The following is a 206801-nucleotide window of genomic DNA, read 5'->3' as shown; positions in this document are numbered from 1 at the left end:
AAATTGAGTAAAATCAGCCTGAAAAAGTGCCTCGACTCACATTCACTTGTGTTATACAAAGCCAAGTTTGTTGGGGGGTACAAAGACACTGGTAATTTGTCATCTTTTGGCCTATGTGAGACTTATAGGAGGCCCCGATCTGATTGTATAATTCAGCTAAAAAGAAAACCAACAACAACAACAACAACAACTCAATGCAACATTCACCATAAGGTTTTCTATCCTCTTCAGTACCAAATGCCCTTTGAACCTGAAACACTAGGTGGCAGCAAAAGTTTGAGCCTGTCGTATATGTGGCCATGCAACGACTTCACATGAGTTTGAATAGGCTTACCTGCTTGAGTCTTTAAACTGTGGGTCTCTTTGCAAAAATGCTGCGTGCAGTATTACTTATCTTGATGGTTAACTCTACGGTGGCCGGAGGGGGTCAAACGCAACTGATGAAATAACAAGCGTTTCAAAAAGAATGCACAGTATATCCAGAAACGCTGCACATTCAAAAGCAAATGCAAACTCCTGAACAAATGCAAAGACACAAACAAGCTGCAAACAATAGAAAACAACTACATAAGAATCAAATAAGCTGCAATATTGGAATAAATATTTTAAAAGAGTGGTAAGAAAGAGAAAAATAAATAAACATGTAAAAAATATATTCATTAAAAATAAATACTTGTTATAGCAATGATATACTCATCCACAATATTATCATCATTATTTCGACCATCTTCATAACTACAATTAGTGTTAGTATGTGCTCAGTTGTAGAGCTTCATGGTGATTATCTTCACACGACCAACCTCGCTCCATCTGAGACCTGCTGGATCAATGTCGACTTTATTATATTATAGTTTCAAAATGTTAGGTTGGTGAATTTATCTTCTGTGAGTCATTTGTGTCACAATAATGACAGTTTACATCTCCATCTGTTAGCTTGTCATCTATGGAAAGATGAAACAAGCAGTTCAATATCGTGTTGCTCCTCACATTGTGTTAAATAGGATTCAGGAAGCTCAGTGGAACTTGTAGTATTTATGCTGCATGGCAGTGTCAGTGTACAGTAACCCAGAGGTGAACAAAGCGTAAATGTCATCATTCAACAGGCACACTGACAAGCACACCTCACTCCTGTTGTAAATGGTGGTTACTGTTGGTACATTTTGATATAAAACTGTAGTTCAACCATCTGTTTCCCTTTTTTCAGGCCTTAAGAGTCGACTCATGACAACATAAACAGTTCTCTTACTGCATGGTGGCTTACAGGAGACATGTTTGGAAAACTCATTCTGTCTCTAGTTCTTCACTGAAGGATGATGCATGCTGGAGATGTCTCTGGGTAATGACCATGCTCGCTGTGGACTGAGTCAATCAGTCAGTGGACGTGAATTAAAGATTACAGAGGACTAATGAGGGTTGATGGGTAGGGATTGGATATTGATGCTTCTGTGTCTCATGTGGATAAATGATGATACACTCTAATGAACACCTGCTTGGCCTTCCAGCGTTCAGCTCCATCTTTTCCCAAACATCTTGTTGTCCTATACAGTACTGTTACAAACAGTATGCATTGACATGTTTTCTCCATCAAGTCAGGTACATTGTGATTCTATTCTGAAGTGAAGATAGAGACTTTGAAAAAAGAAAAAAAATACAGCTGACTTCTTGGGAATGACTTTCAAGTCATATGGCAGCATTTCTGAATATGCTGCGTGTTTTTATAAATTTGTTTCATAAGTTGCCAATCTTTGTCCCCTACCAGCCATCGTATGACTCTATAGCTAACTTAGAAAGCACTGTTTATGAGTGGTTCCCAACATTTTTTGCATACCATCTACTCCTTGTGACCCATGAAGTGGAATGTCTGTTCAGGTGAGAGAGTGATTTTAAGTTGACAAGATTTTGCATCAGCAGGGTCATGCAGAGGTAAATTCATATTTACTCTTTTAATTCATGATTTGGTTTTAAATTACTTAAATTGTAGGATTGAATGCATAGATATTAATTGCACATCATATTGTGCTTCACTCTGGATTTAATTAACAGTTGGTAAGAAGTAGTTAGATATGACGTGATAGTCTACATGTGCATGTAAAGTCATGTCTGTCTGCGTGTGTTTGTGCCTGTGAGTCCTGCAACAATCCAGAACATCAGTGAGGGCCATGTGTGCAAGGCAGCTGCAGATCAGCAGCTTACCTGCTGAGTCACTATTGCATAATCTCACCACCTTAATTTACAGTATCTGCTCCTCTTCTCCTCCCCTCTGCTTCTCACCCCTCACATCTGTACCTACCTCCACACTCTCTTCTCTATTGTTTTTTCTTAATCTCACTTATCAACTCCCCCAAATTTTCAGGACTCAAGGCATCTATTGAGCCAGTTAGGAGATCAAGCCAATCTTCCATCTGCTGCCACATCCAGCAACAGGAGGGTTTTTCAGAAAGTGCTGACTCAAATGAAGGGGCCATTTTCCTTTTGCGTCTTATCAGGATGGGAATTCTTTATTTACATATTTTGTTAAATTTCCTACTAGTGGCTTTCAGGCTGCATGTTTGAAAAAAGGTGTTGAGCAGTCATCAACCTGCCAGGGACTGCAGATGAAAATTAGCCTGTATAGCTAAATCTGGTACATTCTCATGTGTGAATTTGTTGCTCTTGTTAAATTACTGTGTGTTGTCCCTTTTAAATAAAGAAATCTAAATCTATTTAAAACATAATTTTATTATCAAAATTTATAAAAATAGGGAGCTGTTTTCTTGTTCTTCAACAAATTCAATAACTCATAAGCTACTAGATGTCAGCTATTGTTAGCATTAACCACCTTCTAACTATCTTTACTGTTTTAATGGAAGCAGTACAATAGTACAGGCATTATTTCCTAGCTAACATTACCATACGCTTGAACAGTGTTAGTGTTAGCTTGCTTTCTTGGTTATTCTTTACTTTTAGTTTTCTTTGCCAAAACTTTAGTGAGTTAGATAAATATAGTCCGAGCTAACCTCTGTGAATTTCTTTTCGCTATACACTTTTCTAACTGTATAGTGTAGGAATGTTTGAATGCTTTTGTTAGTTGTTGTAGCTATAAATTAATTCATATGTTGTTGTTTTTTTATATGGTCTTTTTAGTGGGATTAAACAGTAAGTGAAAAAAACTAACCATATCCTTAAATCCCAATATGGTTTCTGGGAGACAGCCCATATGACATTAAGAGCTTTTAACATCATCCACTATAGTTAACCATAGTCAGAGACAAATTGCTTTTTTGTGAATATGGTCAATATTGAACTATTGAAAAAACAATGCAGACAAAAGTGTGAAACTGCAAATTTAGAACAGCCTTTTGGATATTTTTGACAACTCTGGTCTTTGATTAAAACGTAATAGGTCCATCACATGAGGTCAAAGAAGATGTTTTTTGTTGTTCTGAGGTACAGGTAAATGCAACACACATTACAAATATTATAAGTACATAGATCAACACCTGCTGCTCCTTATAAATCCTCCACAGCTATGAGACACAATTGTGTTGCATTTCATGGTGTCATGTTTGCATACAGGTGAGGACTTAGTGTAGGCTCTACCTGACTAGTGGTATCACACTTTGTATTGAACAGCATGCTGGGAAGGCTAGCCTAAGTGATAAAGTCCTTAGGATAACTCTCTATAATAGATTGCTGACGTGAGTCTACAGCCTGACTCAGCTTACCAGTGCCACAGAGCTGTTTGAAGTCAATGTGTAGCTGCTTCTCACTCTGCCTCCTTCAAGCAGATAAAAATAAAAACTCGACTCGGCCTACCTTTTATAAATGATGTCTCTGTTGCAGTGTCAAAAAATCCTTTCCTGCTTTTTGATTCTGAAGAAAAGTAAAGTTCACTTCATTTAATCTTCATTTAATCTTTTCAGTACATGCATAAGAAACAATAAGGAATTTACATATAGCTATATATGTGTACATATTACAGAGAAATGTCCTGTGACAAATGTCGTTAAGTTTGAACCATTTGGAGCCTTTTGAAAAAATTTGTGAACATTGGTAGTACAATTCTTACTAACTCATCCTCCACTCTTCTAAGGGTTTCATCCCTGGGCTTTTTGTTGTTGGTGATGTGTTCAGAGGATATCCCCTGCTGCAGGTGCTTGTTATCTTGCAGAAATAAAACAGAGAACACAAACACACAGAGACACAGTTCAGTTTGTCTGTCTAATTGTTCTAAAGACGCTGAACACGCAATCCTCAGCATGTTCTGGTTGAGAATAAATTCACCTGCTTGGTAATCCAGTGAGCTTGAGCATTAGTGTGCTGCTCATGACGCACAGCAATAAAGTCACAGGTCATCCAGAAGAGCCGACTTTGTTCTCTGACTGCTAGAGGATCACCTGCTTGTCTCTGATGTCCAGCAGTCCACTTTTTTGTTTTAAAATGCAGGGGAAACCTCCTGCATATTGAAAATAAAATAAAACGCTCTTGCTCATTACGATCCTCGCAGTCGTAATATCACATATTTCACAGTCATTGTGCAGTTATATACATGCAAACATATTCATACAGAAACAGAAAGCATGAAAAAATAATTTTGGGTATAATCTGATGGGTTTTCTGGGGGAGAACTTCTGAAGGAGATATTTTTAGCAGCTTTTTCTCAATAAGATCATGTATTGACCAAGGTACCACTGCCAGCGAGCTTAGTTAACCTTAACACTTTGGCCACACTCCCTGGCAGATTCAGAGCAACACAAGGTTAGCGCCTCGGGTTAGGTAACAGATAATCAGTGAGAAGAGGCTGTTGCTCCTCTACTTTGCAGCTCAGTTCTCCATCTGCACCAGCTTCTTGGCCTTGTCTTGTCTCTAAAGCCGTTGTTACCTAATGATAGAGCCCGTGTAGAGACATGGGGCTGGCTGATTTTAAAGTTGGCTGTGTGTTTCAAAGCCTCTTGGTGCTTGAGAAGGTCTCACTGATGTGCATGTAGGTACTTTATGTGTCGTAGGGAAGGGGGTGAGAGCAGAGTTGCTCCTCAGCGAAGAGTCAGTTAGATCAATGTTATGCAAACCTATTACATCTCTCAGCTCTCTCTCAGGGTCAAACTCACTTATGAGCTCTCACTTCTGTAAAGAGTAAATCAAAATGTTTGTTTACTGTTTTTCAAGCGAGAGAGAAAGCCTCATAATGAAACACAAATACTATGACACTGAATGACTCAGACTGCAACAGTCACAGCAACTCAGAGACTCCTGAACTTTGTTTGATCATTAAATATTGATTTATAAATGTTTCATTATTTTTGCAAGCATCAAATGTGTTGTATTTCTTAAAACAAACTCTCTACATCTCTACTCTCTACACTCTCTACATTCATAATTTTATCTTCATTATTGCATGAAAATGGTATCAATGACAAGATACTGAACCATGCTTAGTAAATTCAAGGCTTTCTTTGACTTTTTTCCAGTATGCCTCTGATAATAGAATGCATGGCACTTTTTTTGCATGATTGTTCTTGATTTTCTGAAAATAGTTCCTGGAGGCTGTCCATACAATATTGTGTTTTACTGTAGATGTTCACAAAATCAGCAAGCCCTTGAGTTTAAGTCTGGCGAGGAATCTTTGTTGCACCTTTATTTTGTATAGGTCTTCTGTTAGAGTTAATGCTTTGTATTGCACTTATTTGGTTATGTAATGCAAGTTACCAAAACAATTTGAAGTTGTATTGGTTCTGCTGGGATATGTCTGTTATATTTTGTTCTTTTACAACTACTTTTACAATTGTTAGCTATTATTTGTGCAGCAAGCCATCTTTTATCACAGAAGCTATGATAACAGCTGTATGTTGTTGTTTTTTTGTTTTGTTTTAGACATGTAAAACTCTAATGTTTCAGTTTATTAATGCATGGATTTCGTTGACTCAACAGCTGGGAGTGCAGGTTCTCATGTACATTATAAGGCCATTAAGAAAATGCTCTCTGGAACATTGAACGAATAAGCCCTGTGGCTTTGACTTCCACTAATCATCTTAGGCAAAGCATGGCTCCCAATGTGCCTGCACGAGAACACTTGTACTGGGCCACAGCAAATGCATGGTGGGTTATCATCACCATAATCCCTCTCATCGTCATCATCATAATCATCATGCAATACTCAGAAATAAGCTCATTATTTTGTCACTCCAGAAGGACATATGGACCAGAGAAAATGTAAGGGAATGCTAAATATGACATTAAAAAGAAATGCACATCATTGCATATACACATTACTGGGGGACAACAGCAAGGCAAACTTGATACACATAATGCATGCAGAACTATAGGTAGAAAATACATTTGCATTAAATGCATTAGACTATAAAATAAAAACATTTAGACTGTTGTCACCTAAGTCAAACTAAATGCCAGCTAGCAAGTGTTTTTAAACTTTCAAAATATTTGATATGCTGATTTAAAGTTGTTTCATTATTACTGTTAATGAGAAAACAGCATGCAAATAAGGAAAACTCTGATCTTTAAGACAGAGACAAAATACAGAAAACCAAAATAGAACAAAGTTACGAAAGAAATCAAATAGTATACCTTACATGATAAATATAACTAAAAGAAATGCATGTGAGAAGCCTGTTAAATGAAAATAACAGGTACAACGTCAATAGGTTTTTTTACAGTTTCAAGATATTTGAAAAGGAAATAAACAGCACGTCGCCTTTAAATGTTTCCCATTTAGACTTTAATAAATGGTATCCACATTTCCCCCGTGTTTATGATAACTTGTTGTTTGGTGATCAGATACATTCTGTTCAGATTTCTTACACGTTAACAAAGTCGTTGAGGTGCTGGGCTCTGGTTGCCAAGACAACGCGGCTTCCCCATTGGCCGCAGATGAACCACGTGTCGAACTTTCTTGACGTCACGACCACAGGCTTGCTGGAGCTAAGCGGAGTGTGTGCAGCGAGCTCTGGGAAAAAGCTTGCTAGAGTTTGGTCTGAGAGCAGCAGGGCAACTCAAGCTCTTGTGTAGCTCCTTACAAACTTGTTACCCGCCGGTATTTGTCGCTGAATATTTTACTGCTCACTCCAGGTAATGGACTATTAGAGAGACTTTCAACAGAACCACCTAAACTACTTTAAAGCGAGGTAAGTTATGTCGCCTAGGTTTTGACCCTCCCTCGCAGTTTGTCCGCTTCCTGTTAACTTTCTGTTTTTTTCTTGCACGCAGTTCAGGTGAGAAGACTTTACAGGTTAAAGCTGTCGCCTAACAACTCTCCCAAACAATCTTATTCGTCTGTGTGATACAGCCGGTATCACCTTCGTTACACATGTTTCTCCATAACTTTTATCAGTGCATCAGTTGCAAAAGATACTGTCGGCGGATAAAGCTTTACCTAGAGGTCTAATCGGATGAGACTGTTGTTCCTGTCCTAAATGGACCCCCCTAAGGGAGCCGTAGAGACGTGTTTTTCTTTGTAAACGCTACTAATTTAATTGTTGGAGGGTGGACAGGAAGTGAAAAAGGACTCCTGCTTGCAGCCATGACCGAGTGAGTGTGGGGTATCTTATTTCAGCAAATACACACATGAGTCAATTGCTGGATTAAAAGCAGGACAGGAAGCATTGTTTTACTGTGAGGAGGCAAGTGAGTTAAATAATGTATTTGATGTGCCCCGTACAACTTTTCATTCTACTCATCATCCACCCCATCAGTGCATCGTTAGTTACTGTGCAGCAGCAGGTAGACGTGTCGTCACATGGGATGAGTGTTTTGGGAATTTCAGTTTTTTCTAACTGGTTATACAATAGTTAAAAAAAAAGACTTGAAAGGAAGTCAGGAATTAAGATCACTGCTCAAGAGATCAAGTATTAAGTAGTGGTAAGTAAATCAATTGATCTTTTAATTGTTTAATTTATCAAGCAAAAATATCTGAGGTTTGCACTTTCAAGATTTGAAATTAGTTCTTTATCATTTGATCATCTTCTAATGTGGAAACCATCAATGACAGGATATATTATTTTGGTCATTAAATTATTTAGAAAAATTGAAAAACGTTTGTTGCAGTCCCTGAGTTTAAATGATAAGCTCTGCGGACTTCTTGCTTTCTTGGCCTGCAGTCTCAAATTTATGTCTAATGCTATTTAAAAGGACTAGTGAGGAAGCAATTTGCTGATAAATCTATCAATACATCAACAGAAAATGTAACAGCAACAGTTTGTATCCTCGACGGATAATGTTGATGTATTTTGGTGCGCAGAATTGCCAACCTTTACTTATTCATTCATCAAGTGTGAGGATAAACCAATCAACCAAACAATGATGAAAAACATAGTCTGTAGGCTGCATTGAATAGCTTTATAAGGAGAACATTTATTTTCCAGTTTTCTAACGGTCAAGAAGGATTGAACAGTCTGAAGAAAAGCTTGCTGCATTAAAAGAGGCTTAGGGGAATAAAGAGACGGCACTGTTCAGATGTGCTTTCTGTGGCTTCTGGTTAAAGGACCACCACAGATAAACGCACACCGTAAGGGTCTTTAGACAACACTATACTTCTCATTGCCTCAGCACGTCATGACAAGAACATTGAAAAACCCTTGGAGGAGCGGATCGAAGTGTGGAGTCCAGAAAATAAATAATAATTAAAAAAGCATCCCTCCAAACATTTCAAGATGCTGACAAATATGTGCCGAATTTGAGCAGATGTTCTGTTTTCATTTGTGTGGGTGTGTGTTTGGTTTGTTTTGGGCCAGACCGCTCGCGCTGGCAGCATCCTTTTGTAGTTCTACTCGTCTGGGCGGTTGTTGCTCGTCTTGAATTGATTTGAACCTTTTTTTTTAAGAGGAAGCAAGTGAGCGCTTGGAAGAAAGCATGGATTATTGGAAGATGACACTGGATAAAAGATGGGGGCAAGAGAGCTTCGTTTGCCGGGGTAAATATTGTGACAGAAATAAAGAAAGTCTGGTCCTTCCAGAGATAATTTTTGGATTAAAAAAAAAAAGTCTCATTTTCACACATTATGCTGGGCAACAGAAATGGCTTGCAGAGAGGGGTGGGAGGTGTTTAGTCATCAGACAGATTGACATTTCCATCTCTGCAGCCTTTTGTCTTTTAAAAGGCTGTTTCAGAGAGGCACAGTTAGACATTCAGCGCAAAGTAAACAGCAGCCCCCCCTCATACAATCAAGTGACAGTTTCCTGCGAATGTGAGTGTTTGTCCAATCCAGGCTCTGTTTTGCAGGCCTGCCTCCTTGCAGTTGTTTTTTAAGCTACATGTTTTTTGTTTTTTTTAATCTTGTTCTCATTCGCTGCCTCATAATGGCTTCTCTGTCATGACTGTGGTTTTCTGCAGCGTCTTGACGCACGGAGCTCTCTGACTGACAATAGGAGCTCATGTGTGCTGCATTATGATGAAACTGCTGCCTCAAGTTTTTTTTTTTTTTTTTTTACTGAAAGGCTGGAGCGGGATGTGAACTCACATAGAAAGAAATGAACACTTGAGATCCATTTGTAAGAAAACAGTTTAGAAGATTTGTCTTAGCTTGTAGTTTTTGTTGCCGATGAGACATTTGTTGACTTGTTTTCTGCTATTCAGAGTTCACTAATGTACTCACGTCAAGATATGGTGATGTCTTTGTTTTGCTTTTCTTTTCTGGTCAACAGACTCAAAGACAATTCATTTTATTTTTCTCACTTTGTAAACCTTTCTGCCAATACTTTGTGATACACATGGCATTGTGAATTGGTCGGGGCCCATGAGTCCTGTTTTCACAGGCAGCATTAAGAATAAAAGTTCTGCAGTGGTAGATAACACCAAAAAAACCTCAGCAGATAGAGTTGCAGTCAGATAGTCAAGAAGCCACTGCAACATCCTACACATAAGAGCGCTCGCTCGTCACGACACTTGTAACGTGAGCACAAGTGCTCCTGAAGCTTGGCTTTGCTGCAGCGGCAGCAGCTTCAGCGGTGCTTTTTTAAAATGTGCTGCTGATCAGACCACGTGATCGCAAACATGACTGCAGCGAGCAGGTGCTGAAGGTGGTGTCAGCTAAACGCATGTCAGGAAGTTGAGGCGATCCAAATGGAAGGTGTCAGAAACAAACCTAATGTCTCGTTTGTTTTCACGCTTTCTTCCTGTTTTTAGCCCGTTTCGATCTGCGTTTTAGGTTGTTGGAGTTGATTTAAAACTCTGGTTCTTCTTCTTCTAACTCTATTTAACCTTACTGAGCTTGAATGACACTGATGTTGATCTTTTGAAGGAGTAACAGAATGAGGATATGACCCGAGTTCTTTCAGCGGTTGTTGCCTCACTTGTTCCTGATATGAGCTGTCACATCACATGGGGATTAATCTCACCACGCACACACGCACACGCACACACACACACACACTTAGATCATTTTGCCCCATCGTCCATACAACACAATTCAAAGTTGATTTGAAGACGTTGGTACTACATTTTGAAAGGGAAGAATTTTGCCAATCAATGATCTTTTAAATACACGAAGACATCCCAAAACAACATTTTAGATTTAAGTGAAATCACCAGTCTTAAGAAGTATTCACCAGGTGGCTTGATGAAGTAGGTGAGGCTGAACACCAGCGACAAAATCAAATCGCAAAAGTGTTCAGTGTGAAAGTGAAAAGTTGTGGTTTGCTCGAAATGTAAGAGGCAGTGCAACGTTCAGCTCTTTTCAGTTTTAAAGGATGCTGAAAACAGTTTGTGATAAATAACCTAAAAATAACAGAGAGGAGCCAACATGGTCACTGTGAGTGGCCAAGACGCTCTTGGTTTGGTGTGTGTGTGTGTGTGTGTGTGTGTGTGTGTGTGTGTGTGTGTGTGTGTGTGTGTGTGTGTGTGTGTGTGTGTGTGTGTGTGTGTGTGTGTGTGTGTGTGTGTGTGTGTGTGTGTGTGTGTGTGTGTGTGTGTGTGTGTGTGTGTGTGTGTGTGTGTGTGTGTGTGTGTGTGTGTGTGTGTGTGAGAATATCAGACTGCAGCTCTTGAACGTCTCATAGTTAAGTTTGCTGTCGGGCAGAGAGCGGCTGCCCTCAGCTGTGCAGGCTGCTCACAGACGGATCTCGTTTCATTATGACTGATCCTTCACAAACTGTCTACCTGTCTTCAGCTCTCTTTCATTCACTTTGGCTCTCTGAAGGCCCCCCCCCCTCTCTCTTGTTCGTCTCTGGATTATCCGTGTGACTCCTGAGTGAAGATTTACCTGCAGGATATAAATGGCGACTCCTGCGTGTTACGTAAACAGACAACAAGATGTTCCAGGAGGACCGTCTCGTGTCGGGGCGCTGATTCAAGCGGCAAATTTAAAGGTTAAAGGTCAAGAAAACAGGAGAATATTTCAGTAGCCATTTGTTGTCTCGTCTCACGCATTAGATGTGTTGTCCCGTTCAAGAATAGATTTCTTATTCATAGATTCTTTTATGGTAACTCAACTCCAACAAATGCATTTTCTTTCAATGTAAGGTTTCTCTATTTTAGCCCCCTAAAAAAATCCTGCTGTTCATTTATTCCTCACAAAGACAACGATATTGAGTCAATCTCTTTAAATCAGTACAATCGTCATATTATTTGTCTTTGGTTGTGTACTATATGTGAATCATGGTGGTACTGCTCTCTGTGATTATTGAACAAGAAGATTGAAGCTTCTCCAGTTAGCTCGTGTGTCATCGTGTAGTCTTTAGTCGATTACCAGTTTTGATGCTGCGGTGCCTGTTGTTTGCGCTGGGTGTTAAATCTGTCACATGTTTGCTCCTGTGTGTACCAGCAGAGTCATCAGTAAGTGAAAGTGACAGCCTGTTCTCCTCTAACTAATACCCTTTCACTCGGCTCTATCTCAGGCCTGTTCCCCTCTCAGACGCTCTCACAAGGCTAACACAGCCTATGACTGGTGGTTAATCACTTGACCTGACCTCAGGAGATGTTTTAAGGCGGTAGAAATGGCTCAACATGTGAACTGTCCGCTAGTCAACGCTTTGGTTATACAACAGAGCGAGCAGAGGTCTGGCAGCAGCAGCAGGTAAGAGTCTTAGTGGTTAATTGTAGGCTATGATCTCTGAGAGACCGAAATAGACAGGACACAGGGTGACTGTTCTGAAGGGATGTTCAGGGGAGGTCTGAGCTCTCATCTTGTCAATTCTTCTCTTAAAAATACACTGAAACCGTCCTCCAAAAGAGGCAGGGAGGGGGGTCGGCATTTGACGTTCCATTGTGAGTCATGAATTTGTCCAAAATGTCATACCGATTAAAGTACTGCCTGCATAGAGCAGGGTGAGGTTCTTTTCATCCATCTCTAAAACTTTACTTCCAAAAACTCCCCGTGTCTATGAGTTGATGATGTTGTATAATCAGAGAGCAACTCAAATGCATTGTCATGAAGGGAAGGTTGAAAGTGTTCCAGGGAAAAAACGTTGGGAAGTGAGCTCCCACAGGACTCCGGTTGTTGACCTGAGTTATCGGCGATGACATTGAAGCTCACCTGCACGCCTGTGGTCTGTGGGAGGAAATGAACAGCCCACAGAGAGCAACATGCAAAAATGAGTCTGAAGTGCATCCATCATAGTGCAGTTTAAAGACCTTGAAAAAAAACAAAACAAATAAGGCTGATGTGACAACACTGCATAATTTCACCTAATGGTAAAAGATATACATCAAACGTATGAGTCATGACTAAATATGAATAGCAGCTCATGTGTTGTTGTTGTTGTTGTTGTTGTTGTTGGAGAGTTAGTTCCTCCCTCACTTGTGTAGAGAAATGAGGAGACGACATTTAAGCCGCTCTGTTCCTCCACCCTCACGTGGAATATGTTTGTGTTAATGGAGCCGGTTTTATCAGAACAGCAGCTTCAATCAAATCATTTAAACACTATTTATTTTATTTGACTAAAAGGAAATGTGTTTGGTTTTTTTTGCCAGAGTTTGACACAAGACGAACCAAACAGAAAAAGGGGATTGTACAGGTCCATTGTCATGACAACAGAGCCTCAGTAATTATGGGAGCGCTCAACAAATCCATTAAGAAATTAAAATTCAGACCACAAACTGCAGCACGTGTCCCGTTTACAGAACCACAACAGAGTTTATGAACGAAGGGAAGGGAGTTTGTGCGGGAAACATCGGCTAGCTGAATAGCACAATAACATCCAGCTGTGTGTTTGTGTGTGTGTGTGTGTGTGTGTCTGTCTGTGTGTGTATGTATGTGTGTGTGTGTGTGTGTGAGAGAGAGAGAGAAAAGTAATGTGAGTTTAAACCTCTAACATGATTTATTTATTCATAGGAGGGAAACAAGCGTCTGGTGAGATGAGGATAGTTTGTTAAGAAGTAGAAAAAGTTTTTCACATCCTGCCATCAGTACAGTACGACGTGTTTGAATATTTAACTTTAAATACGAGATAAAAAAGGTCCTTTTGGTCACCTTAAAGGTTGGCTTCCTTCGTGAGTGTCTTTCAGACAAAGCAAAACAAAATTGACATTACAACCTTCACTGTTTGTTATTTCTATTCAGAAAATGACTTCTAAATCACATCAGACCATCATGTTTTACTTCCTGATTGCACTGTCTCTCTAACATGTGCAGTGTTGTTTGAATAGAGTCTGAGAAGTCATTAGTTAATATACTCAGGGTGTAAATGTTGTAAGGTAAGCACGGCTCTGGACAGTTTGCTCGTGTGTAATTTAAAGGCAGGCCCACTTCTCTAATAAGACCCTCGCTGTGAGTCTTTGCGGCTGTGTTCGGCTCCGGGAGTGAGAAGTGTGTGAACAGGCGTTAATCTACTTCTCATGCTGCTCCAGAATTCAAGTGATCATTGAGGTGAAATAAAGGCAGCAGCGGGGGAGGCTCTTTCCAGGTAGGACTGTGTTTACTCTGACTTTAATAAAGGATTCTAGCTGGCTGTTAATGTGACAAGCAAGCGTGAAATACGGACAAACACTTGCTCTATTTGAGTCCTTGCAGTTGCGGCTGCCAACAAAAGAAACTGAAACAGCGGTTTGGATTCAATGCTGAGTTGATTTGCGTAGAATATTCGTGTATTTTTGATTGGTCTTTTAGTCTGTTGTGTGTCACTGCGTCAACACCTCCACTCATGTTCAGTTCATTCAGTGAATGCACTTTCGAGGGTGACTGATGGCACTTACTGTACATCTAATCCTCGTTGATTATTTAATTGATTATCTGAAATCAAAACGAGTCAAGTATGTCAGAAAGCAGTCTACTTTTCTTTACTTTGCGTTTGTTATGCAGCCAAATTAAACCATTTAGCAAACAACAGAATTGCTATTTGATCAAGGAGTCCAGTATTCATGTCTCTGATTCTTTCTACAATTGATCCATCGTTGATCGTTATCTTTGGAGTCTTTGAAGAAAACAAGCAAGACCACAAACATGGAAGCAGGAAAACATTACTATTACTCCCATTCCAGGAACAAGCTACCTGCACGGCCATTTTCTTTGCCCCAACTTGACGTGGCTGATTTGTTTCCTCGCCTGAGCCGAGAATAGCCTTCCTTCTTGTCTTGAGTCAGGAGAGCTTAGCAAGCAGCAAGTGGGGAAAGTTGTAAGCGCATTAGCTGCAGGGTTAGATGATGAACCGCATCCTCCGTTGACTGTTAAAGCTCCCCACTCACTTTCTGCAACCGCCCATTATACACTTGGAAACCATAAAACTAATTGAATTTGACTTCTTAGTGCGCGTCTTCTCTGCAGATTTAATTCCAAAGGTCTTATCCAAACTGAAACGAGATCCATAAAATATCTTGATGTTTTAAACCGAAGACGAGTACGTCTGTTTAGAGACGTCGGCACGGTTGCTCCCACAGGACGTGGAAGATGCATTGAGATGATCAGCTGCACTTGTTTGACAGTGAGCGGGGTGGGGCATGAGAACATGCGGCGGTCTGCACTTGTGATCACGAACTCCACTTTATCCCTCTTTTCGCTTCAGTCTCATGAACTTGTGTTGTTGCCATTTGCATTGAGTAATTAAACAGCCATAAAACTAAATGAAAAAGATTATTGCGGGCTCGTAAAAATATATTGAAGTCGCACCACACTTTCATCGGTTATCGGAGGCAAAGTGAGAGACAACTTCCGATGCAATCAGTTTCCAGATCAGATAAAGCTTTGGCACACAGTGCTCTGCTTTCTGAAACGTTAACGGCCCAAGTACATTTTCTCACAGAAATGAATTTAGCACAGAAGGGCGATCCAAGCGGATCCTGAACCATTTTGTCTTATAAGCAAATTGGTAACTAAATGAAGGCTTGAACCAAAAGTAACACTCATTCAGGAAGTCAGCCTGGGGACATGATTCTTTCTTTAGGAGTCAAAGCGGCTAGAATTAAACTTTACAGCTTGCTCCTTTCTCTCCCGAAGTGGACTAGTCAGGTTTTCATGCCGGAGGTTTTTATTATTTATGGATACATTTTTGTGGATATCAAAGAAAAGAAAAGGTTGTGTGTTTAAACTTCTTTGAATTTTCTCCCTTTTAATTACGTGACAGTGCATAGAAATGTATGTATTTTTTTCCCGTTCCCCTTCTTGTTTCAGAAAGTCTCTTGGTCATTTCCGATTTATTTCTCACAACCTTCTTCTCTTTCTATCCTCTTCCCCCGTCCAGTCTACATCGCCGCTGTCCTCACATCACATCACCCACAGCCTCCACACAAGCAGAGACCATGGGCAAACAGAACAGCAAGCTCCGTCCCGACGTCATGCAGGACCTGATGGACAACACGGACTTCACCGAGCACGAGATCACCGAGTGGTACAAGGGCTTCTTGAGGGACTGCCCCAGCGGAGCGCTGTCCATGGAGGAGTTCAAGAAGATCTACGCCAACTTCTTCCCGTACGGAGACGCCTCCAAGTTCGCCGAGCACGTTTTCCGCACGTTTGACGCCAATGGAGATGGGACTATCGACTTCAGGGAGTTCATCATCGCCCTGAGTGTGACCTCTCGCGGTCGTCTTGACCAAAAGCTAAAGTGGGCGTTCAGCATGTATGACCTGGACGGGAACGGATACATTAGCAAGGCTGAGATGCTGGAAATTGTATCGGTGGGTTAAGTGTTTAATTCAAGTTTTTTTATTTTTCTCTATCCTACATTCTCCTTCGCTCGACTGTCTTCTTCTTCTCTGGCTTTATATGGCGATTGATCTTTGAGTGTTTACTAAATGCCAACAGAGTTACATCATTCTCCTGCAGTGTAGTAACATTTTGTTCAGCCATCCACACCAGCTGCTGTATCATATATCTGTCTGCCTCAGAGTCCGGCACGATTTGACTACAGGAGAACCAGCTGCTATTTAATTTTAGAAACCAGCAGTTCCTATCAGGCCCTCCGATGTCTCTGAATAAGAGCCGGTCGTAGTGGATTTCTACAAAGGGAGAAGTTACTCCGACTATAAGCCTCGTATTGACTCAGCACTGCATCCACTCACCATGCAGTTCAAGGAAGATCAAAAACCCCTTTGTTGACTCCTCAGCAACTCCACTGTTTCCTTCCAACACACACACACAGCCACCATTCTTGTGCCTGATCGTGGTGCATAAAGAAGTGGAGTCTTACTCTTAATTTTTCCCCAAGTGTCCCGTCCAGCGGAGGATAAACGGCCTCTGTTACCAACAGTGACATTAGACTCCTTGCATATTTAGTCAGAGTGTACCAGCCAATCAGAGACAGAGTAGGAAGGGTCATCCCCATGGGAATTGCAGCATCCTACTGAATGCTGTCAATCAATAATGTGACCTATCTTACTAAATGATAATAAAATAGTTGATACTTGAAGATCATATCACTGTTATGATGTTTTATCGTGTTAGAGGGAAGATCCAACAGTGATCTCAGTAACGGTGTCTCTTAGACACGACTACTTCCTGTTTCCGAGACATTTCGAACAGAAATGAAAGTAGTCCCTAATCTGACCTCATGAAGTTGGTGGGTTGTATATTATATACATGTCATTGTGATATTCCCGCTGATAGTTTTGTGTCTGGTCGTAGTTCTTCTTCACCTGGCGGCAATATCTGATCAGACTGTTTGACCGTCTGTGCTTCTTTTTAGTTTAGTTTAGTTGTCAGCGACCGTGTACAAAAAGTAACATTGATCTCACAGAGAAAAGACGCTTCATACCAGATTATAGCAGATTGCTAATTTCCATTTGCAGGCCCCGGCCAGATCACCACAGAATACAGTAAAACATGAATTCATATCATATTACGATACACATATGCTAAGAACTAAGACTCCACACACTACATTTAAAATAATAGTGAAATGGAAGGTGAGATGAGAGACGGTTGATTTGACATGTTTGATGAATGATTTCTCTCTGTTCTGCTCTCTGTCTTCAGGCGATTTACAAGATGGTTTCCTCTGTGATGAAGATGCCCGAGGATGAGTCAACACCTGAGAAACGCACAGATAAAATCTTCAGGCAGATGGACTCAAATAGAGATGGTGAGCTGCTGCCTTTCACTTTGCTGCAGTGAATTCTGATCAAACAGTACTTTGCTTAAAAGCCTCTCCTCTCTTGTGATGTATGATTTATGGTGTTGTTCATTATTGTTGCTCTCGCTCTTTGTGGTAAGCAGTCATCATCAGCGTAGCCAGTTATTATGGGCATCAGAAATCCACTTAGCCTCTGGTCTCTGTGACATAAAACATAACTTCATGCAATGTAAGCTTTTAAATGACTTTTCCAATAAAACTATGACATAATATTAACACAGATATTAATGGTTCGCACTTAGTTGTAATAAACTAAAATGGTATTTGTTTTGCGTTGTCAGTAGTCCGTTTTCGTAATGTTGAGCATGCTAACGCCTGTGCTATGCCACTCATAAAGCTAAAGTTAATAAACAATAAAATGCTGGTGTTAAATTGAGAATGTAATTTTACAGCATCCAGCAGGTTGAGAATATTAATTGAATAATAGGTTATCGAGATGCTAACTCTCCCGTGGGCTGACTTAGAGGAGGCTGACTCACATTCAAACACTAACGGCTGGAGTCGACACAGACTGACATCTTTCTCATGATGATAATGATTTTAGCAGACAGTGTTTCTAAAATGTTCAGGGAAAGTGAGCTCCAACTTGTTAGTCGAACAATTTGAATTAGAATCAACGATACAAAAAATGCTGCTGGATGTTATAAAATGAGTCGTCGGCTTGTTGAAAGTCCTGACGGGAAGCCCGACGCATGGAGCTGAAAGAGCCGACATGATAACACGTGGTAACAGGACGCACAAAGCCTCTTCATGAAGTAAAACAGCCAGAAATCATCCAATATGGCAAAAGGAAAGAAAAAGAAAACCTGTTTAAGCTCTAATTTTTCTCTTTGTTTGTCTCAGGTAAACTGTCCCTGGAGGAGTTTGTCGAGGGAGCGAAGAACGACCCATCCATTGTGCGGCTGCTTCAGTGCGATCCCAGCAGTGCTGGGCAGTAAAAAAAAAAACTGGACTCTTTTCCTCATTGCAGTTTAATTAATTGAACAAATCTTCAAAAACAAATCCTTTCCTGCTGACCCACCTGAGATTATTGACATTTCATCACTGGAGCCATAGACGCACATGCACACACACATTTACATTAAAGTACAGACATCATACAACTGTACATGCTACAAATTCCATACATAATCTTTCAGACATCCAGAAGCACATGCTGTACATGTGTCTCTATATCTGATTGAAATATTCAGACAACACGGGTCTTGTATACGGTACAAACACAACCTAAAGGACTAAAATCTCATCAAAGACTTGTTCAACACTGAATCAAAGCTGTGGTGTCTCTGCCAGAGGAGGGCAGCCAGCATGGATAAATAATCCAACAGATTTGTGAGGTACACAGAGCCGCATCCAAGTTTGCTGTTTCTTGTTATTCTTTTGTTTCATTTGTGTTTGTTTGATTTTTTTTTTTTAAGCATTTTTCCTTATTTAGAGGAAATCATGCTCATGGTTTTTTTTGTTTTTTTTAACTGACTCGGGTTGTTTTGTAAAGACAGACTGATCTTTGCAGAGCATTGCGGTCACACTCCACGTCTGCACTGAATGAAATGAAGTATGTGAGTCTTGGACAAGTGTTCACTGCCTACAGTATGGCTCATATAAACAGCAAATCTGGGAAATGTAGTTTTTAACCATTGAAGAATTTTACAAAGGAAGACACAACTTTTTGTATTTGCTTTGGGGCGATGTTACATCAAACCCAAACTAATTTAAGATTTCTTGAAGGGGGTTACGAGCATCTGTTATTTTGAAAGTGACTTTTTATGCCAAGTTCTGTGTCCACATACACAAATTCTCACACACACACACTGAACCTTTTATTGTTAGTGATGAACACATGAACTTGACATATGAATATAAACTGAGCTGTGATTCTTTTTTTTTTCTTCAGCTGTAATTTAACAAGCGTATCAGTTTAAAAAAAAGTTAGATCTCATGAATATATAGAATGTACTCGTATATTCTTTTACATTGTGATAACTTTGTGGCGATTTGTCACAGGCGAAGATTTGATTTAAAATTTTGACATAAATTATTGGAATGTGATGATAAACCTTTTATTTTGTTTTACTTGACAAATATAATATGAAAGAAAGTTGTATATTCACTCATATTTATGCTAGAGAGGATGAAAAGGAGAGGACCACACATTGCTATCCATTTTATATTTTCATCTTCAGAGAGAAATTCTGTTCAGTTCTCTTTTTGATACCAAGCCACAAAACACTGGGAGTAGTAACGTTTTTCCTGTTTAGAGTGCTGCAGGGATCATGTTTTGAGTAGGCTGGCCAACAAGTTGGCATTGCTCTACTTCCCTTGCCTCAACCTAAAAAACAAGTTCTCTGGATTGTTCTCTTAAATAGGATTGAAAAGCATGTAAGCTTTTCAGGCTTATTTTCCTGCAAGAAGAAAAAGTTCTCTACATCAAGTGTCTGAAAAGCACCTTGAAACATTTATTTTCCTTTTAGATGAAGACTGGCAAACATCCATGCTAAAAAGCAGGTAAAAACTTTGCAAACTAGTTTTTAGCTTTAGCAGTCATTGAACTAAAACAGTCGCTGACTTTGGGACAAGGGAACCAGATGTGCAAAAATGGTCATTTCCAGGTTTTAGGTTATTCTCTTCAGCACTCTGAGTAAACAGAAAACAGTGTCATTAAAGTGCAATGTTAACATCTGTGACTTTATACTTTCCTGCATGCTGACGTCAAATATGACTGTAAGAGTAAAGCCGTGTGAGTGCTTTTGTGACTATGGAGATTATTGATATTTGTGTCACAGACACTGAACTGACAGAACAAAGCACTAACCTTGGTACTGAGTTACAGCATCGTCCAGAGAACCTCATTTTGTTTTTGCAGGTATTAACAGGGACATCATCATATTACACAGTCATCTCCACAGACAGATGCATGATAACTTTGGAGAGAAAAGAAATGATGCTTAATTTCTTCTTCTGCATCTTCTTCAGAGTAGGCGATCTGGTACTTCACTTCCACATTTCACTTCGATAGCATCTCGTGGTCAAGTGCCAAATATAGATACATAAAATAAAATAAAACAGTATTGCATCCATTTATACTGTACAGTTGTTTCTTGTCGAACAAAACATAACTTTATCACTGTATCATTTTGTAGATTTTTGTATTGTTAACTTGCATTATGTGTTCTCTGTAGGATGTCCATTTTGTTATTCAAATAAAGCAACATGGAAAAGGGCTTGTCAAAATTATTTCAGGCCGTGTTTTGTCCAACCATGAAATTTGATGCACACTGTCACCCATTTCATTTAGCATTTACACTGACGATCCATTGACTTTTTCTCTAGTAGCCTCTCATTCTCAGCACATAGTACATAGTCCAAAAAACAAGGTTCATCTTGTCAATCTTTTAAGAAGTGAAGAGAATCCTATCATCGTCAGCTAACTGGATTAACATGTTTGTATTGTCATTCTGTGAATATTAGCCTTCTGATGTTAGCAATCAACTCAAAGAAACATTGAAACCTCCATAACATCGAATCAATTTCATAGTTACTTTGGTTTTATGAAGACACCCGTAAAATTAACGCCAAACCCCAAATAATAACCTAACCCTTATACCCCAACTGATCTATGTAAAGTGTGTATGAATGTAGTCATAGCAGTACACGAAATGTATGAAAGCAAAATCTAAGTTGTATTAATTAATACTGAACATTTAAAAAATGGGGGGTGGGGGATTTTTTAGCTTTAATGGTCTGGCTGATTGTACACATTATCCCATTTGTTATTATTTAGCTTATTTAGAAGTGTGTTCCTTAAGTAGTTTTACACAACTGGCAGCAATCACATTGTAGACGCTTTTACTCGTTTGAATAAAAATAAAACGTTTGTTTATATCTTTATTCCCCATTTCAACAGTTAAGCACATGAGAGCTACAAGACAATCAAGTGCCATTTCCCCCCCCCCCTCAGAAGTTCATTATAGTATTTACCATCTCATGTGTATTCCTAAATAAACACTTAGCTATAGGATGAAATGTTAATGGTACAAAACGGCTGAGAAATGGAGCGTTTAAAAACTCCTGAAGAACCCTTAAAGAGGGTGACTTTGATAAAAAATAAAATCACTGAAATATAAAGTACTTGAAATCCTTGGATATATTATTAAAGAAATGCAAAACAATGAAATTAATAATAAATAATAACACAACTAAAGAAAACAGGACTAGCATACAGGGATGCTGCTATGTCGTTTGGGACCGACTAATTCAAGCTACATACAATACATCAGGTATTTTATGAGGCTACACCTGATGTGTTATTTGGCAAAAACTGAGGACTGTACTGACTTGAGGATAAAAGTACACATTCTTTTATGAGATAAAAAATATTGCAGAAAAGAGGTGTGGTTCTGTATTCCATGATGTCACCTCACAACAGAGAGGATGAGCACGGGAAGCACGTAAATAGAACCAGTTCAAGAGAATTTCTACAATGTCCTTTTTATTTGCAGTGTCTCCCCGCACTGACCGTACGACTTTCTTCGTAGAGTTACAGTGTCAGAAACAGTGTGGGAGCCGCCATTGACCTCAGAGCATCGCGTTACGCCCAATCAGACTGTCTTCAATACTGTCAGTCAGCTTATCAGCAGTCACAGCTTCTCTCTTTATGAGTCAACCCGCAGTCTTTCAGGTCGGCTGAGGAGCTGTCAGATCTCCATCAGCGTGATCTTGAAGGTGTCTGCATAGCTCTCGATGTTGAGGATGAAAGTGTCCTCGTTGGAGTAATGCTCGATGATGTTGTCGTCCATGTTCACCAAGATCCTGACATACACACAAACAAAAACAAACACAGTTAAAATTGTAATTTCATGTGCAGAACATGAAGCTCCTTATAGAGCAGACTCCTTCCCCACTCACCCTTTTTTACTTTTCTTGTACACTTTGGCTATCCTCTCTGAGGGCACACCGTACTTCTCTGATATCTGCCGATGACACATGAAAAGTACATTGTAAACACTTTTGGCCTTTGACTCTGCCTCAAACATCTAATCAGAGAGGCGTCATCACTCACAGCATCCATCAGGCCTCTGAGCGTGGGAGACTTCAGCATCAGAGCGTCGAACACCTCGTCTGTCTCCTTTCTTACATACAACAGCACTGCAGAGAGAAGAGGAAGAATGAAGGCGGGAATCTTAGCAGAAAAATAAAACACTTACACGTGTTTACGGCGTCATGCACAGACTAAGACTTTTCTTTACGTTTTTGATACAATCACTTTCAAAGGAATGTGGCTTTTGTCTGTAGCCTGGTTTGTTATGAGTATCACATCATATTATCAATTATTTTTTAATCACTCTCTTGTAAAGAGCAGTGCGTTGGTGCAGCAGTTCCTGGTTCGATCCCCCGTCAGACAGGAGTTTCTATGTTCTCCCCGTGCAAGGTGGGTTATCTCTGGGTACTCTAGCTTCCTCTGACATGCTTTCTTAGGTTATTTGGTGACTACAATGTTCATATGTGTGTGTGAGTGTGGCTGGTAATCTCTGTATTTCAGCCCTGTGATTGACTGGCGAACAGGGTGTATGTGTACTGCCTCCCACCCAATGACAGCTGGAATTGGCACCGAACAGGAAAAAGCTATCTTGATAATTGATGGATGGACATTCTTGTAAATATAATAGTTATCAAACCTTAAGCTGCATTTTAAGGCTTTTGGCTTCTGGTAGCAGCAAAACCATGTTTCTTGGGACTGTTTTCAATGACAAGAAAGTTGAATCTAATCTAAATGTATCTAATTTAAATATTAAGAAAATATAATAGTTATAAACAAAATGGTCATTTGAAACATTTACATAGCTGCAAACAAATGTGAAGTATTCTATAAACAATTACTTATATTTGAATTTATAGTTTCTATTATTTGACAGATTGCTGTTTTGCCCCTTGCTTAGATCATGATTTATTAATGAATTAACTCCAAAATATTTTACTGTTGGTTAGGGGGGAAAAGGGTTATAATTAAAATAATCATTGCTTCCATGACTTCTCGATACCAGCTGAGGATGAGTTTCTAACATGATCAAAAACTTCATGTACATTTCTCTTATTAACCAAACATTGCAGTTAAAAATGCAACCTTTATCTCAACTTTAAACACAAATAATGAATGTCTCAAAAAATTAAGGGAAATGTAATTCTGGCATTTTCTGCCCACAAGACAACATCAAGTGATGAAATAAAAAATCAAATCTGCCGTCCTGTACCTCTCTTATGTGTCTCCTCTTTGATCTGTTTGTGAGGTGATGGACACAGATCTTCATCTGACGGCCTGAACATCCTCTTCACCAGCACGCTCCTGATAAAACACGGAAACAAACGTGTGTGATGCACCAAACACACACTGTGTATGCATTGTGTTTGCATTGGTGGTGACCTGCTCACATACAACACATGGACATCTTTTACGTTTGTGTGAGTGGATGTAAATGAAATAGTCTCTTTTGCTGATGACGCACACACTCACCCTTCCCTCTCGATCTCCTCTGTGTTGAAGGTAAAAACCTGTAAATAAAATATCCATATAAGTTTTAAGCTTCAGAATCAGAAATACTGTATTAATCCTCAGTTGTTACCGTTACACAGTACAGAAGTAAAGAAATAATTCAGACTGTAAAATAAAATAGAATAGAGATATTAAAATAAGCAATAAGTACCAGGTGGAATAATAAGCTATGTAAAAGCACAAATGACTGAAAGTATGGAACAAAAAACAATATTTACAGTTACTGGTATGCAATGGTTATCAATGTGGATATTGTACGTTGTAAGTATAAGGTTCAATATGAACAAAAGGTGTGTGTCCAGTTATAGACAGATTGCACGATTGAACAGACTGCACATTGTTAAATTCAATAGTCCAGCACTAATCTGAATTAAACAAACATCTATGTGTAGAGTTGTCCTACCTGTCCGGCTCTCTGCAGGTTACCAAAGTGAACATCAGGGATGAAGAGAACAGGCTGAGCCTCCAGGTCAGTCATGGTCTTGAAGTAAGTGGTGTCAGACCTCTTTGGAGCGGTTATCACACCTACGCCTCCGTCTTTACCTGAAAAAAAGAGAATTTGAAAAGGAACATCAGGAAGAATACTCACAAGTCAATAAGAATCTTAAAGCCAGTCCTCATACTACATCGTGGACCTTGAACATTTTTAAAAAGAACTTTTTCAACTCGAACCTTTTGACTTCTTGCGAAATAGTTTTCTTTCTTCATCCCTTATTTTCCTCTCGGCACCCTGAAAAAAAAAAAACACTAGTCAAACCAGGTAAATCAGTTTGTAAGTCAAATATTACAAGCTTCCTTTGGATATCCCTCAACGTCTAATGTACAGGTGTATGAGGCTCACTGTGAAGGTGAAACCACTAGAGGGAGGACTAATCACAGGATTTTACTCCCTCCCTCCACTCACTGCTTGGGCAGGAGTTTACCTGCAGTCACATTGTTTGCTGTTGAAATACAATTTAATTATGCTCTGCATAGATCTGCTGGTAGAGAAAAAAATAATTGCTTTGCGACAAATAACAGAAATACATCTAAAGCGGCACCCTGGTCAGTGAATTGCTTACATTTTTCAGATAAAGTACTAATTATTCTTTATCTTTTCTTTTCATTATACATATTTACCCAAACGTAACATTTCCATACCCCCCGCCCCCCCACACACACACACACTTTCACACACTATTAACTAGTGTACAAAATGCTTTCTCTAAATGGGCATGATTGAGTGACAGAAAGCTGAACTAATGCAGAGTCAGTGAGTTTTCACCTTGTCACAGAAGACCTTGATCTCTGAGTAGGCTCTGTGCAGGGGCTTGTTGCTGCGGTTGTTGTAGCTGTACGTGTCGATCTGGATCATCAGAGGAAGACCCTTCACCCCCTTCTGAGAGGAGAAGTCTGTGCTCAGACAGTTCACTGTGATGAAGATCTGAGAGAAGAAGACCAGGGAGATTTACAAACCTCAGTTTGAACTGGAAACATTACATTTTGAACAGTTACATTTTTGATGTGCGACATGTTTGAAAAGCCATTATTCTGCATTTTAAAAACGTTTATTTTATGCTTACATTTGGTATTTTTGTAATGTCTCAAGCTATGGGTACTTCTCATCCTGTTTGAATGAACATTTTGTCACTACTTTTGCATTATAATGCCTAGAAGAGTGACATTTACTCATGGGACTGTAATGACTGGAAGTTTGACTTTAACCGGTGTGTACAAGAGTCCTCTTTCTCCGTATTTTATATACTTATAGTCTTACCTTTTGTCTCAACAGAGAGTCTTGAACTCTTTTATGATTGATTTAACTGATTCTACCGTACTCTGAATACAGAGCACAAAATCACTGATGATGAATGTTTGACTTAGAGTAGTGTCCTTTGTTGTGTACAGGACACAAACCACTGGAGTACAACACTACATTTACAGTCTCCTTAAGTTAAATAAGCAGAATTGTTCAAGTTATGACTCTCTTCACTTCCTGCCATAGAAATAAAAGCAATGTAATATTAAAAATCTGCAAAATGTACCAGTGAATTCTCTATTTCGACTTCAGTTCTTTGGACCGCATTATGGGCAATTTATTTTTTCTTGTCTTTCATCCCTTAAATGCGATACACTGGACATTATCAATGACTTCTGCACATCGTTCAAATACCTACAACCCGAGAAGCATGTAGTCCTTATTAAACTACCTGGTCATTACACCTGTGCCTGACATATTCAGGCTCAGATCAAGAGAGCGAACAAGGGAAAAAGTCAATATTAGCCCGGAGAACTGTGCTTGGATTGACTCCAGCAACTTCTTTGTCTGCAGGGTGGCTATTACAATGGAAGAGCCACACGAGCCACACAACCCACACCCACACCCACACACACACACACACACACACACACACACACATAGGGTCACATTCTCACAGAAATGAGGGCAAAACAAACAACAGTGGGTGGGGACAGGGATTGGTGTGTGTAGGCCCTTGGGGGCCTCTGGAGTTCAAATAAGAGTGTTGTGGCTCTGTTTAAGGAGTGGTCACAAAGGAGCGTCACAAAAGACAAAGAGGACAAACAGAGCAAAAGTACACAACTCTACAGAAAAATTTTATGACCAGACAGAGCTTCTAGTTTTCAGTTCTTGAATTATACATGGTGAGGAATTAATTCACCAGTTATTGAATGAGATTTGGAGTGTCAGTGTGTCTACTCAAAAGAAACTTGCATCACAGTCGTTAATTTGTCAAGTGAGTGCAGTTGTTTGCCAACACTTGAATCAGCACAAAAAAAAAAAACCTGTCCCACTGCCTTTTCTTCCCATGTACAACACACCTTCTGCAAGAGTAAATAGAGGCAACCAGTTTCTGGGAAAATTACAACGACATTTACATGACTGTATTATTTGTGTTTGTACCTTGGCCTCTTCATTCACGTCCCAGGTGAAGGAGATGGCATTGTAGGCGATTTCTTCAATGTTTCCGATTGTGTTGAAGCTCTCCTTGTAATCAGCTAAAAGGACAAAAGGAACATAGTTTATTTCATAAATAATTTTTTTTTAAAAATTCAAATATAACTTCTGCTACTAAAGCACACTCAAATTTTCCCACATTACATCAGCTTCCATACAGGCACAAATGGTCAATAAATGACAAAAGCAGGTAGCTATTGTGTGTGTAGATAAGCAATCAAATGGCACGCTTCAATTTTATAAGATAAACCCTTATCTGCTTGAGCAAACAAGCTCTTAAAAGCTTCAAAGTGAGCACAGGAAAATCACAAGAGGCTATCCGGCTCAGAGGAGGGTATTAAAAGCCAGTCAGGTGAGCAGATCGGCTGCATTTCTTGACCTGTGTTACAACACACTGAGGGGGCCTGAAATGTAGAAAGAAAAAAGAAAAGAATGTGTGCTGCTAAAAAAAAAAAACCCACATGATATTAATGACTGACATCTGACAAAATGGAAATAATGAAGAAAAAAACAGAACTGTGGTTGTAACATTTTTTTTTTTTTTTAAGATTTTGGGGAAAGGTAGATCAATGTTTTCTTCACAGCAGTGTTTGCTCACAAGGATGAACGTTACATGGCTGATTAAGATCAAGTCCCAGCTCAGCATCACTGAGTCACACTAACACAGCCTGACATGTTTCTACAGTACAGTGACTGTTAACATCGGCCACACATTTAAAGAAAATTGAAAAAAAAATCCCTTTTGCTGCTGTTTCCTACTGTAGCTTCAAATTCATATTAATACGCAGTAGAAAATAGTCCCCAGCAAATACAGTTTTTACTCAGACTTGAGTCACGTTAAACTACAATGATGTGAATTTTTAACAGATGCAGCTAATTCTGTGGAAACAAATAGAAGAGTTGTTTGGCAATGCAGGAATGTGTAGTGAAGGACAGGGGTCTTTCTTAGAAGGCATCCATGGAGGTTGTGGCTATACTGCATATGAAAAGTGTAAGAAAAAATCTAATATGTTGAATAAGACCTAAACAGAGTGTGATCGATATCTTCAGCCACTGTGCATCTGTAAGTAGAAGCAGTGATTATTTTTTGCTATTCGACCATCCAACAGAACTTTTAGAGAGGCATGCTGGGAGATTCAGAGTCACCTGCTTTAATTTTCAGGTAAAGTAAATCGAAAAATCAAGTCAAGCCCAAATGATGGATCACAGAAAGGATTTGTGTTTAACATCTCGGAGGTAGAGGCTCATCTTAAAATCATTCTGCTGTTCACCTCTCAGAGCATCACTCTCTCTCCATCCAGCTACTTTTGACCTGCTCCATCATCCTAACCCGCCATTAAAGCGACACTTCCTGGTTCTTTTTTTTCCCCCTTCTTTTTTAGCAGGTGCACAGAGCAGCGGGGGCAAGCAGCAACATGTCTCTCTCGCCAGTCTCCCCTCGTTAAACAGCCCCATTCAAATGATCCATTCTGTGACACGGCCCAGGGGTATGACAACCCCCACCCCAAAAACACACAGACGCACAGAAACCCTCCACCGCTATTCAAATCAGCTCTCAGGACGGCGTCAGGTTACAAGCTGCATCCAGCGACAGCCTGACCTGGATCTGAGGCGCTGGGTGGAGGGGTCTGTCATTTGACCTACGGAGCACTGAGTGGAGATTTCCCTCCTTAATGCCCAGTCATGCACGCACATATAGAAATGATTTGTCAATTCGTCTGTCTGATACCAGACGGAAAAAAAATTGGCAACATGATTATACAGTTAGTTTTTAGTAATTTTCCAGAAAAATGCAACAAAAACAATTCAGACTTTTAATGTCAGCTGCTTCTTCGGGGAATTTTGATTTAAACTTAGGCTGTACTGATTGTTGTTCTTTCTCAGCGGCCTAACTTGCAGTATGTAGGCCTGCATGTAAGAACTGTGTTTATCAATGCACTGGTATCTGTGAGGTTACTTTTGTGTCAGTGTGATGGAAAATAACGTCAACCATATATGCGTGCTATCTTTCGATCACGCACACAAAACAAATATTCCAAACAAAGTGCCAAAGGGAATAACGTTAGATAACACACTTCCCCTAAACTCGATCGACTGTTGACATCTTTTAAAGTCGCATACTATGCAAAATACAGTTTACCATGTCAGGTTTGTAGTTTGTACTTTGATAAACTGCCATGTTCTTCAGTGTGGGTTTGTTTTATTTGTATGTATCGATCACCTTGAGCAAAGTTTGCTTTAATACTGTGGGATGATGTTTTCACGCTGGAGGAGCCAAATGTATTCATAAGTACAAAAGAGACAAAAAAGAAAACGATAGAGGAAAGTCAAAATGACCTTTTAAAGCAGCTGAATGTGTTAATCCCATCACTAGCCTAGTCATATCTGCATACAATTATCTTGCAATACCCAGCGGCATGAATAACACTTACAAGATACAAAGGTGTACAGAAAAGGATTAGGGCCGCAGACATACACTTTTAAAGTTTTGACTTCTTTCCTCAGGACTCAGGTGTGTGAGAACAGTTGGGTGTTTAACGTTCGTCTCAGTTCGTGTAAATACAGGAATTAAGATGAAGATCTAAATTGAGCGAGAATTACGTTCAACAGACCAAAACCCGCCAGGGTAACAGTGTGACTAGCATTCCTCTCCCTGTCCCGACAAGCTGCGTGTAGGTGTGTGAACGCGTGTGTATGATTGTGTGTGTGACTCCCATCCACCTCCACTCACCCACATACCTATGACTCTGCCCGGGTTAGCAGGTCGGAGCTTGTCAAACATAAACCGCCTACAAGCTTCTCACACACACACACACTCATTCATCATTGTGTAGAAACGCTTGGTTCTCATTCAAATCCATCATCTTTAAAAAAAAAAACAACAAAGGTCAAAGGTTTGAGATACAAATATGATACTTCAGATGGATAGTTCACACCTGTGGGAAATACGAATAGAAAAAGTGAAAGCAGTCAGATGTACAGTTGTTTCTCATGGGACTGTTTTGCTCAATCTCCCAGACAGTGTCACCAAGATTAGAGGACTTAGGGTGTGTGTCTCAACAACAACTAGAAATTATGAGATTCAGTGTTTGTGTCAGTGTGTATGTGTGTGTGTGTGTGAGTGTGAGAGTGTGTGAGTGTGTGTGGATGTAGATGATGGTGGCCAGCTGAGATGCCTCGGGCAGACAGTTGGGTGGGGGCTTGTTTGCACAGTTTGGTTCTGCCTTGTTTATTAGCTGAGTGCATTCCAGCATTTGGAACAAGATAAATCTGTCATTGTCTTTTAGGTGGTTTGTTTTGTTTTGTATCATTAATTCAGCCATTGAAGAGTTTGCTGTTGTTCACATTTTGAGAGAGTCTTGAAAAATGGATGAGTCGTCCTTACCGATGTCTAAGACTCTCTGTTTGGCTGTGTGCTGTCGAGAGTGCCAGTACTTCCAGTATTTGAGCTGCTCGTCTCGGTTCTTGTCTTCACTGAACACCACCATGATTACACTCTGAGAAAGAGAAAAAGAGGATGAAACTCAAAGTTTTAGATTAAGGTAAAGCAGTTGAACCCATGCCTGTTGGGGACAGAACTTTTGGCTTTAAGCTTCTTGTAAATTTACAGGATTAAATTAAATTCAATCTTGTCTCTGATAAAACTACCTATTTATTGCTGAGGAAAAACTGACCTGATTAACATTACTCATAGAAATTTGAGCATAATTAAATTAAAGCCATAATCCAGAGACATAATCAGTTGGTAGAATCACAGTGTGGCAGAAAAAATGAAGACAAATACTGTCGACCCGACATCGACCCAACAAGCTATTTTCTTGTGTAATCAAACATTGTAACAAGAAATTGTTCTCTAACCAATAACTTCTACACTCTGAAGAGTCTGGCAATACTTCCTCTTGTTATCAAACCTGTACTGCTTCTGATAGATTGCAGCAGCTGCACAGCGGATTAATTGTTATCATAGAAACTGTTATTAAAAACACTGAAGTTCTCATTAATTGTTTGTGTGTCCCCAACCCAACAAAGGCAATCCAAAGTTCTCTCTCTTTTTGTTCTCCATTCAACTTTGGGGGAAACATTTGGCTCTAAATGCTGCTCTTTGTTTAGACGAGATGCTGACTGGATCTATTTTTCTGCCGTTTAGTGCTGAGTGGGCAGCGTGTGGGTTTTAAGAGCTGCATCTGGACACTTTCTTACTGAAAGTCGTGGTTCCATAAAACCCTAACGATGACATGAAAGAGGCTAAAGTGAGAACTTTTAGGTGTCACATAAGTATTTAAATTGTTTTTATTATGAAATAATAGAAATAGAACATTATGCAAACTAAGCAGCTAAATCCAAACACAGCAAACTGGGGTCTTGAAGCAGCAAGAAAAAAAATCACTGATATACGGCCATGACAGCATAATAGAAAATGAAAGGAGGGGTAGAGTCATGTATCGATCGGCTCACCCGGACTTTGCTGATGGGGTGACGGAGGCGTTTGTTGGCACTGAGCTCGTTCAGAGTCACAGCGTAGAACTGGCCTTTGTTCAGGTAGGTCATTGGTCCCTCGCCCTGCTTCTGACGCAGAGAGCGTGAGGCATCGAGTGTGTACTGGAAGCTGTCACTGTTCACACACACACACGCACATAAACGACACATTATAGATAGATTAGACATAAGACGGTGGGATAACGGAGCAAAACTACCACTTTTGTATTCCTTTCTTGATCACCTTGAGTACAGTAAGTGTTTTAGACATCAAACAAGCAGATCTTTGTCACATACATACATGGACATATGCATTAAGTTTTTGAGAGACTTACACTCCCTCCTGGTGAAATATGAAGTCCTCTGTACCAATAGAGGAAGGTGTGTGATACTTCTGTTGAGAACGCTGAGAACACACAGAAAGAGGAAACTATTTGACACAATGACAATTAAATCTAGTCTGAGAGGAACTGCTTTAACAAAGCACTGGAATGTTCATCATCACAAATGTAAAATAATAGCAAAATAAGAACATCAAGATCACATTTAAACCGGAAACAGGACTTTGTGTGTAAATTCCTGTTCACGTAACCTTTATACTAACAGTGAATCATAATTAAACATCTATCTGTCTTCACTTACAATTACATAACAACTCCACCCTCACAAATACTGGAAGAGATGAACAACATTGAGGATTGGAGTACTGTTTGATATGCCCATTATCTGGTTTTTAACTGTCTACGTTTCCCACAGTGCCTCTAAACAACCCCTTCAGACGTTTTGGTCCCACCTTCACTCATAGAGAACAGAAAAGTGATAAATTACTAGTCTCTATATAGACCGTCGCTGTTTGGCCTGAGGGGGCTGCCATCCAAATCTAACATTACCAAAACATCAGGGTGTGATTTTTCTGCATGTCGGCTGTCATCTGCTGCAGAAAATACACAGAAACACAAAAAAGCAGCAATTCTTAACATACTTACAGAAACGGTTTTTATCTACTTAAAACGAGGCAACGTAAACCTGTGAGGCCCTGCATTGGGTTGAATGTTTTTCCTTTTTAATATCACTTCATTTTCTCATGTTTTTAAACCTCTAAAAGAAAAAAAAAATTCTATAAACTCTATAAATTTTATAAACTTGGAGTAATTTCTACATAATAAACTTTTTTTACGATATAGAATATGCTTTCATTCTCTCCCATAACTGCAATCATGTAATGACGTTTATGATTTATCTCTTGACCCACAACAGGTTTAGATTTTTTTGTTAGGGTAAAGTGTAAAGATTCACTGATCTGAATATGTGAGCAACCTTTAGGTTAATGATGCCGGACTTCATGGCCCTGGATTTGTATGTAATAGGAACTGGTCGATGATTCAATTTTAACGTTATGATTTGGTTAACTGAAGCTCCGCTGCTAGTCATGTGCTCATCATGTGCTCAAAGTCTTCAATCTTACAAATCTCACCTGGTGAGTCTTCACGGCATCTCGAGCTACAGTCTGATGTATTTTGGGCGCTGAATTTGCAAACCATAGCGAAACCTTGTATATTTAAATCAATCAGTCCAAGACCAAAGCTTACGAACTGAAATTCTGATCAGGTTATCTCTTAAAGGAGAAATGTACACCCCTAGAATTATAATTTGTCTGTCCTTCAGTCGTTTCTCACCACGTCTCTCTCCTCGTCGTACGGGCTGCCAGGTGGACTGTGCTGGTCGTCCTTCACGTATGAGCTGTGGCTGAGGGTGGTCACCTCATACGGACTCTGCTCGTAGATCACCCTCGCCGACTCTTCTCCCTCCACCCTGTAGTGAAGCCCCGCCCCCGTCATGAAGACCGGCGCGTACATCTCAGCCTTCACCACGGCGAGAGCTGGTGAGCCTCCATCTTCTGATGTTGCCACAGAAGTGGAGCTGCTGAACTGATCCCGTTTGTTCTCCTGGTGCTCTGTGTTCAGCGACAGGTTGACGGGGACAGATTTTAGGACCTGGACTCGGTTTTCCACGGTCTCCGGCTCACTTTGGCTGCTGGGATTGCTCAAAAGAGTAGACCTGAATAAAAATATGATGATGAAAACAGGTGAGAAAAGATACAGTTGGGTCGTCACTGCTATAGTATCCTCCTACCTGAAAATGAGGTTATGTTTCCAAATGAGGTTTTAAGTAGTAACAATTAATTAGTTCCAAAAGAAGAGAAACACTGTCTCTCTCTTTTTTATTTATTTTTTTCATTTTGTTGGTTTCTGCTGGAGTCAAGAGGAGTTTACTGACCTCAGACCAGCCTCACCTCGTCATTTCTGTTACTTAAAGCTTCCCATATTAAACTATTTCGTGTGAATAAAATAATGAACAATGCCAAACACTTTCTCAGATCTTGGATTAACTAGATATAAATATCTAGGGGGCGGGGGCTGGAGCTGGCCCAAGCTGTCATTGGACGAGAGGCGGGGTACACCCTGGACTGTTTGCCAGTCACAGGGCTGACATTTAGAGACAAATGTTAAATTATTGATTTTTAATAGACATTTTTGGACATTTTTCTTTGTCTGTGTGTACATGTACAACTTGAGTTTGACACAGAGAGACTGAAGTTCACTGACCGTTTCTCCTGCTCCTCTGTCATTTCAGACACTTTGGGAACAGGAAGAAGCCTTTTCTCCTTGGGTACCTAAAGAAAGAAAATGAGTGTCTTCTGTGTTGACGGACATCGCTTACATCATTGTTAACTTAAAAGACAGACACAAATCTTAACACAGTGATACATTACTATGGTACTGAATACTTTTTGTGGGCAATTCATTCATCATGTTTCCTTCATCTAAGGGCCTCTAACATAGCCAAACTGAATAACTATAATGGTGTATAAATCTAATTTCTTTATGTTTTGGAGTTCACTGAAAAGCATGAGTTCAGAAGTTGTATTTGGGCTATTGTTTTATCTGGACCTTGTAGTAGTCGTAGAGTAGGCCGAGGGCGTTGGCGCTGTCCTCGTCCCCGTTGATGCTCATCATGGCTTTGGTGGCAGCTGTGAGCGGGTTCTCTAGGTACGACCTCCATGCCTCGTCCTCGCTCGTGAACGCTCGCCGTACCGCCGGGTAGGAGCTTTCGTTTGGAACGACCACCACCAGGCGCTTACTGATGAACACACAGACAGATTTTTATTTATATAATATACGTGCACATAAGCGATTGGAGACATTATTGGGCTTCATTTACAGTAGCTCCATCGATTGATTTACGTTCTGAGTAGTTTACATTTTCTCCCTGGTTGAAAATCTAAATGAAAACCTTTAGATTTGGTCATCAACATTGTTGTAAACTTAAATTCTATTTAAAATATGGGATTCAATTGACACTAAGGCCTTTTTCACACCTGCTTTGTGTGTATTTAGGGCTTTGTCTCTCTTCTCTTAAGGCCTACTTAAGTCAGGATCACAGACCAGTTAAACACACTCTGTTGCCACAACATGTCTTTGAACTCAATCCCTGAGAGGCTCTGAATGAGTCCATTTTCACTTCAGTTGATATCTCTTCATTGTTCATTTCCTTGTACTTACTAATGTTATTATTTAAGCTTCTAATATAAGTTTTTATAACATTACTTGTCACTTTTCAGATTTAAGCTTCTACGATGCTGGAAAATCTGATTTCTTCAAGCGTCTTTGACAATAAACTTCACATTTTAGGATTGTTAAAAAAAAAAAGAAGTCATTTTGAGTTTGTTTTGCTTTGTGAAACAACATTCAGCCTTTTTATTCTTCTGTTAAAGACACTGTATAGACCCCAAACTAGACAATGAAAGTTATGTCTAGTAACATGAAACATGAAAGTACATGCTAACTATAAACAGAGAATATTCATCAGGAATATTCTTAGTTTTGAAAATGTACTATGAACTCCTTGAAATAACTTGTTTGCATTTCTGTTGCTGTTTTTCTAATTGGAATAAACTTGTTTCTGCCAAATCAAACAAACCCTTATATCCTGCCTCTATTCTGTGATGTCACACTGATGCAAACATTTACAGAAAAGGGTGTGATGGTGGAAAGAAGGCAGAAACACATGGGATGCTGCTGCTTTCCCTTGTGTTTGTGCCTCATATATTGTTAAGTAAGTAAAACATGTTTTTCTTTTTTTGGATTATGTATCTGTGAACTGACGAGTCATTCCAGTCACTAAAGTTGCATATGATAGATTATTTTAATAATGTTGCTGTAATTACACAGTACATTCCTGTCCAGCTTTTCATGGCAGCATTATGGCTAAGTGACTGACAAACAGGTATTACAGATTTCTAAATTAAAAGTTATTATATCCACAGCTGCTTTTGACTCAGTTCCATTATGATTAATAACATAGTTTATTTTTTATCTCCACAGCAGCCCTGCAGAGTGACGGAAAATATATGCTACAAATCACCACATGATGACTTTTTATTCCCATACAAACTCAAAGATGTCACAGATAATAATAATAATAATAATAATAATAATAATAATAATAATAATAATAATAAAAGTATAATGACAGGCTAATGACAATCATATTAACATAATAATGTATTATTAATATGCATTATATTTGGAAAAATGTGCCTATAGTTTGAAAAATAATTTAAGAGGCATCATGATAAATCAGATTAATAATACAGTTATTAGTCTTTTAAAATCATCCTAATTTGATGCTATAAACTCATTACACCATCATTTACATGTTAAGATGTATTGTCCTCTATGCCTATGGGACTACACCTGGCTATATTAAATATGAAATATTAAGATAAGTATAAATATTTTTAAAAAAGTCAATCCCTAAAAATGTTTAAACTTAGGTTTAAGGGTCTTTGTGGCACTTCTTTAAGCATTTCTTGTAATACTTAGAAGTAAAAGAGCTCCTGGTACTAAAAAAACAAAAGGCCAACATGCAACACAAACTGTCCTTATTCACACGAACATCCCCCCGCGCTCTGCGGGCCTAAAATATGAAACATGCAAAGCGATACAAAGGTAAATCTAAAACTCTTCTTTTCATTCAAATGCATCAAAATGCCTTAAAAATCCCAGCCGGTTCTCTTAGAAGACTTTTCCCATCATCAGTCAAAAATGGCGAATTCAGCTCGAACGAATCCACGGCGCCAATAAGTTTACCTGACTGTTCCTCAAGAAAATCTTTAATCTTTTTCATTAATTTCCCCCCCCCCAAAATAACATCATATTCTTGCTCATGACATCAACTAAAACAGACTTTTCACAAGTTTTTGAGAAAAACAAAATATTTTTAAAGATAAAAAAAAATGTTTCCCCTTCAAATTGAAATGACCAAAGATCGTCTCCGCTGGCTCGATCACTTACTTGTCAGTCTCCTGTGACATATTTGACTTCCTCTCCGGTTCTTCCTTGTGAAACTGGACTTTCAAGTCGGAGCAGGTAATAGAGTGAGCGAGCTGCCAGAAGTTGAGCTACAGGTAAGTCGACTTTTCTCGCCCCGCTTCTTTTTCTCTCCCTGCCCCTCTCCTCCCTTGACTGTCTCTCCTTCTCCTTACCTGGCAGGTGAAGGCGCTTCTGTCCCGGCAGCCAATCACTGTGCCTGTTTCGTGCTCACGAGGCACGCAGATATTTACACATATTAACATACCCTACTTCCACTTATTATTACATTTGCTTTGCTTTGATAATGGCAGCGGGTTAACTTTGGCTTAAAATTATTTTGCTAAAGAAGAGTTGTGGGTGAGGGTGAGGCGGCCACTGATTGGCTGCATCGGAGCGGAGCAAGGCTCTAATTGGCTAGACGATCAGCAAGGAAGGTAAAGGCCCACCTCACCTGCAAGCAAAGGAATTGGGAAACGGGATTGAGGGCTCCATTGGGACACAGACAACAGGGAAATACTTGCAAATCGATGTCTACGAGAACTTTTAACGTTAACATTTCATTTTTATCTTGACAAAGTTTTAAAAATGTTTTCGATGAAAAGTTCGATGCATGCCCGAACATCGTCTTAAAAAGAAAAATTGTTATCCCTCTCATAGAGGTGCCTCCTTTATTCTTTCCTTGTGTGTGTGTGCGTGCGTGCGTGCGTGTGTGTGCGCGCGCGCGCGTGTGTTCGCTTGTCTCAGGTAATCTCAGAGCAGACAGAAGGCAGGGAGGAGTCCTGTCATTAAAGGACACAATACGATTGTCCCTTTAATGAAGCCATTGTATGAAGAGATCCCAGTGTTTGGGATTACCCTGCCATAGCAAACAATGTGTGTCTTGTTTGCACAAAATAGAGGGGCATAACTATTGACCCTCAGCATGATGTTTTTTTAGTTTTTTTAATCATTGTTAAAAAAAATATTGTATATGGATTGACAAATATTTCTTTACTATAGGGCAGATATCAAGACTAAACTCTTGATATTGACTTGACCCGACTATTTTCTCATCTGCACAGCTGTCCTATAAGGGTCAGCCCCTAGATACTTTAATGGACACTTTATCACTTACCTGGCATCCCAAATATATTTTTATTCCTGCACAAGTTATCTAAATGTCTTTGTATATGTCTATTTTTTATTGTCCAGGTTTAATTTTAAATTTAATACATGTACAGGCTTTCTTGAATATTTTTTTAGGTTAATATGTATAGGTGTGAGGACAGCGGTTGTTGTTTTTTGTAACAAATTTTGTCATGGATGTATTGTATTCTGCTACTGGATGCCTTGAATATCCCCAGGGATCAATTATGTAACTACCTATAAGAAATTAATTAAAAAACATTAAGTTCTGAAATATGACAACACTAAAACTAAAAATGAGTAATACAATCACTGTTATGATCACTTTCAGTTATGAATTATGTTTTGTATTGATATAGCTGTCTTCAGAAAACATATACATTAGATGAGATAGAGATACTCAGAAACAGCTCGGGTGCAGCTTCTAAACTATAGTTTAATGTCTTTTGGAAATGTTTGCATGACACAACTCAAGCCTTTTGCTTATAAATGCCTTCAGGTGCTCTTGTATGTAAATCTGAAAATTATGTTTCAAATTCAGTTTAACCGTCAGTGGGGCCATGCGTGTGCTTGTTTGTTTGTGTGTGTGTGTGTGTGTGTGTGTGTGTGTGTTTGTATATGTGTATATGTGCTTTCAAGCCCTGTCAATGATCGGTACTCTCCATGACGATCCTCCCTTGTCTAATTTGCTTTACAGGCACCTGTGCCTTTGCAGGGCTTTTGTGTGTGCATGCGTGTTTAAATGAAACTACTAGATAAATACAGGTGGAGTCCTTTTCTTCCGACAACATAAGGCAGAGAAAAGAACAAAGACAAGAGAGGATGAATGAGATTTCAAAAAGGAATAATGCAAAAAAGAGAAGGAGAAATATGAAAAATCAGTGCAGGCTCCTTTGTCTTCCAGGTCTTCAGGCCACTTGTCCAAATTAAAGTTGATGTTTCTTGTTGGATAGTAAAAAGACAATTCGACTGTAAAAAAAAACTTCAGAGAGTATACAAAAGAACTATTAAGTGATGCTAAACTTGCACAAAACCACTACAGATAAGAAAAGGTGTACAATACAAAACCACCACAAAGTAATTTACACTTCCTCAAACATACAAAAGTACCAAAAATTGCAGTTTTTTCAACCCAGTAAAAACTTCAAACCAATATTAAGTGAGAAAAACATCTACAAAGAAAAATGCTGGTCTGGTAGCCTAGCTGCACATACGAAGGCTCAGTCCTCAAAGATGGAAGGTCCAAGTTGGGATTGGACCTGTTGCTCCTTTCCCACATGTCAGTCTCCTCCCTCTCCCCAGATTTCTGACTCTATCCATTGTCCGACTGTATCTCTAAAATAAAGGCCCAAAAATTATATCGAAATATTAAACAACAAAGACAAAAGTGGGAAGTATAAATAGAACAATTGACAAAACTTTACATAAAGAGTCACAGATACATGTAAAACTATTTTGAAGAGTCTCCATATGATTGTAAAGAGACACAAAACAAAAAGAGAAAAGAAAGTACAGACTCACAAAACTACCAGAAACTATTATTCAGAGACACGCGAATGGTTTGAGTCCTTTAGGGAATGGAGGCTTGTCACAGGTGCTCATTCTTTGAAGCAAAGTAAAAAGTATGTTTGGATTGTGTTAATCAAGATAATTGTTGTGTATAATCTGTTCTCTAACTTTCTCTAAATCACTTCTCCCTGCAGGAATGTCTGCCATGTGGAGATATGACAGCTGGAACAGTTAGGAGGCTACCGTGCAAGCTGCCACAAGCAGGCATGGGCAAGACTGGAAAGTCAGGGGCCACAGAATACCTGTGTTTGTGCATTTTTGTTTGTGTGTGTGTGTGTGTGTGTGTGTGTGTGTGTGTGTGTGTGTGTGTGTGTGTGTGTGTGTGTGTGCAGTTTGTGTGCAGTTTGTGTGTAGTTTGTGTGTGTGTGTGTCCTACTCAGGTGAACGATGTCTCCTACATACTTGGAGTTTTTATGCAGCTTGTCTGGACTTGGTCAGGATTAGGAGTCTGATGTTTACCTGTGTCAGTGCAGAAACTCACAGCTGAGACAGCTAGATGTGTGTGTGTGTGTGTGTTTGTGTGTGCATGTGTGTGTGTGTGTTAATGTGTTTGACCAGGTGGACGACAGTGATTAAAGGAGGGTAGTAGGGGCTGTCAAAGTACAGGTACGAAAGCTTCAGGTTTAAAGTCATGACGGAGACCTTGATAGCTGAAATCAGGTGCGATGATTTAAACATCAAAGTATATATTTTTTTAAAGGTTTATTTATGGGCTTTTCAGCCTTTATTGGACAGGCCAGTGGATAGAGTCGGACCGTGGGGAGAGAGAGAGAGAGAGAGTGTGGGAAGAGACATACGGTAAAGTTGCCACGGGTCACCCGCACGAGGACTGTAGCCTTGATGCATCGGAGCGTGCGCAATGCGTGCCCCCATCAAACTCATTTTTAGAGCTAAGATGCAATTATAGCCAGTTACTGTTTCTGTATTTAAAAACATAAAAACATATTAGATTTGTCCATTTTAGTAAAAACAGTATCCTTTAAATAAAAAATAAAAAACAGACGTAAAACCATCCCTTTGAAGTAACTCTGCTTTAAATGAAAGTAGGACCATTGATTAATGCAGATTTAGTTTAAGATTAAGGTTATCCTATCAATAACAAGATGTTGGTGCTCATTTCATAATATCAGCTCTTCCAGTATTCTGGTGTATGTATTGATGCTTAGGCAACTTAAACATATCAAACTTATCAAACACATATCAAAAAACAGAAATGGCAAGCCAGTTACACTGCATATTGTTAATTGAGTCAATTAACAATATGCAATATGAAATTTGTGCATCTAGATACCTTGCTCTATTTTAGTTTGAGCCTGTGGAAAACTCACGAGTCATGAGTCTATGTGCAAAATACAAGCTGTGCACCCTACCTTTAGAACAAAATTAAAAGGTAAACATATACTCAGGAAAACAAACTCAAGTTTGAAATTTTCATATTTCAAAGCACTTTTGTTGAAACTGACTTTAGAGCCAATACTGCTGCTTCAACTTCAATGCAGCGACAGAGTGTCCAAATATCAGAGAGCCGCTGCTGTAATGTGTGTGACTGAGCGCTGTCACCACCTTCACAATCAGCCTCTGTCTGACCGACAACAGGCCTCACCTCTAACTCACTCGCACCCTACGCATAATACTGCGAGTGTAGAGGTAAGAAATTAACTTTTTTCTCCCCTGAGGGCATAGTTACCCCGCCTGATGGGATCTTTAGGACATCCATGGTCAGATTTAATAAAGTACTAAAATAACATTGCATAATTTTGATTTAACCTTTCCCCCTCAAAGATTGAATCATTGATGAATGGTTTTGGTTTTATTGCTTGATGGATTTTTCTTACCCAAATAAACTGTGAAAACCAACAGAAATGAAAACCCTGTGTGGGCATGTGTGCGTGCTATATATGTCAATCATCACACGTGTTACAAGGCCTCTTAAGGCATCAGTGAAAGTTACCAGCATGTGGGATTTGTTGTGACTGTGTCATGGCTCGTGTGTTTACGGTCCGACTGGTCTGGCAGCATTGTGGCATGTCATGATGCCGCTGCAGCAGTGGACTGTAGCAAAACCTGTTTGGAATAAAGGGAAAGTGCAAACCAATGAGGAAGATGAATTTCAACTTCCTCTTCCCTCAACAGCCTTCAGAGAAACAAGGAGGTCACACTCACCTCTGACAGACGTTTACCCCCTTTTCCTGTCAAGTTTTGGTTTTTTTGTTTTATAACCAAGTTTAGGTTATTTTTCATCTTTAAAAAATCTCCTCTCATTGATTTACCCTCTTGAAAGGAATCCCTTTCTCTAAAAACTGCAGTTGGTCAGTTACAATATTATTCACACCAAACAGGATCGCTAACAAACAATCTACCTAAGCTGAAAGTGAACCTGAAAGCCCTCTTGGCAAGAGGAAAAGACCCAAATGGGGGAAAAAAGTCTCAGGCTGTCTGCGGCAAACCCCTGTTCATTCATGCGCACAATAGCCAGCCATATAATATTCTCCTCTATCATTGAATAGCTGACACCTGGAAGATTTGCTTTCACTCAGGCCCCTCAGGCTGCACAACCTCACCCCAAAACCTAAAGCTAGCAAGTCCCTGCACAACATCCTGCAGGGTGGGGAAACTCAAGCAATGTGTGGCTTTTGTCATCGCACCCCTCTCCTTTCTTTCTTTTTTTTTTTTTCAACTTTTCGCCCCCTCCTGAAAGCATAATCACACCCTTCTCTCCTGAGAGATATTCCCCCCTCTTTTCTCCTTTTATGATGAGGAAAAAAGATCAGGAAGCAGGAAGGTGCAGTGGTGGGAGAAACAATGGCTGACGGGAGACTTTTCTCACAATGATAACATTTCTCTTCAATAAGCAATGCCTTACACCTTACAGTCTGGAAGATTTCCAATAAAATTAATCAAATAAATTCTGTCCTACGTTCTGGACTTTCGTTTACATTCGTTTTCTGTAATAAAAATTCAATAGGTATATCGTTTTTTTTTTTCTTAACGGACTGAAGTTTAATGTGTGACTCGATGTTTTCATCATGTGATAACTGGAGTCTCTTTTCATTTGCATATTAGCTGAATGTAGTCAAATAGAGAGATGAGAGCTTCATTGTTCTCAGCTGACAGCAGAACCAGAGTCACAGATAGAACAGATACAAATCGAATCGAATGCAGCACCAGAATCCATCCACTTGTCTTTGTACAGCTATGAATATTATTTTAATGCTAAATAATAACTTGAATTGACAAGCAGAATTTAAAGTAAGTCTTTCGTTTAAGACTGTTTTAATGATTATTCAGGTATTCCAATGCTACAATCATGACTTGAAATATATCAGCATTAGTGTTTGAGCACCCATGGTCACTCTGTAAAGTTCAGCAGTGAATATGATGAAGATGCTAAACACTCAAATCATTATGAAATCCTGGTGTTTCACTGGAATCTCCCAGAAAACACACACACACACACACACACTGAAGCATGTCCTGCCCCCTGGTGTTGCTTTGAGGGATCACCTTTCCTGACTTGTAATTAAAGCCTTTAATTTGTCTTTAAGAGATTTAGGTACACTTTACACTTAGTAATGCTTCTGCTAATACTAATACCACTTATAATAATATTACCTTTATTTATAGGTTATAAAAACTTAAAAACAGGTGTTTACAAAGTGCTTTGACAAACAAATCAAAGGCAGCAGTTCAGGAGAACAACATGTAAACAACAGTCAGGCCAAGCAGAGATAAGTTTACAAAAATAATATTGATGTAGTACAAGAAAGTAAAGAAACATGGTTGGCATATAGCAATAAATAAAACAAACTAAAAGAGAAACACAAACCAATAAACCAGTCCATCAAGGGACCAAATCTTGGTTTGTAGTCGACAATGCCTACTACTATTTAAGGTAGTATAAAGAATATACTGCATTGATTTTGAGGGATTTAATCTTGTTGGAAAAGAAATAGAAAATGTTTATACAATGTTTATATTTTTATCTGAAACTTGTATGTTAAATGCATGAAAGTCAAAGCAAGTACAAGATCCCTAGTAAATATTACTTACTTTACTTTACTTTACTTTAATTACTTTACTTACAAGTACTTTATAAGACAGTAACTTCACATACAAAATTGTTGTATGTATAATATCAAAGTTATATGATTTTGGCAAACTACAATCTTAGAACTGTATAAAAACTTTAAAAGACATACGTACAATGTGACATATATGGGAAATTCAAATTAAAACAATTTTACTGAGATGAGATAAACTTAGATGGAACTCTTTTACAGTTCATGTCAAATTTTGCTCATTAGACAGAGAAACAGTCGGGACAGTGCATGCACGGAAAGAACAGGAAGGGACAGAGAGGACAGTGCAGGCAGGGAAAGAGTATGGGGGGTAGCACAGGAAGGGGGAGATAGATGAGGGTCAGGTGCAGGAAGTGAGAGGTGAAACAATGAAAGCCTGGTATAACATGTATTAATAATGTGGACATCACAAACATTATGTATAAAGTAGAAGGCCTAAATTAAACATAGCCTCCAAGTTTAGATCAGCATTAAGCACTTAACTGAAAGCCTTTTACAATCGGAGATAACAGTCTAATTTTATATACAGTAATTCTGCATAACTAGTTTCTTCACGTAAATAATTTCATTATATTGTAAATATTAAACTCAGCCACTAGGGGGCAAACTTTCCAATGTGAGCAGTTTGGCATAGTCTGACAGCCCAACCGCTGCTTTGATGGGCCCCTTCACTGTCGTAAACAATTAGTTTATAACTCAATATTTGCGCGATTCATTTAATTGTTCATTTAGTTTCTTTATCATGCTTTGCAAAAACAGTGCGTTGTGAGACCATAACTTCTCCATAACTCTTCATCATTATATTACCTTTTTTCATCTCTCTCAAATAAACACGCCAATGATAGCTGTTCTGCTCTCGCTTTATCTGCAATTCACAAAAAGTACGGTAGTGCTCCTCAAACATTTTCTATCTTCAATTCATCTTTCAAATTGGCGACCTCTAAATTTAGAGGTAGCCTATGGGAACTATTACGTTTACCAATGAAGCCGTATTTTCCAACTGTCATTGAACGCAACAGTCTCCTTCAGCTGTCTGAGAGCTGGGCAGCTGTCACTTGATTTTGTGTACCCAGCCATCAGACACGTATTGTTGTTTTAGGAGGTAAGATTTTATTCCATTGTGCTATTTTAAAAGCTTGAACGTGTTACGGATGTTTGACTGAACCCACAGTATGAAATAACTCTCACAAGGTTAGCCGTTAGACTAACGGTTTTTTGTTGTTGTGGCAGATAGCAGGGTGTAGCATCGAGCTAAGCTAACCCACGTTTATTTTACCTTATTGTCATCTGGAGCTCAGTCCAGGATTAAAGATGGAGAGAATCAGTGGAGAGGAAAACAAACCTGAAAATATATCTCCCTGGATATGACCCAGATGTGTTGTAATCTCGAGTAGACAAGTGTTGCCATTTCCCCCCCCAACACTTTAAAATAAAACACGGAGAATAATATGTCAGATAGCTTGCTGTTAACTTCATAATTTATCTTTTATTTTCTCGTTTTGCAAACATCTTAAAAATATTTAGCCGTAGAATGATTATAACCACCTCAGAACATTGTATTATATTATTATATTGTTCTAAGAACCAATAGAAAATGGTGTGGGAAATGACAAGACATCCAATGCTGTTGATTATTACATTATCTTAAAGAGTGTAAGCCGTTTATGCAGATTGTCATGAGCTAAACAACAACAACAATAAACGATTCTGATCAACACCAAACTATTTATAGAGGCTGCGAGTATAGTAAGTCTGTATTGTCAATAGGCCACATACAGTAGGTTCTTAGACCTTCAGAGTCACTCTCTGAATGGGAGCGTGGTCATATTAAGTAAAGTGGTTAAGGTGATATTTGTTGAACATTACCAAACATACAGTATATTTGCCTCTTTTTTTTCCTTTCAGGAATGTTGATCGTAGGTTGTATGACAAGTCCTTTTTATTAAATGTATGCACACCAATTACAGTGAAGCAGGTTGGTTATAAAACCATTACTTTCCAGAGTCCATCCAACAATGCTCAAACCATGAACATTAAAAATACAGTAAAGCAGAATCTAAATCCTTAGAAAGGTAATTTCTGATGATCAGGTGGTTAAGGTGATATTTGTTGGACATTACTCTATATATATATATAGTTATAAAAAAAAGTCTGTACAGTTGGGGCCCATTGTCTCTCTATTAGGTGGCAGATGCATACTTTCCCTAACTTTAACCAGTATCCCCTTCAACCAGTGGTTTGCACCTGGTCTATCCTACATACCCACCACCAACTCGAGAGAAATCAAAAATTCAAATATCAGGATTTTTTCAGTGATTTATTTTTTCAATCAGTGAGCTTTATTTAATGAATAATTGTGCAGTTTGGACTTTAGTATGAAATATGCGACAAAACAAGGTGAAAGTGCTTCATAGAATTTTTAACGCTTTTGTTTTCCAGGCATACCTTTGCTCTACACATAAAACAGCTCAACCCACCAGTTGTGAACGACTGCCCTAAGCCTTCATAAGGATCTTATTGATAGTGGATAAAAGAAACTACTTTCTACGACCAGGCAGTAAAATAATCTGTGTAAATGACTGTGAGGGTCAGGACAAGAGAGAACTTGTATCCTTCCCCGATGCAACTCCCTTACAAAAATCTCAATATCAAATAAATCTGTAACAACATGTCCAACCTGGTCCTGTTCCAAGAAACGGGCTTACCATCTTGCCTGTTAAAACCTGGAACTGGTCTCCTCCCTTAGTGTCTTACATTAATGAACCCTCTACTACTTTCATGTAATGTTAAGCATGGTGCTACTACTAACTATGTTTCGCGTGAAGCACTGTCTGTGACATTTTATGCTTAGACTTGTGAAAATGATAGACTTTTGTTTTATAATTTGTTGACTTGCGTCTCTACTTTTCCACAGTTCCTTCAAAATTGAAACTCAGAAATCTGCATTTAGTCAAATGTTGAGTTGCCTGTTTTCTAGGGAAATGCCAGATTATACATTTTACAGTAAAGAATTAATGAGCGTCAGATGTTTTCATCTGCAATGCTGGTTTTAACCAAACACAATACAACCTTCCGACATCAAATTCCCATCATTAACAATAATAATAATAATAATAATAACAACAATTATAGTCTTATTTGAGAAACCCCTTGTGAATAAAATGATACAGAATGAGTTTAAACTGCACGTTTACTGTTAAAAAGTCTCCTTCACTAATACTACCAAATAATGAAAACGAGATCTGTGTCCACTGACGTACATTGTTGAACACAAATTCCTTTGTCCTCCTCATATTTAGGCTTTACCGTGACAATGGCACGTGGGCACCAGAAGATTCAGTCTCAACAGAAAAATGCCAAAAAGCAGGCTGACATGAAGAAGGCCAAGGGTCATGATCAGAAGACAGCAGCCAAGGCAGCGCTTGTGTTCACCTGCGCTGTGTGCAAGGTGAGTAGGAACTCCAAAGTGACCTTCAAAAAATAAACTGAGTCCAGGTTGTCTTTTTTTTCTACTTAAATGTGTTAATTCTGCTGCTATTTGGTCCTTTTTGGTTGATCACTTAGAATTTGTATTTACAACCAATTACAAGACTTTTGCCATTTCCTGAAGTACAACATCGTCTTTTGCTGGATATCTATCCGTCCTGCAGTCTCAGATGCCCGACCCGAAAACCTTCAAGCAGCACTTTGAGAGCAAACACCCGAAATCCCCTCTGCCCCCGGAGTTAGAGGGAGTGGAAGCTTAAACGGTCACACTGGATACCAAACTGAATTCTCCAAGGCCCAGCACCAACTCCACACTCGCCTCAGTCTGGCAGCATCACATGATTTGATGTAACCAACATGAAGCTGTCATCTTAATTTAGGCTTTGAATGAGCCTGGTTTCCCTTGATGCAATGCTTCCTCCCATCTAGTCTGGTTTGAGAACACTAAATATTAATGAGGCTGTCAGTTCAGGAGCGATGAAGACCTGTACAAACCAGAAACAGTCTAATCTCAGAACAGACTCCTCACTGCCCTAATGTGTCATGCACATAAAAAAATATCTTGCTGCTAGTTGTCTTAATCTGAAACATTGATGGTTCTAATGTCTGATTAAACCTTCAGAACAAATTTACCACATGAGTATAAACTCATACAGTGTCCTTGAATGAAGCTTAGTTTAGGACTGGATGGGAGAAATCTAATTTGCTGCAATCAATGCAATGAAAATTGTGACCTCATCTTGTTTTGAGTATTGAATCAAAATGAGGCAGTGAGATTTTCTGTCATACTAAATATGGTACACCTCCACAGCGCTGTCTGCCATGTTCTGCTACTGTAATCTGTCATCTAGCTAATCCTAATTTCATGTTTGCGAATGTGAAATTTAGCTATAGCTGTTTCCAAGATACTAAATGAATTGTCAGTTAATTATAAATTTACAGGAGCTTGTCAGCAACATTTTTATGCTTGGAAAATGAATGTATGCTCCAATGATGAATTATAGCATTTTATTAAATTTTACTTTGTTGTATTTCTGCTTTTCGTGTTTTTTTTTTTTTCTTTTCAGGAAACGCCATACTTACAGTTGATTGTAGGTTGCATGAAAGGTTTTAGTCAGTCATTTTATTAAACATGCAACAATTACAGTGAAGTAAATTGGTTATAAAACCTTTTCTTTGCTGAGTCCATCCAACAATGCTCAAACCATGAAAATGGAAAATACAATTGCTTGAGTAAGGCAGAATCTAAAACTTAAAAAAGCTCATTAATGACATCAGCTAGTGCAAAAATGTGATCCAAAGTAACAGAATATAAAATAAATATAGTAAAATAATTTAAAATACTCTGATAGAGGGTTATTTTGCAGAACAGACACATTTTACATAGATACTCTGATTTTTACTAGGCAATACAATTTAATCATGTTTGATTAGATTATAGATAGTATAGATTCTTCCAGTCTGCCTGTCTGTTTATAGCTTGTTGGGGCTATGTTTTACTGTAAATATTACAAGCGCTTATTGACACGTTTACTTTTATTAACATTTTAAATTGATACGATATATCTACAGCTTTGTGAAAAGAGAGAATATAATTATTCTATTATGTAAATGTGTTTATCTCAGGATGTCAGATGTCATTTTGCCACTTTTAGAGCTCAAATATCTGGCTGAAGGTAAGACCGGAAGACTCACAGACAATAATTGACAGCTGACTTGGACATCACCGAGGAGGTGATATAAATAATAAATGATCCTTCAACTGGACAGAATATTGATCAGACTAACGCTACACATCTCTTTCAACTTTAACATTTGCTGCATTTGTAGTTTTCAACACTTGACTGGCATTTCAAGAAAATCCTCTCCAATGTGCAGGACATAATGCACTATGTATATCAACAGCCCAGCAACGTGGGTGCACTTTATATATATAAATACATAACGGAAGTTAAATTATATTTTTATTAACATGTAAAGTCAAAATGAAAGCATCAAGCTGATGACTATTTTAAGGAAATACCACTTTATAAAATAGAACTTTGAAGCAAATTATAATAAAATAAATGTATTGATGGTGTAATGTTGAACATGATACTGTCATCAACGCCCTGTATTAGCCTGCTGCTGACAGCAGGAAATGACTAATGAATGCTCTGTCTGTGTCTCATTAACAAACAATAAATCCAGTTTGAACCCATTACTCACTTTACCAGCTGTAAATCAAACAATAAGCTCTCACTTCCTTTGGCCACTTTTCCCCTACCATGATTGATGCATCAGATGTTTTCAGACTCTGACTCAGTGACAGAAGATACTGTATGTGGTGTCCTGTTATGCACAGAAGAATAAACCATGGACCCGTTTACTGATACACATACTTGTGCATGATATCTTTTTTTCCACTGTCTTGCTATTCAATAATAGGAAATATAAGGCACATAAGCTCAAACAAAAAATAAATTAGGCTGCATTTATTTCGTAATATATTTAATTAGTATTCACAGAACCAATATATAATCTATTTCAAGGTGTATGTCTCACTACAATGAACGGACAGGCAAACTAAGGACTACTCTCTTCACTATCATACAAGCTAAAGCTAAAAAAAATCATAATCAAATCATAAACAGTAATTGTTCAAATATGATTTTCATTCCCTCTCTCTCCTCTCTTCTCTCCTGACTTAAAAAAAACATGTTAAAAGAAACTGATTGAGACACGCCATGTTTTTTCACAACATGTTATTGCTGAAATAGCTGATTGTATACCTCCAGTTCAACCTATACTTTTACTGAGTGTTTTTGGTTTGTTTGGTAAAAATAACATGTTGTGATCATCAATTTCATTCATATTGCATCATCTCATTAATATTTGTTACTGTTAGCATAATCTTTTTACAAATAATGTATCTGCTTTGAAGAAGGCTGATGTGGATTTCTGTGATCATAGACTTAACTATATGGAATATTTTCTGCCTGACAGTCCCAGAGATTTCCTATATACTAACACTCTCACAGAACCTTTGATGACACTATTTTTCCATAAATTTAGAAAGACAGACCAGTTGACATTATTGTGTGATAGGCTGAACTCGATAAAGATAGTGCTTGACTAGACTACTTGGGGCAATGGCTTACTACTAAAATTGTTCACCTTATCACAGTGGTGTAAAGTTCCTTAGAAGCCTGGAGAAGAAAAATGTACTTTACTTAGACAAACACAGGATTTAAACACAGATTAAATGTATTGTTGCTTTGTATGTATAAAATATATGATCAGGGTTATATACTCTGTGACCTGTCAGATGGGCTCAGTAGATTTAACCAGTGCTTAATGATATGTCTAAACATCATTAACATAACTTGCTTTAGTTAAAAGTCAAGTGTTATCTCACTTATTTATTTACTACATGAATAGACTTGCAGATTACTGTGTGTAACACATAGGTTCTAAATTGTCTATTTGCTCTTGCTAATCATCAATTTACGATAATAGTGAAACTGAACTCAAAGGGCTTGCATATGGAGTTTTGTCCATCGATGTATGCCCAGATGACCAAGTTTCTATAGCAACTACTAGTATGTAGGACACTTGTGCAGAGGGGATCTAAAGCGAGACCTCTCTCACTTCCGGGTTGGATTTCGTTTATCCTGGACTTATTTATTGATTAATTCGATTTAACTATGACGCAGTATATAGTTTTCTGTCCTTTTTCTTGTGCAGAATCGGTTTCTAATTCTATATTTATCTGTAACATTTAGAATCTTTCTAATCTTGAAAACCCAAAGGATAAAATACATGAGCTAGGCCTACATATCCCAGAAGTCTTTGCGGTCTTTGGGGAACAAACCCTTTTTTTCACGTTCTTGAAATAATACAACTAAAGCAAATACAATTCAAATGGTTACACGTAACTCTGAATGTAAAATATGCAACGTAAAGGTTTAAAATGTTTCAAGTACCCACTCTCACAGCTTAAAAACGAGCCTGAAAAGATGGTTTCCCTAGCAACCCAGTCTGACGTCATTCGTCCCGGTGCGACCCTGCTGCTGTGTCTTTGATTGGAGGGAAACCCCGTGGATGAGCGGGAGAGATCATCAGCTGTGCGGCCGGGAGTCAGGAACAGCATCGTCTAAAGACATTCACAGGTCAGTAGAAACTTACTTATCGCTCATAATCAATGCTATTTTCGACGGGAAATCTTTGTAATGTCGTCTTGTGTTGAGGGAACCCTTTTAATTCCGCATGAATCGTTGCTACTGTGACCGTAAGAGAAAACCAGTGATGCGCCGCTGCTCAGTCATTGTTCGGCTCTTACTGAATGGGAAGCGATGCCGTACTTTATCTATTTCCTTTCCTGACTCTGTTTAGAATACAGCATTCGGTTTTACGCAATATTTACTACGGATGGAAGAACCTCAAATATAGTCTTGATGCTCAAAAAACCCTACATTTTGGTTCTGTGTTCCGGGAAATGGAAAAAAGGGCGTTCACTTTGAACCAAACTAAGCTAGGCTCCGTTCATTGTAGTTGATCTGATTCGGTGACACCATTACGGGGTTTTTTATCCGCCATCTTCAGATTTATTGAAACATTTGTTCGCATGTAATACAAAATAATAAAAAAAAGCTAATTAATGTAGTAGGCTGTTCTTTGACGATTTGAACCCCTCCCGTATACAGTGGTAGCTCAGTGGGCAGGTGTGTACGTGCGCGTGCATGCTCGTGTGACGTGAAACTGGGTGGCCAACATTCCTCAGAAGGGTGCAGGTGTCTGCGTGCTGGCAAATCTGACTCACTGGTCGTGGGATTTTAGAAATGCTGGCCTCATAGTCTTAGTAACATTACTACATTGTAGACGGCAGCTGGTAAGCAGTCATTTTCAAATTATGTTTTTTTTCTATGCGTGTGTGTATATATCATGAGAATAATAATTATTCGTTATATGTTATAGATTACGTCTATTTTGCCTCACCTGTATTATTGTCAATACTTTCTTGACAATAATACATACATTAAATTATGTAACATGTTTTCTCTCAAATGATTAGTTTTTTATAAAATTATTATATTGGTTCCCCGCAAAAATACACAAACACAGCTTGAAGACTGACATTTTGGCAGTTAGTAATCTTGTATTGCTTAATTTAATAAACGCATAATGTATTGATTTGAATGAAAAAAAGGCTTTGCAAGATAATTAAATAGGAAAGCTAGTACGTTGGTTGCAACCCACTACAGCACCCTCTATGGGTCACCTTGGGTAGTTGTGATGACAATTTTTTACTAAAACTACATTTCCACTATTGGGGGATCAATAAAGTTGATAATTTATCCTTAGAGTAGTCTGGAGAAACTATTTTGACTCAGGCCTGCTGTACAAGTATACCACTTTCTCCTGTTAGATTGCTTATGTCTTGCTTACCCAGTACATTTAGTCATCAGTGTAAATCAAGTCTGAGCCAGTCTGCGAGTGCCGATGAGCCAAGCTGGTCGAAATCCAAAAAACACAAAACTTGTGGACACACCCAAGATGCATTTAGTATTTAAAAAAAGAGAAAGTGAACCTCTGAGATTTCTGCATAAAATAAAGGGATGAATATCAAGTACCTAATGGGATTTTAGTGAAAATGAAAAAGAAATCTAATATTCTTGACTATTTATGGGTCTTCTTTTTTAAATTAAAATGTGTATTTACATGCATACCGAAAACCAGGTTTTTCTGAGAAATCTGGTTAGACAGGAAGCTGAGCAGGAAGGACGGAAGGACAAGGCGTTATCTATCTTCTATCACTCAGGTTAAATAATCTAAGAGAGAGGGGAGGGTCCTCTTCCCATCATCATACTGTTCCTCTCTTTCTCATCTGGATTCTGCCCTCCCCCAATGCGCTCTCCTCTGTCCTCCTAATCCAACTGCTCTTTTCTTTTGTCCCTCCTAACTCCCTCTCCCGTGTGCTTCCTTCCCTCAGCCCACACAGGAGCCATGGCAGAAAAGGAGGAGCAGGTACAGAAGGCCAAACTGGCCGAGCAGGCTGAGCGCTATGATGACATGGCTGCCATCATGAAGTGTGTTACAGAGCTAGGCGCGGAGCTCAGCAATGAAGAGCGCAACCTGCTCTCTGTTGCCTACAAGAACGTGGTGGGGGCCAGGAGGTCCTCCTGGAGGGTGATTTCCAGCATAGAGCAGAAGACAACCGACGACGAGAAGAAGCTAGCGTTGGCCAAGGAGTACAGGGAGAAGATTGAGAAGGAGCTGAAGGATATCTGCCTCGAAGTCCTGGTAAGAAACACAGAAGGAGGTTGGATGTTTATTTATTTCTGTTGAAGATTTTGGTTCAACTGTTTACAAGGGATGTTATCTTTTATGATTGCTTATAAAATTAAATATTTTCAAGTACCATTTAGTCATAATTTTTCAGTTTATCCTATCACATTGTTAAGGCCATTTAAACTTACTTACTACCAGAGGTTAAATGTAACAAAGTAGTCTGTCATTAATGCTTCTGTAGAGCTGCATGATAATCCCCACAAGTGTCCACTCACTTTTATTCATGGTCCTATGGAGTTGGTTATCAACCTATTTACTCAACCCAAAGGTTCTATGAGCATGTTAGAACATAAAAGGGATGGTGGACTCCAACGCATGTCCAGCCTGTGATATTTTACAAACTCGGAGAAAACTATTTTAAAAAATGATGAAATAGGCCTAGTTAAAAACATCATTGAGACTTTTTTGAGTGAAAAGAAGGGCCAATGCCAATAATGATGTTAAAACTGCAATTTTGTCGCTAACCGATGACAATGTTTGTTTATTTAACTTCTTTTGGTAAAATTCTCTCACACTGCCAACATTTTCCCTGACGTATTATCATGAAAACAGATCAGAGTTTGTCCAACAGGGGACTTCTTCCATCTGTTAAAAAAGCCTATTCTCTGAATCAGTAGTTCTGTGTACTTGATGCCAGCATTAAATTGAGGTGACTCAACAGATATGCATCTGCTACTGATATCAGTTCATGCCACATTATTTACTGATGTGCTGGTCCAATACAGATGTTATATTTATATATTATTGCAAGGGTTTGATGCTCCGTCTGTGTTATAGAATGATTGCATAAATATACTTTTAAGACGGAGTCCTTTTATCCATCTCTGAGCGCTCTCTCTCCTCATGATAATCTCACAGAGCTCTCTTATCCTCCCACAAAGATAAAACCCTGCTCTGTCAGTCACAACAAATGTTTAATACTCTGCAATAATCTCTTTAAACAAATATCAAGAATCAAATACTAATTTAATCAGACAAAATCTGCATTAACCTTAAAGGGGACATATGAAAAATCCACTTTGACAGTGTTTTTGAACATACTGTATATTATGGTAACCTGGGTGTCTACCGACCCACAAAATATGAACTAAACCAATCCAGTCCTTTTGTTTGTGGTCTGCATAAGTTTTACAAGACGGGGGAAAAATGCTCTGTTTCAAATTTGCTCTACTTGTGATGTCACAGTGGGAGTGTTAAAACCCCCCCCCCCCCCCCCCCCCCCAAAAAAAAAACCCTTCACTTACATCCTGCAGTTGCTATTTACAGTGTGTGTTGCACTTGTCACATTTCAACACATGTATTGGACATTCTCATTTGCAGGCGCTGCTGGACGATCATCTGATCAGTGGTGCGAAAATATCTGACAGCAAAGTCTTTTACCTGAAGATGAAGGGAGACTACTTCCGCTACCTGGCTGAGGTAGCCTGTGGCGACGAAAGGCAGGGTAAGTTAAGATAATCCTTTATTCATCTCGCAAGCGGAGAAATTTACAAGTTGAGCAGACCATAGATTTTGCAATGATGAATGGGTTACCACGGCAACAAGGACAGGTGTTTATGTAGTATCTTTGGAGACTGCGGCAAGCTTAACAGGCATATTTGATGAAAAATTCCTCCTAAATGGTAGATTTGTCAAAATACACTTCTCACAATAAGTTAGGGATAATGTTATTTACATGAGTGAATGAATAAGAACAGGATATTAGACCTCTGCTGCATTGTCCATGTCACACGGTTTTGTGCCTACTGCAGACAGTCAAAGCGGTGTCTTGTACTGAAGGTCCGCTACAGCCAGGTGGCGCTACTCGTCCGTTCAGTGACGTGTGTTCATGGCTGCTTGATGATGAACTGGGAATGACTTGACAATACAATCTTTTTATACCCCCAGAATGTTGAAATTAATGGCACATTGAAAAGGGTTTTCTTTTTGTATTTTTGGGTATTTGCCCCAGTATGTAAGGCTCCCTGTACACAGTGAGACCATGTCATGGAAAATAGAAAATGAGTTTATCACCTTAATACAATTGCCTCTCTATCCCAAAAAAGCACTGTAGTGAAACAAACACCTTATGTATGAAACCCACTGAGATCCTCACAATCCCCCTAACTTATTGTGAGTAGTGTATTTAAAATGACACTGAAATTAGTTCTTGTTAGTACTGCTCGAGCTGCAGTGATGAATTGTTGATTGTCATAGATAAATCATTTGAAAAGACCTGTTTCCTGATTTTAACCAATTTGATCGTAGATTTCTTGAATGTGAATGTTTGTGTCTTAACCCCCTGTGATAGTAATCTCATTGTCTTTGGTGTTGACTTTGTAGGATCTGTTTTTGCATCTTTTTGTTAAAAATGGTTGTGACTGTAAAAGCAGAATGTCCCAGTATCTTAACCTCTTGATCTGTCTATCTTATCTGTAGAAGTCATCAAGAGCTCACAAAAGGCCTACGATGATGCATTAAAAACTGCTGAACTTGATATGCCGCCTACACATCCCATCCGCCTCGGCCTCGCTCTTAACTTCTCTGTCTTCTACTATGAGATCGTCAACTCACCTGAGAAAGCCTGCGAACTGGCCAAAACGGTAACGCCCGTCCTTCTTCTCACATCACTCTTTACTGTCCTGATTTGGGTGAAAACTAGGACAGGAGGGTGGCGAGTGTATCACACGAGTTCTCTTTAAAGCAGACATTTATCCTGGTTCTTGTACCTGCTGCTGTCTGTGCGATCGTAACACATTTTTAGGAACGCTAGTATTGACGTGTTTCAAAATATTTAAAGACCTGTTAAAGAGTGTCTGGTAAAGGCATGTGTATTTACAAGATGACGAATCCGACTAAACTAGATATACACTCACTTGGTGTTGTGGCTTCCTCTCCAGTGATATAAGATGCTATAAAAAGTGTTGATATTAAATATGGTTTGTCCATTGACCATTTCTGCTGCTCAATGTGTGGTAGTATCATTTATATATTGGCTGCTTATTTTGTGTATTTTTTTTTCTGTTTTCTTTTCTCTGCCTGTCTATTTCAATCTATCTCGTTGGATAATTTATTTTTGGCACAGTTTTTTTATTTTTTTTATTTATTATTGTTTTTCTTATTGTTTTTTAACATTGACAGCTGTCTCTGTCTCCTCCAGGCTTTTGATGTGGCCATTAGTGAGCTGGACAACCTCAGCTCCGACTCCTACAAAGACAGCACCTTGATCATGCAGCTGCTCCGTGACAATCTGACGGTAAGTGTTTTATCTTTGACCGGGTCACGTTCCTCATGTCTGTTTCCTCTGTGGGGGTTGTGTTGGGTTCTTTTGTCTCATATAGAGGGGATTAAATACCTTGATTTGAAACAAATGTACATTATATCCCAATAATTTTCAAATGTTGAATATTTAAAGTGTAAATTTGGACTTAAAACATCATGACTTCTGCAATTTTCTGTGACTTCATTTCTTAATTGCCATGGTAAAGTTTTTAACCTTTAATGGGAAAAAAAAAGGCGTCCATAGATTTTCCGTAACTTGTCAAACCTTGGCTAAATATTTGACATGCAAAGTACGCTCTAAAATCCTGTTTTCTCTGTTTCTGTCACAGCTCTGGACGTCTGACACCCAGGGTGATGGCGAGGGTGAGCCAGAGGAAACGGAGCCGGTGGCTGAGAAGAACTGAACTTTGGGGGAAATTTTAAACCAGAAACACACATTTTTTACCTCTCACCAGCCTAAGTTGTGTGTGTGTGGATGTTTGCTCATACATGCACAGATATGTATGTTTACACTCCACTCACAATGTGTAAAGTACAGTATGTGTGTGCAGATACATAGAAGTGTGTGTTTGTTAATTGTATGAGCACCTCCACAAAAAAAAAAAAAGAATGGAATAGATATTTTTGTTTTGCTCATTACTCATTTTGTGAACCAATGGATGTTTATTTTAATTTTTGTCCATGGTCTAGTTAAAACAATATCCCTCCTTTAGATCCAAATCCGCACCATGCTCTATGACCTTATTCACTATAGCAAATTACTGCTGTTTCAGGAAAAAACACGTTAATTGACTGTAATTATGATAATTTATATGATGTTACTTGAACTCAAGATTTACAATCTTTTTTCTAAACTTTAGGTCTAATCTGACGATTGCAGTGATCACGTAGATTGCAGTTTCCCTTAGGTCTGTTATTATATTGCTTGTATCCATCCCACCCTGTCAGTGTCTAATTTAGCAGGTAGTATGTTTATGGATGGTACATGTCATGGCTCATCGGTATCAAATGTGCATTCAGGCTGAGGAAAGGTTTTCCGTGTGAATGGCCACTTGTGAAAACTGTGGTTTAAACTTTGGTTGAGAGGATTACATTCCATCATTCTGACATCTTTACACTCCCAGTGAAACATGTAGACTGTATCATTTCCTGCAATTTTCAGTAAGACAAGACAAGGTAAAGAGAGCCTGAGACAAAGAGAACAACTTCACAAACTGGCTTGATACTGTAACTTTTAATGTTTATCTTTTTTTCGGCAGTGCAGAGGATACTTTGGCCATATGCACTCGTATGTGGCTTTCTACTCTTTTTCTATTCAGGTGTTTTGTATTTTCTTTTTGTGTATTCTATTCCCTTTGACTCTTTATTTGACTCCTGGAATGTATGTGGTTCTCAGTAGTATGGTATGAGGGTTAGCTGTTCTTTGAAACTGGCTGGTTTTTTTCCTCTGTGTAGCATTTAGCTTGGACCAGGTGATTTACAGTAACATTAACCTTTCTTGAAAGGACATTGTGAGAAAATCCCTAACTAAAACAAATGCTAAATACATACTGATTATTAAAAGTAACATGGTAGAAAGCTACGTATTGACCATTTAGTAGTTACAAAGTAGTGCTGGTTTCTTGTTATTACAGTATCTTGGTTCTAAAAAGATGAGACGCAGGATTCAGAATTTGCAAGTTACACTCCGAGTACGTTATTTGGTTATGTGCTTTCATGTAAGTGGAATTAAAACATTAAAAAAATGGTGTGTTCTGTGCTACATCTGTTTGTTTCTTCCATGTACCGTATATGCACAATGACATGTTTACACTTTACCAAATATACATTATAATAGATGTTCTATTCTAAAAAGCTCTTCTAGGTGAATGTTCATCCTTAGGAGTGTACATTTGGCCATCTCGCCTTAAAAAAGCACATGTATAATTTAGAACTCACTTTTAGATCAAAGCTCAGTATTTAATTTAGTTTCCACCTAAGTTGAGAACTTTTGTAAACATTTTGTAGAAACTTAAGAATACACTAAATGTGCTCCAGTATTTTCTTTGGTTCCTGTTTTAATGAAGTACATTTTATTTATAATGCCCTTTTCATCAACAGATCTCAAAGTGCTACCGTACAGTTTTGAAGAAGGTATGCACTGAATAACATTTTGTGTAAACGTCTAGACTTATTGAAGCTGAACAGATGAACTTAAATATCACATTATTGGTAAAAGTACCTATTTTGCTCTATAGCAGGGAAATATCTAAACTCTAAAGTTAGAAGAAACACACCTTGAGAAAAGGCTGCAGAGTTAAGATTTTACATTAAAGCACTATTTCAGTGACAACGCTGCCCTCTGCAGATGGTTAAGTTTATGGGTCTGTGAGACTATCAGAAAATGGCCTACTAAAAAATGTTTAACTGATGAAAACCTAGAAATGATTTCTCTCACATTTCTTATCAAATATGTACTCAATACAAAGTCTCTTATGAGAGATGCCAAGGCGCACTAAAATCTCATACCTTTTGTTCTTTCATATCAAACCCTTACTAATCACAGCCCTTTTACTTTAAGCAAACAACTGCTTACCATGCAGTAGTGAGCCCAATGTTAGTTGATAAGTAATCATTGACATTTGTGATCAAGTCGGCTTGATCAAGACCCTGAAAAGACTAAGTAATTGAGTGAGTAATGTGGCTCTATCTTTTGCTTTGAGACATTTGCTGGTCATACCTGGGGCATGAACAGCCCATGAAAAATCCCAGTACTGTATTATTTCAAGCAGTAGGAGAGGTTATATGACATAGGGAAATCATTCCAAGACTTCACTGACGACATAAAAACTGTGATCAGGAGGAAGATCTATATTATCCATGAAGTACAAATAGATTAGTGTATTGTTGTCAATAAAAACAACAATTTGAGCCTTTAACAAAAAGGTTGTGCAGGATTTCATCAGCATGCGTACAGTAGTTGTCAACGCCCCATTGTTGAGTTTTTTTTTCCAACTGTACTAGAAGGTGATTGGTCAAATACTATGACGCGAACAACGGTATATATTAAACAACTTTCCAACGGTACCCTCCCCTCAACCCCGGCTGATCGTGCTGTGTGAGTGCGCGTGTGCTCCTGAGCTCGCTCGGCACACGTTCTTAAAAAAAAAAAAAAAAATACAAAAAAAAATTCAAAACATAAAATACCAAAAAATCTTTTTTTTCTTTAAGTAACAAGTCGATGAAGCTGGAGTAGGAATTCGAGGACTGTGGACGGTAACGTACAAGAAAGTGCAGCAAAAAAAAAAAAACCGTTAGGCAATATATCGCAGGAGGAGAAAAAAAAAATCAGCCGACGTGTTACTGGTGTCCGAAGTGAAGCCAAGCAACGCACAGATTTGATTTTAACATCTGTATTTAATTTAAACGTCTGTTTTAAAGCCAAAACGTGTGTCATTTGAATACATTAATTCTAGGGGTTATTACTTGAGCACTGCAACTGACAGGACGACGGTTGCTACGTTATCCATCAGCATTCTGACCTAACTGAAGCGACGTTACAAACCTTAACGGTAGCAAACATTTCGTCCTGTGGCCCGTCAACTTTTTTTTTGCGGTTGATAAATTCAAGCTTTGTCCGAGTATTTGCTAGCCACGACAGCCAACGAAAATGAACCCCAGTGCTCCCAGTTACCCCATGGCCTCCCTTTACGTCGGGGATCTGCATCAAGATGTGACCGAGGCCATGCTTTACGAGAAATTCAGCCCAGCCGGAGCTATCCTGTCGATACGAGTCTGCAGAGACATGATCACCCGGCGCTCTCTTGGATACGCCTATGTCAACTTTCAACAGCCAGCGGACGGTAGGCGTTTGTTTGTTTTTTAAATAAAAAATTCTGAGTAATGCGAGTTATAAAGTCATGTGTGGGTTTTAAATGACAGTTATGAGCAAGCGAGAGCACTCTTCCACGTGACTGCGGCCGACATATTACTGGTAAGGTCTCCTCAGTTGAACCAACGTGCAGTGGCGTAGCAGAAAACACCACGTCCTCGCGCCCAGCCCAGCCCAGCCCAGCCCACCACGGCCCACCACCCCGCTACTAGTCTAACAGTGGACTGCCAGCTAACACTTTTTTTTAATCTGTTTTCTGTTAGGACAACACCCACACTACCCAGAGATGCCAGACATAACATTTGAACAACTGTCTGTGAGCTAAAACCGTTTTATCGGTATATGAATATTTCCTGTAAGGAAACGGTCTATAATATTGATTCATCAAATGTTTAAAAAATTAAGTCTTATCCTGCTTTTGTAGAGTCAGAACAACTCGCCCCTTAGTATAGTCTGGATTCTAATGATAAAAGATAAGGAGGTCTGTGGTTTTCTTGTTGTTGTTGAGGTATTTTTGCACTAGTTGGGTGGGCTCATGTCTACCCTGGTAAATGTATGTTTTTTTCCCAGTACCATTTATCTTAGGGTTAGGTTATGTTATATATATACATATGTGTGTGTGTACATGTACAGTTGTATATTCAAGGGATTCGAAGTTAGTATAATCAGACATAACGTTAACAAAACCATGCACATTTGCCTCTGTTTTTTCCCCCTGTGCATTATCAATGGATATCAGTTCAAGACTACATTTCTTCAATTATATCAAATATTTCAAACATTGAAAAAGGTTTTTGTTTTTTTAACCTGCATGAAAGCATTAACTGCAATCTTCCATTAAAGTCATTACCCTCACTGCATTTTTTTTCCTTCTGTTTGAGCATGTTGAAAGATAGCAGCTTTGTCAAATTCAGTGCTCCCTCCTATGATAGGCTGCACTGGCCAAAATGGCTGCAACAATGACTCTGTAGTTCATGGGCCCCATTTGTCTTTACCTTGGATGTTGGGGATAAATATGTACTACAAACACAATCATTAGAAATAGATAAACGGGTACATTTTGCACGCTTTTATGGCCAACTGATCTCTGACCTTGTTGACACTGAGTATACCGTCTTCTCCTTTGAATATATGGCTCAGGGAGAAACTTAAAGTTCCTGGCTTCCTTACCTCCCAGCCCCTCAGCTATAGATACTCCCTCCCAGTTTGACAACCTCACCCGTAACAGTGCTGCAGAATTTGAAAATCTAATTTCTTTAATAACTCCGCTCCTGTTGTGTGTGCTGTTTCTCCCTACAGCCGAGCGAGCGCTGGACACCATGAACTTTGATGTGATCAAGGGGCGGCCTGTGCGCATCATGTGGTCGCAGCGTGATCCATCACTGAGGAAAAGTGGAGTGGGAAACATCTTTATCAAGAATCTTGACAAGTCCATTGACAACAAGGCTCTGTATGACACCTTCTCTGCTTTTGGAAACATCCTGTCCTGTAAGGTAAAAGACTAGTAGTAGCTAAGCTGATGCCACCTTGTAGTGATTTGCCTTTAGCTGATGGTTAACCCACTGTTGTTGGAGTCATATAGCATTGTGAGAGGTATAGTTTGCCCAAGTGTGTTGCACAACTAACTACCAAATAATTAATGGTTAGAAATCATCACGAGATTAAATAAATTGAGTTTAGAAGAAGCATTTCTGAACTTTGCTTACTTCCTAAAGTGAGATAGGTCGCAACATAAAGTAAGTTCAGAAGAGGACACACATCATAGGAGTGCTCTTAACAGACGTTGTGTGTGTTAGTTAGTGTGTGTGGCCTTACAAGAGCATGTGTTTTCCCTCTCAAAGGTGGTCTGTGATGAAAATGGCTCAAAAGGCTACGGCTTTGTGCATTTTGAGACTCAGGAGGCCGCTGAACGAGCCATTGAGAAAATGAATGGCATGCTTCTCAATGACAGAAAAGTGTAAGTGAATGTTTGCTTTGCATACTAATGTGTGAAATTAGTAATTTTGCACTTGGTCTGATCGTAGTTTTTTCAACGATGCTCGAGCATTTTGAAACGTTTTACTAATTAAGTGAAATTGCTGGTTAAAGGAGAAGGCCATGCCAGTGTCTAATATAAAACTATTAAATGTCAATTTAGATTTGTTGGTCGCTTCAAATCGCGCAAAGAGCGTGAGGCTGAGCTGGGTGCCCGCGCCAAGGAGTTCACAAATGTCTATGTTAAAAACTTTGGAGAGGACATGGATGATGAAAAGCTGAGGGAAATCTTCAATAAATATGGTCAGTCAGTACCTGGTCCGCCTACTTAAACAGCTTTACAGTTAAATATGGGACAAAATGTCACATAAGGTTATCTCTCTGCTGCCTAGGACACGCCATGAGTATTCGCGTAATGACGGACGACAATGGGAAGTCTAGAGGCTTTGGGTTTGTCAGCTTTGAGAGGCACGAGGATGCCCAGAAGGTGAGCCTTTAATCAACACTTTTCTTGGGACTTTTTCTCAACATGCACCATTTCAGAAGCTCAAATAGTTTTCTGTTTTTTTTTTTTGCTTGTTTGTTTGTTTTTTGCGACAGGCAGTGGACGAGATGAACGGGAAGGAGATGAACGGCAAGCTGATCTACGTTGGCCGAGCCCAGAAGAAGGTGGAGCGACAGACGGAACTCAAGCGCAAGTTTGAGCAAATGAAACAAGACCGCATGACTCGCTACCAGGTCCTTTTTCTTTTCGTGCTGCAAATTCAAAGAATATGCCACAGTTTCTTAGCCTTTGCCACGTCGTCTTGACAAGCATATTGAACAACTGCAGCGTTGTCAAATTCGGTGCCCCCTTATTGGTGGGTTGCACTGGCCCAAAATAGCTGCAACAGTGTCTGTAGTTCATGGGCCCCACATTTCCTCACTGTGGATTGAGGGGATAAATATGTACTACAAACAAACAACACAGCCATAACAATAATGATAACATGGAGGTTTTTGACATTGGTGTGATTTTCCCTGCCTAGAATATAGTGACACACATAAATCAACACCATTTATTATTATTTTTTTTTCAGGGTGTCAACTTGTACGTGAAGAACCTTGACGATGGAATTGATGATGAACGCCTTAGAAAGGAGTTCACGCCATTCGGCACCATTACAAGTGCCAAGGTAAGACTGTAATCGATTTCTCTGATTTCCATTATTTTTTCCTAAACTGTGTTTAGTCCAGTTTTATTGATTAGTTTGACATCTTGCTTCCAGGTCATGATGGAGGGTGGGCGCAGCAAAGGATTCGGCTTTGTCTGCTTCTCGTCCCCAGAGGAAGCCACTAAAGCGGTGACAGAAATGAATGGGCGCATTGTAGCCACCAAGCCGCTGTATGTTGCCCTGGCCCAGCGCAAAGAGGAGCGACAAGCCCACCTGACCAACCAGTACATGCAGCGCATGGCCAGTGTGCGTGCAGTGCCGAACCCAGTCATCAACCCCTACCAGCCGGCCCCACCTTCCGGATACTTCATGGCAGCCATACCTCAGGCCCAGAACCGTGCCGCTTACTACCCAGCTGCTGGGCAAATTGCCCAGATCCGCCCAAGCCCACGCTGGGCCTCAGGTGTCCGGCCTCAACGTGAGTATCTCGCACATTTTACTCCATCAATGTGTGCATTTACTGTTTTTAGAGACGCATTCAAACAAGGTCGGCCAATGCAGTTTATTTGCTTGTGTATAAAGACTCTGTGTTTTTGTGTAGACTTCCAGAACATGCCAGGGACCATGCGTCCCTCAGCACCCCGTCCTCAGACCTATGGGGCCATGAGACCTGCCTCCCAGATGCCCCGCATGATGTCCAATCAGCGTGTCGGTCAGTGTCTCTGTATAACTGAAGAGTAACACAGTTCTCCTCTGTAACTGCTGCTTGTGTCTTTGTGTTGATGTTCCTGTCCCTGTTATGCCTTCTTGTGAAGCAGCTCAGACGATGGGTCCCCGACCAGCTACTGCAGCTGCTGCAGCGGCCCCCCCTGTGCGTGGAGTCCCTCAGTACAAGTACTCTGCAGGTGTCCGCAACCCAACCCAGCACATGACAACCCCGCCACAAGTCAACATGCAGCAGGTAGGAATCCATGTTTGTCTGCTCACCTAGACCTTTTTGTGCCCTTCTTATGACTTCTAATGTCCTTTTTGTTTTCTTTTTTCAGCCGGCTGTTCATGTGCAGGGACAGGAGCCTCTGACTGCCTCCATGCTTGCTGCTGCTCTACCACAGGAACAGAAGCAGATGCTGGGTAAGTGTCAGCAACAGATGTTGTACCCAGTCTATACATTAACATTTGTTAACACTTTTCCCGCCAGAGAATTCTAGAATGGTTACCAGCCAGTGCCAGCGTCTTTCACCATATTCCGCAATCTTTCAAGGTCCACAGAATATTTTGTTCTTTGAATGTGTAAATGGTCAATACATCTACAGAAAGATTAGAGCTTCTGTTTTTTATATACAATAATACTAATAATAATACATTTTTTTCTTTTTTTTATCAGCACTTGAATATCAGCTATTTAAAAAAGCAAACAAAAAAAACAAAAAACATTCTGGACAAAAAGTTGAGAAGACAGCACTTTTGTAAAAGACACTTATTTCAAGCAAACATTGATTTGAGGTTTACATTTTGGGTTTTTTTCACTTTCATTTGGTAAATGCAATTACATTTTACAAAAAAATAAGTGAAATAACAGAAAAAAAAGACATTAAAATTATACATTTCGTGTGAATAGTAGTGTAGCGCCACAAAATTTACAATTGTCAGACAACTAACTAACTTTACAAATTTACGCTTTGTTCTTCAGTTATACATTCAGAAACCCTTTTTTAACAAACACTTAAATATTAGTTATTTTCAACAATAACAACACATTTTATTGAAAGAAAAACCATGAGAAAACTGCATCATCGAGGTCACCAGATACATGGCTTTGATAAATAGTTTGTGTACAAAATGAGAGACAAATAATTTCTATTTCATCTTCTTTCCTTTCTCACTTTAGATATTTAGCAGAAGCTACCATCGTGCCATCTAATTACCATACGATCTAAGTAACATGCTATCAAACTAAATAAAACACTTAAGCCATCATATATTACCTGTTGCACCTCACATAGGTCTGAATTAAGGAGACCATTCGGATCCTGAATCCCTCCACTCCATGTCTGAAGAATGACAGTCTGAAGTATTTACAATGTTGACAGGCGACTGGATGTCCCTCATCAACTGCTGGCACTTTTGTGCAGATCAAATGTTTCTACCTCATATCTATCGATGGAATGTGTAGTTTTAGACGCGCGTCAACTTCTTGAACATTGTATCCGCTGTCTCTCTGCTTTCCTACGGGTCCTCCTCACTTTTTTTGGGCCTGTACCATTTCACAATTTTACGTCCGAGCGCCCCCTATCGTATTTCAGTGAAAATACCAAATGACGGAAAATCTCGTCTATGGCGGGGAATGAGTTAAGTAGGCAACATTTTGCTCCTCTTTATGCCGTGTTAAATGGGACTATTTGTATTGTATTGTCAGAGTAAGTTGTGTTTTTGGGATGGTATTTACATTGTGGCTATGTGTCTCCTGTAGGTGAGCGTTTGTTCCCACTGATCCAGAATATGCACCCCAGCCTGGCAGGAAAGATCACCGGCATGCTACTGGAGATTGACAACTCGGAGCTGCTCCACATGCTGGAGTCGCCAGAGTCTCTCCGTTCCAAGGTTAGCACTTTATTGCATCTTTAGTGACAACTTCCCTTTTTTATTTTTCAATGAAGAATTCAAGGGATATTTTTGGTGCAGAGTTCTTATTTGGGATGGGCGATTTGGCTGAAAAATAAAATCTCAACCACAAAGTATACAAGGGGGTTGATGTGAACTACGGGTTTTTCATTGATGAAAATCTTTTTTTTTTTTTTTTTTTTTTTACATTAACTTGATTTATTGATAAACTTAACCCCTACCGCCCAGCCTTAATATTCTTCTTATTATAAGTCTTTTAAAATATGTCAACAGTGAAAACATCTTCACTAGTTTGCGGTTCTGTAGAGTGGTGGCATCAGAAGATACAACCATGATGATTAAACACTTTTCTTTAGGTGGATGAGGCTGTGGCTGTCCTTCAGGCCCACCAGGCCAAGGAGGCCGCTCAGAAGACTGTGACAAATTCTACTGGTGTCCCAAGTGTTTGAATCCAAGGTACAAATTGTTATTTGAAGCTACTTTATAAGCTGCTGGTTGTTGTTTTGGTTGAAGGGGAAGACAAGTTTAATTACATTTCTTTGCATATAATATTTTAATGTAGATGACAAGAGGTCAAATCACTGATTTTGTGTTTTTATTTATTCACAGGAGTGGTGAACCTTGAGAGACTAGATTCACCAACGGACAAAAGAATTAACAGTGAAAAAGTGAAAAATGCCTAAAACAAAGTAAAAAGTATTCAAATAATATAATAAAAAAAGAATGGAAACAAGTCTCTAGTCAGGCCTAAAATGAACAGAAACATCAGGCCTGATTTGTTGAGTTAAAAGAAAAATACAAAAAAAAATTGAAAAAAGTTACAATAGAAAATAATCAATATATGAAGGGTGTTAAAGGAGAATTCTGTGAAAAATAAGACTGACAGCATTCCTTTCTTTAATTTTATTCTTTTTAATGTTTGAATGTTTGGGCTGTAGAGGCCTGTTGTGGAATTTACCTTGACCTTGCTTGCTTGAATAAAAATTTTAAAATAGTTTTTTTTTGTCTGTGTGAAGTTTGAAAAAAAGCTGGTAGTTCAGAGGGAGAGGGGACTTGTCCAGGATGGCTGTGATTTTGTCCCTCATCCTCCTCTCAGTCACCATCTCCAAGCTGTCCAGTTCCAGGCCAACAACAGAGCAGGCCTTCCTCACCAGCTCATTGAGCCTATTGACCTCACGACTTTCTAAATATAACAAACGAGGAACTTCATGCCTCATCAGTTGTGGCAGTCCTCCCCATCCAAAATACTTGTGATTTCCAAATATTTTAACAATATTAAAACCTTTTCCTAAATGAAAATTGTTAAAAGAGGAAATGTTTAATGTATTACTCTTGATTAAGGCCATTTATGTGTTAAAGTCTGAAAAGTGACGATGTGAAAACTCTCTCTCTCTCTCTCTCTCTCTCTTTCTCAACTAAGAGTGTATATACATCTCCTCCTCCTCTTCTGGAAGGTTTGCCATGCTCAATGCTAATGTGTCTCATCGAAGAAACAAGGTGATAAGCTTCTCTGAACTGCCCTGCCACTGGATAACATACAGCAGGGCCTGTGTCCAGATAGAGCTCCTTCCCTGGTGTTGTATTTGAAAGATGATTTTTATTGGTAGTTCACTTTGGGATATTTTAAATGTTTGATAACATCTGCCTTTTATAGTGACCATCAGCCTATTGGTGTTACATTTATATGGGTGTGCTCCCCCCCTCCACACACACTTGTTTAAAAAATGATCACCTGTAGAGGAACTCTGGTTGAAACGTGATTTGGATGGATTTTGGGGCATTTGACCAAGTGTGCGAGCATTTGTTTCTAATTACCTAAATGAAAATATTTCACAATCACAATGTTACTCCTGATCGTGCACACAGAAACATGAATGAAACAGACTCTGAAACTGTGTTTCAAGTTTTAATTGTGCTTGTGTGCCGGGAATGACGAAGCCAAAGCTAACAATTACTGAAACACATTTTAGGCTGTAGATCTTCTGCCTGTACTTTGAGGCCAGCCATCAAATGCTAGTAGCCCTGAGAAGATGGTGGAGTGGAAGAACTACTGCATCTCTTTGTGAGAACATCAGGTTTAGTTTCCAATGGCCTGGGTCTGATCCATGACCTTCTTGAAGATGGCCTCCACCTGAGCCTGGAAGTTTTCAAGCAGGGGCTGGACCTGGGTCTGCACGTTGGTGGCCAGGGGCTTGATCTGCTCCTCCACAGTGGCGCTGTAGGTCTTCAGTTGTTCCTGGATTTGAGTAGCCAGAGGCTCCAGCTGAGTCTTGAAGGTCCTGTGGTGTAGGACAAGATAAGACATATATATGAGATCCTTTGAAGTTGTTGTTACTATTATATTATTATCTAAAAGACGTGTGGTCTTTTCCAATTTACTTCACATTTCTTAATTCTAGTCATTTCCATGTAAAAGTCCTGCATTTTACATGTTACCTTGGTTATTAAATTATGAACAGAATTAACTTAAAGGATCAAATTAGAAGAAAGGTGATTGTATGAGTTACTATTTTAACATTAAGCTCAGGTTAAAAAATAAATCATACTGCTTTCGTATAACAAGTCCAAGTTTCAATTCTTTAGTAGTTTTTCAAATAAGGACAAGGTCCAAACTGTTCATCTGCTGCCAGTAGATTTGAATCATTCTGAACATGAGTCATGACTGAAAGCCTTGAGTTTACGCATGGAGGGGGAGGATGCTCTCTGTACTCACTGAGCCTTGTTTGCCAGGTCCTGGTTGTTGATCATCTCAGTCAGGTCAGTTGTTATTTTGGTTTTCATCTCCTCAAAGTACTGGCTGAGCCTCTCAAGATCTGTGGCATCTTGAGCAAAGCTTCCTATGGGTTTCCAAAAGCAGCAAAAGATCACATTTTCAACATGAAAGAAAAAGAATACTTCCACTCTGATTTTAAAGTACATGTGTCGTGTTCATACCCTGTGCCAGAGCAATCAGGGCGACGGCTGCAATGAGGGCGAATTTCATGGCTGCTGAGTGGACAGGACCTACAAAAACAAAAAAGAGATATATTATTTTGAATTCAAATATTCTCAAACAAATCAGAACATTATTTTTTCTGCACCACATCTTGCATTTTAAAGATGTTTATTTAAAGTTGTTTGTCAGTATCCTGTTGCTCAATCAGATGAATGACTCGCTGATAAAAGTTCTTCTAGGAATCCCTGACAGCTTTTATAGATAACATGGAGATAAATATTTCTTAGTGGCTGTGTGTTTGTGTCTGTTCTAACCCCATGTTAAACTTACATAACTTCTCGCTAGGAAGAAGCTAATACATACAAAAAAACGTTTTTAACCAGTTATTATATCAAGATGTATTTGTTCCACCAAAACATCTTGTTGAGGATTGAAAACATATTGTTTAATATTGATATTAATATATAAGAATGAAAAACTGACTGCTTTGTGAAAAGACATAACATGTAGCCCATCTCCTAAAAGCAAGTTGCCAATAGATATTTTTAGCTGTTTTATGAAATGCAGACCAAACTTGTAATGATTTAAACATTTGCAAGTTTATTTTTCAACTTGTCTATTTCCTTTTGTTTTTGTGAAAGCTGAGACAACACTTCTTATCACCATGTTTCAAAATAAGTTAGCACTTAAGTGTTATCTATTAGTGCAATTCTTCACTCAGATGGAGGGAGAATGAATCTACATTAAAGTTCACACAGGTGTCAACGTTAAGTTCAAATATCAACTTTTAAATTGCATGAGGCAGTTTTGTATTACCTTAACCTCAAAAATGCTTTGAGTTATGGTGCACAGTAATACAAAGTACCTGTTTTTGTACATCCTGTATTAGTGTTGCTGCTTTCAGTCCATCTCTTTTGTATTCTAGCGTCTTTTATATTCTCGTGTCACAAGTATAACATTTAAAACTGAAATGTTAGTTTGAGTTCAAACAACACCTTGAAGGTAAAAAATCTAAACTCTGGTAAGATTTACAATTCTTTCATTCAGGAAGAATTTGTGAAATTCTCTCAGTGCGTTCAGTGCAATTTAGCCTTTAAGCAAATAGGATAAGCAAAGTCACACTTACCTGTACGGCAGGAGAATTTGGACCGGATGGTGCCTTTCCGAAGGACTGTTGGGCCTCTTATAGTCCTCTGTGGTGATGCAGCCCACCTGAGATGTGAACCTGATTGGACAAGATAAAGACAGAAAACATTATTGGATGTTTTTTTGCCAGTAGGTGACTCACTGTCCTGACCCTTGCTGCTCTATGTTCCACCTGGGCAAACTCAACCAAAGTCCAACAATCCTACTGCTGACTGTCCAGCAACAGTGTGCATCTTATCTTATTGATTAAATAAAACACTTAATCATTGGTAACAACATCATCACCTTGATGACAGTGAGCTTATGTGTGAATGCTTAATCAGCTTCAACAGATATGACGAAAAACAAGATAACTGGCAGAAGGCCTTGTATTCTTCTGTTTCTTTTATTATACTGTGATTGCAAAGCACTTTGTAGACTGAAAAATAAAGCACAAATAAAATGAAGTTAATCCTAAAGTAACAGTTTTATTTATGTGGTACCTCGAGCTCTAATTAAACCATTGATGTAACGTCTTTAACTTAAATATGCTGATGCTATTAAATCAGCCTCAAAATGTTAGCACTTTACAGAGCAGATACAGGTCTACATTTTCTTTTTTTTCTTTTTTTTTTAGCACTGGTGAGCTCTGTGGATTGATTAACTCACTTTATCTGTGCTACTTTAACTATAAATTGTTTGTTTGTATGAAGGTCAATTTAAAGGAAAGACAAAAGGACTGTGTCATTGCAGGAAACAGCTATCAGCATAACAGTGATTCTGTGTCTCTTTTCTTCTGTCTTTGGTTCCACACTGAAATAATAGAATTGTTATAAAATCTTGAATTATATATATTTTTTCTAAATTAATTATTTAATCAGGAAAGCTCAGAGTGTCTCTAGAGGGTCAGCAGAAGAACAAAAAGTTCCAGACATAAAACACAAACGTCCTGAGTCACAGAGCAGAACACCTTCAATCTACTTTTCTTTTAAACTTATTTAAAGAAATCCACCAGGATTTGTTTGAAATGTCTTAAAGATGGATCAGAGCTCAACATGCTCTAGCAACACATGTACTACGAAGATTAACTTTATTTACAAATTAGACCAAAGTCTTCAGATATAGTCAAATGTTTTTGTTGGTCCTGTGACTATGAGTTTAGCATAGTCATCAACTCAACACTTGCTCCTCTAACTTTCTCTACTACATGGGCAATATATCTTATAAAACGATTGAAAATTGAGCTATGTTATTCGCTTTTAATTAAAAACTTTTTGAATGTTAACGTACAATAAGGGTGAACATTCAGGGATACTCTTATCTTACTTTGTCACTTGAACTCAAATCTGCCGAAACAAGCTGAAAAACATGTATTTAAAGAGAAACAGGAAATGTGATAAAATTATTGAGAAGAGTCTGACACTTGTTCATGTGGATGTACACCTACTACCTTTGGTTTGGTTGGTTCCAACACGTTTTCTGCTCTCAGTTTATCTTTATGGTTGTTGTAAAGCAATTATTTCTCAACCCAACTTCACCCCATCAGTCATCGTCAATCCAGAGCAGGGGGAAAAAAAACTCAAGTATGTAAGCAGTAAGGATTAAAAACACAAGCTGATTCATAAAACTTGTACTACAATACAATGAGTCTGTTCATCTATTGGGAAAGCCCCTGCATCGGAGATTTAAAAGTCAGAGTTTGACATACAGCTTAAATCAAAAGCAGATGTGGGAATGTTTTCGACCAGAGGTTATTCTCTCAGTCCACAGTCTGTTCACCATCGGCATGAACTCCACTAGTGGAAACAGCTTTTTATTTCAACATCTTTTAGAACTATTCTCTTGTAGTGAAGATACAAGTAGTTTCAGACATGGAAAAATCTTCACTGTGGCATGTAAGGGTGACGCATTTTAGATGAAATATCACAATGAAACCTATTTTTGACCTTTTTGTTGTTGTTGCTGGAACACAGATACCAGAAACAAGAAGACAGGCTCAAGTTGCCCCGACAAGGAAATACAATTTAAAGTTTACATTTGCTATGTTTGTACTCTAATTTCTTAATCTAATGTTTGATCCAAAAGGTGTTTTAGTGTCATTAAACCCATGACTAAATGTAGGACAGAAGAATTATAAAAAAGGATCAAATGAAAGATACTTAAGAAACAAGACTCAAAAGAGCTTTTAATATGATTGTGATGTGTCTTCTGTTTATCTGTGGCTTACGTGTTGTTGTCTTTATGACATGGGTATAATGTTGCAATGTTCTTACTGTTCAGTCTTGAACTTTCTGTCTTTTTCAAACACATTTACAATGTCTTTGAGTTCCTGAAAAGTGCTTTATAAATACAATGTATTATTATCATTATTATAAAATGTGTCTTATGGAGTTACCAACACTAGTTCAGTTCCATGTGGTGAACAAACATGATTAGTATCTCTGTCCCTCATGGTAATTGTAAGTAAATAACATTCAGTTTTCTTTATAATGACTTGTCTTTGATTTACTTAAAACTTTCCTGCATTAGAGGTGTATCTGTTTTATCTTTGCTCTGATAAATGTGAACCCGCAGGCAGAAATGTTCAATCTAAATAAAATCAGTCAAAACATTACTGAGTTCATAGCTGAAGTTATAACATGATGTATTGAAATGAGAGCACGCCCTCCAGTGAGCCAAACACTCATTACAATTGTGATATATAACTTTCCTGTTGTGTGTTTCCTTCATGGTGAACAATGCTTACAGGCCACATTGTTTCTGCTTTACTTAGTATTTTTTTGGTGAGATTTTACCAACTTACTAGAATGCAAAAAAAGTCCAAATTTGAAGAAAAAAAAAAAGGATCAATCGAAATGCTCAATTGTCCCTCTTTTAAGCTCTTTTGGCTGCACACCAGACCACAGCCAGACTGAAAAATTAGACAAGTTCCAGGGAATCATAAAAAACATTTAGGAAGCACAAGAGGAGGTCCCATTTCCTCTAAGCGTCTTTGTTCTGTACAGAGTTGGTGGTCCACCTACTCAAAGTAAAACCCTCTTTTCCTATAGATGATTTCTTTCAGTGTCAGAAAGAGGTAACATAACTTTTTTGTTAAGACCTCTTATCAAGCAAAATGAGTGACTCTGCTTCCAAGTTTTAATCACATGCTTCAGGCTGCAGAGCTGGAGCTGTAAAGCCTCACTGTGTGGCTGTGCTCTGTTGGTGCCAGGAGAGAGAACAGAGAAGGCTCAGATTTCTTGTCTTGATATTTCTCTGACTTTCCCTTGCTGCCTTCAGGTGCTGGTGAGAATGTTGGAAAACAACAAGAGACTATGTTTGAGAATTACATGCAGTAAGAGTGACGATATGTTTTTGTCAAATCAACTAAATTTCAAGACATGTATTTTTCAGAGCCTTGGGTAGATTTTATAAATGATTATACACAAAGATGAGCAGGAACTTTTCGTTGTAAATTTCCCTGAACTTTCGTAACATTTCTTGCAAAAATACACTGAGTTCTCCCAAAGGTTTTTAGTCCCTTGGAAAGGTTCCTGGTGATGAAAACACTACTTGTGGTCTTTTCCAATTTACTAATTCAAACATTTCACCAGATGGAAACATGTTACATCGCTATAACAAAGCACACACATGGAGACAAAAACCACAATCTATCATGTTTTAAGTAGTCAGTCAGTCTAAGATTATAATCTTAAACTACGGACATCAATGGCTAAACATGAAAAGTAGGCTACTTTACTTTGTACTTAGAACGTATGGCCTATGATACGAGGGGTCCTTGAAGGCATCATTTGACAGACAATCTCGCAGCCTAATCCAGAGAGTGAGGATGCATAGCAGCAGTGATATGTGTCGAATCAACACGGATAAACACTTCTTTCGGCTTTGATTGACAAAAGCCCTCTAATACTTTGTTCATTTAGTCCCACGAGACCCTTTTCTACCCTTAAGCAGCCGGGATTTGAATCTCATCCGGACCGGGACTCTGCAGACGTTACGTTGGGACAATGGAATCTAACGTGAACAGTATCCGCCCTCAGAGGCTACAGCCGGGGATTGGATTTGGTTCAGGACCGACCGGGACCCTCCGCTCATCTCTCCGGCCTGGGGTGACCGTCCCCATCGCACCGCTCCTGCCCTCCCCGGCGTCGCTGGCCGCTTCGTCCGGGCCTCCTCCTCCGCCGCCTCCGCTGCAGCTCCACAGCTTGTACGGCGGTTTGGGGCTGGGGGCCGCCGGCCTCTGTAACCCGGGGAACCCGGCGGTGCTGAAGGAGGCGGTGGAGGCTGTGGTCCGCAGCTTCGCCAAACACACACAAGGTTATGGCAGAGGTAATGTCTAATGGTGATACACGTCTCAGTGACATATTCCACTGTGCCATGTTGCTGTTGAGTTTCCACTTCACTTTACCACTTTTTGCTGCGCCATTTGTTTGGACCTCTTATTAACAAGGCAGGAGCTGCCTTCCTGTTGAAGGTTATTTATGTTTGACACATATTTTCACTTTATATTGTTTTAGAAGATGGAGGCATACCATGGATCTTTACAACAGATTGAGTGTTAGCAAACTGTATGCAAACAGCCATAGTAACTTTGACTTCATTCACTTCACCATAGGATTAAGTAGCACACATTTGGAGGATTACTTTATCATTTGTCACGTTTAAGTGACCTTTCTTTACAATGCATAGTTACACCAACACATTACTGGACCAACAATGTCATCTTAAAAATATATATCACAAAGGAAAGCTAGGCCTTGAGTGCTGTAGATACTGTCAAAAGCAATGATGTAGCCAAATGGTTTAAATAACCTACTATTGATCAAAATATCAATATTAATGCAACTTTTATAACAATGAGCCTGCACATGGTGTTTACTACCAAGACTTTCAAGTAATACCATATGGATGTTAGTTGGTGTTTCTTTCTTTTTGAAAGTCATAGTAGCCTGAAATAGGGTTGTTTGATTGATTTGTGCTCATGTGAAATGCCTCATCGTGATCAAATGAAGTCAAAAGTTGAATAATAGTTTATTTTCTAGCTTATCACTGCAACACACAGAGAGAGCTTTGTTAAAAACGTACATTACACACAGTCTGCTGTAAAGCCAACAGTAGCAGCTAATACGAAGAGTTCCTGTTTGGTGCTAAGAGGATTTATTTCCAAAAGATTGTCCCCTCATGCTCTGACTAGCAGCCTCTTCCCTCCTCTATCTCATTTAGGCGACTTATCACCTTCCACATTAAAGACCTTTATCAGGGCATTATGTTGCTCCTAATCTTGTTCCAATTTGGTCATTTAGCCTTTGGAAGAATTAGATGTTACAGACAAATTATTTTTAAATATTTGGCTGTAATTCCTCTTTTTATACATATTCCCTTTATTAAAGTCATAATAGTCATGGTCATGAAGGAAAATTAATGCTAATTTACAACTAAAACATTGTAAGGATTAGTAAGACACACTGAAGATATTCTGCTCGTGTTCACTTCTTTCATGTTTGATCTATTTTTAAATCCTCTGTGCTACTTTTGGTCAGATATGCTATAACTGCTGAATCGTGAGTCTGGGCCAGCACCATTGTGATACGACATCCTCCACTATCTCCTAATATTTCCTCTCTCTTCCTGCTATATCTTTCAGGAAATCCTTCAAAAATGAAACAACCTTGTAGGTTCTCAGAATATCTTGGTTCTGTTTTGTTTAGCCTTCTCCTCCCGCTTCATATTAGGAGAAACAACCAAACAATCCACTAAAATGTAATACTGTAGCTCTAACGGTAAACGTGTACTCTTTGTAAGAAAGTTGCTCTGGTGTAAAAGTTTATAGTGCCATAACTGCTGTTTACATGTTGTTACAAACAACCAAAGATTAATTTAGAGCCAGCATTTAGCTGTGCACACATTAAGAGCAATAAAAACAAATATTTGGTTTGCAGTTCAGGGATTTATACATCAGATGCCAGGATATATCTCGCCTTGTTTACCGAAGCCTCCATAGTCCCAAAGCTGCAGTCTTGAAGTGTTGTGATCTCACTCCAGACTCTGTTCAGAGAACGAAGCAGGCTGTCTGCTCACTGCCTGTGCTCGTATCAAACAGCGAGAGCTCAGCAGGAAGGAGCTGAGAGGCAACAGAAGTCAAAGAGATTTTGGATAAAGTTGGCGGCAGCTGCGCTCTCTTCTCTCCAAGCCAAATAATCACTTCTGACTCAGCCGCTAATTTTCCGGCCCGTTTCTGTAGTTGTCGCTCCCTTGCTGAAGGCAGGACTCAAACTTTCTCCCGTGGACACATTAAGAGTGTGTTGTCTTTAGCAGCTCTGTTGAGATGATGCAGAATTTCCTCTTGCATTCAAATACCAACGGGGGGGAAAAAAAGTGTGGTGTCCTTGAAATGACCTTCCCCCAAACCCTGGAGAGGCGCACACAGTCATGAACTATTTGCAAAAAGCATCAGGCTTTTGAAAAACCTGATTATTCTTCATGTGAATACGCTGATTCAACAAAGTGTTGACCATAAGCATTACATGTGACCAGTCTCCTCTCTTCTCTGTGCACTGTAGTTAACGTGGTGGAGGCCTTACAGGAGTTTTGGCAGATGAAGCTCACCAGAGGGGCCGACCTGCGGAACGGAGCTCTTGTTGTTTATGAGATGGTCCCATCCAACAGCCCTCCTTATGTTTGCTATGTGAGTCTTCCTGGAGGAAGCTGCTTCGGAAGTTTCCAGGTACAGTCATTTCATTGTTGTAAGAGAATGTGCGAGAGTTCTGCAAACACTACAAACAAAATATTGATTCAAACTCCCAGACCACAGGCCAACAAATGAAGGCCTCTTGCTGAGTTCACTCCACATAAACACCAGCTCTGTTTGGCTTTCGGATAGTTTTTCTCTGCTCGTGATTTTGTGTCGGAGTGCTAATGCATTCCTTTTTTTTTTTTCTCGATGTTTTGACAGTTCTGTCCCACCAAAGCAGAGGCGAGACGCAGCGCTGCCAAGATCGCCCTGATGAACTCTGTTTTTAATGAACATCCTTCCCGCCGCATCACAGACGACTTCATCGAGAAGAGCGTCAGTGAGGCGCTGGCCACCTTCAATGTACGTTAAGTATGCTCTGTTGATTTATCTCAACTGTACGTAGACAACTGTGGTAAAAATGCAAGTAAGAAAACATAAGGATTTTTTTTTTTTGTTACTAACATATACAACACAAATAAATATTTGAAGCGTGTCAAACGTTTTCAAAGCATTTACAGACTTTGCTGTAAACAACTTCCATACATCGCTGGAGAAACTTTCTCCAAGAAGACATCCATCCTATCATATCACATGTTAAATAAACCCCCCCAAAACTGTTATTTATTCAACTGTTCTCCGAGCCAATACATCACGTTGGTATTTACTGGACTCCGCTGTTGTTTGCAGGGCAACAGAGAAGAGGCAGACAATCCCAACACAGGAATTGGAGCCTTTCGCTTCATGCTTGAGTCCAACAAAGGAAAATCCATGCTGGAGTTTCAGGTGCATTGACTTCAGGAATGTCTGTGTAGTACTGATAGCATTTGCAAAGTGCTGGTGTTGAGCTGAGAATGTGTAAATAAACCAAACAAATGTTTTCAAGGTGTTTCTACGTGTTTATCTTCTACTAACAGCCCTAAGATGCAATATCTTAACCTAAAGTCAAAGTGGAAGAAAGGAAGTCTGAAGGAAGCATGCATGCTTTGCATTTTTGAATTGCTGCATATTGAGTTAACCTCTCATTTCTTTTGGCTTGGCTGTGTTTATGTTTCAGGAGCTGATGACTGTGTTCCAGCTGCTGCACTGGAACGGGAGTCTCAAAGCCATGAGAGAACGACAGTGTTCCCGACAGGTACTTCAAGACTTTAATTTCTCCAGCAGATGAACACAATCATCAGTATTTCCTTTTTTTAAATTTTCCTTAAACAGAGTGTCATAACTTTCCCAACAAGATTTGACATCATTTTAAAAACATCTGCTCTCCAGTTGTATTGCACTCTTTTATACTGATGACAGGTTGTGGATTATAGAAGTGCCTTAAAATCAGGGAAGCACCAATTAAACGTGCACTATCAAGACGCTGTGTCCTGTCTATTACAAAAAGAACCAAAATAAAGCTTAAAAAAGGCTTCTTTTTTTTTTTGCTATGTCGACAGCAAAAGAACCATAATATTCTGCCATGGACAGATGTTTGTGTTAACATAAGCCAAAGCGTCAAAACACACTGAGTTGTGCGGTTCAAGGTCCAACTTATTCGTATTTACTGGTGCATGCTTTCCTGCTTGCTGCTCCTATTTTTATGTTAAAAAGTGGTTTCCACTTATTGCAACCAAAGGGCAACGATCTGTTGTTATCTGTAGCATTTCCTCCTTTCTATAACTCACCTTATGTCCTTTTCAGGAAGTGCTGGCTCACTATTCACACCGGGCTCTGGATGACGACATGCGCACTCAGATGGCCGCCGACTGGGTGAACCGAGAGCAGAGCATAGCGGGAACTATCGCGCAGGAGGTGGCGTCCACAGAGCGAGAACTGGAGGACGCCAGACTGGCGGGCAGAGAACTGCGATTTTACAAAGAGAAGAAAGACATCCTGATGTTAGCTGTGGGTCAGCTCAGTGCAGCCAACACGGCCACCCTGCCCTCACACTAAAAACCCACCGCCGTCTATTGAGGAAACAAAGCTTTCCCACTCAGTGGGACTCCTGGTAACAGTAACAGTTACTACTTATACATAAAGGTGACCAGTCTAAAAGTTTAGATATTTATCTTGGGTTTGGGTTTGAGGACCAGATGATTACGCCTTCACTTACAGTGTGCACATCAGTCCATAGAACACAAACTTAAATCACCGCTCTAGCCGTTACCTCTTTGTGCCTAGTGATTACAGGATAACCACGCTTTCTTAAAAAAAGAAAAAGTCCCATAAACATGTTTGACATACCAGCTGACTAAGGGTTGCATACTTTTGTTCAATATGTCATGCTTAATTTACTCAAAGTAGACCTGCAGAAAACAAATCCTGCCTTTAATCCGTGAATGTACAGGACAGAGATCTAAAGCAAACGTACAGTATTTGATCAAAGTCTGTATCATTCTGAAGTTAATTTTCACATGTTTTATAGCATTTACAAGCTTATAGCTTTTTAGCTCCTGGCATATGTAAGAGTGAAAATGTATGGGTCTTAAAACCTTAATTGGAAGTACTTGCTGTGTGTGTGTGCGTGTGCTAATAATCAAATTACTTCAAAGCATCAACACAAAAAAAGATCCACAATAATGAACAATTGAATGAGTGAATGTCCTTGTTCTGCCTGTTGTAGTGACAGTAAATGTTAGTATGTGGAACAGATATCCTCAAATTCCGGCTTTCTGGTAAGCATAAAAATCCGACTTTTCGGCTCATGTTATATTTGAGGGTACTTTGCAAATATGTCAGCAGGTGACTGATTGCCCTGACAGCAGCTCAGGTTTTTTTTTACCAGAACTATTGCTTTCTTTTCTCTTCTGTATACCTGTGAAGGCTTTGGACAATTATTTAGCGTTTCTTGTATACTCGGTGACCGTGACACCAGCTGAATGTATTTTGTTTTTTTCCAGTGAGCTATCAACTAAAGGATCTGCTTAGTGTTTAACATTTAGACTATTGAGATAATCTTGTGACACAGATTGTGTTTGTCATGTGCTTCATCTGGCAGAAACAAGGACTAGCCACACTGCGGTGATTGAAACGGGAATGTGAAGGCAAAAAAAACAAAAAAACAGTTGAGGGCTCTTTTATGGAGACGGTTCATCATGTGTGAGTCACCGTTCTAAATACAAAACAGTACCAGCACTTGTGTTGTTGTTTTTTACATAATGGAAGAAAAGTGTGATTGTAAAAAGTGTTAGTGGGCTAAAATAATGTATCAACTTTCAAATATCTTAAAGTTGAAGGACCTTTTTTCTGTCTCAATGTGATACCTTTATTTTGTTTTAAATCTATCTAAAATGTATTGAATACATTATAAAGATGAAGGAATTTCATGTGTTAGCCTTTGGAAGACCTCATTTTGTAGAAGTGAGTGTTTGATTGGTAATATGTGGCTGCGTTTGGAAGGAATTGTGGGCACAGAGTTATGCTAGTAAAACAGCAGAAGGTCTGGTCTCACTGCTGAATGATGGATAATCAACAACAGCAGGAACTGATTACACTAAATCTGAGGAGACAGCAAATAGAAAACAAAGAACAGAGAAGGAGCGTAACTCAAACCAGGACCCACTTTATTGTTTTATTACTCTATATCTTGCTTCAAATCATTGTGCCTTTATGAAAAACACTTCAACATGTAAAAAAGATAAAACTGCATTCTGATGAGCTCTTAAAAGGAACATTTTACCATGTTTTTTTTTGTCGTTTTGTTAAAAATGAAACTATGAATTACATGCTATATTACTGTTACAGATCGTTAAAGGAATATATTGACCTTTTTTGGAAATGTGCTTTTTGGCAGAGTTTGAGATAACAAGATTGATAGCACTTTGTGTTTTTTTCACTCAATATGAGGCTGCAGCCAGTGGCCAGTTGGCTTAACTTTTAGAATGACGAGAGAAAACAGCCCATCATCTCAACTAAAATTGACTAACGGAAAGATGTTTATCAATGTTGTAAGCAACGTGGCAAATAAACATTCTGTGGGTAATGATAGGGGATGATTTACTGCTGGAGTTTTGCTGGTTTCATGGCAACAACTCACAGCCATGAAATAGTCTGGCTATCCCTTTGCTTTGGAAAGCTTATTATTTACAATACAGGCCAGAAAGTGGTATTCAACTTTATCTAACCAAAAAGTACATTTCCCAAAATGTCAACTCCTTACATATGTTACATGTCATTTGATACTGAACGATATATTAAATCTGGCTACTTTTGATGTGCATGTATAACCATTATATATTGTTTTTTTTGGTACTCAATTTTCAAAGTTTGTCTGCAGCACAAATAGGAAAATGTTTCCTTGTTTTGTTTTATTTGTGGCTTGAGTCTCTGCTGCTCACTGTAGTAAGTAATGAAATGTTCAAATGAACCTTTGAACTGAGACAATGAACACGTTGAGATCACAGGTTTTCAGCTTGAATACGACCACGTTAATGTCATATTTTCCCTCTGATTTGTTTTTCCTTACTCCTCTAAGCTGCACATTCATAAAAAAAACCAACAAATCTAGTGCCCAACAAAAAACCTCAAGTCCAGTTTGATGGCATACTGTACTTTAAATAAATCATGCCAAGACTGTTTGAAAAAAAGAAGAAGAAAGAAATAGAGACTATACAAGTATTTTGAATGAACAAGTCACAAGATAATGAGTTGTTTTCAGCATGTTTGTTATTATTGAGGTGATTTTTATGTTTGTAATTTCTGACAATAAGCCATTAATCTCAGAGCTCTCTTCTTATGCCTTTGACCTTTCTTTGTGAGCATTATCAGTGATGGGGGTTTTTTTCAGAAATTTTTTTTTGCTTTGCATTTTTTTTTTTTTTTTTTAAGTATTGGGCTTTTAATACTTGCATGCATGATGTGTTGATTAAGTTTAGTTTGTATGTTTCATTTTCTACAGTGTTGTATTTTAAGAGCGTTTCTCCGGGCCCTTATTGTATGTTTTTTCTATGAGCATTTTGTATCCTGTGTTTATACTTTTAGTAGATTTATATGATGTAATAAAATGGCTCATACAAATTTTCTAATCGTTTTTCATGTCACTTTTTGACCTCTTAATAATATCGATAAAATGAACTTTTTAATATTTAAACGACCCTTGTAACTGTCACGTGCAAATACTTTGAAGTCATGCAAAACGTAAGTCACTGAAGTCATGCAAAACGTAAGTCATGCATTCATAATGTTAACAATTCTTGCCTTTTACTGTTAATAATAGTACTGTAACGGTTTTTACCTGAAACGTATTTTTATTTATTTTTTCTTTTTATTTCCGCCTCCGTGACAGACCGGAAGAGGCGGGACTTCGGTATAGGTCGCTCGCCGTTCGTTGTTCATTCAACATGGCAGCGGGACCAATTTCAGAAAGAAACCAAGGTAAAGGCATCTTTTATTATCAGCTGTTATCAGCCTTTCAGTTTGACTATATTTAAACTTTTGTGAGTTATCTTTCTTAATGTTTTCCTGGTTCTAGCGCGCGCTGCTTGCTGTCTAGTTTATCTTATTGTTTGAGGTAAACACATGTGGGAAGTTTTAGCTAGCTTAGCTCGCCACTTTTTAAGCCATTGATTTGAATGAAACGTGTTTTCAATATCCAAGGGTTGCTTTCTGAATCAACACATTTCTCTTTCGTATATTGATTATTATTTAAAAAACATAATTGTCTTGTTGTTAGCTCATCACAATCTGAGATGCACCCTGCAGGCTAATAGCTGCAGTTAGCCCAAAAAGCTTAGCATCAATACTTAGCATCAGACTACCTATAAAGATATTACACTTCATGAAGCTCTTTGTTCATTGTTCCTTTTGGGGGGGTTTTACTCACCTCTAGATTTACTACACGGTAGCGGTGATCCATTGAAAATATTCATAAATATAAGTGATGACTGACTGGTAAGTGTGTAGCTAGATTCAGTAGGAACGACAAAGACCAGCTTCTATAAGTAAATAAAGGCTTTTGCTGGGTCACAACATGTATGGTCAGTAAAATAAAATATTGTAGTTGCTCATCCTAAAGTTACGTTGTGATATTTACAAAAAAAACGGCATATAATCTCAGACAGCTACAACTGACCAGCACCGATTTATTATTACATTCACATTAAACTTAAACGGACAAAAAGACAAATTATATTATTTCAAAGACATGTTTTCACATGTTTTTACATTTTTGAATATATATGCGTAGCAGATATTTTTACATGTTTATAAGCAGTTCAAATCTCACTTTTTTAAAGTTCAGATTCCACTTTAGTCCTCTTTAAGAAATGTGACAGATCAAAGCTATCATTTAATTCTTATGGGTTTTTTTCCCTGCACAGATGCCACTGTGTATGTTGGAGGCTTGGATGAGAAAGTGTCAGAACCCCTACTATGGGAGCTCTTCCTGCAGGCCGGTCCTGTTGTCAACACACACATGCCAAAAGACAGAGTCACTGGGCAACATCAAGGTGAGTTGTATCAGCTATACTCCTCTGTAACTGTGATTACCAATCAAGTATGAAACACATCTGACTCTTAAGAAGCTACTCTGAAGATGAATAATGCTCATGTGTTTTCACCCCTCTCAGGTTATGGCTTTGTGGAGTTCCTTAGTGAAGAGGATGCTGACTATGCCATAAAGATTATGAATATGATAAAGCTGTATGGCAAACCAATTCGAGTCAATAAGGCCTCTGCACACAACAAAAACCTTGATGTTGGCGCCAACATCTTCATCGGGAATCTTGACCCGGAGATTGATGAGAAACTTCTTTATGACACATTCAGCGCCTTTGGTGTGATCCTCCAGACACCAAAGATCATGCGAGACCCAGACACTGGTAACTCCAAGGGTTATGCTTTCATCAATTTTGCTAGTTTTGACGCATCCGATGCCGCCATTGAAGCCATGAACGGCCAGTACCTCTGCAACAGACCCATCACAGTGTCCTACGCCTTTAAGAAGGATTCGAAAGGAGAGCGGCATGGTTCAGCTGCAGAGCGACTCCTGGCTGCACAGAACCCTCTCTCCCAGGCAGATAGACCTCATCAGCTGTTTGCAGATGCTCCGCCACCGCCGAGTGCTCCGACACCTGTCCTAACAGCCCTGGGAAGTGGGATGCCCATGCCAGGTATGACTGAAATACTACCTACACTTTTGTAGTTTCTTAATGTTTTCATTTAAAACAACCTGTCACATTAAGAACACAGTATCTGAATTGGATGAATGGTTATTATAGATTAATTAAGTTAATGTAGTAATTGCCATGTCAACAAATGACTAATTCTACAGACAACAATGACATTTGGTAACATTTTGTAGGGAATATAAAGGTAATAATGGATGGATCTTTAATCTGTTGGTCATAATAACACAAATGTAATTGTCTCTTGGCTGATCTCTGTAACTTGAAGTGGACACGACAGCTGACAAAGAGCCTTTTTTATGAGGCACACCAAGCATTCGTAAAATAGATTTGTGGCTGAGGGTGACAAGCTTTTAGCAGCCGGTATGTCTTTGTTTACTCGTAGAAGATAAAATGATAACTCGTAAATAAAACTTATTTTGGTGCAGGCATGCCGCCCCCTGGTTTCCCTCCTGTTCCTCCTCCTGGATCCATGCCTCCATCCATGCCCCCCTCAATGTCCATGCCTCCAAATGCAGGGGCAGGTATGCAACCTGGTGGTGGGCCTCCACCCGGACCACCACCCTTTCCTCCTGGCAGCATGCATCCAGGTAAGCTTTAACTTTTTTCCCACAGTGGTTGCACGATCAATTCAGGTGTTTTATTTTCTTGAAAAATTTTGACACATAGGACTAGTTCTTTGCTTTTTCTTGCCTGTTAACTATATTGTTTGTGTTCCACAGGAATGCCTCAGATGCCTATGCCCCCTCCTGCTCCCCCTGGCATGGTGCCTCCACCTCCTGCCCCTCCAGGATCAAATCAAGCACGGGCACCGCCACCCCCTGGGATGCCACCACCCCCACCTATGGGCATGCCACCAAGAGCACCATATGGACCTCCCATGGGTAAGTATCATCTCCTTGAGTTTTCGTTGTATAAACAAAACGCTTTACATCACAAATGCCTCATCTAGACCTCAAGACTCACCTTGATCTGGGTGATAGCACAATGTGTATCCCATATTGGTTCCGAGAATTGTGAAGGGGGTAAGGGCTGGAACTTGGAACTAAGATGGGTGTTTTAGCACAATATGACCGTTATTCTCTCTCTCTCTCTCTCAGGTCCACCTGTGCCACCGGGTATGAGAGGCCCCCCTCCCCCCATGCCTCCACCTGGTTACGGCGCTGGTCCTCCTCGCCCTCCTTTTGGTTTCCAGAGAGGACCTCCTATGCCCCCAAGGCCCCCCGGTGTCCCGCCACGTGTTCCTATGAGAGCACCATTGCCCCCATAATCCCCCTCAGACTGCAGACCCTTATTTAGCTTTTTTTTAATATCTTCAAATCTACTCCAGTTTGTAATAGTGAGAATAATTTAACTGTCATTTGTATTTTTTTGTTTTTTTTGTCACTGTACAGATGAAGACAAATAAACTTTTTAGTACACGTTTTTCTTTCTGATTTTAGAATGTACTTTGCAATGGGTTTTATTTTTGTTGAAAGATTATTCAAATGATGCTTACTTTAGTTTATTGTCAAGAAAGCAAAGTTATTTGGGAATATCATAAATTCATAATAAAATATCCTCCTGATGTTTTGAGATTTGGTGAGAATCCAAAGAACACATCTTATCTTCCCTTGCTAGATCAGCTATTTAATAACTTAATAAGCTGCTTAGACGTGTCATTAACACTATATATTAATAACTAAGAATCAAAAGTATTAAGTATTTTTATCCTAGAAATGTGCTCAATTTATACATATTTTCCCCTACATTAAAGATTTAATTAACATTAAAACTGTTATCTGTATGCAGTTTATTACAAGCTATAAATACCCATCCCCAAAATTGGTACACAAATACAAAAAGATAACTGGTTGTGAGAGGAAAAATAAAACGACATATTACTCTGAACATCCTTTTTTTTTGAATGGTGCAGTCGTGAGAAAGTCCACGTTTCTTCATTTTGATGCAGCAGAAAGGATCAAGAATATGGCAAGTGGTTGGCATAGCAACAGGAGTCAGGTGCGCTTGCACGTGCGATTTGTGCACGCAATTCATGTTTGATGAAAATAAAATCTGTGAAAGTAAGGTTTTTTTTGTGCATATGCCAGCGGAGATGCATATGCAGGGGAAATTGGATGAATTCGGTGTTTCTTTAAACTGAATGCACATACAGTATAGCCCTCTCATTTGCAAAAATTGAATCTAAATCCCATAACAGTACAAAATACTGGCGTTCGAGGCACACAGCTGGAGGGGGGATACGGATGCTAAAGTGCGCAAAATGTTCCGGGATAAATAAAAAACCCTCCAGATATGAAGGCGTTAACGTACTCGTGCGCTCGTGAAGGTTTGCATGGGGGGAGGGGACCCCCATGCACATCACTGAGTGTGTGTGGATGGCGTGGGTTTCTCTCCAAACCGCGCAGCATCCTCATCATCATCACTCGGTTCACAGCGACAGCCGCGTACGCATCATCATCCTCATCTTCCTCCTCATCCCCATATCTGAAGAGGGAGCACCGCGCAGGGAGAAAAGGTGAGCCTTTAAAATATCTTCTACATTTATCGGCATGTTTTAAAAGGACTGACGGCGTGTTATAGTGTGTGTTTATTCTTTTAGCATTAAGACATCACAGTGCAAGAGACGATGGGTGTGTTCTACCGTTTGCTTCACACAGCAATTAAGATCGATTTTGTGAATCGAGACGCGGGCCTTTCTATAATCTAATCCAAGTCGTGACAAGCTGTTGGCAGTGAGATTTCTAAGAATGAACGCAGATGTCAGGAAGCAGACGAGGAAACACTATCGGCTGGCATTTGTGACAGATTAATATTAATCTGGCCATTTGTTTAAATTGGCCAGTTAGCGATAAGGCCCTCTTCTTTTACACCAATAAAGATGATTTTAACGACTGGCTGATTTAATGTTTTCTTATTTGAAGCAGTCTTGATTAAAAGCGTCTAATACGAACCTTGTAAGAGATTAAACCCAATAACATATGCTCATATTTTAACTATGTTGAAAATTAATACATTTGAATGCATATTAATAAGCTGAAAATACTGCTTTCAAAGATTTTTTTTGTTTCTATTATATGCTCTTATCTCCACCTGTGCCTGTCATTCATAACGCAAACTCATGACTGATCCAAAAATCTGGTGCTTTAATATCATAGGGGTGCATGTGATGGCTATTAGCTGTGCTCAGCCAGCAAGGAAATGGTAAACTGATGCTGATTGATTTTTGAATGGAGGGGGAGGGGAAAAAAGCAAAACATTGAAAGGCTTGCTTAAGCCAGGGAGCAATAATAGGCCTTTAGCCCTTTCTCTTCCTCATTCTCAGACCTGCATGCTCTTCTTCACTGACAGGGTGTATGGCTGCATGGCTGCATGGTGCTGTCAAGTTGACAACAGTGAAGAATCGAGAAGAGTGTCTTTGCTGCCTTTAGAAAGGCTGCGATGTGAAGACACGCTTTTTTGGAGGGTCTTACTCTGAATTATAATAAATGAGTGTAGGTGTTTCCTGTCTGTCTGTCTGTCTGTCTGTCTGTCTGTCTGTCTGTCTGTCTGTCTGTCTGTCTGTCTGTCTGTCTGTCTGTCTGTCTATAGGCTACATTAAACCCTCCAATCTTTGATGCAATTTATTCGAAGATTATTATGTTGGCGCTTCTCTCTCAACATCGTTCAAACATCTTTTGACAAGTCATGATAGGAAAAACAGTTGAATACAACACAATAAATTTAAAATACTAGAATAATGACCAAACAATCAGCACTTTATTAGTATCAGCCTTTCTCACAGTACACATTATTATTTAGCATGGGAAGGAAAGCACTCGTGCTACATTGAGCACACAGCAGCCACATCCCTCTGACGTGTCATTCATGGTGGAAAGCTCAAATTCTTACAATCATTACAACGTCACAATCTTTTTAGTGATAAGAAACTGTGAAAAGAGCATAGTGACAATCAGTAAGAAGATTGGGCCCAATAATCAAGTAAATACAACTTGTTTGATAACCAGCCATAGACTGTACATAACACTATTTTTATTTACAGTCTATGCTACAAACAAAGAACAGCTGATATTAACACACAGTCACTTTTTAGAAAATATTACAGATAACTAGCTAACCTAACCTCATCATATATTTGTTCTATATAGGCTACTATGAATAGTAAATTCCTAGCTAATGCTGGGCTATACTGTTTGCAAAGTTATTGATTGCTTATATTAGCTGATATGTTGGTTGCTAATAGGTGATGAAATATGTTGTTTTTACACACTGTGCTTCGCTACTTTCCCCTTTAACTATGAGACCTAAAACCCCTGTGCAGGGAAACTTTCATGTGTTTGAAGTAGCGTCACCAAACTCTGCTTTCTTGATGTTTCCTTGTTTTCTCCAGACTGGTGTGTTTGTTAGGAGACAGTAATTGCAGGGCTGTTAGTGCTTGAGTCCAGGATATTATTAGGTTAGAGACCCACAGTTTCGTCGACCAGGCCAGCGGGGCTCCTTAAATCAGTGCCAGTAAATCTGCTCGACTCGCTGACAGAAGGATCTTATGACCGGGGGTTATGTTGCAATGTACACAATAGAGATATTGGAAAATAAATAATGTCGGAGCTAACTTCATTATCTATAAACATTTGAATCTACACTCCATCTTACTGAACCTTTTATATTGTGCATCTTAGCAGCTAGCAGGGCTTCGCAAGTCAACAACACCACTAAACAAACAAGAATCAACTTATATTCAGAAAATACTTTTATTACCATTTACAAAGTATGTATTGATTTAAATGACATTACGATCACTTCTGCTATTGTGCAATTAAAAAAGTTGCAGTTTTAAAGGCTGAGATTATTTCTTTCAGACTTAATGTGGACTTGTAGATTAAAAAGATATCTTAAGGAAGTTCAATCAAATGTCATTACGATTTACAGTAGGAATGCAGAGAAAGATTTAAAGTTGTATAGACCATTGTCTGGGGAATTACACATTACAAAAAACATTAAGTTTAAGAAAAAATATCACCAAAGAATGTCAGATTTCAGTCAGTCTGACCCTTGACTTGTTTTTGCACCCTGTATCAGGCAGACATTTAAAGCTCTGTCCGTTTTTCAAACAGGAAGTGAGCCTTATCTGTGATGTATTTCATTCTTTCTGCTGTTTCCCCTACACCGCCAAATCAAAGTGTCATGTGTTATTGCACATTGACCTGAGGCTCACAGTGTCTTAATATAAACAGATGTGAGTATAAGTGAACTACACAAGTCAGTGACTTATAAATGTTCTTCTCTTAAAATGAGAAGTGATTCCGCAACAAAAAAATTAAATATATCAACTTTCTTTCCATCAATTTCAGGACTCATTTGTTTTTTCACTCACAGCTCCTCTTAATCATTAGTTTTGTCAGGAACATTGTATAGCTTCATTTGATTAATCCATCATGGTTTCTTCCAATATTGTAAATATGTTCTTGTCCAATGTCACATTGAGTTGACTACACTTTTCAATAGTTCAGATTTCAATGGAGGTTTTTGTGTGCAGTCGTTAACAGAAATCATGAAAAAGATATATTTTTGTGATAGAAAAGGCATTTCTGAGATTTTGATTTGTCCGATCCTTTGAAACACTTTCTCAGTCACATTACATTAATATCATGGGTAGGATTGCAGCTTTTCACCGAGAACTTTAAATGAAGCGTTTTCTGCACCAAGTTACATCGAGTAAAAATCAGCCTCACTCTTCCAGACTACATGTCTCACCCTTGTAATTATTTCTCAAGCCACCTGTGACTCAGCAGCAAGCGCCAGTGGCCTGAGATAGAAATGCAACAGGTGTAGGCTGATATAAAATACATCATTGGGTGGTTTAGTTAGCTGAATTTCAAAAGAAGATGGATTAGTTCAAAGTCCAAAACACGTCTGGAGAGGGATAGGCATGGATGAATTTATTGAGATACACACACTTTCAGCTTTGGTAAGACACCGTAGCTGAAGACAAAATGACTGGACACGGCACCATTTTTTTTTTGCCTCTTTGAAGTCATTTTGTGCCTCTTTGAAGCACATTTCGGTCTCTATAATGTCTTTCTGGTCTGTTTGTGATAGTTTTGTTTATCTTAATGTTCCAGTTTCTCTCTTTTTGCCTTTTTATAATCTCTTCAAAGTCAGATACATTGTAGTTTGTGGTCTTTGTAATCATGTTTTTCTCTTTGGGGTCAGTTAAAAGCTTCCTTCCTACTTGCTTCCCTTTTAAGGTCTCTTCTGTCTCTCTCTCAGCTCTCGTTTCAACTCTTTGTTGTGGCTGTGTGCTGAGATTCTTTGAGCCCTTGTAGCATTTTTTTCTTCTGATTGGTCATTTTGTGTCTGTTGTAGTAAATTGAATCGACTCAAATGTTACATAACATAAACACCAACATCAGACAAGAGGTCTACGAGGTAATCTGTTGTAAGATGTCACCAGTAATATGATGTGTCAGTTTCTAAACGTCTGTCAAATGCTTCATTTTTTACCTTAATCCTCCAGCTACGTGCAAGAATAATTTTAAAAACATTTAAAAAATTGTCTCATTAATTTTTTTTAATTTTCTCCACAGATATAAGAAAACCTGTTTACATTCAAATCAGTCACCTTGTTGGATCGTTGTGGCATAGATTCATTAATTAAAACAGGTGGTTTCTCCACTTAACCTTTGACCGCCTTTACATTTGCCGAACCTCTTCAAAAATGGAGGAAGGCTACCAAAACCGGACTGCCTTTATAAAAGGTGCCAAAGACATTGCCAAAGAAGTCAAGCGACAAGCCAGTAAGAAGGTTGGCCGTTCGGTTGATCGAGTGACCGATGAGTACAGCAAACGCTCCTATAGCCGCTTCGAAGAGGATGATGATGACTACCCCACACAGGGCAGCCAGGATGGAGGCTATTACCGTGGAGACAGTCAGGCGGCCAACGATGAAGAGGGCGGCCACAGTGACTCCACAGAGGGTCACGATGAAGATGATGAGATCTACGAGGGCGAGTACCAGGGAATTCCCAGGGCAGAGTCAGGAAAGGGAAGCCTTGCAGGAGGTCCAGGATCAGTGAGGGCTGACGCTCAGCAGTTTAGAGACATCGGAGTGTCTGAGGCAGAGAGGAGGAAGGACCAGGAGGAGCTAGCTCAGCAGTACGAGACCATTTTACAGGAGTGTGGTCACGGGAAATTTCAGTGGACCCTGTACTTTGTGCTGGGGCTGGCTCTAATGGCGGATGGTGTGGAGATCTTTGTGGTTGGGTTCGTGCTGCCCAGCGCTGAGAAGGATATGTGCCTGTCTGAACCTAACAAGAGCATGTTGGGTGAGATACTTTTACATGCTATTATGTCCTCTACTTCTGCTGAACAGGCTCTGTTTTTAGTAGTTTTTATTCCTTGTCCTAAGAGTTTGCTTGTAATTGTTTAGCATACTCAACAAAACATATGCCAACCAAAATAAACCATTATCAGGTGTACACTGAAGTCAAAATTGATCTAAAAGGCGCTGAAAAGCGGTTGCTAACATCTTAATTTTGGACTCTTTTTTTTCATGTTGTTACATTAAGCATTTTCTTGATTGGAAGTGACATATGCTGCAGAGTATTGCCAACAATAAGTAGGGTGTCATCAGCATATTGATGTATTGGTGTATTGATAGAAAATACTCGTACTCGACACTTCAAGTTACTTGGGATGCACTCTCCAGCCTCCAGTCAATTGAAGGTTTAAATTGCTAACTTCTTATGTTATGTATCTGCAGGTACACACACGAGTGCCTGGATTGTCTAGAAACCAAAACCTACTACAGTTAATTCTACTTACAACTCGTAATATTGTTTGAAAAGCCTAATACAATGTTGTTATTGAGGACAAATATTAATAACAAATGAGACTTATCTGAACACTTTCCTCATTATGAACATCGGGACTCTACACATTGTGTCATTGAGATTTATAGATGTATCTCGAGGGTTGGGATAAAAAAATAACTTCATTTATGCATTGTTGTTTGTTTGCATTAAGAAAAAAATTACAAATAATGATCTTTTGAAAGTTAAAAAACCCTGAGCACGACTGCTCTCAATCACTGAACTGTTTCCTGCATGTCTTGAAGGGCCAGTTGCAGAAGAGTAAGTTTACATGTGCAAAGCCAATAATGCAATAACACTGACAGTATAACAGGCATGAAGATGAAATGACAGGTGTTTACATTTTAATTTGGCAACTTTTAAAAATAATTTAAATAACAATGAGATTGTGTGCCCTTCTCTCTCTCTTGCCACAGGTCTGATTGTATACTTTGGGATGATGGTGGGGGCCTTCCTCTGGGGGGCTATGGCTGACCGGATAGGCCGTCGACAGTCTCTTCTCATCTCTCTCTCCATCAACAGTATCTTTTCCTTCTTCTCCTCTTTTGTCCAGGGATACAGCACCTTTCTGTTTTGCCGGCTCCTCTCAGGTGTTGGGTAAATTGAAAACTTTGTGTAAAATGTAATTTTAAAATTTTTGGGTCACTTATCCTGCTCTGATTTGTTAATCGCTTCACTTTACAATACATGTATTCTTTATTGTAAAAGCTGACTGCCCAATTTTAAGTGTAACTGGACTATTAGTAAATTTCCTGTTTTCATTTATCTACTGGCATATAGAACATTTTAAAACTTTAGAGCCATGACATTTTAAATTTTAGTTTCTCTGGTTTGGTGAAGTGGCAAATTGAAACAGTGAAAATCTTATTGAAGTCCAATCAGACTTTCTCACAGAATGGCTGTAAATTCATGCTACATCAAGATGATTAAGGGTACAGAAAAATATATTTCAAATTTTAGGGCCCAAAAAAATAACAGTGTATTAAGTAAAGATTGGAAGATGAAAATTCAGGGTGTGTTACTCTTGTTTTACCTCCAGGAACAGATGCACAGATATACCGCCTAAAATGCTAAGAATCTGAGAATGTAATTCATATAGTGTGTGTCTCTTTGATTTCTGTTGAAAAACATGAAACAGTTCATCTTAGTTGGTTTCTGATCTTTACAGGATTGGTGGCTCAATTCCCATCGTGTTTTCATTCTACTCTGAATTTCTGGCCCAAGAGAAACGTGGTGAGCACCTCAGCTGGCTCTGCATGTTCTGGATGATCGGGGGAATATATGCATCTGCCATGGCCTGGGCTATAATCCCACATTATGGTAAGTAAGGAAGAAGAAACCCTCTCTGAGATTGTGAGTTAGCAATCCAAGCTAGCTAATGTTCCTCATTTTGGTCTTCAATCACAGCCATAGTTCAGCACTTTTGGAAATATGCTTATTTGTTTTTTGCCAAGAGTTAGGTGAAATGTATATCACACAATCACGTGGAGATTTTAAATATAAGGCTCTAAATAGTTAGCTTAGCTTAACTTTGCTGTATACAGATTTGTATACAATCAGACAAAAGTGAAAGCATTTTCAGTCCTCTCATGGAAATCATTTCTAGAAAGCGAATAAGCACATGTCAGCATAAGCTCGTTGGTGAAACTATGCAGGCAATAAGCTGGTTAGCCCGAAAACATCTTCTCAGAGACCCACTGCACTGAGGCTGACCTTTGACTTCCCTGGAGGCAAGAAAACAAGAACATGGTTCATTCTGTGTCACATCAAATTAAATAAACTCTTGACTGACCTTATTGATTTGAATCATGTTTGTAGGGTAAAGTGTAAAGTGTGAGCTCATTTCTTTTGGTTGTTTTGTGTTCTCGGTCCACAGGATGGAGTTTCCAGATGGGCTCTGCTTATCAGTTCCACAGCTGGCGTGTGTTTGTTTTAGTGTGCGCTTTTCCCTCTGTTGCTGCCATCGCTGCCCTCAGTGCCATGCCAGAGAGCCCACGCTTCTACTTGGAGGTTAGCACACATGAATGTCAAGTGTCAAGTTATCACTGAGACAAAAACCAAAGCTTAATGTGCTTAGTCTTGAGAGAGATTTGTCTTCCTTTGATTTTTTTCATTAAAGGGGATACAATTATTCATGAAGAATATTAACAATTTTCACAATATATTGTGTTCTTTTTTTCAAACAGAATGGCAAACATGACGAAGGCTGGATGATTCTGAAGCAAGTTCACGACACAAATATGCGTGCAAAGGGACACCCAGAGAAGGTGTTTTCTGTAAGTATATCTGTATCTCAATAACATCTACTTTGAAATTTAAAAGTGTTGACATAAAAACAATTCAAAGTGACACAGAGAAAACACACTATTAAAGATACAACACTTGGAATAATTTCAAATTTGCACTTTTTTAGTTAAAAAGGAGTTGTGTGAGCATAAGAGGATTCTCTCATTGATTTACTAACTCTAATAAATGAATAAGTTAAACTTCTTTTTTTTAAGACTCAATCATGTCAAACATTTTTCAGAGACTCTAATTATAAGGCCCAGGGTAAAGTGGTAAAGCATCACCATTTTGGGCATAATGCTCTATGCAGGATACACAGGAAGAAGACTTCAAGGAAATCTTTTTTTTTTTTAAGATTCCTTTTTTTTTTTTTTTTACTTTATTGGAGAGACAGGCCAGTGGATAGAGTTCAAATTGGAGTGAGAGAGTGGGGAATGGCATGCAATGCCAGAAAGTAGCCATCTGATTTAAACCCGAGCCGCCCATTTCGAGGACTACATCCTCAGTACAATGGGACCACTCTCCACTGACACCCCCCTAAAAACCTTTTCAGATATGTCACTTGTCAAAACCTTTTGATTCTCATGAAGATTCCTTCTCTGACATCTGACTGGAGTTAGCATCTGAAGCACCTCTGTCTCTTTCATCCAAGGTCACCACAATTAAGACGGTGAAACAGATGGATGAGCTGGTGGACACTGGCACTGACACTCCCATCTGGCAACGTTACCGGCTGAAGATTATGAGCCTCTCCCAACAGGTGAGTGCAATCCTCCAAAGTCAAAGTAATAAACCAGTAACCCAGTAAACCTGTTTTTTTTTATTTCAGCAAATGGTAGTTTTTTTTTATCTGAACATAATCTGTTGCTAATTTTTTTTTAAAACATGATGTAAAACAAACACTGTAGATCTTAGATAGTTGCTTCTTTAACGATACATTATCAAATTATGTCCTCTAATGCTTGTGGGCACACTCATAAAAACTCTCAGCGGAGTTTGAATTTGTGTAAATGAGCAGCAAGGATGAAGGTGTGGGTGGAAGCAAGGCCAGCAATTTCACTATTAATTATGTTCACCTCTTGACCTGGTGTAAGAGAAAATTATTAAAGAAATTAAAGAAACATTCCTCTTTTTTTGTGAAACTGTGAAAACATAAAATTATAGCATGTCAAGCTGCCCATATAAAAATGCATAGTCACATGTTAGGGACTAAGCAGTTACATGCAAAACAAATGGAGTTGTGAAAGTTGCCTTTTTCAGTTCATAAATCTGTAATGAAAGAACATAGCATTAAAGGAAGAGCAAATGCAACATTTTCACAGGTAAAATATGTTAGATGAGTTTAAACGTTAAACATTTTTTTGTTTACATGTTGCAGATCAAGAACAACATTCTTGCGTGTTTCAGCCCAGAGTATAAACGGACTACTTTCATGCTCATGGCTGTTTGGTTCACTATGTCTTTCAGGTAAGATAAAGACTCATAAAACATTGGCTATTGGAGGAATCACATTCATTGTTAAGGCTAATTTGATCTGTCCTCACTGTGAAAACTCTGCAGCTATTATGGACTGACGGTGTGGTTCCCAGACATGATCAAGTACATTCAGAGGCAGGAATATGAATCACGCACAAAGACCTTCACTAAGGAGCGAGTGGAGCATGTCACCTTTAACTTCACCCTGGAAAACCAAATCCATCGCCAAGGACACTACTTCAATGACAAGTAAATGTTTAGTGAGCTTAATAGAACAGAGCCTCAAAATAGATTCACGTTTCATATATAAAGAATAAAATGTAACCCGTGACCCATTCTCTAGGTTCCTGAACCTGAAGATGAAGTCAATGGTGTTTGAGGACTCTGTGTTTGAGGAGTGCTACTTTGAGGACATCACCTCCACACACACCTTCTTCAGAAACTGCACTTTTGTTGCAAGTTTGTTCTATAATACAGGTAAATATGATTGTAAAATAGTGGTGTGTGCGCATTCGATCATGATGTGTATTCAGTTTTACAGGGTTCGTCAAACAGGGCTTCAAATGATTTTGACATAATCGTAATGAAAAACTTTGCATTTGAATTGATATTTCTTCATGAAATTGGGTGTTGATTCACATTCTCCAGGAGAAACTGGAACAGTGTCCACCTCCCATCAGTTTGTGTCACAGGAGGAGGAATCAGTTTTCTCCTGTCTTTGCTGAGTTTGTGGTATACAGTCACTGAAGCCATCATTGGCTAAAGATGATACATCTACTCAAGTGCTAAATCAAAGAAAGAACAAGCTAAGTCAAACCCTCTGTCATGATGCTGTTTGAAATTCTTTAAAAGTGAGTCCAAAACCCAAATGGCATCACTTTTTAAAAGCTGCCAAAGAAAACCAAACTGAGATCTTTAAAGTTGCTAATGGCTTATTTTCAGTATATTTCAGCAAAGAAAATATCAAGCAGAACTGTTAGATTCCCTTTGAAAACTCAATGAGTGCAAGGTTTAGTCTACATTATATCTAAAGTTATATCAAAAGTTCACAACCCTAAAATGTTAAACATAAACCTGCATCATCATTTCTCTTTGACTAAAGACAGGAGAACAAGCTGAACACTTTTAAGTTGGTGGCACTTATGTGTTTATTTACAAATTCAATAAACAGGTTGCAACATTGACTTTAATTCAGCAACACACAGACTGGAATGACATTTGTGTAAGTGAGCATAGTTATGTTGAACTGCTCGTTATTATTGTGTTCAGACAGGCAAACCCTCTCATTATTGTGTTTACACAATAATAATGCCAAACACTTCACTATTCGTACTAAATATCAGTATACTGTGTCTATCTGCTGCAGACATGCTCCCTACAGTGGCTTTATCATGATTGAAACAAGTGCATGCTGTTTATCAGAACAATGCTGATTGGTGCAACACTGATGTTGCAAGCCATGAGACCAAAGCAATAGATAATAAGACACTTGAACAATCTATGTGGTGTTGAGGGGATTATTATTCATCTCAAATGTCAATTTGGGCCTTTTTAAAGTGATGTAAATCCGAGACAAACAGCAAATCACCAAAACTTGTGTAACACATGCAGCTTTGAAGTCAACAGGGCTCATCATTAGATATAAAACATGAATTTAAACAACTTTGTTATGACGTGAAGTAAAAATAGAGAAAAGATTAAACGCATTTGTTCAGCTGGACTGCAACCATAGAAACAATCTGTTGCCAGTATCCCGGGGTTACCTTGCTGCAGAATTGTTGCTATAGCAACATAAACATGGTCCAGACAAAGCTTCATCATTAGGAAGAAAACAGATTTGGGAATGACACAAACTGACATGCAAAGATAATGTCATTTATGTCATTATTTTTACGTGCTCATTTGAACTAAAAAGTACATAAAAAGAAGGAAAAAACTGTTTGTGTTCAAGCTGTAGTTTATGGTTTTGGTTCCTGCTTGATCAACATGTCAGATTCAATTTGAAAAGACGCTCAAATGCTGCCAACACAAGACTTTAATCTTAACCTCTTACAGCATCATCTCATCCTTTGTTCCAGCAGGAATAATGTCATTGTTTGCATTTTTCATTTTGTGATTATTCAGCTCTTTTATGTCTGTCACCCTTTCAAAAAGCTGTTATTAGTTATTGGTATGGATGCTTTTCAGCGGTGTCATCAGAAAATCGAGCGGTACAGTTTGTGCAGCTGCAGAAAGTGAAAACAGAAAAGGGAGAAAGAGAGCTTTAACTTCGATTAAAGCTGGTGTTGAGAGACAGAGAGACTGCTGCAGACCGTTTTTACATTTGTCCTGTAATTTTATTATGAAAAGCTCCCAGTGATGGATGCATTTTAATGTTTAGTTTTTTGCCTGAAAGGAATTTTGATTAAAAACAGCTGCTGTCTTGGTTGTGTGGTTTCTGTACAAATGTCCTGTTTCTTGATTATTCAATCCCCTCTGTTCATGATTTCTGGAACCGAATAATTCATGCAGAATGGTTTGAAAGGTTTGGGGATAGGCAAGATTGATTGATTCCAAATAGTAATACTTAATGCCTATTACTGCTGTCTTAGGAGGTGTCAGACAAAGTGGATTACAGCTCACTTTGATTTTAACTTACCACTTACTGCGCACCATGTCAGAATGTCCTGTATAGTTTATTTTTTTTGGCAGTTTATGGGTATATAATTTACTTTATACTAACTACTGTGGATGATAGTTGTATTGTCATTTTATTCCTATTCTTATTTTATTTGTATATCATATGCCTACTCCTTTTCTTGCCTTTTTACTGCTTCAACACTTGAATTTCCCCACTTGGTGGGTCAATACAGGATCATCTTATTTTATCTTAGATTATAATATACTTGTTATCAATCCTCTTTCATTAACCCTGCCTTGTCTGAGAGGTAAAACCAGGCAGGGGCGATTCTAGGGTCTGTTGGGGTCCTTGGCAAAAACTCATTGGGAGCCCCTACAACTAGTGTTTATTGTTGTTTCCCAGACCGATAACACCTCTTCCTTTTCCTTCATTAATAGATTTTGGTTTTCACAGAAATGCTGCAAAGCTTATCAGGGCCTTGATACTGAGTGCTGTCAGATGGGGCCCAATAAAGCAGGCTTCCTACTGTCATTGCAAAATGTTCACATTTTGAGGCAATGCTGTAGTTTAAAGTTTGCCGTTTGGGGGGCCCCCTACTGGCTTGGAGCCCCAAGCAGTTGCCTGCCTTGCCTGTTGACAAGCAGCACCTCTGAAACCAAGAAGAAGATTTCTACAAGTTCTCTGTCACTGCTTAAGTTAATTTAGTCAGAAAACACTTCACTCTTGTGGAATGATTGTTCAATCAACAATTAAAGGGCACTTAAAACGGAAGCAGATTTTTTCTCTTTTGCATTTAAAAATGACATTTCTTGCGGTATGTCAGTCAATTCCTCGTTAGATATTTTATATAACAGGGAAATGACTTTTGATCCTTTTTCTCTTTTTTCAGATTTGTTCAAATACAGGTTCGTCGACTGTAAACTTGTCAACAGCACATTTCTGCACAACAAAGAAGGCTGCATACTCGACTTCAGCGATGACTTCAACAATGCCTACATGATTTACTTTGTCAACTTCCTTGGCACATTGGCTGTGTTGCCTGGCAACATCGTGTCAGCTCTATTAATGGACAAAATTGGGCGCTTAAGGATGCTCGGTGGGTAAATCCAATGACTGTGGTTAACTCACTCATGGCCATGAAGGCTGTTTATTTCACGTGACTTTATCTTTTGCCTCTATACAGCCGGTTCCAGTGTCATTTCTTGTGTCAGCTGTTTCTTCCTGATGTTTGGAAACAGTGAGTCAGGGATGATTGCCCTCTTATGTCTGTTTGGAGGAATCAGCATCGCCTCGTGGAACGCTCTGGATGTGATCACTGTGGAGCTCTACCCCTCAGATAAAAGGTAACATGAACAACACAACAACACAAAGTTTAAAGTTTGACCTTTTGTTGAATCCTGAAAACAATTTAATAATGGTTATGGTATTATATTCAGTTAAACCACACTTTTCTCTTACTGTAGGAGCACAGATAGTACAAGTAGATACTTTTGTTTGGTGCACATCCAGCAAAGGGAAGCACCACTCTTTTTTTGAAGAAGCTGTTAAGTGTAAGAAGTTACTTCACAAATGCTGTTTTACTGATTCAATGGAATCTACTGTGTCTTTAAGTCGATAAAGGCAGCAATAAGACCTGCCTATGCATCAGTTGTGCGTTTTTTAATTTTTACCATTACCTCCTATTTGAACTGCTCTGATCTATAAATTACAAAAGAGAAGGTGTAGAAAAGTAAGACTATGTATGTTTTAAAACAGTAATGTGACACTCTGAGTGCAGATCCATTTAGATGAGGAAACTAATAATGAGTATTGTTTGTATTAGTTGCTGAATCTCTTAAATATGATCATGTTTTGTGTCTATTTCCGTGTGTTCAGGACCACAGCTTTTGGTTTCCTGAACGCTCTCTGTAAGCTGGCTGCCGTCTTGGGCATCAGCATCTTCCAGTCATTCGTGGGCATCACCAAGGCCGTACCCATCTTATTTGCTGCTGGTGCTCTGGCTGCAGGTAGTTTCCTTGCAACAAAGTTACCTGAAACACGAGGCCAAGTGTTGCAATAAAAGACACGACCAGCAGTGGGCAGCAGAGCACAGCTGGCGTGTGTTGTTTGACAACCAGAGCCCTAACATCCCTGAGAGCTTCAGCGCTGCCTGTCACACACCAACAGAACAGACTGCCATCTCCATTGTTAGCCCAGAATCCTTTGAAATATGGACTGCATCATTCAAAGTCTTAACAGAGCCACAGTGACAAGACAAAGGGTACTATCAGGTACAAAAGCTACAGATTCTTTTTAAAAGTGTGTTACAACGGGTTGATGCAGTACAAAATGTGGTGGGAACTAAGGATAGCATGCTATATTTTAGAATTTTTTTGTGGGCCAACAGATCCATAATTCAAACATAATTGAGGGAAAAGAGATGTAAATTAAAGAATTTATCTATTTTTATTTTATTGTTTTCAATTCTGACCATGGCCTTGTTGACTGAGTTTTAGAGCTTGTTTTTACTTAAGTGTGGTGTTTACAATTCACTTCACATTCACAGCCAGACTAAAATAATATTTTTATTTTAGAATCTATTAAGTGAATTTAATCAGGGGAAATTATATATTCTTTTAAAAAAAAGTCCCTTGACTCTTGACCACTGCCTGCTTCTGAAGCTAGACTTTCTGAGAGCTTTTATTTTCTACCAAATACGATCTAAACATTCCACTGAGGCCTGATTTATTCAGAAAGAGAAACTTGAATGTTTCTTATGTCCCTGCATAAGTCACGTCTCCTCTTCTTTATAACCTCAGACACTCAGACAGGCATTCTGTTCTTAATGGAACTAATTTGATCCAGCGTCTTGATGTTCATTGTGAAACTGATGTTTTAATCCCATGTTGTCGAACCATACAACTGCGGCAAAAACACAGGAACGTCTGGGGGATGGATTTTGTTCCAGTGGTAAATGTGAGAGCAGATACTGTTGGTGTAAACGTTGCCAGAAGTCGAAGTCGTGTGTGTGGGATTGCGTGTGTGTTACAGTATGTGAGATAAGATAAAGCGTTAATGTATTTGTTTGAACTCCTTTATTTCATTGCAGCAGTGCAAACCATAGTTTACTGATCCAACAGCAGAATGTACAGAACAGCAGTCACACATTTTTGACGAATTATAACTAATACATGAAGTAGCTCAGGTGTGGTATACTTTTTAGACCATGTTTACAACTGATATTGTGTTTTAGCACCTCTCAACCAAATAATTGTACATGCAGGATATTTTATTATCATCTTGCCCCATCCAATAGCTTCATTTATCAGTCTTAGTATCAAAGTAATTTACCAAAAAGTTATTTGATTTGTCATTTGAATACCACAAACATTTCTCTGACAGAAAATGTTAAATTAAGGTCCAGTTAATTACTTTTTTTTATACACCTTGCAACTTCTTCTTCCTTTGTAAGCAGTTTGCCTGCTCTTCATTGAGGATACATTTTTTTAAGATGTCAATTTTTTCCAAGGGTCGTCAGATTTTTAAATCTTTTTCTTTTTTTAAATTGTTTTATGCCCTCGAGAAGTCATTATATTGTTTTATCTTACTCATAAGCACAAATTAACCGGGACCAAAAGTAAAAACATCTGTAAAAAAAATGGATCAGTCAGTATGACACAAAAGGATACTAGAGATGACAAAATACGGCTCTTATTTAATTTCAAGGGCTCTGGTTCCTTTTCTTCATCTATTGCATCTATTTGTGCCAAGAAGAGAAATTGTATCAATAAATGTGTTCCTGTATGTTACTGCTCAATCGGACTGTAAGAGAAATTGCAGCAAAGAACACACAGAAAGAATAAGTAATCTCTGAATTTGTCAGAATCCTTCGAAAGCTAATGACTACCAGTATCGATACATATCACTACTTCAGTATCATTTCACCAAAGGTGTAAGTCAATATGTGGGCTGACAATCACTGAGTGAGAACGTGGGCGCTGCTGCTGCCCATTCTATGGAGTGTGTTGTTTGACCTCAAGACATCCTCTCGAAGAGCATGCTTGCCTTTGTGTGTGTGTGTGTGTGTGTGTGTGAGTGTGTGTGTTAGACTGTTAAGGATGTTAGAGGTTTTGGTGTTGCTTGTGGGTTAGCCAGACTCATAGTGTAACTCAAAAAAAGAAATTTCAGGAGGATGGACATTAGCAGTAAGAGTTTTCTGACATCCTGTATGTGTGTATGTAAGTGTTTTCGTGTGAAGAGAGAGACTTCAATATAATAGTTAAACATTTTGATAAGTTGAATTATTTATATCATAGCCTGCTTGCTTAGCATGTGGTCAAAGTCAGGATGTCATTAGGTTAGCATAGTAAACAAACCAGAACAAGGGAAATCGGCTAACCTGCTCAGCCAAAGGTCACAAAGTTGGAAGAAATTGAATAGAACACAGCTCCCCAAAAACCAAACCACGATTTAATAGCCTCGAATTCCCATTTATAAAGGATATCTTTGACTTGGTAAAAATGTAAACAGTAGTTCAGAATATCCCAGGTTTTGTGCCAAGCTAAGCTAATAATCTCCTAGCTAAAGCTTCATATTTAGGGCGCAGGTGTATACACAAACACATTTACTCAAATGGTGAACTGTTATTTTAATTCTGTCAAATCTAGATTATGTCAAATGCTGTTGCTGTTTTGTGCAGTTAATGAACAAGTATGTCTTGTCGTTGTGTTAGAGAGACTATCCGGATGTATCTGTAATGTGTGTATGGATGTGTGGATGTTCATGTTACTTGAAATTGTCCTGTTACATATTTTTGTACTTATTTCTGTTGCTGTGTTTTAATTTTCATGATAAATACAGCTCAGTGTAGGACCACGGAAATATATTTACACTACAAGAAGATAAAAACACCTGCAATATATGCATTGAAGAGTTAATTGTTTTTTTCTTCATAAAAGACTCGGGTGCTCTTTTGCTGATACAAAGCCCATGAATGAAAGACAGTCTCAGAGGCCTGTCTCTGTTTAGAAATGCAGTAATGGATCACATCTGAAGTTCACAATGACTTAACCCTCTAATCCTTCTGTATTCAACGGATCGTGACGCATGTTTGTATTGTATTGTCTGAGGTTTTTGGACGTCTTGTATGCCAGCTGTTTTTGTCTAAAGCAAGAACTAGTGTTTTCACTGTTGTATGATGGCATAGATTTGTTGCTTGCAGTGATTGTTTTTAATCAAGTGGGGTTAAAATTGGTGAAACTTGAGTATGTGTTCTGAAAGCAAGTGGTGACTGTGCTCCTTGTTTACCTTGGACCCAGATTGCCCTTTATAATATATATATAAATGCCTGAATATCTGAGGAGGACTCTTAATTGTGCAATTTGTCTTGTCCCAGAGGTGCAAGATTTGGCCGGATAAAGGCAATAGACTGAGGCAAAGCGAGCCAAAAAGTGCATAAACTATGTACAATTTGACAAATGTATTTGTACATATGTCTGTTTAAAAGGGAAAAAGTGAAGGCATTTAAAGTGGACACAATCTTTGACTGAGAACAAAGAAAATCAAAGGTATACCCAATCACAGAAGGAAAAAGGTTTAACAACCCTACAAAACAGCAACCTTTGATTAATTGATACTCCTGTCCAAAATGTAGTTCACTATTTAACATTAAGTGTAGAACTCAGTCTGAATATATAAACATCAATAAAGTCACTGGTATGAGTTCTATCCACGGTGACAGCATTTATTCGAGATGAGTTTGAATTACGATGGACACAAGTCTAAAGAGGGATCAGTCCTGAAGTGCCGACCATGCAAGAAAATAACTACATCTGCAAAGAACTTTATCCTTCACTGTAGTTTGGACTGAAGGGATTTCTGTTTGCGTTTTCTTCAGTTTGACCCATTTATGAAATAAAAGTTCTCTTAAGTGTGAGTTCAATTCCAAAATCAATGTGCTGTGTGTAGAAACTGTAGATGTTTGTACGTGCAAGTTCGGAAATTGTGGAACAAAAGATAAACAAGTCCAAAAAAAAAAAAAAAAAAAAGTCAATGAGACACAATCTATCGTACGTTGTCTTTGTGTTTTGTAAATGACTGAAAACCTTGGTAAATTCAGTATTTATTACTTCTGGATATTGAGAATATTTTAGTGATGCTGAAAGGTGCTGTATTTTATGTGAGAGTTGTTCATTATGCTGGCATTGACACTTTCGTGGCATTGTCAGCATTCAGTTCTATGATAAAATAAAACTTGTCATGGTTTACACAACGCATTAAAATTGGAAATGTTTGTCTCGGTCTGGACTGTTTATGGTGCGAACCTGAAAATTGAATCACCATGCCAACAATGGAAAAGCAAAAATTTGTGGGCTAGACATGTCATACTGCAAACTTCAAGAAAATGACCACCAGGCTGTGCCAGTGAACTTACAGGTAACATGTTAACAGATCTTTAGAAATTCACATTTTCAGTCTGGATACAAACAGTCTGTGTTGTAGTTGAGTCTATTCATAAAGTGCAGTCAAAAATGTTCAGGAAACTACTCCTTTCTGAAGCATGCCACTTATCACAAGACTGAAAATATTTTGCCCTCTTCAGCCAGTTATTTAGGTAAATTCAGTCTTTATACCGTCAAGGATTCAAATTAGTTTGTAAGTTCTTCAGCCAAAAAGACAAAAAGTTGATGTCCAAACTATTTATTTAAAAACCAACCATTTTCTTATCACATGAATGGGTAACAAGCATAGTTCGCAATGCCACACTGATTTCCACTATTCCGAGCCATCTTGATGTAGCCTCCATCGCCATACTTCTTGCCCCAACTACAAATGGAATTTAGACTCATTAAAATAAAAACCTCAAGTTAGCATTGACATTTCTTTTAGTGCTATACTTGCCTGTTTTTGACCAGCCAATAATCTTGTCCCTTAACAGTGCCAAAGCCCACCACCAGTACGCCATGGTTCACACTACGGGTGCAAGAGTGGTCTCGGTACACACCTGAGGAGCACAGAAATACAACCAAAACTAAGTTCAGGTTCAACCAATACATTTACAAACATCCTTGTGTAAAAACTTTCTTCCCAATTGAACCCGGGTTGTTTTTTAAGCAGCATTAAAGCTTAACTGCTCACCATGACGGTAGAAGCTGAACTTTGGTCTTGAGGCATCGATTGCTACAGAAATGGGACCAATGGCAGCAATAGCTGCCTTCAATGCAACTTCATCTCCCACTGGTAGATAGGCATAGCCAGAGCAGTTTGCAATCCGATGCATTGGGTCATACTTACATTGACCACGCTGAAAAGAAAGCAAAGTCCAAGGAAATGACAGCAGTCAGGATTAAAAACAACATGTTTATCAAAACAGTAATAGACCATAAGTCTAACGCTTACGCTGCCGATGTAGGGGTAGGTGGAGTCAGATTCTATGCCTTGACTAATGACATATTTGAACGCATTTGTCATGAAACCACCATTACACCCACTATTCCCATATTTTATGGTGCAATCCACCAGATTCTGAGGACTGAGGGACACCAGGACGCCTGTGGTCTTCTTAAGTTGCCCTTCGAGAGCCCCGACTGCACTGAAGGCCCAACAAGAACCACACAAACCCTTAAAGAGATAGAAAAGTTACATGGATTAAAAGTAGTTGGCATCTGATTAAAACTGGTGGTAACTTTATGTCAATTCACATGTCTTTTGGGTGTCGTCTACTACCACCTCACCTGATTTTTGACATCAGTTACCAAGCCTTTATCCCTCCAGTCCAGAGATTGTGGTACAATCTTGTTGACCCTGGTACCATGGGATGAAACCCTGTCCAGATCAGTGGGCACAACGGTGCCCAGCAGTGTGCCAGTGATTTCGTCATTGGTCTACAAACAATAGTTTCTCATAAGTAAATCAGACAACAGATAACTTGCTAAGCAAAAAAACAAAAAAAAAAAAAACCAAGTCAAGTAGCCGTTGTTAAAGCCATCGACTTGTTGTAGTGGAAATATAAAACTGTTAGCCTACTCACCAGGTCTCCCAGGTGGTTCATTGCCAACTCATAGGTGTGTAAACCCAGAGAGGCTTCCAGGTTATGGACATTAATCATATCCAAGTTTTCTTCCCATATTCGCCTGCGGCCAAGCTCCTCAAGCTGGGGGAAAAAAAAAAAAAACAAGCAATAATGTACTCCAATCTGCTACCCTTAACTTCTCAGTTTATCAAATCCAACCCATACCTCCTGGATTTACAGGTATATTGGATATTAGCATAGGATTTCCACGCATAAACAGTGTTTAGTCGCTAATTGTTTAATTCATGATTGAATGCTTAAAGACCTGAACATTTCAGCAGAGTTAGATTAAAGACTTCACCTCTTGGGAATACACTTTATCATGCATTTTCTTCCATAGTTCCCAGTGTGGATCCAGTTCTGACTTAGTGGAGGCTGCAGCAAAGCCACACAGGACTGTAAAAAGCACGCTCCAAAACATCTCTGCATCAAGGAAAAACATTCATTTAATTCTGCAATAACTGTCCAAGTTAGTGTCCCACATGAAACTAAAGGCCTGAGTCATGCTTATATTTGCCAGCTGCAGCAGCCTTCATCAAAACTAAACTTTAACAGCTGATTTGAATTACCTTTATGGAGCATGGGGAAAAACACTGACCAAAACATTTTTATACGTCAAGGTTTAATCATTGTTGCACTTGCATGAAAGACATTAAGAGCATAATGTAAGTTATAATTAACTTGAACAGAAATGTTGGTTGATCAAAGTTACGATACAATTTGTCAAAATTGTAAAGGATTGCTTACCTACCAGGTATTTCTCATTTTCCTTTGACCTATATTCCAATATTATAGACTAAAACACTGACACAAAGCCAGGTTTACAAAGTAGTCCTCCTACCTTGATGACAGAGCAGCTTTATCATCAGAATCTCCTAATTATCAATACGTCACTGGCTGCACACCTGCAAGTCATTAACCCTTGATGATTTGGCCACTTTGGAGCTGTGGAAAGTGAAAACTAGCGTATACTCAGCAAAGGCAAAGCTTCATCCGACTGAAAGTAAGAGGCTGCTGCTTGTTTAACTGTCAGGAAATTAAATACCATGTAAATTATGTTGTGTTTCTAAAGAAGAGGATGAGGGCCAATTTATTTTTATAGTTCTGACTTTAAAGTTCAGAGGAAAAGTCATAATTCAGACTTTTATCGCACAAATGTTTACAGAGGCAGCAATCCTCTTCCTTATATTTCTGTCAACCTGAAAAATGAAGGAACAGTATCTCTAGTGTTGCTGTTTTTATAGGCTACAAACATCTGAGGATAATAAAGAAGTGTGCATTGGCTGCAAACGCTCCTCTGTTAGTGCTGTGGTAGTGTGCCGTCTTTAAATTCTACTTGAATATTAAGCAGAATAGATTAAGTTGGCTCAATGTTTTCTGCGTGTACTGTAGATAAAAAGGACTGAACTCGACAGTGTAACATTTCACATCTCAGTGTTTTTAGATTTGATTTTTTTTTAAATCGTCAATACAAAATAAAACCTGATGAAAAACATACAGCCAGCAAACAACATATGAATGGACACTTTATTACAGTACTACATGAATAGCCATTGAAAAAAGATGGCAGCAGGAAAAAAAATTTCAATCTCTTTATCCTATGACTACGAGATATGCGCGTGAACGCAAGATAGTTCATGTTTATCATTCCTTCTTAAATTTCTTCAATAATAAGTACATTGACAGGTTGATATGTCTTAATGTCATTGTATCCTGTTATATATTGACTTTAAGGGCTTTTAATTTAGATACATATGTGACCAAAACATTTTTGAATGGACACAATCTTTATTTTTTTTTCTAGACATGTTTTAAAGTTAAAGAAGTTATTTAGACTTCTAAAGTACTTTTCTGAATGGCAATGAATAGTCAACTTTTTTAGCTTAGTTTTTAATGTAGTATAGCATAAATATGACCATTGTTCGATATGAAAACGACTGCCCCCTGATTAATAAAATAACTTAAGTCCTGCTCTCAAAAGGGACAGGAGACATTTTCACAGCGTAGGGTAGATTGCAAAGCTGGCAATGCCACAGAGATTCTTCTTGTTTCTGGCAATTCGAATGAAGCCTTCTTCTCCCCACATTGTTCCCCAACTGGAATGATAAAAACAGTTATCATACACTAAACATTGTCTGTAAGTGTAGAGGTAGTCCTTTGTTTTCCCATTCATATTCTGAATTGAGAGAAAAACGTACCTGTTTTTCACAAGCCAGAAGTCCTGTCCTCTGTCTGTACCGTAGCCCACAACCAGCACGGCGTGATTGGTGAAGCGAGGGTTGCAGTTTGGAACATTGTACAAACCTGAAAGATACATAAGGTTAAAAAGATTTTTAAAAAAAAACAAAAGAACAACAACATGTAAAATAATAAAATTTTTGCTGTTTTAGGCTTTAGTGTCAGCTTGACTTATTTAACTAGAACGTCACACTTTAAATTCACTCCAGTAATCTTTGTGTTCATAGCTGCTTACAGTTTATTGGTTTGATACAGTGGACATTTTAAAGGAGGTGAATAAAGAACACGTTATAAGAACAATGTTTGCCACAGAAAGCTGAGCTCATAGTTTCTATAAGATTAAAACTAGATGTGCAAAAAAATGTAACAGATCAATGATTTAAGTGTATCATCAGTGCCTGTTTGTTTAAAAGCAAAAGTATAGTAAACTATGCACTTAGCTTTTACTTTTCAAAAAAGAAAGAAAGTATTTTGCTCGCCTTTAAATACACATTTAACGCAAATCTCGCCTTTGAGCCTCCTCAAAATATGACCTCGTCTCAACGTCACATTTTAAAGATTCCACAGCTGAAGTATAAATATTCCAGCAGAGTAACGCTTTTTGACTGCAGAGTGATGGCCTTTCACAAATGTTTTGAGAAAGTGATGACTTTATCAAGTTTTGTAAAAGGGACATGAGAAACAAAAGATAAATATTTAATTGTGTTAACCCTAGAAATCAGTTGTTTTTGCATGGATCATGTTCTTTTTTCAGTCTTCTTAATTTGGCAAAGCTGTAAAAACCGGACATGTTCAAGATATTTCAACCATGAGGCCTGACCTGTTTTATTTAATGGAATATATAGTATAAACGATGACACACTTTTAGGCATAAATGTCAGCTACTTTAACGTTCCACGGCTTCAACCCTAACCAAGATCAACAATAACAGTAGCAAACCATTAAACAGTATTTAACCTTTGAAGTGAACCTCACACTCAAGGTTGTGCAGACTCACCTCCTCGATAGAGATGAAAAGATTTCAGCATTGCGTTCACAGCCACAGACACCGGTCCAACAGATGCTACAGCGGCCTGCAGAGTCTTCTCATCTCCATATGGGAGGATGTGGAAATCAGAGCAGTAACCAGCTTTTCCTGTGATGGAATAACGACATTTCCCGTTCTGCAAATAAGATAAGAGAAATAAATCGTTAACAATGATTCCTGAATTGGTATGTAGTCACAATTTATTTACAGTATAAAGAAATGGTGCAAAGAAACATGCTCACAGCTTAAACTAAACGGTTTGATAAAATACACTCAAACTAATGTTTCATTGTTACAAACAATGGAATCCTAATTATAAAGCAAATCAAATATAGAAAGGCTTTTTTAAAATTCTGATGATCAGCTAATTTGTAGTATTGATTAGTGAGAAAGAAAAAAAAAACAAGAAGGGAAAGAAGGGAACGCAATCAACAGGAGGAAATGACAGCTAATGTGTAGGAAGTAGGTCAAGTTTTCTGAAACCCCACAGTTTATTTAAAGGTAATTCTGGTTTTCTGATATTGAGGATGACCTTGTGTTCGTAGGGGTAAAACCTCTCTGAGTCGACTCCTTGGTTGCGGATGATGTATTTGAAGGCTTTAGAGATGAATCCTCCTCTGCAGCCATGGTTTCCATCTGAGCCACTGCAGTCCACCAGGTTCTGTGGACTCAGAGGAACCATGACGCCTGTCCGCTTCTTCATCTGACCCTCCAGAGACCCCAAAGAGCTGAAGGCCCAGCACGACCCGCACATCCCCTTGAAAGTAATATAACCATGTTTAGTGTCGCTGATTGACATGCTATTTTTCCCACATTTTAAAAGAACAGATCTTTGACTTTCACTCACCTGGTTTTGGACCGGACTGACCAGGTTGCTCTTCCTCCAGTCTACACTCTGAGGTATTGATATGCTGCTAATTTCCTTTAAAGAGCCGTTTCTGAAGTTTGATGGCTCTTCCATCTTCAGACCATTCAATTTCTCATTGATTTCCTCAGCTGTCTTTGTAGAGAAAAAAGATATGTAATATAAAATAGTAATATTATCCTGCTAATAACTGTTCTCATGTATACTTTATATATATTACACATTCCTATATTTTGTATTTGCAGTGCTGTAGTTACACAATAAACATCTTTCAGTGTGTGCTTTGAATATTTTAATTCAGATCAAATATTTTAAAATATCCTCAAGAGGTGTTTGTAGTCTAAACACTATCTGAGAACAACAAGGATCTTTAAAAAAAAAAAAAATTGGGTCCCCTCACTCCCAGCCCACCACCAGGTAATGACCCTTTTTAAAGTTTGTGTCTCATATCTTTGTTTTGGGTTTTCTTTTTTTTTTACAGATGATGTCCCGAAACCTCCGTGATTTGGTCATAAAATTAACAAGTTCCTCTGTTCATGATCATGTGGGAACTTGTGCCTTATTAAAAATACAGAAACTAATGATGCAGAACCGAGCATCATTTGGGTTTAATTATTCTAATCAGCATATCAGCATGCAGTCCTCCTCTGTGACCAGTATGTGCTTAATTAGGCTTTCATCACAGTTTTATAATCTCCTTTTTTTTGTCTCAAAAGTTGATTCATTGATTGATTTCATTCAGGCTCTTGTTTTATTTTGAAGTTGTTCTCTCTCTGGGACAACAAGTACTTTCAGTACCAGCTTTCTTTGTGCATATTAATAATTAAATTATTCTTTTCAATCAATCCCATGGTCATAATTACAACTAAAAGCTTTTTATTTTATTTTATCAACTTCACTCAAAACAGGTTCAGCCCACAGTTCTGTTGTCATTCTTTATGTTCCAGAAATTTTGTTGTACTTTACTCAACCCAGATTTTATATGCTGATTGTCCAGATTGTTCCATGCCATGCTGGATTAAATTCATCAGATGGTAAAAGATAAGATTAGAGCTGCTCTATAGGTTTGGGTTGAAATCAAGCAGCAGAGGGTGTACAGATGGTTTAGATGCAGATTAACTGTGCTGGTTGGTGACATGCATCTCTCATCAGCAGACATCAGTTATGAAAAGCACATGGTCATGATCCAGTTAATGAGGGCTGGTCTTTAGTACTAATATATGTCATGTCAGGCAGTTTTTATCCACCAGAGGGCGCTCTAACACATTTCTGTTCTCTGGTGATCAATTATTCCTCTTAGTTGGTCATCAGAAAATCCCTCAGCGCTTCATGGATAGTATTTAAATATTGAGCTACAGAGCTATCTTCATGTTGTCAAACTTTTATGATTTTTGAGCCACGTTGTGTTTGCACCAACCAGTATGTGGGGCAAAAGGATATATCTGACTGTAGCCAAGGACTTTTTTTAAGGTTCACAAAGGACCTATCCAGTGCTTGTTTTCACTACCTAAAAAGTGCCCATTTCTAGCCTAAAGAAAAGTCTGTTACCCACGGTTGTGCTAAGCTCAAGGTCATGGTTGCTATATCAAAGCAGAGGGTAAAGCAGAAGTAAAACTAAACTAAGAAATAATCAGTAAATCCAAAAATAAGAATGAGAATAAGTAATGTGAAGATAAGCTTGAGGGCAGCAGAGGTGGCTGAGTCTAATGACCTAAAACTGCTGAGAACTTTGCTGTCTTGTTGTCTTATTGACTTTTTGACTTTACTGCACTTGCACTGCAACCCACAGCCAAACAACAGCCAGAGTTTTCTTTTTTTTACTGCTTTTCTCATGTTAGCTCTCAACCCACTTTCCTTTGTTATGTTTCAACGAACAGGTTTTAGGTCATTCTTTGAGTTATTGCCGTAGATTCAAGCAGTTAAAGAAAGAGCGAAAATACGCAAATAATCTGCTTTGATTCTCTTCAGGACTATTCATATTCAGACTACAATTTTAGATGTGAAAAGGAGAGGGAGGAGCCAGAAAACATAAATTGTTTCTTCAGAGTAGATTGGTACCATGTCAGACAGATGATTGAGTCCCATCCTGAAGCTGTGTTTCCCTGCTGAGGCCTCCTGATTGTGTCTCAACACTAACAGCATGTTCTTCTCCCAAACCGCTCTCCTGAAAACAACCTCAGTCTGAAACAAAAACACAGGCTCCATGATCTCACCGTATGTGTTTATATAGGTGTCTGCAGATAGAAGGAGAAATGTTTTCACCGTCTCACCTGATTGTCATAAACCTTGTGATGTTTTACTGTCCACTCTTTCCACCATTTATGTAAGGCAGAAGAAGAAGAGTGGCTGAGATCCAGGGAGGCCAAAAGTAACATGGCACACAGAGTGTGCATCCTGCAAAGGTAGAAATGATGTAACTAATCCCATTATACAAGCACTCATATGAAAAATAACTCACCATCAAACAAGTTGATTAAAAGCAAACTTAGTCAACAAGGTAGTTTTAGCTTTTCACTTTTGGGTATTTTACATTTTGTCTTGTCAGAAATTGAGTTGTTCAGAGGCTTCAGACTGTTAGTTTGGCAGAATTGATATTGTTTATACTTACTACCATTGCAACGCCACAGTGCATTCTTTTCTTACTTTTTACCAGAGCAGGGTTGAGATTATGAGTTGTCTTCCAATTAAAGCCACAACCAGACTATAAAAAGATTGAAGCCCCACTTTGGTTCAAGTTCCTTGATTCTTTTATTAGGTCTTTTTATACTATAAACCCAGCTCCATGGTCTGATTAGAACATCTTCTGCACACTGACTTTGAATCTTCAAGAATAGATGACTCGAAGTCCGAATACCCGAATCTAAACACCTGCTGCCCTTCACCGGGTGATTAAGAAACTAACCTTGAGTTGCAACAGCTCTTACACCATAACAAGCAAGGTTGTGCAAAGTGTGTCAACCCAGTAAGAGAATTTTAAACTCGATTCAAACTCTCAGGAAACTTTGATTTAACAAATCAAATTCACCAAAGTATACGTGCCTGCGTCTCCTTTCTGCAGTAGACTTTCCATGTTGTTCATTTGAACAGTTCTTCTCTATTACAACATAGCAAAGTGAAGTCTGTCTTCATGTGAAAGTCAAATGAAAAGAAAAAAGTGCCGGGCTGTGCTCAAGCATCAAAGAGATTTGTTCCCTTTCAAAAAGAATGTCTGGATTTCTTTTATTTTCTTCTATAAATCTTTTCCCTCATAATGCACAATCTACACACACTATTTAACTTTAACCTTTGACACGCATTTGGTATAGATCATTGCCAAACATCTTAACAATACTATCGATAAGAATAAACACTTGACGATTACCTTGTTGCAGGATGCTCAGCAGTGTAAAGTTCCGTTAAGAAAAGTGCATACATTTTGGTTTTACAAAAAACCCTTCACACTTAAAAGAGGAAGTTTACAGAAGTTACTCCTCACGCACACTGTTCATTTGTTCCCTGTTTTTCGGAGCATCTACTCTCAGGCTTGTCATGTGAAACTAATTTACAAACAGCTGCAGAGGCCAGAAATACCCATCACTACCAGAGGGGAAGGGACAAAAGCTATATGATAGAATTGCATAAAAACGAAACCCATTGTGCTGGAAATTTTGAGAAAAAGGAAATGGTGTTTAAGGCAAACAGAATTGGTCTCAGAACAGAACCATGGGGAACCACAAACCAGGGATTTATTTGGAAAGGTATATTTGTTACCTGTAACAGAAAATGTCAGAGTTTTTCAACCAATTAATGTGGTCCACAGTATCGAAACCTGCACTGAGATCCATTATAATCAATACAAAGCTTTCTCCTGCATCTCTTTACATAAATTGGATATTAAAAAGTCCTAGAAAAGCTGATTCTGTTGAGTGCAATGATTAAATATGTAGCTAATAAGACAGGAGGATATTATGTAATTAGGATCTTACATTTCACAGAGCCCTGTATTTGGCATCAGCACAGAGTTTGTCTCCCTGAATCCGGGGTTGGACAAAGATCTGCTGATTAGCGCAGGTTCCCTGAGATAACAGATGGTGAGGTCCTGACTCAGCAGCGACTCCTCTTCTGTGGTGATCATGCACCTTTTCTGACGACACACATTATTACTGAAACCGGCAATAGAGATAAATACTCCAAAACCTTATTGGTTTATTATTAGAATTAATAATTCATTCAATAGGACGTGAGAGTTAACGTGTAAATGTGTTTTATTCAGATGGTGGAGCAGTGTGGGGTTAGTTAGTAGCTTTTCATAAATTTAGAAATTCATACCTGAGTCTGCCCAATTTACAGAGCCCACAGCAAGTGACTTAAATTTTAAAATAGAAGATGTTAGATCAGTCTCAGGAGGAATACTATTCGGTGAAAACAAAGCTAATTTTTAAGCTTTTTTTTCAGGTAACATTTTACAGTATGCAATTTACAGGCAATATTTATTGTAAAAAAAAGGTATGTATAGAACAGTGATTGGTTCAACATCAATATAATTTGTTTGTTGTTGTTATTCATTGCTGCTTTGACAATAATTTGGAAGGCAGACTGCAGCTACACACCAGGGAGACATTATGCTGATGTCCAGCACTTTAAAGAATGATTTGAAACAAGAGAAAATTGAGAAATGGATCTGTAATAATTTACTGTCACAACACATGTTTTGGCAACAGCTGGGGAAGGAATCAAAAAAACCAACAAACCAAATTCAATCACTCAAATGTGGAAGGCTTGTAATGCGGTTCAAGGATGAAAACACGACACAATAATATGGTTTATCATGTGCAAACCAGAGTGCGCACACGCACACACACACACACACACACACACACACACACACACACACACACACACACACACACACACAAACTCACTATATATTGTGATTTGTATTGCCTAAGAATAACTTCTTACCACTGGCAATCTCAGGCATCTGGTTTTAAATCTGGTTGCATAATTCAAAAGAATCATAGAGAAAAACATCTGCCATGAATAAGCCTGCAAAAGGTTAGCAAGAGTGAAGACATGATGACAGAAAACAGCGCCATTTTTTATGCTGTCTATTTTAAGACTAAAAGGGGGAATACAGAACACTTGATTATAAAGTGCAAATAGTAAATAATACAACACAATTCAAGAGTTGTTCTTCCCAATGCCTCTCTTGTTTATGGAAATGTTCCCAATCTCAATTACATTCATGTAAAATTGATCTATGGAAGAGACAAATCATTGCTTAGTTTTTTACTAAAAGAGTAGTTATATTGTTTTATAGGTTTACTCCTCAGTCTTGGATGCAAGCATCTTTTTGTCATTTGAAAAATAAGAAATGTGTCTCGACCTGTATCGAACCTTCAAATTGCTGACAGGCTATACGGCAAAAAGACATTCTTTTATCTTTAAGGGTCAGCTCTTTAAGGCATTTCAATCTGTGTGTAGCTCCTGATTCTCAGTGTGTGGCTTACACATGCCTGACTGCCTCCTGTCATCCAGTGCAGCGTACTGGATGCAGGCCAGGATCTTGTGCATATAATCCCCCAGCATGCAACAAGCTCCCGCACGTCCACAGCCAGGTTGTTGTTGCCATGTGGATGGCAAAGCAACAGGGGAACTGAGCAGCTGAAAGACTAAAAACTCATAAAAGGAGAATGATGCTTTCTTATGAAGTTTCTATGTGTTTCTCTCACATTGCAGGCTTTGTTTGGATTTATTTTATAACAACAGGAGGTTAAGAGCTGGAGCTGACAGACCAGAAGTTGAAGTTAAGAGGGAAAATTTCAGGTAAAAAAAAAAAAAAAAGACACCTGAAATTTCTCACTTTTTTCTCACTACAAAACTGTCAAAATGGAGATCTAACAACAATGACAAGCCCACCAGATTAAAGAGACGGTGAGTTATAATATTTCATTTTCAATTATACTCTTGTGATTACAAAGACTATGTTACCTCTCCTTACAGCGTTCTTTGTGTTGTACATATTCAGGCTCTCAGGCGATAGTAAATAACTGTGATTTCACCTTTACGTATTATTTTCACCTTGAGCATATGTGCTCCCACAGGAATTTGGGAGTAGACTCCATCAGTCACTGCTCGGGGGGAGCTGCTTTCATCTCCAGCAGTTAGATTATACAATATTTCCCCAGCTACATAGCTACAATAACTGTCAGTTAGAAAGTATCTCATTTTAAAAATTAGGTTGAATGATGGATTTCCTCTCATTCACATATGCCTAAAAGTGTATGTTTGCAAAAATCCTTTCTCCAAATTAAAAAAAGGTACAAAACAGAACAAACACTAAATATGTCAAATCAAGCAGTAGCTCTAAGAAGAGCTCACCTGTTAAACCTATTTTATGCACATCAGCAGTTTCTCCTGCAAAATGGTCACAGGTTTCAGAAAAATCTGTCCTGCTCTACGGCTTTTTTTTTTAATACCGTCCCTCTTCTCAAATGTACTGTACTTCTGCATGAAGAGAGCTGCCAAAACAGAGGGTGGCTTCACACTTCAAGGTGTTTTTTTTATCAGCATTCTCTGGACAACTTAAACAGCACATTTCAGTAAGTCACACATTTTTATGATGAGCTGATGACAGCTATTTTTAAAGGCTTATTTGTTTGCTGCCTCAATCAGAATTATACATCTTAAACATGTTGATATGTGTTAACATGCAATTATATTTCGACATGTTTGCAGTTAAAAAGCTTTATTAAGAAGCCTGATGAAGTTTTGACTTTGACTTTGACTTGCCCTGTTTTACAGACAGGGCAACCATTTGTTTCCAAGCTGTTTTCAGAATACTGGACCTTACTCTCACCTTGGAGTATAATTTTTTTCTTCTGCCGCCCCCTGGTGGTGGGTTTTGCAAATGTTTCGATTAAGCGAGGTCGATTAAGGTCCAAGGGTTAATTTAACTGCTTTGCTTTTGTACTATTATTTGTCTTTTGATGTCAGTTTTATTAACTGTCGTTAGTCTAGTTGAATGAACAGTATATTGCTTTGGATCTGTATCTATAAATTACCTACCTTAATGAAAAATCCAAAGTTTCACCTGCTCTGCTGCAAAACTTATAAAAGCAATATAAAACTTAAAAGTTTTAAAAAATGATAACATTTTGAGACAAGGACAGTAATATGTGAAATGTGGAATTTTATATACATAGTGTTTAGCATTGAGACAGAGAGCAAAGGGAGTTCATTATACACATTTCCCACTTTAAAACATCAAGTTTCATAAATCTTACTTCTTCAGTCTGACAGTAACGTAGAATACACTAAAAAAACAGAGAGTAAGATCTTTAACTTAGTGTAGCCAAACACTTGATAGCAAATTTCTGCACAAAAACTTTACCTCATCCATCCCATGAAGTTCAGGTATATTGTCCCAAATTAAATTTGCTTTAGATTAACCAAAAGATTTTCAACTCGAGCGACTTGCCAAGCAATCAAAATGTAAAAAAAAAGAAGCATGTTTTAATATCCTTTTGGTCTGCTTATCATCTGCATACCTTTCTAAACACAATACAACAAAAGTGAATTCATTAAATAACAAGAGCTATGTGTTCCTTTGACATATAATTTACCTATGAGGATAATGTTTACAATATTTGAGGAACAGATAATTGAACAGTCGAGTCCTTCAAATAATGTTATGTTTTGCAGGCTGAGTCGTTCTTTATATTTGTGCTTTCAAATAATATCAATCAAATGAAAACCTGGGAAGTTCATCACCTGTTCTTGTTTTTAATGTCTATCTATTCCTGGTGGGGTTTAGTTGATTTTAAATACCACACCACTGGCGCCTCGTGGATGTGTGATGAAACAAATGAGAAAAAAATCAGAGGAGTGCTCTTGTCAGTCGAGTCAGTTGATGTTGTGAAGACACAATCGTCAATTGACACACATTAGTTAAATTGTTAAGAGCTGATGTTAAACAGACAGGGATTAGCTGTTCTAATTGCATTGCAATTGCCGTTGGTGTTTTAGATGTTAGAGTTTAAATTGATCTAAAAGAAGCAGAGCAAAGTCAGCTTGACAATGTGCAATAAAGGAATTACGGAAGCATGAAAAAAAGCTTCATTTATAAAGAACATTTTGCACAGAAATTACAAAATGATGTTGAGCTAAAACACTCGAAGGATATCATAATATAAAAGATAAATGATTATTATACTAAATAATTGAAGTAAAGGTAAAAAAAAAAAAAAGAAAGTCAGAAAAAAAGAGTTTTGAGGAGCTTTTGTATTGAATCACTTTAAGGCTTTTACAATGGCATAGCTGCAACTTCTCTCTTCTTCTGCAACACCAATGCAAAAAGGCTGATGTGCAAGAAAGGGATTGGTAGTCAGACAGCTGTTGACAAAGGGTTAATAAAGCAAAGGTGCTGAATTATCTTTTTTTAATTCAATTAAAAAAAACTTTTATTTGTCCCTGGGGGTAATTCAATCTTTGTCACATTATGAATATAAGTGACTACAGTGTTTATTTGGTTAAAGCGTTGTCTCTCTCTGTCATGCAGGCAGATCTCCAGATGTTTGAGAGGATTGCAGTCCATGTGTGGCTGTGCTGGGGAGCTCTGTACCTGTTAGCAGCAGCGGTGTCATTAACATCGGAAACACGCCGGACGTGCCCTCAGCCCTGCCGCTGCAACACTGTGATGCTGGAGGCAAACTGCTCTGATCGCCAACTTATCACAGTGCCTGATGGTCTCCCAAAAGACGCCAAACTACTCAACTTAACACATAACAAGATCAAGGCTCTGGTTCAGGAGCAGTTCCAGTCATTAACACAACTTTTACACCTTGATTTGTCAGATAATTATTTGGTTTTAATTGAAGTTGAAGCTTTCCAAAACTTGCAAAATCTAATAACTCTGCATCTTGCTCGTAACCACCTTAAGTTCATTCCTGTTGGAGCATTTGCTGGGTTGCCAAAACTTAAAATTCTGGACATAAGCAGAAATGACATCCTAGTTTTTTTAGATTTCACTTTCAGTGACTTGCCTGCTTTGCAGTTTTTAACAGCAGCAGATAATGATCTAGTTTTCGTTTCTTCTCAAGCTTTTACTGGACTAACAAGTCTGCAAGAGCTACACCTTGATGGCTGCAACCTCACTGCGGTACCGACAGAGGCCCTAACACAGCTTGGTGGGTTGAGAAGCCTTTATCTTTACCGACTGGGTCTCACCAAGCTGCTGAATTACTCTTTCCGACATCTAGAGCATCTGAAAGAACTTATCATTTCTGACTGCCCCTGGCTCGAGATCCTCTCAGGAAACAGTCTTTTTGGCCTAAACCTAACATCTCTTACCATTCGACACGCTAACCTTAGTGCTGTCCCTTACAAACCTCTTCATCATCTTGTGTATCTTGTATTCCTCGACCTTTCTTTTAATCCAATCACTTACATCCATGGGAACCAGCTTGGTGATTTGCTGCGCCTCCGAGAACTTCATCTGGTGGGGGGGTCGTTGTTTCATATTGAAATTGGAGCATTCAGGGGTTTGTTGTATCTGAGTCTGCTGAATGTATCCAGAAATCTTCTCGCCACGCTGGAGATGGGAGCTTTTCATTCAGTGGAAACTTTAAGAAATCTGGGACTTGATAACAATCCCCTAGCATGTGATTGCCGTTTGTTGTGGTTGGTGCAAATACGACCAAATCTAGATTTTGGTGGAAATTTACCAGTTTGCACAACCTCAGTCCAATTCCAGGATTTACATTTTTTAGACCTTGAAGAAGAAGAACTCCCAGGTGTGCTTACATGTCGACCAGCCCGTATTGTGAACAGAAAACGTCAAGAAGTGAGAGTAGATCAGGGACGCACTGTGGTGTTTCATTGCAATGCAGAAGGCGACCCTGCGCCATCTGTCTACTGGCTGAACCCACAGCTAAAACCTGTATCATCCACAGGTAGAATATGGGCTCTCTCTAATGGCTCGCTGGAGATTCGCTATGCTCAACCTCAAGACACTGGCACATATCTCTGTGTGGCATCCAACGCAGCAGGAAATTCCAGCCTGCCTGCCAGCCTGCAGGTTCGAGCCTTTCCGAAGACTTTCAGAAATCCCTCTCATCTCAAACGTTGGTTCTTCTCCCCAGGTGTGAATGGATATCAAAAAGCACAGTTTGATTTCAAGACATTACTGATAGCGGCAACTATTGGGCTTCTGTCATTTTTTAGTTCTGTGAGTGTTTGCTTCATTTTTATGTTCTTCTGGAGTAAGAGTAAAGGGCAGATAAAGCACACAGCCAACATTGCATACGTGCCACGAAGAGCCATGTCATGTAGTAAAGGAGCGGCAGGAAACCATACAGAGACAAGCAGGTTCACCATGAAACTGATATGACTTCAAGCACCAAGAGTTTGCAAAGCCACAATGTAAAACATTAAATTTAATTATCGATTTCTAGATCAAAGTAAGTGAATTTTATAGTAAGTTGACTTATGTTGGACGTACTGACACTTTACTTATTAATTCAAATGTAGCCATGTTAGCTGGACGTAAAAGACAGAGTGAATTGTGACGGTCAAAGCATCTAAAGAGGATTGTCGGTACATTTCAAGAAATTCAAGCTTGAATTTGTGTGTATCCAGACAGAAGTGCAACCAAATGGTAGCAACCAAAGTAAGCTTTAAGCACTATTTTATATGCATGATGCATGTTATATTTGGAGCAACAATTATCAAGTTGTTTGCTTGTTGTTTATTCAGTTTATAAATAGAAACAGCAAGAAAAAAACCAAAAGTTGGACAGAATGGGCTGGGACTTTGTTGACTAAGGTTTTGTTTTATCAGTTTCTTTTTCTGATTTCTACAACAAATTTAATTCATGAGATGAAAAAATAATTGTGGGCCTCTGGTAGCTCTGACATAATGACACTATTTAACTAGAATGTTGATCTTATATTAAGGTTAAATTAGAAAATGGCATGTACCCTAATTCATTTTATAGTAGCTCTTTAGAAATTTTTTCTTAATGTTCTCTGTAAGTAAGCCTTCAAAATGAGCATTAATAAAAAAAAATCTGGTTAATAAAAAATATTATTACATCTTCTTTGTGTCCTCAGTTTCATGGCTCTTTGACCTTTTAATTAAAACAAGAAGGCTTCTCACACACTGTCTCACTTCATAAATGACACATTTATGTGATCATGCAACGTTTGTGCCTAACCGACCCTTCATCAGGTATAATGGCAGTAATCTTATAGTGTTAGACAAATATAAATGTAAACTTTGGTAAGTCTGTAGCAGTGGTTTGAGATCTGCAACATAAAAAATAATAAACTTTTTGAATAATGATGTATTGAAACTCGAAATAATTCGGAAACTACTTCTACAATCTATTACGTCTTCAACATATTAGCCAATCAGATCCTTGTTTTATGTGCAACCTTTAATTAGAAGGATGAACAAGTCTTATCGCCATAACAACAGCCTCCTCTTGATGACGTGATTTAATTTACCAGCCGTATTATTTAAAAGATAGAATACTAACTAAAAAACCTCCTCATTGGATATAAACTAAGATATTAGTTATTTTATGTAAACTAAAAAGCGCTTAAGCTATTACGCCGGAAGTGCAACAAAGTACTCCGGAAGTGTTTTGTTGGCTACAAGCGGGTAGCAGCCAGTGTTAGCAGTCGGCTTTTTACTTAGCTCGTGTAAATGTTTAGAAACATTTATACGAATTTACGCTTTAAATATCATCAAACATTATTCATACATTCTATAGATATGGCGACGGACAGATGAAAGAACCCCAAAGCAGTCTTTTATAGAATCCGGTAGCTCAACGTTAGCTAACTCAGACCAAACATCGGTGAGCTTTGTTTATAAAATAATACAACACAAACTAATAATAATATAATAAAAACAATCATGACTCTGGCGGTGGGTCGAGAGCCCAGAAAGACTGCGGGTAATCGCATGTCCAAATTACTAGATGCTGAAGAAGAAGATGACTTTTACAAGACGACTTATGGAGGCTTCAACGAGGTGAGACACACACACACACACACACACACACACACACACACACACACAGAAGGTAGAAGACCACTTCTAATGATAAATTATCATCCTAAACATTCACATAACAATTTATTATTCTTTGAAAATGTAAATATTGTGTCAACAATCTGTTAATATTCTGATCATTAAATGAACAAACTGCCACCAAGCAAACAATCATTGAAACACGCATAAGCACACACACAGACACAGTGACACACGCACACACACTCAGTGACACACATTCCTGCGTTATGTTGAGCTCAATAAATAAAATGTTTGATTAAATACTAAATTTTTTTTAAGGTCGAATACATTTAGTCTCTCATCATTAGAATAATTAACTCCTCTTTAATGCTGCTGATTTAGTATTTGTAATATATATTTTTATTTAAATATATTGTAATCAGATTATGTTGTGATTTAAGTATCTCTACCTGATGGACTGGCACCTGGAATATGTATACTCTGATTGTAAGTCTCCTATCTCTGCAGTCAGAGGAAATAAGTCACTTTGATCATGTGGACGCCATTTCTCATGCAGTCGATGTCGAAACTTTCATCATAATTCACCTGGTCAACACGAGTCATCAGTAACAGACAGAGACTCCCAGCATATACAGACCTGTCTTCTTCTTTTTTTTTAACCGGTGAACACATCTGTGAAGACTGAACGAGAGTGCCAGTTTTTTTACTGTTTCAAACGCAAACAGAGGAAAAAAAACGAATCCAAACGTTCTGTGTGTCAGAAAATGTAACTCTTAATTTATTATTATACTACTTTAGAGGCTTACATTTAAGAGATGATGATGATTTGCAGCATCAATTTGCAGTCTGGATAATTTTCTTCAAACAGCTGCTGGTTCAGGGGTCGGCGTGTGTAGGAGGATTTGGCAGCGGCTGTCCAGGCAGTTCTGACGTTATTCTCAGTAATGAGAGAGAAAAAAAAAATCACAAACAAATCCTGTTATGCCTCAGTCATCTCTGCCAGCACTGACAGGAAAAATGAACCAATGCCTGAACATTTAATTCAATTTGAGGTCTAATCTGACTCTTTTTAGAAATCATTTTTTTCATGCAGTTTTCTTTCTGTTTGCTTTTGTTTTTTTTATGGTTTTCACGTCACAGTGAGATTACACTGCAGAACTCTTTGAAGTTTAACCTTCAGTAAATGTTCAAGCTTTTATGGTAACCTGCTCAGCTTAACTCTACATCTCAGAAGTTCACTCACAAACCTTTCCTTGAACAACTCTTTATAGCAAAAAAGCACACTTTTATTGTGCATGTTTGTTGTTGCATGCAGTGTATAAAAACAACACTATATTTGAGTATTTCTATTGATTCCATCATAGATTAAACTGTTGCATGTAGTCTGAATGTGTGTAGCATAAAGAGAAATTTTTTGCACCTCTGATTTGTAACATGATAAAGAAATGACCTTGATAAAAATGTGACAAATTATCAGCTAAACATGAAGAAGATTTAATTGTTTCTGAAGTAATGGGTTACCAGGCTGAGTATTCTGACTGTTGTTGCATTAACCCATTTGCCTTTGAAACTTTAAAAAAAATATATATATACATATTGTTGCCAACATAATTCCCCTTTTGGGTTTCTTCAGGAATCGGGGGATGACGAGTATCATGGAGACCATTCAGACACAGAGGACGAGGTGGACAGCGACTTTGACATCGATGAAGGTGACGAACCTGACAGCGACCAGGAGGACGACGCACCGAAGAGGAAGAGTCGGGTTGTCACTAAAGCTTATAAGGTAGCGATGATGATTTCAGGAGCTTTAAGACCTTAATTTAAAAAAAAAAAACTTCTCCATATATAACTGAAAATATCAAAAAAATAAAACTGTGACCCCTTACTTTACTCTGTCTATGGAGTTCAAACATTTTTATGGTCACATTTTTAAGCTGGTTTATTAACAATGTATGAAGTGGTGGAAAATTAAAAGATGCTCTATGTTTTTGTGTCTTTCAAAGGAACCGATAAAAGTAGCTAAACCCAAACCCAAAAAGCCCTCAGAAGAACAGAAGAAGACCGAGAAAACGAAAGTGGAGCTCAAAAGGAGGATTCCCCAAGAATTCCAAGACTTTGCAGAGAGTAAGATGTCAACAAATTGTTTGCACTGGACGCATGTCTACACACTTTTTATCTCCTTATAAAGGATCGCTCAGACCTCATACAAATGTAGTGATTCCATCACAACTGAATCAGACATTTCTCTTTTTCTTGTACTAATAATTGTTAGTATTTTTAGTCACAGTTGTTTTAAGTCAGCCATGTGCCTTCACAATTTTCTAGCTCGAAAGTCTGTGCGACAGTCCACCAGTGAACACACCAGAAAGACCAATCTTCGGCTTCAGGAGCGTCAGGATGCCCCCCGGAGACGGAGAGGTGCTCACCGTGACCGGCCCCTGACCCAGGAAGAGCTGCTCGCTGAGGCCAAAATAACAGCAGAGATTAATATTCGATCTTTGGGTAAAAGCAACTCAGTCATGAAAAAATGTTCTGTCCTCACTAGAAAGTGCATCATCATCATACAAGGCAGACAAACCTGTTAGTAAGGCAAACATAAAATAACTGGAAAACATGTTGACTGTGAACTGAGGTGGTTTTCCTTTGATTATTTCACTTTATGAGTTTCACTTGGTAAGACACCATATGTTGTGCATTCTGTATACAGAGAACTATGAACGTCTGGAAGCAGACAAAAAGAAACAAGTCCACAAGAAACGGCGTTTCGAAGGACCAACCATCCGCTACCACTCAGTCTTGATGCCGCTGGTCTCTCACTCGGTCTTAAAAGAAGAAAACGTGGATGTTGAAGGGTAAGTTTGATCTATTGCGAGATAATCGGATTCAGAAAATAATTTGAGGGAAGGTCATCTGACTTCATTGAACCATTGTTTATGTTTTATAATCTTTAATCTGCTCCAGCTGCATGGATTTTAGTATTTAATCTGTTTTTGAATATTATATACCAAAACATGATTTGGTCAGGATGACTGTTTTTGTCTTTTGGCAAGGATTTAAACCCAGCAAAGGCTAGGAAACAGGAATTATGAGAGAAAAAGGATACGGTGTGTTTATGAAAAGATTGTAATTTGGTATTTTGCTGTACCTTAAGGTTGGATCAGGATGTCCCTCAGGCTGCAACACAGAATCCCACCACACCTTCCCAGCAGCCTGCAGGTGGCCTGTGCTCCCGTACTTACATAACCTTCAGCGATGACGAACCTTTCGAAGCTGCCTTTCCACACAGCGGCCAGTCCAGTCCTCAGCTGCCTGTCCAGGAGCTTTGTCCAGTTACCCACAAGGCTGCGCTGTACAGAGACCCGGTCACTGACATTCCTTACGCTAACGCACAAGCCTTCCGCATCATCCGGGAAGCATACCGCAAATACGTGGCCGCACATGGATTTCCAAACACATCGGGAGGGGCGACGGGCCTGGACTCTTCGGCAGCGAAGGGTGCCCGGCAGAAAATGGTTGTTAAGCAGAGTGCTGTAGGAACATAGATTACATTTCCAGCAGATTCAGGAGCTACACCCTTTTTGACATCTTTTTTTATTTTTATTTTTACATGTGCTGGTTCAGGTAGAGTGTCTTGACATATTGACATTAAAAACAAGTCACTGTTCAAACTGTCAATAAATTTACTTTGAAAAATAGCCTACATTGCTCGTATCTCAATCCGTACAGAGCTTCAGTGGCTCAAGGATTTATCGTAAAGCTTCACATGTTTTAACATTACATTTTACTTAATGAAGGAATTAAAAAGTAAATGCCTTGAATGCTGCTGTGACTGGATGGCATGAAATCAGAGTGGAGTTGTGGCATTTCAGTAAAAAAAAAAAAACATGACTGGTGGTATCATTCAGCGCTAAATGTTAAATATTATGCACTAATATATCGACAAATCCAGGTTAAGAGGATGATAAATGAAGGTTTGTGATTTGGAGTAGGTTCTGCATCAGCTCTTTAAGATCAAGATCTTTAATACTTCAAGTCATGGTTTCCACTGTCATGATTTTGGGTTTATACAAATTAAATCACTAACTTTAAATGTCAAAGTAAAAAATACTCTAAAGACAAAAAACTGCTTACATAATACAACTATTAAAGAAAGCAGCACCACAGACGGGTTTTTGTTTGACCTGTTTGAACGTGATGAGACGCTGCTGTGATGTGATGCGATGTCAGTGTTACATTCATGTTTTTTGATGATTTTGTTACAGGGCAATGACCTAACGCACAAAGGCAATATCCACTGAGACTTATAGCCAAGAGTTTAAACATTCAGATGTTTTTAATTTATCTGATACAGAGGCTGAGAAATAAAGAGTTTAGTAAACTTCCTCGGTTTTTGGCAGGTAGATTTAAACCTTACTTTGGTTTTAGAGGGTGTGTGTTTTTTTTTGGTGTTTTTTTCAGGAGGCCTTCGGTCTGATTAATGCTGCCAAGATCCACATGATGCAGACACTAGTATAAAGTGCATTTCACTCAACTATGAAAGAAAAACCCCTTCACTCTCAGAGAAGCATACTGGAAAATACAAATCTGTTTTTAAAGGGTTTTAAATGTAAACCAAATTGAAGACAGAATACAGCCTTTATCATCTCATCCAATCCATCTGCAATCTTCCCGATCATCAAAAGTTGTTTAACTTTCAGTGAGCCAAATACAAAAATGTCAGTTTGTTTTACAAGCTTTGATTTCACGTTTAGTCAAAAACCCGTTACTGGAAGTCAAATTAAGTTTGAGAAAAAAAACGCCCATGAGTTTAATTTCCTGCTTTCACCTGACAAGTCACTATGACATTTTAAACTGATCAAAGCATGCAGAGCTACAGTATTGTTTCTCTTTTCTCCTGCTCATTGCTAAAATTGAAATGAATAGAGAATGTTGAATTATTGGAGTTAATTATTGAATTCAGAAAACCTTTGTTTCTTTCTCTTGTATTGTTTTCCTTTTTAGAATTGTTAGTCTGAATACTTGACATCTTGCCGGTAATTAAAATGTTCCACTGATTGCTCAGGGCCTTAGCTGTGCAGAGCAGACATCTCAGTACTTCCAGTCACATACTGTACATCTCATGGCAGCATTTATATAAGCCAGACAGTCTATTTACAGCCATGCTGAGTTTTGTTCGAGCTGGTTGTGAAGCCTTCATAAAAGGTGTTATTTCTGATCCTGGTTAATAACAGAGAATTGCTGGAGCTCTAGTCTCGAGTGTTTCAGCGAACAATGCCGCTCTCTGAAACCCTGTGGGGCCTTAAATAAGGTTTCCTATATTTGTTCTCTCAGGGAATGATCACAATAACAACAACAAGAGCTTGACTACCAGAGTGACCTTTGACCCCATCACACATTGATGGAGATTCACTCCCCTTCACACTGCGTCCCCTAGCTTTTGGCCATTTTTGTCCTGCATCTGTTACATAAAAGCCTCTGGGGGAACAAAATTAATGATAATTTTTAGTCACTCAAGGGTAAAAAAAAAAAAGAAACACGACCCTGAAATACATCAGTACCTTTCAACACGATGTCCTATATTAGTATAAAAACAAAAGGTTGTTTTTCTGCAGATGAGGGTTTTAACTTTCACTCTTTCACGGGGAACATGATCGACGAGGACGGTGGCATCACGGCTCACTGATTAAGACGTCCTTGAATTCCTTTGGAGTTTCAGGTGCAAATCCTGCCGAGTCTGCCTTCATGTCACTTTCGCCCCCAGCAGATGGTTCAGGCCGAAATTTTACCTCTGCATGAAAGCTCCCACAATTTGGTTTGTGACGCCGCTGCCAAAAGATTCATGTTGCACTCATGCGGATTTTCTCCTGCTGTTCCTGTAATGTCCTGATGATGTTGAGCAGAGCGTTCTGAGAAGCAGTCAACCACATCTCTGTTCCTCCTCACAAGACTTTTGATGAAAACAACTCAACCTGACTGTGATGTTCCCTACCTCAATGCGAGACTTTGAATAACTAAACGGAATGAGATGCATTTTTCAGCATCTCATGTAGAACCCATTTCCCCCAGGTCTCAAGCTAATGCACCAAAAACTTGATCCTCTTGTAATCTGTGACTCCAGCCTGCTTTCGTTGATGGATCCTTCTTATTCAGGGATTTAACACAACTTGATAATTTATTTAAGGAAATACATGTTTTGAAATCCTGAGATTTTCAAAAAGGTTTTGGTATTTCTGAAAATTGATAATTGATTTTTGACTGCAACCATTCAGAAAACTAAATCCAAACGTAATCCTTAATCCTTATTGATATGCATTCATATAAGATCTTTTATCATTCAGACCAGAATGTCACAGTAAAACTGCCCCGTGCCTCATGACTGAGACTAACTGACTCTCCAAAACAAAGCTGTTCAATTGACTTGAGGGAATAAAGATCATTTTGCTTTCATTTCCAGGCACTCAGATGTTTGCTGTCATGACACAAAAATTGTTTGTGAAGTGATGAGCAGAGGCAGAGCAGCCATCTGGAAGTTTTTCTGCTTGAGCGTCCGACGGCGGATCTTACCCGCTCTGTATTTGTCATCGTCTGACAGTGACAGACTGATTGTACTTTGGATTAATCACCACCGTCTGCCAAATATAAAATTCACATCAAATGACAGAAGATTAGACTAATAAGAAAATCCCCCGTATGATTTAGTGACCTAACTGTGCAAATTTGATTGTAATAGCAGGATGAAGTATTGGCTATGCCAACAGCAGCATACTGTGCTGCTTTGGCATTAAATAAAGCAGTTTGGAGAAAAAGAGTCCAGAATAGAATAAAGAGCCCTGGATGGATGGCTATAAAAAGGAGTGGTGGGTGTAGCAAGGACTCATTGTCTAAAATAATTTCTTCTGCCGCTTTAATGGTAAAGACATTAGGTTTAGCTCACATTATGTGCACACTTTGTGCAGTGTCAGTGAATGATACACTGCTGTCACATTCTAGCACAATGATGTCTCAAGTCAGATTGTTTTCAACAGCACACTGCAACAAAAAAAGAAGAAGCATGTTAGAGCTGTCACGTAAATTCACACAAGCAGTATCAGCATGGACTACATTTGGGAGCGTGTTTATTGTATCATGAATTTTCATTTTCTCAAACTCAATACTTGTTCTTTGAAAGCAACTGCTGCCCACACAGCTTGCCACTTGCTTTGGTGTTAAAAAAAAAAAAAAAAAAAACACCACCCCACATTAATGCAGAAATAACAAGTTATCCCTTAAAGCGATGATGACGAATTCAGTGTCAGCCTAAGCCGACATCTCTGGTGGATAGACGGATGTAATGTAAGCAGTCAAAATATTTATTCACTCAGGTTTTTGAACAGCTGAGAACATCTCCTCATATCATGTGAAACAACAGGATACTTCTCCCACATACTGCACACTGCATATGGTACCAATTGAACAGTTTTCAGAAAAGGAAAGGAGAGAGAGGAACAGCATTAGCACTCGTTCTAGTATGGTAGTTGCCATGGAGACAAGTGTAGGTGGTGTACTGTGCTGTACTCCTTCCCTTGTCCTCTCCCCTCTTCTGTTGCCCACCCTCTCTGTTCTGCTATCTGTACCATCCACGTAACTTTCATCCCTTTAAGTCTTTCTGCTTGCTTTCTATTCTGCCCAATTTGCAGCGTTGCTTCAAGCTAATTTGTTCAGTTCCAACTGCTATCATTTCTGCATGTAGGCCGTGAAAAAAAGAAAAGCAAAAACATATGAAAAGTTGAGGGTATTTTTGGGTTTCTACTTGGGAATTCAAAAGGTTTACATTAGTATTATTGTGTCATCTTATTTCCATTTTAAGGTCGTTAAATTAACATTTTCTGAAAACCTTAAAGTCCGTCTTCCTCATACCGTTTACCATTTCTTTCTTGCTGACCATCCAAGTTTTTTTTCTGTATGCATTGTCAGTCTCTTCTTTTTGCACAACAGATACTCTTTTTATCAGTTTCCATGGAGATGTGTGTTTCTCTGTGTGCGAGTGAGGGAGAGTTGAGAGTGAAAGTGTGGGCATGTGTCATTTCCAGTTTATATTTTTTTGGTGTAATTTTTGAAGACTGCATGTGCCGTCCCAAGTTAGTCTTTGGCCTTTTGTTACATCATACTGGTTTGCTTCTCCAGCAGGATGAGCAAATGTTATTTTGCGGAGTCCTGTACCTGCCTTTGCTCTTGTTTGATGGAGCTGGATCAGATCTTAAATCCTCCAAAAATGACAACAGAAAATCTACACAGACATCAAATTATCCCAGGGACATAAAAGAAAAACGTGTTCTGTAATTCAAGGGTAAGCACTGTAAACGAGACAATAAAAGCAGAAAAGTCAAATGTAAATCTGTTTTCCTCATTAATTCAACAGGTTTATCCTCTTTTCGGGGTATTTTTAACAAACCGATCCTCTCAAGATTTAAGCATTTTATATGCTGCATTATGTTGGCATCATAAAGACGGAAAAAAACGTCTTCATCATGGGTTTATGTAACATCTCCTTTATATATGTGCCCACGAAATGATCTATGACACATTCAGGATGTGACAATTAGCAGTCAACATTTACGTAACATGCTTACATATAGCAGATATCCAAATACAAGCCCCTTGAAACAGAATAATAGCAGGTGCCTCCACACACTGCTGCACCTATACTGACTTTGTTTGCCAGAATGAAATTGATATTGATCTTTTAAAATACGAATGAGTCAGAGGATGAGTTAGTTTCCTCCTTTTTTATGTAGGTATGGGTGATTGGGTTTCTTTTTAAAAATGATCAACTCTCTTAAAGCGATACTCACTCCCACATGTACACTTAAAGAATCATTGGTTTCTAATATTATACCTCCTCCATATTTATTATGTTTTCTTTCCCAAGGCTCAAAAGTGAATAGTCTAGAACCAAATCCACAGTCAAATTATGAGCATTTGAAATGTTTTGTTACTTTATCTTAACAGTAAATCACCGTCAGATTATGTTGTAGTTTTTTTTAAACTAAATATTTGACAAGAGAATGCAGATGCCACAAACAACTCAACTTTTTAAACTAAACTTTGAGAGTCACTGCTTTGCTTGTACACAGGTATATGTTAGTATATGTTTAATTAGATGCACTATACATGCATTATCTTTTGAGGCCAACCCTGATGTCATAGTAATGTTATTAGGGCCTGATACTGAGAAATAAGTCAGATGCAAATACAGTATGCCCATATCTTTATTAGATCTGTCTTCCATCTTTTGAGATAGATAGATAGATAGATAGATAGATAGATAGATAGATAGATAGATAGATAGATAGATAGATAGATAGATAGATAGATAGATAGATAGATAGATAGATAGATAGGTATACACACATATTGCATTGCTCCTTCAAATGCAGTCATCAAACACTGGTAGAAAATATATGATGAAGACAAGTTGGTCACTCAACTGAAAAGTAACTGCACATGTACATGTAATGCTTGCTGTAATCCATTTCACTCTGCTGTTGACAGAGAACTGTAATACAATGACTGATGAATAAATCGTGTTATAACGGTGCCATAGTACCTATACTTGATATTCTCATATTAGTCGATACTATCAGCTGGCCTGGCTCTACATGTTATCACCAGGATTTTATACATGTTTTGCTTGTAGATTGACATTTTAAAACAGAAGTCCTGTATTTCCAACTGACATGATCAATGTAAATGTAACAGCAGAAAAAGAAACTAAAATGGAGCCAATATATATTTAATATTTAATTATCACATTTACTGTATTGCTCTCCAGTTGAACAAAATTACTTTTTTTTTAATCAAACCATGCATGCCTAATTAAATTTAAAAGGCTGTGGTTATTATAAAAAGCCTGAAAAGATATGAAATGAGCATGCTAAGTACATAAGCTATGAATTCAGACCAGCTTTTTTTTTTTTTTGAACCACCACTTTTTATTCTATATTCATATTTATATACAGCTTTTGTAAACAGCTTATATAAACAACAAGTATAAATGTTCAAGGCAAAGGGTCAACAATTTGAAAAAATTATAATATAAAAATAAAAGGAAAACATTTAAAAACATGAAACATACAGTTCGGCAAATTAAATAAAATCCTAATCATGGCATCATCTACACCCACAAAAAGAGGAAATCCTCCATTTGGTCCAAGGAGGGTTACTGTCACAGTCACCTGTTACAAGGTGCAAAAAGGGGTTGCAAAACATGCCAGGGCAAGCAGTCCTTATACATCACAACATTCCATTATGTATAATTCAAACAGACAATTCTCCCAAGCAGTCACGTCAATTTGAGGCAGGCAATGACAGGGGTCCACAAATTCATAAACAATTCCAACTTTAAGTGTAGTTTTGCTGTTATTTTTTCCATTAAGTACACTTTCTTTAACCTTTCTCTCCATTGGAGAGGGGTGGGAGGTAGTGGGTTGAGCCAGGAAACGGTTATCATTTTCCTTGCCACTAGTAGCAGGATATGTAGTAAACGAGCCTGTTTTTTGTCCATTAGTTCTTCAGGAATAAACCCAATTATATAGTGTAGTGGCTCCAATGGTAAGTCAACATCCAGAATTGATTTTATCTCTGCCTGAATTCCCAACCAAAATGTTTGCAACTTTGGACAGTCCCAATATATATGTGTGTGGTCTCCAATTTGGCCACAGTTCCTCCAACATAAATTCGTCTTTTTTTCATCATATCTTGAGACAACAGAAGGTGTTTTAAAGTATCTCATTTTCCATTTCCAATTAAATTCCTTCCACATTGGGCTATTGGTTATTTCACACACCTCCCACCACTCCTCATCTTTGATAATAATATTCAATTCCAGTTCCCACCTTTCCTTAATGTGGAGAGAGTCCCCAGACCAGTATGCTTGTAAGTATTTATATAGTTTGGAGACAGTTTTTCTTGTATTCTTTTCTGTCATATTCCTAATCAAAAAATCCTCTATTAATGTTGGTGGTCGTTTCAGGGCCTCCCATTCTTTATGTGTCATTAAATAACTCCTTAGTTGTAGGTATTTATAAAAATCTTTGGAGTTTAGGCCGTATTTGTTTTGTAATTGTGTGAATGATTTTAAAGTTCCTCCATCAAACAGTTGGTTTATGTTTATTAATCCCTTTTCTGCCCATCTCCTGAATCCTATATCCAACCTGTTGGGCAAAAAATCGACATCTTTTGTGATCTTGATTGCTCGTGAAGTTGTTAAAGGTGCACCTGTCTTCTTCCTAACAAGCGAGCAAACCTTTTGAGTACAATTGATCCATTCATTTTTAATCTTCAATTTCTTCCATTTCTTCTGTTCTAAAAATGGTATTGTCTCAGACCAGCTTTAACTCTGATTGGAAAAAAAAAAAACAGATTCCTGCTCCTGCAAAGGTTTCAGGGGTTAAAAAGTAGCTGAAGTTGAATATCCCCCATTCCTGATGGAATATCTTGTAATGCCAACACTGCATTTTTGTTTACCTCGCCATTCCTGCAACATTATTACTTTGTGGCATCTGAGAACTCCTGAAATAGCCTGCATGATCTGTCACCAAGACTGGTTATTGTGTCAACATAGTTTGTCTCCATCAAGCAGCATGCCCCCAAATATCACAGCCACAGAGTGTTGTTGTATCAAGGTAGTCTTTAAAAACAATCTACTCCTTTTTCTGTTGCATTTTAATTTCAGTGGCCTCCTCTGCCACATGTGGATACATTTTTTGAAGACCAGATAAGTCTGCGTAATTTTTAAAACATGTCTGAGGAACATGCATAAGCATGCTAAAATAATAAAGATCTTAGAAATAAATGTCGACCCTCTGGAGGCCTCAAGTGTGAGGACTCAGTCAGGCAGGCTCAGGTTTTTCTTGTGCTTTGGTATAACACAAAGGGGCATCCAGGGATCTTCTTCATAGATGTTGTGCCACTGACTTGCTGGAGGAGAATATGATGGTTTTGTCCCTCCATGTTTCCATTTGTTTTGAATTCTCATTGCAGCTACTCAGAGCATTGTAGGCCTATCAAATATATATGTTCTTAAGTTTCACTAAACAATGAAAAAAAAACAATATTTATGAAAATATATATCAGATGGGCAGACTTAGGAATTACTATGGAGCAACATCCTTTCTGTGAGAGCCCAGTAAGAGAAATTAAACCCACTCATGTAGCCCACTCAAGAGGTAACTTATCTGAACTTCGTTATGCTCCCCAGCCTCACTCCCATCGTTAATCACTCTGCACAGTGGGCGTCCGGCCGTCATCGCTCCGTGTTATTTTCGGATGTTACAAACTCCAGAGATGGTTCAGCGCGAGGCGGTCCTGCTTGCCTTTGGAGGCGTTGGTTTCTGTTTCTGTCTATCTCGCGCGCTATCTCCGCCTTCAAGGGAGAGACTTCTCCGTTTGCCGACCACCTCCCCCCCCCCTCCTCCCTTCTTTAACGCACTGCTGTTAAATCACAATTTGGTGTGACGGACGGACTGCACGAGCGCAAGGACACGGCGGCAATTTTGGCACCGGACACCCCCCCCCACTCCTCCTCCTCGCTACATCGTTATGAATTTCTGGATTATGGGGACGTCGTTAAATCACGCAGGGTGAACTACAGACGCTTTCGAGATCAGATTTCTCCAGCTGGAAGCAGAAGGAGCACGTCAAAAATGTGCATAATCCTAATATTACACAGATGCTGCTGCACATTTACGGGATTCTGCCTGTAATTGGCTTTTTGGATGTTTATTTTTCAACGCTTTTTGGGGTTTTAGTGCGCGGAATGTGCAGAAGGTATGTGTGGTTAGAGTTGGCTAAACCCACAGGTTTATCATCTTGATAGCCTAATTATTTGCATTCAGCATTATCAATGTGGCCTGTGTAGTAAAACCTACAGAGTATGTCTGTGTGTCGTTAATCTCTGTAGAGTGTTTTTTTTTTAATGTAAAGTGAGACATATTGAACTAATTGGCTCTGTGGATCATTAAACCAAAAGACCTAACAGGAGTTCATCTTTTCCTTAGATCATAAAGCGACGCAGGGGCTGTCTGGAGTCACATGTGCCCAGAACAAACAATTAAGATGACAAAACCTGTCCCTACAAGAGATTGTCTTTATTACCGAGGAAGCTGCGCTGGTACCCTGGATTGTAACCGAGTTGGAGGACAGAGAGCCGAGGAAGAAGAGAGGCAGGAGAAGCAGAGGAGAGCTGCTGAGCTGCACTACAGAGCCGAGAGGAAAGCCTTGGCTTCAGTGATGGACTGAGCTGAGGGTGACAGGAGCCCCGTGTACATCAGACAGAGGCATGTATGGACACATTGCAGTATAGGTGAGAGAAGGAAGGAAACTACTGCACCCGTTTAAATCAGCAAATTGGCCCTAATGATTGAAATACATCCATTTCTAACAGAGGAAAACACTGGCCTTTTATTTGGAGTCCATCTCTCAGGTCTGCACAAACTGATACTACCTTTGTCCCCAAACAAGCACCTGGAACCTCTGCCCCTTCCAAAGTGCCCTGGAAGCCCACTGGAGTCAGTCTACATCCAACAGATGTAACTAAGCTATCAAGATTTCGTCACCGGGAAGTCCTATCTTTTTGGGTAAGTGTTTCACCCATGGGGAGTGTCATACTCAAAAAACTATTTGGTTTAAATATTGACCTCATCTCTCTGCAATTAAGCCTTCCCCTAGAGTCTGTGACATCTAAACCAAAGCTGGTGTCCACCTTTCAGCCTGTATCATTTTTCTTGGGAAAAAAAAAAAATCAGGCATCAACGTCTATAGTGTACCAGTTGTGAATGTTGAAGTGAAACTCAGCATCTTCCTCAGGTACTTTGGTTCAGTGTCAGTGATGCATTGCAGGCCTGGTGGTCTCTGTGGTGAGTTCAGGGAAAGTGGGACATGGCAATGGCACAGGTAAAAACATACATACCAGATGCCTATGAAACTACGTTATGAATTTATCTTGGAGAAAAACCCAGATTTACTTGCTGTCCTGTGACGCTGCCCCCCTCAGCTTCCATTGGTATGATTAAAAAAGTGATGACTGTTTACTGTCGTTTTCCATATATGAGGTGAAGACAGTTTCATGCAGGACAAGTTTAGCATTAATTTTTAAGTAGGTTATTAAGCCAAACACATTTGCATGAAAATCTTGCATTTTATTGGATTTTCTTGGGTGGAATGTCTGCCTGTTTGCACAAAATAGAAAATATGAAGCCCTTCTGGTGTAAAAATTATGGCAAGATGACACTTCCATTGATTTTTGCTAAAGGTGCAAGATATGCCTACCTGCATTCATAGAGTTATAAATTGGGTCTCTGCAAAGGCACCCCGCCCCTGCTAACAGATGTAAATAAAGTAATAACCAAGTTGATTAGCAGCCATCTTCTGTTAAGTATAAGCCAGGGCTTTTGCTATAATTTAATGATTTCATCATTCATATGTGTGTAGTCTGTTCTATCAGCTCTCTCTGGTTGTTCCATGTCCAGATGAAAAAAATGCTCTTAGTTGACATAAACAAAAAGGCATTCCATTGGCTATCCGGACACTCTAGACAAAGTACATTTGTGTGATGTTTTACATTGCCACCATTGGTGGCTTTGGTAGCATTAGCCTCAACATGTCCCACTTTCCACAGCCGCCTGTACGTGATTTTACACCTGCTAAGATATAAGTTATAAACTATCCTCATGTTTTTGAATACTCTGTAATGTAGGACATTTGTTTTCACTAACCTTAAAGCCCTGGATAATGAAATGTGGAGTTCTGCGCTCTTCTATCTTATCAATCATAATGCAGTGGAGAGAAGATCTCCGCTTAATAAAATGTCTGCGGCTGCACACTTGATAGAAAAAGATAAGTCTGGTTCACTCTGGCTCATTGGCCCTTGCAGGATTTCCTCATCCTCCTCCATATAAAAAGCCTAGAAGATATGAAAAATGTCATACCTACAGTATGTCATAGAATTACTCTGGTATATTAGCTGAAACATCTATCAATCTCTTTTAGTTCCTCCTAATATGTTGAGAATCTGGACACCTTGGACATCTGGACATCAGCTGGGAGCCTGACAGCCAGTATCGAGCCAATTTCACTCTAACACCAAGTTTATCCGTCATAACTCTGCTGCTCTTCAGCCATCCTCAATACGTGGTGGGAGCTTTCGTGAGCTGCCAAGGACAGAGAGGCTTTGACAGGCTGTTTGAATTTTCACAAAAAGAGAAAGAAAAAAGAGCGCGCTCTGTTCCTGCAATCTTCTCAAATTGTTTTCTTTTGCCTCTGGCCATGGATTTTCTTTCCCGTCCTCATTTGCTTCAGCAACACAACAGAGAAAGCACAAAATATTTGTGACCTCTCCGGTGACTCTTCTCCATCCTGAGCCTGTGTTCTCATTTAACCAGCCTAACAATGTTCTACCTCCTAACATTCATTTGTTGTTTTTTTTGCAGCACTGTCTAACAAACCTTCCCTCTATTCTCCTGCTCTGAATCTGTTCATACTCAGTAGTTAGCCTCTATATTTCTCTTAAAATTTAGCAACCTGTCTAATTAGCATTTTTTAAAGCTGTGAACAGTCATTTATTTTAGGTAAAATTTAAATCATTGCATGATTTTACTTAATGGCAGTTTTATTACTGCAGTGACATGCAATTCCAGTCAGAGGAGAAGGAACATAAAACATTGATATTAAAACAGATGTGTCAGTAAGAATGCTAATCAATTAATCATAGTAACAGCTTGTGGTTAAGCAGCATCATGACATTTAGCCCACTAGGCGATACAGCACATGCAACTAGGTTAAGATGAATGTTGTTGCTTGCTACAGGTATACAATTGATTCAGGCAGTTTTTCCTAATAGGGTAGAAAAACTAAGAAAGCAGTAACAGTTGACCTGATTTAGGGAAGAATGATCATCTGGAAGAGACACATTTTGAGGGTGTTAAATTTGCCTTCCAGCTACACATAAACTCACCTATAAAATATGAGTGTCTGATGAGCTTTAAGTCAAATCAGAGTGTAAGTCAACATCACTTGTTGCTGCTTTTAAGGCAAGTCCAGTGTCCTCAAAGACCTCTTAACTATTCTTACTTGTTTTTTTTTAATGTGCAACCCAGTCACCAGTCTTAGAGCTAAACCAGTGTAATAGCTCTACCTTTGTTGCTTGGATGTGATCCAAAATTATTTAGTTCTATTTTCAAAATTTGCTTTAATTATCATTGCCTCCTCACTTTTTGATTTACATGCACATCAACATTGAATGTTAATGTGTTGTTAAGAAAAACAAATCCTGCCGTTGTTTGAAGTGACTAGTTCATTATTTTTACAACTAAAAAAGGAAAACCTTGTGTCTGTACCATATAGCTGCATGGACACATCTTCAAAGTCGTGGCTGCCGCATCAGTCTCAGTTTGGGTTGGTTGGTCAAGCGGAGGTTTGCTGTGGCGGACCTGGAGTTTTAACCCCAAGTGAGTCAGTTTGGCCCCACACTGGTGGAAGTCTCCATTTTACTCCTGTCATCTAACTTCCCTGCAGCCTTTTCTCCAGTCTGTCTCGCTCTACGTGATTTTTCTCTGTTATATCTATGTTTTTATATGTTCCCCACACCAACATTACTGCCTGTAGCCAATGGTAAATGGACAGTTTAACTTACACTGCAGCCTCAGTTGTGACATCCTGCTCTTTTTCCCTCTGCCATGCTTTTCCAATCGTTTTGACCACTATGAAATCTTTTCACGAGTGCCTCCATATTGAGGATATTGTACTGCTCGATCCTCCAGTGAAGCATTCCTCACCTCCTGAGCCCTGCTTTGTCACACTACCAGAGTTTTATTTTGATATTCTCCAGGTTAGATAGCGTTATTTGCCATTTACACTAGCTGTGATACACTCTTCCTCCTCAATATGCTCTCTTTACTTCCACAGATGAAAGCAGCCATTTCTGCTCCCTCCAGGGACAGGCAGAGAAATAATTAGCTGTGAGTTAGCACAGCTTGTAAATCTGTTGTTGCATTTAAAACATTAAGACTTACACAGCTTTGAAAAGCAAACATGAGGCGTTATATTGTCAAAAATTACATGACTTATGATGCTTTTAATGCAGTGAGATAATAGAGAAGTATTTCTATTTTTTTAAGGATATAAATTCCCTGCTTGCTATTTATTTCAGCAATTGTCAAGTGTTTAATTGTCATTGCTAATATCTTCAAAAAGAGCTCACAATAATGCTTCTGAGCACATCAGTAAGAATGAAGGTAGTTAGATGGAGAGCAATGCACAAGCTATGATCATGTTCCTATGGTAACTAGGCCACACTCCCCTTGGCTAGTTCACACACGCAGAAAGGCAGAAGGACAAGCAGGAGAGAGATGGGAATGCTGGAAACCACATCTGCTAGAGAGATTGTTTATTTCTGTAATTTTGTTCAATTAAATGATTTTTATACTTTGTCCACATAATGATATTTTAGCCTTGATAAGTCATGGTTATACTTTTGTCACTTTCATTTATGTTCCTCCAAAAATATCTGCCTGGTTTCAAGCTGAGATCAAGTTCTTTCCCGTGGATCCCTGGCGCCCACACTGCCCCTGCTTCCTCAACCCCTCCACCCACCTCTGCTTTCAAATCCTGCAGCTCTGCCTCTTCTGGGCATCTAATATTTACTTGATTACAGGGCTGCTTCCAAACATTGCACCGTAATGAGTTTGAGCAGAGTCACCTGTCCCTTTTTAGCTCGATCTCGAGGGTCTTTTTCTATTTTTGTGCCTTTAATCAAGCTTGTCTGATTAGTTATAGTGTCCTCACTCAAAAAGGAAACTCAACTGTATTCAATAATTCACTTTATTCACAAAGCACCGATTCTTCTTGACTGTCATGCATCAGTGTGAAGCTCAAACACTGTTTTATGATGTTCTACTGTATTCCAGTATTAGGTGGTCACATGTAGGCTACCTGACAACGGTTGTCATATTATACCCTAAATAAATAAGATGGAAAGGCAAGCGGGACTTTTGTGAGGCTAAAACAGCATAGATGATAGCATATTCGCTACTCTTGCAACAGCTAATGTTAGCATTTAACCATTTCTCAACTAACACTGAATTTGCCTGAATGTTAATTCTGAAGTTATCTTACTCTAAACCAGAAGTTAACCATTTACTATATACTAGAGCCTGACCAATTAATAATACAGTCGATAATATCGGACCATATTAACATATCAAGTAACTTTCTGTATTAGCTAATTTTATCGCAGATATGTGCTAATACTACGAGATTAATTCACCATTCAAATAGATTTTCACTTGAGTTTAATTTGATTAAACTAGCAGTTCCCTGTCACCACTGATTACAACAAGCATTATCACGCTTCAGAGTGTCAAACTCTTCACAAACAGTGACTTTTAGCATATTCAAGCAAATGGTTGTATTATTACTTAAGTGACTGTTTTTTCACACTGTAGCTAACAAGTCATCCAGTTATTTCTATAGCCTATTGTTGGACACTTTAAATATGGTCTGATGATCCCTGCCCTTGTTGAAGCTGTGAAATGACAACATGAAATTTCTACTATTTCCGCCCGAGAAAAAAATTGTGAGTATGAGGTCAGGGGAAAATGGCCTCTGGGTGAATACAGTCAACAAACCTGGTGTTTATTCACTTGCCAGAAATTGTAAGACAAGACAGTACCATCAAGCAGCTAATATACGAATTCTAGCAGTGTGTCTCTGTGTGCTCGGCATCTCTAATCTCATTCTGAACTTTGTAAACCACTGCGCACACTTTGACCATGTCAAACCTCCTGAGGCGATGCTGCCGGTCTGTCAAGGAGCAGCGAGGCTTTGTTTCTGTCAGCTGTGCTGACGGATTGTTTGGACAGTGTGTAGTTAATGAACAGCCTTAAATTTCTGCACACATTTGACCTGCCTGTGTTTTTTTTTACAACTGTGATGCTGTGATGAATTTAAGATGGCAGTCGAACCATCTTTGACCCAATGTGCTTTGGCAGTTGGCATTTGTTTTCTTTCATGGGCACTTCTAGAGTTAAGTGATGGATGAAGAGTCAGTTTGCACAAATTAAAAGCAAAACACATTTCTTTGCCTTCTTCTTGTGTTACTTTTAAACTCTTGTGGTAAAGAACGACTTAATACCTTGTTTTAGCTTGAATACAAAGCATTTATAATAAATATGTAAACCAGAATCAAATCAGGAGGGTAAGGATCACTGTCTACTTTTTATGTCGTACCTGCATGTTATGGTCTAGAGAACAGTTATACTGTAAAGGTATTTAGGCAAACTGCCTTTACAGGAAACACTAAAGCCTGGCACCAGGATCTAATTATTGTTTCATAAAATACATCTGAATTTAAGCAAGTTATTTTCAGGTAGATAGGTGTTCTCAAAAACAGGGCAAAACATCTTTTCATTTTGTGTTAATGTGTGCATTTTAGTGCAAACTATGGGTGATCTGCACACAGTAGCAGCTAAAGGAAGACTCGTTGGTATTCATGAAGAAAATCAATATTTTAGAATTTAATAAAACCCAACAATGTTCGATAACATTCAAAACCATGCAACATTTATTTGTTGAAATGAAAACATCATTCAAAATAAATAACTGATAAGGATATCTGAAGTTGGTGTTTTAACAGTGTGATGCAATTTTTCTGGCGCAAACATTTTAGTTTTAATATATTTACCAATTTACCAATCTTTCAACATATCGTTATATCTTTTGTTTATTTAAGAGGATCATTATAGGTAAATAAAGGTACATCATTTTCCACTGTCAGCCAATAAATATATTGATCAGGCAGTTAAACAGACAGCAGATCTCTCCTGCCAAAACTGCACAGCTATAATCAATCATTTCCAAATTCTTGCCCTTATTTCCCCCAGATTTTCAACCATGATTTTTAAATGGTCAGATTTTAATGTGAGGTCTGAAGTGCAGATTGTCACAACAGCATAACATTTGGTTTTGACATTAATTAACATTCTGTTGTTGACATGAACAGTATTTATTAGTTGAAATATGGTAATTACTGAGACTTCTATATGACATAAATGCGACATCTGCTTCATGCAGGCCTGTCTGTGACTCACCAGGGGCTCATCGTTGTCAGATACTACAACCAGATATGCCAAGATGTGTGTGGGAGAGTTTATGTCTGTGTGTGTGTGTGTGTGTGTGTGTGTGTACTCCAAGGTGAACTGAAATGCTCCTTCCCTGTAAGAAAAATCTAAAGAAAATCAAGGTCAATCAGTTTTTCCATTAGCCTCAGCTTCCACCCGGTGACTTAAGTGTATGTACACACACATGTGACACCAAAATATTCTGAAACCTGTGAGAGGAAATAGTCCCATTTAGTTCTATAAAAGATGCAGATTCTTATCACGAGGGAAAATGCAAATGATGATTAAGTATGCTTTTATTGCTAATTGTTAATGTAGTAGTTTTTTTATGTGATGCAAATTAACATCATTAAAAGCATGAATGCTTAATCTTGTATTATACCAACCTGACATCGATGAACTGTCCCAGCAGTGTCTGTGGGATTTTGGGACTTGCTTTTTGTTTTTCACTCACAGCTTTGTCGTTTAGATGGTGCAGACGTCCCTTTAGTCTGCTGTCTTGACACATTAAAACATGTGCAGCTGTTAACAGTTTTTAAGTAAGTGTGGAGAGTCGTTCACATTGAATCTTTAGTTATTTCTTTGTGATAGTGTGTGTCTTCAAATGAAAAACAGATTCCTTCCTTTTAGATAACTGAAACCATGCTAGCCCTTTCACAACCAGTGGATTGATTGCCATTTTGTGCAGACATATTTACTATGGCCACCAACCACATGACTGTAAACATATTTATGTAATGTGGACTGAGCTTGTTGATTCCAAAATGTTGTTTATATTAACTCAATCGGTGATAAGTGTGTCTATTTCTTCCAAAATAGTAAAGTACATCTTTTTTATTGTCTTCATGGTTATTAAAACAAAAACGTTATTCTTTGACTTTGGTTGGGCTGCTCTTTTAGTTTGAAGGTTGGCACATTACATCTTTTTACTGCATCAATTTTCTGCCTATAACAAAAAATAATCAATGCCATTAAAAAGGTTTGACTCTAATCAATTTATAAAGAAGAGAACAACATTTCCAAATGTGTATTAATAGAGATATACAGTATGTGCCAAAGGTTGAGTATGTTTCTCCGACTCCCACTCACAGTCTTCCTCTTTCAGTCTTTCTCTCCCTCTGTATCACAGTTAGCTGGAGGCTTTAGCCGCCCACACACTCCATCCTGACAGCAATTTACATTTAGAATAGCCAATGTGAACACATCCATGTGTTCTTCTAATATGTCATGTTTACTTAAAGTGCCACATGTAGCAGGTGACTGTTTTAGTGGCGATGATGTGAAAAACTGGAAACATGCTACATGTTTCTGTGTAGGATCATTCGATCGATCGATGTAGCTTCGCCTCTGATGAGACACAAAGAAACTGAAATGTTTCCTTCAGTTTGGAAAGATTCACCTTCTTTTTAGTTAACCTACAGTACATTCATGTTACCAGAACCACAGCGTTGTGCAGAATGTTATAGTGTTTTTCATCATCTTTATTGTGCTGTTGTGTGCCAATATCTTCTTCAGTTCAAGTAGAAGCTCTTGGAGTTGTTTCCATGGATACCAAACAATTAGCTGGGATTCAGAATAGGACCTGGAGAGTCGCCTATTTAGAGGCTTTGGGAGCGAGGAAATCATAGGATGACAGAGTGTCTTGATTCTCTGTTGCAGAGGGATAAAAAGCAGTTCCTCTGGGTAATGGGTAATTTCTGAATAAATAGCTCCAACGGATCAATCACAGACACAAATAGAAGAGGAGGATGAATACCAACAAGAGACTACTGTCACGTTTTTGTGTTAAAAGCACCAAATGTGTTAGATTTAGAGGTATCCATGGCAGGAATGAATAACTATGATATTCTTAAGTATGTGTTCTTTAGAGTATAAGCCACCTGAAAATAGGAATCTACTTTATGAAATCATGTTCTACTACTCCACCTGTGATATGGCTTATCTTGGTATCTTTACCTTAACCTCATAAGGCATTGTAAGACTGTATGCATTCACACATTCAAGATTCATAATTTAGCTGTAGAGGATGGTTAGGTTGAGGAGTTATCAGTTTGTTCCAATATGACATCACAACCTAATGCAAGACAGGGGTCCTGATAGATAAGTCTGTGACATTATTTCACTTACCAATGGATGATGCAGGATTTTGAAGAAATAATAAAATAAAGAGTTTTAAAGATGAATATAGCTAAAATGATCCTTCTAGATTTGACCTTTTAGCATGTACATGTGAACTTTTTATTGCTGTGACTACTTCCTCATGGATTGTGTTTAGCTGGAGAGGTATCTTGATAATCACACAAAAATAAAATGTCATTCTGCCTGACATCTTGTTTGCTGCCTGATTTCTAGTAAAGTAGGGGTGATTTTGTTGATTTGTACGACAATACAAGGAATTTAAGTTTCTCATCTCAAATGTGTTACTCCATAGAAATTTCTATTTCTTTAACTAGAGTTATAGCAACTTATGAAGCATTGCCAACCCCAGTCATGCTGGTAACAATCTTCCTCCGTTTCTCATCTCTTCCACCATTTTTCATGAGTTAAATAAGAATGTAGGAGAATGCATTCCTTGGCTTTAGCTGCCCTACTGAAGATATTTCAAATAGTCTTATCAGAGAAATAGTGAAACAGTGGAGTAAATGCACACTGATAAAAATGACTCATAAACATGAACACATATATTCCAGGGTCTGCGTTTTTAAAAATAATCTGCTGTTTTTCCTATAAAGGTTAGGTTTTATAAGATATTTGTGGTGTATATCTCTTAAGGATGCTTTTCTTGCTGCATTGACGTCATGTTTCCCAGCCAACATAGAAAAATGTACATAAAGCTTCAGAACAGTTTCCCCATGGACAGCTGTCTATACTTTTGTAAATCCGTCTCCATGTCCCAGAGTTTGCACAAGCCCAAAGTCATGAAAGGACCATACAGTTCAGGATGACTCAGAAGTACTTGTTACTTAAGAATATATGAGTCCAGTACAGATCCCACGTCAATCTTTTTTTTTTTTTTTGCAATTTTCCTTTGGCCTTGGATGTAAAAGTTCTTCCACTTGAGTGCTGATGAAAAGTCCAAGTGTCTATCAGTCTGTCACAATGTTGTTATTTGTGCTTTTTTTGAGGCTGTAGCTGTGTGTTCTCATTGGTGAGCTTTGCTTACATTTACTGTTCTGCATTGTTGATGTGCTGGAGGCTTGTTTGTGATTATTGTGTGCTGGTAATGCTTTTTCTAAAATACCATCCCTCTTTCTATTTGTGATTAAGACAGATACACGTTGATGAAAACTGTAGTTACAAGTCAAAATGTATTTTTAATCATGATGTCATGAATGTGACTACTTTATCTGTCAAGTTTGTACTCTTTGCATGAATTAATCATGCAATATTTTACTGTTTTTGTTCATTTTGTGAATATCATAGACCACATTTTGAGGGTTTGCAAGCCCATACACACAGAATTGGTTTTCACTCTAAATGAAATATAAATCTGAAAGATATTTTAAGCAATTGTTACCAAGTTTTGTTCAAAATACCCTTGATTGAAAACAAAAAAACAGACTTTCTGCATTTTCATGTATGATATATGACCCATTGACATAAAGAGGTCATTTTGTAAGTACAAAAAAAAATTATTTTCTCAGTCTTTGAAAATCACATAAAAATGTACTCTGCAACAACCCAAGATGAATTAACAGCAACACAAATGTACATACTGCATGTTATTAGTTGGACTCACTTATAGTTTGTACTGTTTATCTTAAAAATTCTAGTATTACAGTGTTGCACATGTTTATGGAGGCTACCAATGGTATCAAATTCAGGGGGAAAAACATAAAAGGGACAAAAAGTTATTTTGAAAAATGAAGTTGATTAGAAAGGAAATGGAACACCTCAAATTGTTAGCTAGACATAAAGATTTACTGGAAGCAATATCCATATTCTTACTTAATGATTTGTTTTTTCAAATCATTGAAAATCATTTGTCCTGTTCCATTAGACCAATCTCGCAGGGCAAGTTTTGCCTCTGTCAGGCAGTCAAGCATGGAAACTCCTCCGAATGCCACCCCTCAGCCCTTCAGACAGCCGGTGAGTACAGTGTCACACTCTCCTCATCCTCAAGTGTTTGCAGCTTTCTGCCCATGTTAGGGTTTCTAAGTAAATGGTGATATTTTCAGAGCTATAGGGGGAGTGTTTTTCATGCTTTTAATTTTCACGAATTGTATTTCCCTTTTCTTTTGTGTCCTTGTTGAATCTTCAGAGTTTTCTCAATCGGAGGCTGAAGGGCTCCATCAAGAGGGCCAAAAGTCAGCCCAAACTGGACCGGACCAGCAGCTTCAGACAAATGATTTTGCCCCGGTTTCGTAGTGCCGACCAAGAGAGGTAAGGAAGTTTTAATATAGTGAGGTTCATTAAGTTCAAGGCAATGCAGAGATAATTATAATTCAGTGTCACATTGGGGTTGGAACCTGTCCCGGGATTTGTAGGGCAAAAGCCAGGAAGCACCATAAACAGATCCCCAGTTTATCACAGGTCGAACAGATATCTGGCAATGTTCAAATTTACCCTCATGTAATGCCAATTTCTGTAAAAGGTGTTTAAAATTACAGAACCACCATATTGCTCAATTCTGATGCGTATACACAAACAAGTCATTACTCCAGGATCCATTAACTTCATTCTACATTTATATTAACTTGAGAGTTTCCATCATTTACATAACAACATCCAAACTGAATATCCACAAATCTCTACTCTAAACACGATCAAAAAACATTTGCTCATGAAGCTCCTCCTAAGCATTGATAATCTTTTAGCAACCCACATCGTCTGAGAGCATTAGGTTCAAATGTGTCACTTTCTGATGTGTCTGTTATCAGTGGACAAAAAAACATCTTGATTGCATGTATGTTACAGTTTGTGCAGTGGCAAACTCATGAATTAGGGATGTGATTAGACAAAACAAAACATGAAAAGGATTACATCATGGATTCTTTGTTCTTCTGGATAACGATCTTAGACCGTGGGAGGAAGCTGGAGCATCGGACGGAAACCCACACAATCCCACAGAGAATATTCAAACTCTTTACTGACAAAATCAGAGACCAATTACAATTTTGATAGTATCATTATTTAAATGAAAGTTGTCTATATCGTACTTCACTGAAATTGTTTAGCAGTTTTAAGCGTTGGACTCTATACTACCCTACCCTCACATTTAATAACAATAACTGGCAACAGGGTAGGGATAAAAAGAGTTTCTTTCTGAAGTAAGGACAGGTAGGCGAGGGATAAACCAATCTGTGAATGACTATATATTGCAACAATTTAAGGATATATATTTTATTTTTTAAGATCGAATTGAAAAGCATCTGGGAATTTGAAGGTTTTTGAAAATGTCACTGTCTTTCGTTTAGTTTTTATTAAAAAAAAAAAAAAAAAAGGAAAAAAAAGCTAATAGCAGTTGTTCATAATGAAACTTATTTGCCAAGTAACAGTAGCTAGGAATAATAATATTCATGTCATTTTGTTTTGAAATGAACTGACTGCTGACCGAATGCTTATACTGTAATATTTGTTATCTTAGAGGATGAGGTGTCAAAAGTCTCAAATCTATTCTGCTTTCAAGAGCAACTTTTTTTTAATGGCTGAAACACAAACAGGATTAATCTAAATCTGACTTTGATGATCCCGCCTAACACTCCTGCCCTTTTCTGTGGCTGTACTGTGTACTCTGGTGAAAGCAAATTGTCCTTATTTAGACATTCAGAGCTTTTAGGTAGTGACTAAACATATTTATTTGATTGATATTAAAAGCAGCACTTCAAAAACAACATGTCCCATTATTGCAATGCTGCCATTGAAGCTGTGACACATCACAAGTGAACTCAAAAGAACAGACTAAGTAAAGGCTAAAGGTGGAGGCATAAACTGCAGTTTTAATTTTATCCTATTGATTTGTTAATTGCCTCAGATTCGTGACACCTTGGGTCATTACACCATACAACCCTCAAGCATACTGCTTTAAATCATTCTTAACTTAATTCTACAACGCTTAGTCCCTTGTCAGTTTAAAAAACAGTTGTTGTGAGACCATGTCATAGTTTAACTTTTCATTAGTTCACAAAGGGAAAACAAGATAGATTGAGAACAATTGAAGAGTGTTAACCTTCTGAAAGTATGTGTTGTTTATGCATGTTTGAGCTGGGGGTCGTGCGAAAGGTGTGAACACAGACATTAAACAGTCAATGCAGACATTAGGGATGCAAATTAAGAAGCATTTAGCATTAAGTGTCCAAACAATAAGGTGCAAAAATGAAGTGATTGTCCGATATGCATTAAAGTGTCCAACTACAGGCTGACTCTTAGGACAGCAGTGCAGATAAAAAGCAAGCAAAAATAAAAATGAAAGATGAGTCCAGGAGTCACTGTGGGCTTTTCCACTGCTGTGACAGTGAGATGTTGTACAGTCTTATGGCCAGGCGAACATAAGAGTTCTTGAGCCTGTCCGTGACGCACAATTGTGACTATAGTCGGCCACTGAACATGCTCCTCTGTCTGGTGGATAAATAAAATGTAATAAGTGTTATTTTGGTTAAATATTTAGTTTTAAAGATCTGTTTAACGTTATAGTAGCTTGGTCTCAAGACTCTCATGAGAGAGTTTTCTTGTTTGGCATTTTGACTCGAGGGCACACCACATAAGATCCCTGCTTGCATTCTGATCAACATTTTATGCTTCACATATTTCAGACTTGATTCTCCTATGGGAAATGTAAAGAGTGGCAGAAAGTAAAACAGTAATGCTGACGGTACACTTTCCTCTCACCACAGGACATGCTCAATAGACATTTTTAGACAAGGTGTGGATGTCCGAGACTCAGAGACGAAACATTTAGCAAGGGATGTTTAGAATCCTTTGTTCTTAAACGCAGGGTGAGCCAAAACAGAAGCCCAGTTCAAACGTTTAAATGAATTATATATAAACCCGGGGGGTTCTGTAGAGCCAGCGCTGACAGAGGCGGTGGGGGTAGCTTAATGGTGTCGGGGGTTAAAGCGACTAATGCCTCAGTCAGTGTGTTCCCCTTTTACCACAGCCATTCTCCAGCTACCACCGCTGCCTCAGACAGCTGCCTTCACAGCCTGCTTTGAGTTCTGCCCACACACGCTTAATTCACTCAGTACTGTTAAGTTGACTTTGCTATAAACCCTCCACGTTCAACTTCACACTCTGGCTTTCCAACACAGCTGCTCTACCTCTTCTGCCAAGTCAGTGTACCAAAGCATTTTTACATGTCCTGCTCTCTGTCCCACGTCTCTGCACCTCTAGACAATATTAAATCTGTCCTTAAAATAGGGCTCCTCCTTTGCTGCATTATTATCAGAGAGTTTTCTTCAAAGCTGCAGCTTTTTCTCTCCTCTTCATTTTCTATCTCTTATGCTCTCCTGCTTTGCTGCTGTAAATTTCTGTTTGCGAGATGAATAAAGGATTATCTTATCTTAAAGCCAATGTGCAGTGTGCTAGCTAGCTTTTCAGTGCAGGTGACATTCACAATTATATTTACTTCTTCAACAAATCCTACTTTCAAAAATGTCTAAAAAAATAAATACACTTTATTTCAGTCACACTTGTTCAGTTTCTTACAAGAAGTTAGACAAGACGATCGATAACACTATCTAATTTTTCTGTGTAGGTAGAGCCAGCAGCTTGCTTGCTAACTAAGCATAAATGTGGGAAATGGACAAAACAGCTAGCTTGATTCTGCACTTTAATTTCTTCTTCTTCTCATGTGATTCTGGAATAAAAGTGTCATCCTTGATACATCTTTTTTTTTCAATTTGCTACTTAACCTAACGGCCGCAATGCATTATGAGGGATTTCCCTCATATTTTTTGCCTCTATTTCCAGCCCGCTCTAAAGATTATAACTACACAACAGTTTTTATTTTATTTGAGACTAGTCTCACGGAATTACGTGTCTTGGTTTGTATTTCCCTAATATCACACAGTAGGCATTACTTTAGGCTTTTCCCTACCGTGCTGTGTGATTCACACATGCCGAGTCAACATACCAAGCTGCAACGTACCAGATCTGAAAATCTGGTGGTCTTATCTGTCACATAAATTCATTATGAAAGGATCAAAGCTTAAAAATCTGCCAAAAATTGCAGCTGTGATGCACAAGGATTACTGAGCTTCAGTGATTCATTTTTTATTATATGAAAACCTTTCTTTCCAAAAAACAAAACAAAAAACAACAGCTAATAAGATCACTGAAAGTCCAATGATTATCTGAAGTTGTTTTCTTCTCCTTCTCTCACCAGGACTCGACTGATGCAGAGCTTCAAAGAGTCACACTCCCATGAATCCTTGCTTTCTCCAAGCAGTGCTGCCGAGGCTTTGGACCTAGTTTTGGACGAAGAGGCCATAATCAAGCCTGTTCACTCCAGCATTTTAGGACAAGAGTACTGCTTTGAGGTGCTCTTAGTTGTTTAAAAGACTCCAAATTCAGCTATTTACCAAACAAAAAATATGAATAAACCTGTTTTAGAGAATTTAAAGACATCAGGTACGACTGCAAAGCCACTTTTTACGTTGCTCCAAATATGACATATGAAGCCTTTTAGTGTTTGAAGGAATTCAGGCTGAAAAAAATTAGCAGAGTGATTAAAAATTTAATAGACTACAATTTTAAGTCACATAATCCTCTTAAGTCTTTAGTCTCATATCAAGCCAAGAAATTCTCTGATTCCTGCTTATAAATATGGGAATATGCTGTATTGCCTCTGCCTTACATGACTGTAAACTAAGTTTTTTAATGTAATTGCCAAACATAAAAAACCTTTTGATATGACTATCTACACCTTTAGAATAAATAGAGATCAACAGATTTATTTCTATAGAAGGTCAACTTTTTTTTTTAGCCTTATTGAGTTTATTTTTTTAACGAAGAGACCCTCTAACACTTAAGTTTTTTTTAGGTGACAACTAATTCAGGGACAAAATGTTTTGCCTGCCGTTCGGCTTCAGAGAGAGACAAGTGGATTGAAAATTTGCAACGAGCTGTCAAACCTAACAAGGTAGATACTGAGATTTTTTGTCACTTTGAATTACAAAGACACAAATTATCAAACACCCTGTGAACTGCTTTTTTCATCACAAAATCAAGGGTGTAACATTTGGATCCAACAAGGATAAGGACTGTTATAATGCAGTAATAGGACTCCCCATTTCGTTTTCAGGATAACAGCAGACGGGTCGACAATGTGCTCAAGTTGTGGATCATTGAAGCTCGAGACCTTCCAGCTAAGAAACGTTACTATTGTGAGCTGTGTCTGGATGACATGCTGTACGCACGCACCACCAGCAAACCCCGCACAGACACCGTCTTCTGGGGCGAGCATTTTGAATTTAACAATTTGCCTACCATTCGTAGCCTTCGTTTGCACCTGTACAAGGAAACTGACAAGAAAAGACGCAAGGTAACTACTGCATTCTGTTTTAATCTCCTTAAAAATAAAATAATAGTTTAGGCTGAAAATGATGGATATTACATTGTTTTGTGTTGATCTAGGAGAAAAGTACATATCTTGGCCTTGTCAGCATCCCCATATCCAGCATCACAGGCCGGCAGTTTGTCGAGCAGTGGTACCCTGTGATCCAATCCAGTGTGTTGGCCAAAAGCGGCGGCGTTGGAAGTGCCAAAGTGATCAACGCCTCTCTGCGTGTCAAGTCTCGTTACCAGACAATGAACATCCTCCCGATGGAGCTTTACAAGGAGTTTGCAGAGTACATCACCAACAACTACAGAACATTGTGTGCAGTTCTGGAGCCTCTGCTGAGTGTGAAGAGCAAAGAGGAGGTAGCGTTTGCTCTGGTGCACATCCTGCAGAGCACAGGGAAGACAAAGGTAAACAAGGGGTCAAATGTTACCTGATTACAAGCCGTGTTCCTGCGAAACATCCCTGCCTCAGTCTCTCAGCTCTCTGTATGATCTCAAGGTTTATACACAGAACTGACAAATGTATTCTCTACTCAGGAATTCCTGTCCGACATGGCGATGTGCGAAGTGGATCGATTCATGGACCGTGAGCACTTGATCTTTCGTGAGAACACGTTGGCTACAAAGGCCGTGGAAGAGTACCTCAAACTGATAGGTCACAGATACCTCAAAGATGCTATAGGTGAGGCAGCTGTACCAAATGAAGATCAGTGTTTGTGTGTTATCCCCCAGCTGCCTGCAGGAAAGGGCGACTCAAAGCTCAAAATAAATACAAGTGTTTGAGAGAAATATACTTCTGACATCCTCTAAGTATTCCTCTTCAGTGTGGGACCGTCATTTTCTGTCAGATTTCTTTCAAAACAAATAATGCTTGTTTTCTTTCATACAATTATGACAGTAGTTGACAATAGCTGCTGTATTTTTTTAAATTAACAATTTAAGTAAGCGAAGCTAAAGGTTTGTTTGGATCCCCATTTGCTTCAGCATAGTGAAAATCTATTCTTCCTTGGGTCAGTTTACACTGTGACAATACACTTAGCAGAATCATATTTTTGATATTCTTTTCACACGACACAAACATTGCACTAGACAATTCATATTTTCATATTGTATGTATAACAGATGACATTTTAAATGTATATTTTGGAGTATGAAAATAGATGTAATTCAATGGGAAATCATAATAATGTATAATAATTAATATGACAGTGGGCAGTAGAAATACATCTGTGTCCTCTAGAGCCTTCTGAACTGCAGAATTGTGTTTTAATGGCACATTTTTGGAAACATGTTGACTGAGTATGACTTAAAACTGGCAGGCGACTTCGTACGAGCCTTATATGAGTCTGAGGAAAACTGTGAAGTGGATCCCATGCGAGTCCCGCCTTCAGTCCTAGCAGACCATCAAGCCAACCTGCGCATGTGTTGTGAGCTGTTACTCTGCAAGATAATCAACTCTCTGTGGTCAGTTTTTACCATCAATACCTCTCACATGTATGCGTCTGTTTTTATTTATTAGAGAGATTCTACAGCTGAGACTCCAGTTTTTTATTATTTTTAACTTTCTGTCTGGTGTCAATATTTGTCATGAGTGACTTTAATACAGTGTAGAGAAAACCTTGAAATGCTTTTGTTTCCTGGAAGCAGAATAATTTAGCAAAGGTGTCTGTGTTAATTAATCAATATTATTGATGATCCCAAGTCAAAACAGTTAAAAGATACAACACAGAAAACATATCTCAATCCAAAAAGACTTTGAGAAACAGTGGAACAATATTCTGTAATATTCTGAAAAGACATACAGTATGTATAATTTAAAGTATTAAGAGTTAGAGAAAAAAAAATTGCACTATGTTTGGATTTTGTCACACTTAAAATTAAAGATTTTAGTGTCAAATTTGAGGTTTTATTTCCATTTGACAAACATCTGACGCAAAACTACCTCATTATTGAAGCTTTCTGTTTGCAAATTATGTAAATATTAAAATGTATGGATATCATGAAAGATGGTTTGATAAATGGAGTCACAATCCATACTGAGCAGAGGATAGGACCTTGCTTAAATTCATGTCTGGCTTTAGATAAGCTGCTGTGTTCTTATCTCCCCCCGGCAGAGTGTCATACCGTCTTTTTGTTTCAGCATATTTCCCCGTGAGCTGAAGGAAGTGTTCGCCTCATGGAGAGCCAGATGTGCTGAGCGTGGCAGAGAGGATCTGGCAGACAGCCTCATCAGCTCCTCCCTGTTTCTGCGCTTCATGTGCCCGGCCATCATGTCCCCATCACTGTTCAACCTGATGCAGGAGTACCCTGCTGAACGCACGTCCCGCACACTCACGCTCATCGCCAAGGTGATGCAAAACCTGGCCAGCTTCAGCAAGTGAGTCTCTGCCATAGCCCATTCTCTAACACCAGTGACAAGGTCAAATTAATTTAATAATGAATGGTTAGTTTAAATTAAGATTTATGGACACTGATGCTTTTGTTATGTGGGAAGAATGTCGCAGTAACATAATTAAAAAAAATAGAGGGTTGAAGCTTTAACAGGATCTATAAAGTGTCACTGACCTACAGTGAGCTCAAGGCTTTTATCTGTGACAAATTTGTTTTTTGACCTTTTTTTTTAAAAATTGTTAAACTACCTTTTTTGTGAGAACAATATTTAACATTACTCACCTGTAAGCGTGACACACTCCCTCTTCCACTCTGTGCTCTACAGTACGTTTCTATCTTTTTCTCTGCTTTCATGTTCCTGTCATTTTTGCCTCTGCAGATTCGGCCCGAAGGAGGAGTACATGTATTTCATGAATGAGTTCCTGGAGATGGAGTGGGGCTCCATGCAGCAGTTTCTCTATGAGATTTCCAACATGGACACCGGAGGAAACGCTGGAGGGTTTGAGGGCTACATCGACCTCGGCCGAGAACTGTCGATGCTGCACAGCTTACTTTGGGAGGTCATGGGCCAGCTTAGCAAGGTAGGTGGGAAAAAAAAACATGTTATTAATACAATATGATTTCTTTCTCTCACTTCCAAGTACAGAGTTAGAATAGGTTTCTGCAGTTTCCCATCAGTCGTGCTCTGGATTAATATTACTTGCGCTCCATTAAAACTTTGTTGAAATTAATACTTTAATATTTAACTCTAGTGCTTGCACAGTGAGTTCATTCAAACTCTGCTGTAGTATTATTATAATGAAAGTGATATATATTTCATGTTGAGCTAAAAGATATGTTACACCATGTGCCTTTAAATTGCTAATTTTATTAGAGACATGTTATTTGTTGTTGGAATGAATTTATGAATCCTACTGTCTATAGCTCCAGGCTTTTAACGTCTGGGACACAGAATCTTTCCTGTGCTGCTGAGCACTTATCAAACAATGTGATTTAGTGGGGAACAAATGCACAGTAATGGTTTGTTTGAAGATACTTATCCAATTTCTTTTCTCGGAACAAATTCAGTAAGCTAAGGTTAAAGTTTATGGCATCATTGAATCAAAAATGGTAATCAGAATCGGAATCTGACAACACTCAATGCCACGTCCCCATATCCACAAGGGCAATATGTGTCATTAAAAACATGTCACAAACTTTTTTCCATGCAACTTTTTAAAATGACCTACCGACAAAAAAGTTCAAGAAATGGTTGAGTTTTCTCACCAGGAATGCTTTCATCAAAACCTCCTTTCTTAAAATCTCTGTCAAGCCGTAATGATCAGCCGAACCTTCAATTCTTTTTTCAGCTCAAGACTTAAGGAATAAAGCAAAAAAGGTGAAACCTATTGTAAAATAATGAGGGGGAGGCGGGGAATTGGTGTGATTTGGCAGACATCCAGTCTTCTTAATAAGGTCGGCTGTGAAACCTATCCATCAGATTGGATAAGTCAGCCATCATTATGATCATAATGATGATAATGTAAGATGGCATTTATGAGCATAGGCCATCACAGGCTATTTGTTCAGTAATTACCTTGAACTTGGCAGAGTCACATTGTCTGTGCTTCATCATTCACTATGGCCCCTCCTGTCAAGTCTGCAACAACAGAATAATGAATTTGAACTAAAGTAGGTCATCAGTGCAGGACATGATCAGTTTCATTTTTTTTTCTCTTTTACCATCCTTTTTTTGATTGATGCCCTATCCCAAGTTGCCCGTAGATGGCCTCATTCACCGAGTTTTCTTGAATTTGTTCTGAAGAAAGTTCTAAGAAATGACGTGTTCTTAAACGGCGTAATTGTTTGAAACTGTATTCTTAAATGCCATGTTAGCCTAAATTAGATGTTCCTGTTTTTCCTAAGCCCCTTTTGTGCCCATATAAGGGACTGCAGCACACAAAACACTCGCACAGAAGTTGCACTGGATGGAAAAGAGTAGAGGGCCGACGGAAATGCCAGAATGAAAAGATTCAAGTTATAAATAAAAAAGTGGTTGTAAAGTGGATTAAGTGCTGCTCCAAATGAAATCCAAACAGGCTGATTAATGATATCATGATATTTAGTAGTGTCAGTGATTCACAAAGATAAATCAGATTACATCACTACTTCAGACAGCGCTGTCTTCAGAAACGATGCTCATCACGCTGCAATCATAATCCTCACTCGATGACATAAAAGAAAACTTAAAAATAATAACTGGAATTGTAACATAGACATTGACATCTCATTTTTCTAAACCAATATGTTTTGACAGAAGCTGACATCAATTCTGACACAGATTTGTTATTTAGTATGTAAGTAAAGGTTTGTATTGTTGTGAATCACTGTTTTATCAGTCAGTCAATCTTTATTTGTATAGCAACAATTCATAACTCATGTAAGTGTTATCTCGAGGCATATCACAAAAAAGCAGGTTAAAACATTCTTACCAACCATCACCTTTTACCGATGAAGGGCCCAAACGTTACACCTGGTGATAATTCCCATCAAATTAATTAATCAAGTTAATTGGAGAAACTTCTGGTGTGCAGACTTAGTCTTTCTCTGTCTTTGGATCTGTTTTATGTCTAGCGCCTAGTACTTGACATTTTGTGTGTGCGCAAACTGCACACAGAAAGGCTGCTGTCTGACGGGAATGTGAACCAGGAGTCTCCATGCTGAGAGGAGACAGCGCTAATCACTGCACTGTCTAGCAAAAATTACTACCTGAGTATTGCATTTCTATTAATAGTTTAATATAAAAGTTAACTATCTTATAATCATATATCATGACATATTTGTATTGCATTATAAAATTGCCAAATTAAGAAAAAATCTACAATATATAATATTCATATTAGCACTCACATGTGCTTAAGAGTGCTCTGTAGTGTTATTAGATTTTAATCTTAGCTGAGAACAAATCCTGGATAAGAAAATGTTGGTGAATGACAGAATCTTCTCATAAAGTAAAGTGAGTGGGTTTTAAATTTCTTCCTCCGAATTGCTGGTGAGTGAGGCCCATTTGGTATTAAAATGTCAGCTGGTCCTAAAAAGGTTGGAATAGGAAGCTTTTGACTCCTTTATATATTCTGAAAACCTTTCTACATTGTAGGATGCTATACTGAAACTTGGTCCCCTACCGCGGCTGCTGAATGACATCAGCGTCGCCCTGAGGAACCCGCAGCTGCACATGCCTACAAATCACCAGCCTGAGCGCCCGAAGGACCGACTCTTCTCACGGCCATCTTTCAATCGCCTCATGTCCTCCGACTTCCAAAGCCTTATGATGCGGGACTTAAACAGGTACATCCCAAATTCTGTCCTCTGCTTTGTATTTTGTTTTCACTTCTACACAAAGCCTTGAATTGCCCCCTGGGACAAATAACGTTTGTTTGAATTTGAATCAACTAAAGGTTTGTCCTGTTATTATTTGTGAATACTTTCACTAAAGGTGTAATCAATGATGACACAGAAAATAATCTTACACTGAGTGAGAATTCTGAAGCTGAAAACAAAGCCCTCGTGTGTTTCTAAGAGCCCTTCATACTAATGCTAATGCACCTCTTCAGGTGTCTTAAGTATTCTATCAATCAGTAATTGCTAGCACCATCTGTTCCCAGACTCCCTTACCAAAACCCCTTTCCTCCGAGCTTTAATACATTTCCTATCTCTGCTATTGTCAAGAGACAAGATATGCTCTTGTTACAGCCTAATAGTCTAAAGAAGAGCTCTTTAAGGAAGACAAAAACAGAGGTATTATCAGAGGACTCTGCTGCTGCTATTTGTGTTTCATTCTCTAAGTCCCTCCTTCCAAACACCAGCCTTACAAAAGAGAAATACTTCAATGTAAACAGTGTTAAACATCCAAAGTCTGTACATTGTTTTGAGAATGGTCAAGGATTCAATCCAATAACACAGCTGCCTATCCTCATGGCTCAAAGCCCAGAGGTATTAGAGAGTGACTGACAGGATGGAGACAGGCCTTCTCTAGCCGGGTTTTCCTTTGTTTCATAATGCAACAATTACATAATAAAGCCTTTGTAGTTCTTGGAAATATTCTGAAGACAGGTGGAAAGGATCAAAAACTCTGTGGATGAGAGTAAAAATGACTGACAGTGTGCAGGATTCTGTGGCTCTTTCACAAGTTTCATTTTGAAGAGAAAATTGCAATCAGGAAAAATAATGTAGAATAAATGGAATGAGTTCTAAAATAATAAGAAACATATACATACAAAGAGGTTGTGGCTTTTCTCTGGTCTTTGTTCAATTCTGCTCCATCATTTCTGGCCTCTTTAAATTCATCTTTTGATTGATCTGCTCTCCACTGGGTGCATGAATGCAGTACACATGATATGTGTTCTGCGTAATGCACCTCATCACCCCCACCTGCAAAGACATTTTTTTTATATATCAAACCCAGCAGCTCATCAATCATTCAGAATGCAGTCATGATTTGAAAGACGCATCAGTTTTCCAGACTGCATTGCTGCCCGCTCCGATAAAAAAAAAAATCGTACCTCCCCATCCTTTATTTCATCTCTTATCTTTCTGTAAGATAATTTTGTCAAGAAATGCAGTACTTCTCTTCCAGACCTTTCAGTTCATCATTATTGCCATTTTCTAAAGGTCTACATTCCATGCTCAAAGCTAACACTATCACCCTTAATTTGTTGCAACATGCTGAGGTGTGCTTAGACTGAAAGCATGGCAGATTTCTCCCATGGCGCCGTTGCATTCATTCTGTTATTGCAGTTTAAAGGCCATCCACACAGTACCCAGTGTGTGTTTGGTCAGGGTTGTTAGAAGCATCTTATTCCTATTTTTCTCTCCCCTCCTTTTCTGATACATCTCCACTGTCCACTGTTTTATAACGCTATAAAAAGCACCTTTTGTGGGGTCGCCGGTGGCGCAGCGGCAGTGCGCGCGATCCCACGTATTGAGGCTCAGTCCTCGCGCGCGGGCGGCCCGGGTTCGCATCCGGCCTGTGGCCCATTTCCCGCATGTCTCTCCCCACTCTCTCCCCCTTTCCGACTCTATCCACTTTCCTCCCTCTATAATAAAGGCATAAAAACGCCAAAAATAAATCTTTAAAAAAAAGCACCTTTTGTTACTCTCCATATTGCCCATACACGTTGTAAAAATAACTTCAAGTACAATGTATCTATGACACATTTTGAATTGTCCCTTTCTGTTATGTATCTGCAGTTCAATAGACATATCACGCCTGCCGTCCCCAACCACTGGAGTCTCAGCTGTAGAATCTCTCTCATCTAACCTGAACATGAGGCGTCAAGCAGAACGGGACCTCCGCTCATCGAGGGAAGTATTCTATGTGACCCGCCCACCGCTGGCTCGATCCAGCCCTGCCTATTGCACAAGCAGCTCCGACATCACTGAGCCTGATCCAAAGGTATGAAGTAAAGACGTCATGTGAGAGTTCTGGGAGTGTGGTTCTGTTTGCTGATTTCTTCTGTTTGCTGATTTCAAAATCGATAAAACAAAACAATAAACCAAGGAAGATTAGCTTAATGGAATAACATAATTAAAAATTCAAATTGGCAGTACTTTATGAATGCATAAAGTACAGAGATTTAGAAAAGAGTGATGTGTATTCTCTTAGTCACGATAAATGCTTTTAGGGAAGTACCTTTGTTAATCTTGTCTCTCTCAGGTTCACAGTGTGAATAAAAGTGTGTCCATGATGGACCTTCAAGACTCCCGCATGAACAGCATATCCAACCTGAACTCTGTAGGAGACATGCTCACTTCCTCTCAGGCTTCCATCGCCGGCCTGGGCCACAGCTTTGGGAACCTCTGTGGCCCTCTTCGTATGGGGGGGCACCTGCCAGCAGGCTCAGCTGGCTCCGGTTTGAGGCTGAGCCAGATGGGCCACATAGGGGGTCCTACAGAATCCATCTCCCAACAGCAGCAGCAGGCGGCAGCGGCCATGAACTTCCCACTGTCTTTCCAAAACCCACTTTTCCATCTGGCCGCACAGAACTCCCCAGCTCAGTCTCAGCCTCATCCTCCTCCTCTACTGCTCGCCCCTGAACCCGAGAACGGCCACCACGACTACCAGCCAGCCTTTGGCAACAACGCCTTCTCCCGCAGTGAGGACTTGTCTGGCCTGCGGTCACAGAGCAGTCTGGTGCAGCCCAGCATCGTTCACTCACACAGCTACAGCGACGACTTCACCCGGCAGAACCAGAACAACGACTTTGCGTGGCACCAGCTGTCTCTGCAGGTTCAGGTAGGAAGCTCTCACTCGTCTGCACATTTTGAATATTATCAGCAGGCTACTGCAACCAAAATAACTTGTCTGTGCTTAAAAGATTTCAATTCTCATATTAATTTGATAACAAGACCTGTGCTGCAAACTTTTTCTTTACCATTTTATCTGCACAGGTGACTCTTGAGCTGTTTAGACGCCCTTCCCATCGTCTTTAGGAATATGCAGTATAATGTCATTTCACAGGGAAAGAGGCGAAACACTCATTACAGATTTTCCACCTGAATTTGTAGCTCAAAATCATGTTAATGTTGGAAAAGTTTTGTAGAACAGCAGCTGGGGGAGAACAGGTAAACAGGACTTTTCTATTTATATAACTGGATGTGCCCAATTAATGTGGAACCAGCTGTTTACTTAGTTTTCTTAAAATTAGTGCTTGCCTATGAGGAACCTGAATAAATCAGTTTTGAAATTTAGATATATTAATATGCACTTTGAATGCCATGTCGTCTAGATCTGAGTCTAATACTTTTTAGAAGCCTTACCAGGGATTAACTTTTCCTAACTTTTTTGGCCATGCTCAAAATTACGTTCAGGGACTTTTATTTTTGCTAACCAGAAACTATTCTCTCAGAGTGGCTATACTTTCCAATAGTACAGAAACTTTCTTGTTTTGGCTTGAGGGGTTGCAAATATATATGCTGCCTTCATTTTGTCCACCTGGTTGCTATGGTTTTTTTCTACAGTGATCATCTGAAAAATCTTAGCAGGTATTTGCGCCCCAATAAAAGCAGAGCAGAGCAACATCACGCTGAATGAAGCATTTAGTGCTTAAAGAAAAGAAACTCCTGCATCTAAATGTTTTGTTGTAATTATGACCTAAAGTTTGGTTAGGGACAGACTATTTGACAACTGATATTTTAACTGCTTAAAATGTCGACTTGTGATGGGTTGAATAATATAACTGTCCCTAAAGCTGAATCTATCAACAGACTGGATTGTACTCATGCAGCATGTCACGGCCGTGGTTCTATTCTGACAGACACACTGAGACTCTGTGCAGGCTGAGAAAATAGACGTTTATTGATTGGAGGTAGAGCCCTTATATACAGTACAACAGATGCCACAAATTCCTTCCCACTTTAGATACTTCTGTACATGGTATGAAGAAACACATGACCTTTACTCTTTGAATGTCATTCCTATATTTGAGGAACACTTTAACATTGAACTGTCTACTGAGGCAGAACCTTATACTTTCATGATACCTCGTGTGTCTCTCCCAATATGGTCATGTCTTCTCTAAATAGATCATGGTCTGCTCACAGCAAAGTTTTCTCTACAAGATATATCCAAACTGAACGTATCAACAGAAATTCGTACTATCAACTTGGCTGATGAGGCTGGAAAGAAATACTGTTGCCTGATGTAGGTCAAAGAGGAGAGGAGCATAGATACAGAAAAAAATCTGGATCTTTTATTGACCAATAAAAATCTCTTTATGGAATCCACTTCTAGAAACTGAAAGTATGCCTCTAAACTCCCTTGGACTTATTAAATGTCACATACAAGTAGAGCTCCTTCTTCAGTCAAATGTCATAAAAACAGTTTGATCACTACAATAGAGAGAGAACGATGAGAAAAGTCACAGCCAACTTCTCCTTTGTTCAGTGTTCCTAAAAGAGCTGGGTTAAAACTGACTTGCACATTTGAGAATCTTATCAGTGATTCTTAGTGTGATTTTTCACACCACAGCTGAACATCCAAAACCTGTCTGTCTCAATCACTGAATTCCGATCCACTCGTTACCTGCTGGCACTTTCAGGTTTTTTCGAGATAAGGACTGATTGTGATGGTATAAAATGTTTCTCTTTTTAACCAACTGAAATTAGAAATGGAAAGGGGACTTGGTTTTGCACACTGTGTCAGGTTTCTGACATCAGTCATGCTTTGTGTCCTTATTTGAACAAAGCTAAAAATCTGATGTGACAAAGACGTTTGTGAAAGTCTCTGTAATCAGGACCTGTTTTAAAGCAAATTCAATAAGATAATGTACATTTTAGACTCTAATTAAACTGTCACTTGCTTGATAAAGTCTCAGTAGGATTCTTGTAGTTCTTAGAACACTTTTTAATGAGACGATGGCCTGGCTTTGACCTGATGGCTGCAGATCTTTCACACTGCAAACTTTTCTACAGCATGTCCTTGTAAAAGTACCGTGTTTAATTAAGCAGTCATTTATTCTGGAGCTATTTCTGTCCTGCTGCGTGGGCTTTAATGGAACAAACATCACAAGTCTGCTGATAATTAATGCAGATGCATTCTATCTATCTATCTATCTATCTATCTATCTATCTATCTATCTATCTATCTATCTATCTATCTATCTATCTATCTATCTATCTATCTATCTATCTATCTATCTATCTATCTATCTATCTATCTATCTATCTATCTATCTATCTATCTATCTATCTATCTATCTATCCATCCATCCATATGTCCGTCCGTCCATAAATATGCTACACAATTTCCCTTTCTCTGTCACTTTTCTCCTCAAAGGAGTCCCTTCAGCAGCAGCACCTGATGGGAGTTGCTGCACAGACAGCCACCGGCACGGGTACCCCCGCCTCTTTGGCCACACCGCCCACAACAGTTCATCCTGTCCGCCAGACATCTATCGCCCCCGGACAACACCTCAAGTCACAGCGCTCCATCAACACTCCAGCAACTGCCACTCCTCCGAAGGTTCGCCCGCAGAGCAGGAACCTCCTCCTCGACTCCTCTGACACCAACTTCAGTGGCAGTCAGCCTAAACAGCGCACCACTCAGCAGCCTTCGCAACAGCAACAACAGCAACAACAGCAACAACAGCAACAACAGCAACAGCAGCAACAGCAGGACGCACAGCTGTCTGTCACAGACAGTCCAGCTCCCGGGCTCCCGTACCAGACGAGCTCAGCCAAAGAGAACCAGGGCCCATCAGTGGCTGCGGAGGTGTCGACAGACACACCAACAAAAAGTACCAAGAAGTCTCAGGCACAACTGCAGCCGCCACAGCAGCATTTGCTCAAACCAGGCAATAAACAGGTTATTGTAAATACATTTCTTTTGCAAAATTGTATACATTTTTTTTATTTGAATTCTTAATATGAAGCAATACATTTCATTCTTGAATGATCCACATGTTTTTTTTGTTTTTTTTTCAGGGTTCAACATTGAACACATCAGCCCTCAATGAGCGGACAGTGGCCTGGGTGTCCAACATGCCACATCTCTCTGCTGACATCGAGAGCCTGCGGCCGGACCGAGAGGGCCAGCTGAAGGAGTATTCAAAAAGCATGGACGAGTCTAGACTGGAGAGGGTCAGCGCTCTTTTTTTCTTACTACCAACCATGTCGATTCTGCCTGTGAATATATACATCACATATGATGGTATGAAAATATTATTATGTTTGAGAGAGTGATTTTTTTGAGCAGGTGGTAACAGTTTGATTCCATATGAATCACAGGACAATGTAAGTGATTAGTCGGCATGATGCCACGTAAATAAATAACAGGAACAGATATAATCAAATTAACGGGACTGCATTCATGGCACAAGGGAAGAACACATACACTGGATCTGCTTGCAGGAAATAAGTTATTAATCATAAACATACGCTGAAGCTATAAGCTACTGTAATATGCCAGACACAAACAGATGACTCATCCATGCACACATTCAGCTGTCTATGTGTTTATTTACTGCTGATGTGGTTCACGTAAAGTTAGGTTAAGCAGACAAAAGCACAGGAGAACAATAACTGTGTCAGCGTCCTCTCTTCAGCGGTGCTTTTGCTATCATGTACAACTCCTACACTCCTGTCTCTGGTCGAAACGCACTTCTTGATACAGAGCATGAAAACTGTTGATTGCACACATTGAACCCAACCGCACTTCATCTGCACAGCTATTTCACTTGCTGCTCGGCATGCAAGTGAGCTGCACAGCAGACTGTCTGCATCAGTAAAATCCCTCATCTCTCCAGAACTTCAGCGTGACAACACAGGTGACGAGACGTTGTTTTTTTTATTTTAGGTAAAAGAGTACGAAGATGAGATACATTCGTTGAAGGAGCGGCTGAAGATGTCTCATCGCAAGCTCGAAGAGTACGAGCACAGGCTTGTGTCACAGGAACAGCAGACGAGCAAGATCCTGCAGCAGTATCAGAACCGGCTGGAAGACAGCGAGCGGCGCCTGAAACAGCAGCAACTGGAGAAGGACTCCCAAATCAAAGGCATCATCAACAGGTGATCAGTTTCAGCTCCCACCAGAGCTGTAGGATATGAGACTGTGCACAATCACTGCCTTTTCTATTTCATCAAACCTATCACACAAAAGAAATCTGTGTTGTTTGTTTTAAAATCCACAATATTATTCAAAGGTACGCTCTACGCACAGCTAGGTAAGGCATTTCATACTCACTACAGGAAAACAATCGGCAGCTTTTTAAGCTCATTTAATGCTGCAGTGACAGTAAATGTATAACTTTTGCAAAAAGTGATACATAAAAATCATTAAACATAACGGCAGGAAAATTCATACACGGTAATTGAATGAGCTGCTTTAGTTAATTTCTACAAATATAATCAGTCTATTGTCTAACTGCTTGGACACAGTTGTCCCTCTTGTCTTTATTCACTTCACTTTTAGACTCCACAAAACGTGGTTTACAAAATAAAAGACAGTGAACCACTCGCATGATGTCATCTGTATCCATTCTTTAAAGAAATAGGTAGCTATTTGTGGTAATATGCTTATTTGCTGTCTTGTTAAGAGTTGAGTAGAGTATAGATACAATCTTCATATAGGCTGGAGCAATACAAAATGAGTATAGCTTAGCATAAGCTAAGCAAAAGATAAACAGGTTGCAATGAACCCCCCTCTGGAAACAGTGATTTTACAATTCAGTTTACATTGATTACTGATTACGGAGCTTTACGGGTGCTGATGGTGTTGATGCTCACATGAGCAAAAATACCTCCTGGATTTTGCTCTGTACTAAAGGGTACCCTGTGAGGATTTACAGTTTACATAAAGATATATAACTTGTGTCCTGTTAACTTAGCTAATATGTGGCCACGATTTGGTGCACCTCCTCATACATTAACTTCAAGTGTAAAAATACAATAGGAGAAGTTTATGTTTAACATATTTCAATTGTTTCTTGCCTTCTTCTAGGAGAGTTGGACTTACATCTATTTGAGAATCATTGACACAAGCTTTATTTAATGCACCTCCCTTGTGACATCTTCATAACAGTAGAGGATGAAGGCACTTTATTTAGCATTTTCTTTTGCAGGTTTTCAGAAATCATTGTGCCACAAGTTGCACTGCATTTTCATTGAGTATAGCCATTGAGCATTCAGATCACAAATCAAAACAATAAAGGGACCCACTTCTTAAGAATATTAATGAGAAGCACCCACAGTGGGGGGGGGGGGGGGGGGGGGAACTCCCAGGGGTATTTTTACATGGAGACAGAAATGGAATTAGTCTTCTCATCCAACTCCCAGAGACCAAGCAAGTGAGCATATTTCCTCAGACGTGGAACTATTCCTTTAAATGAGACTCATTCAAATTTGCAAACTTCAAAAAGTTCATGAGGTTAAGTTTTAAATTTAAAGGGATGTCTTGAGACATATTTGTAAAAGTTAAGTCATGATTATTGTTATTGAGCTACTGCAACAAGATGGACATGTTTCATGGGGCAAGGTGGGAGTCCTACCCAACGTAGACCAAGTAGAGCAAATATTGCCTTTTTTGAAAGGCAATATTTTCTACAACTGGAGTTTATAGAGCCCACACTTTTTAATATTCAATAGAGAGCCGCCTTTAGTTTAGTAAAAATCAATCTCTGAACACAAAAAACAGCAGATGGGTGCACACTTTAAAATCTTGCACACACTCATTTCACAAGTTCTGTATCTGAAGAGCTAAATTTGAACGGCCTCAGCATTTCTGAAGGAAGTTCACATTCAGCTTCAGGAAGCTCAGAGGATAGCTGAACGTACCCAGACACATGTCAAGATCTTAATATCATCATATGGCCGCATAATCCTACATTAAATTTCAAAGAACACCGGCTTCATGATTCTATTTTTGTCAACCGGTTTGTTTGTTTGTATTTCCCTGTTGTCAGACTCATGGCTGTGGAAGATGAGCTGAGAGGGGGTGCCATTCCTGATATTAAGCCTCGAATCCTCACAGACCAGGTTTGTGCCTGTGTCTACGTCTTTTATCATCCCTATTTGCTAAACCAGTCATGTCCTAAAACAGTTTGCATCATTCCTGCATCACATCCAAAGCATTTGCCAAAGTCAGTGCAGGGGAAAAGTTTGCAGTTTTCATACACTTCACCCAATCCCATCTCTCTAAAGAACATGTCTGTCACATCTGCAGTAACATTTCACCATTTACTGCACACGTCTAAGGGGGGGGGGGGGGGGGGGTTGAATAATCCTAATAATTCAGAGCTGGATCACGCTTAAATTCATGTACAGAGGTTTATCGAGCTTGTCTCCGTGAAGGAATAGCTTGCTCACTGAAAGTGAATATTATTTAGAATGAAAGGTTCATTTCATTCTGATGGACGTATTCATCATTAGAAAACCTTGACTGTATGACTCACCGGCGCCATCACAGTGATTCTGCAGGGCTGAGCGTCGTGAATGCACCATGTGGGCTGCTTTGTGACGCAAGTGAAAAGGCTGAGTGTGTACCGTATTTACGCTGAGATGAACTTGGGAAAGACAAAATTTGCTATCCTTGAAAACCTGTCACCTTCTTCTATTAGATGCAAGAGAAACTAAATAGTCCCTTGGAAACTCAAAGCACTTATAGACTTATTTCTTCATTAAATTTGCTGTGACTGTGCTATTTTTACATCAGACTCTATTTTTTAACTTAAACGAACATGAAGACAATGGACATCTAATCCTGCTTTACAAATTTAGAAAGCATAAAAACCTTTAACTTGACTTTCTATAAGGCCTGGGATTCTGTTTGGCAAGTTGCCTTTTTCAGTTCAAGTTATCGGAAAACCCCCAAAAAACATTAATATGACGCTTAATGTTTTACTCTATTAAAGAACATTCATAGGCCAAGACAGTGTTGAGATGTAGTGTTCCTTCAGAGTGGGAGAGTATTGAATTTCTGGGTGCACTTGTCATCTTTTTCTTTTCAATGAACACTGAGAATGAAGATTTAAAGGAAAACATTTCAAATGTATATGTTCACCTTGTTGATAAGTTAGAATATTCATTAGACTATTATGATAATATCCAAATCTTTAGCTAGGTAGCTTAGCCTCACTCTACCCAATGGTAACGAAATCAGTCTACCAGCAACTAAGAAGCTAAGTCCTTTGAAACAAATAATTGAGACAATTGAAATGCCTAATTGACATGGCATGCAAGCCCTCATTAGGAAGTAAAGCTGTACTACACATTTTTCACTTGGGTCATAGAGCAAGCTTTCCCAAACTTTGGGTCCTGACCCCATTTAGGTTCACATGGAAATCAAATAGAATCGGCTGATATTTGTATTTATTGATAAATAGTAAATCTATTGTAGCCTATATTGAAATAAAACATGGGCAACTGTGGGCCATAGACAATGCCAAAAAATGAACTTTTTAGAGTCTCTGTCTGTCTGTCTGCCATTGTGCTGAAATGTCATCCCAGCCTTTCTTCCTCTGTCCATAATGAAATACACGAAAAAGCCACAATGTTCTCTAAAATAAATTATGACTTGCAACACAATAGAAAAACAACTTCAGTTTCACAAACACCCTTTCTTTTTTTGTCTAAATCTGTACTCTAAACTTTGCCCCATCCTTTCCCCCCAATTTCTAGTCTTTGTGCTAAGCTAAATTGCTATAGGATCCAGCTAGATATTGACATTAGAGTGATATTTGGAGAGGGAGTCTTTTCTTCTGACTCTCAGCAAGAAAATAAATGAACATATTCTAAAATCTAATGCAGTAAATTTGTTCCCTTATGAAACTGCAAGTGGAGATCGATTATAATTTCACTTGTTTTCTCTCCCTTCACTCTAACAACCAGGTCTATGGTGGCCACCCAGGATCCTGACTGCCACTTTCCAGGTGACCAGAGGTCATGATGGTCACTCGGGTGTAAGAAGACTCATTCAGATCCTCCCACAAAAAAAAAGAACCCATGAAGAGAAACTTTTGCAGTGCATCCAGCAGGTCCACTGGAGGCTTCATCACACAATTAAAAAAAACTTTGCACATAGTCAAATTTAGCCTGTATAAAAATGACAATCAGTTTAGTGTGAGGATCAATGTGTGCAGATAATCTTTGGCACATTGACTGAAATCTAAGCCAATGCCACAACAATGGCAATACTGAACCTAATGGTTTTCTTCATTTAATCATATGATGTGAGAAACACTGGTTATGGAGATGGAGTTGTGATTTTTCCCTCTACAAGCAGCACACTTGCTTCTCACATAAGCTGCTGCAGACAACATGTAAAAAGAGTCTTTATAAGCACAATATTCCCTCCTGGTGATAAGCAACAAGCACGTTGTTTAATCATTTGCCATCTATGATCCATGGATACAGGGTACAGGTAGAGAGACCTGTGTTACTATTTCGATTCTATTTCAAACTTTTATTAACATGTTTGTAATGCAAAGAAATTTTAACCTACGCGGATACAAATTGTTTTTATTGAAAGCATCATTTCTGGTAGAGCCATTTCATCCAAAGAGATGCCAAACAAAAAAAACAAATCAACAATCAACTCACTGCTTGAAATACAAACGACGTGTTCCTTCAGCACACGGTGTGAAGACAGAACAACAGTCTCTTGACTCTCAGTGTTTAAAAACTCTCAAAGTTACATAACCTTTGAAATAATGGAAATACAAAACAAAATTAAACTACGATAATCATTTCTTTTGTTTACTTTGTAAAAATATTTATCATATTCAGATATACAGTATATGACTTTTCAAATCAGTGATACAAAGTGCTTTAGAAGTAATAAGTATAAAGATGGGACATTCAATGAAATGGGTGAAAAATTAAAGAAAATTGAATTTAAAGGGCCATTCAACTGTTTCTAACTCAGTACAGCCACAATTCTCAGTCCATAATCATCTTTATAATGTTCTGTGAAACTCTGAAGGAGCTTAATTTTGGTATACACATGTGTAAACTTGGAGACTCCACACAGCGAACTCTGTCAAAAAAATTGGCATATGGAGTTTCACAGTCATTGTAATAAAGCAAGAAGTCAGTGAAGACTGGTGAAAAGATCCTGTTTGTTGCATAAAGGGAAAATGTAGGAGCCAACAGTTTGGAGCTTCACTCGTGCGTTGAACACCTGTACACCTGGTACCAGCATGAATTTCGTATCTGGATGATTACATTTGATCCATATGCCAATTGTATTAATCTTGTGATCCCAATAACCAAATGTATGAATATGTTTGTTTCATGTGGGCAAACAAACAACTAACATGTCAAATATGGCTTTATGACGAGACCTACAATACTAGCAGCACCATCTATTTCTTGTAATTTTTCTGCTAGCAGGTTTAGTTGGAGGTAAGTAAAATTTCAACAGATGCTATCTGTTTGCATTCAGAGCTCAGTGTGCTCTTTGTGCATGCACTAACATGTGTTGTCCTTACATTCATAGGACATCCAGATACAAAATGCATGTTTTTTCCAGGTTTTAAAACAATGATGAAGAGTCCAAGTAAATCATTAAAAGCTGCTGCATTTTTACTATTCTTTTATTCTTTGTATCTTAAAAGGCTTCCAACTTATTGAGGGTGGAATATTAAATCTTTGGAGTCAGTAGTAACTATGTAGTAACTATTGAACCATGCCTTTAGAACTGTAATGCACCTTTCTTAGAGGTGAAAACAATGACTACATTACTTTTAGCAACAGCACCATCTTCTATTTACAGTTTCTAACGTATGATGTCTCAGTTTGAGGAGACTGTGTTACTCCACATAAAAGGTCTGCCATTTACTTTTTTTTTTTACTTTTTTTTTTTTTTTGCAATTTCCTCTTGTTTTTGTACAGCACTTTGTACCATTGGTTTGAAAAGTGCTGCATTTATCAATTTTAATAAGTATTATTATAAACATTTTGTGCAACTGGAAACAAACCATATTATAGCAAGTAGTGGATTACTCATCTGTTGTGTGTAATGTTTCTGAAGCATAGATGTGCAACACTTCTGCATGTGCTTTTTAAACTGCGAGGATGAGTACGTTGATTTGTTGTCAAATATTATGATGTACAAAAATGTAAACTTTCTCACAAGAAGGCAACTTTTTTTTTTTTTTTTTTTAAGAAAATACAACCTGCTAACTCTTCCCTTTTTTCAGAAGACAGTGGCATTGGCCCTTTTGCATTATACAACATATAAGTACTTTAAAAAAGGAAAGGAACCAAGACCAACAGAAGGAGGAGAGAGCGGGAAAACAACAGAACAATAAGGAGTTTCTAAGCAGGGAAATGTAGTATATGTTCATAGGATTTGACTGCCTTACAGTCTGTGCCACAAGGCCAAAAATAACAATGCCCATACAAAAAAAACAACAACTTGTAAACTTTGTACATTGAATGTCCTTTTTTGTAGTCAGGTGATTAATTAATAAGCAGTGTATTGGTTAACTCTGTATGTTAGTCAGAATCATTTATATTACAAATTTCATGGTTGATATCATTTATCTTAACCTCTTGCCTTTAAGAAGACGTTTTTTTTCCGAGATAAATATCAATGATAAAAAGTTATATGTTTATGTTACCAGAAATGTATAAAATAGCTTAATGTATATTTATTCTTATATGTAAAATGTACTCAAATCAAGGGTAGGCCGTCAGGCATGTTCAACTTGTGGTTAAAAAAGATGACTCTTATATTATCACAGACTCTTAATGCTGCAATCCAGAAACTACAGTGCTATGGCGTGACTGCGTTCATGGGATGAGAGTTGAATAACTTCCCAGCTCATCACATTTCTGTCACGTGGAATATCCAGAGAAACTCTTGAAAGATCTCACCTATGTATGGGTGTAACCAAAATAGCAGTGGTGCTTTCAAAAATACTGGATTGCAGTTTTAAGTAATATTCTGAAACATACGTTTATTTATTTGGACTGCATTGCAATACAGTATTTTGAAATGTAATACTGCACTCCTGTTTCCATTATAGTAGAAGCTGCACTCTATGACCTGAACAACAGTGTTTCTTAAAATGTGAAAATATATATCTTATTTCCATGTGATCTTGAAACTCTCTCTGGATTAGCTGCAGTGGTACAGTATGCTACCTCTGAAAGTGTGCCCTCTCTTTTTTTCTGTTGTATTTAAGGATTCTTTATATTCTGCTTTATACCACACAGTAAGAGGAAACTTTCTTTCATGTGGCCAAACAAGTAATTCATTTCAGACCCAGTGCTAAAAGCATTTATAATTTTCTTTCTGAGCCAGGCTCAATTCTTTGTTGCATTGCAATTAAATCTGTCAGCAATTAGAATTCTCATTTCCACTTAGGTTCATGTTAGGGTTAGTGTTGCTCTCTTATTACACAAATGAACTGTTTCATTGTCACCTCTAAAAAAAAGCACTGGACATTTTGCTACTGCTCTTCATAAATAGAAACATTTTCATTGCTTTAACTAAAATAGCAATGCACATTTTCAACTCTCATCTTCACTGCTATTCCAGAAAAAAAGTAATGAACAAGCAAAATGGGGAATTTTATTTTCCATCACTGGGTCATTTCTAGTTTGTCTGGTGGACTATTTAAGTGCCATTACAATAATATGTACAAGAACATCTCCATTTAATTTCACAGATGATTTATGTTGCATGTGTTTGTCGGGTGTAATGTAAACACAAAAGGTGTTTTCAGACCAGTTCTGGGGACTTTTTGAAGAGGAACTATTTACTGGGGAGTTCCCTGATAACTAAACACCAATTGGGGCTTTTTTATGTCTGCATTTGCACCACCACTACTGCTTTAGCTATACTGAAGTAGGAGCTAAAAGGTCCCTCTAGATTGGGTTCTAGGAACTAAAATAGTTCATAGTTCCTGCGGTGCAGAATCAATAAAAAAGGGGCGACATTCCAACAGTTCCTTGAACTATGAAAAAAATTCCTGTGACCAGAAAACGCCAAAAGATATTTCTAGCAGGAACTTTAAAAAATCTTAAATGCCAAATGTAAAAAAATCTATTTACACAATCTTGGCTGAGTGACCATTGATGCAAAGTACAACTCAAATAGCACATGAAATGAGGGGTCTATGCTGACGTGTCTTCTTCGCTTTTTTATTTTTGGTCTGTCATCTCACCCATAAAGAGAATGTTAAATATAACCCCTCTTGTGTATTATTTTTGACATATAAAAGGAGCAAAAGTTGCATCTCTTGGTTAAAATGAAAAACGAGACCAAGCTTCAGCACTATAACACATGGTGAGGAATATTATTGAAGCCACTGTTGAAGAAGTGCTTTATGTTTACAGAATCACAGCATTTTAGAGGATATATGAACCTTTGTTGATCCAAAGGAGAAGAACTGTTGCTTTGCTGCAGCTAATGCAGGACCGAAAACGTGAAAAGAGATGTCTTGTATATTTTAAAATAAGGGTATTTAACATCTATCAACATAGTTATGTTTCTAAAATGGATGTATAGCGTTATGGAATGAATCAAAGTATTTTTCTTGGCAGCTATTATTCTGCACAATTGATCTACTGTGTCAAAAATATATAGTTGTTGGGATTTCTGACTTGAATTGGGCCTACTGGATGTATAACCTTAATTTACTTGACTTTTCTTTTGAAATAAGCCATGCCCCATGAATAAGCCATACCCTACAGTCCCCTGTTCTAGTATGGTGGATGTTTAATGTCAGTAGTTTTATTTATAATGGTAGTTATTGTGGGTATGATTGCGCTTGTAATTATTATTATTATTAGTGTAAGTATACTTGATTGATATGATTTGTTTTGTTTGAACAAAGGGAATGTATTCATTTTTCAGGTGATTTTTTTCCGAGTGATTTCAATAAACATATAAATCCCTAATTGAAGTGTTACGTTGCTTTACAGCACTTAGAGACATGATAAAGGCTTTGTAATATGGGATACAGTTATTGAATTTGATTACATCTGTTTTTATTGTTTCAGCAAATCAATTACATTAAAGTATATTTTAGCAAAAGATTTGCATTTGAAGTATTCTGAGAAACAAGCAATCAGACAAAAAGTTTATTCGTAAGAATGACAGAGTATAAGACCTATATTTTGGCTTCAGTAATTCCCTTTTCAGTTCAAAACAGTTTGAGAGAAGCAAACACCATTCTTAATGCATCGCTGATATAACTTAAGCTTTGAAAATCTATTCTGACCTAATACCTTAAAAAAAAAAAAAAAAAACGGCTAACACTTCAGCCATGGCTTTACAGTAAAGTCAACTTTTGAAACTGTTGGACTTCGGAAAAATGAATGACTTTACTGAGAGACAGTTCTCGAGAGCACATAGTAGAGAGGTAAACAGGCACAAGGAAGACCATGACCAGGCCATGTATGTTTGCAATTAATCAAGCTCTTGAAATGTGTTTTGTGCTTCTGATTGTCTTGGTCAACACATTCTTGTCAAGGAGACTGTCATTTTCAATTAGTTGTCAAAGATTAAGAGGAGTAGTTTTTGTGTGACCTAATGATTATGAAATATGATTTGACTATTTGATAAAAGTCAAAATGGTTTTCAAACTGCTTTGGGGGGAAATTAACAACACATGGTGAGGAATACACCATGTGTCTAAAAAAACAGTAGACTGGTTCTGAGAGGAGATGTGCAAAATATGATGTTATTAGAATCAAGCAAACTAGACAAGATCTGCAGCCAGGAAAACATTACACAGACTATTGAATGAATTGAAAAATGAATTAAGCACAATTACATTATGTTTTAACTCTCCAATTAATTTTTTTTTTTTTTTTTTTATATATATATACTTTATTAATCCCGCAAGGGGAAATTCGGTTTTCACTCTGCATTAATGGAGAGGTCTCAGAGTGAGGGGGCTGCCCACAGAGAGTGCCCCAGAGCAGTTTTTTTTTTTTTGGGGGGGGGGGGGGGGTTCGGTGCCTTGCTCAGGGGCACCTCGGCAGTGCTCAGGAAGTGAGTTGACCTCTCCAGCTACCAGACCAGTTTCCGGACTTGATCCGTGCCGGGACTTGAACCGGCGACCCTCCGGTTCCCAACCCAAGTCCCTACAGACTGAGCTACTGCCGCCCTTTACTGCCCAATTTTTGCATAACTTATATGTGTAAGTTTTGTCACAGCTTTTTTTTTTCTTATACTGTATAACAAAATACAGTTTAACTTCACGGTCCCTAAAAGCTGGCCTTTTAAGTGGAACAACTCCACCATCTTGTGGTGGACTGTGATTGTAGAACAAAGAGTAATTTAACAATTGAATTTAGACAGAAATTATACATTTAGGAAAAGCGATGTAATCTTTTTATATTTTCTTTTAACAGAAATTAAACTACATCAAATTCTTTAATTGAACAGTATTGACTTAACTTTTATATATAAATAAATACAGATACATTAAAAAAAAAAGATTTATCCTATAAATAACCAAATTCTAAAAACCTGACAACCATTGTCAGGACTTCTAACTAGGATTTAGAAAAACAAAGAAATGTACTGGTCTTCTGTCATTTAAAGCTATATTAGCTGTTGCCAATGAATTGACCCTTATACTGATTTACTGCTTAGAGATTTTTTATATATCAAGGATTCACATTTTATATTCTGGTATTCCAGTGTTGACCTCTCTTAAACTGGTGCTTCAATGTTTGTGCAAGTAAAAACATTCTTGACTTGGTAAAACTAAATAAACTACTAAACTACTCAATGAAATTGAGGCAACAGATTGCATGCATTATTAATTAAATGTTTGTTAAAAGTTGAGTTGATATAACTCAAGTCATTTGCTAGAAAATAAGCCGTTTAAATTGAGTCGATTCAAATAAGCAGGGGTCGAGGTCGCCGCGACCTCTCCTGACCTAAAGCATGTCAAATACATTTCAGTTAAGTAAATACTCAAACTGCCTTTTAAATAACATTTTTAATCTCAACAACCTAAACATCCTTCCACTTCTACCAAGCATGGTACCTTCCACTTGACAGACACCCATATAAACCCAAGGCTTGGTTCAGCTCTGTTTGACACTTCCTGGTTGAGAAAGAAGTGTGTAACAATGAATAAAATATTTTATTGTAAAATAGTCAATGTGTGTTTTCTTTTGGTTGAAAATACAGCATTTGAAGTAATTTGTCAATGAGTTATTCTTAAGTTTTATCAGAACTTATTCACATAAAGGAGTCGTTGCTAGTCATGCTAAGCTAACATAGACACATGCCTCTCAAATTGTCAAGTCCCAAGTCATCAAAGTAGAGTCTGAGTCCCCAAAAGCAGAACATGTAAACTATTCTTACATAGGTGTACTTCACTTAAGTTTGGGAAATATAAATCCATTACCAGCAGACTAGATGTTAAATTGTTGTGAGGCCAGGCATGTATGTTTTCCTCTCTCTGCCTCGACCTCTTTGTGCTAAATTACCGGGTTAACAAGTTTTGGTTCTCTGACCATTTGGCTGTATTCATTGTAACCTAAATACAACTAAAACTGCCCAAAAGTAATATTTTTACATTATTTAAATCTAAGCCTCACTCATAAATTACGTTTTAGTGATACTGAGGATCTGTTTGTATGAAACATCCTCTGAAATATCAATGAAACATTACAAAAATTAAATAAGATCTCATCAATAAGACTAATTTGTAGTTTGACAATCCAATACATTATGATGATGATGATGATGTGTAGCACGTCATCCACATTGTGTTTCCTTGCATATTTTTTAGAAACAAAAGACAAACAACCTAACAAACCACACAGAAAGTTCTTTTTTGAAAAAAATACTGTAGTGTCCTGTAATTTAAAACATCCTCATACTGTTTATGGCCTTTGTCACTTTGCTTCAAGTTGAGCATCACAAAGCATTGCTTTCTACAGTTCTTAACTGTTTGAGATCAAAATATTATTTTAGTGTTGAAAATTGGCCGCCAATTAACAGCAATTGCTTACAATGTAACTTTCAAAATAAAGCTTTTTGTTTTCTTCGTGCAAATTCTTGTGGTATCTTTCTGATATCGTGGCGTAATACCATCACACTATAGCCTACATTTACATAATATGCATAATTTACTTTTCTGCCGCTACTGTATCACTGTCTCTCTGGATTACTTTTCTTCCTAATTTCATTTTGTACTGAAGCATCATAGACTGTAAATATTATGCGTAGCATACACCCACAGGCTGTCATTAACATTACAGTATAAAATAACTCTCCTTGCCTTTGTCAACCAAATGAAATTGTTGAGTTAAATCATTCGCATTTTCTTTATGTCTTGTGACCAGACAATAGCTGCTGAATTCAAAAGAAGAAAAAAAGGTGCAAAATAAAAGGAAATGCTCTTCAAATAAAAACTGGCTAATTCTATTGAGTTGGATTCATTAAAAATTCTCTTAATTTATAATTACATATACATAAACATTATATTTAATGCAACAAAAAATAGCAGATACTATGTCATACTTTTTTTTTTAAAGTTACTTAAATAATTGTCAAAATCAAGGACGCATTTATATTGAATACATTTTATCAGATATATTAAGTTAAAGATACATGACTACAGAATCATTTATTACAGTGTATATGCCAATCCAATCTATTTAAACACTGAAACTCAAGATAGGTGGACATGTTGGAGATGAAGCCTTTATTTAAAGCATCACTAATCAGGAAAGACAATTCAATCACATTATATTTTTAAATCCATTTCTTTATAACATAAGGTCAAAAAGTGTTCACAACTGGACAAGACAATCACATCCAGACTGATGACTGCTGTAATATTATACTCCCAAGTGTACTATTGTCTCTTGTCAAATTCCAACAATATCAACAATATAGAAAAAAGGATGTGGGGGAAATCTCACGTTTTTTTTCCATTGTAGTGAACAAGTGAAATAATATTATTTGTCTTTATATTTATTTCATGCTTACAGAAAAAGCTAAACAAAAGACACAAAATCTTACGTGTTCACAAATCAGTACATTTACACCCAATTAGGTATACATGCTGTTTATCATCGGAGGTAAAGGCAGGTCCTCCTTAAGCACGGAACACAAACTTTCCAAAGATAAGTGAATTATCTTTTTTTTCAATGAAAGTAAAACATTTGTTTACATTATTTGATCACCAACGTTTTTGGCTTTACAGGGTGGACACTACATTTGGCAATACAGACAGATGCGTGTATCTCCTTGTGTCAGTTTGGGTCGTCTGGCTGTAAACATTGTCAAGCGGAATAGCCAGCTGTCCCCCTTGCCCTGACCCCTCCTCTGAATTAATACCATAGGGAATCTTGGATATAAAAGCCATGCTGAGCTTGAAGAGCACGTTGCGCAGGGCCACACGGTACTCTTTTCTCACCAGGCAGTAGATCACAGGGTTAAAACAACTACTGGTGAACGCAAGGCAGTTTGCAAGAGGGAAAAAGTAGGTCTGAGCCAAATAGAACGATGGGCTGATATCAACAATGTCAAGCTGGATGAGGATGCTCCAAAGTGTCAGGGTGTTATACGGGAACCAGGAGGTGCAAAATGAGAGAACCACCACTGCGACAGACTTTGAAATGTCAGCCTTTCTCCGAGAGTGACTGCCTTTTAGTTTATGCCGGCAGAGAAAGCGCAGAAGAAGAAGATAGGAAACGATGATAGCAGTGTAGGGAAGCAGAAATCCAAGCACCACTCTCAAGAGCTGGTTTATCCCGAGCCAGGCTGTGCCATCTGGAAAGCGAAGCAGGCATGCTGTGTCGTTTCCACTTCCTACATTTTTCAGGTCTGCAAACACGGCTCTGGGTGTAGCTGCTATGAGAGCTCCAGTCCAGATAAAAGCTGTAGCCACTGGTGAGGTGCAATATCTGCTGCACAAAGAGGCCCTTGGTTTGAGAGCAGTAGCCACAGAGCAGTAGCGGGTCACACTCATAGCTGTGAGGAAAAAGCAGCTAGCAAAGACATTCAGCCCAGTGAGAAGGGACACAGCTTTGCACGTGGCAGAGCTAAAAGGCCAACTGTAGTCTAATGCAATGTCCACGGCCCAAAACGGCAAAGCAAGGGAGAAGAACAATTGGGCTAAAGCTAGGTTGAACACAAAGAAATTGATGGTTCCTGTGTTGATGGTATGAGTAGAATACATGAGGAAGATCACTAACAAGTTGCCCAACACTCCTGCTGTGGCAACCACAAAGTAAACCACAGAGATGACGATTCTCAACCAGGGGGATCCATCATCCAGGATCTCTTGCCCGTTTTCAAGGCTGGTGTTGTGGAAAATTAGGTGGGAGTTGTTACACGATGAACCCGCACTGCAGCTGTTGAGGATACTTCTGAAGAACTCCAGTCTCTCAAAATCAGAGTCTGACATGTTGCCACCCTTTCCGACTATGATTTCAGATGTTTTCTGCTCGTCCTTCTTGTGACGATAATGAACTAAAAATGTGAGTTCTGGTTGTCTGTTTCTTAGCTGACAGCCATCTGTCCCTGCAAGGAAAGAGGAAATGATTATTACATAATAGGCGCTGCAGTTTATGAGTAAATAAATAAATTAGCCTGGACAGATAAACAAATTACATAAAGTGTTGCTCCCAGAGATAGATAATCCAACACAAATCTTACAGAATCAAACAGCTGAGGGAAGAAGGAGAAATAAAAATATATAAATAATCCACTTATGTCACCTTTATGACAGTAAAAACTTGGAAAAGCCTTTCAGTCGTTTTTCTCTCACCAATGATTGAATTAGTTTTATGTTACACACAGTTTATCTGCCCCAACATCAAGTGTGTGGCAAAGCATTGCATTATAGGCTACATGATAGATTCATTAGGATATAAATATGTTATAAATGTAATTATATCTGTCTGTGTATGTAAGATCTTATTTGGTTAAAAGAGCATTATAGAGTGTTGGTTTCAAAATGTGAAAGTTGGAGAAGTGTTTAGATTCTGTGGTAAATGTTCATAACTCTAAACACAACCTGTCCTCAAAGGAAAATGTGGTCAATGTAACAGTCTGAAGATAAAATGCTGCGAGAAGTTCTGCTTGTGGGTCCGCAGCAGTGAATCTGTAACTCTCTTGGTAGCTTTTTAGCTCCAAACAGTGTACAAGGACCCTTTTTTTCCTTTGAATAAAGTTTGCATTTAGTTAAGAACATATAGCATATTAGTGTTTCACCTCTCCAACCTCCAAAATTAACTAACAAATCTACATAGTGCACCTTTTAGGATAGCATGTTAGCTTTCATTGGATTTGGCTCAAAAATAACAACAATTAACATCAGTGTATTGATGAAGATCGTAAGATGCTGGAATATTTTTATTTACTCTCCACTCACAAAATAGAAAGGTGGCAAGAAATGTACTGAGCTGGATTTAGTCCCACAAGTTTAATGGTTTCTTTTTAAACAGACTTGGCACACGAGTTGCATAAAAAAATGAAGATTGTAAACATTTCTATAGTAAAAATGGATGGAATATGGGTTAACTTGATAAGATCATCAGTCATGAAAGATGATTGTCAAAGATGGTTGATGTGCGTCAAGTTTAGATCTTATATAAAAACGTGATTCCTTTAAGAGTCAGCCTGATCTATTGCTGCTAGCAGGAAAAAAAAGTCAAACAAAATATGAAAGATGCTGCACTTCAGTGAACTGAGTATGCAGTTGTATGCAGTTACTCATAACAGTGTATAAACAACAATTTATAAAGTCTTTAAATCTGACTTAAAAGTTACAGAGCTTTTGTTTGCAACCTGTTTTCTTTTCAAAATAACTGCGATAAGAAAACAAGATTGAAATAAAAACACTCAACATTTGAAATCACAATTTGAAATTCTGTACAAATGTGCATTAATTATATGTTGCTTAGATGTATAATTCATAATTGTAAATGTGAAAGAAAATACGAAAGAAAATCTCACCTTACCCCAGGAGCTAAATATTCAGCTTTCTGATGTTTTTTTTCTTTCTGTAAAAGGCTCTGCTTCACAACATGGAGTTATCAGAAAGGCAGTATACAACAACAAGCTGGATGTCCCCCACCCAATATTCATGCTCCACCCCGTGACATTTTCACTCTGCATATTCAGACTGGAAGTCCCCTCCAATGGCTGAAACTTAGAAAAGAATGTGATGGGAAACTGGCCATTAGCCAGGCAGCAAGTGTTTGAGTATTAAAAAAATGTAGTGGAGATACATATTTTTTCCATAACTCCCTGAAAAGGTTCCACTTTTTTCTTGAATTCTCCTTTTCAAACGCCGTTTGAAGCTAACTATGAGTTTATATAAGTGTATGTAGATCAATGTTTTTATATTTATTTTTACATGTAGATGGATATTGTTTTTTTCTGTATGTATTTATATGTGTCAAACCTTCACTTCACCTAACCCCTTTTATCTTATTTAGTAACTTAATTGTAATGAAGTGATTTACTTTGGGGTTTGTTTGTGTGTGTGTGTATATATACCATAGTGTATGTCTAGCCTATGTGTGTGTATATATTGAATGTTTTTCTTTTTTGTCTTTGTCCCAAATCTTGATCTAGGTATTATTCTCATCACAGCAATGGTGACGTGTAAATACTTTGTTTGATGGTGCTGTGTAAGCAGGATTTGTCACCCAAGCTCCTGATGTGCAAGCGTCTCTTGTAAAAAAATTCAAAAGACAGTTATTCACAAAACGTATCACATGATAATGATGATGATATATGTATTGTTTCAAATTCTTGACCACTTCATTAAGTGTTTTTCTGTCAGCTAAATATAAACATTTAACTCTTTCTAAAGCCTTTCTGTATTGTGAACAACATATCCATAAATGTGTTGAAGACATGCGGATCTTGCAGGGGAAAAGCAACAAAACTTTGACAGGAAATAAAAAGGCTGCAAAGTCTTTTTTTCTATTTATATCTGGAAGCTGCCTGATGATTTGATTGAGTGGCAAGGATGGCTCTTAATTAAAAATGGTTGATAGTGGAAAACACATCAGCAGTGAATGACTAAATGAGATTATCTGGGAATAGGCGGAAGAGTCAGGGAGCTGATTAATGCTGATCTGTCTATACTGAGCCATTTTCATAAACTAGCAGAACAAAACATACAGTGTTCCCAATATGTTTATGTTGTCATGGCAGGCAATACCCTACAGTAACATGCTTCTTCTGTGGCAACACATTGATTGCATGGGATCAGAAAAGGTTACTTCACACTCCCAGAGGCTCTCATTGACAACCATATTTATAGACATGTTTTAAGAATTATGACATACAAACTACCATAATTATTTACAATACATTTTTATTACACCTAGTTTAACTATTAAGTATGTTTTTTTTGTTTGCTGCCGGTCTGCTTAAACACTTGCTATTTTAAATCAAAGTAACTATTTTAATGAAGATTTTAATCTTTCACTCTGCACTGTAACTTTTATTTCTTATAATATTATATTTTTCTTTAAATTCAATTTATTTGAATTATTTTTACTTAAACATATTTTAAATTTTAACTTTTCTACTTTAATGTATCTTGTTTTTTTCCTCTGTCATGATGCTTTTGATGTCTTGTGTAAAGCACTTTGAATTGCCTTGTTGTTGAAATGTGCTATATAAATAAACTTGCCTTGCATTTGCTGTGTTGAGCTATTTTAGTTCTTATGGTTGAATTAGAGAAACCATGAACTTAACTATTTATATATTCCAGATGTATATCGTCCCTATGACGTGTGTGAAAGCAGATCACAAGTGGAATAAAGACACATTATTCCTTGAGGGAAAGCTGGTGAAGATATGAGAAGGTGGGCAGGTAACAATTTACAATAAGGGACACATATTTTGGATAGTTCATTGGAAATGAATGGTAAACTAATCACTAAGTAATTGGTAGAGAGAGGGCACTTCCTCATTGCATGTTCAATCTTGAGTAGCTCACGATTATCAAATGAAAAACAAATGCTTGATAAACCACACAAAGGCTGTTAATGGGGAAAGAACTACTAGTTAACCATTAGTTAAAGGGTAGATACAATTCTGTAGAGCAGTTTTTGATTACTTAATAGAATGAAGTGAGTCATCACAATATCGGTACTAAAACATTACCTAACCATTACTTTTGATAATGAAACTTCCTTTCCTCTTAAAAAGGTACCGCTTTACTTTTGTTGAAAAACTGTTATTTCTTATAACTGAATGTTTTTAGTTTGAGACTGTGTCTTCTCCACACTTTTCAAAAATGTGTATCTCATCTACAACCTGTATGCTGTACCACATAGTACAGTTCCACTTCTTGTCTTTAAAAAGGAATGGGAGACAGTCAAATTTAACATCCCAAAAATCATTATCAGTCTAACTACAGGAGTAGTACCAGCTTAATTTAGAGAAGCTGCTGTGAACATCTGATTAAGAAAACCTAATTTGGACTCCTCTATTATTATCTTAATGAGGACATATCATGAAGCCTCATTAATTTAAAAAATCTTAGAGAAAAACTGTACTCCACCTGGAGTCAACCAAGGTTCAATTCTTGTGTCAATTCTCTTCTGTCTTTATCTTCTTTCTCTTGGATTGATTAAAAAAAAAAAAAAACTCTACTGGAGTGTCTTAAGGACACCAAAATTATGAACTTTTCATACATTTTTATCCTTTTAATTTTTCACTGGGAGCAGGGTTGTTGTTTTCTTTTTACAATTCATTAGTTAATTAGTTAATACTGACAAGTTGCTTCAAAGTTTACGCATATTACTGTAGCATAGCAGAATGCTTTTTTTACAATTGCAAAACAACAATTAAATAACTCTGATCGAAATCCAACTGTAATTTTAGAAGTGACCATGACATTACTATCATTATAGTTTCTGGCCTAAAAAGACACAAAGTCAAATATTTGGATGAGGATTACCAAGGCATATTTACTTTTGAAAAGGAACTCTTACTCTGGGATGATATGTACTTTCAGTGAGTTCAATGTACCAAAATTGTACACCAGGGAAATATCTTTGTACCTTTCCAATTTGAGTGAAGGGAGTGAAGAAAGACTGACAACAAGTCTCTGTCGCCCCCCTCTGTTTAATGATATAGCAACACTTCACTGTATCAAAAGAGTAGACCACAGCTCCCTCTACACTTCTTAAGCTCTCCTGTGTAAGAGAGCCCTCTGTTGACAAACGTCTGACCTAACAACAGGACAGTATGAGCCAATGTTCTGTTTTTTAGTAGTCTACACAGGTCAGTTCTCAATTATTTTAGGATTTAAGGACAAAACATAATATATAAAGATCCTGAATTGAATAATGGCTTTTATACACCAGTAAGATATGTTATGGCAACCGCCATTTTCTTGATGGTAGAAACTTTTGCAATTACATATATCCTCAAAAACAAAACATGACCTTTAACCTGTAAACATATACACAAATCAATCATGAAAAAAGTAACCTAACATGGAATTATGTCTGTTTTCAGTTCCAAATTAATAATTCAACAAATGAGAATGTGTTGATGTGTTACAAAAGTAACACCTGTTACTGCATGTAAAACATATTGTATAAAAACAATAGGCCTATCACATGAGAGGTAGTGTTCTTATTAGTAGCCTGAGTGACTACTTTATCTTCTGCACTCTACTTGTGGCCTTTTGCCTGTGACTGAATCTGAACCCTAAGTGCAACAGTACAAGTGAGGTGCGATGACAGTTGCCTAAAATTACAACCCTCTTCTTTTCTTCAATGAAGAAGGTAACCCATTTAGTCTAAATTGCTTTAGAGGTCTAACATAGGCAACATTGACATAAGACTGAGATGTTTGTTCTATCGGTCTATTTGAAAGCTATGTCCAATGTGTTGTTAAACAGCTGAGGCCACTTATAATGTAATTCAGTGACAGGGGAAAAGGTCCACAAACAAAGCTCCTCCCCTGATTACACTAAACCAGGGGTAGGATTGTCCCTCAGTGACACTGGAAATTTAAAGTACAGGGTTTGCTGATAAGGTCAAGTGTGTAAAACACCCTTGCTCCCCTAAAATAGTCATACCTATTGATAGCAGCCTACCATTTTATGCGGTTATAAATAGTCAATTTATACGGGGTAACATTCAACTTTTATTTTAAAGGCTTCTCGTCGTCGAATGCTCTTGAATGACGGGGTCATCGTTAGATTAAGTTTACCTTTGTGTTCACACTAACACATTATCCCAAATTGTTAATCTAAGATAAATGTTCCGCGCGCCCACCACAGTTTCACGCAGTGGCATTAGAGAATGGGGCAGCGTCGCGCGCACGCAGAGATCACTCGCGCTTGTTATTAACGTTAATAACGTTATCTCTCGCGTCACTCATGTCCCCAACAACTACGACGGCTGCTGCTGCTGCTGCTGCGCTGCGGAGGAGGAGGAGGAGGAGGACGGGGACTACTGCGGTTCAGGTGCACCGCTGTGATTGAGAGACAGTGAAGTTTAACCGAGAAGAGAGCAATCAATCCACCACTGACGGATTAGACGACAAAATGTTTGTATTTTCTTGAAAGCTTCACAGTTTTTTTTGTTGTTGTTGTTGTTGCTGATGGGAATCCTTCTGGAGCGACCTGCCGCCCAACGATCACCCCTGTAAGGTAAGAGAGTCGAGCTAAACGACGGTGAACTAACACAAGTGGGATGATGAGTCCGATTTTTGAAAGTGTAGGTGTTCTTCCAAGGAGTTTGTGTGTCCAAAAGTTAACTTTAACACCAAACAGTAGTTAGTTAATCGGTAACATGGATGTCAAATGTAGTGAAATACTCGGAAAGTCGTAGATGTCCTGTGTGGGAGCAGGCTGCTACTAGCAACTAACCCATGTCCCCCTGGCACGAGCGTCCCACGTTATTACCATCCTAATTGTTGGGCATTAATGTTGTTTTGGTACAGCTGTGCACCTGCTTATAATGCACATTGTCAAACCACGCAAACTTGTGGTAAATGATCGCGAACGGGACAGACAACAAGGCTGCCATTGTACCGGATCAGCGGCGGATTAACGGAATTCCTTTTTCTCTCTTGCTCTGTCTGAATGGCCTCCAGTCTCTCTTTCTCCCGGTCTTCATTTCTGCGGGTTAAACATCTTGATTTCTGGCTGATTTAACCTCAGTGGGATTTATAAACAAAACCCCTCACCACCAGCAGCGAGCAAATCAGGGGTGTCCAACTGAGCTGGTGTGAAACATGTGGATGGCATAGTGCTGGATAGGTTTACTTATTGTTTTCAGGGTTTAAGGCTGTGAAGAGGTGGTTATTAAACATGAGGGCTGCACTTCTTTGTTTTAATTAGTGATTTATCATCAAGTCTTCAGAAAGTAGTGGTCATTTCCCCCTCCTTTTCCCTCCTAATTCAGTGAAAATGTATCCCAAATTGACATATTTATATTGCATTTTTAAAGTCAGGTCAACAGTGTAAAACAACACAATTTACAATGATAATTTTTAAGGGAAAGCTCCAAAAACTCCCATTTAAAAGCAGAAACAAATCACGTTTGTTATCTTTGCTATCGATAACAGACCTAGAATGATAAATGAATTACCACATTATTGAATCATTTAAGTTATGTGAATCTGCAGTTTGTCTAATTGTTCCATCTTTACAAAACTGCCTGACAAGGTGATGCCACCAACCTTTAAACTCAGCGTTTGTGTAGAGTTAATGAGCGTGAGAGGACTTTTGTGTCAAGTGGGTCCTCAGGGTGTTTATTGTCTTCACTGCTGACAAAAAAAAGCGGTTGTCAGAGTACTTCTTATCATTGGTAGCACTTCAGGATTGCTCTGTAGGCTAATCAAACTCTTAATTACATCCCACAGACCTCCATACTGTAGAAGCTGCAGCTCGCTCATGTTTTAAAAGTCAAAGACAATAAACAAGCCAAGACTGCCTAATTCTTCCTCCTCCATTCCTCCTACCCTGTGTCCATACACTTGCACATCATGCACAACATGCACCATGCTCCCCCCTCCCCCCAACCAACATGTGGGGAGGTAATCCCAGCTATTAGGGTAATCTCCTCAGTATGACGATCAATAGGGGTGGGTGTGCAACAACTACCAGACTAGAGTAGCGGGGGGACAAAATTTGTGCTAAAGAAAAATGATTTAATCATCCAGATTAGGTCAGGAGACCGGGGTCTGGACAGGGGCTTGTTGCTGGAAGGGGGAGGGGAGCAGACAGGAAGATGTGAGGGCTAAGGCCATCTCCACTTTGGGCAGATAGATCCCCTTGTGTGACAATGGGCTGAAACATTTTGTCCTCCTAATCTCAGTCAATGTAAACATACCAAAATGGGTGCATAAGATTCGAAAAACAATCACGTGGACGGTGCCAAACCTTTAATGGGAATACAATAAGAGTGACAAGTAAGAGAGTGAAAAATGGTGCAAAACATCCCATGAGGAGCGTAACTACTACACAAAAATCACCCGTACAAGTGATACAGAATAACTTGATACAGAATAACTTAAAATTGAACTGATTGGCTTTGTTTAAAGCATGTCCAAAAACAAGTTCATCTCAACATAAAAATGAGTCTAAAAATCTGCCCCAATAAATTACATTTTGAGTTTTAAAAACTCCTGCAAGCGACTGCAAGGTGACGAGGTTTCACAGAGAGAACTACTCCAAAGACAGTATTTGGTCAAAACAGGTCAAAGTCATAACTGTTGTTGTTTCTGTGGATGCATTGTGAAGTGGCTAAACCAAAGCATGTGTCAGGAGATCAAAATGCTGAGAAGTGATGCTAGCACGTCAACATGAAGAAAAGTGCCACGTAATTCCCCAAGCAACAGCAGAGCTTCAGTAGTTGCAGATGCTTTAAATCAGCCATACTAAGTTATTGTTCTTTTTGGCTATATTGTCTCCAAGTTACAAATACACACACACACGAGAAAGTTCTAGATGTAAAAATTGACGATCAAAGCAGTTTGACTTGCCCTTTGACGATACTGGATAAGGATATGTTTGAAAACATGATGTTGTGCTTCGAGACAATTGTGACCTTTTAAGCAGAGTGTTGCTGACAGTGCATCTTACCTCATGATGTTTACCACGTACTGTAGTGTTAGAGTATGCTAGCTGTCTCCCATGTTGCAATGTTCCGTTGGTTCAAGCTTCCTGGACATTTTGGTTCTGAATATTGATTACTCAATTTGCAATTGTAAACAGATGCATACAACCCCAAGAAAGACGAACGTGTACCTGGTTCCTGTATAAAGCCAAGAAAAGAAAAAAAATCAAATTAGCCAGAAAAAAAATTTAAATGTTCTTTTTTTAATACTTTATTTTAGTTTTTTCCAAGAGTTGCTTTCAAATTTAAATATTCTTACTTTTCTGTTAACGTGTTGACTTTTAAATGGCCTATTTAATCATATTATTATTATTACTTGGTTTTTGTCAAAGTTGATCATTCAAACAGTCCTGAAAAGAGTTGTTTTAAAGTTAAAGTCATGTACTTGTTAAATGCAGTGTGGCATTCCTTTGTGAGCAACAAGAGACTTTTTTAGTTTAAAAGTCTAAATAAATGGTCGTGCCGCTTTTGTAACCAGTGGAGGAACGGGTGTCTGAACTCAGGCAAAATGTCCAGATGGAAGATGGGAGGGATGAGTAAGGCGTTCACAGATCCCTTCTGCTCGACCCCATTGAGACAGGGGGAGATGAGATTGGATGGGTCTGATGGAGTCCGGTTACTGTTCTACTCCAAAGAAGCCGTGGTGTAAAAGATGCAATACCCCAATGGGAAACCTAATCCAGACCCTGCTGCCAGCTGTCATTCTTTTACTCCAGGGTAAAATCGCTAAGCAGGTATCGCCTTACCCTTCAATCCTTACTTTAATCATAGCAGAAGGAAGAGAACTACACACCTCATTAAGAACTACAAATCAACATTATTTCAGTCTTTGCAGAAGTTTGATCTTATGAATGAATAAAATAGAGAAATCACCAACAAGCAAACCTTTTCTCAGACAGCCCACTCTTACCTGGAGATTCTGCGGTATGTTAATCTGAAGGCTCACTTCGTATTTCACATATAAAAAATCAAGTATTACATTTAGGAACGTGGCTAAAGCCAATTTATTAGTGACTTGATTTAGTGATAAGTCAAATGCAGTTAACATCAGTTGTCAGAATTTTGCCATGACTTGTTGAGTGTGTTTGTTAAAGCCTTTTGGAAATGATGACGTGTCAAGTTTTCGTACTACACTGTGATTAGTGTAATCAGTGAAAACTGTTTTTTGGACGCTTAGTAAGATTTAAAAAAAAAATTGGGCTCAGTTGATCAAAGCAATTTATCCGTGTTTCTCAATGTTTGGAAGATCTAATGATTAACTTGTCGTGTTTAAAGATTTTTATTAAATTTTTGTTATATTTTATTAATTTCTAATTTACTGCATCTCCTTGAAGTAATAACCGGCCACACCAAAACATGAGCAACAATGCTTCTTAATCTGATCTGACCCAACCCTAAACTAACAAACACAGCATGGGTGAGGTCAAATTTAAATCATTGAAATATGAAGTTTTGTGTGCAAGGAGAAAAAAACCCCCATTGTATCCTACATGTAATCTGTGTTAATCTCTGATTTTGTCTTTTGAGTTGGCAATTTAATCTTGATTTAAGTGAAGTTAAAGCAGCGGCTCGGCTGTGTTGAAGTTGCACCTCACAGAGGTGAAAGCAGGTGGATGGAAAGATGATGGGAATGCTGATCAAGCTAACAACAGAAAGCAGAGTGATAAAGAGACATAAAGGGAGGCAGGCAGAACAAGTCTGAGCTGACCTTGCCATGATAATCTAATCCCTGTCGAGAGTGCTTTTTTTAGAGAGCAAGTTAATGCTAGCAGATTATACACCAGTGTCTCCCATACTAGCCAATCCAGACTGAAAAGAGAGTGGGCCTTTGGAGGATTCTCAAACCTAGCACAACAGATAAATGCATTTTGATGATTGAAGAGTCATTTAAATACGTCTCCAGGAATTGTACATCTCCATCGTTTATTAGTGGTGGTGCTCAGTTGTCTACATTTGAGTTTGCACAAGACCTTTCATATCATTACAACATATGGGTGAGATCCAAGTCAAAAATATTTCCTCTCTGTCAATTCCCCTTCCCCTCGTTTGCTTCACAGCACTAAGGGGCATCCATGATAATAATAAAAAAAAAGCCACTCATGGAGCAGCTCATCTCCTGCTATGAAGAGTAATCCCGGTATATGTTGTGTAACTGAGTGGAGTGTTTGACAAGGAGGGGGATGGGCTCCAATGGGCGTAAGTTTGTCCGTGCTTGTGACTGTTGAGCTCATGGCTGTCTAATCTCTTAGGTACATTAGGCTGTTCGCCCACAGTGCTGTGGCTGCTCCACTGTCTTTCATGCAATTAAGTCACTCCAGGAACGGTGTTTGTTAAATGCTGTCTTTGACTTATGCCCATGTTATACCTGCTTTAATGTGTGTCAGATTGTAATCATATTATGGGTATTGACTAACTTGGATATTTTTTTATTTGGGTTGTGTGAGAGTGTAAAATATATCTATGTGAATCCATCCAATATCTGTAAACATTTCGCAGGAGGGCGAGAGGCACTTTACTACAGCTGCTCCATTATGGCAAATTGTAGTCACAATTATTTTTGCTGTATATCAATATCATTATTATTAAACACTCACTGATTTTACAACATCAACATCAGATGCAATAATTTTACTTAAATACTCTTAACACTTGAAAAAACGAGAGACAAAACGAGTGCAGCACAGTTTTCGCTTCATCTTGTTTTCATGAACATGGGAAGCCAACTTCGAGATTAAAGTGAAACACGATTAACAGCCCAGCTTCACAGGGTAGGGCCCGGTAGATGTGGGATTTTTGTGGCAGATACTGATATTGATATTAGGGAGACAGTAAAGTCAGACACGAATGTATCGGCCGATATCTTTCTTAGAGCGACGTTCAATCTGTAGTGAAAGATAAATAACATACCCCATTTGTTGTGTTGATCCCTCAAATGCACACTATCAAACACTTTTGGAAAAGATATATTATTAGGAAAAGATGGTCATACTAGAAAGTAAAAATAGCTGCTAGTGTTATACAATGATACAAATTAAATGACTTTTTGACTGGTGAAAAAAAAAAAGTAATTTTAGTGCATGTCTATGATAAAATTAGCCGAAACCGATAGTCACTGGATATGCTAATATCGGCTGGCTGATTAATTGGTACTGCCGTGATACACGGTACAGCCTGAACTAGTCAGTCAATCGCAGGGCTGACATACAGAGACAAACAGCTACAGGCAATTTAGAGTCATCAGTTTACCTAACAAGCATATTTTTGGAGTGCGCGAGGTGGCTCGAGTAGCTGGATTAAATTTAAAAGGCAGTATGACACATGGGATGAGATACATGGGATGTTCTATTTTACCTTGAAAAAACAAAAATAAAATGGAATTCAGTGCAAGAATGATGTTTTTTTTGTTTTAAATGGTGGTTTAAAAACTACCATATCACCTTACCTAAAGCGTAGCCATATTATGCATTACACTGAACCATACTCCTTTATATTGACAAGTCGTGTGGCCAGGATCTTGCCAATGTATACAATTTAATATCACGGTATAGTAATAGGTACAATAAATAGCTAAGTACATTTAGTTTTTTTTTTTTTTTTTAGATTTATTTTTGGGGCGTTATTTTACCTTTATGGTGAGATTGGACAGTGGACAGAGACGGAAATCAGGGAGAGAGAGTGGGAATTGACAAAGGGGGAAAGGAACCACAGACTGGATTCGACTATATCTTCTATACATGGGGAGGCGTGCACCGTCCACCCCCCAAGTACATGAAGTATTTAAAGGCAGGGTTGATAATGTACCAAAACTAGCATGATTTTGAAAGTAGCATGCCCTCCGTGCTCTGTCTTCACCCACTCCCTCCCCTCTGTGCTCCCTCAAACGCCACGCCCCTCACTTAAATGCACTAGTGCCATTGGTTTAGAAGCAGATTTCAGCTCGAGTGTGGGCTGCTGCATGCAGGGAGACAGGGAGGCATGATTGGTTCGTAAAACTTGTATTGAGTGCCGACATTGGTCGAAGTTTTTGCGTGTTTGTGTATCCAGAGAAAATGACCTGCTCTGCCTTGAAGTAGTGTTGACATCACTGCACCCTTGTTCTAAGACGGTTGTTTTGTAGTCACAGGGTGCTGGAAGAGAGTGAGATGAGCCTCTTCATTTTTTCTTGAATGTATTATTGTCACAAGCGCCTCATCTTCTTGACCAGGAAAAGGCAACAAAAAATGATTAGTGCACAAAAATAATTCAGTGATGGAAAAGACAGATCCACAGAGGATAAACCTCACAGAAAACCCTCACAATTAGACAAAATTACTTTTATTCTCTTGTGCTAATAAGGCTTAGCTAATTATTTTCATAAACTTTAAATTCGGGCTAATTTTGCGCATGTGCAACATTGAGGTCTCATGTTTGATAGTCTTTTTTGACTATCAAATTTATTGATAGTTAAATTCAATCTATAATATAATATATCAACATTTTTGACTGACTCATGTTTGTTAGCCATTTAACATGTCATGCCATGCAAGTACCTGCAATGACGACTCCCAGACATCTTGAAGGAGTCATCCTCATAGCATCAGCCGTGAATCAGCAGAGAAGTCGTTTCTGCCCACTTCCTCCAAAAAAAACAACTAAGATACCTCTTTTCCCTTCTATACTGGAACATCACTGTATCTGTGTTCAATATCACTGACCTGGCTTTTATTTCATGAAGAGAGTGACTTCCAGTAAGACCTCATGAAGAGGTGAAATGATCATCTCAGAGAAATGTTCAGGTGATATTGGTCCTTTAGGGTCAGTAATGATTGATGTCAGGCATTTACTTCAATTTTTGAGGCGCCTAAAAGCAATCTTTTCCTTTTTTTGGGAATTTACCTTGTTTACTTGAATAATATTGTCTTTGTAAAATCAGCTGTTTCCATGCAACCAAATCTGTCAGTATAAATCATCACTCTGATAACCTGCACACCTTAAAGCGAGTGCAGGATCTCATGCAGATATTTTCTTGCATACGTATGTTAGAAAAGTCGTCGAAGGATGACTGACACAACCTGCTGCATGTTGCACTAATTATAGGAATTGTAGTCCTTTTTTCAGCGACTGCCCTAAATATGCAGTGAATGGTTTGTAGTTGGAACACAGCCTACAGCAACTGCATACTTAATGCATTTCTGAAAATCCATCTTATAGCGCATACACAGCTGAACAAAAAAAAAAAAAAACAACTAACAGTGATTTGATTTTTGTGCGATGTGTTTGCAGTGATTGGAAACAGACAGGATTACTGGACACATAACAGTAGATGCAAGCTGGGGCTTAGAGAGTGACTATGGCTCTGAACACTAGCATAAGGACAGTCACATGCTATCTCCAGTCAGGGGTATGTTGGCACAGGCTTGTTGTTGGTTGTTGAGAATATTTGGATGATTGCAGCACACAAACACAAACACACACACACACACACACACACACACACACACACACACACACAGACAGGCATACCTACATGCACATTTATCATTTGTATTGCACATGATTGCTTTTACAATTGCAGAATAAGGCGATGAGTAAATGTTATTCATGTTTTTTTAAAATTATTTTTTAAAGCAGGTATTGAGGTATTTTTGTTTGATAGATGCTTCTGTATCTTGCAAAGTCAATTCGGGAAAAAAATGCTATTTCCAGATCCTGGCAGAAATTTACACCCAGCGTTTCAATGCAACAACCCAGCACACGCAGACAGTGGATATTTTCATGCGAGTACACATGCACGCACGCACACACATCACAGCACTCAGCATCAGTGCCCTGACCATAGGGAGTTTGTGCTGAGCTGGTTGGGACGTCAGGATGAATCAATGCGAGGACAGCTGACTGGACATGCCTATTCATCTGCCAAAGAAAAGGGAGAGAAAAAGGGAGCGAGGGATTCTAAAAGAAATGAATTAAACCCTGGAGCAACATGTTTGGCTATCTGCATTACTTTATCCTCCAAAGGGCTTTTCATTAATGTGGGATGAAAACAGAGGAGGTGGAAAAATAGAGACAAAACAGAGATGGGGAAGGAGAACAGTAAGAGGGATTCGGTAATTTCATACGATCCATTTTTGAATCAAACAGAAATACACTACATTTTCTTGTGTAATTGCACAAAAGTAGGATATTGCAGATGTAAAGATATAGCTCACACTAAGCACATAGGCTGCTTTAACAAAGGCATAAGCTCGTACTGTAGAGGCGCCTAACCCCACACCGATGGCCCGTTTATTCCCATCTGTTGCCCTGAGCTCTCTGACTTTATCCCCATTGTGTTAACTCATTACGTTCACCTTAACCTTAACCCCTTAATTGCCACCCTCCAGTTTCTCCTGCACATCCTCCCCCTCTCTTAGAGACAGTGTGCCACATTGCCCATGCACTAATCTGGTGGCGTCTGCCTTCCAAACACCTGCTAGTCCGACACCCCCCCCCCCCCCCTAAACTAAACTCCTCCCATATCCCAGAAACAACACCCAATACAGCATGAGCGGATCAGCACACATGACCCCATGCATGCAAAGCACGCTCGCATGTAGACAGATGTGACCGTGGATGCAGACACATAATTAGACGCACCTCATCCCCTGAAAATCGAGCTCGTGAGCCTGTTTTTCTAGCTTTAATGTGTGTACGTTTTCTCACTGACAAGACAAACTGGAGTGGTCTTTTGTCCTGCCTCTCTGCCCAGACATGTATGAGAAGACAGTGATGTGTAGGCCCAGGCCTCTTTGCTTTAACAATACCTCCCTCGACCCCCCAATGAGGGGTGGAGGGCCAGACATGAAGCGATGTGACAGTTCTGGTGCGGCCAACACAATAGCAGGTTTTTCTTTTGACCGCCTGGCTGGCTATTCACCACAGACTACTTTCTTTCACTGTTAGCATCTAACACACAGCCATGTTTGCCTGAGGAATCATGTTTACACACAAGCATGTGCCGCATAATCCAGCGTTCTCTTTCTGCAAGATTTTTTTTTCTGAGAGTCTTGGACCTCAAATTGATCTCCCAAGGCTGCTGAGGTAGTTTGCCTCACACTCATGATTTCTCACACTACTTTAACTGATCCATTAAAAATTGACCAAAAAAAATGTCACAACCCCACAGCGTGTTCCAGCACAGAATCACGGCCGTGTCTGTGAGCTTCGAAACATGAAGTTTGTTGGTAATGGATAATTGATCGTGAATTAGAGAGGGCCGCCCCTCAGGGTTCATCCTGGTTGGCCAGGAATGAATACATCTCTTCATGCTCCACCTAACACACTCAATTTAGGCATAGGCAACCAAAGGGCAGACACGCACACGCATGTTAAGACACTGGGTCGTGCTCTAATACGCACAGACAGGCGTCGCTCATACACTAAGGGCGAAGGTTATTCTAAAATCTGTGTGATGCTAATGACCTCCGAGGGATGTTTCTCTAAGCGCATGGTTTTTTTTTTTAAAACATCCTGAGTGACACAGTCCCACTCGTCTTTTACCTATGTCGGCAAACATGTGATTTCATGTCACATTACTACTTTTAAATGTAAATTAGTTTGCTTTCAGTGAATTAACACCATCTAATAATTTAATTATCACAAATCTCTACAGATTGAATATTTTAAGTCATTATTTTGAGTGTAAAATTTGTCAGGAAGCCTAAAAAAAACAACAAACCTATAACACTTGTATGTTTAGTTTAAAGCCGATTTTGTGTCCCCCTGCTCACAGCCTCTCCCGTACCAAAAACAATCTCATCTTGTGGTACTTGTTGCATTGAGGATTGTTCATTTTTGCTGACTTCATTCTTCAGAACATGTTGTTTTTGGGTGATTTCTTTTGTCCTGCTGGTTTTTATTGTTAAAACGAGCTCTTTTTTTTTTTGAAGAAGAAGAACTTGATTTGCACGATTTGTGCCGAGTGCTTCTTGAGTCGTATGCTTTGTTATGACGTTTTCTAAGAGAGAGGAAAACAAGGGGACGCCATGTATATGATCTTATTTTGTATCATCTTACCTTCCCATGCTGTCTGTGCTTTGGCAGTAAGAGGAGTCATAATCATAAAAAAGAAGTTCTGCTGTATAAATGGCAGCTTCTTGGAATAATTTAATATCTAAAAGAAATAACTTAATGCTGGGAATAATGTGTGTCTCTGCTTGTTTTATGTTATTTATTGTGACAGAATAGCTTATTTTGATTTCTTCTTCTGTTTTCAGGTTTCCAAAACATTCTGACTGGATGAAGACAAGTTGACACTGAAGCAGAGATGTTCACCAAGAGTTTGATGATCCTTCTCAGAACTTGTTAACTCTTTGAAGAGAAACTTGGTTGTATGGTTAAAGGATTCATTACATACATAGCGTTGCTCCAGGAAGAGTAATGGAAACAGAAGAGAGGGAGGAGATCTCTCAAAAACCCAAAGCCGGCATAAAGAAAGAAACCGAGGAAGATGCAACCTCTGGCCACACGTGTGGGGTGTGCGGCCGCAGCTTCCCTCTCCTCAGCTCGTTGTCCCAGCATATGAGAAGACACACGCTCGAGAAGCCGTACAAGTGCCCGTACTGTGAGCACAGGACAGCGCAGAAGGGAAGTCTGAAGGCCCACATTCGTAGCCACAAACTGGGTCTGTTCAGCCAGAACCTCAGTGACAAGGAGGGGGAAATAGAACAAGAGCAGAAAGACAGCAGAGAGACACCAGAGCCTCCTGAAATCGTCAGCACACCTGCTCATAAGGTCAATGGGAAGTTAAAGAAGAAAGAAACCAAGAAGAAAGCCAAGGGTAAAGGCAGTTCTGGCGCTGACGATGAGTCCTGTTCCTGCACCATTTGTGGCCAGGTTTTCCCTCAGGTACTGCTCCTTAAATCACACATGAAGAGGCACCGTAGCTCCCAAGATCACGGTTGTCGAATTTGTGGTCGTCGTTTCCGCCAAGCATGGTTCCTTCAAAGTCATATGCGCATTCACCGAGTCAAAGCCCAGCTGAAAGGCGGCAAAAGCAATGACCCCCCGGCCACTATCAATGGAGTTCCTCAAGATCCGGCAACGCTCATAAATGAAGAGTGCCTCTATGAGCTCTGTGCTGGCTGTGGTAACTTCTTCCCTGACCGAAAGACATTGCGAACTCACGAAAAGCTACATAAACTGAACCACAGCCGCGCTCTGGCACAAAATCCAGCACAGGAAGACGCTGACGCCCATGAACCACATGACGCTAAGAGGCATTTTTTGAAAAGCCTGAACCTCACATGTGTTGGACAAAGTGTTGAAAATCCGGAGGAGAAAAGTCTAGGTGGGCGAATTCCAGAGCTGGATCCGATTTGTAGCTACCAATCGTGGCAGCTGGCCACAAAGGGAAGACTTGTGGAGGTCACCGAGAAATGTCTCGGATGGGAGGAGAGGCTTGCAGATGCGGAGGTGGCATACGACACAGAAAAGGGGGAATACGTACCCCTGAAGCAAGAGAAGAAGAGGAAGCAAATCGACCCTCCTAACTCCAAAATTAAGAAGATGAAGGGCGATACAGGCCTCCATCAAACAAACAGCTCGGCTCACGCTAAAGGAGGGGACAAGAGAGTTTGCCAGAAGGACCGCATACTGTTGAATGGACTGGGTCATGCCTTTTATGAGGCGCTGCAGGCCAAGAAAGATGCACACTTCACAGCTAAACAGACCAACAGCATCAGAAGCCAAGACCAGGAGGGTAAGCCATACATATCATATCACAGTATCTGTGCTGCAATATGGACTAGTGGAGAATTCATGGGAATTCAGTTCCTTTGTATTGGACCCTTTCTGTTAAAATGTCTCGTTCTGACAATATTCTGGGGTAATAAAAGGTATTCTATGTTCAAATTCAGTATTTGAAGAACTCTGAATTGTAGTGTGTAACATTAAAATGTGGAAAAGGGAGACCTCTAGTGACTATCATCTATTATAGCGACTGTGCTGCACTAATTTACACACCAAAGAGAATCAAAATGCACAATAGTGAAGGTTTTCAAAGATTTTATGTGGAACTTAGATTCTTCATTACAAATTACTTTTCATTTGTAAATAAGTATGTTGTTGACTGATAATCCTGAACACACAATATGAAGTAATAACCAAAGTCATTTTGGTTTTGAAAGACACAATTCTGTAGATTCTCTGAATGTTCTGTAATTGGACACGTGAATCAGCTGTACAGAGAGTCAATCAGTCTGTGACTTTTTTTTTCCAGTGGTAGAGTAATCCTGCTTTTGTGGCAGGCAACATGTGTTACACCTTGAGCTGAGTGAATTTATTCAACTAGACTTAGAGTTGCTTCTTTGAGGGAAAAATATCAGAGCCGCTTAAATGCTACGCGTGTCCTTTACGTTGTTGTCTTTTTTCTTACAGATAAAAAACCATTCTTCTGTGAGTACTGTGATTTCCACACGGTCGACGCCTCACTACTCAGGTCTCACCTGCTCGTTCAGCACCAGGACCTCCTGGTTCCCTACAGCAAACACGGCACCATGTTGGATAACATTAGCCAAAGTAGCTCCAAAGCCTCGAGATACATGGACTACCTCAGAAATAGGAGCGCTTTGCTCAGTCAGCCATACTGGAATCCTTACACATGTCCGCCTGTCCAGGACATTAAAACAGAAAAGTCTAATGGCACTGAGGTCAAAGGTCAGGGACAAACTACAACTGATGCTGGAAATCTTCTTAATCTGTCGTCACTACCAGTAAATGAAGATGGAGCTGTTAATCACACGTTGAAAACAGAGGGCTTGCTGAGACATCAGTGCCCGTACTGTTCCCACACTAGCACCTATCCAGAGGTGCTTTGGATCCATCAGCGGGTGTCACACAAGGTTGACGGCGGCAGCGCCGTTGCACCCAAGTGGGCACCCTGCACTAACAGCCCAAAGAGTTTAAAGGCCGGGGCGACCCCCTGGAGACGCACAGGGCCTCCGCCATTCCTCGAAGGCAAGGACTGCCCGACTTTACCAGCTCCAAAAACACAGCGCACACAACCTCCAGGTGTCACAACTACAACCAACAGCAAAAACTCCACCCCCAAGACCCAATCAGGTGTCCCTAAATCCAAGTCGAAGGATTCTCGCTCTTCAGATGGGTCACAGTCGAGTGGGAGGGTGGGACTCCTACCGCAAAAGAAGTCTGGTGAACATAACCGGGGGGTTGAAGGGGGAAGTAAAAGCTCCCAAGCTAAGTCATCCAGCAGTACTGTGCACAGCAAGAGTTCCCACAGCGTCCAGCCTACAAGCAGCCCCAAACACAAAGGCCACAGAGCCGCAGTGGAAGCAAACTTTCCACAAGAAGGTTTAGGTTTTATGTTGGCCAGAAACCACGGTGGGACTTCCTCCAATACTGCCCCAGATAGACCACATCCTCGCAGGCAGTCATGTGACTCGTCTTCAGGTGCTAAGGGTCCAGATCTGTGGGCTGCCATGAACATATGGGGTCACAAAGCATATTTAGAACCTCTCCGTTTCGCTCAGGGAAAGAATGAAGCAGCAGGAGAAATGCCAATGGACATTGATATTTTGAGTGTCCTGAAGAACTACAATCCCCATGATCTGGCTGCTCTTTACCAGCACTGGGGGTTTGTTGACCCCAGGATTGATCCTCAAGGTGAGAAAGAGATTCTATTTGACATCGATGTACCATACATGTGCAGATTGATTACTGTATCCTGAGTTCTTGAAGATGGAGGCTAGAATGAACATTGAAATGAAATAATGCACCACGTCTGATGTTTTCAACTTAAGAATGAGTGATACTTGTTATTAAATAACATGATGACGATATAAAGCGATATGGGAAAAATAAACGTATAAATGATGTTTTTATACTTTCATTTACAGTAATGTTGCAGTTAAATGGAAATTATGGAAAAGAGGTCCATTCGTCTTCGGAAGTTTCCAAACAGGTTTGTATGCTCTGCTGCAGACACTCTTTTTGATTATTAGAAGAATATAAATTGAGAATCATGCAGCCAAACTTGATTCATATGACATCTTAAGAGATACGTGAAAAGGGGTTTACAGGGAGAAGAAAGGAAGTGAGTGTGCATCAAATTATAAAGATAGAGGATAGAAAACAGGTACAATGCAGATTGAGACCTTTTCTGGTATTTAACTCTTGAAAATTAAGAAAAGCACAAACGTTTGTACAGTGTGGTTACACCAGCTGTGTGTGCTCGCTCTCAAGTCTTACTGTCCCTCATTTCCGTGCACGTGTGTCTGCTTATTATCATGTGTTTGCGTGCGTTAGCTGTCTACTTCCTGAACCTAGCTGTCTCTTCCTTCTCATTTTGGTAAGAGGGGCTGACAGGATGAGGCAAACGCATGATAAAAAAACATTGTTGTCCCCCTCAGGGTAAAACTCACCAAGCATCTCCATATGGTGTGTCATCAGCCTGTCAGTCAGGCCTACCCTGATGCTACCTACAACTGTTCGAGCATTCTCCTCTTTCCCCCGGAGTAATACGTGGGCAACTTGTTAAAAACCAAAGATATGCTCTCAGTCTGAAGGAGTGAGGGATAACAAATCAGATATTATGGATTGCACTGCGTGTGGAATGTAAAAAAAAAAAAAAAAAAAGTCCTTGGACATCTCTATTCACATAATCGATGAACAAAATATTGAATATATATATATATATATATATATATATATATATATATATATATATATATATATACACACACTATATATCATTTGGACTTAAGCCTTTACATCAAGATAGCACACGTTTCACTGTTGTATTAATTAGCAGATTCACTAGTTAGTTAGATTAGTGAGACTCTGTACTGCAGGTTGGGCTGTCATGGTAACCACAAAAATTAGTAACTGGGATATAAACTGCAGAGCCTGGAAGCCATTGTCACAACCTTAAATGTAGTCACCTTGCCCTCATGTGATGATGGCAAGTGCACTGGTTTTTTCAAATATATCAGCTAACATCTGACTAATAATTAATGCACTTTTATTTTCACGATATGTCACATTGTTTATGATGTAGAAAACTGGTTTTATTTTGTACAATCACTTACAGTTACAAATCAAAGCTACAATAAGCTGATTCAAATGTGTTTCTCAATAAATACTGACGTCTCCTTCGGGAGGTTTTTTCGATTTTGAAGAGAAATGTTCATATTTCAAATGCATTTCCACGATTAACTCACTCGAACACTTCCTCCCTCTCAGTTTTGTTGGGTGAAATCTAACCGGTGTGCCTCTCACTTGCCTCCCGCAGGTGAACAGCCGCTCCTCTTCCTCCTCAGGGTCTCTTCATAAAGGAACGTGAAGGTTCACGTTGCGTTCCTGTTGGCTTCCAGCCTGCATGATGTCTGTTCTTGGAAGGAATCAGCCATAACTCCTGAAAGAACACAGGCTTTACTGGATAATGCACAACATATGCAAAACAATGAGGTGGACCCTTATTTTGTTATATGGTTGTTTAGTTTGAAGTGTCGCGCATGCTTTTTGTTTGTTAAGACTGTAGATATGTTGGACTCATAAACACATAATAAGATATGTTTCTTTTAAATGAGGTTGTTTGAGTTTATTGTATAAATGAAGATTGGGGTTGAGGAGGGCAGCGTGGGTTAAAAATTGAAATGTGAAGCTACATTCACATGAACAAGAGTTCAACATAATGGTTGAAGACACACGGATACCGACGACTTTGAGGGGATGCAGGTGAGATTTAGGGAAAGACTAAACCTCAGGATGCCACCAGAAAAAAAAACATCAGATGATTCCAAATATAAGCTTTGATTTACGGGCCGATAAACGTTCTTTTTCAGGATTAGTACTGTAGTTATTCTCAACATTCACACGATGCAACAGTGCACTTCAGTATTATTACATTTCTATTTATAAGACTGATTTTAGTTGTCATTTGTTAAATTGAGATTAAAGAGTTCTGTCAGTTTTTCGAAATGGTGCAGAACCCTTTTTCACTTTCACTGTTTTCAAACAGTGAAATGGTTTAATGACAGATCGATCTGAGCAGAATCCAGGCTTTATAACTGCTAGCTCATCATCCCACTCACATAAGGCGAAACAGGATGCACTGGAGCTGTCAGGATTCTCACACTGGAAGTTGTGATCTTAAGATGGATTAACTTGAACTCAACTAAAATATATCCTCTAAACATGAGTGTGACTACAGATGGACCAGATATCCTGACATGATGTACTTTTCATGCAAATACTGCAAAACCTGCCCTACGATTGACATCAAACCAGGGGCTAAGTATCTTTTAAAAACAACAGCTCTTGTAACTGTACCTTTAAAAAGATATCGTCTTCATATGCCACCTTTAACGACTTCATTTGATTTAACTAAGTTGTAAAATACCAACAATCCTCTTCGAAATTCAAATGAGTCATACTAATGCATTTAAACTGTAACCTCATCAATGACTGCCTTCACAGCGCCACAGCCGGTATGGGGTGTGGCTTCTGCGATAGATGGCCAATCACGTTGCATTCTGTTGAAACATTCTTGAGGTGATTTTCTGCAGGTAGAGCCCTAAAAACTGTCTTTTTGATCGGGGCTTTACTAAAAGAAAAAGGATGAAACCCAAACATATTTCACCAGGAACAGTTCGAATAGTTACTCATCGTACTGGAGAACAATGTCTGATCAGTTTATTCTCTTATACTCACACACATTTACAACAGGGAGCATCTTAGGTGTGTTAACCATTTTCTATCCTCTGTTCCAAACAGAATTGGATCTGATTCAGGTTACTGCTCACGCCAAGTCTAAAACTTCAAATGATAAAATTTAATGAAAACCAACAACAACTAAGACAGCAACAAATCGTCTTCTTTTTTTTTTTATACCATGGTGACATTAAACGCTGACATCAAACTAAAGGTTGGAGCCATGGTTTATGTGACTGAACATCTGCTCATGGAACATAAATTTATATTTTGCCAAAACTAAAGTCCAGAGAAAAAGACCCAGATTAGTGGTCATCACGTAACCAGTCAGTGAAGTTTACGATGAAACACGTTTCCTGTTTATTCCTGACATTGAGTAGCACTCATTTCCCCCCCTTTCCTCCTATCAGATAGAGTGTGAACGTGCACTTCTCTCACATTATATTAGATATGTAGCAATTTAAATCTGTGATTTCTAGGTGTAGAAACTGTAGTGAGAACAATTTCTACTGATGTGGCTCTGTGTTACACCTGCCAGTCAAGCTACTGAAATTTTGTTTTTGACTTTTTTGAAATCCACCTCATTATCAATTTATTTTCATGTTTCCTTGTTTGCAGATTTGTTTTAGTATGTGTATATTTTAGTTCAGATTCCGTGAATTCATCTCCCATAGAGACGTCGTCTATGCATTTGATAAAAAAGCCATCAATTTATCGATTCTGGGGAGACCTTGAGAATACTTCATTTACTATTGGATGGTTGATCTGTGTGGAAAATGGTTCTGTTTTTATAAATATTGTAAATGGTTGTTTATTAAAAGGTCTTTTTGTTTGTTCAGAGTGGAATTTGAACACTCCCAAGTACTTGATATTTGTAGTAACAACAGAAAATGTGACAAAAAAAAAGAGGTTTTGGTTTTGAATACAGGGTGAGCAGGGAGTGAGGCTCCTGCAGGAGGTGTGATTGACAGCTGTCCACAGGTCAGCAGAGGAGGAACAACAGGAAACAGTGAGGCTGTGGTTTATATGCAAACGGGAACTTTTATGCAAACCTAAAGCTTCAAGTTGAGCTCTCACTGGGTTCATTTTTGTGACCGTGTAAACATGTTTCATAGGTTATAATTATGTTGTAACAGAATTTCTATTTTCTCCAGTTACACTTTTTGTCTGACTGTAAAAATAAATAAAGTTGGTCAATGTAGATTTCACTTCTAATGGTGCTGTTGTCATTATCACCACCCTAAATACACTTCTGGTTGACATGGTAACAACCTGCAGACACATGCAACACTTGATAGAAATCATAGGAAGACATTTGTGTAAACAAAGATTTGTGTTGCGCTTTTTAATTAAAGCATCACAGTCAACAAGATATGTTAATTAGTGTCTCGGTACTATGTTTAGTTAAACTACAGCTATTCAGAAAAGCACTATATTAGTCTAATCATTTATTATTAAAATCTATTTTTAATTGCTAGAATGATGCATCAACTTTTTTCCATTTGTTTCCTCAAATAATTTGCTTTACTCAGTTATTAAGTGTAACTTCTATCTAATAATAAAGTGGGACAGATCAGTATTCAGTTAAAAGAAGAAAACTAACTTATATAGCCTAATAATCCTATCAGTTATGTTCATGTCATTGTTCCACTTACAGATAGAGTAAGCAGCTTTTCCCCTTCAATATATAATAAAATGTTACAGAACCTCAATTTATTGCTAACTTAAGGGTCAATTGCATACAATCTTATGCAAAGAGATAAAGGTTTAAAGCTGGTTCTCTGACAAATGGCTTATAATTTTTAAAACTTTATTTAACCAGGAAAAAAACCCCACTGAGATTAAAAATCTCTTTTTCAAGAGTGTCTCAGACAAAACAAGCAGAAACACAAGTAACAGAGTTTCAGACAGACAACAAGCAGCCAACAATACAAACACATAAATACATCCTTAGGGAATTAAGAGAGACAAATAACAAATCAAGCTTGTATGTGCTGATCATGCTCTTCGTCTTAACACCACTTGACTGGAGATGGTTTAATCAACAATTTGTAATTAATTAGAAGAAAAAAATACAGAAAATGTTTTTTTCAATAAATCAACCTTCTTCACTTTTTATCTATTCGAAACCTAAATCCTCTATTATCCAGAGCTGCAATTAATTTCTCAGCTGGATCCAATTGTTTCCTTTAAATGTAAACAGTTACAAAGGACTAAAAGGCTATAACTCATTGGATAAAATAGAACTTTCAATTCTGGACATCTTGTAGAGGTTTGTTATTGGTTCTTTTCATTTCTATGTCGTTCTGCTTTCTTTCATTTAGGTTTAGATACCATTTAAATAAAAAATGGTGGTAATAAAAGAAATATACTAATCTCTCGAGCCATTGAATGCAGACAACCATTTCTACCAGCAGATGGCAGGCAAGGTCAAGAGAAAGACGAGGCTCTGGTGTGTGATGATGTTGCGCTTTTTGATAGTTATATGTAGTGTATATGACTCCTATTTAGATTATAATAATAAAATAATTCCCAAAGTTTTGACCATAAACCCTTTCAAACATCTGTCCTTAAGCTTCCTTTATAATCTGCCCTTCTGTACATGACTCAATAAAGTCTAAAGAAGCAGTTTCATATTATGGACTTGTCCAGTTATTGTTTATTTTTAAATTTTTAAATTATTATTTTTTTACAGTTTAAGTTTTTAGATGTGCCTGTTTCGTAACATGTTTAACTTCATGAAACCAGAAAAAAGTGTGTTTAAATTTCAATTCTTCTTGTTGTGACAGTCATCATGAGCAGCTGACCTTCTCAAGGAAGAGGGGAAAATGAATAGTGAATTGAGGTTCTACTTGCAGCAATGTTGTCTGGCTCATCGACGAGGCATAAGCACTCGTACTTGTGTGTACGGCTGTCTGTGCAGTGTACACACTGCTGTGCCTGTATGTCCTTGTCACAGTGTGTTTGTCAGAGGCTTGTGTTACATCTTGGTGCAGTGACAGCATCAGTTAGCTGCCTGAGAGACATCAGAGATCATGTTTGCGGAGCCACCAGCATGAGGGCTGAGAGTTGGAGCGGCCGCGGGGTCTGAGAGAGGAAACTGTCAGAGACCCGCACAGGCATATGTCGTCTGACAGGAAACGGCTGGCTGTTGTCAAGCAAAGAGCAGATACACACTGGTGGCTGATGGGAGTGACAGCTGTCAGGACTGACTGTGTGTGAGAGTGTGTGTTGGAGTAGACTAGACTGTGAAGTGGCTTTTTTCTGGGGTTCTACATGACAAGATTTTAAGTCATTTTAAGAAGACAAATGACCATGGCTGAAAGATTGCTAAGTGTCGAAGTAATAGAGCAAAGATAGTTAAGGTTTGGCTGAGATTTAAGTTCCAGGTTAGACTGGAACAAAATGTTCTTTTTTGGTAGTAAAACTGTAAATTGTACAGGTTTATCTTCACTAAAAGGTCTATGTTCTATGCATATATGACAGTTAAATCAAGATGATTTATTTTCTTTTTTTCACTTAAATGTTACATTTAAATGTTAATTTAACACGTAATGTTAAATAAAAGAAATAGAGAATTACATTTTAGTTAAAGATATGTCTCTTTTTTACCAGTTTGTAGGAAGAAACTAACCAAGGGAGACTTGAGTAAATAAATATGTGAAAATAAGAAAAAGAACCTTTTTGAAAATGTTCCTAAATATGAACCAGTTTCAGAGTGATTGTCTCATAAAAAACAGAATTATTTTTCAGAATTTGGCAAGCAGCTTGTCAAAAATGTCATGTGTGGGCTGGATGGTGCGGGTGAAATTTGGAACTAAAATCTCA

The 206801-nt window shown here is 38.6% G+C and overlaps 16 protein-coding genes and 1 long non-coding RNA gene across 26 annotated transcripts; 12 read left to right on the top strand and 5 right to left on the bottom strand.

Moving 5' to 3' along the window:
- The first annotated feature begins 6874 nt into the window (after window positions 1–6874).
- LOC306839068 (neurocalcin-delta B) lies at window positions 6875–20710 on the top strand. Its single transcript, XM_079367546.1, has 4 exons — window positions 6875–7118; window positions 15600–16035; window positions 17333–17438; window positions 18333–20710. The coding sequence occupies exons 2-4, from the start codon at window positions 15658–15660 to the stop codon at window positions 18425–18427; spliced, it is 579 nt and encodes a 192-aa protein (XP_079223672.1). The 5' UTR covers window positions 6875–7118; window positions 15600–15657; the 3' UTR covers window positions 18428–20710.
- A 650-nt stretch (window positions 20711–21360) lies between these two features.
- On the bottom strand, window positions 21361–37173 carry grhl2b (grainyhead-like transcription factor 2b). Its single transcript, XM_079368183.1, has 16 exons — window positions 36826–37173; window positions 34420–34609; window positions 34075–34142; window positions 33145–33526; window positions 31804–31874; window positions 31448–31604; window positions 30378–30489; window positions 26939–27033; window positions 25301–25459; window positions 24709–24766; window positions 24440–24579; window positions 23998–24035; window positions 23738–23829; window positions 22549–22634; window positions 22395–22459; window positions 21361–22298 (listed from the first exon to the last, which is right to left on the bottom strand). Exons 1-16 carry the CDS (start codon window positions 36843–36845, stop codon window positions 22184–22186), a joined length of 1848 nt encoding a protein of 615 aa, XP_079224309.1. The 5' UTR covers window positions 36846–37173; the 3' UTR covers window positions 21361–22183.
- Window positions 37174–44608: 7435 nt separating this feature from the next.
- znf706 (zinc finger protein 706) lies at window positions 44609–48133 on the top strand. The gene is made up of 3 exons (XM_079368398.1): window positions 44609–44718; window positions 46916–47064; window positions 47267–48133. Exons 2-3 carry the CDS (start codon window positions 46930–46932, stop codon window positions 47360–47362), a joined length of 231 nt encoding a protein of 76 aa, XP_079224524.1. The 5' UTR covers window positions 44609–44718; window positions 46916–46929; the 3' UTR covers window positions 47363–48133.
- Window positions 48134–51148: 3015 nt separating this feature from the next.
- LOC306839609 (14-3-3 protein beta/alpha-B-like) lies at window positions 51149–58455 on the top strand. Its single transcript, XM_079368397.1, has 6 exons — window positions 51149–51253; window positions 53074–53384; window positions 54753–54876; window positions 55851–56014; window positions 56572–56667; window positions 57023–58455. The coding sequence occupies exons 2-6, from the start codon at window positions 53088–53090 to the stop codon at window positions 57095–57097; spliced, it is 756 nt and encodes a 251-aa protein (XP_079224523.1). The 5' UTR covers window positions 51149–51253; window positions 53074–53087; the 3' UTR covers window positions 57098–58455.
- A 1300-nt stretch (window positions 58456–59755) lies between these two features.
- Window positions 59756–67309, top strand: LOC306839432 (polyadenylate-binding protein 1A-like). Of its 2 annotated transcripts, none has more exons than XM_079368156.1 (14): window positions 59756–60535; window positions 61864–62057; window positions 62406–62521; window positions 62702–62841; window positions 62931–63025; window positions 63139–63276; window positions 63618–63713; window positions 63807–64170; window positions 64294–64404; window positions 64511–64653; window positions 64739–64823; window positions 66163–66293; window positions 66671–66770; window positions 66924–67309. In XM_079368156.1, the coding sequence occupies exons 1-13, from the start codon at window positions 60343–60345 to the stop codon at window positions 66761–66763; spliced, it is 1899 nt and encodes a 632-aa protein (XP_079224282.1). In that variant the 5' UTR covers window positions 59756–60342; the 3' UTR covers window positions 66764–66770; window positions 66924–67309. The 2 variants fall into 2 exon arrangements, with proteins under 2 accessions (XP_079224282.1, XP_079224281.1); XM_079368155.1 differs by having other exon boundaries at window positions 64508–64653.
- An 897-nt stretch (window positions 67310–68206) lies between these two features.
- Window positions 68207–70462, bottom strand: LOC306839435 (type-4 ice-structuring protein-like). The gene is made up of 4 exons (XM_079368159.1): window positions 70376–70462; window positions 69249–69317; window positions 69028–69151; window positions 68207–68593 (listed from the first exon to the last, which is right to left on the bottom strand). Exons 2-4 carry the CDS (start codon window positions 69295–69297, stop codon window positions 68392–68394), a joined length of 375 nt encoding a protein of 124 aa, XP_079224285.1. The 5' UTR covers window positions 69298–69317; window positions 70376–70462; the 3' UTR covers window positions 68207–68391.
- A 3490-nt stretch (window positions 70463–73952) lies between these two features.
- On the top strand, window positions 73953–82106 carry lix1l (limb and CNS expressed 1 like). Its single transcript, XM_079368158.1, has 6 exons — window positions 73953–74703; window positions 76935–77098; window positions 77327–77467; window positions 77795–77890; window positions 78162–78239; window positions 78788–82106. Exons 1-6 carry the CDS (start codon window positions 74382–74384, stop codon window positions 79037–79039), a joined length of 1053 nt encoding a protein of 350 aa, XP_079224284.1. The 5' UTR covers window positions 73953–74381; the 3' UTR covers window positions 79040–82106.
- Window positions 82107–82350: 244 nt separating this feature from the next.
- sf3b4 (splicing factor 3b, subunit 4) lies at window positions 82351–85632 on the top strand. The gene is made up of 6 exons (XM_079368157.1): window positions 82351–82459; window positions 83404–83532; window positions 83653–84195; window positions 84639–84800; window positions 84933–85094; window positions 85311–85632. The coding sequence occupies exons 1-6, from the start codon at window positions 82426–82428 to the stop codon at window positions 85478–85480; spliced, it is 1200 nt and encodes a 399-aa protein (XP_079224283.1). The 5' UTR covers window positions 82351–82425; the 3' UTR covers window positions 85481–85632.
- A 932-nt stretch (window positions 85633–86564) lies between these two features.
- Window positions 86565–104462, top strand: LOC306839011 (synaptic vesicle glycoprotein 2A-like). Its single transcript, XM_079367472.1, has 13 exons — window positions 86565–86728; window positions 90798–91535; window positions 92498–92678; window positions 93250–93401; window positions 93958–94091; window positions 94268–94357; window positions 95020–95127; window positions 95746–95834; window positions 95928–96092; window positions 96187–96320; window positions 99353–99559; window positions 99647–99806; window positions 100339–104462. The coding sequence occupies exons 2-13, from the start codon at window positions 90929–90931 to the stop codon at window positions 100520–100522; spliced, it is 2211 nt and encodes a 736-aa protein (XP_079223598.1). The 5' UTR covers window positions 86565–86728; window positions 90798–90928; the 3' UTR covers window positions 100523–104462.
- A 663-nt stretch (window positions 104463–105125) lies between these two features.
- Window positions 105126–107360, bottom strand: LOC306839014 (cathepsin S-like). Its single transcript, XM_079367478.1, has 8 exons — window positions 107265–107360; window positions 106815–106936; window positions 106472–106594; window positions 106176–106325; window positions 105841–106062; window positions 105580–105745; window positions 105343–105445; window positions 105126–105267 (listed from the first exon to the last, which is right to left on the bottom strand). The coding sequence occupies exons 2-8, from the start codon at window positions 106932–106934 to the stop codon at window positions 105168–105170; spliced, it is 984 nt and encodes a 327-aa protein (XP_079223604.1). The 5' UTR covers window positions 106935–106936; window positions 107265–107360; the 3' UTR covers window positions 105126–105167.
- A 3-nt stretch (window positions 107361–107363) lies between these two features.
- Window positions 107364–110413, top strand: LOC306839015. The gene is made up of 3 exons (XR_013781143.1): window positions 107364–107516; window positions 109791–109963; window positions 110324–110413. It is a non-coding gene; the product is annotated as an uncharacterized lncRNA (long non-coding RNA).
- On the bottom strand, window positions 108148–114121 carry LOC306839012 (cathepsin K-like). 4 transcript variants are annotated; one of them, XM_079367476.1, is made up of 8 exons: window positions 114005–114121; window positions 112914–113037; window positions 112702–112824; window positions 110626–110778; window positions 110311–110535; window positions 109749–109914; window positions 108712–108817; window positions 108148–108609 (listed from the first exon to the last, which is right to left on the bottom strand). In XM_079367476.1, the coding sequence occupies exons 1-8, from the start codon at window positions 114055–114057 to the stop codon at window positions 108510–108512; spliced, it is 1050 nt and encodes a 349-aa protein (XP_079223602.1). In that variant the 5' UTR covers window positions 114058–114121; the 3' UTR covers window positions 108148–108509. The 4 variants fall into 4 exon arrangements, with proteins under 4 accessions (XP_079223602.1, XP_079223601.1, XP_079223600.1 ...); XM_079367475.1 differs by having other exon boundaries at window positions 110311–110778; XM_079367474.1 differs by having other exon boundaries at window positions 108148–108817.
- A 2108-nt stretch (window positions 114122–116229) lies between these two features.
- Window positions 116230–121840, top strand: LOC306839051 (leucine-rich repeat and immunoglobulin-like domain-containing nogo receptor-interacting protein 1). Its single transcript, XM_079367525.1, has 2 exons — window positions 116230–116556; window positions 119183–121840. Exon 2 carries the CDS (start codon window positions 119195–119197, stop codon window positions 121010–121012), a length of 1818 nt encoding a protein of 605 aa, XP_079223651.1. The 5' UTR covers window positions 116230–116556; window positions 119183–119194; the 3' UTR covers window positions 121013–121840.
- Window positions 121841–122221: 381 nt separating this feature from the next.
- On the top strand, window positions 122222–126362 carry vps72a (vacuolar protein sorting 72 homolog a). Its single transcript, XM_079367921.1, has 6 exons — window positions 122222–122661; window positions 124298–124450; window positions 124671–124791; window positions 124993–125169; window positions 125375–125519; window positions 125819–126362. Exons 1-6 carry the CDS (start codon window positions 122545–122547, stop codon window positions 126207–126209), a joined length of 1104 nt encoding a protein of 367 aa, XP_079224047.1. The 5' UTR covers window positions 122222–122544; the 3' UTR covers window positions 126210–126362.
- Window positions 126363–134847: 8485 nt separating this feature from the next.
- Window positions 134848–171046, top strand: syngap1a (synaptic Ras GTPase activating protein 1a). Of its 5 annotated transcripts, none has more exons than XM_079367467.1 (22): window positions 134848–135474; window positions 135705–135983; window positions 136168–136283; window positions 139048–139151; window positions 146821–146909; window positions 147082–147203; window positions 151144–151297; window positions 151801–151899; window positions 152041–152301; window positions 152394–152729; window positions 152859–153003; window positions 153641–153785; window positions 154462–154698; window positions 155092–155293; window positions 157849–158039; window positions 159942–160146; window positions 160408–160986; window positions 163528–164055; window positions 164175–164330; window positions 165046–165257; window positions 167150–167222; window positions 169074–171046. In XM_079367467.1, the coding sequence occupies exons 4-22, from the start codon at window positions 139052–139054 to the stop codon at window positions 169098–169100; spliced, it is 3861 nt and encodes a 1286-aa protein (XP_079223593.1). In that variant the 5' UTR covers window positions 134848–135474; window positions 135705–135983; window positions 136168–136283; window positions 139048–139051; the 3' UTR covers window positions 169101–171046. The 5 variants fall into 5 exon arrangements, with proteins under 5 accessions (XP_079223593.1, XP_079223592.1, XP_079223595.1 ...); XM_079367466.1 differs by having other exon boundaries at window positions 135705–136009; XM_079367468.1 differs by having other exon boundaries at window positions 134850–135474; window positions 135705–136283; window positions 152062–152301.
- A 6834-nt stretch (window positions 171047–177880) lies between these two features.
- Window positions 177881–180190, bottom strand: LOC306839381 (relaxin-3 receptor 1-like). The gene has a single exon (XM_079368035.1). The coding sequence runs from the start codon at window positions 179579–179581 to the stop codon at window positions 178370–178372; it is 1212 nt and encodes a 403-aa protein (XP_079224161.1). The 5' UTR covers window positions 179582–180190; the 3' UTR covers window positions 177881–178369.
- A 5329-nt stretch (window positions 180191–185519) lies between these two features.
- LOC306839127 (zinc finger protein 516-like) lies at window positions 185520–204181 on the top strand. Of its 2 annotated transcripts, none has more exons than XM_079367638.1 (5): window positions 185520–185812; window positions 196520–198003; window positions 198681–199925; window positions 200159–200223; window positions 201553–204181. In XM_079367638.1, the coding sequence occupies exons 2-5, from the start codon at window positions 196683–196685 to the stop codon at window positions 201601–201603; spliced, it is 2682 nt and encodes an 893-aa protein (XP_079223764.1). In that variant the 5' UTR covers window positions 185520–185812; window positions 196520–196682; the 3' UTR covers window positions 201604–204181. The 2 variants fall into 2 exon arrangements, with proteins under 2 accessions (XP_079223764.1, XP_079223765.1); XM_079367639.1 differs by lacking the exon at window positions 185520–185812 and adding an exon at window positions 193536–193665.
- The last annotated feature ends 2620 nt before the right edge of the window (window positions 204182–206801 follow it).

The sequence above is a fragment of the Symphodus melops genome (assembly GCF_947650265.1).
Source record: "Symphodus melops genome assembly, chromosome: 18".
Classification (NCBI taxonomy): Eukaryota; Metazoa; Chordata; class Actinopteri; order Labriformes; family Labridae; genus Symphodus; species Symphodus melops.
The sequence above is the reverse complement of the archived record's forward strand: the minus strand, read 5'-3'. Positions and strand labels throughout refer to the sequence as shown.

Excerpts from the sequence above, each read along its gene's own strand:
- LOC306839127 (XM_079367638.1), top strand. The coding sequence starts at position 196,683 with ATGGAAACAGAAGAGAGGGAGGAGATCTCTCAAAAACCCAAAGCCGGC. Across the intron at positions 198,004-198,680 it reads CAGAAGCCAAGACCAGGAGG|ATAAAAAACCATTCTTCTGT; the intron begins GTAAGCCATACA and ends TTTTTCTTACAG. Across the intron at positions 199,926-200,158 it reads CCCCAGGATTGATCCTCAAG|TAATGTTGCAGTTAAATGGA; the intron begins GTGAGAAAGAGA and ends TTTCATTTACAG.
- lix1l (XM_079368158.1), top strand. The coding sequence starts at position 74,382 with ATGGAATCTAACGTGAACAGTATCCGCCCTCAGAGGCTACAGCCGGGG. Across the intron at positions 77,099-77,326 it reads GCTGCTTCGGAAGTTTCCAG|TTCTGTCCCACCAAAGCAGA; the intron begins GTACAGTCATTT and ends ATGTTTTGACAG. Across the intron at positions 77,468-77,794 it reads AGGCGCTGGCCACCTTCAAT|GGCAACAGAGAAGAGGCAGA; the intron begins GTACGTTAAGTA and ends TGTTGTTTGCAG.
- grhl2b (XM_079368183.1), bottom strand. The coding sequence starts at position 36,845 with ATGTCACAGGAGACTGACAA. Across the intron at positions 34,143-34,419 it reads TACTCTACGACTACTACAAG|GTACCCAAGGAGAAAAGGCT; the intron begins GTCCAGATAAAA and ends TTCTTTCTTTAG. Across the intron at positions 31,605-31,803 it reads ATATTTCACCAGGAGGGAGT|TGACAGCTTCCAGTACACAC; the intron begins GTAAGTCTCTCA and ends GTGTGTGAACAG.
- sf3b4 (XM_079368157.1), top strand. The coding sequence starts at position 82,426 with ATGGCAGCGGGACCAATTTCAGAAAGAAACCAAG. Across the intron at positions 82,460-83,403 it reads AATTTCAGAAAGAAACCAAG|ATGCCACTGTGTATGTTGGA; the intron begins GTAAAGGCATCT and ends TTCCCTGCACAG. Across the intron at positions 84,801-84,932 it reads TCCTGGCAGCATGCATCCAG|GAATGCCTCAGATGCCTATG; the intron begins GTAAGCTTTAAC and ends TGTGTTCCACAG.
- vps72a (XM_079367921.1), top strand. The coding sequence starts at position 122,545 with ATGACTCTGGCGGTGGGTCGAGAGCCCAGAAAGACTGCGGGTAATCGC. Across the intron at positions 124,451-124,670 it reads TTGTCACTAAAGCTTATAAG|GAACCGATAAAAGTAGCTAA; the intron begins GTAGCGATGATG and ends TGTCTTTCAAAG. Across the intron at positions 125,170-125,374 it reads GATTAATATTCGATCTTTGG|AGAACTATGAACGTCTGGAA; the intron begins GTAAAAGCAACT and ends TTCTGTATACAG.
- LOC306839435 (XM_079368159.1), bottom strand. The coding sequence starts at position 69,297 with ATGAAATTCGCCCTCATTGCAGCCGTCGCCCTGATTGCTCTGGCACAG. Across the intron at positions 69,152-69,248 it reads CCTGATTGCTCTGGCACAGG|GAAGCTTTGCTCAAGATGCC; the intron begins GTATGAACACGA and ends GGAAACCCATAG. Across the intron at positions 68,594-69,027 it reads GACCTGGCAAACAAGGCTCA|GACCTTCAAGACTCAGCTGG; the intron begins GTGAGTACAGAG and ends CCTACACCACAG.
- LOC306839432 (XM_079368155.1), top strand. The coding sequence starts at position 60,343 with ATGAACCCCAGTGCTCCCAGTTACCCCATGGCCTCCCTTTACGTCGGG. Across the intron at positions 62,522-62,701 it reads CTTCTCAATGACAGAAAAGT|ATTTGTTGGTCGCTTCAAAT; the intron begins GTAAGTGAATGT and ends ATGTCAATTTAG. Across the intron at positions 63,714-63,806 it reads GCACCATTACAAGTGCCAAG|GTCATGATGGAGGGTGGGCG; the intron begins GTAAGACTGTAA and ends TCTTGCTTCCAG.
- LOC306839051 (XM_079367525.1), top strand. The coding sequence starts at position 119,195 with ATGTTTGAGAGGATTGCAGTCCATGTGTGGCTGTGCTGGGGAGCTCTG.
- LOC306839068 (XM_079367546.1), top strand. The coding sequence starts at position 15,658 with ATGGGCAAACAGAACAGCAAGCTCCGTCCCGACGTCATGCAGGACCTG. Across the intron at positions 16,036-17,332 it reads AGATGCTGGAAATTGTATCG|GCGATTTACAAGATGGTTTC; the intron begins GTGGGTTAAGTG and ends CTCTGTCTTCAG. Across the intron at positions 17,439-18,332 it reads GATGGACTCAAATAGAGATG|GTAAACTGTCCCTGGAGGAG; the intron begins GTGAGCTGCTGC and ends TGTTTGTCTCAG.
- LOC306839011 (XM_079367472.1), top strand. The coding sequence starts at position 90,929 with ATGGAGGAAGGCTACCAAAACCGGACTGCCTTTATAAAAGGTGCCAAA. Across the intron at positions 92,679-93,249 it reads CGGCTCCTCTCAGGTGTTGG|GATTGGTGGCTCAATTCCCA; the intron begins GTAAATTGAAAA and ends TGATCTTTACAG. Across the intron at positions 94,092-94,267 it reads GCCCACGCTTCTACTTGGAG|AATGGCAAACATGACGAAGG; the intron begins GTTAGCACACAT and ends TTTTTCAAACAG.
- syngap1a (XM_079367467.1), top strand. The coding sequence starts at position 139,052 with ATGGACACATCTTCAAAGTCGTGGCTGCCGCATCAGTCTCAGTTTGGG. Across the intron at positions 153,786-154,461 it reads AAGATAATCAACTCTCTGTG|CATATTTCCCCGTGAGCTGA; the intron begins GTCAGTTTTTAC and ends TTTTTGTTTCAG. Across the intron at positions 167,223-169,073 it reads CTCGAATCCTCACAGACCAG|GTCTATGGTGGCCACCCAGG; the intron begins GTTTGTGCCTGT and ends TCTAACAACCAG.
- LOC306839014 (XM_079367478.1), bottom strand. The coding sequence starts at position 106,934 with ATGTTTTGGAGCGTGCTTTTTACAGTCCTGTGTGGCTTTGCTGCAGCC. Across the intron at positions 105,746-105,840 it reads CCTACCCCTACATCGGCAGC|CGTGGTCAATGTAAGTATGA; the intron begins GTAAGCGTTAGA and ends CTTTCTTTTCAG. Across the intron at positions 105,268-105,342 it reads TATTGGCTGGTCAAAAACAG|TTGGGGCAAGAAGTATGGCG; the intron begins GCAAGTATAGCA and ends TTCCATTTGTAG.
- znf706 (XM_079368398.1), top strand. The coding sequence starts at position 46,930 with ATGGCACGTGGGCACCAGAAGATTCAGTCTCAACAGAAAAATGCCAAA. Across the intron at positions 47,065-47,266 it reads TCACCTGCGCTGTGTGCAAG|TCTCAGATGCCCGACCCGAA; the intron begins GTGAGTAGGAAC and ends TCCGTCCTGCAG.
- LOC306839381 (XM_079368035.1), bottom strand. The coding sequence starts at position 179,581 with ATGTCAGACTCTGATTTTGAGAGACTGGAGTTCTTCAGAAGTATCCTC.
- LOC306839012 (XM_079367473.1), bottom strand. The coding sequence starts at position 114,057 with ATGTATGCACTTTTCTTAACGGAACTTTACACTGCTGAGCATCCTGCA. Across the intron at positions 112,825-112,913 it reads ACAAGGTTTATGACAATCAG|ACTGAGGTTGTTTTCAGGAG; the intron begins GTGAGACGGTGA and ends TTTTTGTTTCAG. Across the intron at positions 110,779-112,701 it reads TCAATCATCTGTCTGACATG|ACAGCTGAGGAAATCAATGA; the intron begins GTACCAATCTAC and ends TTCTCTACAAAG.
- LOC306839609 (XM_079368397.1), top strand. The coding sequence starts at position 53,088 with ATGGCAGAAAAGGAGGAGCAGGTACAGAAGGCCAAACTGGCCGAGCAG. Across the intron at positions 54,877-55,850 it reads CTGTGGCGACGAAAGGCAGG|AAGTCATCAAGAGCTCACAA; the intron begins GTAAGTTAAGAT and ends TCTTATCTGTAG. Across the intron at positions 56,015-56,571 it reads CCTGCGAACTGGCCAAAACG|GCTTTTGATGTGGCCATTAG; the intron begins GTAACGCCCGTC and ends TGTCTCCTCCAG.